We start from the raw sequence: 286,565 nt of genomic DNA, 5'->3' as shown, positions 1-286,565 counted from the left end.
GCCCAGTGGAGGGGTTATACGAGCCCGGGGGGGTCACAACCCACAGATTGACAACCACTGACCTGAACGTACAGTAAGGCACCACCTGCCTTCAAAGGAATAGTTCAGTAAAGAAATAATTTTTTAAACAAACAAAAATTGTAGCAACCTGACATGCAAGGCTCCATGACAGCGCCCTCTCAGAGCACAACCATCTCAAGGGAGGGTCTAGCAGCTTCACCAAGTCTTCCTGGAACACACCGTCTAAGCGCAGGCACAGGGAAGGTATCGCCCTCTGACAGGGTGCACCAGATATGCCATCCCCTTGGAATGAAGTCTTTCTCTCTTCCCACAAATCAATAAGCCTTGTATAAATGAAGGGGGGCTTTTCTAGCGATCTTCAGTGAGCCCCACGGGGTACTCTTATTTTTTCATGTGACCTCTTACTCTTGTGCAGTATCTAGTTTCTGGAAGTTAGCTATACAACAGTCCCCAGATGGATCTGGGTCTCAGTCATATCCTGGCATATTTTCTGTAAAATGAGCACATTTGAGTGTTGACTGCAAAGAATATGAGGATGATATAAGATGATAGACTCTTAAATCAGTAGCAGACACATGACAAAAAAAATCCTCAATAAATGCTAGTTTGCACATCACAAATTAAATTCACTCATGTTACCCCTAAGTCCATCTCTAATATTTCCTAAGCATAGGACTAAAATTACATAACGGGAAGTAGGGAGACAGCCAATGATGTCTCTAAGTTAACTTCCCTGGTACAAGGAGCTTATAAAGATTCCCTGCTAGCAGCCATGGATGCTAACTAACCGTATACTCACCTAGTAAAAGCTGTTAGAAAAGGTGATTACCCACATGAACCTTTAACGGGAGAAGCTGGCAGTGGAGTTCGATAGTAGAGCACAAGCTTAGCGCCCACAAGACCTTGTGTTCCATTTTAGTACCCACCAAAATAAACTGTTAAAGAGAACAAAGGGGCAGTACTCAAAAGCCAGGCAGAGGGGTGGGACAACTGCTTTAGTAAGCCCATCCCACTTTTAGATTTTGAGCAGTCTTCTCTATGTACTAAAGAAGGTCAAGCAAGAAGACACTAATGAGGCAGGCATGGTGCACAAGCTTGTAATCACAACACTTGGGAGGTGGAGGCAGGTGGAGCCAGCATTCAAAGTCGGCCTCAGCTACAATGAAGCCAGCCTGAACTGCAGGAGACTTTAGTCTCAAAAGAATGCCAAAGGAACAAACATAAGTGATTGAGAAGCAACCACTACCCACAGTCACGCACATTTTAAAATGCCAAGAGCATCATCTCCACCCAATTTTTAAACTGAAATCTTGGACACCATTAATCAAGAGCACAAATCATTTATTCATGGCTGCACTCAATAAAACCAAATTTTCTTGTGTGAAGGCATGTTCTTGTGGCTAATAAAGAAAGGTTAACAAGGAAGTTTCGGCCCTATGTGAAATTATCCTGGAGATGAAAATTGGGAAAACGTTAAGCCCTCCTTAAATCACAGAGCTAAACTCAGAATTCTGGAGATGGTTCGATCCAATAGTAAGGCATCTTCTATTCTTCCCTCTTTTTCGTATTTGCATTTGCCTTTCACTTGGCATTAGCACCATCAGCCGTGACAGAAACAACAATTTATACATAATTACTAGAATTATGCTGTGCAGTGCAGCAGCCAGTAACTACAGTAACTCTTGAGCATCCTATGACTGATCCCAAATGAGACGTGCTTTAAGGGTAAAACACACATTAGGTGTCAACTAATTATCAGAGAGAGAGAGAGAGAGAGAAAGAGAGAGAGAGAGAGAAGGGAGGAGGATATGCCATTCATATTTAACATTAATCACATGTTGTAATGATACCATCTGAGTTTATGGGGGTTAAGTCTATTAAAATTAATTTCACTTATCCTTCATTTAAGGCGGCTTCTACAACATTTACAAATCACACAAGTGGCTTGCAATTTTTGCTCACGTATTTTATTATTATTATTATTATTATTATTATTATTATTATTATTATTATTATTATTATTGGACGGCGCTGGTAGAAGATGCAAGAGGGGAGAAGGTGTCGTGCAAAGGGAGGTAGTGCATTTTCTACAAAGTTTCTGGAGGGGGAAGCAAGAAGGGAATCGGGGGAAGCTTGGGAGATGTGACCTAGCGTGACAATACTCAGTGGGAAGTGGAAGGCGGGCTGGGTTTGGTTTGTTTGCACTCCCCACCCCCGCAGCTAACGGTGCAGGCGGCAGGGCTGCAGCCCGGGCCCCCTTCGCCGCCAGGCCTCGGGGTTCGGCCGGAGCGCTATCTCGGAGCACACCTGCGCGCCCACCGAGGTGCGCGTCGGCGAACCCTGGCGCTGCGCCCACGCCCCCTCCCCCCGGATTATTTTCCTGCCACCAACCGTCAGTCGCGCACTTTTCCTCCAGAGAACTAGCGAGGAGGTCGGAGGCGCCGGGTAAGCGTCCTCCCACTTTTCCCTCAGCCCGATCCCGAGAGCCGAGACGCCGAACGCGGCCGTCTGCGGAGCCGCCGCCCGCTGGCCCGGAGCCCCGGCTCGTCCAAGCGGCCTGGGTGGAGCCGAGGCCGCCCGCCTTCCCCGCCATCCCCGCCATCCCCGCCATCGGCGAACGCGAGCGGCCGTCGCCAGCCGGCGGGAGAGCAGCAGCGCCGGGGGCCTCCGGGCCGCGGGGGGCCGCTGTGACCCGCCTCGGCCCCACTGCGGGAGGGCGGGCGGGAGGGCGGGGAAAGCGGGGGCTTAAACGAGAGCGTCCGCCAGCCCAGCCGTAGGGAGCCGGGGAGACGGGCGCTGGGCTGCGGCGCGTCGGCTGGGGCCCGGAGCGCGGAGGAGCGAGCAGGGCCCGCCGGTCCTCCTCATGAGGCCTGAGTGAGGCGCGGCGGTGACAGGGCGGCCCGCGGCGCCTCCCGCGCGTCCTGTTCGGAGCGGCGGCGGCGGCCCCCGTGGGAGAGCAGGAGCATGTCGGACAGTTTCGATCGGGCTCCAGGTGCTGGTCGGGAGCGGAGCCGGGGCCGGGGCCTGGGCCGCGGAGGGGGCGGGCCTGAGGGCGGCGGGTTCCCGAACGGAGCGGGGCCTGCGGAGCGGTCGCGGCATCAGCCGCCGCCGCAGCCCAGAGCCCCGGGCTTCCTGCAGCCGCCGCCGCTGCGCCAGCCCAGGACCGCCCCGCCGCCAGGGGCCCAGAGCGAGGCCCCCGCCGGCTCCGCGCGGCCTCCCCGGCCTGGGGCGCTCCCAGGTACGGAGCAGCTCGAGGGGGCCCCGGTGCTCCTGGGCCAGCCTCGCCCCCACCCCCCGCGCCAAGGGCCGCGCGCCGAATCCGCCCCCCCGTTCCCCGAAAGCATTCCCCGGGAGAGGGGGCCCCGCTCCGCACGGGGTAGGAACTGGGTTTGGAAGGAGGTGCTGGTTGCCATCCTTTGTGCGCTCCGGCTGGGGGAGGGGCCGGGGCCCGGGTCCGGTGAGAGGTCTGGCGTCCCGGGAGGAAGTGGAAATCACCTACCTGTCCCTGGTGAACCCGGGCCCGGGCGAGCAGCCACTTCTTAGTCCAACTCCTTAAGAGAGAGGGAAGGGGTGGGAAAGGCTCTCGAACGTTCGTTTCGGAGGCAGGTATATGCACTGGCGAGCCAAAGCAGGGCTATTGTTCCCTTTTGCAAGCTCTTTGTAGGACTCTTAACCATCTTACATTCTGTGTTTAACTCCCCAAATCCGGAAGTTCTCAGACGGTTTCTCAGTATGTAGTAAGTTGTTATATACAAAGGAATGAATACATCTAGCACTGCTTTTTTTTTCTTTCTCAGAACAAACGAGGCCCCAGAGAGCTCCACCTAGTTCACAGGATAAAATCCCACAGCAGAACTCGGAGTCAGCAATGGCTAAGCCCCAGGTGGTTGTGGCTCCTGTACTAATGTCTAAGCTGTCTGCGAACGCCCCCGAATTTTACCCATCAGGTTATTCTAATTATACAGTGAGTACATTCATTTCTCCTACTACTCCGTGTTGATACTATTAGAATAATGTGGTTAGTCTTTCACTAGAGTATGCTGGCTGCTTTTTGTACTACACACAGAAATACCTTATTCAGCGAAGCCGTGGTTCCGGAATATAATTTGTAGTTATATTCATGGTATTGAATGTAAGCTTGTGAGACTAGGGATTCTCGTCTGCTTGTTTCCCTGTTGTGTACCTAGTACTTAGAAAGTAAATGTAAAATCACAAGCCTGGTATAAAAAGCCTAATTTCAAGGATATCTTCAATTTGTAAAAGTAAAATCTCCTTCTGAACCTATGGACAACCTGTACAGTGAGTGGCCAGGAGAGCTTCCTTTAGTTTGATTTTAGCCAGATTGCAGAATATTCCTGGTGCCTTTGGAGTAAATAACTTTTTGCTGCAAGTAGGTAGTTCATAAATGTTGAGAAATGCATATCTGGGCTCTTTATTTCTAGAAGATGTACATTGATTGTGTTAAGATAATATTTCTGGTGCTGGCTGTATGCAGAAATATTGTGAAAGTTTTTGTTGTCTTTATTTTTTTGTTTTGAGTCAAGCAAGGCAGTCCTCCTGCCTCAGCCTCCCAAATCTGGAATTACAGGCATACTTTACCATGTTTCGTATGTAAGCAATTTTGGTAAAGTGTTTACATAAGTATATGTAGTCATAAAGAACTTTTCATGCTTTTATTTTTGTCAGTAATGTAGCAAATTTTATCTGGTCTTAGTTTTCTTAGTAGTAGGACTCCCAAAGCATGGTTGGACTATAGGAAGAAATTCACTTGTCCTTGTCAAACTCAGATGAGTCAGTGAATAGAGATTAACTTCAAAAAAGGGGAGTGAATAACAGTGATGAATTGAAAAGATGACTGGTATACCTTAGCATGAGGCCTCACTCTCAGTCTATTAAATGACAACACAGTAGGAACTCAGCTCAAAGTTGACACACTGACAGCTAGAGCTGGCATCACAGCCAAAGAGGAAAAGTGTCAGCATCCTCTAAGCCTCAGTTATCCCCTTAGAATTATCCTCATGTCCAGGGTTAGCCGTTAGGGGGTTGCTTGGTTTGGTTTGGTCTTAGATAATTTTGATACATATCCCTAATCATCCTTGAACTTGATACCCTCCTGCCTCACAGCCTTTCCTGTGCTGACATGTTACAAACCATTTTTCAAAGCTTATGTAAATGAAGATCTGTAGACTAGGTTGCTGTTCTAACTCTACATTTAAATTTCTGTTGGAACATAGTTTGAGGTAACTTATTCACATCATTGGACTCTATCAAGGTTCCATTTGTCCACTGATCAATGGATAGCTTCTACTTTGGGGCTATTGTGAATGAGATCATTGTCTCTGCCCATGTCCTGATTGATATATGCCTTTATTTCTGCTTGGTATGTAAAAGTAGAATTTCGGGAGCAACCTTAGTAGAAACAGCTGTCTTCTCTAACGAGGTCATTCCACTCTACGTTCTTCAGTGTTTGATTGCTACTTGCTGTCCTTCCTTGTCAGCACTCGGTGTTTTCTCTTTAGCCATCCTATTAGTTTTACTTTCTGTTTTTCATAGCTTCTGTAATCTATATTTGGTTCTCTTTCCTGTTTGACACGTAGAGAATCTGCACTTGGTGGAACTAGAAACTCTGTGCACCCTTTAGAAAAAATGCTTTGGGACTAGACAAGAGGAAGTATAAGTATGACAAGAAAAGCAGTTGATTTGGTGAAAAAAGACATTTGTCATGAAAAGTAAAAATTAAAGAGTCGCTCCCCCAAAAATTGTATTTGGCTCAGAGAGGAAAGGAACCATGGAAGCTCTGTGAGTGGTTGAATAATTCAACTCTTAAGAATGTTTTACTTGGGGCGCTAGGGAAATAGCTTGGAGCTTAACACTGGCTGCTCTTCTAGAGGACCCGAGTTCAATTCCCAGCACCCACGTGGTAGCTCACAACTGTCTGTAACTCCAATTCCAGGGGATATGGTGCCCTCACATAGACATGTATGTCTATACATGCAGGTAAAAATCATTAATTACATAAAAATAAATCTCAAAAGGAAAAATTAAGAAAAAAAGGTTTATTCTTTAGCACCCAAAAACAGTTACCTATTTGTCTGTTTTCTTTCCTGTTGACGTGAACTATTTTATGATAGGAGAAATAGTTATTGTTGTTGTTTTCTTTCAAAGTCCTGAATACAAGTCAAATGACCCTTTATGAGCAAATGTGTCTGTGGGTGTGTGCAGGTGAGTGCATTTGTCTGAGAGGCCAGAGAGGCTAGATCTCTCTTTGGAGCTGGATTCACAAGATGGTTGTGAGTGGCCCATGTGGATGCTAGGAAAGGAACAAGGTCTTCTCTATAGGGCTGGTACGTGCTTTTTTTTTTTCCTTCTTTCTTTTTTGAATGATTTGTTTTTATTATGTGCATTGGTGTTTGGCCTGCATGTGTGTCTGTGTGAAGTTGCTGGATCCTGAAACTGGAGTTACAGAAAACTGTGACCTGTCATGTAGATTCAAACCTGGGTCCTCTGGAAGAATAGGCAATACTCTTAAACACTGATCCATTCCTCTAACCCCATGATACACGCTCTTAACCACCGAGCCATGTTCTCTACCTCACCACCAGCACTTACTTTGAATCAGTCTTGGTGGGTTTTTTTTTTTTTTTTGGTAGGAATTCTTTGGTATCTATTAGTACATCAACTTCTCTGTTCATTGTACCAAAACAAATGAACTAGTATGTTTTAGTTAGTTGCCAGCGTTTAATTAAGTAGGATATTGGGAAGTTTATATTGACTGGTTTCTGTTCAAATCATGAGAAATAGCCATAATGGACTGAAATTGGTTGAAGCAAATTGGCAGCATAATTAAATTTCTTCTTCCCTGGCTGACTTCCTAAGTGGTAATTCTCCTGGATTTTGTGGATACTTGGGCTTGCTACCTTGTCCTAGTATTTTGTCACCCTTACTTAACACTAAAGTTTATTCAAAGTCCAAGTTAAATGCTTTTCGGTCCATTTAGTACAGAACAGGAGCATCCTCCTTTATCCCAACTCTTCAGATAAACTCGTATGAGGAAAACTTTTCCTGATAGGAGCCGTGATGCAGAATTAGCTAGAACCAGTCCCTCCACAAATAGGTTCTGTATGCAGTGGTGGGTGGGGTACTGGTCTTGTAGGGCACAGTGGAGAAAACTCTCTTTACAGGGCCTTTTCTAGTAGTCAGCCTTCTGTTTCTGGAAATCTTTGAGCCTGCTCTTGTATACATTACTGGGTCAGTAAGATGGCCCAGCAAGGTAAAGGCACTTACTACTAGGCAGATGACCTTAAGTTCAGTCCCTGGGGGACCCGTCCACATGATGGAGAGAACCAATTCCCAAAAGCTGTCCTCTGGCTTCCACACAGGTTCACTAATCCAGCTGCTAGAATTTCCGCTTTTCTTGCTGGGTCTCAGCAGGTTTCTGTATCCATCTGTTCCTGGTTGCTTCTCAGACTAATATGGCTAATATTAAGTTTACTTACTAATAAAAAAGGAACTCCTAAAGCATTCATTAAGAGGCAGAAATGTTTCTGTGTCACCACCCCATCACCACCCAAAAAGCTTTTTTCCTAAAAGCATCTTCGAGTTACTGCTGCCTTTTTTTATCTGTTTTCAGTATGGAATACAAATCTGCAGTGTGATTTCCCCCTAGATAAGTTGATACAATTTTTATGATTGTCAAAGATCTGATTTTTAAATATGTAGTGTTCTTAAAATTTCTTTCTCTTAGGCCCTGAACAATACATGAAAATCTTTTTAGTTTAAAAGTTCCAGTGTGGTAGATGTCAAAGTTACCTTTTGTAGTCTTTAAAGATCTCTTGTGTGATTTTATTAGAACTGCATATTTAATATTGCTAATCTTGTTAAGCTTTCCTTGTGTATAATCTCCTTTACTTCCGAGACTGCAGCCATCGTTCTCTTCTAGATTTTAGCTATGCACTTGACCTGGGCATCAGTTCTCCTCGCTTAGCTCTCCTTCCATTTCTGATGGGTGTTTCTCTAGCATCCTTCTTCCCCTCGGGTCATAGTACCTAGGGTTCTGTTTTTCCATTTTATTACCTTTTTTGTGAATCCTGCCTGCTCCCAGAATCTGATATCTGAATCACTTTCCTGTTACTTCTTGATGAGGATTCTCACATTTATCCTCAGGTATAAAACAATTATCTTTTCTAGATCTTTTTTCTAACAAGGTTGTGGCAGAAACTTAGTATGTTGACATTTCCATCCTTTTTATGTTTCAGTCCAGCAAGCCTAAGTCAGTTGTCTTCAAATTGAAGACAGATAAATTATTTGAAAAAAAGCTGATACAAGTGATACAGACTTTGATCAGGCATGGTGTGCTGCCTGTCTCTGAGAGCACTGTTAAGGTGATGGGCCTGAGGGCTCTCCCCTGCTCTCTACAGAGCACATCTGAATTTTTTTTAATGACTTAAATTTTTTTTTAATGGGCATTGGTGTTTTGCTTGTGTGTGTGTCTGTGTAAAGGTGTCAGTCCCCTGGAACTAGAGTTACAGGCAGTTGGGAGCTGCTTTGTGGGTGCTGGGAATTGAACCTGGCTCCTACAGAAGAGCAGCCAGTTCTCTTAACTGCTGAGTGTCTCTCCAGCTCCTCATTGCAGCTCTGCTTTTACTCACCAGACTTGAATCCTATTTTGAGGGGTCTATTGACAGTATATAAAGCTGACATTGGACATTCTGAACTGTTTTTGTCACAGTGAAAGAGAGTTGATAGAAAATTAGTGGCTTCAACTGATGCCTTCAGACTTCTCTTTGTCATTATATTAATGTTATGATTCTTTAAGTCTAGAAAACTATGTATACCAAAACCTTTTTAATTCTGAAATTCACACAGATTGGTGGTTAAATATATTAATAATGTATATGTTTTTAATGCTTAATTGCTTTCACAACTTTCTAATAAAGTAGCAGTGCTTGTAATAATATTTTTTCTCTCCAGATGTGTTGTCAGTTGTTTAGCTTTGCAGAAATGTTAGATCTATACAAATAAGTTCCTTTCTTTAAAGGGGGGACATTATGTATGCTCTTTTTATTTAACAAATTATCTTGGGGCTATTTCTTTTTTCTTTTTTTTATTTATTTTTTGGAGGGGCTATTTCTGAAGGATGGAATATATATACATATTATATTAGAGATGCAATTATATTAGAGATGCATAAATTCTGTCTTGTTTTCTTAAGTGGCTATATTAAGGCTGATTATATGAATGTACAGTAATAAATTTAACCAATTTCTTGGTTATAGATTGTTAGGTTTCTTGGCAATGAACATACTTATATTATGTCATATTTGTGTTCTGAGTCTTAGTTGTTTTGAGGGTAGTATAATATAAAGGTACAATTTTTCATCAGCTTTGTGACTGTACACAAATTATTCTAGTTCTAATGCAGTCCTTCTTTCTATAAACTCCTTTTCCCCACCACTGCTTTTAGACTTAGCCTCCTTAGTGTGCCCTCATCATACACGATCTACCTCTCTCATTGACTCCTCACAGCCTTCAGCCTTCCTCAGTTTTGTTTTATTGACGTTTTTCCTCAAAGGTATTAAGTCAAGTCCCTCCCTCTTTGGAGCCAACATACTGCATCTACCTACTGCATAGGGTATCTCCCATAGTTTTTGAGGGTTTGGGAGGAATTTTGTTTGTAATGCATTTTCCGTTAGGTCAGATGTTAACTCCTACTTTAATTTTTTTTTTTAGATTCATTTGTTCTGTTTTATGTGTATGGATGTTTTGCCTATTAGTAATGTGTGTGGATTGTGTATATGCCTGCTCCTGCACAGGTCAGAAGAAGGCATTGGATCCCCTAGAACAGGAGTTAACAGGTGGTTGTGAGCCACCATGTGAATGCTGGGAACTAAACCCACATCCTCTGCAAGAGCAACAGTGCTCTTATCCACCCCCCCCCCCCAGATATATGAACTCTCAAGACCCTAGTTATCTCAGCATCTGAATGTACCTTGCATCGTGAGATTTGAGGAGAGAACTTGGTCTGCTTTATTCGTGGCAGTTTCTGTGTCACGTCCTTTCAGCACCCATACAGTTGGCACGCAGGCTCTCGGCATGGACTGCTGGTCCCATCTACCTCAGTGTCCAGGGCTGGAGCTACTGGCATGTGCCTTGAAAGGATGTCAGACACAGTCTTACCAGAAAGAACATCTCCCTTGTATGGTATTTTTTTGTACTCATTGACTCTAGAACTTAAAGTCCTTCATAAGCTGCTTCTCTATTTTGCTCATTATTTTTTCATATGATTTGTAATTTGGGTTTATTTGGAGAACGATAAATCTTATCAAGCAGTGTATGTATTTGAACATAACAGATAAACTTTAGAATGTTTTGGGTAGTATTCCATGTGATGAGAGCAAGAAGAATCTTAAGATTATTATTACTATCCATATTGGTTAGAAACCTAATAAAGCAGCCAGAAAGTCTCCCACCATCTTGATTATGATGTAATCTTGTATTTAAGCAGTTAAGTATGCTTCCCTGTCCTTGGGTATTGGCAAATAGATGACAAAGCACACTAGTTTTTTTTTCTTTCTTTTCATTATAGATGTTGTCAAACATCTACAAAGATATACTGAGTAGTATAATATAGTTCCCAGGCTGGCAATTCTGGTTTTTATATTTGGTCCATTCTTTCCCTATAGTGTTACGTTTTTGTTTTTTAATTTATTTTTATTTTATGTTCACTGGTGTTTTGCCAACATGTGTATCTGTGTGAGGTGTCGAGCCCTGGAACTGGAATTACAGACAGGTGTGAGCTGCCATGTGGGTGCTGGGAATTGAATCTGGGTTCTCTGGAACAGCAACTTATTGCTCTTAAATGCTGAGCCATCTGTCCAGTCCCCTTTCCTTACAGTTTTAATGCAAAATTAGTAAGTAGGTCTTATTTCATCTGTAACTAGATTCTTCTTATATTGTTTATTATAGTGAAACTTTATTTCCTTGCCATAATATAAGTCTGCTAGGATTGAAAAGACAATTCTTTGTCTTAATGGAGCTCCTTCTGTTAAAACGTGTTAGGCAAGGAAAAGGAATAGCTAGCTGAGTGCTCTTCAATTTTGGTCTTTAAAGTTATGTGAGATCCCTTTAAAAAAATCATTGCTAGAAACACCTCAGCTTAAAGCACTGCACGCTTGCTTTGCTAGTTATACGAATTAAATTGTTTTATTCCATTTTCGTTTGTTTTGTTTTAATTTTGAACTGTAGGAATCCTATGAGGATGGTTGTGAGGATTATCCCACTCTGTCAGAATATGTTCAGGATTTTCTGAATCATCTTACAGAGCAGCCTGGCAGTTTTGAAACAGAAATTGAACAGTTTGCAGAAACCCTGAATGGATGGGTCACAACAGACGATGCTTTGCAAGAACTTGTGGAACTCATCTACCAGCAGGTAGGTAGGCTCGTAGCAGGAGATGACTGGTAGTTTCCCAGAGCCCATAGACGGTGACTGTTATTTGAAGAAGGCCAGGTCCCTGTCCGTACTTGTTAATGCTTTGTGGATAAGAGGAGCATTTGAAGTATGTTGGGGGTAAAATTCCTGTAGTTAGAGATCCAAGGCTAGAGCCAGGCCACACTGTCAGTTGACCTGCACAGCCCAGCTCTGTAGAAGCAGCATGTATGGCTTAGCCAGGGCTCTGTGCACAAGCAGCAGTACAGAAGAGGTCTAGGCTCAGACAAGGAAATCTACAAAAGAATCACACATACCCCTATTTTTTTGCACCTAAAGCTAATATACACAAAACAGTTGTAGGTTTTTTTTTTCTCCGTGTGTTTAATTCTCTAGGATTCTTGGAGAAGGTGAGAAAAAAATGTGAGAGAAATTTCTTGCCTCACAAATGAGGTGGTGTTGAGGACCAAGTTCAGTGGCAGAGTGTTGGCCAGGCAAGTGCAGGGCCCTAGCACTGAGATAGATAGACACAAATAAGCCAGGCTGCAAAATAGTCCAGTATTAAGTTTCAACATTTCTTGTCTTCATTTGTTTGTTCATGTGCTTTTGAGATGGTCTCACTCTGTATTTCAGGCTGGCCTGGGTCTCACTATCCTAGACTGGCCTTGAACTAAAGGTAATTCTGTCTCAGCCCTCCAACGCTGTAGGTTTTAAAGATGTGTATCTTAAGTTCTTAAAATACTTAACCAGTTTAAAAAAAAAAAAAGACTTAACCAGTTATTTCTGTGTCATTTAACATTCAGCTTTTGTTGTCACATATTGGGCAGTGGCATGTTAATACCATTATAAAGGGTATTAGAATGGTGTCTTTTTTTCCCCAAAAACTTTAGTTTTTAAAATGGTTTTCAGTACAGTTTTAAGTTTGAGAAGGTTCCTTTTTTACCATACCCAAAGAGTTACTAACACATAGAGAAGAGCATACATTACAAGGATAAAACCCACAGGCATTACTCCAGCTTCCAAGAGGTATGTCATCCTTAGCTATCAAGATTAGTAAGGCTGCTTTAATTAAGTGTATAAGTTAATTCTGCCACATAAGACCAAAGAGAAAAAGCAGATAGTCTAGAAAGGAATGAGTTTTCTTGACTAGTGTTGCTGATGGATCTACAAGTTTACACTTGAGACGGTAAGTTGTGCATTTCCAGTGGACTTTGAGCTCTTGCCCCACATGAATGCTATCCCTCTCTACTTTGGGTGTGGGGCATTGTCATGGAAAGTTCAGTGAAAGAAGAATATACCCTGTCTGAAAAAAGAAAAAAAAATCATATTGTAAAAAATATTGTAGGTGGAGAGAATGGGAGATAAGAGTAGGGTTGCTTAAAGCAAGTGGTAGCTAAAATCTCATTTTCCAGTGAGGGGAAACAAGTAGGCAATTGTGTTTAAACTAACTGACAAACAGTTACAGAGGCTAAAAACCCTTCAGCCAATAGCGGGAAAAGCAAAGTTTCACTTTCTTTTGATAAGCATTTATAGTATAAGGAGAAATCATGTTTGTTTGTTTTGTTTTGTTTTTGAAGTGAATCAAATATAAGCAAAAAAAAAAACCTAGAAATAGAAAGGTCTAATTATAAAGCGTTTGCTATGTTTCTGATAATGCTAAGATTCTACAATGGTTACTCTAGCTTAGTGGTTGAAAGTGTTACTCCTCTGTCCACACTATGCACATCTGAGCAGAGAGCTTAACTCATTCTCCTCTAGTGAAGTGATACAGAAGGGGCTAGAAGCTGTGATTTATTGGTTATCTCTGTGACCTTGGTCAGGCTTCTGAAGCCCTCTCACGTGTTTTTCTGTCTATCACAAGGTGGTAAACTGCATCCTCCTGTTCTCTAAAATCTGCAGTTGAAGTCTAAATTTTTTAAGTGCTGCTTCTGCTACGAATTCAAGATGTAGCATTTTCTCACTTAGTTTTGCTTTTTATTTTCTATTTTTAAGTAGTTGTTTTGATTTCCTTTTTATTCCATGTGTTTTGGGATGTTCAAGCCAAGTACTGTTAGTCGCCTTTTTGTGTGTCAAACTGAAGCTAGGAAGGTTTCAGTAGTGGCCAAGGTCACAAAGCAGAATATTTGGGTGTCTTGTGGACTGCTAGATCTCAAAGTGTGTGCTGTCTTTTCCTGAGAAACAACATTGATCCGTAGTTTTGTAGCTACCCTCATCATTCATAATTGTTACTAAGCAGTCGTGTACACGTCTGTGTTTTCTGCAAAACTGGGTTAACATCATGAGACATTTTCTGATTGTTTCTGGTAACCTCAGGTGAATGAGGGATAGAAGTCCCCTTACAGTTTTCTATGTACTGTGGTTCTTAGTATAAGGATAGGTGGGAGGATTCACTTTCTTGGGCCTAACAAAAACCTTTTAACATATACTATATAGTTCATTTTAGTAGCCAAATGGTGTTCCTCCATAAGATATTGCTAAGTATTTGCATTGATAATAATGTATTTGTGTCATACAAAACTTTTCTTTTTAAAAGGCCACGTCTATCCCAAATTTCTCTTACATGGGAGCTCGCCTGTGTAATTACCTGTCCCATCATCTGACAATTAGCCCACAGAGTGGCAACTTCCGCCAATTGCTACTTCAAAGGTCAGTGTGAATATAAAATTACAGATAATAGAATTTGACCATTGATGTTTTCTAAACACCTTACGATATAGGTTGTAGGGGAACATAGGCAGACCAGTCTGATTTCCAAACTATTTAAACCTTAGAGTCAAATGTCAGTTTGTCCTTTGCCTTTGGTTTGGGATTTAGAAATGCCTTTCCCAGAATCATCAAAATGACTAGTGATGTGTTTTTAAGTACTTTGGTAGTTTTAGTTTGAGAATTTAAATTTGATAAAAATGAGTAATTCATTTTTCTTGACTGATTTGAACTACCACCTGCATCACACTGCATTCTTAAACTTGAGCTTTAAATCTGATTCTTCATCATGTTCCATCTGTCACTTGTTCTTGTTATTATATAGTCTAGTTGCTATATAATAGCTATGTTAAGAGCTCTAAAATTTTAATTATCTAGATAGTTCTTGTAGAATCTTCTTGCTCTACACCTTTTTACAGTTAGAATTATTGTTTAGATTACACAAGCATTGTCGTTATATTACATATTTAATAGTTGGCATTGATTCATGAATTATTAGGGAAAACTTTAATTTTCTTAAAGTGAGTGTGGTAGCTCACCGAAGACAGGATTGCTTCACTTTCAAGGCTAGCCTGGGATACATACTAAATTCCACTCCAGCCCAGGCTACAGAGTGAGACTCTCCCTCAAAAAACCAAAACTTTTTTTAATCTAATCATTTGAGTGATCTTTAGCAATAAGATTATTTTCATGTTTAATAAGTTTATTATCATTTGTCCATTAATTCTTTAAACATACTTGTATAGTAGAGGGCCTGAGGTGTAGTTTGGGACTAGAGTGCAAACCTCTGAGTTCAGTTTCCACTGTACGTGCCTGCATGTGTGCGCAGACACACCAAAAAATTAGTGATTACAAAATATTTGAGTAAGAATTCTAAAGATAGAACCCAGCTAACATGGAAAAGGAAACCTCACAGGTTCCCAGCCATAGACAAAGAACTGCAGGCAACTAAGGAATGCTGAGTGTAGGGGAAAGTTTTCTCTGGTGTCCTAGGGTTACTGTTGCTGTGATGAAACACCGTGACCAAAGCTGCTTGGGGAGGAGAGGGTTGGTTTGGTTTATGCTTCCACATCATGGTTTATTACTTAAGGAATTCAGGATGGGAACTCAAGCAGGGCAGGAACCTCTCCAGCTCCATTAGCAGGAGCTGATGCAGAGGCCATGGAGGCATGCTACTTACTGGCTTGCTCAGCCTTCTTATAGAACCTGGGACCACTGACCTAGGGTTGGTACCACCCACAATAGGCTGGACCTTCCCACATCATTCAGTAGTTAAGAAAATGCCCTATAGCTGGTTCTTATGGAGCCATTTTCTCAATTGAGGTTCCCTCCTTTCAGATAATTCTAGCTTGTATCAAGTTGACATAAAACTGTCCAGCACACCAAGGGAAGAGGCCATTGGTTATACAATACCAAGTGGTCAGCCCTGAAATCATATGCATACAAGTAACATTATATGGACTGAGCAGGGTGTGCACACGCAGACACACATATACACACACAACAACAATTAAAAATTAAGAGACTAGAGACCATGTATTTGGGTGGAGAGAAGGGATATGAATTATGTAATTATGTTTAAATTTGAAAAAAAAAATTTAAAGTTAGGCCTTAAAGGTGGTTCTCCAAATACACATGTAAAAGATGGATTGTGCTAGCAGCTCAAGTGGATAGCCATTCAGAGAAAAGAAAAAGGAGAGAAGAGTTCCTGTCCTATAGTAAATTAAATGCCAAGCACATCAGACTAAAGGGAGACAAACAGGAAAGTATTTAACAAGTAAATATATCTTGGGTTGTCAAAGCTGTTTTGAGCAAGATATTGTACCCATAGGCCATAAGCTTAGATGAGAAAATTTAGTTAGATATAAATTACATTTGGGAGTAGTCAACTTTATATGAAGTAAAAATTGGAAATTGTATACATAGCAATGAGCTCTTTTATGCATTCGTGAAAGAGATCTCTAGGAATGAGTAAGAAAATGTCTAGTGGGGCTGGAGAGATGGCTCAGAGGTTGAGTACCTGGCTGCTCTTCAGAGGACCTAGGTTCAGTTCCCAGCACCGCAGGGCCACTCACAGCCATCTCTAACTCCAGTTCTGGCTCCCTCTTCTGTAATCTTTGGGTAGTGCATGCTCATGGTACAAAGACCATGCAGGCAAAACACCATACACATACAATAATAAATTCTTAGAAAATATTTCAAATGGTTCTGGATAAATGCAGTTTGGAAAAATAAAAATGGCAAATTTACATATATTTTAAGAACTATCCTTACTATAATTACATACAAATTGTAGTGTCTGGACAGAGAAAGTGGATTACAAACAGAGTATGATGCCAGAAAGGCAGCCTTATTAAATTTCTGTATGAACTTCTACAGTAATATAAGACTATCAGTAATATGACTGGGAAACAGAGCACAGTTCTACCCTTAGAGATATATATGCATGTTTGTGTGTATGTACTTTGAAAAAGACAGAATGAAGTTGTAGTGGTATGGGGTAGTAATCTGGTCTTTATTTTCGCCTTTGTGAAATAAACACAGGTTCTTTCTATAATTGAAAATAGTTAGCTCTGGAGGACTTAGAATCTTTCATCTGGATAATTATCCATAGAGGATAAGAATTTACTTGGGCACATACTTTGTGTCTTTTATCTTATGTCTTTAGAAATTTATAAAAGAAAAAGTCTATTTTATCAAAACTTAACTGAAGTTACAACAGAAGGTAGGAAAGGGTTTGGATAGCTGAGTTGCTATTAATTAGTTAGCCCTTTTATTATTTTAACTGGTGCCCTTTCCATATATATCTTTGAGAATTCCTTTAATATCTTTAAGAAGGTAAGGCACCTTGCTGTGTTTGACTCAAAACATGATGCTCATTAGGTAACGTATGATAATTGGAGTTGGCTACATGGGAACAATAAACATAAGTCTGTGGTCCTTTACACCACCCGCTAAATGTTTGGGCAAGAGAGGATTTCTTTGTGTAAAGAAACTATTATAAGCTGGCTATATGGAAACCATTCGGTCTCCAAAAGCTCTTAACTGCTGAGAGACCTTTCCAGTCCCTTCGTTTGTCTTTTATTTTCTTTTTAAGAGAACGGTCAACATCAGTTTTATAAAACAAATTACTTTCCCAGACATTTCAAAAAAAATTAGAAGAAAATTAAAAACATCCATTTTAGTAATAGTGGCTAACACCATAATTCCTCCCTAGGTTCCATGGTAGACAATTAGGATTAGTTTAGATGCCTTGGAACTGTGAGTATAAAACTCCCAGATTTCTGTTTATTACCTGTATGAGTTAGAGGTATAATCTCTGATAATATACGCTGGGAAGTATAAGAATAAAGAATTTATTGGGTGTGTTGGTGCAAAATCAGGTCCAGATCCTAGGAGGGCCATGAGTTGAAAGCTTGGCTAAGTGACGTAGTAGTTTAAGCCAGACTGGACAACTCAGCAAAAACCCACCTACAAAATGCAAAAAGGGGGCTGGGTATATAGCTCACTGTTGCCTCGTCTTGTGCACACAAGGCCCCAGAGTCAACCTCAAAAAAATTCCCCACCTCTTCAGCTTAACTGGATACACAAGTATAAAGAACACTTTAGAGATGGATAAAAGTAGCAAAAATACCGATAAGGCATGATATAATTTTTCCTGTTTTAGTTCTAGAATGTTCTGAACCTTGTGAAATGTATACTGTTAATATTACAATTTGATCTGCTAGTTTTATTCTTATTCCTGGCAGTATCTTAGAACTGCATCTGAGGTCAGGACAGTGATTGTGCTTGCCTTGGTTGCTATTGGTAACTAGACTGACAAATCTTGGTTTACTGTTGAAAAGTCAGAGCAGTATGAAATGGTTAAAAGATACATCTTTATTAGATGCCGGACGGAGTATGAAGTTAAAGACCAAGCTGCAAAAGGAGATGAAGTGACTCGGAAACGATTTCATGCGTTTGTTCTGTTTCTGGGAGAACTATACCTGAACCTGGAGGTGAGAACATTTCTTATTAGTACTTCAAGGTCTGAACATGTAAAAATGCTTCCAGGAAGGAATTTTTGTTCACGTTATATTTTTACAACATCAAAAATAAAATAGAAGAAAATTAGTTCAATGACCGCTACCAGGTGATAACTGCCTTCAATCACAGCAGTTGGAGGGAATCTTGAGTTTTAGGGTAGCCTGGGCTACATAGTGAGATCCTGTCAAAGTTAAAATGAAAGGGGACCAGGGTGAAAGCAAATCTTTTTATACCTAATTATATTTGAATGGAACATTGATAACTTTTGTTCTGCTCAACAAAATCATAAGTCATCACTAAGCTTTTAAAAGTCCTTATATGCTCAGGAAGCCAACCCTGTCAACCAGGCCAGCATCATGCTTGTAGCGTTACTCCTGCCTTAGCCTCTCATATGCTAGGGTCCTAAGCCTGAGTCCCACAGCCAGGTTCGTTGCTGGGCTATTAGCCATAGAGGATGGCCTTTTTGTAAGTCTTAGTGCATTCCTTTTTCACTCTTTTGCTTTGTTTTACTTTGATTTTGAGACAGGGTTTCTCTGTGTAGCCTTGGCTATCCTGGAACTTTCTCTGCAAACCAGACTGGCCTCCACTTCACATAGATCCGCCTGCCTTTGCTTCCCGAGTGCTGGGATTAAAGGTGAACGCTGCCGCCACCGCCCAGCCACTCCATACACATAATAAAATAAAGTACAACTTGAAATACCTGGGTTTTTTTCATGGAGGCTTAAATTACAGCGTGTTTACTGAAGCAGCACTATTGAAATAGACTTATATTTCTATGATGTTTTATGGGTGATGAATAAGAATTAAATTTATCTATAATCTACAGTTTTATTAGAGGTCTTATTTATATAGAGAACAATTGTAATTAGTTTGGTGAAGTTATTACAGTGTGTTCCTTTTGTTTTTATATTTTACTGAATTTTGCAACTGCTTCATAGGCTATTCATATGTCTGTATCACATTTGAGTATTGCTGCTTTTAGTGTCCTACTGTTTCTTCTCCTAAAGATCAAAGGAACAAATGGGCAGGTTACAAGAGCAGATATTCTTCAGGTTGGTCTCCGGGAACTGCTGAATGCTCTGTTCGCTAATCCTATGGATGACAACTTAATTTGTGCAGTAAAATTGCTAAAGGTTGGTTTTTCTTTAAAATTCCTGTTTAACATTATTTTGTGTGTGCTTGTGCATACCTGGAAGTTAAAAGACATTTTGAGGGGTTTTCTTTCTATCGTGGATTCTGGGAATTAAACTCTGGTTATTGGAAATCTTTCATCCCGGCCCATTTGTAAATTCCCCCTTTTTTTTCCGTTTGTGTGCCCTTACAAAAAAGTTCTTAGTCTATTTTAGCTTTTTATTTTTGACTCCCAGATGAAAGTTTCAAATCAATCTGGAGAGATTTAGCTCTGTATTGGGTACCTTCTTAGTATTCCATTATATTCAGACTTTTGCTAATATCTATTATTTTAATGAACACTGGGCTGTTGTGCATTTGGCAACTGTAGTACTTCTAGTAGTCTTCCATTATCTCTTTATAGATACTTTTGAATATTAAATTTTTGAACAGATTCAGAGGGTCAATGAACATAGGTATTTTATATTGACAGATAATATCCAAGTTTGCTGAGCTACAGCTCTGTACTCTTCTTAGTAATGAATGAGTATAACTTTCTCTACATCCTCAGGGAAAGTAGGATCAGCTTGGGTTTGCTTTTGTCATGGTGAAATAAAAATCCTCGCAATAATTTGAAGTTACGTGATTAGTAGTCAATTTAAGCATTCCTTCATGGTTACTGGCCACGTTTGTTTCTGTGAATGGCCTGTTCATATCTTGTTCATATCTTTAATTTCTTTCTTTTTAAACATCGTGTGTGTGTGTGTGTGTGCCTGTACCTATGGTTTAAGAAGGTGTCACAATGTAGATCTGGCCATCCTGAAACTAGCTCTGGACCAGGCTGACCTCAAACTCACAGATCTGCCTGCCTCTGCATCCCAGGTGCTGGGATTAAAGGCGTTGATTATTTTTTAAAAAAGGACATGCCTTAAAATTTAATAGCTAATCTTAGTCATAGAGGAACTATAACATAATTATGAATGTGAAACTGTATAGCTTTATTTTCTAATTAGTCAAAAACAGAGATGGTATAGACGTCTCCAAATAGAGACAGTCAACGGAGAATAATTGGAAATATCTAACCATTAAATTCATCTTGTTTAAATCATAAAGTTTCAACTTTTGCTAATACCTTTTAAAAATCTCTCCTCTATTGCATTCTTATTTTACTGACATGTGTGCTTTTAGTTGACAGGATCAGTTTTAGAAGATACTTGGAAGGAAAAGGGGAAAACTGATATGGAAGAAATAATTCAGAGAATTGAAAATGTTGTTCTAGATGCAAACTGCAGCAGGTAGGAAAGAAGAAGCTAGTAGATGTCAGACTTTTCTTCTTCTGGTTTTTGTTTTTTTTCTTCTTTTTAGGATTTTGAGTCATTATTACTTCATTAAAGTGATTAAGATTATGGATCAGTTTAGTATTTTGCCTATGATGTGTCACTACTAAGTTTTGTTCAGCTATACTTAAAAACTTAAAATTTTCTTTGTGGTAAGATATGATGAGTCTATTGAGAAAGAAAATGATGTAGACTTTAAACATGGACCTAGTGTTTGTGTAGTGAACCTTACCATAAGTAATATAAAAGACCAGTGTAATTCATGACCATAATATAGTCCGAGTTAAGTGGATCAGATTTCAAGTTTTTTGTTTTTTGTTTTATCAAGACAGGCTCTCACAATGTACCTCTGGCTGGCTGTCTTTTAACTCACTAATGACCAGGCTGGCCTCAAACCCATAGAGATCTGCCTGCCTCTGCCTCCCAAGTGCTGGAATTAAAGGTGTGTACCAGTAAGCCCAGTTTCAAGCTTGTTTTTTAAAAGTAAAAATAATACAGTGAATTATGTCATTGAAAATGTCTAGAAGTTTAAAGCACTGGGTGTCTGTTAAGTTGTAATGAAATATTTTAGAGCCTCACAGCACTTGGGCGGTGGGTACATATTAATTTGATTTCTAATTTTTGTCTATAGAGATGTAAAACAGATGCTCTTGAAACTTGTAGAACTTCGATCAAGTAACTGGGGCAGGGTCCATGCAACTTCAACATACAGAGAAGCCACCCCTGAAAATGACCCTAACTACTTCATGGTATGCCATGTTGGTGTTTTAAGTCTCACTTAATGCTTTGTCTTAGTTACTTTTCTATAGCTGTGATAAAACACCATGACCAAGGCAACTTAGAAAAGAAAGCATTTAATCAAACCTGGGATTGCAGACCGTTAAGAGTTTACAGTGGTGGGGCAAAGGCACAGGTAGGAACAGCTGGGAGCTCACATCTCCATCCACAAACAGAAGTCAGAGCACACTGGGAAACGACATCAGAGTTTTTTGAAACCTCACATCCTGCCTCCAGGACACACTTCCTCCAGCAAAACCACATCTAATCGTTCCCAAACAATTCACCAACTGCAGACCAGGTATTCTAACATATGAGCCTGTAAGGGCTCTTCTTGTTCACACCACATGGTGAATTCAGTATTGGAAATTGAGTTATATAAAACTATTCTCATAATCCAGTGCCAATTAAACATTTTTATCGCCACAGGAGCCAGTAAGGAGATCATATAAATAGATAAAGATCCTCTAGTGAAAAGGAGACTAAATCAAGATTATCCACTGTCAAGATGGATGTAGTAGTAATGTGAAAAAGACCAGGACAGTGATGCGCTGTAGCTTCTGAAATCACCAGATGTGTAGCAGCTACAAAGGACTGCACAACCCTTAAAAACTCCTTAACTTGTAAACTCCTTAAAAATGGCAGGATAATAAGAAAACAAAGCTAAGAGCTAATTCAGCCAGGGATGGATCAACACTAGACAGCAGGACCTAGAACCGCAGAAGGCGAGCAAAACCTAAAAGGTGGAAACCTAAAAGCCATGTGCATTCCCAGTAAATTGGAGGGACTGTTAGGATGTTGGGCTTGCTTGTTTGTGTACAGTATTAACTGCAGGTGATTGATCTCAGCCATACTACTTCAATGTATTTCAAACTGAGCACCTACTTTTTATCATTTTGATTTATCCTAGAATGAACCAACATTTTATACATCTGATGGTGTTCCTTTCACTGCTGCTGACCCAGGTATGTTGTCTCAGTCACTTTTCCCCCATTTTTTAAGTAGTAAATTACATAAAGACTCTGATTTTTTTCTTCGGTGTGGGGGGGTGTTGTTTTGTTTTTCTCTCTAATAACTCTAGCTGTCCTAGAACTGCCTTTGTAGACCAGGCTGGCCTCTAAACTCACAGAGATCCGCCTGCCTCTGCTGGAATGAAAGGTGTGCGCCACCGCTGCCTGGAAGGGTTCATATATTGTAAGATTGTAGGGCTACAATTTGTCATGTGTTGTATTTAAGTTGATTACTTGGGACTATTCTGGGTGATTTGTTTTAGTGTCTTGTCACTTTACCAGTCAGAGATCTCCTCCCTCAGTTAAGGACAGCCATTTTTATTTTGTACTTCTTCTTATTATTTGTTTTTATCTTAACTTTTCAGATGATTAGCATAGACGGTAAAGACAGCTTATATTAAAGTTATTGCAGTTACTAAGAATTACAGACTGCATTAGTGTCCATGATTCAGAGCAAATTAAAATTCAAGTCTCTGTGTACCTTGCAGTAAAGGGTTATTTATAGAAAAATGGCAGTAGTTGTGACAGGTGGAACTGTAGACTGAAAGAGAGAAAGTCTTCCAATTTATTGCAAACTACAACCCGCTACAATTGGGGTTTTTTTTCCAGTCTTTTCCTCTAAATAACAACATTGACTGTCATGTGCCTCTGACACAAGAGTCTGTAGGATGAGGAAGTAGAACTAAGTTATAAGGTGAGCATCTTCAGCTTCACTAAGCCAGTGTTGCCAGAATTGCTTTTCAGCAGTGGTCGTTCCATTTAGTTTTCCGACCCACAGCTTAGACGACTTTTGTTTTTTATTCTTGGCAACACTTAATAGGTATAATTTCTGTCAACCCAACTATATGAAATTCTATGTAGTTATTTTCATGACAATAATACTGAATTTCTTCTGTGTGTTAACCTTTGGTTTTTTTTTTTTTTCTTTGAAAATTGCCTCTTGGTTGTCTTTTCCCCATATTTCTGCTGGGGTTATTTGTCTTACTGATTTGTGACTCCTTACAAAGTCTAGAAAAAGATGATCTTGGTCATTTAACGGTTTTATCCCTTTGTGCTATGTGACTGTCTTTCCATTTTATTTATAATGTATTTTCATATTCATACTTTGAGCTTTAATTTATCAGTCTTTTTTGTGCTGATTTTTACTTACATTTTATTTTCTTCTAAAAATCATACTCTGCTGTTTTCCTATTTATCTACCTAATTTTTACATAGAGAATAGTTTTTAAATATTTTTCACTGTTCTGTTTTAGCAGCAGATATTAACTTAATCTTTCTCTCTTAGTTATAATTAAGCTACCTATGGCATGCTGAATAATATTCATCTTGGGATTCTTTGTCCGTATACTTGTCTTCATATACCAGTAGCCCATTCTTTACTAGTCTTATGTAAATCATGCTGTTTCTGGTAAGACAGATCTTAATCTTTAAAAAGAAAAGAAAATTACTTCAGTGTCAAATTTTTATTGCAAGCTCATTTTTGTCTTTTAGAAATTACTTCAAAATTACAGAGAAGTAAAAATTGCACAAAGAATATCCATTTGGCCATTTCCCAGGTGTTCTTTTGATAATGATTTACTCAGCTTATCTTTTTCTCTGTCTCCACACATTTTATTTTCTTAAACCATTTGCATTATCTGTTTTAGTATGAATGGGGTAGTGATTTTAACATTTATTTATTTATTTATGATTTAAAAAGTCTTATCCCTTGGGCTGTAGGAACCTCTACCCAAAATAGATTTAGATTTGCTTTTGCCTGAGCCACAGGTATATCGCTAACTTGCGAACACTTGGATGGTTGGGTTTTGGTTCTTTTTGTTTTTCCTCATGGGCTTTTTTTTTTTTTTTTTTAATGAGATTAGAAATTCGAGGTCAAATATGCTGTTAAAAACTCTGGGTAAACGGTTTATTCAGAGTGCCTGGCCTCATTCCATTCTCAAACGTATAATCAACCTTCGTTTGCCACTGAGGTGTTTTATTTGCTTTTCCAGGTCCATCCTTTTAAGATGTCAACCCTTAGATGTTTATGAAGGATGAGAGATAGGTATATAGAGCATGAGTTCTATCTTCCTGTTCTACACAGACCTAGGGCCTTGCTTTTGAATGTTTGTGTGTTTTAAATGCCAAGCCCCCTGATGACTGAACACTCCCCCCGTGAGCCTCCAAGCTGTACTGTATATGCATGATGTGGAGTTCCTGTTGGCCTGCGTTGATACATCTAAAAGAATATCATACATAAAGTACTTAAGCAAGAAATCTTTATGCTTAAATTTTCTCTAACCTATCAAAATTGGAATGTCACCAACGCCTGATATTTAGAGTTTTATAAAGACAGTCTTGGAAAAGCTTGGCCCTCACCCAGAAATATTCCCTCAAAATGGGAATGAAGATTAGCCTGTTGTGGTGGAGACCTATAATCCTGCCTACTCTGGAGGTAGAGTCAGGAGGCTTACAACACAGGCCTGAGCAACTTAATAAGATCCTGGTTCAAGATAAAAATTAAGCCAGGCATGATAGTATACACCTTTGATCCCAGTGTTTGGAGGCAGAGGCCGGAGAATCTCTGTAAGTTCAATGGTGGCCTGGTTGGCATAGGCAGTTTCCACAGCAGCCCCGGCCACATAAACAGACCCCTCCCCCTTCTCTCTCTTATACACACACACTCACTCACTCACTCACAAACCAAAACCTATAAAAAGTATAAAGAGCCTGGTGTGGTAGCACACACCTTTATCCCCAGCAATTGGCAGGTGAAGCCTGGAGTTTCTCCTGAGCTCAAGGCCCACCTGGTCTACCTAAAGAGTTCCAGGACAGTCAGCTACAGAAACACTCTCAAACAAACAAAAAGTTGCGAGATTTTGGGGTTATAGTTCAGTTGTAGAGTATTTGCCATAGTATATGGGAGACCTGGGGTTCAGTCTTGAGTTACTCAACTATGGAATGTATTTACATTTAAAATGATAGTGTGTATAAATATTTTAAGGTTTGTGAGCATGCAAGGAAACAAGCCGAATAGAATATAAATTTTATGAAAATATATTATGTAATTACTACTATTTAAACAATGGTCTTCTTAAAGTCATTAAGAGACTATAGAGACAAAACTGTTCATTTCATAGGATTATTCACTTGTTTTTTTCCCTGTATTGTCTTGTAGATTACCAAGAGAAGTATCAGGAGTTACTTGAAAGAGAGGACTTTTTTCCAGATTATGAAGAAAATGGAACAGATTTATCAGGGGCTGGTGACCCGTAAGTTCTCCTTTTCATTACTGATAGATACTCTTTGTATATCCGTGTTCCTGTGCATGTGTGTGCGTGCATGTGGAGGCCAAAGGTTGGTGTCAGGTGTCTCCTTTAGTCACTGTTCACATGATTTTAAGTCGGGTCTCTTGCTAAACCTGGAAGTAACTGATTTCACTTAGGTTGACTGACCTATAGGAATACACCTTTCCTGCCTCTCCAGATCTGAGATTACAATCACTAGTCAGCACACCCAGCTTTTTTGCATGCGTACTGAGCTAAACTCAGGACTGTGTGCTCCACAGCAACTGCTTTACTCTGAACCATTCCCCTCAACCCCTTATTACTCATTCTTTATGAAGCTTCTGTGACCGAGTTTTGAGATAACTAAACTAGAAGAACAATTATAAAAAGAATGGCATTCAAGGGCCAGCAAGATGGCTCAGCTGGTAGAAATACTTCTTCACAAGCCTCATGACTTGCATTCGATTCCTGGACCCCTCCTTGGAATGATGGATGCAGAAAGCCGACTTTAGAGTTGCCTGTCCCCTGCCTTCCAGTAGGCAGCTAAGTGCTGTACTGCAGGAGTGCACTGCCATGCTGCAATGCTTGTGTATTTACAGATACTGGAAGCGGAGGGACAGGGCTTTCTGGATTATGTAATCTCAAAAGTAGCTTCCTGTTACACAGTCTGATTTTAGATACATGGCTAAGTGACCTGTCTCTGTGAGAAGAACCTTGCAGAAATAAGGTTTTTTGTTATTGTTTTTTTGTTTTTGTATTTTTTTTATTTTTTAAAAAAGGAAACAAATTATCTTTTTTCATTTTATATAGTAATCCCAGTTCCCACTCCCTCCCCTCCTTCCATTCCCTCCACTCCACCTTCCCCGCAACCCCAGTCCCCATCCATTCCTCGGAGAGGGTAAGACACATTGCTTTGGGGAAGGTCCAAGGCCCTCCCTACTATATCTAGGCTGAGCAAGGTATCCATCCAGAAAGAATGGATTCCCAAAAAGCCAGTACAAGAAGTAGGGATAAATCCTGGTGCCACTGCCAGTGGCCCTGCAGTCTGCCCCAGCCGTACAGCTGTTACCTACATTCAGAGGGTCTAGTTTGGTCCTAACTTGTCCCTTCCCGGTCTGGCTGGAGTTGGTGAGCTCCCATTAGCTCAGGTAAACTGTTTTAGTTGGTGTCCCCATCATGGTCTTGACCCCTTTGTTCATATTCTCACTCCTCCCACTTTTCAACTGGACTTTGGGAGCTCAACCTAGTGCTTTGCTGTGTGTCTCTGCCTGTTTCCATCAGTTGCTGATGAATGTTCTATGGTAACATTTAAGATACTCATCACGGGGCTGGAGAGATGCCTCAGGGGTTAAGAGCACTGGCTATTCTTCCAAAGGTTCAATTCCCAGCAGCCACATGGCAGCTCACAACTGTCTGTAACTCCCAACTCCAGAGGACCCAAGGACACCTTCACACAGACACACATACAGGCAATATACCAATGTATAAAAAGAGCACTTGCTCCTCTTCTAGAGGACTGGGGTTTGATTTTCAGTATCCATATCTGGTGGCTCACAACCACCTTCAACTCTAGCTTAAGTGGAACCAATGCCCTCTTCTGACCTCTGTGAGTACAAGTACACATGTTACATGTATGGACACAGATACTTACATACAAATAAATAAATAAATAAACAGAAATAAATAAATCACAGAAATAAGTTTAATGTTAATTAAACATAACTACTGGAAGGGTAAAACTTTTTTAATGGAATACAAAATTATAGGCAGACTCATTTCTGAAATCATGTTCTAGTTAAAGTATTTATTAAGAAGGTGTGAACTTATACATGTGAAGCCTTCTATTAATTTTTAAATGCACATATCTAAAAACAGAATTCAGTCTAGGAAAGTACGCTTAACATCTCCAGACATTTCAACATTTTGAGGAATAGTAAAGTCACATGATCATTTTTGGCTTCTTTTGCAGATATTTGGACGATATTGATGATGAGATGGACCCAGAGATTGAAGAAGCTTATGAAAAGTTTTGTTTAGAATCAGAGCGTAAGCGAAAACAGTAAAGTTAAATCTGAGGCTATCAGGGTTTTTGTTTTGTTTTTTTTTTTTGTTTTTTTTTTTTTTTTTAGTTTAGGTCTGGTGATTTAGCAGAACACAGGAAAGCAAGAAACTTTGTGTCAGGCTTATACCAAATTAAGGATGTTGAGTTATGTTACTAATGTATGCAACTTTAATTTTGTTTTAACACTACCTGCCAAAATAAACTTTATTCCCTGTAACTTAAAAATGTGTATATATATATAATAGTTTTATTATGTACAGTTAATTCTACTGTTTTGGCTGCAATAAAGTCGATTTTGAAATAAATGAAATGTTGAAAGAAAATTTTGCTAGCTGATTAGATGCTTATCGTTCAACTTTTTCTTGAGGTGAAAAGTCTTAGCCTGGAATTACATATTACTGCCAAAATGTAGCATTCTCTTTTAGGTATGACTATTACAGATTTTATTTTAGTTTAACATTTATTTCTCTATAAATTTAGTTTCAAATACTAATCATGATCATGAAAATCTTTAGCACCAAAGTCTTGGGGAATATAAACAACTTATTACATATGTAGATGCTATTTGATATCAAGGGCTTTTAAACTGTCCTTAAATGAGAGGGGTGAGTGGGGCTTAGAACACCACCTAAGGAGCCAAGACTTCATTGAGGATTTATTCCAATTCAAGAATCATTTTCTCTGTTTGACTTGACTAACTTCATCGCCCTCCATCCTACAGCATTACTCTGCTTTCTTTATAAGGCGTTCTCATTTTTATTTCACAGCATGGATTGCATTGACTTTTTACCAGAGAACTGGAGTAGGTGTTTGTCATTCAGGTTTTCATCTGCTTTATAATTGATATGCCGTGAATATCACTTTTCTAATACTTTTACTATACTGTACCACCTTGGCCCTATTTAAGTAATGTTTTTACCTAATGTCAAATCTTTTTCCAACTAACTAAAAAATAAGAAAGGGTTGCTTGTAAATATGCATGTAAATAGTTGTGTTAATATTAACACTCACTGTTTTACATTTGGTACATCTGTCTGCTTATACAGTTAGTTTTCTCACTTTTCTGCTTGTTTGTTCATCTGTATTAAAATTAGAATTTGAAAATAAAACTTAGTTTTGTTCTAAGTTTTTGAAATGGTATTTTAAGGAATTTGTTAAGCTTGCTTACATGAAATAAAGGTTTAGAAGTTAGAGAAATTGTAAGATGGAGATATTCAATACTCACTTGAATAATTCAATAACAATAAATGAATCTGGGAAATTAACAAATACATTAATTTCTAGAGTCCATGTTATAAAGAGCAAGTACATTACATAGTTGGGTGTTTTGGAATTTGTCATATCAGCACAGACTGCAGTCTTGGGACATAATAGTTACAGCACATTAGAACAGATAACCCAGAGATAACTGGGCTGCGTATGTTTTAGACATCTAGTGGTCATTGTGTAAACATCCAGGATTTGACACCAGCCTACTGTCACCAGTACTGTACTCAGTGTAACTATTAACAGAATCTACCTGCATTGTAAGTTCTACATAAAAAAAAACTACCCAGAGTCTGGTGCTAGTTCATCTGCTTAGCATGAGGCGGCCTTAAGTTCACTCCCTAGAACGAGAAGTAAGAACCACCTTAGATATGAAAACGGTGGACTGGTGATAGGTAGCTTGAGCAGCTGTGGGCTATAATCATTGGAGCCATTTGTGGCGATGAGGACTTAAGCTAGGTCTAGACCTGAGGCGTTGACTAGAATGTTGACAATTTGCAGGTGGTTGCTTCGTTTCCCTTTGAACTCTTCACAGCATTTTAACTGGATTCTGAGACTGAGCATGTCAAAACAGGAAGAAGCTGCATTAAGAAGCCATGTAGCCGTATTTATTTTCTTGGTTCTAAGTTTGTAACCATATCATGAGTTGGTCCTGTGTTACGTTGTCTTGTAGATTGCATGTCTTCACCAGGAACAAGTATGGACGCCTCGTAGAAATAAGAATACAGTGCTTTCCAGTGAGCATGGGCACTGGTGTCAGTAATGTCGGTCATGAGTTGTGACAACAGAACAAATACTGGTCTTAACCAGTTATCAACTTTGGCACAGTTCTAGCTCGAAGGCAAGAATATATATATATATCAGTAGCCTGGATTTGTCACCGTGATGGAGAATATATACTCTGGGGAACCATAGGGCTTATCTACAAGAGGGTGCTAGAATTTAAAATCGGACTTAGTCTTTGGGAAATGCTGTAGGCATTCCACTGAATCTTAGCTGCAGCTAGGACACAAGTGTAGACCTTTTTTGTTATTAAAAAGAGGGGATGGTCCTATTTAAGTGAGAGGAGGGTGTTTGGTAGGATTATAAGAAAACCTGTTATGGCCAAGAGTCAGCTCAAACAAAAAGGAAAAACCCCTTTCCTACCAGGTTCTGAGGGTGGGCACACACAGCCAGCTGCCAAGTTAACAACACGTTTTCATCCAAAGTCTTAGAACAGCTGTGAAGTACCACTGTGACACTCACCTTGTGGCTGGAACCATTGCTTTGTTTCCAGCACTCTGCCCAGGAACTGCTTCTGCTAGTCTATTACTGGAGAGACCCAGTTCCTAAACTCTTGTTTCATGGCAGCACTCAAATTCTGTTTCTTATATTGCTGCAGAAACAGCCTCTCCCTACAAACTGGTCTCCCTTCCCTTAGGACCTCTTCAGAATCTTTCATCAGGAACTCAGAGTTTAGTAAATGATGCCCTTTGGAGGATACCCTTCCAGTTTTGCCAACAAACAGGCCTGAGCCTGGTGGTGTTTAGCCTTTGGCAGATGCCGCTGCCCTGTGATGTCGGCCTAGCAAAAATGAACCCTGTGAGTACAGCACAGCATTTAGAAATCATGCCGCCAGAAGTCGTGATTCTGGCGGATGTGTGCCATTGTAAATCAGTCACCACTGTCACTGCGTCTGGCTGTACTGCTAGTGATTATTGTGTTCCCTCTGTCCGTTTTTAATTGCTTCATTCCTCTAACCTTTCATTGCCTAATTAGTTGCTTTACAGGAAAAACATTAAAAGTCAAATGTACAAAAATATGTCCGTGTCCACTTTTATCTTCTCTTCCTCTACAGGAAGCATCCTAAGTGTTCCTGCCTCTTTCATTAATTCTATTGTTATGGTTGGTGGGGTTTCTTATTTTTTTCTTGCTTTCTTTTATTCTGGCTTTGTGAGCTGCTCCCCATGCCATTCTTACCAAATAAAAAATCTGGCTACCTAATTTTTATTGTACCAGAGTCCTATAGTCTTCTCAAGTGGCCCATATTTATCCATTTCCTTGTCACATACTTGTTCTTCAAATCCATTATGCTTCCTTTCCTGCTATATGCAATGATTCTCACTGAAATCAGCAATGACCCTGGTCCCTGCCTCACTAAGCCTAATAGATCTTTGTTTCAGCTTTCTCTCTGACAATACTAACAACAAAATTAAAAACATCCAGGAATAATTTGCTTTCTCTGCTCTTCTGCAGTGCTTTTGTGGACTCTTTACCTGTTTCTTTTAATTTAAAAAAATTATTTTATATGTATGGGTTCTTAGCCTGCATGGCCAGAATAGTGTCTGATTCCCTGAAGTGGAGTTATAGTATTGAGAATTGAACTCAGGTCCTCTAGAAGAGCAGCCAGTGCTCTTAACTACTGAGCCATCTCTCCAGTCCCCTTAACTTTTTGATATCACATTCTTTGTTTCATTCTTTTAAGTCTTCACCTAGCGTGTAAACAGCCGTTGCTCTCCAGACAAAAGTTAGAATTTTCACCAAGTGAACTCAAAAAATTTAAGTTTAGCTCAAACTTTTCCTAAATTCTTTATCATTTCTGCCACCTTCCCACTCTCCCAAGCCAGAAATTTGGTCAATCTTAGAGTCTAGTTCCAGGTCTAGTAATTCCCCAGAATATAATCTAAATAATTGCCGAGGCTGCTGTCTCCTTAGTCCTGAGAACCTACAGTCTATCTCTCATTATTTGTTCACAAGCCTTCTACTGAGCTCTTCATATCCTTGCTGCCCACAATTCCATTCTCCATCAGCAGTTCCAGAAATCTTTCAAAATTTCATGAAATCTCTTGTAGAAATTTCACTCAGGTCTCGAACATTGGAAGGACAATGAGCAGGGGTGGAAAACTGCAGTGTACAACGTGCTGTGGCAGGTCATTAGAAATAAAACTTATCTATCCAAGGATGCCTTTATATAAGATTGAAATCAATTTGCATATCAGTATTTTTTTCAAATGATGGTTGAGTTAGATTTTTGTCCCAGTCCCTTGATGCCATCTTTGCTTAAAGTTCTTACATTAAACAAGTATACCCATAAAAACTTTTTTTAAAAAAATAGTTGCCTAGATATATTATTAATAATTTAGAATCAGAAAATCCCCTCAAGTCTGGCTCTATTCATAGTGACCTGGCTCCGATGCTTCCTGCCTCCTTTCTCACTAACCATGCTTTAGCCTGTAAAGGAAATCATCTTTCCCTTGGATTGCTCAGAGTCTGCTTGTACTTAGCAAGCACCTATTTGAAACAACAGACTTTGAGGTGTGGTCATTTGGGTTATGCTCCTGTGGAGAGATTTGCCCCCCCCCCCTTTGCTCTGAGCTCATGGTCATATTGGAGGCCTTAAGGTAGCCCACGGAGGTCTGCTTTACAACCAAGAAGTGTCTGGATTGTTGTGGACACTGTCTACAATCTGGAGGCCAGACTATTATAATTGTTGAGGGGTGGGGAGTTGGAGGGCGGAGATCACGGCCAGCCTGGTCTACAGAGCACGTTCCAGGATAGCCAGGGCTGCACCAAGAAATCCTGTCTCAACAAACACAAACCCTTCAGGTTTCACTGGAAATATTTTTCTCAGTCTGCTATATGCGCTTATAGAGTGCTGTGGGGTTTTTTTTAATCTTAGGAACACCCATAATTAATCATAATTTTGTCTTCCCAGTCACTCTCCAATCCACATCCTGACTTCAGTGAATTGGGCTAATCTGTTTGTACACGTCTAAAGGCGATAAAATAGGAATTAGAAAATACTTTCTGGCACTACTTAAAACAAGTAGTCTCGATATTTTCCATTACTTTTTTAAGAATTTAATCACTCCCCTAAAACCTATCCTTGAGTTAGTGGTTGCCTGGTATGGGAGAAGAGTGGTCCACAAACCTAATTCCAATCGAACTTCAATTTTCTTAGGGGGACTGAATTCTCAGTAAGTGGATACCAACGTCCGACCCGGAAATACCCGTCCTCTTTCGGTCCGGCCCTTTGCAGAGAGAGGCGGGACTTCCGATCTCACTTTTTCCGGAGGCGGCGCTTTCTTCTCGGTGTGGGAGGTTCAAACTGTTAGCTCGACGTTTTGTTTTTCCTTTTCGTCTCCGGCTCGCCGCTGCTGCCTCAGCCGCCCGGACTTGAACGGAAGTCTCAATCGAAACACTTCTTGTGTCCATGTTTTCCGCAGATGAGATTATTTTCCTTCATCAAGAAGTATCACTCGGTAGTTACTAGATTACGGAAGTAACCCCGGAGAAGCAGTCGCGAACGACACGGTTTCTGCCATTTGAGCAAAACAGAGGTCGGTCAGAGGCCTTGGCTGCTCCCCCTCCCTCGACGTGGAAAACAACCTCCCAGCCAAGAACTGCCTGCCGCGTGAGTGTCAGAGGTTTGGTGACGGTCTTGATGAGGGCGTATATCCGCCCCTTTCTCTTTCCCCGGGTAACTAGACTCTTTTGAAAAGTGAGGTTTCAACATGCAGAACAGACAAGATTTTCCAGTTCGTTATACCAGACACAGTGTGTTGAATGATGGGAATGCAAACCAGAAGAAAATGATGCAGAGGAGGCCAAAAATCTGTAATCTGTGGTAGCGCCAATAACTTTTAAACACTACACTCTATTGTGTATACTCGATTATTTAAATAATAACTTCAGTAAAGTTGCAATATGGAAGGTACAAAGGAAGTGATTCCATTTCCCAGTCTGGTATCAGGAAAGAGACTCTTTCAACTATGCGTCAGCACCTGTTTTCTCCTAAAATACCAGACATGCGTGTATGCACATATATATCACCACCTGTTGCCATGGTATTTGTTCATTGACATTGAGTAAAAATGTAAACAAGTAATGTAAAAGAGTGCGGTCTGAGTTCTGGGACGTTAACTGTGACCCGAATAGAGAGAGAAAAACAGGAGAAAGGTCTTAGCTGTAGGAATTGAGAGATGAGCTTCTGACAAAAGGAGGTAAAGTGCCAAATTCAAGCAAGATTTTTTTTTAATCTAAAGTTTGACAATTTTTTTTATATTTATTTATTATGTATACAATATTCTGTCTGTGTGCACACCTGCAGGCCAGAAGAGGGCACCAGATCTCATTACAGATGGTTGTGAGCCACCATGTGGTTGCTGGGAATTGAACTCAGGACCTTAGGAAGAGCAGGCAATGCTCTTAACCTCTGAGCCATCTCTCCAGCCCCCTCAAGCAAGATTTTAAAAGAATCAATAGAAAACTAGTTACAGGAAGACAGCATCAAGAAGTCAGTGGCGTTAACTCATATTGCAAACTTAAGGGTAAGAAGAATTTAAACATTCATTCTTTCATTATTTGTTGAAAGTGGTTTTTGCCTGACGTCATTCTTTGCCTAATACTATCTCATTGATACATTTGTGAGTAAGGCCGGTGAGGGCCATTATGCAGGAGTGTCTGTCCTGGTGGGCGGAAACAGACAAATAATTTCGATACTGATAAGGTCTATGAGGACAAAAGATAAACCAGGATAAGAATGTGTAAAGCAGTTTAGCTCAGGTGATAACGTGGGCCTCTGTGCAGCGGTGTTTGTGTTGAGATGGCAATGCTCACAAGGACTCTGTGGTGTATTAAGCCAAGGAGAAGACGAGCTAGACAGAAAGAACATTGCAAAGATTTTGAGATGGACAATGCCTTGTTTCAAGAACATTTTTATAAAGCCGATATTATTAAAGTGACCTGAACCAGGGAGTTAGAGAGTGGCGTTTGGAGACATTGGTGGGCTACATTGTGTGGCCTGCAAGCTCTAGTGTAAGAATAGGTCTCATTCTGTGTACAAATGGATAGGATTGATAGGGTCCAGCTAAAGAATGAGTTTAGGGGATGTTACAGAAGTCTGTGTTTGGTGGGAGTGCCTTTGTTGTAATCCGGTCAGATTCCATTTTATCTGTCATACAAAGACATAGAAGTCTGTGCTGTTAACTAACCGAAATCTCTGAAAGGAGTCGGGTAGATTTAGAAGTTCTTTAGAGAAAGAAAATAATTAAAACCGCGTGAATCTTAGTAAGAGGTAGCACATAGTTAAACCATTTGCTTGCATACAAACATACTCCACATCAGACGTTAGCTTATATTGTGCATAGCTCATTGCATATCGTAAAAAGGAAACCAAAAGATGAGGCTAAAAAGTAGCAACTGTTATTAAGCTAAGGTGTTGAATCTCTGATTTAGGTAACGAATAAGAATGATGAAAGTAAAAACAGAAGTAGAAGCAGGGCAGAAGCCCTTAGGGTCCCAAAGTGGGGTCGCAGGTAGGAGAGAGGGAAGTTTGGCAGAGGGGACAATGTACGACTGTGTCACAGATTGACTGCCTCTAGTAAAGGGCTGAAGACATTGGGTGTGCAAAGACGTTGGCGGCCATTATGAAACTAGGTGGGGGAGGGGGGAGGAGTAGAGGAGAAAGTTGGGTTGTAATAGAATGAAGATTAGCAAGAGAATACTGGCAATGAGGGTTTATGTACTTGAGAGGTTTGTTGATTGGGAATGCCCATAAGCTTGGGAAGTATTAACTCTGCATAATCGTTTGTTGTTTCTGACACTTGAGACTTGAGCACTTGAGTAGAAGGAGAGGATAATATAGAAGAGGGTGGGGTTCGTGTTAGAAAAGAATTAACATTTCTTTTTTTTTTAAATATTTATTTATTTATTATGTATACAATATTCTGTCTGTATGCCTGAAGGCCAGATGAGGGCGCCAGACATCTTTACAGATTGTTGTGAGCCACCATGTGGTTGCTGGGAATTGAACTCAGGACCTTTGGAAGAGCAGGCAATGCTCTTAACCACTGAGCCATCTCTCCAGCCCCCAAGAATTAACATTTCATAAGATTTATTGAGCCCTTACGTGGTGGCTTGGATAGTGCTGGGTGCTGTCATTGGTATTTTGTCTCTTAAACCTACCGCAGTCCTGTAACCCTCTCTTTCACATATGAGCAGACATCCCTGGCATCTGCCTAGCACATAGGGGAGTATAAATGAAGCCCACCTCCCCTTTGCCCCACATGGGTATGGAGAACAGTGAAAACAGTCGTTTTGGAGGTAAGAAATAGAATTTCAGAAGTGAGAAATTCAAGCCACTCAACTAACTGCTTCCTTAACTCCAGACTGGGGAGCAATAAATTGTGGTATTTGTATTTCTTCAAAGGTCTTTTTCCTTAGACTTACTAGTTACTTTTGGCCTGTCTTTTGCATGTGCTAGACTGATTTTCTGCGTTACTTTCTTTTTATTTGTTGTGGTTGCTTGTATGTGTTATAATGTGTGAGTGCAGGCATGCTCGGGCTTGCTACAACTTCGTTCTCGCTTTCCATGGTGGATTCCAGGGATGCGACTCAGTTCCTCAGGCCTGCATGGCAAGCACCTTCACCTGCCGAGCTGTCACACCCGCCCAGATTGCTACAAGTGTAACTGGTTTATCTGCAATGAGATCCTGAGCATACAATAGCCAAAACTCAACTTGAGAAACAGTGAAGCCAGAAAACTTAGCAGGACATTTGTAACTCTGTGAACTGTCTTCTCCTTCCAGGCTATGTTCTTAACAGTGGAGTGAAGCCGTAGGGGTTACTCAAAGCTTTTAAGGAGATCATTAGATAACGGAGGTAAGACCACGGCTCTTCCACCAGGGGTGTGCACAGTTGGCATCCTTGTGTGTTGTCCCTGCGTTATTAGGAACAAGCATGTGTTTAGCTTGGCGCAACTCTTGAGCACTCAGAGAACTGCCTGTGCTCCCGTGTCCCCATTTCCTTAGGTCTGCGCCGAAGTGTGGCAGAGCCGCGCGTAGGAATGGCAGCGGAAGTACGAATGGTGCTTTACGAGGACGACTCGGTGCAGGTGCGGTATGCTGATGGCTCCACGCTGCAGCTCTCTCCCTGTGGCTCGGAGTTTCTGTTTGAAAAGGCGCCTGCTCTTTCTACACACCCTTTAGAACAGCCAGAGCGAATCCGTCAGCGGACACACTTTGTCATTAGCACCTACCGGGTAAGTAATAGCACAAAAACACTCTTCTTAATACAAAGGGAAGCTGCTAGAATAGGAAAGGTAACGACGATTCTGGACTTTGGTCATTCTGGACTGATTTTCGGATAATTTTATGTTTCTTTCTCTAGGAGCAGCTTCAGCGAGCCCTGGATTTTCGAAACTCTTCGGCTACATGCCCCTTTTTATCTGAAAGCCTCATACCTCCTGAGAGAAAAAAGGTGATGTTTTAAAAGCATATTTTTATGAGTACTATTTAGTACAGGTTAATTGTAAAGAGTTGGCTTAGCACTTGGAAATGGGCACACACAGTCCGATGTGCTGCACCAGACCACAGAAGTTACACATTTCAACTCCTTGACATTTTCTTATAGCATTTCTTTTATATATATATAATTTATTTATTTTTATTTTATATGCATTGGTATTTTGCCTGCATATATTTCCATGTTAGATCTTGGTATACAGACAATTGTGAGCTGCCTGTGGGTGCTGGGACTTGAACCCAGGTCCTCTAGGAGAGAAGTCCTTGCTCTTAACCTCTGAGCCATTTCTCCACCCCAGATTGTAGCATTTCAAATCATGACTTTTTTATTCTCATAGGCCTCAATATTAAGAAATTTCATAAATGAACTTTAGTAATTGTGTGTGGTTGTCGATGTGTAATATAGGATATTAGCCTAGTTTGTTTTTCCCATGCTTCGATAAAACACTGACAAAAAGCAGCTTGGAGGGCAAAGGATTTATTTCAGTTAGTAAGTAAGTCCACCATTTGGGGAAGCCCAGGGAGCAGCTAAACCAGAGACCATGAGGAACACTCCGACTGGCTTGCTGTCCCTGGCTCGCTTAGCTCCCTGTTTTATAGTCCAGGCCCCCCTGCCCAGGGATGGTAGCACCTCCAGTGGGACAAGCTTTCCTGCATGATTGAGTAACCGAGAAAATGCCCCACAGACCCGTATTATGGAGGTGTTTCCTCAGTTGAAGTTCTGTCTTTCCATGTGACTCAAGTTTGTGATTAAAAATAAAGACCTAGCCAGTATAATTTGTAATTATGTATAAGTATAAAAATTTTACTCTTGTATCTATTTTTTGATTTTGAGGAATAATGGTATATGGACTAGGAATTAAAAGCATTTTTTTTTTTTTCTGAAACAGGGTTTCTCTGTGTAGCTTTGGAGCCTTCCATGGAACTCATTCTGTAGACCAGGCTGGCCTCAAACTCAGAGTCCTGCCTCTGCCTCCTAAACGCTGGGAGTAAAGGTGTGCACCACCACTGCCCAAAACCAATCTTAAACATACTTAAAGGCTGAGGCAAGAGTGTTAGCGCATTCAGGCATCTGTGCTGGCTTGCCCTTGGAGCGCTGACAGAAAACCTCCTCAGCTGTAGCCACTAAGATGCCTCCTGTGCACATTTGCTGTGTTCCTTTTAAAAGGTTCCGTGTCTGCCTGTCTTCCTCCTTCCCTCCCTCCCTCCTCTTCCAATAACCCTCCCTTATGGCATGACTCCCTTTCTGCCATTTTTTAAAATTATAACAATGAGGATCACTTGACCTCCTAAATTTAAGACTAATGTGGGCACTGTAGTTAGATCCTGTCTCCAACAAACCAAAACGTCAGTGGTACCAGTGTGACATGGGTATCTGCTGAGATTTCTTTAATTACCAGCTCCTGTATAGACAGAAAACTATGTTTCAGAGAGTTTTTCTTTTTTAATTTGTGAGATTTTTCAAAGTGGGGAAGTTAGGACTTGAGCCTAGTCCCAATGCTCTTGGTAGTAGGGCATTAGCCCAGGACTTCACAGGTGGCAGGCAGGCAGGTATTTCACCCCCGAGCCACACCCAGCCCAGCTGTGCCTGCTCATTGCTTCCCGAGGCTCTCTCGCCTCATACTGTGCTGTGGCTGTGTTCGTCGTCTTATATCTGTGCATTTTGATGCCAAGATGCCTGCGATGGACAGCTTAAAGGGTGACTGTTTCAGAGGAACTAGCTCATGGGCACTCGGCCCTAGCGCGGCTGGCTTATGTTGAAGCAGAACATTATGGGAATGTAGGCAGAAGCAAAGCCTAGCAGCCAGGAAAAAGAGGAAGGAGAGACCCACTTCCTCCAGCCCTAGCATAGCCCGCTCATCTGTGAACTCATGAGTGGATTAATCCTTGCAGAAGTTAGTGCCTTCCTCACCTCTCAGCAGTGCCGCCAGCTGGAGACCACACACTCAGCACCGGGGCCTCATTTCCAAACCTTAGCAGGCAGGGGGCTATAAAGAGCTGCAAGCTGTAACTTATTCCATGGGGTCTTTGTCCAGTGTCTTTTGAATAACTGCACCATTAAAATGGTGTCATTTGCTGCTGATGCTGCAATGTGGTCACAGACTGTAGGCTTTCAAGATTTGATAAAGATGGAAGTTGAAATGTTGACTATATGCAATAATTGATCAAAATTCTGCTATTTACAGTACTGTTGATTTCTTGTGTATGAGAAAGCAGATAGAGACTGTTAACTGTTTGAGTCTGCTGTTTGCTAGGGTCAGTTTACATTTGAGTTTTTGAATTGTTTTAAATTATTTTAAAAGCCACCTGGAATTAATTTTAGCTAATGTTGTGCTGGGCACCTTCTAGGACAGGGAATTCATGTTACATTTTGGTTCATCTGGTGATACAGCATTTCCCAAATGCTGTCTGGTAATTCCGAGACAACTTTAAAAGTAATTCTCACCTTTCCCCTGTCTCATGTGACATTTTAAAGTATTGAATTTGTTTCTGTATTATCTGTGTTGTTTTCTCAATGACTTCTACAGTAGTTCCATACCATGTAAGCTCCAGTTGCTTTTGTATAGCATGCCACAGCCTAGGTCCCTTTCATGTCTGTCGTTTTTCAGATTAGAGTTTTGGGATGAGTGGTCTGTACATCCAGCTCTTCCTAAATCATTGAATTTTTTTTAATCAAACTAAGTTTAGCACTAATCAGATGGTTTCTACCTCTTTCTCCCCCCCCATCTCTTGTATGTGTGTGTGTGTTTGTGTGTGTTTCCCAGAGAAATATTATTAGCATCCAGTATTATATGTAAAGTCACATATTAACTCCAGTTTTTATTTTCTAGGTAGTAAAAACACAAGTATATTAAATTCTTTTTTTTTTGCCCGCTTAGGAGTTTATTAGAGGAGGTGTGTGCAGGCGTGGTGAAGTTGGTGTGCAGAGAGAGGGGGCTGAAGATGGCGAGTCCAGCTTTTAAAGTTACCTAGCACCAGTATATTAAATTCTTATAGAGTACTTTTAATATCAAAACTATGGGGAAAATGAACATTAACAGAAAATATGGGGTTTTTATTTTCTTCTCTCAATTCAGCATATCTTCATTGATTTCTCCGAAGTAAAATGGCCCGGTCTTGCTGGAGACGACAGCGTCACATATTCGGAGAGCGGTGCCGTGAAGATAACGTCCCTGGATGGGCACGCATACCTTTGCCTGCCCAGATCTCAGCATGAATTTACAGTCCATTTTCTGTGTAAAGTGAGCCAGAAGCCAGACTCCTCTGTAGTACTCCCTGAAACAAATGATCGTGTCCCAAAAGATAAACTAGTTGGAAAGACCACAAAATTCTGCACACATGGAAGTTCATCAGGACAAAGATTAAAGACTAAAGAAAATGAACCTCATCGCCAGGTCTTGAAATCGAAAGAAGCTTCAGCAAGCATGTGTTGTGTGAATGGAACTGTGGGGAAGGAGGGGCTGCTGTCCCCGAGCACAAGGCACAGATGTGTGTACGCGTGGATGAAGCAGCGTTGGTCTGTCGCCTCCTGTCCAGAGCAGTGGAAATATCCTCTGTCTCTAGCGCTTCGTTTTCATAACAAAGTTAGCGTTGCGTCTGGAACTGATGCAGATTTCCCTGCAAGTGGAAGCATAACCTCTGACGCTGCAGAAGAAAGTGGAGAAGAGGTTTCTGTTCTTCCCAGAGCCCTGTCACTCAGCTGCCCCGCCCCGCACCTGCACAGGTACCGCAAGGATGGCTTGTTGCTCAGAAAGGTTGGGGAGAGGCCTTCCTTACCTGATCTTAGCTTTTAGATCAGCTGATACTGCTCTGGTTGGTTCGTTTTGGTTTTGGTTTTGGTTTTGGTTTTTTTGAGATGAGGTCTCACTATGTAACCTGGGCTGGCCTTAGAACTCTATGTATACCAGAACTCTAACTCATAGAGAACCCCCCGCCCCGTCTCTGTCTCCCAAAAGTGCTGGGATTAAAGGTATGAGCCACCACACCCAGCCACATCTGTTGCTATCCTTACTCTCATTTGATTGGCTAAAATCTTTCATTTTAAAGGATAGTATTCATAGCAATGTAAGGTATTTAATGAAGGTCACTGTCCATAGAAGGATTATTAAAGTACAGAACAGCAGGGCTCTTTGGGAGAAAGCCTTGAAGGGAGTCCATGGCTGGTCACTGGAGCCCATGAACCCATGACCCCATAGGCTAGACCATAGACCCTGGACTTGCCCCTGACCCCACAGGCTAGACCATGAACCTGACAGAGTTTTGGTTACAGTTTCTTTCTTTGCTGTCAGCCCCAATGGCTACCCATTTTTTAGTTAACTTACTATAAATGTGTCCTTTTTAAAAAAGGTTCAGTATATGGAGACCTTTTTATGGCTAGGTCAAAAACATTTTCATTCAAAGATGAATAATAGTTAAAAATTTGCAATGTGAACTTTTTATGAGCATTCTAGTAATTTTTTTATAAACTAACATTTATAAATTACTTGTGTGAGACTGTTCTATTTTATGTATTTGGTATAGGAACCCTATTACAAGAATCACTATAATCCTCTCATAGAGGAACCTAAGATCCAGAAATGGTAAAGAACTGAAGCAGGTTACATCACTAGCACCTGTAGAATTGAAATTTGCTCCTAGGTCTTCTCTGAGTACACATTTTTACCTAAAACATAGGAATAGCTTTTGGACTTGCCATAATTATCTAGTTAAACTGGAAATTCCCGGATTCTAAATATGTGACAGAAGAGGTTTTATGCTTCTAAATTAAGTTTGCCTTTGACTGGATTTGGTTGAAATCCATTTCCTTATCCTGGCATAGCAGGCTTTCATGGTCTGGTGGCTTCCTTGGCTGTAGTCCTCACGCCTGCCAGCGCTGTGTCCTTGCTCATCATTGCTTGAGTGCTCACGCTGACTCCCTTTCGCTCCTGCCCCAGCTCCTGCTCTTTGCTCCAGCAGGAGCACTGTCCTCTCCCCATCATACTTTCCCGTACTCAAGCCCAAGCCTTACTTCCTTGGAGCGGTTTCTCAAAGTCTGTTGCTGAGTTAGGTCCTTGTTCGTTGCCTCCCGCATCACCACCCCGACTTGGTGATTTCTGTTTGACTACACTGCCGGATGGAACATCTCCACTGGGGACAGGAAACATGCCTCCTTTGGGGGACTTTAAGTTCTCAGTGTGTACAGCATTTGCCCAGTCTACCATAGATATTTCAGTAAAGATCCGTTTTTTGAATTCAGGTTAATTTTAAAGATTAGTAAAAATTTTAATTTACATCATACTGAGATCCATAATGAGGTTACTGAGAACTTGACAAAATATGACTTGTTTTAAAATTTCTCTAATGTACGTGTGTGTGTGTGTGTGTGTGTGTGTGTGTATAAGCGTATACATTATATAGTCAGGCAAGGAATAAGCATTATGGTGGCACTGTTTGTTGACTTTCAATGGCAATTATTTTGAGCAACCGGAATTAATGCTCCAGTTTTCTCTTTCACAGGTGGAACTTCTGTGACTCACTTTTGCAGAGACAGTCTGATGGAGAAGACTATTCCTATCCTGAGCTCGTGAAGGTGGTGTGGTGCAAGGGTGTGACGTACAGGTGAGGCTTACATGGCATCTCCAATGCCACTGAAAGTCAGTCTTGCTGGTGAATATATGTTTGTAGCAGGGACTTAGGGTATCCTTCTGGTCATAGAAGGTCTGGTTGTATTACCTTCTGAGCATGGAATCAGCCTAAGGGTGATTTCGTCAAAGGAAATCGTTCCTTTAGTGACTGTCCTGCTCCTACACTTCTCCACTGAATTTTCCCTCCCCTACCATAGAGTTACTATCTAATGACCGAAATATGGTGTTGGCCAGATCCATCTTTACATCCATGAGTAATAGTAGAAAATGATACCTGATGTTTTTTGGTTACCAAAATGCTTTCCCTTTCCTGTATGAAGATCCACCCACTTCTGACAGCATAAATTTTAAATTGCATTTCTTTTTTCCTGGGGTGGCAACACGTGTGTGTGCTTTAGCAGGCATGTAGAGGTCAGAGGACAGCCTTCCGGTGTCAGTTCCCCTCTTCCATCATGTGTCCAACACGTGTGTGTGCTTTAGCAGGTGTGTGAAGGTCAGAGGACAGCCTTCCGGTGTCAGTTCCCCTCTTCCATCATGTGTCCAACACGTGTGTGTGCTTTAGCAGGCGTGTGGAGGTCAGAGGACAGCCTTCCGGTGTCAGTTCCCCTCTTCCATCATGTGTCCCAGGGATTGAACTCATGGCATCAGGCTTGGCAGCAAGTGCCATTACCTCTAATTGCCCCCAACACCATATAAAAGATCTGTTCTGATAAAAGTAGTTTCCATGAAGTATATACCGGATGCTTTGGTCATACCTGACTACTACATGTGTAATACGCCTTGCATGGATAGTTCATCTTTCCATCAGGTACTGATTACACCAGTTATTTTTGTGGAAGAGTGATCTCATTTTCAGGACCTAGAAGTGTGGTATTCAGCTTCTCTGCGCTGACATTGTTTGGTGACTCATTATGTGTCAATCCCTAAGTTGGCACTGGGTATGTAAAGACAAGATTCTCTGAGTTCTAGAAGCTCTAAGCTTAGTTGTTGCAATAAGCACATAAGGCACTTGTGTGTCCTATTTCTCTTTGGTGCAACATTGCCGGGTCTGTTTTTGTTGTTATCTTAATGATCGCTTTCCTGGATGCATTAGTCTTCATTTAAAAACATAGGACTATTTCTCTATTTTAGGCTTATCCATAAAAATGTAAACTCGATAGAGATTTATCCTGGAGATGGATCAGTTTTCAAATCAGAAGGGCCTTATATTGGTAACTATTTTACATATTATTCGAGTCAAGAAGAATCAGAAAAGGTAAACTAACAATGAAGTTCAAGTTTTGATAGAAAGTTCTTTCCTAAGTCACTATAAATTTGATGTGTTATGTAATATCTCACTCCTCACCATAGAAAATTAATATAATCTTACTGTCAGCATTGACACCTGGCGAATTATTAATCACTTTGTTTTTACTGTAGTTACGCCCACTGTTATCCATTAACACCCTAAACAGTTGGTTTAAATCAGAAGCTAAATTTGTGTTGTAGAATTTGTCCATAAAAAACACTAAAGCCAGCCGGGCGGTGGTGGCGTACGCCTTTAATCCCAGCACTTGGGAGGCAGAGGCAGGTGGATCTCTGTGAGTTCGAGACCAGCCTGGTCTACAACTAGTTCCAGGACAGGCTCCAAAACCAGAGAGAAACCCTGTCTCGAAAAAGCAAAAAAAAAAAAAAAAAAAAAAAAAATCACCACTGCATCATAGCATGCTGAGGTAAAGTAAAAAAAAAAAAACACTAAAGCCCAGAGCATTACCTTTGAGTCATTATACTACTTTGAATTAATATTTACAAGGTACAAGACATGTATGGGGACTAGGTAGATGGTTCTGTGGGTGAAATGTATGGGGGACTAGGTAGATGGTTCTGTGGGTGAAATGTATGGGGGACTAGGTAGATGGTTCTGTGGGTGAAATGTATGGGGGACTAGGTAGATGGTTCTATGGGTGAAATGTATGGGGACTGGGTAGATGGTTCTGTGGGTGAAATGTTGGCCAGATGAGCATGAATGAGAACCTGAGTTGAGATCCCCGAGGCACACATAAAAGGTGGACAATAGCATGTATCCCCCCACTCTCCACCAGAAAGGCACATTAAGAATACCATTAAAATATGTAGGTTTTATGGGCTTTAGAGTATTAAAATAATTGCTTGCTTTATTGGTATATATATGTGTGTATGTATATATATATATATATATATATATATATATATATGTATATCTATATATACTTCAAGGAAAAAGTAGTTAAGTACTAAGGGCCAGATTTTTGTTTGTTTTACACTTTCAGAAAGAAGAAAAAACTTACTCCATAAATAACCTTCCTCCAGACAGACCAGGAAGTCTCTTCTCTGTACGTTCTCTGATTAAACAGGCAACCAGGTGAGTTGGTGATGTTCAGCTGAGAGAAAAGCATGTACCTGAGTACCTCGATGTTTCCTCTGTTAAGGTTAGGACGCAGTGGGTACGATTTGTCTTAGCCACAAATCTGTCGGGTTTTCTGGTCTCATAATTTAGAAAGTAATCACAAGAGCAGTAGTCTAGAGAAGCTTCCACACAGGAAGGGGGCGAGTCCAGAGAGGGACTCGAGTGCCGTTTCTCTGGACAAGTGTGGCAGCCCTATGACTGCTTTAATCAAGTTGGGGATTTGAGGAAACATTTGAAATTTTCCTAGTTTCTTATTTTTACAGCAATAGAGTTTTATGAGAGTGTACTAAAGTGTGGATTGGTTCATTATTTAACCTTCTTAGAAATTGTTTTGATTGCTGGGCAATGGTGGCACATGCCTTTAATCTCAGCACTCAGGGAGGCAGAGGCAGGCAGATCTCTGCAGGTTCGAAGCCAGCCTGGTCTACAGAGTGAGTTCCAGGACAGCCAAAGATATGCAGAGAAGCTGTGTCTTAAAAAAAACAAAAAATTAAAAATTGTTTTAATTAATCTAGAGCATCCAGAAAAAATGAAAACATAATGTTGAATTAAATAATTGTTTTTATGAAAGTACCTAAAAAATTTCCAGGCTAGATTAGCAGGCTCAGAAATTATTTGATTTTCTATACACCTGCTTTCCTTGCCATCTTTAGACTATGCTAAACCTCTTAGATATGTGACTGTCACGTCTTTAGAACATCTGAGCAGCAAGAAGGCTCAACTGAGGAAGGCGCTTGCTATGCAGGCCAGGTAGCCTGAGCTTGACCTGTTAAGCCACGTAAAGGTGGAAAGAGAGCCAAAGCTGCAAAGATGTCCTCTGACTTTTACACACATGCCATGGCACACATGAGTGCACAGACACCACAAATCACTAATTAATTTAAACAGTTGTAAAGGAGCCCCTAAAATATCCATGGAGTGCCTTTGTTGCTAGAAGGTCAAGGAGTAGCTTTAGCTAGCCAAGAGAAGGCAGAGGGAAAAGATCTTCTAGGAAGGTGAGTTGCCACAGTCATCTGAACTGTTATATGGCATTCAGGATGTTGCTGAGACATTGCACCACTGTTCCAGATGTTTGAAAACATAGAAAATGTCATCATTTACAAACACTTAGGGGCTGTTTTTCATGTTCACGTTCACAGAATTCTTCAACACTGTGCCAAGACAAGGCTTTCACTAAGCCACAACTATCATGTCTGCTGCTGGAAAATGGTATGGGGAAGCAAGACTGTTAGCTGTTTGGAAGCATGCTTGCACATTCAAACTGCTTTCAGCTAAATCATGGGAGAAATTCTTTTTGACATTCAAATTTGTTTATTCAAGAGAATACCTACCTGAGCTGGCTGTGGTGGCACACACCTTCAATCCTATCACTCAGGAGTCAGAGGCAAGCAGATCTCTGAGTTCAAGGCCAGCCTGGTTTACAGAGTGAGTTCTGGAACAACCAGGGCTACACAGAGAAACCCTGTCTTAGTTAGAGTTTCTGTTGTTGTGATGAAACATCATAACCCAAAGCAACTTGGGGAGGAAAGGGTTTATTTCACTCACAGTTCCCTATAACAGTTCATTATCAAAAGCTGTGAGGGCAGGAACTGATGCAGAGGCCATGGAGAGTGCTGCCTACTGACTTGTTCATCATGGATTGCTCAGCCTGCTTTCTTAGACAGTGCAGGACCACCTGCCCACAGTGGGCATCAGTCATTAATTAAGAGAATGCAGATCTTATGAAGGCATTTTCTCAACGGAGGCTCCTCCTCTCTGACATAAAACCAGTCAGCACAAGCCCTGTCTCAGAAAACTTAGAAATATCTGCCCCATAGACAGACTGCAAAATCAGCCTCTTTTTTTTTTTTTTTTTTTTTTTTTTTTTTTTTTAAAGCTCAAGACATTGCACATACTGGGCGGATACTTCCTGTCACTTAGGGATGCTCCTCACCCCTATGTTTTAGTGTATGTAATCTCTCACTCCTACCCCTCACCCCTACCATGTTGGGACTCAAACCTGGGCTTAGAGCATGCCGAGCACACACTCTTGTCACAAAGCTCTACTAGGCCGTTTTTGTTTTTCCTCGACATTTTGGTGCAGAATGTAGTCCTGGCTGGCCCTAGCTAGCCCAGGCTAGCTTCAGGCTTGACATCCTCCTGCCTCAGCCTGCCAGGTGCTGAGATTACAGATGTGTGTAAACCACCATGTCCAGCTGATTGATTGTTTGCTTTGCTGTAACAGAGGAGAGATGGGGTTTACCGCGTCTGAGTTATTTCACAGCACTATCATTACAGACCCTGAGAGTATCATATTTTAGTTTTATGAATGTAAAAGTCAGTCCATTAATCCTAGCTTAGAGGAAATGATTCTCAGACACTGATTTTTGGGATCCATACTCATTTGATTATAAACTTATATGTTGTTATAATTCACAGTTTTTGCCTAAATTAAGTTCAAAGCAGGATGGTAGCTTCCAGAGATACTAGAACTTAATCATGCTAGGCAAACAATTTTGCATGTGTAACTCTTGAAAAGTTAAAGTATAGATAATTCTGTAGCACTCAACTTCTGAATACGAATCTTGAGTTGCTTCAGGGTTCATTAATAATTACTTATCTTTTTCAAAGGAAACTCCTGCCTTGTGATGTTCTTTACTTGGTTTTAGGTTCCTGAAGTAAATGCTAACAATCCCCTGCCCGTGCTTCTGAAGGAGTCTCTCATACCCAGTGTGGGGAGATTTCTTGCCTACTCTGATGACAAAGTTCACGCTGTCTTTTTAGATGGCGTCACTCTAACACTGAATTGGAATTTCAGCTCCTCTGCTGAAAACAGAGAAGTGAGTATACCTAGGACCAGCGGTTCTCAACCTTCCTAATGCTATGACAGTTCCTCATGTTGTGGTGACCCCGGTCATAAAATACTTCTGTTGTACTGTTAGGAATTGTAATGTAAATATTTGATCTGAGGGGTATCTGATATGTGAGCCCTGAGAACTGCTGTTATTTGTTATGCTCAGTAAAATTTGCTGTAGCATTTGTAATTGTCACGCATGAGATGCCATTCTGATCTTAGATACTTGTATATATTATATTACTATTAGGATAAACATTATCTCCTTAAATAGTTATCATTTCTTTGTGATTCAAGATTCTATCTTCTAGGTTTTTTCAAATACATAATAAATCATCCTTAATAGTGTGATATCTACAGTGTGAAATATATCCTGATTAGTTACTTATCTACAGAAAACAGTATTACTTTATCTCAAATTATGTTACTGGGTTTTTTATGTGTATATATTTGTGCCTTTGTAAGTTTATGTACCCCATGTATATGTAAGAGCTCTTGGGATCAAAAGATGGCATCTGAGTCGCTAGAATTGGAGTTATGTGATATGGAGTGCCCCTCTGTATTCTGTGAATATGTCTTACTACCATTGGTTAATAAAGAAACTAACTTGGCCAATAGCCAGTCAAAATATAGCTAGGTGGGAAATCCAAACAGAGAAACAGAGAGAAAGGAGATGGGGTCAGAGTAGAAGCCAGCAGCTACTGGAGAAGCAAGATGTGAAGTAACAAGCCATGAGCCTCGTGGTAAAATAGTTAATAGAAATGGGTTAATTTAAGTTATAAAAAGCTAGTTTATAATAAGCCTGAGCTATTAGGTCAAACAGTTTGTAATTAATATTAAGCCTCAGAGTGGGTTATTCAGGAACTGGCAGAGGATGGTGGGGGGAGAAGCCTTCAGTTACAGTCATGGGTGTTTGTGATCACCATTTGGGTGCTAGAGATTTGTCGAGAGATTTATTGATCTCAATAAATTTCCTAGCAAAAAATCAGAAAAATATAACAAAGAGTCACTTTATGTATATAAAATAACACATTGCAGCAAGGATTGGCATTTATAATAACTGTGTGGGTAATGACTTTTACCAACAACCCATTCAAATCCAGTCTTTCAATTCTCAAAATAAATTTGTAATGATTTCATTCCTTTATTAAAAAAAAAAAAAAGGATGCTCAATCATTCCACAAGGACATGTGCTCAACTATGTTCATAGCAGCTTTGTTTGTCATAGCCAGAACCTGGAAACAAACTAAATGCCCCTTGATCAAAGAATGGGTAAGAAAAATGTGGTACATTTACACAATGGAGTACTACACAGCAGAAAAAATAATGACAACTTGAATTCTGCAGGAATTCAATGGATGGAACTAGCAAACATTATTTTGAGTGAGGTAACCCAGACACAGAAAGACAATTATCACATGTACTCACTCACTGGTAGTTTTTAAACATAAAGCAAAGAAAACCAGCCTACAAACCACAATCCCAGAGAACTTAGACAACAATGAGGACACTAAGAGAGACTTAGATAGATCTAATCTACATAGGAAGTAGAAAGTAGAAAAAGATAAGATCTCCTGAGTAAATTGGGAGCATGGAAACCTTGGGGGAGGGTTGAAAGAGGGAGGGGAGAGGCAGGGAGGGAAGCAGAGAAAAATGTAGAGCTCAATAAAAATCAATTTAAAAAAAAAAGGAGGTTGCTAACATTTTAGTTTTAGAATGATAAAACTTGCCTCTTCCTTTTGCTTCTTAAGGTAAATCAAGGTCTGACCTTGGGTTGGTGCAGATTAACTTTTCCTGATGGGCAGGATCAGCTAATTCAAGCTGAGCATCCTGGAGCGTATGAAAGGTATGGAAGAGCAATTTTATTTTCATGTCTCAACCGATGGAGCGTATGTGTAACTTAAATGTTACGTGTCATCTTAGTTTTTCCAGATTGCAGAGTTTTCAGTTACACTGAAATTTAACTCAATGAAATATATCAAGTCAGCTTTAAACGTGTGTTTGTCTCCAAGAGATTTTTTTAAATAATTATTTTCAGCATGTCTGATTTCCTGTTGCAAGTATGGTCAGCTGTGTTAGCCAACTTTCTAGTTCCTTAACGAGACTAGAAGAAAGGTAGTCTACAAATGACTGTAAATGGCTAAGATGGTAGGCATTTCTGTGAAGTGTAAGCATTGAAACTGGTTGGTGGATATTCTTAAATGGGAGGATGCTTGAACCTAGTTTATAGCAATACAACTTTTCTGCTAATATAGTTCACTGTTAGTTGTCGTGACTCCACAGGTAGTAGTCTTGAATTTAGAGCAGCTTTAACTGTTGGGGCCCACAGAACTGCTTACTTAGCATCTTGAATCTATTTTTCTGTTGTGTGGTCTTGTTTTGGTCTAAATATTCCAACATTCAATTGCTATTTTAAACAGTTTCTCTCAAAAAGATAGTCCCTTTGGCAAATGTTTTCATGATTTGTTCTATCCCATCACTTAAGATCATTCAATTTATTAAACTTGTTTTTGATACTCATTAAGTTACATTTTATTATTTGCATGTATATATATGTTTATACATGCATGTGCTCCAATGGGCATTTCCAGGTTTAAATTTTAGAAGGCAAATGCGTATATAGACTATGTAAAGACATATGTCGAGCTTAAGGAATTTCGCCTTACTTTGAAAAACTAAAGAGTTAGATATTTAAATTTGAGCTTTAAGTGAAGTGCAAGTATTCCTTTCTTGTTTTGATTTAGATGTTTTCTTTATAATATGAATACAAATAAAATTATTTTATTCTTTTTGAATATGTGAAAAGGTTACCTCATGTGTTAGGATTTAGAAAATCTTATTGCCTCACTTAAAATTTTTCTATATCTTTTTTTTCCTCCAAACTGTCTTACTGATTTTTTTCTTATGTATTTATAGAAAGTATACAAATTCAGATTGGGAGAGTAGCAAGGTAGTAGAGCATGTCCTCAGCATAGACAAGGACCTAAGTTCCATTCGCAGCATAGAAGGGGGGGAAATCGATTAAAAAAAAAAAACTTAAAACAAGATGGCACACCCTACAATTTCAACACTCATCATAAGGATCAGAGATTCAAGGTCATCCTTTGATGTGGGATTTCCCTCTGTGTGCTGTGAATACCATTGGTTAATAAAGAAGTTGTTTTGGGTCTGTGATAGGGCAGCGCAGAGCTAGGCAGGAAAGACTGAACTGAATGCTGGGATAAAGAAGGCAGAGTCAGGGAGAAGTCATGTAGTCCTGCCAGAGACAGACACAGGATGTAACTTTACCCAGTAAGCCACAGCCAAATGGCGATATACAGATTAATGGAGATGGGTTAGTTTAGGATATAAGAGCAAGCTAGAAATATGCTTAAGCTATTGGCCAAACAGTATTGCAAATAATATAGTTTCTGTATAGTTATTTCGGGGCCAAGCAGCCAGGAACAAACAAGTGGCCTCCTACAACAATCCTTAGCTACATAGTAAGTTAGAATCGAAGTTTGGTTTTTTTAACTTCAATTCATTTTTGTTATTGTACAAATTAATTATACAAATTAATGAGTTTCCCTATCAAATATTTCTAATGTGTTTTTTCCAGATATGTGACATCAGTAACATCATGGTGCAGAAGACTAACCCAGACCAGTGTAAGACAGGCGCCCAAACAGCTGTCACCTGTTCTCAAAGAAAACTGGTATTTAGATTTCTTGTAAACTTAATCTCTGAATAAGAGCCAATTAGTACCAAGATGTGATGGTTTGAATAAAAATGGCCCCCATAGGTTCATATATGTGAATGCTTAGTCACTAGGGAATGGCACTATTTGAAAGAATTATAAGGAGTAGGAGGCGTGTGGCCTTGTTGGAGGAAGTGTGTCACTAGGGAATGGACTTTGAAGTTTTAAAAACCCATACCTGGCCTAGCCTTTCTCTCTGGGATAAGATGTAGCTCTCAGCTACTACTGTTCAGTGCAGTACATGTTGCCATGCTCCCTCCATGATGACAGTAGACTAAGCCTCTGAAGCTTTAAGTAAGCCCAGATTAAATGCATTCTTTCACAAGAGTTGCCTTGTCTCTTCACAGCAATAGGGCAGTGACTAACACAGGGCTGGCAAGATGGCTCAGTAAGTTCATGTTTACTGCTTAGGCTAATGACCTAAATTCAGTCCTCGACTGCATGTAAATCCAGAATTGTCCTCTGACTGTGCACACACACACACATACACACATACAGAGTGAATAAATAAATGTTAAAAGCAATATTTTTTTTAAGTAGCAAATGGAAAACCTTGAAGCTTTTTTGCTCAAGAAAACCTTTTGTTGTAAACATATTTAACAAAATCTTTTTCATGCTGTAAGCTTGGAAAAAAAAACCCTTTTCTAAAAAAAAAATTACTTTTTCAAATCTGATGTACAGAAAACTCTGCATTGAAAAATTTATATCAAAATGAGTGGCTCTTTATATATGATAAATTAAATTTTTGTGGTGAATTCAGTATTATTAAAGGAAATATAATCCTGAGTAGCATAAGCTTCTTTTAAAAATTGACTTTTAAATAATTTCTGTTGCAGTTAATTCTTGTCCCAAATTATTAAGCGCGTTATAAAGTAAATCAAGTAGTATTTTTAGATCCTCAGGAGACTGAGCTAGGGCTCCACAGGAGTGTCTCAGGACATCAGACTTTGGAAGTCATCAGGAGCAGAGACAGAAAGGAGCATTCAGGAGAAAATTCAGCAACTGAGAGCAACTGGCTGCTCTTTCAAAGGACGCGGGTTCCATTTCCATCACATTCGTGGCAGCTCCCAGCCCTCTTTAGCTCCAGTTCCACGAGATCTGACATCCTCTCTGGCCTCCACTGCACCAGGCATGCATGTGGTGCACAGACTGACATACAAGAAAAGAGCATACACATTAAGTATAGAAGACTCAGTGAGAAGACAGTTTGTCAGGAGCAGGTAGTATTTGCTAGGATATACTATGTTTTGATGAATTGAGATGGATCCTATAATAGATAAAGAAGTTCACATGGGACGAAAACACAAGTTCATAAATCTAAAACTAGTTGGAAGGTCATTGATGCTCTTAATGTCACTGAGTAAAAAAAAAAAATCTCAGTGTACTGGAAAAAGATACCAAGGATGCAATTTAGGAATGCATTTTTTCAGATTTATTTTCGTGTGTGTGTGTGTGTGCGTGTGCGTGTGCGTGTGCGTGTGTGTGTGCGTGTGCGTGTGTGTGTGCGTGTGCGTGCAGCTCAGCCTGAGGAAGCCAGAGGCCTGGAATCTCCCAGAGCGCTAACAGCAGCTCTCAGAACCAAACTCAGGTCTTCTGCAAGAGCTGTCTGTGTTCTTAACCACTGATCCGTCTCTGCGACCCCAGGAACCTTCTCTGATAACCCTGTTCTGGGACCAGATCCAGGGCATCGTGTGTATTAGGGAAGGACTCTACAGCTGAGCCTAATGTACAACCTTTCTAAAAGGAAGTTTAAGGCGACTTAGCAGAATGTAGCAGGATAATGTGTGCGTGCACACAGCCTAATTTAAGGTCTGTGCCTGAGTGAATACTTGTTAGAATAAATCAAATGAAAACAGTAGGTGTGATTTTAGTATGCTGACCTTCTCAGGATCCAGCTTCGCAGAGGCCTCATCCTTCAACTCCAGCCTGTTTCAGAGCAAGAAAGTGGCTCAAAGCAGCTGGGAAGGAGGGAAGTTGCATATGATTATAAAACTGGTCACTAACCTTTGCTTAAGTTATAACTGGTTTTGTTTTTTTATTAAATGCTTTGTTTACATCAAAACTGAATGAGGGTTATGTTGGCATTCTAAGAAATGAAGTCTGAAGCCAGGCAGTGGTGGTTAATGCCTTTAATTCCAGCACTTAGAGGCAGAGCCCAGAACCCAGCAGATCTTGATGAGTTTGAGGCCAACTAGGTCTACATAATGAGTTCCAGGCCAGCCAAGGACAACATAGTGAGACCTTATCTCAAAAAATCAAAAGTGAAAGTGCAGTTGGTGATAGCAGCTGTGGTGAAAGCAGTGAGGAACAGCTGTGACCCCCAAGACACCCCTCACCCCCATCCTCTGCCGTGTCAAAAAAAGGGTGGCTGAAGGAAGAAAGATCACACATTAAACAGCTTTCTAAAGTGTAGTTCAGTATTTTTTCTACCTTGCCATCATTAGTTTATTGGTTCAACTTCTTAGCAGCTTGAATAAAGCACCATTTCTAGATAAACGTCCTTGTTAATTTTTCAGAGGTAGTCATCATAGTATCTGTATAGTGTTCTGACGTGGTGGGGAAGACAAGGTAGAACGTTCACATCAGGGGCTCTGCTAGAGTGTTAGAGTCAGCCCTCATACATGCTGCCTCCTGGCTTTTCTGTCACGTGTGTAAAAGCTCATGTTCCAGCGTCATCCTTTATCTTTCATAGGTCTGTTGCTTCTGAGCTTGAGAAAATACAGAAATTTAACTGTATCCTTTAAGAGAATGTAATATCCTACAGAAGTATTCCATTTCAGTCTGTTCTTGATGACTGCACTTTATGAGGGTTAGTTCATGCATGCATGTGGCTGAGTTTTGCTGAGTCAGACAATATCTAAAATATTTTCTTGTCATGAAATGTTATGTTAACATTTATACTTTTATGTTTGAATTGGATAAGGAATGATGAACTAGGATTAAGATCTCTTTTGGAGACATTTCCTCTTATATAATTATATATATATATACATATGTATGATAGCTGTTAAAAATCTATCTGTAACTTCTGTTATGAACCCTGTCATTCATCCAAATTTGTTTTCTCTTCATTTTTCTGCACAACTTACAAGCAGAGACAGCCTTGGCAAGGGATTTGGTGAATTGTATAACTTTGGGGAGCTTCCTGAACCTTGTGAGTGAGATTCATATACTTCCTGGGCAGTGTGTATTTTATCCTCTTGGTTCTGTGAGCTCCCTCCTCCAGAAGGGACTGTTTCTATTGGCAGAAAATAGTTATACAGTCTTACTCAAATAATAAACTAGTTCTGCAAGAGAAGGCAAATTTCCTTTTACTCTAGATTTTTGTTCATTAAGAATGCATTGTTTCTAACCCTGTCATCCTGTTCTTTTACCCTTTTTGTTTGCTTAGCAAATGTAGGTTAAGAAATGTTATTGGGATTTTCTTTTCTTTCTTACTAACCCTCCATCTAAACACGCAATCCCCCACTACGGCTGAGTTCCCCGTCTCTAAGGGATCGACTTCATAAACTCTGAAGTCCAATGCGATAATGAATTCAGTAGATAGTCCTTAAACTGAGAAATAGTTTCATACCGAAATCAGGTTTTCTTAAAATCAGATTGTATAATGAAAAATGTGGGGTAAAGCTCCTTAACTAAGAAATTCAGTGCTCCTGGAAAACAGTGGTATCCTCCACTTGACTTCTGGCAAGAAAAATGAACAGTGTTCGGATGCCCATACGTCAGAATCTTCAGAGACCCTGCTAGAAGCAACTAATAAAGAGAGTGTATCGGTAGCATTGAAAAGAACTTCTGAAATCCTTCAGGATATTGACTATCTCCTGTCAAACTCTAGAAAGTGAAAAATGGAATTATTGCAACAGCAAATCTTCAGGTTGTTTCACATTACTGGTATGAAATTGCTTGTAACCCAAGGAATTGCAAATACTACTTTTGCAATGTGCAGAACTGATTTAATTTTGATTGTAATTTACCTAACGTGTAAATTTTAGTGTGTATGTATTTATATATATGCATTTTTAAATAAAGAACTATTTTGAAATTTTGAACTCTTTCATTTTTCACATCCAGCTGTTTAAGAAAAGTTATGTTTTGCCATTTTTAATATTGTAATGTTAATTTCCAGTTTTCTTTTTGAATGTGCAGAACTGTCCATTCGGTCATTTGCTATGCAATCTCTCCTGGAGAGCTAATGTAGCACATCTTCTTTCTGGTCCCGGTTCTTGTCACCGCTCTAAAGAGTGCCGTGCACAGACAATGAAGTAAGTGGGAGGAAGATTTTCTTGCAAGGAGAGGACAGCTACGATTTGATAGAACTCTCCACAGCCACAGGCTGCCTGCCATCCAAGAGCAAGTGAGGGCTGAGGGCAAGCCTGCTGGGGAAGAGCAGGAGCAAGTCTGCAGGGTGGGCAATGGCCGACAAAAGGCAGGTGCTGGAGGGTTGATTTAGGCTCTGAACAGGCTCTGATTGGCTAGGTATATATCAAAATGGAAAGTAAGGCTCAATGAAGGGAGAGCCTGCTGAACCTGAAAGAGGAGTAGTTCGCAGTTTAGCTGGTGGTCCCATCCCCCTTATTGTCACAGCCATGGTAAGGAAGCGGAGATTCAGCTGTCTGGAGGGCAGCAACCCATTAACTGTTATTATATAAATGTGTGTGCATATATATATATATATATATATATATATATATATATCCCTAAATAAACACAGCCTAGGCAGTTTGTATAATGTTACTTGTGTGTGTGTTTCTGGGCTGACTGGTTTGAGGTAACCAATTGTTCTGCTCTTCCCCGGGAAGACTTATTTCTCTGACTCTCAGCACTCCTTAGTTGCCTGTGATTCTGTATGTAGTGTTGAGGCCTAGCCTTCCCTTGAGTGTGAAACAGAGCAAGCAGGTGTGTATGAGAGGACTTGGAGGGAGGGGAGGGAAGGGAGAAATGAGGCATTATCTCAAAAAAAAAAAAAATAAGAAATAACTTTAAAAACCTATCCAGGGTGTTAGGAACCCACTCCACACTGACTTGGCTAAAAACCGGGAATCACTCCCCCTCTGTCAGAACTATATTTTAAAAAAGCAAACTGTATTTCAAAATCTAAACAATCCTGTTGCAACCTATTGATACAGTCTATGGGGTCTGGATCAGGTTTGTTTTCTTTGTTAAAAGACAGGGAGCATTTGAAGGTCAACAGGGTGCAGCTGAGCCATTGCTGCCCCATTGGCAGTTGAAGGAAAGCATTTACTGGGGGTGAGGAAACAGGCAGTGAGCACTCTAAGAAAGCCCTCTGTGAAGCCGAGGGGGCAGGGAGAAAGCTGGAAGTCCAGCCTCTTGAGGGCTGGGGGTTTTGAAGCCTCTGAAGAGTTTCCCTCCCCTCCTTAGGTTTGGTCGGTTTGGAGACAGGATGGTAGATTGATCCTAACTGTTCTTGGCCTCATCTAGCCTTGAATTTGGGCCAGTCCATCAGCCGGGGACATGCTGGTGGGAAACAAAAACTCCCAGGTTTTTGTCTTACGTCAGGAGATTGAGGAAGAAGCTGGCCATTTTGGCAATTTGCCACCTTTCTTACCCAGGTATGGCCCCTTTCCCTATCTGCCTGCCTCCCAGGGAATCTACCTCCTTATCTCTCAGAACTCTTAACATTAGAAGGCAGGAAACAGCAGACAAGAACAAAAGGGAAGGAGACTAGTGGATCAGGAGTGATAATGTCCATTAGCTGAGTGGAAAAATGCCCTCCCTTTATAGCCACTCTCTGGGCTCCTTCCCTTTTCTGGTCTCAGCAAAAGTTTCTGTCTACAGTCCTCCCAACAACCCCACTAAAGTCAGCCCCTCCCAAATCAAATATATCATCCTGCTTATTTCCTTAACAGCATTTATCAGTACCTGTCCAGTGTGTTTCCTTGTGGTCAGTCCCCTCCAGTGAACAAGGTGCACAGTTAATCTGAAGCTATACTGTAACCTGGCGCAACAAAAGTATCCAGTGTGTGTTGTACGAAAGAATCGCTGCCTTCAGCCAGTAGGCTTCCAGGAAGCCTAGACTGTATGGCACACAGACCAACCATACTGCCGGAAGGGCCATGTCCCTAATTCTAAAGCAGTACAAAAGTTCAGGTTGACGATTTTTCAGGGTGTGTGAGGTGACCAGGAGTTTGCTTGATATTGAAGATCCCAACTGTCATGAATATTGCTAGTCTCGCTTTCCATCCTGATACTTGTTTTGAGGAAGTAAGAGGTAAAGGCTGTCTCTCCTGGCATCTTTGGGCTGGTTCACGCCAGATGTTTCCTTGTGCTAAAACAGCACCTGCCTCAGCAAGGCAATAAGGGTATATATAGTCACCATTTCAGAAGGGCGATTTGAGTCCAGTCAGTACTACTCTTTTGTTTCCAACAGGTTAGTGTCATGATTGTTCTTGCGCTGTCCTACGACCAGCCTCAGCCGCTGCCACCAGTGTCTAGCAAATCCCCAAGGGGGCGGTGGAGCACTGCGGTGAGTCAGATCTGAGACCTTCCATGCATCGCTAGCCCTGCGGCATCCACGGAAGGAAGTTAGAAACTTCTGTGCCTTTGAGACCCAGACCCATTGTCCATTGAGCGTCCTGCACCAGGTGAGGTGACTTTTCCGAACCGGCTGCCCGCCTCCACTTGGGTGGGTGATTCGACCGCCCGCTAAGCCAAGAAACCGACGGGACGTTTTCCACATCTCTCCCGGGTTTTGGAGGCGTGTAGAACTCACGGCAGCAACCAGATTAACCTGCGAGCGCCAGGAGCGGCTCCGAGAGGAGCCTGCATCCCGGCGTCCGCAGGGACCCAGAGGACTCGGCCGCTCCGGCCGGCGCCTGCGTCTCTATGGTGCGGCCGAGGGGCGGAGCGCTGTTGGCTCGCCCGCCGACTGCGAAGCGAGCTGGGTAGGCTGAGCTGCACCAGGCCGGGCGGGGAGGGAGGGGAGAGGGCGCAGCTTTCAAAGGGAGGCCAGAGCGGGACGGAGCCGAGGCCGCGGGGTCGGGGCTGCGGGCTGGGAGGGCGGGCTCCCTGTCTCTGCGAGCGGCACACCTACCTCCTCCTCCCCCTCTTGCCCTCCGGATCGCGTGGATGTTTGCTTTCCTGGGCTCCGCGCTTTTCCCAGTCCTAGCAGGGAGCCCGTGGGCGTCCGGGCAGAAGAGCCCACGGCCACCCTTACTTCTGTGGAAGAGCTCTGAGCGCCCTGAGTTAGCTAAGCCTCCAGTACTAAGACTTCCTGCCCCCGTTTGACATTCTAAAACTTACTAGATCACACGGACCCCGAAAAGGATGACTTCAGGAATTTGCTGAGATCAGAAACATGTTGGAACGCATACTTGTGTATTCTATTTGTAGTCGTTACAAGAGCTAAATATTTTATGTGCAGAGAGAGATCAGAGGGCCTGAGATAGATAAGTCTCGGTAAAGTGAACAAGATTTGTGTTCATTTCCTTTATTAATTACCAGCATTAGAGTTGTCATCTGCTTTTGGTATTTTAGCACTTAAGAGTTTAAATGTGTTAACTATTACAGCAACTATAGTTTAGTGACGAAAGCATTATTTGTAAAGCCTAATAAAGGCAGTTTGGGGCAGGGCATGTTTTTGTTTCTTTGTTTGTTGTGATGACTTTGTTTGGTGTTTGAGACGCGGTCTCACTATGTCCTCCGTGTTGCTCTTGGAATCCCTGAACTCAAGGGATCTTTCTGCTTCAGCCTCCTGAGTGCTGGGGCTACAGACCTAACAACCCCAGCTCTTGGTTTTGTACTTTTCCGCCAAGGTTAGGGAGAGGGAGGAAATGAAAAAGAAACTGACAGTTACGTTGGGAATGTCTTATTTATTTGTACAGAAATGTATGATTGGTAACAAAAAAAAAAATCCTCACATTCTATACTTTAAAAGACCAGCGAATATGTGGGAAACTAAGGGAAGGGAGATGACCATTTTGCTTGCTGGGAAGTCCCCACAGTTGGTGACATTTGCTGTAATGAGGGTGAAATGAGACAAACTTAGGCCATTGTAAAAATGGTTTCTAAAAGTCACAGAAAAATTAGATGGTTGGCTCTTATGGTAGAAAAGTCACCCCAAATACCACCTCTATGAATACTGAGTTTATCAGCTGAGAACCGGTGTGTACTTAGTGCTGCCGACCTTTCTGAGGTCCTGGGTCCAATCCTTTTTGATACGCATACCAATTAACATTAATAAAATATTGTGTGATATCAGAAATATAATTTGTAGTATAACAAAAGCATTTTTCCACTTTTTACATGGATACTAATGCTGGGTCTCCAAGCTTGTGCAACAAATACATTTTCTCACTGAGCCATAAGTCTGAAGTGTTCTCATATTAAGGATGATATAACAGATGTTTATTTTCTTCTTTTTTTCAAAGACAGACTATCCCTGGCTAGCCTCAAACTATGTAGACCAGGCTGGCTTCAAACTCATAGAGGTTCACCTGCTTTGACCTCCCAAGTGCTGGGATTAAAGGCATGTGCCACCAACACACAGCTGAAATGTTTTTTTCTTTTTAATCCCAGTATGTGTTTGTCTCTTTAAGACAGAGCTCTTAAAATTCAGGGTTGTTGCCAAGGTGCCATAACTTAGCTGTGTTTGGAATCTTATAGTTGTGATTGTTTCCTTGGAGCTCTGTGTTACTCCATAGTAACACTCTTAAAGTGAATGAGACCCATTTCTCGTTCTTTGGCAAATAACTTTATTATTGAGACAGGATCTCTCTCTGTAGCCATGGCTAGCCTGGACCTTTCTATGTCGATCAGGCTGGCCTTGAACTCACAAAGATCCACTTGCCTCTACCTCCCAAGCACTGGGATTACCGGCATGCGCTAACACACTCATCATTGCAAATAATGAGAGAGAGAGGGAGGGGGAGAGAGGGGGGAGAGAGATTAAGAAAAGAAAAAGGATTTTTCTCTTTGAGGGAATTATTTTATCTTTCAGTGCCCAATTTTTTGTTCTTTTCTTTCTCCCAGGGCCTTGGGAAAACTCGAAGTGTTCCTATTTACTAGTCTTGTCTTTGGAAGCACCCACCCATCTTCTATGTATTGCTTCTATTGATTTGAATTAGGTGATCTGTTTTTTCTTCTCTATAATCTCGGGGTTTTTTTCCCACCAAAAAGCTGCTAATTTTAAAACCAATGTACTAACTTTATCTTACATCTTTGTTGGAATATAATTGATACGTAATTAAATCTAAATACTTAAAGTACACAATCCAACATATTTTGACATATGTATGAAACTATCACAAGAAGCTGACTGTAAGAATCATCCGAGAGCTTTTCAGCCCTCCCTGCGTTCCCCCATCTCATCAGCCACTGATTGCTTTTTCTCAATATCAGTTAGGTTGAGTTTTTCTGAAATTTTCCTAGATTCTCTTTAAAAATATGTCTAAGTGAAAATGTCAACTATACAGAAAAGTAGAAGACAGTGTGAGGAGCTGTGGTCTCTTTGTCCATACAAGAGGCTGGTTAAGAGCCCCGGCCGCTGCTCTTGCAGGGGACCCAGGTTCAATTCCTGGCACCCATATGGCAGCTCACAGGTCTGTGAGGGATCCCATACCCTCTTCTGAGCTCTGCAAGTACCACATGCAGGTGGTGCACAGTCACAACGCAGGCAAGTACCCACACAAGCAAAACAGAAAATGGAAAAAACAGATGTGACGTGGCGTTGAAACATTTGACAGACAGATTATTTCAGTACCCTGCGCCAGGTTAGAATGCAGTGCAAATTTATGCTTGCCTTTTCACACAAGCTGAAATTCCAGGGTTTGTTGCTGTTATTCCAGGCCATAGGTAAAGGGGGTGTTTGCTGGGGAGATGTCAGAGAAGCTCCTAGAAGTAAAGGGTGTGCTGTAAAAACTAGGGCACCTTTGAAATTCTTCCGTGTGGAGCCAAGGACTTGATGTCTTCATTATCAGCTTTTTGTCTATGTGTCTCTTTGAGATTTTTTTTTTTTTAAGATAAGGTCTCTTGGGCTAGAGATTTGACTCAGCGGTTAAGAGCACTGACTGCTCTTCCAGAAATCCGGGTTCAATTTCCAACACCCATATGGCAGCTCACAACTATCTGTAATTCCAGCTCCAGGGGACCCGACACCCATGACAAAACACATAAAATAAAAATAAATAAATTTTAAAAAAGAGACAAGGTCTCTCCGTGTAGACCAGGCTGGTCCAGAACTCACAGGGACCCTTCTGTCCCTGCCAGCAGAATGCTGGGATAAAGGGCTTCTCTAGGACTTTCTTGTCCTCAGCTGTTTTGTGTCTTGGAGCCTGTAGCCTTCAAGAGTACCATTCCACATCAGTTTTGCATAGGAAAAGGAAGCTGGTGGGCTTCGCTTGGGCAACCCTTACCACTACCTTAGAGGCAGAGAAGGGAACTCTAATTCTACAGCTCTGGAGTTTAGGTACCGTGGGGACAGGCAGGTTTTTTGTTTGTTTGTTTGTTTGCTTGTTTAAAAAAAGATGTAGGTATTTATTTTATCTGTATATGTATGTGCCAAGTGTATGCATATGTGCTCTGTGCATGCAGGTATCCATAGAAGCCAGAAGACGGTATCAGGTCCCCTAGTGCAAGAATTACAAGCAGTTATGAGTAGCCCATTGTGGGTATACCAGGTCCTCTGAAAGAGCAGCGAGTGATGTTACACTGAGCCAGATCTCCAGTCCTGAAAGCAGACCTTTTTTTTCTTCAAAAATATAGAAGCAGTTGATGGGTTTACAGATAGGATGAATGCCCGCTGTCATACCGTACACATTCCAACAGAACTATTTAAATGCCTAGCAGGAATCAGTAACATACAATGGGCTTTCTGAAGTTCTCCTTGCTACCACATAAACTGTTTTTTTTTTTCCTGCAAAACAGACTTACAGTGTTTGACCATACAGCCCATCGTATACCACGTAAGGGATGCTAATTTTTCCAATTTGGTTTTATAATTATGGCTGATGTTGCTTGCTTGGATATTGTGTGGCAGATTATAATCTTTTTAATGTTTGTCTTTGGTTTCTGCTTCAGGATACCAGGGATGAAGACAAGAGTAGACTGTTGGTCCATGACGGCTGTTGCTGTATACTGACACAGTTTATGATGGCGTCCAAAGTTGAAAAGACTCAGGCTTTACAACAGTGTTTCAGTACCGAGTCTCTCATCTCCAGCCTCGGTCTGGGTGTCTTTTGCCTAGTAGCTGATAGACTTCTCCGGTTTTCCGTAATTCATCAAAACGATTGGCTTCGCGCCCTCTCAGATAACATAGTACACGGCATGATTGGCATGTGGTCATGGGCAGTCGTCATTGGAATCAAGAAGAAGGCTGACTTTGGAGAGGTTCTTTTAGCTGGGTTTTTAGCCTCTGTTATTGATATCGACCATTTTTTTCTTGCTAGATCCCTGTCTTTAAAGGTAAGACATCGACATAGTTTTCTTTAATGTCGTTAGTACGGCCACGCTGATCTTTCTGACCATCATAGGCTAGAGAAAATGTCTTACTTTAAAATAGGAAAGCTAACTCATTCAACTTTTTTGAGTATCTACTATTTCCCTAAGGATGCCCACAGACTTGTTCCTAATTTAATTTGCTGTCACAAAGTTCCATATAGACATAAAGTGAGAACTCTTAGCCTAGTAACTGTACTGAGAAGCTCGGTGCTGGCTCACAGAGAATACATTAGCAAGCTAAAAGGAACGGCTTTCGTTCTGAGTGTTCCTGGGTCAGTGTTCTTTTTTCCTTTCCCCTCTTACTCTTTTTTTTTTTTTTTTTTTTTTTTTTTTAATATTTATTTATTTACTTATTTAGTATACAATATTCTATCTCTGTGTGTCTGCAGACCAGAAGAGGGCAGCAGATCTCGTTACAGATGGTTGTGAACCACCATGTGGTTGCTGGGAATTGAACTCATGACCTTTGGAAGAACAGGCAATGCTCTTAACCACTGAGCCATCTCTCCAGCCCCTCCCCTCTTACTCTTTATGTCTTCCCGTTTGTGTGTATCTCCTATGTGTGACATTAACAGATATTATATTTTCTAACTATCAAAAGATTTGCCTGCCTTTGTGTATGCATGTGATTTACAAACATCTCAGAAAAGAAGTGTAGATCCAAAGCAAGGATTTTGCCTTGTGAGCCACTGGCCTGGGAGGTTACCTGGCCCACCCAGGAGGTGCTCAGTAAATACTTGCTGAGGGGTGAATGAAGCCTCACTTCCTCCTGCCTGTCACATACAAAGTGTGCGGCAGGGCCACCTGACTCTGAAGCTCAGTCAGCAAGGAGGGATGATTGCTGATTCAAGACAAATTTTAGCTTTTTGCCCTGTATGTGGAGGCCACAAAGGTAAAGGATCTATTCCCTCAGCTTTACCATAGGGAATAATAAAATAATAACTTGAAATAATCTTTCAGTGTTAGTAGTAAATTCTGAAAGAATCTGTGGCTTTTATGAAACAGTTGTAATAAAAAATATTCTCCTTTTCCCCTGCTTTAATGAAGGAATATTTTGTTGTTGCTGCTGCTGCTGCTGCTGCTGGTGGTGGTGGTGGTGGTGGTGGTGGTGGTGGTGTGTGTGTGTGTGTGTGTGTACTCTTAGATGTCCCAAGAAGTTCTTTAGAAACACGAATTATAGAACAGGACGGGATAAGGCGAGGATGAGCCACAGGTTCAGGAGTGAGGTTGGACAGAAGGAGAAACTACTAATGCCTACAGCACTGTAGTTGACAGCTCATCTCTGCTTCAGAACAGCTGGTGAAGAGGGATTGTATTCTCAACACAACAACCGATAACTGTTGAAGTCTTAGCTATTCCCCTTACTCTATAACAACCAGCACACATTATATGCTTGTAGGAAATGTCACGCTGTCCTTCTTAAACATTTGTCAATTAGAAGCTTTAAAATAGGGCTGGAGAGATGGCTCAGTGGTCAGGAGCACCCATTGCTCTTCCCAAGGACCTGGTTTAGTTTCCAGTCCCCGTGTGGCAGTCCACAACTGCCTATAACTCCAGCTCCAGGGAATTCAGTGACCTCTCTGGCCTCAAGGTCAACTGCATGCTTATACATATACCTACACACAGATACACATATGAAAAATTTAACAACCTCAGGGAGAAAACAACTTTAAAATAGGCCTGGTAAGACGTCTCAGCAAGTAAGCATATATATAAATAAATAGGAGTGTTTTTAGTTTTAAATATTACTTAAACCCCAATTACACAAATCCTATACTTAGGATATAAATTATGTTTGTAGCTTTTTAAACACTGGGAAGCTTGTAAAATTATTACAATATTCCTTTTATGAAAAAGATTATGTATATAGTGTTCTGTTTGCATGTTTGCCTGCACACGTGAAGAGAGCATCATCTCATTATAAATGGTTACAAGCTGCCATGTGGTTGCTGGGAATTGAACTCAGGACCTCTGGAAGATCAACCAGTGCTCTTAACTTCTGAGCCATCTCTCCAGTCCCAATTCCACATTCCTAAGACCTCCATTTTATTGTTGACGCAAAGGATATGATGGTCATGCTTTCATCATCTCATATTTTTTTAAGTTAAAAATTTAGCTTTAGTGTAGAATAGCATAGAGTGAGAAGAGAACACCAGCCTGGAAACCATGCGTCCAGTGCTTCTGCAGAGTTATAGTTTTCTGGCGTTTCCAGTTGACGCTGGTCGTGTTAAAATAGTAAGGAGCAACTGTGAGATTTTGCAAAGAAGGAAATGATGCTAGCTGCTACTTCTCGCTGCAGGCCGCTTTGACGCTTCCGAGAAGACCTTTCCTCCACTGTTCCACCGTGATACCTGTGGCAGTTGTGAGCCTGAAGCTGGCCATGCACCTTTTCAGGCTCCGGGACTCGTGGTGCTTCCTCCCGTGGATGCTGTTCATTTCCTGGGCTTCGCACCACATCCGAGATGGAATTCGTCACGGCCTGTGGATATGCCCATTTGGGAAAACTTCTCCTTTGCCCTTCTGGCTTTATGTGACAACCACATTGTCCTTACCACATCTGTGTTCATTCCTTATGTATTTAACAGGGACCAGACAAACGATATCTTCAAAACATGGGATGCTTGTTGATGTCTGAGATTGTTGATGTCTGAGATGACCATATGCCTCTAAGGAAAGGCAATAATTCAGATGACAATAATGAAAGACAGCCAGTGTTCAACTGAAATTTGGTTTTTGTTTTTGAGACAGGGTTTCTCTGTACAGCCCTGGATGTCTTGGAACTCCCTCTATAGACCAGGCTGGCCTCAAATTCAGAGATCCACCTGCTTCTGCTTTCTGAGTGTTGGGATTAAAGGCATGGGCCATCACTGCCAGACCTCAAGTGAAAATTTTAAAACACAGTTAGGTACTTTATTTAGTTTTTACAATTCTCGGGCCCTCTTGCTCGGGAGGCAGGCTCAGTACTTGCCCTTCCCTCTTACGCGACCATCTAGTGCAGTATTGGGTTTGTCCTTATTTCATGCTCTGTTATATTGCTGCTGCTTTGTCTGACATTACTGGTTTTGTCAAGTTGATACCTACTGAGCTGTCTTCAAAACCAGTCCATTTCCTAATTTAAAAAAAAAAACTCAAAATTTTGGATGGCTAACTTATAAAAAGCTCACATGATATTTGAATTTACATTTTCCTGGGACACCGAAACAGTGAAGTGGACAAAATAAATAAGGTCATGATAAGATGTCTATTGAGGACTAACAAGCATTTCACATATGTTGACCCTGACTGAAGTAATAATCTCAAATATTTGTGGACAGTAATTATTAGCAAATATCTAACTAAAATAATAAAATTAAATCTAAGTTACGATTTCAGAAATCAATTTAGGAAGTAATTGTTATCACATTGCCTATAATTACATTCACTGAAATTATTGGGGGGGGGTAGTATCTTTGCCCAGGAATCTCATGTTAGCATTTTCACTAATTTGAAAAACATAACTAAATATTTAGAAAATATTTACTAACAACGAGCTTTGACAAAGCAATACCTGGATCACCACTGAACTTATATAAAAACAGTACTGAGCAACAAGGACTTCTTGAATTTTGCATACAAATGGATGGAAATAGAAAACACTATCCTGAGTGAGGTAAGCCAGACCCAAAAAGAGGAACATGGGATGTACTCACTCATATTTGGTTTCTAGCCATAAATAAAGGACATTGAGCTTATAATTCATGTTCCTAGAGAAGCTAAATAAGAAGGTGAATCCAAAAGCAAAACACATAGGCATCCTCCTGAATATTAACCTTCATCAGGCGATGAAAGGAGACAGAGACAGAGACCCACATTGGAGCACCGGACAGAAATCTCAAGGTCCAAATCAGGAGCAGAAGGAGAGAGAGCACAAGCAAGGAACTCAGGACCGCAAGGGGTGCACCCACACACTGAGACAATGGGGATGTTCTATCGGGAACTCACCAAGGCCAGCTGGCCTAGGTCTGAAAAAGCATGGGATAAATCTGGACTAGCTGAACATAGCGGACAATGAGGAATACTGAGAACTCAAGAACAATCGCAGTGGGTTTTTGATCCTACTGCACGTACTGGCTTTGTGGGAGCCTAGGCAGTTTGGATGCTCACCTTAGGAGACCTGGATAGAGGTGGGCGGTCCTTGGACTTCCCACAGGTCAGGGAACCCTGATTGCTCTTCGAGCAGATGAGGGAGGGGGACTTGATCGGGGGAGGGGGAGGGAAATGGGAAGCGGTTGCGGGGAGGAGGCAGAAATCCTTAATAAATAAATAAATTAAAAAAAATTCACTGATCAAATAAAACCTTGGAAAAATCAAAAAAAAAAAAACAGTACTGAGCAATGGTGTCATCTGAGATGTAGATTCGTGACGGCCACTAAAATTGCAAGAGTTGTGTGATTGTGACAAACTAGTCTAAAATGTTGTTCAAATGATTTTTTTTTTAAATCTTCTCCTTACTGAGAACAAAAGGATTTTTCAAAATAAAATAGTTTTTGGAAATCTTGCTTTTTCTTTTGCTCTTCCGGGTTCAACTGTTAAGATGATGAACTTTACTAGAGAAGGAAGTGCATCACTGTAAATTTACATCTGTGGTTTGATATGACGGTGGTCTTAATATGCTGCCCCAGAGACTCCTCTCTTTCTTTGTGACATATGTGATTCCTATTTTCTTCAGATTTTTTTTTGTTTGTTTTTTTGTTTTTCAAGACAGGGTTTCTCTGTGGTTTTGGAGCCTGTCCTGGAACTAGCTCTTATAGACCAAGCTGGTCTCGAACTCACAAAGATTCGCTGGCCTCTGCCTCCCAAGTGCTGGGATTAAAGGCATGCGCCACCACTGCCCGGCTCTTCAGATTTTTTTTAATTTGTGATTTTCAATGCTAGCAATTGTGTGCCCTAGTCTCTGAGGAAACGTGGATGACTTAGACATGATGTCATATCCTAACCAGGCTTCTACCTTTATAGAGTTCTGTACATTGTAGAAGGGTTCATGATCTTTGGAGAGTATTTTTCTTATTGTTAAATTTTTTGCAATCTGTTACTTTATACAGCCTAGCTCTTAGGTACTATTACCTTTCAAAAGCAGCTGTCAATTTGGTTGATATGATAGTAAGTATTATATAAAGAATAAGTTTAATTAAATTTATTTTTAAACATCTGGCTTAAATTCATGAAAATTAAGTCTATATAACATGGAAATTTTTCTAAATTGTAAAACCCTTTGTATTTTTCGCTCTTTTCATATTAAGCATAAGAACATAGCAAGCTCCAGGACAGTCAGCACTACATAGAGAGAACTTGTTTCAAAAAAACAGCAACAAAAAAGAGACCTTGCTTAAAAATGTCACCTTGGGGGTCATCTCACCTTCTATTGTTAGAAAGAAAATTCACTTTCGCCATCATTCCTTCCTTAAATAATAAAGTTTTGGGATGATCTACCACAGTTTACCTCCGTCCTCAGAAATGTCCCTTCTTTAATGAGCGTTGTTTGTGGCTCTGACCTCTCGGGCACTAACAACCTGCAACCACCCCTCCGTACCACCACTCTATTCTTGGCCCTACTGACAGTGGATGTCAGCGCACCATTGTGTTTGAGGGCTGAGTTGCCTCTTGTTGGCCTGCATCTCCTCCATCCTCTTCACATCTTCTCTCCTCACTGGCCCCTCCTCCCAGGCTTCTCTTGAGCTCGTGAAGCTTCAGGGAAATGCAGCCACTGCAGCATCCACTCATCCCCTCGTCTTGGCAACTGGCTCCAGATCATTGTTCAGACAGGACCTGGTGAGAACCCACAGAATGACTAGAAGAGAGAAGGCAGCACAGAACACAGACATGCCCAACTCTTAACGGTTGGTGTTCTTCAGGGCCAGGGTGTTTTCATCAAGGCCCATGTACATCTGTGAGAGGATATACTAAACACACACACACACACACACAATCTCTCCATGTACCCCAACCCAGGCTGGACTGGAAAAGCAACTACTCCTACCTCAGCCTCTGGGTGCTGGAGTAATGAGCTTGCAAAGCCATGCCTGGCTTGGACATACTTTTTATACTGGGAATTTCAGTTGATAGACTTTGTCTCCTAAAGCTACAAAACAATGACTAAAGTCATTCAGTCCTGCGCCCTCCTTTCAAATCAGACAAGCCCAGTGATAGTTGATCCTACTTTTACACAAGTTTAAAGAATAATCTGAGTGCTCGATGCCTTTTATATCCTATTATAAATGAAGTGGCACTTTATTCCATATTATTCATATATATAAGATCTGAATATACAAAGTCTGATTATAACAGAGCTATAAGGTTCACTGGGACCTTGCAAAATTTTATGGCAACTGGGCAAACACTGGAATGATAAAGTGATACTCAAGCTTCTGGGTATGAAGTTCTGTAAAAGCCTTTAGGTATGACTGTGCGGTACTTTACAGTGATGACCTTTTAAGTGGGAATAATCATATAAGTCGTGGTGCATAGTAAATTCTCCCTCAAAGGGAAACAGCCTACCAATATTTAATATAATTGCATCTACAATCAGTTGATAAAATGGAAATACTATAAGCAGTCTGCCCACAAATTAAAAATCAGCAATGTCTTCCAACTTGGTGGTTGGTGCTAGGGTCTCTCGTTGGTGGCTGGGTGAAGGACCTGGCTGTGGGGTTCAGCTGCAGAGGGCAAACACCTGAGAACTGTGCCAGGGTCTTCCCTGAAGGCACAGCAGGGGCTCACAGGGAATGTACAGAACTGAACACCATTGTGTGTGCCGCACTGACGAGCAGCGTCCTTTGTTTCATATGTGTGCCCTCTCTGGATGTCAGTGTGCATGAATGGAGGGCAGAGAGAAGGGACCGCCTAGGACTGTCCTGGATGTGACAGGTTTCACAGTGAAACACATGCCGAACTTGATTCTGATGGAGTCTGCAGGCGTGGCAAGGGGTGGATATGAATGTAGATTTAACTAAATTTAGAAATGCTGTGTGGTTGGGATACTTTTTACTTATCAATTACACCGGGAAGGGCTTATCTCAAATACTGTATTACGTTACAGAAATAATCATCTAAAGGGAAATCCCAAGACATTCAATATAGTTAGTTAAAAATGCAAAATTAAAAGGTAGTTTCTGAATCTTTCCTGGTAGTTTTCTGAAAGATTAGTGATCTCGCTGTTGGTGGCAGCTGCAGAGACCTCCCCATCATTGCCAGAGGAAACGTGCTACTAGATTTAAAAGTACAAGCCTTCTGGGTAGAGACCCAGAAGTTCCAGTTCTAGGGAGTTAGTTCCAGGGCTACACACATAAGCACAAAGGAAAGGGGGCAGTTGATGACCTGAGAAGGCAAAAACCAAACAGGAACTTACATAACAGTCTACATAACCTACATAACTAGATCATCACTAACCTAAGTTAGTATGCAAGCCTTAAACTAAAATGCCTACACATTTGAATAGTGAGCCAGATCAATACAGCCTATGCAAAATGTCTGTCTTAAGTCTTTAAAAATTAAAATAATCAGTAAGACAGTATGCTATCATTTTTGTAAAGCTTGCCTGGTGTGTGTGTGTGTGTGCATGTATGTGTGTGTAGAAAATAATTACTAAATCAAAGAGTTGATGGTGATCATCTCTGGAGTTAGTAAGTCACCTGGGCCATGAGGAATGTCTATGTATATGATGCTTAACAATAAACAAGTATGCTTCTATATTCTATTTTCAGTAAAGGCGTTTCCATTTCCTACCATAAGCGCAATTTCAGGCTATGAATGTTTGACCTGACCCCACCACCTGACTGCCCAAACCCAGACACTGATGTCCCAGTGGGAAGACAGTTTTGATCAGCTCTTGTTCACCATTGGGTTCAATGCCTCTGCGTGCACATATTTCTATCTCTATTATTTAATATACCATTTCATCAGACACTAGCAATATCCCAAGGTGCCCCAAGGCAGGAAGTTCATGACAATTTTATTAATCTGATAAATTCCTTTATTATTATCATTTATTTTCATATACAGAAAGATAAAACTTGAAGACCAGGCAAGGAGGCATGTGCCTTTAATCCCAGCACTTGGTAGACAGACGCAGATGGATCTCTGTGAGTTCAAGGCCAGCCTCGTAGACATAGTTCCAGGCCAAATTTCAAGATAAAACTTGAAATAGTTAGAGATTTCCATTCTATTCTGTTGGAGGTGTGGCTGCTTCTTCACACAGAAGGAAAGACTACACGTGTATTTATTTGAGGCCCCAGCACAGAATTTAGGCAGCAGAACTCGAACTTAGCAGATCTAATTTCAAATGACACTTGTTTCTGAAACCAGGACAGAAAAGAGGAACAAAGACCCCTGCTAGTGAGTGAACTATGACAGCGTTGACAGCATTCTTTAAAAGGATATTTCTCCTAATAATCAACTTACACAGGTAAACTACACTTCAGATAATTCAAGGTCTTGTCATAATTATCCCCTGGCTGGCCTTCCTTTCCCCTCTCTCTCTCTTTCTCTCTCTCTCCCTCCCTCCCTCTCTTTCTTCCTTCTTTCCTTTTTTTTTTGTATTTTGTTTACCGAGACAGGTTTGTTTTTTTTTTTCTGTTTCTGGCTGTCCTGGAACTTGCTTTGTAGACCAGGCTGGCCTCAAACTCACAGAGATCTGCCTGTCTCTGCCTTCTGAATGCTAGGATTAAAGGTGTGTGTGCCACCACCACCCAGCTCCCCTGGTATTTCTTTACTCCTCGGGAATAATGATCAGTGAAAGAAAGGCCTATAAACCTTTGCTGCTTCACTTTGCAGGACACTGAAGCTCCTCCCGGCCCAGCACCCTTAGCAATGCTGGCAGCCCAGTCCATAGCCCCAGAGTTGCCTGAACAGGAGGAGAAGGTCTGATGGAGCCCAGCACCACCATGGCGGGGGGGGGGGGTGTCCTCCTTGGATCTCTGAAAAAGCTTTCAGAGAACACAGACCTTTCTTCAGGTTCATTTGACTTGATCTGAGCCCTTCTTGTGTTCCCATATCAGAAATGGCGAAGTCATGAACAAGGAAGTTCACTTGATTGGCGTTAAATGAAGCCTGAAGAGCAGGGCAGTTGCTATATAACAAACGTGTGTGTGTGTGTGTGTGTGTGTGTGTGTGTGTGTGTGTGAAGCACCTTGATGACAGTTGGAAAGTACTTGTGAGGTACTATAAAAAGCCCCGTGTGTGCAAAGGTTCCATTTGTGCAGTGGCCTGTGGTTCACTCTGCCTGGATTTCACAGCTAGTTGTCTGTTTGTTTTACAATAGTCTAGGTGTTGAGCCTGATTCCGTGGCAAACAAGGACTCTAACTTTTTACCTGACAGGCAGAGCAGCTCTTGTGCAATCCAGCTTCCACAAAAGATGCCACAGGCTGCAGGCCAGCTCTTTTGGAAAGAGCCCTGCCAGCCTAGGTTGTGACATTCAGAGCTTATCACTGGGCAAGCTCTCTGCTTCCTTCTTAACCTGCCAGTTCTAGTGAGCTCAAGGAGATTTAACCTTGGGATCTCAGAAAGGGAGAAATGACAGCAGGGGGAGAAGTTTGTTGACTTGATCCTCGAGGGGATGCAGGTTGGGAGTGTGTGTATGTGTTGCCTGTGTTACTGTCCTTTGACTTCTATAATAACCACACAGCTGAGTATGGTGACTGCCTGTAATTCCAGTACTCGAGAGACTGAGGCAGGAAGATTGTACAAGAGTGAGACCAGCATGAGCTACATAGCCTTTGCCTCTAATTAATTAGTGACTTGAATGGTGGTTGTTTTTGTTTTTGTTGAGACAGGGTTTTTTTTTTTTTTTTTTGTGTAGACCTAGCTGCCCTGGAACTAGCTCTTGTAGACCAGGCTGGCCTCGAACTCACAGAGATCTTCCTGCCTCTGCCTCCCAAGTGCTGGAATTAAAGGCGTGTGCCACCATCATCCGGCCAATGGTGGTTCTTAAAAAGAAAAGGTATTATATCATAGTTTTGTATACTAGAAATCCATCGCCATTCTCCCATTGGGCTAAAGTCAGAAGGAATAGTTTTCCTTCTGGAGGCCTTTGGAGAGGTGTGTGTGTGTGTGTGTGTGTGTGTGTGTGTGTGTGTGTGTTTAAGGATAATACTCTTTCTTTCTCTCTCTCTGCTTCTCTGCCTCTCTTTCTTCCACCACTCCTCTCCCCAGAGGTCTCCCCTTTCCTCCCACTTTTCCCATTCATATTCCTCCAATAAAAATGCCTTCCACGTGAGTGAGCTCTGTTGCATGGTGTCTTTCTCTCTTGCATTGCTTTTTTTTTAAAAAAATACATTTCATTAAGAGAAACAAGACAATTATTGGACAGTTTCAGAAGCAGAAGAGTGTCCACACTGAAGACCTCAGACCTGGAGTAAACCATTTGTTTCTATGCCTACCTTCCAAACAGCGTGGTAATGAAAAGCTGTGATTATACAAAGGGAGTGTGAGTCACAAAAGGAGTGTGTCTATGCTAACTATGCAGGGGAGAACCCTGCAAGGGCGAGGCTTTCAGACTCTTCTTGACTTCTGTGTGACTGCCGATGTGGGACAGGACCCTTCTGACGGAGCCGAGAGGGAAGGTGGGGAGCGGCAGGGATTTCATGTATGGTGGCTGGCTTTGGGGAAGGGTCTCGTCTCTGCAGCCTGCCTTAGAAAAGGGCAACTCTGGAGCCCATGGCTTGTTTCACTGGAGAATGAGGCAGGCATCAGGCAACAGAAATAGGGGCTGAGGTGACTTTGAGACCTTCCTTTACTTTAGGGTCAGGGAGCCCCAACAAAGGGATTTGGTATTTTTGAATAGCCAATTTTTTATTTAATATGTGTGAGTGTTGGCCAGCATTACATATGTACCTGGTGCCTGAGGAGGCTAGAAGGGGGAATAGAATCCCTTGCGCCTAGAGTTACAGATGGCTCAGCAATGCCATGTGGATTCTGGAAACCAAGCTCAGGTCCTCTGCAAGAGCGGCAAGTGCTCTTAACTGAGCCGTCTCTCCACCCTGCTAAATGGGTAAAATGTTTTATTTCCTTAATGGCTCCTGCATCTTGTTTTATGTGAAAAGAGTTTCTCTGTTCTACAACTTTAAAGAAAATCCACACTTCTTTAAATATGTAATACATTAGAACTTAATACTTCGACTTCTTCCTTTTACACATGAGTAACCACCTGTTTCAAAGTCAAGGAAGGAGCCCATTTCCTCTGATGTCAAAACTGACGTCTCTGCTGCGGGTCCCAGGCTGGCGTGTGAAGTTCACACAAGCACTTCACATCCCAGGTAGTGTGCCATCTTTTACTATCTTCAGTTATAGTCTACGAGATAGTTTAACAACCAACTTGGGGGAGGGTTGAGGAGAGCTTGAGGGAATGGGATAGTCGAGATGGAGGAAGGACAGAGATGAGAGCAAGGAAAGAGATATCTTGATTGAGGGAGCCATTATGGGGTTAGCAAGAAACCTGGCCCTAGAAATATTCCCAGGAATCCACAAGGATGACCCCAGCTAAGACCCTAAGCAATAGAGGAGAGGGTGCCCGAACCTGCCTTGCCTTGTAGGCAGACTGATGATTATCTTAAATATCACCATAGAACCTTCACCCAACAACAGATGGAAACAAAAGCAGAGAACCACATCGGAGCAATAGATTGAGCTCCCAAGGTCCAGTTGAAGAGTGGAAGGATTGAGAATATGAGCAAGGAAGTCGAGACCATGAGGGGTTCACCCACTGAGACAATGTGCCTGAGCTAATGGGAGCTCACCAACTCCAACTGGACTGGGAGTGAACGAGCATGGGATCAAACTAGTCACTCTGAATGTGGTTGACAGTTGGGGCAGACTGAGGGGCCAATGACAGTGACACTGGGATTTGTCTCTACTGCATATAATGGCTTTCAGGAATTCTATTCTCTTTGGATGTATACCTTGCTCAACCTAGATGTAGTAGGGAGGGCCTTGGACTTGCCACAGGGCAGGGTGCCTTGTCCTCTCTTAGAACTGGAGGGGGCAGGGAGTGGGAGGAGGGAAAAGAGTGGGAATTTGGATTGGAATTTTTTAAAGCAATAAAATAATAATAATAATAGCAATAATAAAAACAACTAACTTGGTTGTTCCTGCTTTGTTTTTCTTTCTGCTAGCTGTCAGTACCGCTGTGCCCTCTGCCTCCCTCCCGGCTTGTTGGCGAACCCCATGAGAGTCACCTGACTCCTGTGCCTCAACATCAGAATAAAACAGAGCACGATGACATAGGGATGAATTCAGAGTGTTCAGGGATCTGGAAACATAAGTATTCCTGCCAGTCAGGGAACTATAGTGTTAACCAGGAATTCAGCCCAAGGGAAACTCCCTTCTTACTGTTTCGGGCTCAAACTTTGTCCTCTGATTAGTCCTCTGTGCTTCCCTGTTTGCTTTGGCATTTTATATGCCCATTCCTATCACACATTTCATTAAAGCATAAACCACGAGACGCCTTAGCTGGAAAAGGACCAATATTGTTCCTAGAGAATACGGTGTCCCGAATTCTCACACAGCACACACCCATGCCCCCTGGCCCTGATTCAACCTCTAGATCCTTAGTCCTCCTCTAATTCATTTTTTTTTTTTTTTGGTTTTACTATAATAGAGAAGATAATCCCCGCAGAGTAACAAATTTTAAAGCATTCTTCCCAGTACAACAGCAAGTACTGAGAAGAGGTCAAAGGTACGGACTGAAAACCATTCAAACCCACTAGTGTGGTTTTCCCCGTGCACCGAATACCTGCTCATCTTAGTTATCCAGATTATTATCCGTTCAGCAAACAATGAGAACCCATTATTTGTTGCTCACCGAGCTAGCCATTTGGTATGGTGAGGAGCATGTTCACACGCCCTTCCCTTCCTGAGCAGGAAGAAAGGTTGAGCAGAGATGTTTGCAGGCCATGAGAGAAGTGGGGATTTATATTAAAAGTGATTCAGAGGGGCATACATTTTTAGAAATATTATGCCTTTTAAAAAAGTGTTTGCGTGTGTGTGTTCATGTTTCTGTTTACAGACATGAATGGAGCCAGAAGACAACCTTGGGTGTTAGTCCTACCCTCCACATGGCTGAGACAGGTATATTGTTCATTCCTGTGCACACTGGGCTAGCTGGCCCTCGAGTCTCTGAGGGTTTTCCTGGCTCCCCCTCCATCTCGCAGTGGAAGTGCTCTGAATACAGATGTGTACTGTCAAATTCTGCCTGGATCTGGGTTCTGAGATCCAAACTCAAGTCCTCACCCTTGTGTGGAAAGCATCTTAGCTTACTAGACACCTCCCATGCCCTAGAGAAATCATTCCTAAGAACTTACTTAAGAAAACATTGGGATGCGTGGACACAGATTACAAGAGTGACCACCACCGCACTGCTATGGTCATAATAAGCATTACTGGAGATGGGAGTATAGCTCAGTAACGGAGTGCTTGACTAGCATGGACAAGGCTGCCAGCTGGCTTCCCAGCAACAAGATTGTTTTAGTAATAATACACACCAGAAAAAGAACACATCCAAGTGATCTGAATATTCAGCAGTTAAAATAATCAAGAAAATCACACAATGAAAAGTTTTTGTGTCCCAATAAACCTCTCCAAATCAGACCAAATTAAACCAAATTGGAAAAAGCCCAGGTTTAATGGATACTAATGCTCCCAGGTGTCCTTCCAAGCCCTCAGAGAGGAGATGGGAAAGGAAGAACGGAAAACCACGTGTTTGTACTCTGGGGGGCAGTTTAAAAACTCTGTAGGAGTGTAGGTCTTGAACATCTCTGAGGAGGGGGTCACAGATTGGCGGGCTTTCTCTGAGGTGGAGTTTGGACTAAGGCAACTCCCAGGGGAGGGGACCTGGGATGGAACTTTTCACCCAAACATTCCAGACTCTTTGGATATGGGGATGCCAGGGGCTGGGGTGACACTTCCAAGTAAACACGCAGGAATACTCATTTCAGTCAGTTGTGCTCAGACCCAAATCCTCGCACAGAAACTATGTTATGGCTCAGAGGTTAGGAGCACTGACTCTTCCAGAGGTCCTGAGTTCAATTCCCAACAACTACATGGTGGCTCACAACCATCTGTAATGAGATCTGGTACCCTCTTCGGGCCTGCAAACATACAGACAGACAGAACATTGTATGCATATTAAATAAATACATCTTAAAAAAAATAAAGTATGTTAATTAGTTATGCTTCGTGCTACGAAACATCAAACATTACTTCTCCTCTTCAGCTGCACCCCCTGGCCTGGTACCCATCCTTCTCCATCTGACTCCAACCCTCCTCAGACTCTGGAGACCACCTGTTACTGTGGATTTCCACACCCAGCTTCCATATACAAGAACTCCCGGCCTTTGCCTTTCTGTTCCTGACTTCCTTCCTAAAGCATAATCCCCCTCCTGGCCCATCCGGGTCACCTCACTTCTCTTTGAACTATCTGATTTTTCCTAACTAAGAAATGAATCTGTAGAAGTTTACAGCTGGAGCTTCCTAGCCTAAGGGATGTTTCACAGTAGAAAGCACAAAGACACACATTATTTTATGTCCTCAATGTCCTCCCTCAAATACCTTCTCACTCTCTGCCCTCCAGCTTCGTCCTGTGCCCTAATACCACTCCATTCCTGATCTTCTCATCCATGGCTTCACTTAAATAATAAAAAAACTCTGAAACCACTTTCTGTGGTCTGAAGCTGAGCATTCTTCCAGGGACTGTGATTAAAACCCTAGTTCCCAGGGGGTTGCTGTTGGGAGGTGATGGAGTCTTTGAGTGGTACCCAAAGGTACACCTTCACAAAGAATTGTGGGATGCCAACCTCTTCCCATCTGGCGTCCTTGATGTTAGAAGCCTCTTAGACCCACCTGGACACAGGCATCTCCATTGTGTTTTGGCTCAACTGAGCTCCGAGCTGATGACACTCTGATTCTAGGACCTCCCAGGCTGTGAGCTAAATGAGTAAGCCTTTTATCTTTATAAGTCAGCCATGTTGGGAATCCACTGTCATAACGAGCCCTACTAATATCCACCACCATTTTAGGGTCTTTCCGAGCTAACACTGGCCCACGTGTAGGGATGTCCAACTTTTTGGCATTTTGCAACTTGATGCTGTCATCTACAAATCCATCGGGCCACATTCATAGCTATCCTGGGCCACATGTGGCCTCCTGGACACAGGCTGGATTTACTATGTAAGAACTCCCCTCAACACATCACATAGTCCATAACCAGAGCCTACACCATAGTTTCTCTTGACAAAGCCTCATGATTCACTTTTTCCTTCACCTTAACCAAAACCAGTTTACCCCAGTATTTCTCTCACCTGGGTCTTGGTTCAGAAGGATGTGGCACTGGACCCTGCAAGGACTACAGGTTCCTGTTAGTGGACATCAGGTTTACTGTGTAGCGCAATGATGAAGTGAACCCTGCCCCAAGGTTGTGATTCTCATCATAGTCATTCCGCGAGTGGGTTTTAATCTTCTCGGTTCTTCATGCTGTGAAACATGGCTCCTAGTGACTCTGCCCAACCATTGTTTCATTCTAGGGCCCCAAGGAAGTGATGTGAGGGAGAGAGAAGATGCTAATAATAACCTATCCCCAGAAACTCCCTATCTCAAACCCCAAAAAATAGAAAAGTAAGTAACTTTTGTTTTGTTTTGCTTGAAAAAGTGTTTCTCTGTAGCTTTGGAGTCTGTCCTGGAACTCACTCTGTAGACTAGGCTGGCCTCGAACTCACAAAGACCCGCTTATCGCTTATCTCTCTCTCCTGAGTGATCACCATCCGGCCAAAAATAACTTTCTTTTAAGCAATGATTCCCAAAGGAAGCGCCCATCAGATTCATCCATGAAGCTTCTACGAAATTCAAATGACGCTCTTCCCCTAGAACTCCAGTGTGTAGATGGAAGCTGGCAGATATGTTCTTGTAGACAACTATATGTTCAATGGCATCTGTGTGATTCTGTTAGGACATCAGCTGCCACACAGCCACAGGTGCTCTCTAGTCCCAGGCAATGTGAACAAACATCAGGCAGGGGATTAACAGCCTGCTGGAATCTGGCATTAAAGAAACTGAGAACCTCCCGGGGCGGGGCTACCTGGCCTACTTCAACTGGGCGCCCAAGGACACCTTTACATTCACTTCCTTATCCCACAGCCTCGCTCCAGTCACTGCCAGACTCAGTGGCTCAGGCGGGAATGCAGCAGGCAAGGCTTACCCTCATGGCTGCAGCAGTGTGTGTGGCTCTTCAGACCTCAGAAGGTGAGTTGGAGGCACCAGTGGCCTGGGGCTCCAGGGCGAGTCGGGGGGATGCCTTCTAAGTTGGTGCTGTAGGAGTCTCTGTCTTCGGATGAGACTTTTCTGTTGCTCTTTGATCATCTGGAGAACGGCACAGGTTTAAGATCAGGGATTTGGGGAGGAACTCGTTTCCCCGGGAATATGAATCCACTGTCGGAGATGAAGCCTTCCGTGCAGGTGCGACTTTCTGGTGGCAGAACACTCGCTTCTCCCAGCTAGAAGCTGGGCAGAGCCACTGTTCTCCATCCAATGCCTCAGACAGCTGGATTCTGCGTGTATGATTGTGTGTAGACATGTATCTGCGTGCCTATGTGTGTACATTTGTGTCTCTGTGTTTGTGTGTAGACCTGTATCTGCGTGCATATGTGTGTACATTTGTGTCTCTGTGTTTGTGTGTAGACATGTATCTGCGTGCCTATGTGTGTACATTTGTGTCTGTGTTTGTGTATGCATTTTTTTCCCTAGAGGAAAAAAAACAGTGTTGGCAGGTAAGCTCCGGGTTTCTTGAGCTTGTGGGTACCGAACTTCAATGTAGCCCTTAGAAAGGGGAGCATGATGGAGAAGACTGAGCTGTGCAAAGTGTTCTGAAGAGAACTTAACGTCTGCGTTGGTGGTGAACTATGCGGGTCGCAACTGCATTTGGACTGAAGGCACCCACTCCAGCAGCAGCCACTACCACATTTAAGAACATCTCCTCTACCGCTACTCTACAGCGTCTCACTTGGCAGCCCTGGCTGGCCTAGAACCCACGACACCTCGCAGACTAGCCTCAGAGGCACAGCAGCCCTTCTGCTTCAGCCTTCCAAATGCTGGGATTCCGGGCAGGAGCCACCACATTGTGCTATCACTTAACACCTGGAATATGTAAGCAAATGAACCACGACACTAATATTGGCCATAGACAGTTCAAGTGGAATATCTCCTGGGAGATAGATTATAAATAGAGCATTAATTCCCCCACCCCCAAAGAAAAAGAAGAAAAAAGCCCTTGATGCCTAGAAAGTTACAGACGATGGGGCCCTTCCAATTATCTTTTCTTAAGCTACATCCTAAACAGAGTTTGCAGAGCAGAGGTGGAGTATAAACTTTGTCTAGTCAGCTTTTTAAGTGCTCATGCCAACATTTCAAAGCAAATTTCACAATCACTCCTTTGTTTACACACACACACACACACACAGGATTTAGAGCTTCTCTTAGAAGTGAGAGTTGGAGGCTGGGGGTGTAGCTCAGAGAGTCCTCCAAGCAAGCACATGGCCTCGGGTTCAAGGCCCTGAACAGAAAAAAAAAAAAAAAAAAAAAAACCAACTCAGACTTGCCAACGGTGGTTCTTTGGCCTGGGCTGCAGCTGGTGGCAGCTGTCCCTCTCCTGGGGTGATCTGCGTCCTACTAACAGTGTCCTTCCTGTCAGCGTTTGCTTAAGGACGTCAGTGGAGTCCGGCAAGGTACTTGGCGCAAGTGAACCAGAAGAGGAAATACTTGGCCCCCTCTTCCATTTCTATTAACAAGATAGAGAAGGAAGCTTTTCATTTATTTCACAATACCTCTCCATTTACTGGCTCAGGTGTGACACCCACCATCTACAACTGTACCCAATAAGATTGCATGCGGAGCTCTGCAATGAAGCTCCCAGCTACCGGATCTGTTTCCAGCTGCACACACACCCCACCCCCAGCAGTCCTCCTTCAGAGAAAGGGAAGGGCAGAATGGCCGAGAATGAGGACGGCTCTGCCTTGCAGCACCAAACTTCACAGAGGCTGGGTCCTGGAAGAGAGGGGTAAGGAACAAACAGCTACGGTGAAGAGCATGTCTGGTGGTGATAATCAGAAAATTGAGATTCCCAGCGTGTGGTCCAGCCTCTGGCCCTTACTGGAGTCTGTTTGGAACAGGGAAACCATCACTCTGTCTGACAAACCCCAACTTCTGCCATTTAAAATAAGTGATGTTGTATGTGCGGTGGAGTGGAGAGATGGGTCAGTCGTTAAGAGCACTGGCTGCCCTTGCAGAGAACTGGGTTCCATTCCCAGCACCTACGTGGCTGCTCACAACTGTCTGTAACTCCAGATCCAGGAGATCTGGTGCCCTCTTCTGGCTTCTTCAGGCATTGCATGCACATGGGCACAAACACAACTTAGGCAAAACACATTTTAAAATAACAACAACAACAACAAAAAAAAACCTTCTAAAAATAGCCAGGCAGTGGTGGCCCCTGCCTTTCATCTCAGCTCTAAGGGACAGAAGCAGGTGGATCTCTGTGAGTTCTAAGCCAGCCTGGTCTACAGAGCTAGTTTCAGGACAGCCAGGGCTACACAAAGAAACCCTGTCTTGAAGAAAGATACTGAGTTAAAATTCATGGAAGTGGGGCCGAGAACAGTTGTGGAACTAAGAAGGCCCAATGCCAGGTCTTTTTCAGTAAGTTTCCATTTGAGGGAGGGTGACCTATGGTAATGATTCTGGATCCAAGATGGTGGTAGAGAGCCAAATAGGGAGGTGAGGAAGACACAGCAGGGTAGAAAAGATGGCAGGTGGCCTTGGCCATTGCAGCAGACGGGAGAGAGGTACAAGGAAGTGGCCCGTGCCAATCTGAGACCGGGAAACACATTTTGTTCCTTCAGGGACAATACTGGCCCATTATCTTAATGGCATCTTAAATCATTATCTCAACGTGATGCTTCAGTAATTGGCATTTCTAAAGTGTTCCAAATCATTCAGGAAGCAGGGGATGTTATCCGTGACAGAAACCTTGGACTCCGTCCAGAGGCAGAGCACACCCTACATCTGTCGATGTGGCTGCTGGCTTCAGAGACTCATTGTTGAGTCCATGAGCATTGTCTGCCATCCAGTGACCCTGAGCCAGATTGTTCAACTCCAGAGTCCATGGTTGGCTTCACTTATGTGTGTGTGTGTGTGTGTGTGTGTGTACATCACATTTTAATCTATGTTTGGCAGGGGCCTCTGTGGACCCATGTGGAGGTCAGAGGAAAGTTTATAGGTCTCAGTTTTCTCCTACCTTGTGAATCCTGGGGCTCACACTCAGATCAACCTTGGCAGCAAATGCCTTTACCCACTGAGCTCTATCTCTCGGGTCCCAGGCCGTCTTAATTATACTTTAACTCAGGTTTCATTTGTATTCAAAAGATGCAGGTTGTAAGATTTTGCTTAATCCGTGGGTCCTAAGTTATCTGTGAGCGGCCTACTTTCTCACAACCATCACGATGGCTCCTGAATCGCGCAGATACTTGTCATACACTTGATGCTAAGAAATGATCTTACCAAAGCATTTGTAGGAGGGATTCCCAGTATGTGTTTGTGTTTGGAAAGTCGCTCTTCCAGGTAGGGCTCTTTCACAGCAGAGGTTCATGATGTAATGGTAACCTGCTTCCTTCAGGTTGTCATCGGGTATACCCTGTAATCAAAACATGTTTATGTAGTTCCTCAATCCTAGATCATCGATGAACTGTTATATTTTGGGTCCTAAGAGTGGCTGTATCTGTAATGTGGTTACAGGTGTTTTTTTTAACATCGTTTTCTATGTTAAGGAAACAGTGTAATATAATGGCAGTCTTCTCCAACATGAGTTATGTGTGGGCTCCTTTGAAGGGAAGCACCCTCTTCATTCTCAGTGTTTAGATGGTCTTATTGTTCCTTCTTGTATAAACAAAATCAAGAATAATTGTGTAATTATAAACAGCTTCTACAATTACAATGCTAAAATTAAAAAGCATGACTACAAAGTCGAGATGGTTTCAATACGTTGATGTTAATCAAGTTTGACCGAAAGTGAAATCGCTATTGTGAGCAGAACTGCCCCCCTTGGCGGAGGCGGCTTGAGTATGGGTCTGACACACGCCCTGCGAGGTAGGCTGGTAAGTGTTTGCTCTTCACCTGTTTCTGCTTGAACCTCACTGACAGAAGGAACTTGGCCTTCCCTCAGTGTGACTGCATTGAGAAGTCCAATTGGTTATTTTCTGAGGTCCTGGGGCAATAAAGATAGTACCACACTTGCTAACCTCACTGGCATTACCATGACACATCCAATGTCCTCAAAGTCCTCTGCTAAGATGGCCTTCTGGAAGACCAGAGTACACTGGCTAGAAGATCACTCGACTAATACGTCGGCTCTTCGGAGAGTTCATGGTTGCGGGGAAAGCCTCTGTTGGACTTTTCCAGAGGTCTAGGAAACCCAGTCTGAGAAACGCTGACATACGGGGATGTGTGGATTTTGCATTACAAGATTAAGAGCTCTAAACATGAACTAGGGAAATTGCTTTGTCTCTCATAACTCATTTCTTTTTCTATAGAATAATATTTCTCTTAGTTATCCTCAATGTTAAATGAGATCACGTGCATGGTGTTTGGCAAAGAGTAGACACTCAGCAATTGCTGGCTCTCCTCCTTTCCTTCCCATAGGTTTTTCCATTTTTAGACTTTTTAAAGAAATGATTGGTGTGTTTATCTATAACGGAATGGGGCAGACCTTCCATTATATGTCCATGTGGAAGTCAGAGGACAACCCTGCGGAGTAGATTTTTTCCTTCCACTTTTATGTGGGTTCTGGGATTTAACTCAGGTTGTCAGATTTGTGTGACAAGCATTTCACTCACTGAGCTAGCTCACTGGCCCCTCCTGTTGATCTTTAAAATCAATTGAAAAAACATGGGATTAGGGTACAACTGAGTGAACAGCATTTAGCCCGCAGCAGGCCCTGGGTTCTAACACACACACAAAAGCAAAGCAGAAGTTCAAATAAGACAAAAAAAGGCCCAAAGCAAAATGAGACAAAAATGACTACAGAAATAGCATTGAGTTCATTTTGTGTTGGCCAGCCACTCCTAGAACAGGGCCTACCCTGAAGTGTGGTTAATAAACCAGTGAGACTTCATTGGAAAAACCAATTTTTCCTTTGTCAGTGGGCATCGTTGCAGATAGCTTCTTGGTTGGGGGTGGAAGTCAGTCCACTGCCCCTCTCGGCCCTGGGACCCTCTCTGGCTTGAACCTGTGCAGGCCCAGTTCCTGCTGCCACAGTCTCTGTGAGGTGAAAAGTACATCCGTGGGCTGGAAGACACTGTTTCCTTGGTGCCACCATCGTCTTTGGCTCCTACAATCTCTTTCTACCTCCTCTTCCAAATAGATCGCTGAGCCTTGAGGAGTTTGATGAAGATGTACCATTTAGGGCTGAGGGTTCTAAAGTCTCATTCTCTGCACCTTGTCCAATCAGGAGGCAGAAGTGGGCTGATCTTAATGAGTTAGAGGCCAGCCTGGACTACACAGTGAGTCCCTGTCTCTAAAAAACTAAAAATAAGATTGAAGACGAGGGCCGGGTGTAGTTCCCAAGTATGATGTGCTTAGCATGGATAGGTGAGTACTCAATATCCAGCATTCCTCACTTTCATCAAAAGCCACACACTGGGTACAGACCGGGAGAGGCAAGTGGAATGCTGGAAGAGCAAGGTTAATACACTTAAGTGTGTATTTTATTAGTCAGAGTTTCAAAAATTCCATTTTTAGTGCACTTAAATACGACTGTAATTACAGTGTTTCCCTCGCAATGTGAAAACACTATACTACTCCTGGTTGATTTCGGAAATTACGACATCCTCAAACAGATCCGCGATGTTCGGGAAGGCAGTCTTGGGGCTGACCTGGGCCATCTAGGAAACAGAAGGATGCGCATGCGCACCCCCTCTCACCTGCCAGACCAGGGGATAGCAGAGGCCGGTGGCATGGGTTCCCTCTCTAGGACGCACAAGCTGGTGTTAGGAGAGACCGCAAGAGAGCAGGGTGTCCCCACAGTAACACACTGACCGACACCCGGCTCGGAGTCAACAGCAGCACGGCCGCCAGCAGGGACATGAGCGGCACGACGGAAGCGAACCCAGCACGACAGCCGTAAAGCGACGCCACGGCGTGCTTTCCGGCTTCCAGAGACTTAAATTTTCCAGGTTCGTGAGACCTCCAATTTTTTTCTCTGTGTGTTTTAAATGAAAACACCACATCTAGACTTAACTCTGTCCTATCCGTGATAAATAGTATTATTTTGTACTTCTTTATTAGTGTTTTGTGATTTCCACTTTAATTCGTAAGTTTTAAATCTTTTAGTTTCTAAGCAAAATAAGTTTATAAATATTTGTTATTTTGCATAGGGATCGCTCTTTGAACACAGTATGCAATCATAAGACTTTTTAAAATTATTATACTGAAGGAAAACCCCCAAACAATGGGGGCTGCCTCTCGGTCCCAGAATTAGGCACACATCACACCCAAACACCTGTTTTCACAGATTCTTTATTACGCAGGGAAGAAAAGTTAAAGTGGCTTCTTTCTGACTCAGACAGAAAACAGCAGCAAATGACCTTGCGGGTGTTCAATTTTTAAGAAGAGTAAAAAAGTGAGGTCTGTGTCAGAATGAACGAGGATGTCGTGGTATATTTTGATGGGGGTGTGTTGATTGGGTGAACCAAAGGGGGCTTTTGATTGCTGGAGTTTAATACTTTGATAGTTGGATCTTGGTAATCAGAATCAGGAGAAGGAAGTGGCCAAATAAGAGAATAGACCTTCGTGGCTAGCTTTAGAAATGTAGGTTTTTAGCAACGCAGAGGGAAGGGGAGAGAAGGGCAGGGTTTGCCAGAGCCATGTGCTCGAGTGAGCTAGTATCCTTTCATATTTATTTATATTATTATATTTTATTATTGTAGTAAGTATAATTACTATAATATTATAGTAGGTAAGATAACTATGAAACTTTGTAATAATAAATTTCAAATTGTGGATAAGAAGAACAATTTCTTAGCAAACTTTCAAGAAGCTTTTTGTTTTGGAAACAGTACTGGAGAATGAACCTAGGCCTTACGCACATAGCCAGGCAAGTGGTCCACCCCTGAGCTACTTCAACCCCAGCCCTTCAGTGAATAATTTAAAAATGTAAGTATCCAATCACTATAAATAAATCAGAGTTAAACTTCTTTCCTTTGGACCCGAGCCCCCAGTGCCTGGAGATTTTACCAAAAACTGAAGGAACAAATAATCCTTATGTAAACTTTTTCTAAGAATTCAGAATTAAAAACCAGAGAAAGCTGCCCAGTGCATCATCAGCATGACTATAGCCTTAATACTCAAGTCTCCCAAAGATAATATCGGACAATAAAGGTATAAACCAATTTATTAACACAGATGTATTTTTTAAACAAACAAAAACAAAGAGGTGAATAAATTTAATAAATTATGACCAATAAATTAATAATTTACCCTGGTTGCACAAGGGAGATATATTTGTAAATTGCCCTCAGTTATTTTCTTTCTTTCTTTCTTTCTTTTTCTTTTTTTTTTTTTTGTTGTTGTTGTTTTTCGAGACAGGGTTTCTCTGTAGCTTTTGGTTCCTGTCCTGGAACTAGCTCTTGTAGACCAGGCTGGCCTCGAACTCCCAGGGATCCGCCTGCCTCTGCCTCCCGAGTGCCTGGGATTAAAGGAGTGTGCCACCACCGCCCGGCCCCTCAGTTATTTTCTTTTCGGTGCCAGGGACCGAATCCAGGATCTTGTTCCTTCTAAGAATGTGTTTACCTCTGACTTACACTCCAGTCCTAGCAAAGGTAACATTTCAAGGTAACATTATGAAATATTGAAAATGTTAAAAGCGTAGCTCTCCTCTAGTCCATACGTAAATGTAAGTAAACAGAATCACTGCAGAGTTTTTGGCATGGTCAAGTATAGGCGAAGGCGCTCGTATCCCGCAGCCCAGCAATTCCCCGCGTTTGTCTGTTCTGTGGTCCTCCGAGTGTATTCAGGGAACAGCAGTATCAGTTTCACCCGGGAAGCTGTTGGGGCTGCGCATGCTCGGGTGTCACCCCAATTTACTAGTCAGAAATGTGAGGTGGGGGGGTGATGGCAATTGCCTCTGTCTTAAAATAACTCCAAATTATTCTGATGCAGGCTACAATTTGAGAAATGATGACCTAGAGGAGTTCAGGTGCAGCTCCAGGGAGACACACGAGTGCGAGTCAGGTACAGCCCGCAGGGCTTTCGAAACGACTGGATGATCTGGATACAAACCAGAGCACCACTGTTTCCTGGTCCTTTGACTTAGGGAACATTATGTACATTTCCTGCACATTAGTTGCGCATTTGCTAAATGGGGCTGAATACAGACAGTTCCTTTTGCTTATAGTTGCCCTGAAGGTCAATTAAACCAATGCCTCGTGCGTGGTGACTAGTCAGTGCCCTCTTGGCGCGCTCAGGCGGGCGCGCTCAGGCGGGCGTTCATTGCAGTCTTGCTTGCTATAACGAAATAATGGAAGCAGACTGCTCCAAAACAAGACCGAGCGTGGACATGGAAATGGGCTATAATTGGTAAACTTTGATTGGCGGCTATATGAGTGTGAGTGTTTAGCCCTCTTCATTTTTTTACATGTGATAGCATCAAGGTAGGGAAGCCTAAAAGAGGACCCAAGGGTCATCCATCCACGTCATGAGCTGCCCTGCCTTCGGGGTAGACTGCTGCTATTCTATCCTAACATTCACCCCAGACTTCTCTGCCCACGCACGGAGTAGCCTGCCGTTCTTCCTCCGTGTAAGAAGCTTCTGGTGACTGACCTCTGTCTGCTTCTCTTGACAGCAGGAAACGGCACTCATCCATCTCACCAATCACTTTTGAAAGGACATTCTGATGTGGATCTGTTATGCCATGTCCTTTCCAATGCAACCTGGCACCTGTAGGATCGGTTGTGGGTGAAGCTGGAGCCGACTGGGTGTTCACTGCCCCTGGCTAGTTTACGCTTCAGTCGGATTTCGTTTATAGGTGCAGACTGCTTTACACCCTATGCGGCCAGACTTCTCTAGAATTTCCAGTTGTCATCTAGTTCTCTTTGGAGGGATGCTACCTCCATCAGACAGATCTGTCTTTGTGTAATCTATGATTGGAAAGAAAAGTTACGTCCCGTGGTATTCCTGGCCTCTTTCACTAATGGCATGCGGGCAATCTTTAGGGGAAGATTCATCCCTTTCATCTAGTGTCAGCTTCCTCCACAAAGTAACTGTGTCATCTAAGTAAAAAAAAAAAATGTAGTTGCAAAATAATTGACTTGTAATTCCACCTTTTATTAGCATTTCATTACACTTGCATACACGTATATAGTGTACTTTCACCGATTCAACCCCTCTATTACCATTTTCTCCTTTCTCCTCCTCGCTCCCCCTTCCACATTCCTAGAGACCCCTTCTACCCTTTTTTAAAAATGTTATCACATTTATCTCTTTGTACGGGGGGGGATGGAAGGGTGCACATGTGCCGTGGGACATGCATGTAGGGGTCAGAGAACAACCTTCAGGAGTTAGCTCTCTCCTCGCACCCTGTGGTTCCCATAGACCAGGCTCAGACCGTCAGGCTGGTCAGTTCCTTCACCCACTGAGCGATCTTGGCAAGCCCCTTTTCCATTCCTATCATTTTCCTCCTTTATCCGTTGACGTGCACTGTATTAGTTACCGTACTGATGCAGACCAACTTATAGAAGAAAGAGTTCGCTAACAGTCCCAGGGAAGGAGTCCGTAATGGCAAGGAAACCATGGCAGCGGGCAGTCAGAGCAGGACGCTGAGAGATCACATCTTCCACTGCCTACCGAAAACGGAGGCAACTCTTCAAACCGTCCCTTCAGGGATACCTCCTCCGCTAGCAAAGCTCCACTTCCTAAAGGCTCTACAACCTCTTCCAAACAGCGCCACCCACTGGGTACCAAGTGTCCAAATTCCTGAGCCTGTAGGAGACGCGCTCTTTCATCACTGGGAGTATCTTAGCAGATCCGTAACTTGGGTATTGTAAATAGTTCCATAATAAACACGGGTGTATGAGTATTTCTGTGGTATACCGACTTCAGTCTCTTTGGGCATCACACAGTGGTTCCATTTTTAATTTTTGAGAAACCTCCATGCTGATTTTTTTTTTTTTTTTACTGTTGCTGTGCTAATTTGCAATCTCAACCATGTATGTAGCAGGTCCCTTTCTTTGTATCTTTACCAGTATTCATTGCTTTTCATTTTGCTTTGGCTTGGTTGCGGTTTTTTTGTTTGTTTGTTTGTTTGTTTTTTGATGACTATCACTTTGACTGCCATGAAAATACTCAATTTGTATTTCCCCGGTAGCTAAAGACGCTGAAAATTGTTTCCATATGTGTATGAATTAGTTTTATTGTTTCATTTGGAAAGCGTCTAATATGGGTTCATTTGCCCATTTGTTGATAGGGTTATTTATTCTTTTGAAAGGCCTGGTTCTTTCAGTTCTGTATACATTCTGATTCTGAAGAGCTGGCAAAGACATGTTCCAACTCTGACACCTGTCTCTTCATTGTTTTCTTTTTTGTTTGTTTGGGGGGGTTGTTTGTTTGTTTGTTGTTTATTTGTTTGTTTTGGTTTTTCGAGACAGGGTTTCTCTGTAGCTTTGAGGCCTGTCCTGGAACTAACTCTTGTAGAGCAGGCTGGCCTCGAACTCACAGAGATCCGCCTCCCTCTGCCTCTCGAGTGCTGGGATTAAAGGCATGTGCTACCACCATCTGGCTTCTTCATTGTTTTCTTTGGCTGTGCAGAAGCTTATGAGTTTGGTGTGATCCAATCTGCCAATCCTTGCTGTTGTTCCTTGAGCTAGGAGCAATATTCAGAAACTCGTTGTCTATGCCTGGGTCTTCATGTCTTTCCTCCTTGTTTTCCACTAGCAGTTTCAAGTGTAACTCTTCTTCAACCTGCTTGGTACCTCTAAATCTCTCTTACGTGACTGAAATCAAAGTAGTGGAGTGTTTTATAAGAGACATGCTGACAGGTCTTTGCTTAAGAGAGCCTCTAGGGGGCAGTGTTATCCAGCAGAATCTTAACACTGCCCTTCATTCAATCTACCCCGTTCACATTCTTCACCAAAGTTCTTTCTGGTCTTTTGTATTTTGGATAATGTCAAGGCATCGTTGGTCCTAACTACTAACATATGCTAAATGCTTAGCAGATTATGGCCTTTTAATTAGTTGATCTCACAGATGAAGAAGTCTCCAGCTGAACTAGTCCTACATTTTATTTATTTATTTATTTATTTATTTATTTATTTATTATGTATACAATATTCTGTCTGTGTCTATGCTCGAAGGCCAGAAGAGGGCACCAGACCCCATTACAGATGGTTGTGAGCCACCATGTGGTTGCTGGGAATTGAACTCAGGACCTTTGGAAGAGCAGGCAATGCTCTTAACCTCTGAGCCATCTCTCCAGCCCTAGTCCTACATTTTTACATGAGAAGTGCAGCTCAGTTTTCTGGAACACCTATAGGTCCTGGGTGTCTTTCCAATTTAAAGCTACGCCTTGAGTCGATATCAGCGCTTGGGTAACTCATATTCCTCAACTCGCGGGTTTCCTTGTGACTTCTTATTCCCACCCTGCACACTAGTATTGCTATCTGTTTCTCTCTTCTGGCTGTCACTATTTGGTTTATATGTTTAAGTACTCTGATAGTATGTGCATATATGATATGTATACATATATATTCCCAATAAATTAACCTTTTGTGAGTATGCATCTTTTCTTAATTGAATTTTTTTTTTTACTTTAGATGAACTCAAAAGTTTTGTCATAGTGAATGACTATGCACCTTGCCCTTTTAACTTGTCTGATTCTTTGAAGGACAGAATTCCAGAAATAGGGCCAGCAAGATGGTTCAGTTGCTTGCCACCAAGACTGACAACCTGAGTTTGATCCCCAGAACCAACTCCGAGAAGCATCATTACCTGGGCCAGTGGGATTGTGTCCGAAGCATTTAGTTCCAAATAGCTATTACTACAGGTCTTGAGTAGAGGGACACATGATTTCACTTATTTTTGCATCTCCCGTTAGCTAAAATTATGTTGGAAACCATCTAAGTGCTAAAAAACAAAAGTTTTTTTTCTTTCTTTTTTTTCTAGCTTTTATTCAAGTGTACTGACTTGACAATGATTTTAGATTTTGTTAAAAGCAGCCACATCCATGGATTGTACATAGTCCTCAAAAGCAGTAATCTGCTCCTCCAGCCTATCGTCTTCAACCACACACTGTATTTGAAGCTTTTTAATTCCGTATCCCACTGGAACCAATTTGGAAGAGCCCCACACCAAGCCGTCTGCCTGAATGCTCTGACACACTCCTCTAACTTTGCCATGTCTGTCTCATCGTCCCAGGGCTTCACATCCAGTAAGATGGAAGACTTGGCAACAACCGCAGGCTCTGGAAAAGATTTAAAAATGCATTGCCCTTACTCAAATGAACACCTTTGCTCTAGGTCCATCTTCTTACAGAAAAACACACAAAACCCACCTCGTGTCTGTCACGCACATTCCTCTTTCTGTGTGGCTAAGAAAGAGGCATGAAACTGTGTAACAGTCTCTATCCCACAGAGGAATGCTACAGCTGCCACCATCAGATCAGCTGCAGACCAGTAGCTGTGGACCAAAAGTATTTTTTTTTTAAGACTTACTTATTTGTTATGTATACAACATTCCTTCCATGTATGCTTGCATGCCAGAAGAGGGCACCAGATCTCATTACAGATGGCTGTGAGCCACCATGTGGTTGCTGGAAATTGAACTCAGGACCTCTGGAAGTATAGTCAGCGCCCTTAACCTCTGAGCCATCTCTCCAGCCCAAACAAAAGTATTTTATTTGATGATAGAATGAGCAAGTGGGTAAAACCAATGACTGGTGACAAAGTTTTGATGCCTAGAAAGTAGTCACACATTTTAAATTTCGTAGTCAGTCGCTTTCCTTCCCCCAAAGCTGCGAATAGACCTGGCACTTCCGTGGGTTAGAGATGGACACACAGCTCTTCCCTTAGCCCAAAGGCAGCTACTTCCACTGTTCCATCCAGTCGCTGATTCCTTCAGAAGCTCCCTTCTCTTGTGACGCTGCCACCTGCATCGCTGCTCATTATGAGTCTTGTGTCCACTATTCAGCTGGTGGAACGGAAAGCGTGGGGAATACTGCGTGTGGTGTGGAGGAATTTGCAGCTATTGTAACGTATTTAGGCTGTCTTTGACGCCTCATCTCTTGACAGCATCAGCTCACTTCAATGTCACCTACCGCTCCAGTCATCCCCCGCCACTTCATCCTCCTTTATTATCACTACAAGATGGATTTTCTTCAATCTTTATCGAACAGTGATCCCCTCTCCACTAAAGCTAAGCCTCCTCAGACCGTCATTTGAGGATCTAGGGATGTCAGTTCATCATCTCCTGAGTTGTATCTGCCAACACTGGCCTTCCTAGCTTACTCAGATCAGAAAACACACCCTAACTGTGTCATGTGCTTTTGTCTCCATTTTTTTTATTTTTATTTATTATGTATACAATATTCTGTCTGTATGCCTGAAGGCCAGAAGAGGGCGCCAGACCTCTTTACAGATGGTTGTGAGCCACCATGTGGTTGCTGGGAATTGAACTCAGGACCTTTGGAAGAGCAGGCAATGCTCTTAACCACTGAGCCATCTCTCCAGCCCCCCTCCATTTTTTTTTAATTTTGTTTTTATGTTGTTCTGATTTTTAGACAGAATCTCACCATGTAGCCCAGGCTGACCCCAAACTAGGATAGCCTTCTCACCTCTTGTTCCTGAGTGCTAGGATTACACACACGTGTGTGCCACCATGCTTCTTGCTGGCGGTGGTGGTGCTGGGGACTAAATCGGTGACCTCACACTAGGTAGGCGAGCCAAGTCTTTCTAACAGCAAACTTCAAGCCTTCACCTGAGGCCCATGAGGCCTCTCTTTTTCAAAATGAACTAACTGCACGGGGCCATCACTAACTCCACCCTCTCCATCCTCCATCTGCCACGGGTCATCGTTGCCGGCTGCAGCTCTTCGTATCTTTCACCCGTTTTATCCCTTTGCCTAGATTTACATTTTCTTCCTCATAATACAGCTTAAGTTCTAGAAGGTCGAGACACATGCTGTCTTTGCACTCATGACGCCACCAAGAAGTGCTTGCTTGAGTGGGCTTCCAGTGTTTCTCTGGAACCTTTAGGGTGAGGGCAAGTCGGCATTCTGCAGACTAATGTTGCGTCCTCTGCTTTCTTGCAGCCATACTCCCCATCGCTTCCAGCTGCTGCACTGAGGTTTCCCACCACGTCTCCAGAAGGCTTCTGGAGAGAGTGAACGCCTGCAGCATCCAGAGAGCCGACGGGGACTGTGACTTGGCTGCCGTCATGTGAGTGTTGTTCAGCGAGGACGTGTCAAACCAAAGGCTGGTGATCCCCTTGGGGAACAGGCGCTAATGCTTTACCTGGCGCACAACCAACACAGCACTCAAACAAGGGTAGGGAGAGTAACTCTCCTGTCTTTTGGGCGCCAGGCTACCTGGGGTAAACACACAATCCCTCTGTATGCCCTGAGTCCTGTGCTCGACCTTCAGCTTTTTCTAAAAGAAAAGATTTATTATTAATTTTGTATATATTGTGTTCTGACTGCATCTATGCCTGCAGGCCAGAAGAGGGCATCAGATCTCACTACAGATGGTTGTGAGCCACCGTGTAGTTGCGGCAGTTGAACTCAGGACCTCTGAAAGGGCAGCCAGTGCTCTTAAGCTCTGAGCCATCTCTCCATCTTGTCACCACTTTAAACTGTAACTTTCCCCAGGCAGGAGAAGGTTGCTGACACTTTTACTCTCTGAATTCAACAGGAATTATAATCTGAAAAACAAACTGGCAATGTCTGCACTTGTTACAGCACTGCAAGCAATCCACTTGCAAATGCCCTTGTTGCTTTTGATTCTGGAGTGTTGGTTCACCTGCAACCCCCTGGCCCTCCCACCCCTTCCACTACACCTCAGGGTCAGCACTGTAGGTCAACAACAGCAGTCTAAGAGGAAGGCATAATTTATTTCCCTGCCATGCAGGAGTGGACAAGGTTACAGGGTTCATCTGCTGTAGTATTGCTGGCACATGGTAGATGTGGGATTCTCACACAGCTCTCTGGCTTAAGAACACTATTTCATCTAAGGTCATTCAAAAGGAAGGGTGGAATGTAGAGCCTGTAATCTTAGCATTCAGGAGGCTGAGGCAGAGGGGTCACCAGTTCAAGGTCAGTCTGGGTCACTTGGTGGTAGCCTATCTCAACAAAAACAACGTTTTCCCCTCATCTCCCTCGAGTGCTGAGCTTAACACCACTTACGCGTCTGGGTGACGCTAAGGAGCCATTTGGCATTCTTTCCTTTGGAACATAGAATAACATCATTGCCTATGCCCAAGCTCCTGAGACACCTTTGTTCTATTAAAGTATCAGTCAGTGATTATGTACTGAGAACTGTTCTGTAGACTGAGGATACAACAGAGATCCAGTGGTCTCTGACCTTCTGGAGTCTTTAAGGAACTTTTTATGCGTCTGGGTTTCACAGGTCATCCTATGAGTTTCCTTAGTCTGGTAGTTTGAATTATTTCTAGGATTATACACACACACACACACACACACACACACACACACACACACACATTTTAAGAAAAGGGGGAAATATATTGCTTAGCTTGTATCATATGCCCAATTATTGCTATTTTATTATTAGAATGAGAAAATGAAGATTGAGGATTTCTCTGCATCTTTTCAGAGAAATCTACTCACTATGTAAGTTGAGAAACCCTGATCCAAGACAAGAATTCTAAAAATGGCAGAGAAAGAGTTCATAAACCATTGACAGACAATCGTCAGATTAGGGGACTGTGAAGTCCTTGACATTTTTTTTTTTCCGAGACAGGGTTTTGCTGTAGTTTTAGAGCCTGTCCTGGAACTAGCTCTTGTAGACCAGGCTGGCCTTGAACTCACAGAGATCGCCTGCCTCTGCCCCCCAAGTGCTGAGATAAAAGGCGAGCACCACCAACGCCCGGCTGTCCTTGACATTTTTTACTCAGGAACCTGTAAGCAGCTCCCAGGCAAAAGGTCTGGTCCACGGGTTTTATAAGATTTTCCAAAGATTCAGAGACTAATGAAGTTTTAAAACTATACTTGGGGTCAGATTCTGAGGAGCAAACAATTATTTGTCCAGGATTAAATAATCTTGCATGACTACCTAGGAAAACAGAGGGTAGAGAACTCTCTCTGCTTCGCTTCACCTCTGTTTGCACTGCCCTGGCTCCAGCAGCTTGGATGATTTGATCATTGGGAACCAGTGTAATCTGTGCCATCCAAGGTGCATATCATAAGGTGCCTCCTTCTAAGGGGCATTTCAAGTCCCTAAGCTTTGGGAGATCTCTGAGCTAGGGTTTGAATATAATATGTCTCCTACAGGCTTATTGCTGGGTGATGGCTCTGCAGCTGGTAGCCCTATTCTGGGAGGTTCGGTAAACTCTAGAAGGTGGGGCCTGCTGCAGATAGGGCCTTGTCAGAAAAACTGGGTCACTAGGGGTCTGACTATGTCCCCAGCCCCTTCCTCCCCATCACAATATGAAGAACCCCTGCAGTACATATTCCCACTGTCATGGTGTTCTTCCCCAAATGCTTGGAGCCAATTGGTCATGGTTGAGCCCTCTGAAACCACAACTCTCCCCTAAATTCATCCTTAAATAGGTCCTCTAAGACTAATAAAGTATACTTGATAGAAATGGCAGTATTTTAATTAATCTTCATAAATATCATTGGTAATAATTGGAGAGTCAAAAATACATAGACAGTTGATAGCAGCTGGAAGCATCTGGATGCTTGTTTTTGTTTAGTTCAGCACCTAGTCTGCCGAACTAGATTGACCAAGCTTGTCTTTGCTGCTCTGAGAAACACCAAAGTCCTAACTGCTCTTCTCAAGTCCTTCCACGTCACTGACGTAGGCATATCTGTCATTTCAACCTAAAGGAGGCATAACAACATTTACAAGGAAGTCTCATGTAGAATTAGGAAAACAGACAAAGTTCCTGTGGGTATTTAAGAGACAGCATCTTGAGAACACTATGGGTGATAGGATTGTAGTTTAGGTGGGGATTGGCGGATGTCAGAGATCTTAAAGGCATAGACAATGTAAACCCTTTCTTATTTGCTGTTTTTGTCCTTCTCTGACCAAAATGCCTGACAGAAACAATGTGGTGGAGGAAAGATTTATTTGGCTGATGGTTTTTAAGTGTTCAAGCCCATGGTGGTAGTCAAGACATGGCGGAGTCCTTGGTGGGAGGTTGCGTGTGGCAGAGGCTCTGCATGTCATGGTGGATCAGAGAGCAGAGTGAGATCAGAACCAGCAGCCGGGCCATGGCTTTCAAAGGCCAGTTTCTAGTGAATGGTCCCACAGCTTCCCCAAACAGGAAAACAGTCAGGGAGCAGGCGTTTGAAACTTTAGCCAGTGGAGAACATTTCAGATTCAAACCATAACATCCTCACTTTGAGGAGGAAAAAATGTAATTGAAGAATTAACCTTTAGGTTTTAAAAATAGATTATTTTGTTTTGCTTTTCAAATTAATGTGTTTTTTAATGTGAGTGCTCTATCTGCATGTACACATGCCTGCCAAAAGAGGGCATCAGAACCCATTATAAATGGATGTGAGCCTCCTTGTGGTTGTGGGGAAATTGAACTCAGGACTTCTGGAAGAGCAGCCAGTGCTTTTAACCACTCATCGTACCAGCCCACAAAGTATTAATTTTTAATTAAAAGGAAATTATAAAGCCAATCTCTGTTTTTAAACATTTGATTTATAAAAGTACAAATTTATAAATTGAACCCTGTGCTGATAAGCATGTTATGATTTGGTTCCAAAATGAATACAAGTTTCCCATGGAGGATGCCAGCTACAAGCTGCCCTGCAACTGTGGTGCCAAGCGCTGCTGTCGCTTCCTTAACTGAGGCTGTCGCTGCCCCAGATTCCTCCCGTGCCCACTGCCATTTCACCCTGACCTGTGGATGTGCGCATGGAGCGGGCAAGAGCCACCCAGCCATCGGCTCTTTCCTGCCCCGGGGACCCAGGATGTAGATATTGTACAAAGGTTTCTAAATTCCTTCTTTTCTATGTACTTTTTTATTTAAGAGAGTGGGGTCCCAAGAGGGAATCTCCCCCACAATAAAGTCTGTCAATGTTTGGGAAAATAGATTTTTGTATCTTTCAGTGGTTACAGATCCTCTCTGTTGTGTTTTCTAATACTCAACCTTAGAAGTCTTATTTTCAAATGATTTTACTACAGAAGCATACCTGGGTTTGTCCAAATGTAGTCATTTAACTATGACTGCATAAAAAGGCTTTGATATTTGAGACCAGAAATGCAGAAAGCATCGCTTGTATTACAAATGCCTCACCCAAGCAGCGTATACTATAAACTACAATTCATTATTTAATTCATAGAAATTAAATTACTAATGATCTCACTAGACTCTTCTGCTCTATTTTCTGCCTGGAAATAAGTCCTTTGTTTCTGACCCTATAAATAAATGATCATTGTACTTTCTCCATGCCTTAGACAGCAGTTTGATTGTTCCCAGCCCTCTACCCAGACTTCATTAAGGAACTTCCGGAAACACAATGAAAAGCTGTTATCTTTAGCAGAGGTGCAGGTTTCTTGTACTTCACGGAGATTATCTCTTAAACAGAAATCTCTGTTTGTTATTGTTGTCCACCTCACAACCCCACCCCATGGAGCCATTCAGGAAGTTAGGATTTCTCAGAAGTAGTTTTGTAATGATGCTCCAAGGAAGAGGGGGGAGAAATAAACTTCAGGGAGTAATCCCAGATATAGTCTCCACAGAAGGACCACAGCCCACACTCACTGGAGAGGACCACAGCCCACACTCACTGGAGAGGACCACAGCCCACACTCACTGGAGAGGACCACAGCTCACACTCACTGGAGAGGACCACAGCTCACACTCACTGGGGAGGACCACAGCTCACACTCACTGGAGAGGACCACAGCCCACACTCACTGAAGAGGACCACAGCTCACACTCACTGCAGAGGACCACAGCCCACACTCACTGGAGAGGACCACAGCTCACACTCACTGCAGAGGACCACAGCCCACACTCACTGGGGAGGACCACAGCCCACACTCACTGTATTTTTTTTTCTTTTGAGGCAGGGTCTGTCTGTCTAAGTAGTCCTGGCATTCAGGAACTATGTGAATCAGGCTGACCTTGAACTCACAGAGTGCTGGGATTGAAGGCACATGCCACCACACTGTGGTCCATTGGACTATATGTACCGGTACCCTTCCTGGGTGAAGAATCAGGAGGCCTCCCTGGTTTCTGATCTAGAAATTCACAGTAGGGTGAGCTGGTGGTACTGTTAGGGATTATGAAACTGGGGTGTCTGAGGGAGGATGGAGGATGCTACCTACTTCCTTTCTCAGTGTTGCCTCAACCTGAGTGAAAGGGCAATTAGGAGCCAGCTGGGGTTCAGCATGTCCTACTCCTGAGGATTCCGAACACCGTCGAGAATTGTATTCAACTCTGAGCCCTGCCAGGGCTGGCCATGAAACAGGCTTCCATGGGGTGGTTGTTGCCTCTTCCTTTAGCTCCTACACGGTTCCGCCTCCTATGGCTTCTCGGGGAGAGCATCTCTCTCTCCTTTGGGTGGATAGGAAGGAGCTGTAGCTAAAGTTTTACTTTTTCTAGCCCAGCCATGCTAGAAGTTTTCTCCCACAAGAGCAAAGCAACTAACTGGCTGCAGATAATCAGCACTGATTGCTAAGTCCCCTCTATGTGAGGCAGTTGGAGAATATAAAGTCTTCTATTAGGATGTCCGCTCCTTTCAGATTGATTTTCCTCCACAATCTGACTTTCCTACACTAAAGCCCACCCACACGTTTCCACGGTCGTCTCCTCTGTTGATTCCACACATTATCTGATAATGGTTTCTCTTGAGAGAAATAGCAACCTGTTCCCCGCCCCTCCCTTCATCTCCCCGTGACTATCAGGCTTGAGGGTTTTAGTTTATCTGGACACAGCTATATTATACATGTAGAAACAGCAGGATTTGCCACATTTCACCAGATCTGCCTGGCACCTAATGGAGAACTTTAAAAAGAGAAACTCCTCTAGTTAGCCCAAATTGTGGGGGCCACCCCCTAAAAATAAAAACAAATTCTGAATTGTAATTAGAACTACATTATGTTAAATTTTATTGAACACCAAAATATTTTAGTAGATTTTTCTATTGGCCAAATTTGACTTTAGGTCTGTAATGAGTTACTGCATTCCTATTGTAATAGGGGCTTTTCAAAATTGTCTCAACTCTTCCTCCATCAAGATAGAGTGTTTCCTAGGTAGGAGAAGTGAAACAAGTGCTCAGACAAAAGACATAGGAAATTAAGTACCCGAAGAGGCATATGAAGAGAAGAAAGAGGATGGTCAACCAAGGGGGTCCAGACAAGGGGGTCCAGACAAGGGTGTGCCTGCGAAGGGCGGGAAGGATGAATTGGTTTTGTTGGATGAAGTTTGAAGTGGGAAGAGAATTGTTTTCCCTGAGTTTGTTACTATGTTTTCCTCCTTTCGTCCTCTCATTCCCCCTCCTTTCTCCTCCTCTTCATCCAATCTCCCCGTTCCCTCCTCCTCAGTTTAACACTCGACTGACACTGAGGACAACAGACATCCTCTTGGTGTTCCATTTGACGTCCCTAAGAATGCAGTGTCCAAAAGTGGGGGCTGTCTGCAAGTTACCAGTTCTTTATATAGGTGTAATTCTTTGGTTCTTGTTTGTTTTGGAGGCAGGGTTTCTCTGTGTAGCCCTGGCTGTCCTGGAACTCCCTCTGTAGACCAGGCTGGCTTCAAACTCAAGAGATCCACCTGCCTCTGCCTCCCAAGTGCTGGAGTTAAAGGCATGCGCCACCACACCTGGCTTGTACTTGTAATTTCCGTGAAGATATTTTTTTTTCTCCTTTTCTTGGCAGCCTCCATGTTAAACGCAGAAGGATTTGCATCAGCCCGCACAATCATATGTTGAGGCGCTGGATGAGAGCCTCACAGGTGAAGACTGGCAAAGGAAACCCCTGCCGTAAGAGCGACAGGAAGAGTCACACCCCGAGGAAGCACGGGTCACAGAGCCACAAAGCTCCGGGTTAGAATGGACACAAGACCCTACAGGGATAACGCCACAAGTGAAACCGGTCCATAGTTGGTCATAAATTTGCCCCCTGAATCTTCCTTACAGACACCCCATGGTGTTTTGTTTTGCTAAAGGATGGTTGCGGGTGAGGATGTTAAGTTCAATGGTTGTGCAGCTTTGAGGGTCAACCCTTGGCACCGAAAGCAAAGACCAAACAAAAATGTGCACAGGTAACCAATGATATACTTAACTGAAAACATAAAATTCATCTTTATACACAAAATTTAAAGGGATAATATTGATAGAATTCTCCTAACTTTTAAATTGAAGTTCTCTGGTCCTACCGAGGAGCTGAAGGATTGGTACAGGATTCTGTACACACCTGCCACCTGCATTAGTCACTGTGAACATTCTCTCTCTCTTCTGTGTGCTTGTGTGCACTGCATATACATGGAAGGGGTTCTTCACTAAACCATCTGCAAAGTTGCAAGCCTGACCTTTGTCTAGCCCATTTCCTGTTACTGAAGTATTTCTGATTAGGTAACTTCTAAAGAGTACAAGTTTATTTGGCTCAGGTTTCTGAGGTGGGAAAGCCCGAGAACTTGACACTAACTGGTCAGCATCTGGGAAGACCTTTACAATGAAACTTAATGTGACATGTGGCAAGACAGCCCAGTGTGCTAACTGGATCCTCTCCTTTTCTTATACAGCCACTAGCAACATCAGAAAGACTACACCCAGGCAGCCTCATTTAACCTCAACTAAGGTTAAATTTAAAGGCCCATCTCCAGATGCCAACAACATAGAGATTTAAGGATCAAGTTCCAATACATAAATATCTGGAGAACACACTCAAACCATAGCAATACTTCAGCTCCAAGTTCTTTCTCGAATTATCACCCAAGAATAAACACATTTTCCTAAATAATTACACTAGCTGTTTTATACCTGGAAAGTCAGCAATTTTGTATAGTCTATACTCAAATTTCTTCCCAGATCACCTTATATAATTTTTTCCCGTCCAGGTTCACATATTGCCATTCATTTTTATGTTGCCTTAATATTTTCAATATAAAAGTGTCCCTTGGGCTTTTTCTTTTCTGCCTTCCTCCTGTTCTTCCATAGCTTGGACTCTTTAAAAGAGTAAAGGTCAGAATTTGCTGCACATTCCACGTTCGTGTACTTGGTCGTCGTGATCATCTCAAACTCCCCCTCCGGGTCTGTGCCCTTCTTGTTTCCCTTGTGGTTCCGCACCACCGTTTTCTAAGTAGTAAAGGGTAAGCCAAGTGCACTTAGAGGCTTGAATGGCTACGATCATGTTGTAAACTTGAAAGCTGGAGAAGAAACTCTGCCTCACTGCCCAGAACTTCTCTCTTCTGTTGTGGTTCTCAGCGCAGCAGCAGCATTATAAATACAGAAATTGACTGACCCGGAACTAGTCAAGTAGACCATGCTGGTCTTGAATTTACAGCCATCCACCTGCTTCTGCTTCCAGAACAATAGGATTAAAGGCATGTCCAACCACATGGCTCTAGAAGCCAATTAAAAAAAAAAAAAGACATTTCCTAATCCACTTCCTCCATGTGTTGTGAGCTGATTCACACTGAGAAATTTAGACACATGGTAAAAGCCCATTTCCATGACAACCGTTAGAACAGGATCAGTTTGCCAGGTGTCCTCGGTGTCTCGGGCAGTCCCAGGCAGTAGCATTACTAGGATTACTTGGAGGTACAAACGAAGTAGTGCTAGACCTGATGTCAGTCAAAATATCACCAGGTCAACCTTTGTCTAACGCCCCTCATAGAAACCGATGCAGCGTGCAGTTTCTTTAGGCTCACCAACAGTCCTGCAACTTTGTTTGGGTAAGAAAAGTGGAGGCTCGGAGAGGTCAAATGACTTGCCCAGCATCTTATAGTAAGAGGCAGAGACAAGCTGCGTCCAGATGACCGGACTCTTTGCTAGTTTTCCCTGCAGCCCCAACAGTGGACTGAGACATATGGACATGGAGGTGGGAGAGGAAATCTATCCCTGCGGTTCCCAGAGGACGAGGGACACATCTGGTTGACAGCATTAAAACCTCTGCCACCAGCACTGCGGTGAAGACTATTGGCAAAAGCCACTTTCCTAGACCAGACTGGGCCTCGACCTGATCCGATGCACTTTTATGTATTCCCAAGGTGGAGGAAACTACAAAATATTAGTCTTTGGCTTGCAAAATATTTTTCTTCAGATCCGTCTTTTGAATCTATCGTCGAATTTTATCGGGAAGTATAGCATCCTTTGATAGCTCAGCTCTGGCATGCCTTTGGCAGGCAACCCTGAGGAAAAACGCCATTATCATTCGGCATCATCAAAGTGCAGGTCTAAACGCCAAAGAAAGCAGCACTAAATTTACAATTGTAATAATACAAAATCAGAATGAGGCACAGTAGACATGTTGAAAAGTTAAAATGAAAACCAAAACATTGATCTTTGAGTCTTTCAACTAATCATTTGAATCATAATTATTGTTATATTTATTGTTATAATTCTTTTATTTCTACTTGTAACTATCATCCATAACTTGATACAACTTGGGGTCATGACAAATGACAGTATGTGTGATATGTTTTAAAAGCTGATGGCTGTGGTTTGGGTAAGTGTCTCCTAAGGCTTGTGTATGGAAGGAAGACCTGTTCTTCCATACTTGGTGCTCCTGGGAAGCAGGGGAGAATTCGGCACATGGAGTCTAGTGGGCAAACTCGGGTCCCTGGGTGTGTGTCCTGTGTTAGTATCACAGCACCAGAAACTAAGCAGCTTCTTTGGCCACATATTTCCAGCATGACATTCTGTCTGCCCCAGGCCCAGGGGTCACGGAGACCCAACTGATCGTGGACTGAAACCTTTGAAACTGTGAGCCGAATGAAGCCTGTCTGCTGTCTCAGTTGATTTGTCATGAGTATTTGTGACAGAAAAAGACGGGTTTTTACTGTAATGTGAGCAGTTAAGATTTAGTATCTGAAAGACTAAGTCTCTTAGAGTCTGCTGTGTGCTTAGTAAAATATTATCACTCTTATACTGTGTACAATATTGTAAGTACTGTTACTATATCACAAGTTCTATAAGTCACCAGTCTAACCTATAAGCCTTCCTTTTAGAATATGTATTCTTCTTATACTTTATTAAAAATTATACATTTTATTATAAAATTTTCCATTGTTCTCTTTTAAACAAAGGAGTTCAATTTTGCATGCTGTTCTTATTCCAAGACCTGATTAATGTTTTTAAGGCTTTTTTGAGGTTTTAGTGCTTTCAGAGGGTTAGTGTCATAATTCCAAATGAAATACTTAAAGTGTCAGTTTGTGGGTTTTAAGCATTATCTACTGCCTCCTATTGTCCCTTCCTTTCTCCCTCCTCACCCCAGTTGATGAGTTTTATTGCCGTTATTTGTAACCTTTGACTGTCAATCTACCTCCCATTCTAGTGCACTGACCCTTCCTCTTCTCTTCCTACTCTCCTTCCAAATCCTGCCAGCTACCCTTGCACATTTATTTCTATGTATGAGATTGAATACTATAATTTCATAGCATAATAATTGTCTTTGTGCTTTAAGACAGGGCTTCCCAATCCTGACGATTTTGACAACTTGGCTGGATCATTCTTTATCCAGAAAGTTCTCTTATATAAATCCCTTCTATTCTTGTTTTGGTGAGTTCACTCACTTGAAGTCTCGGGGCTGCTCAAAAGGCTGCAGAGACTTCTCTGTTTGTACGTGAGAAGTTGTTCACAGTTCTAAGAGTATAGAAAACTGGGTTCATATCCACTGTAGGGAGGGTGTGTTTGCCCATTTGAGAAGCACCTCTGGTGCCTACGAACTAGGTGTCATCCAAATGTCTCCAGATGTTACCAGATGTCTCTTGGACAGAGGGAGAAAAATTAGCCTTTCTCCAATTATAAACTACTAGCTTTAAATCTAAAGTGATTTTTAAGTAGAAAAACAGCTGAACTGAAGAATGCTTAAGATGACCCCAAGATTTCTTACCCTGGTAGACACATGCTGTCATATTGAGGATTATCCGGGTGTTGCAATAAAGGTATTTTGTGGCAGTAACTATGTTCGCAGATCAGTTGACATTAAGATGGGAGATTATCTAGGCAGGAATGACTAAACCACTGGAGATCTTTAAATATCGGTCTGAAGGTCAGAGACAGGGAAAATAGAGAAATTCAAATCACAAGGCACTCAAAGATCTTGTGCTCATCACGCTGCTTTTGAACAGGGTAAGAACAAATTCCTAGACAGCTTTAGAGACTCAGAATTCCCAGAGGGCTTCTGTCTAACACTCTGTAAGAGCTCAGACAATAGTAATTGCTGTGTGTTTACTTTCTCCACCACCGTCAGCTGGGCCTGGTGGGTGTTCCAGGTGAAGATGGCTACAGTCTGATTCTGAGGGTCCAAAACAGTGGGGTCCTCTGGAATATGCCATGAGTGAGAGTGATCAGAGTTGGTTGGAAACAGTCAATCCATCCAGTGGGGCAAACTGGTTAGAAGTCTCCTCCAATGGGAGATTCTGGTCAGGGGTCCTCTCCTGGTGTGATACGTCGTCAGTCAATACATGTTTGTCACAGTGATTTGGATACTGCTGCAGAGTAAACTTGCTCCTGGGGACTTGTCTGGAAGTTGTTCTTGGGAAGGTTGGCCCAGGAAATGCTTCCCCACGATGCCGGCCTTGGTGCAGCATTTGAAATTCAAGGCACTGGACGGATGTGGCTCAGAGAGCTCACAGCTCACTCACCACCGTGCATCTAAGTCATTCCCACCGCGAGAAAGTAGACAGCCAGCCCAGTGTGTCTTTATGCCTTCTGCTCTTTCTATGTGCCCTTTCCCAGACAACAGTCATTCTGGAGCAGGGCACACCCCATCGATCTCATCTTACATCCGCAAGGACCCTATTTCCAAATAAAGTCACACCAGGAGGAACTGGGGGTTAGACTTTCCCCATGAGAATTTGGGTGACTGCAGAGACACAGGGACTCCTGTCATAGGGAGGTCGAGGGAAATGAGAATGGGGGAGGAACTTAACTGAAACATTCCCCATCAGGTGGTTGGCAACTACCCTTCCTGTGCCACCGGCTACTGAGAAACTGCGAAATTCCCCTTTGGAGATAAGGGCAGTGTACTTCTAAGCTTGTGGCTACTGCTCATTCATTGTTGAAAGAGCAAATGGATGCTCAGGAAACTCGTCATCTTTAGGCACATTGAAGTCTTTTTTAAATCTCATGAACAGAAAATTAACCACTTCTTCCAAATAGCAGGAATTGCTCTTTTGTTTTGAATACCATCTAAAAACTAGAAATGTGAGAAATACTCTATTTGCCCTCAGAATAACCCCAAAAGTCATTTTCCTTTAGATGCTACAAAAGGGAAAGACCAAGGCCAGAGGGATTAAACAATTTACTCAGTTGTAAAACAATTTACTATTAAGTGGTAGAGCCTGGGATCTAGCCGAGGATTTTGTCAGCACTAAAACCTGGCCCATTTCTCTGTATACCACGTGCACTGTCAAATGGTTTCCAGCAGGTTTACAAACATTCTGGTTAGAGACCTAAGAAAGTATCTCTGTAGAATATCCCCGTTCCTGCCAGGATGGCTACAGTATTAAAAAGTGGGGACTTTTAAGACAAAATTAGAATCATGAAGCTGGAGAGAGAATTCAGGAGTTAAGAGCACTGGCTGCTTTTCCAGAGAATGCAGATTTGATTCCCAGCATCTCTGTGGTGACTCACAGCCGTCTGTAACTCCAGTCCCAGGGGAGCTGACACCCTTCTTCTGGCCTCTGTGGTCACCAAGCCCACACAGGGTGCACAGACATCCACACAGGCAAAATAACCATTCATATAAAATAAAAAATAATAAAAAGTGACTAGATAAAAGCTATTACAGAGGGAGGAGGGCAGTTACCACAGGCCTCGTCTCCTGACAACAGCGACTCTGACCTCATTCCTCTCCCTCAAGTGTTCATCCTTTAATGCATGGCACCCTCTGCCATATTGTCACAGGCAAGGATGCCCTGGTCAGCTGTCGTGAACTTTTAAGTTTCTATGACAGCAAGAAGTAAATCACTCTTCTTCATAAACCATTGACATGGGAGGTCCTTCCGTATGTGTCACTTTTATTGGTTAATGAATAAAGCTGCTTTGGCCTATGGCAGGGCAGAATATAGCCAGGCTGGAAGAGATATCTAAAGAGAGTAGGAGGAGTCAAAGAGACACCATGTAGCTGCTGGAAGATCACCGCTAAGGGATCTATCTCTGTGAGTTCGAGGCCAACTTGGTCTACATGAGCTAGTTCCAGGACAGGCACCAAAGCGACAGAGAAACCCTGTCTCAAAAAAACAAACAAAACCAAAAAAGATTACCGCTAAGCCACAGCCTCATGGTGATACACAGAAAATAGAAATGGGTTAATTTAAGATGTAAGAGTTAGTTAATAAGAAGCCTGAGCTAATAGGCCTAATAGTGTTGTAATTAATATAGTTTCTGTGTGATTATTCGGGTCTGGGTGGTCAGGAAATGAATGAGCAGTCTCCATTTACAAAATTGACTGCTTGTTTGTTTCCCAGCCACCCAGACCTGAACAATCACACAGAACCTATATTAATTACAATGCTATTTGGCCTATGACTCAGCATATTCTTAGCTAATGCTTACATCTTAAATTAACCCATTTCCATCAGTCTATGTATTATCATGAGGCTGGGGCTAACCAGCAAGGTTTTGGTCGGTGTGTCTTTATCCTTCAGCAGCTACATGGCATCTCTCTGACTTCTCTCTCTCTCTCTCTCTCTCTCTCTCTCTCTCTGTCTCTCTCTCTATCTCTGTTCTGATTTCCCACCTGGCTTTACTCTGGTAAGCCATTGGCTGAAACTACTTTATTTTTTATTATCCAATAAAAGCAACACATATACAGAATGACATCCCACATCAAATCACCCAGTAAACTGTTAGTTTTGTCAACTTGACAAGAGTCTAATTTTAAATTTTATGATTTATTTATTTGTGTGGGACACAGGTTTGCTTTTTGTCTGTGCCATGGCAGGATGACTGTGAAGGGTCAGTTCTCTCCTGACACTTGTGGGATCCAGGGAGTAAACTCAGGCCATTAGGTCTACATTTCTGCACCTCAAACCACAGAACAATCTCACTGGTGCAGCTTTGACACAGTCTAAAAGTCCCTGGGAAAAAGAGTCTCAGTGAGGGCTGTCTAGATTAGATTATCTGGTGGGCATGTCTGTTGGGGGTTATTTTTTGTTTGTTTGTTTTGTTTTGTTTTGTTTTTTGACAGAGTCTTACTATGTTGCCTTGGCTAACTGGGAATTCTCTATGCAGATCCTCTTGCCTCTGATTCCCAAGGCCTGGTATTAAAGATGTGCACCACCATGCCGGTCTAAGGGGGATACCCTGATTAAGTTACCTGAGGTGCTAAGACATGCCAGTTGTGGGTGGTACCATTCCCTAGGCAGGGCATCCTGAACCATGTCAGAGTAGAGACAGTGAGTGGAGGACAAGTATGACTGCATTTATTCAGTCTCTGCTCTTAACTGTAGAGATGTAGCTGCTCCAAGTCCCTGCTGCCTTAACTTTCCCACGATAATGATATACAGGCTGAAATTGTGAGCCAAATAAAACCTATCTCTTTTAAGTTACTTTTGTTGGGGTATTTTATCAGAGCAAGAGGAAATAAAAGTAAAACATGCAGTCACCCCATCTCAGATATTATATTTAGAGCAACTAAAAAGAGACAGACACAACACACACACATACACAATACATAAAAACATATACACACATATACAATACACACAAACATATTATACAAACATACACAATACACACAAACATATCATACACACATACTCAATATATACAAACATAACCTACACAACATACACATATACAATACACACAAACATAACCTACACAACACACAAAATACACATGAACATATACACACATATCATACATACACTCAGACATACACAACACACATACACACAGAGACATATACAATACACACAGACACACATACACTTTTATAGAATTAATTTCCCTCTCTCCAAGAGTATTGCTTTCCTGTTACTCTAGGTACAAAAAATTGCAATGTTTATTAGAAAATAAAGTCTATAAATAAGATTTTTCTGAAATTATTTTTTATTTTTTTATTCTTTAACTGAGACAGCAGAAGAAGTATTTATTGTATACAAGTTATTTTTGGCCACAAGTGAGAGAGAACCCGTGACAAAGAACAAGTGAGAACTAGTCCAGAATGCCATGGGGACAAATCAGAGTGCCAACAGGGATTGTTTGGGTTGTAAGCTAGGCCATCTCGCAGAGGTGTTCTCAGGGATCTGATGGTAAAGTTCAGACCCACGGAGACTTATCACCAGCAGAAGCACACAGTCCAACAGTTTGTACCAGCATCCCAGCCCTCAGCATCCCGGCCCCCAGTACCCGGCCTCCAGTATACCTTATTTCTGCTTCTTCGGCCTCCATAGCTACACGAGATAATTTACATGGGCCACACCTTTCTTCTTATCCTTTCCGTCTGCACATTTGCCTCTTCCCCGACTTCACTCTTGGGTTACAGGAGTTTCAAGGAAGATGGAGCCAATGCTGAGAACTAACACCATTACTTAGTCTCTTCTCTTTTGAGAGACAATGACATAGTTATTCTCTCTGTGACCTGTCTCTCTCCTTTTCTTCCTCCCTTCCTCTCTCCTTCTTCCCTGTTATTTGGAAAAAGTGCCTTGCCAGGGAACACAGACATTGACATACTCTAGTTCTTGTGAATAAAGGAAAATTTATTACAAAATGTTGACTGGAAAAAATAAATATGACTGTATTTACACCCTACACAGTGAGAGCAAGTCTTACTAATTACATTAGATATTATTTCAGGTATCCAAATCCCATGGGTCATAGGTTCTGGTTCTCTGTTAGGACATGCTGGAGCAGGTCTTCGGTTAGTTACGTGAGCCACTTCATAATTGCATAACAATCTTAATGTCAGAAACAACTTCTCAGTCCAAAACGGGCTTAGGTAAGTTTTCAGATATATAAGAAAAAAATGCATTTCTCCTAATCAAGTCTGAAAATGAGGATAATGCTTCCATATTTCTGGCTGAGAAATCAGAGGTAGTAAAGATATAGTATATATACAGCCCATGTTAACCGATTTAAGTACTTACAATGACTTATGTAGAAATAAAATAAAATTTGGTGTGCAATTATTTAAAACGCATGCAACTTAAAATATGTGGGCTTGTTTTATATAAGTTAAAGGTATAAAAACTATGAAGTAAATAGTTTTCAAAATGCACTTAAATTAAAAAAAATAAGAAGAGTAATAAAGTGCGTGTGTGTGTGTGTGTGTGTGTGTGTGTGTGTGTGTGTGTAGGTCAGAGGATGACATCAGATTCTTTCTCAATCACTCTCCATTTCATTTACTGAGACAGCCTCTCTTACAGAATCCAGAGCTCACTGATTTTGCTAGTTCAGCTAGCCAGCTTGTCCCAGTAATCTCTATCTCTGCCGTCTCAAAAGTGGGATTATACTTGCCTGGCTTTTACATGGGTGCTGAGGATTTGAACCCTGGCCCTCTTGCTTGCACACAGGACTTTCCCCAGCACCATACATTAAACTTAAAGATAATGATATTTGAGTTTTTATGTGTGCAGCACAGTTAAGACAGAAAAAATACTGGGTTGTTGTGTTCAAACAGGCCTTGATTGGAATCCCTGTAGTGAGCTTTGGTTTGTTTATCTGCAAACAGATAGTGGGGGAAAAATGAACTAAAAAGTTGTGTGGATTTAATATATATTAAAAACAACAGCAGCTAGTGCTCTATATAAGAGTTCAGTGAAAAGTGACAAATTCCCAGCACGTGAGTGCCCGTTAAATGTTGCAGTGTGGCCCCAGGGTCAGTTTGGAAACACTGAGGACCGCATACTCTGCACTCCAATATAAACAGCTATGAGAAGAGTCCTGAAGACACAGGTGCCCCTAAGAGTGACGATTTCCTCTAGTCCTTGGGGAGTTGAGATAGCAAGACCCCTGGGCACAACCAGGAGAGCGTCCTTGGACCCCAGAGCTCACACTGAATATAACTGAAAGATAATTTCTGCTCACTAGGTTGGCGAGGTTCAGAAATAACTCAGTCATGTCAGGATAACACTTTCTTTCCTTGCCGGCACAGATATTCTGTTCTACAGTGTGACATCAACTTTGCTTTACTGAGTTGGATTCAAGTGTGATGGAGATTGAGGAAATGTTCAAACTTCCCTTCTCTTTAGTCCTTTCCACCCCAGTAATATTTGAGCTTTAGATGGGAGTGAGCAAGGAGGAGAACACGAGAACCAAAGAGAGAGCAACTAACGCTCTTTGAGTTAGGGGAGTTTGAGAATGGAATGATGCTGTTGCTTGGTTTCTCTTCCCTCTGTCCAAGTGCCACCCAGCCACCTCCCGAATGCTGGGACTGAAGATGAATGAGAGAGAGTAACCCTCCCTGCTTTCCTGGCTAGTGTCCACATCCAAAGGGATGTCAGGGAAACATCCTCTGTGCTGACACTAGAGGTCATTCTGATTATCTGTCGCTCTCAGAATTATTGACTCTGATTCTTTGTGCTTTCTGCAATCACATTCTTCCGTTCTGTGGCTTTCAGTTCTTCGGATCAAAGCCGTGTGCATCACCCCGTCCCCATGGCTTTTAGACTTGACCCATATGACTTGTTGCTGTGTTCACAGATGTATTACAAACAGGGGTTTTAGAGAGTGAGTTCAGCGTGGCTTGGCGTCTTGCACGCTGTCACTGCTGAGAGAATACTCTGCCCCAGAGGAACTGCTGCTTTCATTCTAGAAGCGGAGAGATGAGCTTCAACAGTGCCGCTCTGCCCCCATCACATTCATTTCAGAGGAAACCCGTTATCTGTTGAGGGAATACACCGTGTTGATTGCTAAGAAGCAAGAGAAACATGCAGAAAAACAGCTTCTGCTCCAGGGATATATGGAAGGCAGTACCAAGGTGGGATAATTACAATACATGCAGTGGTGATGCTTGTCCTGGTGAGGCCAGAGGTGAGACGTGAAAAGGGAATTCCTGGGCAGGGTGTCATTTAAAGAATGCGTTGGGGCTGGAGACCTGGCTCAGTAGTCATGAACACTCGCCGCTCTAATAGAGGGCCTAAGTTCAGTTCCCAGCACCCATGTGGTGGCTCACAACCACCGGGAACTCCAGTTCCAGGGGATCTGATGTCCTCTTCTGGACTCTGTGGGCCCTAGGCATGCCAGTGGTACATAGACATACATGCAGGCAGAACATTCATTTACATAAAATAAGTAAATATAAGCTGGCCAGTGGTGGCACACACCTTTATCCTAGCGCTTGTGAGGCAGAGGCAGGAAGATCTCTGTGAGTTCGAGGCCAGCCTGGTCTACAGAGTGAGTACCAGGATAGCCAGAGAAGTCACAGAGAAACCCTGTCTCGAAAAACCAAAAAAAGGAAAGAAAAGAAAAAGTAACTGTAAAAGGATTTAAAAAATTTTTAAAGAAAGGATGTGATTTGGGTATGTAGAAATGGAGTAGGGACAAGATACGTTTGACAGAAGAACACACGACAAATAGAAATGTACGAACGTAGATTGCATTTGAAGAAGAATGCATCATTTGTTTTGGCAAGAAATTTCTTCAAAAAAATAGGCTATCATAATAATATGGTGGATTTTGTGACTGTGGCTTTGGCATTTAGTTCTGTCCACCCTGAAGAATCCCTGCTTCATGCTACTCCGCTGGCAGTGAAGTGGAAGACTCTGCCTGGCTTGCTAGTTCCCGGTGCAGAGGAGTAAGCAGGGCAGAGACTACCCTGGAGTGGAAGCAGAGAATGAATAAGGTGGGCTGGGTGGAGACGCCGAAAGAGGTGAGAGCAGACCGGAGAATTCACAGCTGTCTATGGGAATGTGGGGATAAGGCAAAGCAAGCATCGCCCTGAGAACCAGGCGCTATGTGAGGTGACAGGAATGGGACGTACCTCAGGTGAGGCCACAGTCAGAATCTGTAGCCAGAGCAAGAACCAGAGAGGCCAAAAGATGTCATGAACACTCCATTACAGAGTAAGCAGCGGGTGAGTTAAGAGCTTCCGGAGAGTCTACAAGGGGTTCATTGATCTCTCATACCAAGAACCAAAGTGGTATACATGGAAATCAAATTAGTGCGGTAAATATAAGTTTTCAGTGTGAACCCTAGTGTTAAGATGCTTCTCATTTTCAAAGGGAAGGACTGGTTTCAACAATTCTAACAACACCCAAACTCTAAGAAGGGTGTAATAGTCTGTTTTATATGTCACCTAGACTACATTACAGCTCCCAGTTATTCAGGCAAACACTAATGTAATGTTGCTGAGGTTTTCTTTTTTTATTTTTTGGATTTTTTTTATGTAACCAAGTACAGTTGGGCAACATTAAAGAAGATTATAAGGTAACACATAAGCCAATTTCTTGAAGTAAATCTCTCTTAATATACACATCTTGTTGGTTCTATTTTTCTGGCTGAACACTGCACTACTTGAGACAATAATGCTTCAGGGATAATTGGTGAGGAGGATTTCTTTAGCAAGAGGCACACTGATCTCCTCCCCTCGGGAGAGGCAGGGCTTCAAGGCCCAATGATGGTTGACATGCATTCCATGAAGAGAGAGAGCTCTGAAGGCAAAGCTGACCAGCGAGCCACCTCCAACTGAGTGTAGATGCTGGCCAGTCAGGACAGGACACTGTTTGTGTCCTGTCACTTTATGAAAGACCCAGATGGGAACTTTGGGCAGCAACTGCTCTTAGAGCTATCTCCTTGTTCCTCTCTTTCAGGAAGCCACCACCCCCCAATCCACACTGCACCTCCCATCTGGATTGAGTCCCAATGAAAACTTTGCCTGACCAGTCTCGTTTCTACCATCTTTGGACCTGGGTACCTGGCCCCAGGAACGTAATGACATCTGTTCCTTTGTGAAAATCAAATACAATGCTACTACATGTATTCTCTAAAAATGCACAGTCTGCAGGACAGAAAGCCTAAGACAGGAAAGCGAGAATGAAGATGTTACAGTGGGAATGACCTAACAGATCATACTAACATCACTTGGTGCATGACAAGCTATCTGAAAACTTCTTAGTGTTTCTATGGGGAAAATCAGAGAATAAAAAAATTTACCGCCAGATTTTCAGGAAACATTGGGAAAAAGCAAACATTCACTACAATCTGATTTAGAATTTTGAAAATCAGTTGGCAGTACCAGAAAATACAATAAGAAGTTGATATACTCATCCAAGCCATTCAAAGCAACATCTGGATGTATTGCTTAAAGCTCCCTCGCTTTTGTGAGCAGCCCTTGAAAAATATACTCAAAACTCAGGATAAGATAGTTTGGCTAAGGAAGAGGTTTGAATGTGCTGTATCTGCATGGGCTCATGTGTTTGAACAACTGATTCCTAACTGGGGTGCTGTTTTAGAAGACTGTGGACCCTTTAAGATATGGGGCCTGTGGGAAGAAGTGGATCACTAAGAGAGGCTTGAGATTTCATAGCTCGAATTCACTTCCTGTCTGCTGTCTGCTTCCTGATGGACCTGCTGCCACACTCTTCCAGTCATGATGGGATGAAGCCTCTCGAACTGAAGCTGGATAACGTCCTCCTTTCCAAAGCTGACTCGTGCTAGGTATTTTGACCATGGCAACAAGAGAAGTGAGCCAATGGTAAAGAAAACATCTGCTTCTTGTGGTCGCTGAGCTGAGTTCTGAAAGCGTCAGCCGTCTGAAGTTCTGGGACTTGTAGAAGAATGGCAAATGCAAAACCCTGAGACAGACGTAAACCAGAACAAACATGAGAGAAACTGACACAGCCTAAGGAACTAGAGCTCACCAGGCTCTGGGTTTCGTTAAACTCCGGAGTCAACCAGACTGCAAGAAGGATGATAGAAACTTAAAAATCGCTGGGCTCTACATTTAATCATCAATACCAAAAAGCAACAGCAAATCACGAGAATGGGAAAAATGGAAAGCTGATATATAAAAATGGACCCAACCATATGTTAGATGTTTCCTCTGTTCCAGTCTGGTAATGGAAGTGGGTTCAGTGGGATGTCTGCCCCACTCGAGGGCTCTAACGCAGTCAATCATTTATCACTGTTGCAGTAACAGCTACCATCTATGGAGCACCCATTGTAATAGGTATCTTGGGTGCGTTATAGCACTCACCAAACTCCAAACAGATACCATTCTCAATTTACCACTGAAGAACTGAACCTCAAAAAAAAATTAAGTCATTTGCCTGCATGAAAGACAGAGCTGAGATTTAAACACAGCTCCCCTGCTCTCTTTCCATTATTCTGTGACACCCTAGAAAGAACAAAGCAGGGTTCACGGAGGGGTGGGGTGGTAGATTCTGAAAGAGACGGATAAGTACCTGGTTGCTGAGTAGACCTTGTTTTTCTAAGAAAGTGATCGTGGGTGAGGATTTGGGACTCTGCCTGTGGGCTTAGCAGCCAGATTTTATTAAATAGGCTCAGAAGTTAACGCTCATCAGTCAGGCTTACGATCCTCACTATGATGCAATGAGAATGCTGGCTTCTCGGCAGTCCAGAATGGCTTTTGGTGTCTCTTCCCACAAGCAGATCAGAACAGCAAATAATCTCTCAGATCACTCCACGGACTGGGCAAAAAAGCATGTGTCATGTGATGTGGCTTCAGTGGGTCAGATGGACCCACCTGAGCTTCCGCTGAAGCAAGGCAAGCTGGGAGTACCTTCTTGCAGTGCCTGAAAGATTTAGATTCTTCAGAACTGGTAATGCAAACCACCTGCCCCGTGTCCTGGAGCCGCGGGTCCCTCTGCTGACTGGGGGCTATTGTCAGGGTTAGAGTTAGAGTTAGAGACATCTTTCCTTTCTACCACGCTCCCATTCTTTCCAGCCTTTCCAAATTGTCTGGGACACTTGGTGACAACTCCCTGCGGCTATGTTCGGTATGGTTTCTGTACTTAGTTCCATGTTAAAACAAAAACAACCCCGGCAGTATTTCATTACACACATTGGGAGGCTACAAACACGGAATTTTAAATGACATGGGTTAGAATCCAGCTGTGAGTCATGCGTGGTGACACAATGTTTGTAATCTCAGCACTTGGGAGACTGTGGCCGAACTGTGAGTTTGAGGCGATTGCTCATAGGATCCTATGGATCCTATGTACATACACACACAGACATAGAGAATACATAGGATACCCTAGCTTAGGGCCGGGGAGATGATTTAGCTGGTAAGAATGCTTGCTACACAGGCATAGGGACCTAAGTTAAAATTCCCATCACCTGTGTAAAAAGCCAGACATCATGGCTACTCCCCCAACCCTGCATCCCCGGCACTGAGAGAGTGGGAGGGAGACAGGAGGATCACTAGAGCTTGCAGACCCTGTCTCAAGAGAATAAGGTAGAGAACAATAGCATGTTCATCTGTGCATACATCAAATAATACACATATTTATTATTTATTTATATAAAACACAAACTTTAAAAAGACAGCCCATCTTTAAAACAAAAACAAAACAAAATGGGCTCCGGGGGTAAAGATAATTGTCAACGAGCCTAACAATCTAAGCTTGGTCCCCAGGTTCCACATGGTAGGGAGAAGCTGTCTTCTTCGGACCTCCACAGATGTCCACATTCACACACACGGACACATGCTCACACTTAATAAACACAACTTTAAATATTAAAATAAAACAGTTATGCCTATGCTTCGTTTTATTTGGTCCCTTGAGGAATCCATAGAGGTAACAAGAGAATGACGTGAACTTTGTTGAAGGGGAGCCATAGAGAAGGCATTGTTGTGTGATACCCGGCCATCCTACCCCATCCCTGTTAAGTACCCAGAGGCTTCGTTCCCCTGAGGAGAAGGACTGACTCATCTAATTCAAGGCAAGGGAGAACAACTCAGGTAGGTAAGTGTGGCCCAGCCTGTCCTCCTTCCTACAAGCTCCCTGCCACTTAGCAGGCTGCCAGTTATCAGATCGCCCCCCCACCCCATACACATCGCGCCTTCTGAATGAGGCCTGACCTGGTCTACCTCATCTGAGGGGTGAGTCTGTCATTTTGATGCCTGGCTATTGCTGTCCCCTTACCCTGTGGTTTCTATCTTGACTCTTAGCAGCAATAAAGGCAATAACTTAGGCCACTTCAAGTTGTTTCAGGACTTGACAAGATGATCCTTTAAGCCTTAGACACTAATAGATTCATGAAAATCGTCTCATGTGTATTTTCAGAGAAATAGTCTACAAGCTTTAATATTTTGTTTATTTAGCATTATTTTCTTCTCTCTGCCTAGATCCAATCAAAACAGAAAAACCCACGGTAATTTAAACAGAAAAGTTCAATATAAAGAATGAACTAAATAAGAGAATGAAGTAATTGAGGGGCCAAGTCAAGAAGTAAAGAGAACTTTAAAGGACATAGGAATAGCAAGCATAAGGAGCAGTCACTGCCCCTGAGTGAGGCAGGCAGCAGAAGGAAGTCCTCTGCCACGGCCTAAGCCGGCTCCGACTGCAAGAGATCGCTCAGCTCAGACTCAGGGAAGCAGCAGTCACTGTGGCATCCTGTTGTCTGGCATCTTCTGGAGACAGAGTGGCTAGGTTACCGGGGAAAGTGATGGGACTCCATAGTTGAAAAGAAAATGAAACTGCTGGAGGCCAGAAGCCAACATTAGAAAAGGCAGCTTCTGGCCTCGGGCCACCACCCACCTGCCTACTGTCCCCCTCAATCACCAAGTCCTTGTGGAAGTCTCTTTCTCCAGCAGTGTCTTTCTAACCTGTCATTACTGACCTGGAATTTAACACTGTGATCCCTGTAGAAGAGCAAGGCTTTTGAAGCCTGCAGACTTCTTTTCTTAGAGCTAACAGGGCCTCAAAGTAATTCTGGAATCACGATGCAATAGATCCAAATACTTGATAGCACTGTTGCTGGGAATGTTACAAATTGTGAATAAAAGTATTCTTGTTATATTTCCTCTTCTGATTCCTTCCCAACCCCTGTGGGAACAGGGATTTTTGTCTTATTTTTAAGTGCTGAGTATATATGGATGGTGGATTTGAGGAAAGATGGAAAAAAATGTCACCACTGAGGCACACATTCTGAAATGGGAGAGAATACACTCTGTGACTACATCTTAAGTGTCCCCCAAGGACCTTGCATTAAGGTTTGGTCCCCGGTGAGGTGGTGTGACTTTCGGGGGGTGAGTGCCAGTGGGAGGTGTTCAGGTCAACAGGGAAGTATCCTTGAAGGACATAGTGGTACCCAAGACCCCTCTTTTCTCTCTCTCCTTCCTTTCCCAGCCAAAAGATGGTCAGTTTTGCTCCAGCACACTCTCCTGCCATGATGCATCAACAAAGGCCTAAAAGCACCAGGGCCCACTTATCATGTATGGGAACCTTGGGACTGTGGCCCAGCCTATCAACCCAAGCTGAACTCTGATCCCTGGAACACACACAGTGCAAGGAGAGAGCGGACTCCCGGAGGTTGTCCTCTCACTTCCACAGCTCCCGGAGGTTGTCCTCTCTCTTCCACAGCTCCTGGAGGTTGTCCTCTCTCTTCCACAGCTCCCGGAGGTTGTCCTCTCACTTCCACATGCATGACACAGTATGTGGGCCCACACGCCAGCAAATGAATGCTAAACAATATTAAACTAGTTCCCAGCCAAAAGAGTACTGACCAACATGCCAGTAAGTATGCAAATCAAGCTAAACAGCCACCAGCTGGGCTTCCAGAGGGGCCAAAGTAAAACCCCATTGCTAGCAGAGATTCCTGTATTGCTTAACCTCCATGGAGTCTCTTGGCACAGATTTCCACACACAGGAAGCAGGCTGCTGGAGGGAGTCCACAAGAGGGTTACATCACTGGAGAATCCTCCACATTACACAATGCTGGTCACCCCTCTGCCATTTATACCTTCTGCTCTGTGAACAAATTCACAAGTGTTTTTAAGAAAAGCTGAAGCTCATGCTGACCCTTGTGGTGTATGCAGGAAAGGGCACAGGATGCACGCTTGCCCAGTGTGACGTCTGCAAGAGTCAGTGAGGAGCTGCTTTGTTCCCCCACAGAGACTTAGAAAGGGAGAGTTGGCACTTCTAGCCTTTGGGTACGGTTGTTGGGGAAATGGCTCTTAGATATAATCAGGAGTGATGTGGAAACACAGCTACAAAAGCCACAAGGTGGTGAGGCCAAACCACAGCCCCTTCTCCTTCACCCTCATATGGAACCTGTGGGAACCACTAGGATTCTCATTCATACTTGCATAATATTGTAGTATTCTGCTAGAGAGACTCGTGTCTTCTTCCCAGGCATTAAAAGACTATTCCAGGATACTTTCCCTTTCCAACAAGTTTTTCTCTCAAAAGGAACAAGTTTGTTTAGATGTGCTTTTCTGCTGCCTATATATGTCACCAATACCTTCCTAAAACTGGCTTTTTTAAAAAAAACATAATTTTTTATTAGTTGAGAATTTATAGTGAGTTTTGACCATATTTACCTTCTCTCCCCTAACTCTTCCCAGGTCCACACACTTCCCTTCTCACCCAACTTTGTGTCCTTTCCCCCCTCCTATGTAGGCCAATTCTTGAATACAAGGCCTTCCACAGTGGCTAATTTATCAGGGGCTTAGAGAAAATCCTTCATTCTCTGTCGCTAACAATTGTCAATAGCTCCTCAGCTAGGGGTAAGATAGTGTTGTAGGAGCTGCTGGTTGCATTCCGCCACCCAGCTCCCGCCACCGGCTAGCTTTACCCGAAATAACAACACACAAATTGTATTCTTTTAAACACTGCTTGGCCCATTATATCTAGCCTCTTCTCGGCTAACTCTCGCACCTGGACTAGCCCATTTCTAATAATGTGTGTAGCACCCCAAGGTGCGCTTACCAGGAAAGATTCAGCATGTCTGACCTGGTGGCTTGCTTCATTGCATCTGCCCGGGAGAGGGGAGCATGGCCTCTGAGCTCACTTCCTCTTCCTCCCCACATTCTGTTCTGTTTACTCCTCCCACCTATGTTTTAACCTATGAGGGCCAAGCAGTTTCTTTATTATAATTAACCAATGACCTTCCTCCATCAAGACAGTGTGCCCCACTTCCCCCTACGTGCTGAGATTTGGTCTGACTTAGCTTGCATGGATTTTGTTGATGCTGTCACAGATGCTGTGAGTTCTTATGCACACATATATGGCTTTCAGTGCCATGCTACTCCAGAGGCAATAGTGGTGCTATCCTATAGACACTGCAGTCTAGTAGTTAGAGTGGGGAAGAAAAATGTCAGCCTCCCCTCAACACCCCAAACTTTTATGTGACCTGGTAAAGATAGAGTGCAATATCACAGCCTCCTTCCATAGAGCCGGAGGAAATTACCCTTCCTTGGGCACACAGCACTTCCTCCAGGGCTAGTGATGCTTGCCCTTCATTCCTCTTGTATAGTTAAGTAAACGGTTGTTTAATTATAAAAAGAATTCCTTGACTATTTCAAAGGTGTTCTGAAGGTGTTTTGGGAGAACACGGTGTACCAGAACTGATTGCCAAAAGGGGAAGGTGTAGAGAGACTGTAAGAAGAAGTAGACAAAGCCAATTTATTTGTGCTCTGAGGACAGCAGCGTGCAGAAGGAGACCAATAACCCCAGGCAGAAGGAAGATTATGGAAAGAGATACTATAACCAAGGCAACTTATTTAAATAAGGCACTTAATTGGAGACTTGTTTACAGTTTCAGAGGGCGAGTTCATACCCATCATGGCCCGGAGCAGGGCAGCAGGCAGTTAGGCACGATGCTGGAGCAGGAGCTGAGAGCTTGTATCTGGTCCATAGGCAACAGGAGAGAGAAAGAGCGTTGGGAGGAAAGAGGGGGAGAGAGGAAGGGAAGGAAAGGGATTTGGTCTGCCAAGGCCTTTAGAAACCTCAAAGCCAACTCCCATTTGTAAATCTCTTCCAACAGGGTCACACCTCCTAATCTGCTGTACAGCAGGAATCCTTCCTAAGCAGACTACCCACTGGGGACGGAGCATTCAAATAGGAGCCTATAGGAGCCATTCTCATTGAAGTCACCGTAGTTTATATGCTAAGATAGACCAAGGTGGTCATAGCTACCTGTAATGTGCCTTGGGATTTCTCAAAAACAATCAAAATATCCAGTCCCAATTAAGAAATAGTCAAGGGGGGTAGTAGCCAGTCAGCATTAATGATGGTTGAGTATATGAATAACTTTATCGTATAGAATTTGGAATGAGGCCAAAGGTCACCTAGTGGGTAAAATGGCTTTTATGAACAACATGGCTATAGTCATATCACCTGGGTCACTACAGAAAATATTTTGCTCCACATTTATTCCTTTTAGGTCTTTAATGTCTCATTTCTCGGATTTTGGTCTCAACCTTCAGGCTTGTTTGTGTTCTGTGACTAATGTAGGATCAACTTGTTTGCAACCGCACTGCATGAGTAAAGCGACTTGCTGCTGGCTACTGTCCCAGGAGGTTCCTTCCGCAGATCACAAGTGAGGGGAAACACTGTGGTTGGACACTTGCTTAGTCGGTGTGACGACTTTAGTAGGCAGAGCCCCACCGGAGGAAATGGGTTGCTTCAGATGGGCTTTGAGATGTTATAGGCTGGCCTCGTGGTCTGTCCACTCTCTGCTTCCTGACTGCAGACATCAGTGTGACGAGCCACCTCACCCTTCCCACCATCAGGAACTTGTCACTTATTTAGATGTGACCAAAACCAAACCCTTCCTCCTTTGAGTGGCTTTGCCCACGTATTTTTGTCACAGACACAGGAAGTGAGAGTAGAAAATGTTTTTGAACGTGACGTCTACAGTGAGGAGCCTCTGAAGGACTTGAAAGCTCCGTCATGTAAAGACGAAGGTGGCGCGTATTACAGCAGAGCCAGGCGGAGTCACACTGAAGAAGCCCAAAGTTACCTGGGCATTACAATTAGGCTTTAGCATGACTGATGATGATAAAAGATCTAGAGACTTAGGTTAGGTATACTGATGGCTGGTCACGAAGCGATATTTTTTAAAAGAAAGCCATAGCTATAAATGCTGACTGTGGAGAGTTAAGGTAGCACTGGTAACGCTGGTAGCTTTATGGTCATGATATAGTTCTGCTGGATTGGGAAGATGAGTGTATTAAAAAAAAATGAATGCATTTTGTTATCTCAACCCAGCAGCTTAAAGGAGCTCTACCTCCCTTTTCAATTTGATGGCCAACCATGACTTTGATAATTACTTGGCTTTGTAGGTGAATGGAGCTAGAAAATGAGTCTGCAGATTTTTGGGGGTTGTCTCTTTTTGTACTCTAAACAGTGAGCTGGCATTCTGACTTCATAAACCATTATCCTGGTTAATATAGTATATCCCTCAAAGATAGACATGTCTTTGAACGATGCTAAATGAAGTCTTCCAAGCCCAATCTATCTTTCCACGTGGTAAGATTCACCAGGATAAGAAATGCTGTCGTCTGGGACCTCTCACTAGAAATTACCCATTGTCCCTTGCTCAGCAAGGGACCTTATTTCTACCTAGACTACACTAACTTTGAGCACAATTGTGATTTTTGTTTAAAAAAAAATGGTGGAAGGGAAATGGATCTGCGTATCATTGGGGTTAATGGGAGAACCAATTTATGTGAGGCACTTGTTATACTCTCTGGGGAATAGCAGGCACTCAGCAAACACGCATGCTGACTAAGTAGGTGGCTGTCAGGACTGCGGTGTGAGGAGGACACAATACTGAACTCACTCCTCTTTTTCTCAAGGACATAAGGGGACAATTGCATCCTGTCCTATCGACAATGTTTTTGCACAACAAGCCCAAAGCAACACAGTGCTCTGTTGTCCCTGTAGCTTTCACTTTACCAGCTCCGTTTAAGTTTCAGTTCCCACATCGTGCAGCTTATGGATCCCTTTCTCTGAAATGATCACCCTCTCTTCCCCTCTGTCTTGTCCTCTATCCCATCAACTGTGTGCGAAACTTGCTGTTTCTCAGGATGCAGTTTACACATGGGCCTTACACTGCAGTCCTCCACACACAGCAGGCCTGTGCCTTTCTCAGGCCCTCAGCCCATGCAGATCTCTCTCCTACCATCACTCTGTCCCTAGAGTTTTGGAGAGCCTGGCAACTTCTCAGCCCTCAAGACTGGGTGAACGTCACGATTTCAGAGAAACCTTTCCTAACCACCTCCCCTACGCCCTCGCTTTAATGTCATCTTTTGTTCTTTGGCTGTATGCTGTTTTCTTCACAGCACCACTGGAAGACAACTCGGCTCATTTCTTCTGTTTTCTTACATAAAGTTCTGTCTTCGTCCACTAACCAGGGTAAAGTCAGAAACCCTATCTTTCTTGTTTACCACCTGAAACTCCTGAACTTGGCACACCACGGACCTCAGTAAAGATTTATGAATGTGATAAAGAATGAGTACCACCTGTTCTGGAAAGTCATAACGGCCCAGCTGACTTAAACAATCTTCCTTTGAATTACTATCCTCTGGGCATGCTTTGTGCAGCATTTGAGCTAGACGCTCATTGATAACTGCACAATATTGAAAATACCTTTCATGCATGCTCCCATGGTAGCAAGGCAACCTATGGAAAGAGGAAGGACAAGTTATAACACTCTAGAGAGAGGTAGTGTTGGAAACAAAACTGAGTTGTTGGCCACACTCAGGCCATAGAGTTGTCAGCTCATTTCCCATGAAGAATCCTCCAAAGGCCTGGGGGAAAAGAGTACCTCTTAGGAACCTCAAGCCTACTTTGGGGCTTAGCAATAGGCCAGAACTATGGGGCTACTAAAAAGGACTAGAGCTCTCTCAGGTAGGGTGATGCTGAAGGACTGACTCCTGAAGGTCTGTAGGAAGCCCTGAGCTGAAGTTCTACTTGGTGAGGTGAGGTTGAAGGGTTCTGAATCAAAAGAGACAGAGAGAATACGAGGAGCGCTGTGATGGGGCTGCTGGGTAGGATTCGGGGGGCGGGGGTCAGCAAAGGCTAGACCTGGTCAGTCTGCATGCCATCCATTAGGAGGAAGAGCCAATCCTTAAACCCAGTACACAAACTGAGCCCCTCCGCTGATGAAACATCAACCCGAAAGCTCCAGAGAACCTAGAAGCCATTTTACCAAGGAGAGGGCTCAAGGTGAAAAAGCCTTAATGTGGAAATTAAACATCTGACTGACTACTATCTTAAATAAAGCTGTGCAAACCAGAGGAGAAAGAAATAGTGAGCCTGAGGCTTCTTCCCACTCTCCCCTTGCTTACATTATGTGAAGCAGAAACTATAAAGCTTGGACTTCTGGCAGAACAGCCTTTACCCTTTAGTCTTTGTGTTGTGGTATGAAAGCCAATCCCTGGCTCTCTTTCCTCTTTCCCCAACTTCTAACCTAACTACATTCTCTTTGGGGATAGAATCTATGTTTCCCATTTCCTTTCTTTCCTGTGCTTTAGAACACATGGGAGCAACAAACGGAAGCTGCAGCTCTAATTTTACAATTTCTGGTAACCACTTTAAAAATTAAAAAGAAACAAATAGAATTAATCAATAATATATTTATTTAACCCAAGGTGACCAAAATGTTATCATTACAATATAAAACCATTTTTAAATGATTGAGATATTTAACTGCCATCCCTTCACCCGTGTGTGTGTGTGTGTGTGTGTGTGTGTATACGTACTAGGTGAACCAGGTTTTCAAGATTTGATTAGCATCCAGAATGGCTTTTATAGCACATCTCATGTAGCTAATGCTTGCCTGACTAACAGCATAGGTTCCATGCAGTTCCTGCCATAGAACAAGGAAAGAGTAAATGTTGGTTCAACGTGTGAATTTATGATCTTCCGACTCCTTAGCAAGCTTCATTTTCCTTCCAAAGTAGGGCATTACAACAGATTATCCTTCCTTTGATGAACGGCATCTAAAGTGCTTGACCAACAACGTTTACCACCGAGCTTTAAAACCTTTTAAAAGGACACATCTTTTAGCAAGTCTTAACCAGGATATTGACCTATGCTTTGTCAAAACTTGTGGCTCAGAAAACTTGAAATCTTTTACATAACGAATATATGTATATCTTGCCATCACTCATAGATAACAGCTGATAATTTTTAGTCTAGTATGTGCTACTATAATATTTCACAAAATTCTAGAGACTTTTCTAATTCAGTGTAGACACTACTACCTAATCCCTAACCTATTTCGTAGTTCATTGCTCAACTTTGTAATAATCACCATGATCACTTTGGTGTTTTGTTTGTTTGGTTTGGTTTTGGTGTTTTTCGAGACAGGGTTTTTTTGTGTAACAGTTCTTGCTATTCTGGAACTTTCTTTGTAGATCAGGCTGTCCATGAGCTCACAGAAATCCGCCTGTCTCTGCCTCCTGAGTGCTGGGATTACAGGTGTGTGCCACTGCCCAGTTGATCACTCGTTACACTGAAAATTAATTAGATCAAAAGGGCAGTGTGTGCCTGGTAGGAATTTCGGCTCGTGTGAGATGTTCATCCTCATGACTCTCCGGCCAGTCATTTTCTGTACACTCCGGAACTTGGAACCATTTGCAATCCTTTTTCAAGGACAAAGCTCCAATATATCAGGATATCTAGCTCCCCAACCCCACCCAAAATGCTGTTTATCACAACCAAACAATGACTTTCTCTTTCGGTTTATCGTCTAGTAACTTTAAGTAGGATTATCCTGGATAAAATGGAGATCAATATCAAACGGAGTCATAGCGCCTACTGAACGGACCTTGCTCTCCAAGTAACTTATACCACTGCTCCACAGTGGTTCCGTGTCTAACATATTTTGATACTTTACTGTTGAGAATGTGTTACCAGGTCACGTGAACTGGAGTTTCTTGAAAATTACAGTTGAAGATCTTGTAGACTGATTATCTTGTGTTTATGGGGTCTTGGAATGTTGAAGATCTAGTGCCCAAATGACCTTAAGCTAACTTTAGCTCTTTTTATAGCCACTCAGCACCCACCTCTGTATCTCTGACCTGATGAGTATCAGGTAAAACCTTCCACAGGAGGCTCAGGCAGTGGTGGTACATGCCTTTAATCCCAGCACTTGGGAGGCAGAGGTGAATGGATCTGAGTTCAAGATCAGCCTAGCCTACAAAGCGAGTTAAAGGACACCTATCTCTACAAGACCCTGTACTGAAAAAAAAAAAAGAAACAAAATAAAAAAAGTCAGCATGAGCCGGGCGATGGTGGCGCACGCCTTTAATCCCAGCACTCGGGAGGCAGAGGCAGGCGGATCTCTGTGAGTTCGAGCCCAGCCTGGTCTACAGAGCTAGTTCCAGCTAGTTCCAGGACAGGCTCCAAAGCCACAGAGAAACCCTGTCTCGAAAAACCAAAAAAAAAAAAAAAAAAAAGTCAGCATGTATTAACAAAGCAGGTAACTTCTTTCCACCAACCAAATGATGAAACCTAGAGCAGACTTTTTCCTGTGTTGCTATAACCCAACACCTGCCATTCCCATCAGGTATTTGCTAAATGCATTCACTGTCTCTGCTCTAAGGCTGCAATAGTTCATGTGGCTTCTTCTGTGATGGAACATGTCATTCAGGAAAACACAAACCCATGTTCCCAGGCATGGCTGCTCATATTTAGTCCAGAAACAAAACAAGCCAACAACCCACCTCTTTTTTTGTTTTGTTTTTCGAGGCAGGGTGTCTCTGTAGCTTTGGAGCCCGAACTAGCTCTTGTAGACCAGGCTGGCTTCGAACTCACAGAGATCCGCCTGCCTCTGCCTCCCAAGTGCTGGAATTAAAGGTGTCTGCCACCACTGTCTGGTTTTATTTGTTTAATTTTTTTTTGGAACAACTCACCTCTTATTCCCTTTGGAGTAAGCGCTGTTTTGCTTGGAGTCAGCATCTATAGTGTACAATAAACTTCACATAGCAGTAGTAGTTTGAGACATGGAATTATCAATGGCCCTTACCAGTAGTTCTGGGTGAGTAATGGAATTGAGATAGGAAGAATTAATGCAACTCTGAGCCTCCCTTAATCACTCTCCCCTAAGCTAAGAAGTATGATTTCTCTATTTGAGTAGGAGAGCAGAAACTACTCTTTGTTTTTTAACATATTTTATGGCGTATATTCATTGTACACAGTATTGGATCTCATGTCGACAAGTTATTTCAAGTATATGTCATGTCATGTCTATTTGAAGGTAGAAACTGGTCATCCTTCAGGGTCTCTCTGAGAGCATTTGTCGTGTTTGAACTTCTCCTGTTTTCTGAGAGAGTGAGATGGTCTTTATCCTGCAATTCACTATGATGAGAATTATGGTACCCTTTTCGTCACTGAAAAAATGTTTTATTTGGTAGCTACCACGGCTCAGACGATACGATGAGCACTGGGCCAGGTGCCTGCCTCCCCTAAGCCCCCCAAAAAGTCACTGAACTGGATCAGCTTCCCTTCTCGGCAAGACCTGCATCATTCTCACTGACGCCTAATCCCTAAAGTAGCATATTTTAGGTTGATTTAGGAAGAACTGTCTCAATAGCAATTTCTTTAAGAACAGAGGCAGTTTTAAATTGGGTATTTGGAATACTTACAAATTTAGAAATTCGGGGTGAAGTCAGTCGTGTGCTTTAACTTGTGATGCAGGCTCACTTTGCTGTTCTGGAAACTGAAAAACATCGAAATTGAATTCAAATCAAGTACTTCAAATATTTTACAGGCGAAGCATTGCTGTGGTTGCTAGGCAACCTGACAGCCTCCCAAGCCGGGACCAGCTCACCTCCCACACTTGACCATCTCGCCCCAGCAGTGGGACGCGGAGTCGCCATTGGTCCCTAGCTCCTCTCACTGACCTTCAATTGGTCAGAGAGCCTCTCACTCCGCTCCCGTTGGCTCTCGCCGTCTCTCGCCGCCCAGCCATTGGCAGGCACGTTCTCGGGCCACCCTACGTCACCGTCTCACCCCACTTCCCCGGTCCTCCGACTTTGTCCCCGCCCCTTACCCCGCCCTTCCCTCCGCTAGGGAAAACCCTAGCGAGTCACCGCCTCTCATTTCCTTCTCATTGGCAGAAAGCGGCCCGAGGGGCGGGCGCTGCTGAGCGACTCTGCGCGCCGGGATTGGCTGCGGGAGCCGCTGTCCCGCCCCTTGCCGCCTCCCGGCGGTGCCGGAGTCGGGTGGGTCGGTGGCTATAAAGCTGCTGAGGGCGGGAGGCGCCGTGCACTGTCCTCCGTGGGTTGCTCCTTTCTTCAGCCGGGGTCCGGTCGCGTTTGGGTGAGTGTCCCGCGCGGGACGGGACAGCCGGCGGCCGAGGCGCCGCGGGCGGCGTACACGGGGAGGAGGCGATGTCCTTGACTAGGCCGGAAGGCACAGCGCTCTGCTCCGGTCAGGGTGAAGGTGTCGACCCGGTCCCGGAGGACGGGGCGCCGGGAGTGGGCTTGTGTGGGAGCTCGCGAGCCGGGGAGCCGGGGCGGACAAGGGGACCCGGACTTCGCTGTGGGCTGGCGGGGCTCCGAGAGAAGGCGAAGAGCGTTGAGGGCCCGGTGTTCTGATGACATAGTCAGAAGTCGGAGTCGCCTCTGAGGTAGCTGTGACCACCGAAGTGGGGCATCAGCAGGGGTTGAGAAGGGAGCTGGGCTGTCAGCGTTCCTCCGGTTAATGGTGGACCCCAAAGGGATGGGGAAGCCCAGGCTCAGATGCAGACTAGTAGATTGGCAGGGGGTGTGTCCTCCCTCCACGTACACCATTGATGAGAGGAAGTGGGGAGCGTTACTTTTGCCCAATTCGGGTGCACAAAATCACACCTGTGATTTAGACCTAGCCAAAGACTGATGCTCTGGACATCTTTGGTATGTGGCTTGCTTAAAATAATGAGTGAGCTCGAGTCCCTTCTCCCTCCACCTCTTTCTCCCCCCCCCCCCGTTAATATCTCCACGATATTTAATAACAACCGGCCTTAAGTGTTGTGAGGATGTGATGGTCCTGGGCCCACAGAACCTGTCACACAGATAGACTTAGGGTTAAGTGAAGGAAATTTCAAAGCCAAGTGTATGGGAATCTTTGAAAACGTGACCTTCTTTGATCCCTGGTAGAGAAAGAATTGCTTTGCGACATTCTGAAGGAGGGAATTGGGGAGTAGGTGGCAGGAGGCACCTACTTGTCCTTCTTGCCAAGCTCGCCCCTGTGGCCTTGGCCTCAGGCCATCTCTGACTGCCTTCAACTACCCACCTCTGCTGCCACCGCTCCCTCTGCTGGTGATCTGGCCTACCTGGGAGTGAGATGGTTAGCCCCTTCTGATAGCTGCCAACATTTGCTGTATTTTAGGGATGAATCATGAGAAGCAAGGCATGCTAACAGCACACCTAACTACTCATAGTTACAGATTTTTTCCTCCCAAGCTGTGGTTTAAATTTGTATTGTACAGATTCCATCAGATTGGAGACAGACTGAAAGTCTCCAAAGGTATCCACAAGTGTTTCTTTGCAGGCTGAGACTTCTGAGCAGTTTGTGTTCTTTGATCAGAATTTTACGTTTCAGCCATTTTTTTTTTTTGCATGGAGATGAAGAGCAAGGATAACCTGTCCCATGAAAAGGAGAGACTGCCTTTTCTTTGTGCCTAACCTTTGCAGGTATTTCCTAAATTAGCAGATATTTCCTGTAGTGCAATTCTGGTGTCTTCTGCAATTGCAGTTCTCAGAAGGCTTGGAAAAGCTGGGGAAGAGGGAGTATAAAGATTTATGTTTGAAGTCACTGAAGTCCATGTCATCTGGGCCTTGCATTTAATTTTTGTCTTTCATAAATGCCTCTTCTGATTGTTTATACATGTCATCTGATGGAATTGCCTTTGATGATCTTTAAACTGAGGTTTTAGCTGCATTGCTTTCAGAAGAAACATAGAATCCAAGACATTGATGGAACATGGGTTTTTCTGGATCTTCTAGAATGGTTTAATACCTGGCTGTAGTGTTCAGTATCCAGCAGAACTGTAGGTGTGGTTGAAGGACATGCTGAACTCTGTATCAGAATATACACCTTTTTACATTTATGTACTCCAGAGAGGTCAAATGTGATGATAGTTTCATTTAGAAAGGGAACACAACATCACCACTTGATTTAGGGCTTAGAAAGCCATATAGTAGACAGCTGTGTCACTTTGAAATTAAAAAGGTTGAGAAACATGTTACCTAATTAATGGCTTCATGTTAGCACTAGAATCTTCATCTGTTCAGCCTATTGCTTGGCACTTGCCAATGTTCCCTTAGTGTCTGTCAACTGAACAATAAAGAGAAAGAAAGTAACCTTTCGAAGCTCACTCTTTGCAGGGTTTGTGGGTATGTGTTGGTTCATGTGTTAATGAGTAGAAGAGGGGCAAACTTCCTTTTTTGACTTTGTTCAGATTAGGATCTGGGAATGATGCAAACCCATCCTTTGCTTTAAACAGTAGTGAGTAAGAGTCAACTTCTGTAAACTCCTAAACAATGTTTGGCTCTATAACCTTGGTTTATCTCAGAAGTAATAACAAAAACTTCCTGGTGATGGGTACTCAGGTACTTAAATCTTTAAAAAAAAATGCTCTAGAATTGTTATAGCACCAAATTCAGCCAATCTTTTAAGTACTCTTTACTGTAAAGTCTCTACAAATGGTCAGATCAATCAGATAGCTGGGCATGGTTTGTACCTTTAATTTCAGTACTTGGTGAAGCAGAGCTAAGATAGCTTGGATCTCTGCAAGTTCGAGGCCAGCCTGGGCTACATACTGAGTTCTAGGACAACAAATCTACACAGAGACCCTGTCTCGAGAAATCAATCAACCAGTAAACCAAAAAGAATCAAACTAGACTGTCCAACTCCTAACTAATATTTCAGTGGCATAGGCTATACAGACTGAACTGTGAATGATGCGTCTGGATAGGAATACAGGTCCTTGATTGGAAAACTCCGTAATTTACCTAGAAAAAGTTTTCTAGAAAAGAGAGCTTAGAAGAGAGCCTTGAAGGATGAATAGAGGCTCCCAAGCCCCATCCCATGTCCTGTTTTCAACAAGTGGAGCACTTGACACCAAGTCTTTTTTATTTGTTTATTTTTTTTATTTTTATAATATTTATTTATTAAAGATTTCTGCCTCCTTCCCGCCACTGCCATGTCTTAATGACCTGAGTTCAGTCCCCAGGACATGGAGGTAGAAGGAAAGAAGCCATGATGAGGAGTTGTCCTTTGACTCATACACAAGCCGTGGCGCATGAACACACACACATACGTACAGTAGATACGGAAATGGGACTAGACTCTCTGATTGACAGACCAGTAGTTGTGGGAGAGTCAGGGCTGTGTGTGTTTTACTTGGAGATCTAGGTACAATTGTACAGATGAGGGTAAAGACTAACAATTTTTGGTTATAGCCTCCTAAAGAAAAATGAACATTCCAGTAGCCTGGTTTTCTCTCCAGTGATGCAAGAGATCAACAAATAACTGCTTACAGTTATTCAGGGACCAGTGTTTACTAGAGCACTTGTTTGAATCAAGGCTGGTGAATGAGCTAAAAGGAGAAATTCTGTTGAGTAAGTGCAGCAAGTTCTATTAGTCTTGGCCGAATTCAGACTGCCTGTACCATGATTTGTGAGTCTCCAAGCCTTTGTTATGGTGTGTGTGGCTGCTTGCAGCTCTTTTAACTGCTTCTTGATCATCCCTGTTGATTTCCTCTTATCTGCTCCGTAAAGATGTTACAGTCTGATAACTTTAGATTTTGTCACTATGGGCTGTGTATCCTTTATCAGAAATGCTTGAGTCTGGAAGTAAACTTCATGTTTTGAAACACTTGCACACTTGTGTGTGTTTGTGTAAGGAAGGGAGAGATTGATTTTGTAGATAAGACCCAAGTCCAAAGGTAAAATTAATGTTTCACATACACCTTACACACCGAGTCTGAAGATATGGCATTCGTAGTGTTGCAAGCATTTTGACTGACCTGTCGCACGAGTTTAGGTGAGGTTTTTACACGCAGCATCATATCAGCATTGGACAACTTGGACTTTGGTGCACCTAGCCTTCAAGTTTTTCCGATCAAAGATGCAGAACTGCGCCCTGCCAGCAACTTAGAATAGAATCTGAAGCTTATGCCTCTCTGGTGGGGTCGTCTCCCAGATGCCGTTCCTCTCTTGTGAGAATCATACAGACTTTATGTCATTCCGACTATTCCTTCTCTGCATTATTAACGTGCTCAGGTTCTCTATGTGTGTCTTTCTCCCCTCCTCCTATTTCCCTCCCCAGTTTAATTAAAGTAGGAAGAGGACTGAGAGTGTGGCCAGTACTTGACTGGCAGAAGGGAGGCCCTAGGTTGATCCCAGCACTCTGAAAATCAACAAGTGGAAAAGGTGCATGGTAGTGTTTCAGGGGAAATGCCTTTGCTGCAAATTAGCCACGGCTTCAAGAAGTTAGTAAGTTGTTACACCTCAACATGGGGAAGGAATGGTATTTTCTACGCTACTGAGAAATGTCTTGACTTGGCCTCCTAAGTTTACAGATAACACAGCATAATTTGAGACAATAAGGAATAAAAGATAAGCTATTTCCTGAAAGTGTATGTACAATGCTGTACTCAAAGGCTTTCCCCCTTTGGAATGTAATATTCGCTTTTCTTACAAATTCAAGGTTTGCTTATTCTGGGGCTGTAGTAGCTCAGTGTTGTAGAGCATTTGCCTCCCGTGGAGTGTTGGTGCCTGATCTTACCAAGCAGTTCCATGTTTCATCTTCTCAACAAGCCCTTCAGAGTGAGCTGGTGGGGGCGGGTACCTTGATTTTACGGGTGAGGAAATTGAGATTCAAAGAGGTACAAATTATTGCTGAAGCTCCTTTAGTGCCAATAAGCTGAAACTGTAGGCCTCTTTATTCTAGAAGCTTGCTAGCCCCGTAGAGTTTACTTCTTTTTTTTAATCCCAGTTCATGAAAAGACCGCTACTCTCGCAGCAGAGTCCGCAGTCTGAGTGATGCTGTGATGTTGGCTCCTCAGCAGAGCCGTAAGGCTGCCACCATAAGGGCTCAAAGTACCATCTTTTTCTAAGCATGCGTTGAACTGTTTTTTGCATAATATAATTAAATAAGAAAATTCTTGCTTTAACGCTCTTTGAATTGAAGTCGTTGATTTGTGTAGTGCTGTATGACTTTAAAAGAAGTTCTCCTTTGAAACTTGTAGTGCCCGAAGGAGGAACCAGTGAGCGACCTGGAGACTGCAGTTCTCTGTCCTTCGCACAGGTATGGTGCCAGTCATGTTTTAAGGAAGGTGTTTTCTCTAGTGGGAGGGGTGTAATTTTTAATCTTAGAACTAATGACAATTTTGTGTGCCAAATCTTTTCTTCTCCTTCCCTCTCCTTTCTTTCACTATGTCACCTGGCTGGAACTTGTTGATCTGCCTGCTTCTCCCTCCCAAGCAATGGGATTTAAGACACATACCACCATGCCTTGAGACGTGTATTCCTAAAACTATTCTTAGGATTGTATGTTACCTGGAAAATTTAGTTACTGTTATAAATTCCTCTGGAGACTTTCTAATTTTGTATTTAAAAGTTAGTGTCTGCTTATAACATGAAAAATATAGGTAATAAACTTAATCTGAAATAGTCACAGGTAGGCATGCCTGCCAACAGTGTATGCATGTATTTGTTTATTTATTTATTTGCCATTTGTTGGTTTGAGGCAGGATCTTATTTGGTATCTGACTCAGTTCTGCCTTGGCCTTCCAAATGCTGAGATTTCAGTAGTTTGACCTTGCAGTCTGCACCTATAGTACTCTGGTTGAGTCCTTAGGGTTCTATGAGAACAGACAGCGGCTGCAGTGTTTAGACCAGTAATCTAGTTATTTGCAGCTATTGCAGCGCCACACAGTCTCACAGGAAAAAGATGCTGACCCTAAGCAGTAAAGGAAGAGCTGGAGAATCTGTAGGAGCTAAAAACTGTCAGGTGTGGGCCAGCAGGGAATGGCTGCAGAGAGCTCAGCCAGGATACTCATGATAGCCCAAGGCGCCAGAGCTCCAGTCCTCTGCTTTCCTCCTCCCGACTTCTTTCTTCTTTGTTCTCTCTCCTTTACTATTCACAGTGGGAGGGGAGTGCACTTCTTACCCCTAGCGAAAGGTCCAGAAAGTATCACAAGTATACAAGATTTCTTGCCTGACTTTGTTAAGACATGTAGCATCTTTTGTCCCCCAGAGAGGCGTGGTCCCTGTAGAAGGCAGAGGACCGTTTTCAGAGGGTGGTGGCTGTTGGAAAACTTTTGGTTTCCCATTTTTTGTGATAGGCATGTATGTACTTTTTGCCTCCTTTTAAAATTGAGATTGAAAGGAGAAATCTTTGTATTTTATTAGAAATTTAGAATCTTCATTTGCTGCCAGTTTTTTTTAATTGCAGGTTTCACGCCGTGAAAGATAATTTATTATCAACAATTTAAGCTATGTGAGAGAATGTTTTAACTGTTAGGTTTTCAAAGTTCTGTTTAGAAAATCACTGTGTTTTAGGAATCACCATGAATTAACCAAAATATCTCATCCCCTGGCAGGATAAGGAGTCAAAACACTATAATTCAATTGTTTCTGACCTATTCTGTCTATTCTGGTCTATTACACAGAATTTGGGAGGAGACCCAACTATAACCTTTATGCTGGAAGTTATATCAACATTCTGTTCTTCTAAATGCCACTTTCTGCTTTTCTAAATGTCACCAACTTTTTCTCTGCTGTGTCATACTGTTAGCTGGGTGTTGTCTGGTTGCTTGGTTGGTTCCCCCACCCCCATTAGAGCTGTTGTATTTCAAATGGGATAACTATTTACCAACAACACATTGAAAACATCTCTGCTACTAGGAAATCTCTGAGAATGAATAATATTGACCAAATCAGACAGCGTTCATAGATGTGCAGTGTGTGTATAGTCTGAAGCATGAGCTTGACGCCTTGTGGGCTATTTGAGCTAACCTATACTTTTGTGACAGGTGATTTGATACTTAGCAGCAACATAATCTCAGATCTTCACTAAATTTGCTAGTGAGAAAGGTATATTGCAATGTTTAGAGGTTATGGATTTGTTCATTTGATTTCAAAAAGCTTTGTAAGTCTGTAGGCAGAGGCAAGGCAGAAAGTCCCACTGTCTTCATCATGTCGCAAGCAGTTTGAAGAGGGAAAGAAGGCTGGTGAGGGGGTCACTCCGACTGCCTCTGCGGTGGGCACTCAGAAGGGAGTCTGTGGATGGGTCACCTACATGCTGTCATAGTGTCTGGGCTGGCTTCCTTCTCTGTTTACGTTTTCCTTGAGGATCTGGAGATTGAATTCAGGGCCCTGTATGTTGATCTGTTTGTCTTAATGCTAAGTTTTGAACCTTTTGCTGTATGTTATGCAGAGGACTTAATTTAGAATCTGTGCCTAGTGATGCACAGCTCCTTTGTGTCTTCATCTCAACCTCAGTGTAGTCGGGTGGGTACCAACTTTAGACAGCCATAGAATTGGCAGAGAGATTCTGTAGTAGCACCAAGTGAAGACAGCTGCGGCAAGTGCCTCTCAGCTTGTTCCTTCTGATTTAAAACACAGAAAAGGAGCTGAATATTTAGGAGATAGGAAGGTAGGGACTTTTTTATCTTGCCGAATGGTGGTGGCACACACCCTTAATCCCAGCACTCCCGGAGGCAGAGGTCAGCCTGGTCTACAAAGTGAGTTCCAGGACAGCTGGGGCTATACAGAGAAATCCTGTCTCAAAACCTTTTTTAAAAAAGGAACACTTTACTTTTCTTTTTAGGCTACCACTGGAATGATCCCCTTGTAATGTAATGTATGCTTCTGTGTCTGTTGCTAATGACACTTTTTTTTTAATGTAATGAGCACTGAACCATTGTCAGTAATTTAGGGCTTAAAGTACATAATTGGCAAATTATCACATTTAGTTGTTGTTTTCCTGTTGAGTAGTACATACACTTTGCTTGGTAAAATGGATATATGAAAGTCTAAGAAATGAAGAGATTCAAAGGCATTGGACTTAATTGAGGTTACCCAGGTCTATTAGTCTGCTTAGATACCATCACAAATTAGCCCCATATCAAATAGTACTTTAATCTGGAGGGATTAAACAACAGAATTTTTGCTTTTAGAAAGATGTATTTATTATGTATACAGTGTTCTGCCTGCATGTGTGCCTGCAGGCCACAAGAGGGCACCAGATCATCTTATAGATGGTAGTCACCATGTGGTTGCTGGGAATGGAACTCAGGACCTCTGAAAGAGCAGCCAGTGCTCTTAACCTCTGAGCCATCTCTCCAGCCCCCCAATTTTTTTTGTGTGCAAAGTTTTGGAGTACAGCTCAAGACACATGATCACTTCTTTAAAGCTCTTTTGTGGATTGGAGATGTCATGGCCCTTCATGGAAGGTACAGAATGCATGAATACAGACCTGAACCAACTCTCTAGTATCTTCTTGTAAGGGTGCTATCCAAGCTGGTAAAGGCTAGGCTCACAATCAGAAATGCTAGGGTACTGATTCCATCGTGAGGTCCCCATTCTCATGACCTCTCCTCCCAAGGACCATCTCTCCAAATGCCATACCAAAAGGGGGGGGGGATTGCCAGTTTTTCATAGTTAGAGCTTAGCATTCTATTTATTTGATAACAGTCTCACTATGTTGCCCAAGCTGTTCTTGAACTTCTGGGCTCAAGTGATCCTCCTGCTCAGCCTTCTAAGTGCTAGGTTCATATTGCCATCACTGTGTCTGCCATTTCTGAGTTTATATCGAGTTGTAATTCCCATGGAACTCTGTCTGTGTTACAGAGAATATTTATAATACAGCATCCATTGAAGAACTGTGAAAGAGTAAGAAGGTTTTGGTTCTGTCCTTTTGGTGTCTATCATAACCTCTGATATCATCATATCACAGTGGGATTCAATTTCCCCAGACTACATGGCTGCCAGACGTAAAGAGTGTGTTATAGCAAATTGTTTCTGGGAATTAAAAAAAATGCCAGGCATTGTGCCACATGCCTTTGATCCCAGATCCCAGTACTACTTGGGAGGCAGAGGCAGGTGCAGATGTTTATCTATGGGTTTGAAGCCAGCTTGGTCTATATAGTGAGTTTCAGGCTAGCTAAAGCTACACTTAGTGAGACCTATCTCAACCCTACATCCTAAAAAAAAGAAAAGAGTCTTGTGTCTAGAAGATTAAGTTTAGAGTAAGATTCTATCAAAAAAGTAAAATCTTTAACCTAGATTTTAGGTGCTTATTTATTATGTTCTGGTTTGGTTTGGTTTTTCGAGATACGATTTCTCTGTGTAGCTCTAGCTGACCTGGAACTCACTTTGTAGACCAGACTAGCCTCGAATTCACAGAGATCCACCCGCCTCCTGAGTGCTAGGATTAAAGGCGTGTGCCACCATGCCCGGCTATTATGTTTTAATATATTCACAGCCTAATGACTTGTTCTCTGAAGATGTTTAATGTTCTGAGGACCAAACCTCTGCTTTAGATATCTCCCTAGGACCTCAATAATTAACCTATAATCTTATTCTATGTTAGTGTTGAAGCAGAGTGTTGGGAGTGGCAGAGGACAGGTGATGCGGGCTTGACTTTTCCTTTTTAGTGTCAGAGTAGCAGTAGGTTGTCAGATTCTGTAGAAGATAGCAAACTGATTTGGCAAACTACATGTTTAGATGGGTGGAGAACTAAAAGTCCCATCTCTTGATCAGCATTGCCCAGCTATTACATACCTAACATGGGAACTGTGGTCTCGTAGGGTTTGAAGAATGGCTCCTGCCTTGTGTCACCGCAGCTCAGCCAGTAGGCTTGTAACCAGTTCTTCTATTAACAAGGTCCTTCACACACACCCTGTTGGAAACATCCAGACTGCTTTTTCATTTCTTGATGACTAAACCTTCTAAAGGCCTTGAGGCGCCTAGGTTAAATGACTAGTCCCAGGGTAGACGACAGTGGTCTGAAGGACTAGCTTTTTGTTGTCATTGTTTTGGTAGGTAAATCTAGACGATGGTTGATTTGTTTATACTTTTTGATAGTGGTCAGAAATAAATATTCTCTTTGATTGATCCTTCATATACTTTAAAAAAGATTTTGTTTGGTTGTTGTTGTTTTGTTTGTTTGCTTGTTTGGTTGGTTTTGGTTTTTCAAGACAGGGTTTCTCTGTAGCTTTGGAACCTGTCCTAAAACTAGCTCTTGTAGCCCAGGCTGGCCTTGAACTCACAGAGATCCACCTGCTTCTGCCTCCCCAGTGGAGGCCAGAGGGTAGCAATCCCCTGAAACTGGGGCTGCTGAAGGTTGTGAGCCATGTATGTGGGTGCTAGGAATGAAAGCCAGGTCCTCTGGAAAAGGACTCAGCTCTCTTAACTACTAAGCCATCTCTCCAGAGCCTGTCAGTCATACTTTTAAGTTATCATTTTATTTCGTAGTTACTTATTACAGAAAAATTTTATGGAAGGGTCCTTCACTTCTGTGTGTGTGTGTGTGTGTGTGTGTGTGTGTGAGAGAGAGAGAGAGAGAGAGAGAGAGATGCTAGGGATTGAACCCAGAGTCTTGCACACTTTAGGCAAGTGTTCTGCCACTGAACTATATATATCCCAGCCCTTAAATGATGTTCTAAGTCTTAAGATACCCGGTGTTGAGTAAGGTGGAAGCCTTTCTAAAAGGCTATAATTTAAGATAATAAATCATACTCCTTTCATGAAGTTGCTGCTTTGCATATTTTTAACTGACTGCCCCCAATACAATGTGCTGAACTTAGAGAATCTGCAGTAATCCAGGTGACTTGAATTCTCACCATCTGTTTTGCAGCCTTGAACCTGAAAAGTCAGCAACCTAAGATCTAAAACTATGGACTTTTTTTCTTTGCACAGCTCTTTCACCATGCCTGGGTCACTTCCATTGAATGCAGAAGCTTGCTGGCCAAAAGACGTTGGAATTGTTGCCCTTGAGATCTACTTTCCTTCTCAATATGTTGATCAAGTTGAGTTGGAAAAATATGATGGTGTAGATGCTGGAAAGTATACCATCGGCCTAGGGCAGGCCAGGATGGGCTTCTGCACGGATCGAGAAGACATCAACTCTCTTTGCCTGACTGTGGTTCAGAATCTGATGGAGAGAAATAGCCTGTCCTATGATTGCATTGGGCGGCTAGAAGTCGGAACAGAGACAATCATCGACAAATCAAAATCAGTGAAGTCGAATTTGATGCAGCTGTTTGAGGAGTCTGGGAATACAGATATAGAAGGAATAGATACAACTAATGCCTGCTATGGAGGCACAGCTGCGGTCTTCAACGCTGTGAACTGGATCGAATCCAGCTCTTGGGATGGTATGTTCCATGTCTGCATTCTGAACCAGAGACAAAAGCAAACAAACACATAGACACGCACATAGCCCTCCTTGAGGATGTGTAGACCTGATACCTCTTCTGTTTAGGGTTAAGGATGGAACTCAGGGTCTCTAGCACTGCATAGTGTCTCCAGCCCTCCAGTGGCTATTTAGACAGTGCTGTGTGTTAACTAGTACTAGCTGTAACAATTCAAATAATCCAGTGGCTATTTAGACAGTGTTGTGTGTTAACTAGTACTAGCTGTAACAATTCAAATAATTCAGAAAGATGACTGTGACTTTCAGCTTATGTGAACTGTTTACTTTAGGAGCAGTAATAGGAAAAAATTATCCATTCAAAATTTAGACAGAAAGCTTTGTTTTTTTTTTTTTTTCTTTTACTAGTGTAAGGAAAGCATATTCTGGGGAAAATATAACCGACCTTTGAGTTCACATGTGTGGTCTTGATCACTCTGCATTAATTTTTTCAGGACGGTATGCTCTGGTAGTTGCAGGAGATATTGCTATCTATGCCACAGGAAATGCCAGACCTACAGGTGGCGTCGGAGCTGTGGCTCTGCTAATTGGGCCAAATGCTCCTTTAATTTTTGAACGAGGTGAGTATTTGAGAAGACATTTATTTTTTGTGGTGCGGAACTTGAACCTTGGGCCTTGTGCATGGTAGGCAAGCGTTCTTCACCTGAGCTTTATCCCAGGCCCCTTGTTTTTAAATGTCGAGACATTGGTTATCACTGCATGCTGCAGGCTGACCTGGAGCTCTCTGTGTAGCCCAGGGATGCCTGCAGCCTTGCTCCTTCTATTTTCGCTTCTAATTACCTGGGATTACGCAGGTATCTAGACCTCCATACACAGGTCTGTGATAGCAGGTCCAGCTAATTTATTTGTATTTACTTGTTTCAGTGACACAACATTCTGAGGAATTCGAGCGTAGTAGAAGCTACCACTGGCTGAATGTTTATTGACTGACAAGTGCTTTATGTGTTATCACTTTATCTTTGTTCCTTTTGTCCAAAAGGTAGTGTTGTCTTCCCCCTACCAAGAAATCAAATGGGCTGAGGTAGAGTTGAAAAAATAACTTAGAGTAGTGATTGACAGGTTCACTTATCCTCAAGACAACCACATCATTTCGTAATTTTGCTTAGAAAACTTGCAGCAGTCTTGGGACTACCCATGGTGCTCCAGGTTTTATTTAATTTTGACTTCACCTTGCACTTTCTATGCTGAAGTGCTATGGGTTGACTGACTGAGAAGAGCGCGTAAATAAGGCAGTGTGCTGCTACAGTGCCCGCATCGTGAAGCAGGAGTGGATCAGCATCTTCTGTTTGGTTCTGTAGGTCTCCGTGGGACACACATGCAGCATGCCTATGACTTCTACAAGCCTGACATGCTGTCCGAATACCCTGTCGTAGATGGGAAGCTCTCCATACAGTGCTACCTCAGTGCACTGGACCGCTGCTACTCTGTCTACCGCAAGAAGATCCGTGCCCAGTGGCAGAAAGGTGGGTTTTCCTCCGACCCCATTTCTTGTACTGCGTTCTGGTGTCTGCAGAGCAGTAGTAATGTGACTATAATGAGAGACTTCTTGGTGAACTAAATATCATTTTCCCATAGTCGCTGAGAGTGTGTGATTTAGGGAAAGACGGAAGTATTTTTCTAAAACTTCAGTTGATTTATCAATTACATTACAAAGTAAAATTGAACTTCGTTAATTTTGAGAAAAGTATTTAAACAAGTTTTAGTTTTCAACTATTTTTCAGAGGCAACTGTCTAAAAAGTTAGTTTTTTCTTATTACAGTTTGACTTTAGAGAAGAGAGGGTTAAAAATAATTCAAGATAAATATTGAGGCCGGCGGTGGTGGCGCACGCCTTTAATCCCAGCACTCGGAAGGCAGAGGCAAGCGGATCTCTATGAGTTCAAGGCCAGCCTGGTCTACAAGAGCTAGTTCCAGGACAGAAACCAAAAAGCTACGGAGAAACCCTGTCTCGAAAATCCAAAAAAAAAAAAAAAAAAAAAAGATAAATATTGAGGAACATAGTAGCCACAAAAAGGATCATTGTATAGTGGTATATAAAATACACTGTTTTACAGAAAATATGTAACAATCCTTGCTATTTGTACTATACTTAATAGTGTATGTTAAATGTCATTCTTTAAAGGTAGTGTTTCATGAGCTAGAGTCTGGTTTTATAACCTGGACTGGCTTCAAACTCATGGTCCTCCTTCATCAGGCTTAATTGTGTTTTTAATAGGCCAGTGATATTTCAGCTTTTTTATTAGAACCCCACAGTATATGTTTTTATGTGTACATATCTGAACAGAGGCAGAAGTGCCATGAAATGACCCATGCTGCAAATTAATGCAGCTTGCCATTTTTCTGTTCTTTAGAGAAAGAGAGGCTGATCAACTGATGTGCTAATAGGTTATGACTCTTAGAGCTGAAAATCAATGATGTGGTCATACGTAACTGAGTGTCTTGTTTAACTACACATTCTAAACCATTGAGCAGTTTCATAAGATAGGTTGGGGTTGCTGTTTAAGGACCTGGGTGAGTAGCTCTTCTGTCTCCATCCCCTCTGCTCTCTTTGCAGTGCAGTAAAAAAACTTGTTTCCACTCTTAAGATTAGTGAGTAAGTAAAGACAGAAACATCCTGAAGTCGAGCTGGCCTCTGTGCATTTCATGGTTTCCTTGTTCTTCTGTTCCAGAGGGAAACGATAAAGATTTCACCCTGAATGATTTTGGCTTCATGATCTTTCACTCGCCATATTGTAAACTGGTGCAGAAATCTCTAGCTCGGATGTTCCTGAATGACTTTCTTAATGATCAGAACAGAGATAAAAACAGTATTTACAGTGGCCTGGAAGCCTTTGGGTAAGAAAGCTGTTATGTGCTTATTTTAAATGTTTATTTGTATATCACCCTTCCCCTGCTGGGATCCTCCCCAACCCCTGTGGCAGGAAAAGAGCAGCTTGCTACACCCAGGAGCAGGTCTGGGGCTGCTAGAAGCTCCATGCAGGGGGCTGGAGGCGGCTCACAAAGGCTTGCCTTCCAGAGCACTGCCCCCTAGTTTTTCTGCCAGGGTGCCGCGGTGACCACCTAGTAGCAGTTTGCTTGTAATTCATGCTTGATTCCTGTCATCTCTTTTTTGATGGCATCCTTGGAGCTGGTATAGATCATTCACTCTTAAGGAGTACAGTCTCTGGCCCAGAAGATGAACACAGTTCCTCCTTGCTCTTCTTGGTCTCATAGGTTGCTAAATTGATAGACAGGGCTGGTTTTGAAAGACTTCCATTCTGTGTTTAGTGGCTGCAAAGCTTCAGTGAATCTGTTAGCCTATTAGTCTGTCAGTATCAAGGTGTCTTCACTTGATGATAGCCACGTCAGGCAAAGAACTTAGAAGTGGCTAGCATCATTTATACAATTACCTTGATGCTCCCTGACTTTTAATTAGTGGCAAAACAAAATCCTATGTGTTCATAGATTTGAATATTAATTGCGACAACTACTAATAAAATAAAAGCATGGTGTTTAGATGCCGTATAATTGTCTCCTTAAATATGCTCTTCCAGGGATGTTAAGTTGGAAGATACATACTTTGACAGAGATGTGGAGAAGGCATTTATGAAGGCTAGTTCTGATCTGTTTAACCAGAAAACAAAGGCGTCTCTGCTCGTATCAAATCAGAATGGGAATATGTACACGTCTTCTGTGTATGGGTCCCTCGCTTCTGTTCTGGCACAGTAAGTAGAAGCTGCGGTTCCCTGACTCCTCTTCTGACTGCTCTTTATCTTCAGGTCTGCTCAGCTGCCGTCTACTGTTGGAGGGTATACAGGTTCAGGCTGCCGTTCTTCCCTGAGTACCTGCAGTTGAACCACAAGTCCTTAATGATGAGGGTTTATGTGTGGTTCAGTAACCTTACTAAGCCCCATCATTTCCTAAAAGACGTAAGCTTTTGTTTGGAGTATGTACTCTAATACTAAATCCTCAGGTCAGACTCCTTATGCAGTATTACCACTCCTAGATCTACAGGAACATTAAAGAAGCAGGGAATGGTGGCACTCACCTGTAATCCCAACACATAGGAAGCGGAGGCAGGAAGATTGTTAGTACAAGCCCAGCCTGTGTGGGCGGACCATGAACCAGAAAAACAAACCAAAGGAGCTTTAAGTTAGAGCTTGTGTTTAGCTCTGGACTGCTTGAGTGGCTCCTAACAAGATGTCATTTGTATCTGTTAAGTTTGCCCTTTTGTCCCTTACACAGGTACTCGCCTCAGCAGTTGGCAGGGAAGAGGATCGGAGTGTTCTCTTATGGGTCTGGCTTGGCTGCCACTTTGTACTCCCTTAAAGTCACGCAAGATGCCACCCCAGGTAAGTGCTGGGTCTTTCAGCAAGGGCACATTGCCAGCAAACCCGCTGTGGTCAGTTGGGTTCAGTAGTCACTCTGATCAATCATTCCATTCTCAATTTCATATCTTCTTGCCACATAAATTTGTACTCTCTACCCTACAAATCTGCCTTAATATAGCTAATAGAGCACATTTTCCCCTGTGGTTTTGACTGTATTGAAGCAAGCATTTGTGCTTTCCTTGAGAAAGGAGGAGGAAAAACACTGAGGAAAAACTTAGGAAAACCTGGCATCATTGAAAATTATACTGAGGATTAACTATAGACAAGTTCATACTTATAGTTTCAAATGCCAGGTGTTACTTAACTTGTAGACTAGCTGATACCAAATAACATCTAGTCGGAGGTGGTAGGAAGTTGTGTCAAGATAGATCTATATTTTAGCTAGACAATAGCCAGAAGTTGTTAAGAGACAAGAAGTTATTTGCATTTGGCAACATTTTATTAACTTTGTTGGAGACATACTGCTCTGTTTTCTAATGTTGAACTTCCTTGCTCCTTTAGGATCCGCTCTTGACAAAATAACAGCAAGTTTATGTGATCTAAAATCAAGGCTCGACTCGAGAACTTGTGTGGCGCCGGATGTCTTTGCTGAAAACATGAAGCTGAGGGAGGACACGCACCACCTAGGTAAGCTTCTGAGTTTGTAGGCTGACTGTACAGTCACGGGGAACACGGCACACAAGGCTCGGGGAGTGCTGATGTGACGGCAGTGAAAGCTGCAGAGGAAGGTGAAAACTCTGAGTTTGTGGCCAGATGGGTCATATCGTGAGTAACTTGGTGTCCTGCTTTCTCTTCAGCCAACTATATTCCCCAGTGTTCAATAGATTCGCTCTTTGAAGGAACGTGGTACCTAGTTAGAGTGGATGAAAAGCACAGAAGAACTTACGCTCGGCGCCCCTCCACCAATGGCCACAATTTGGAGGAAGGAGTGGGACTTGTACATTCAAACACAGCAACAGAGGTCAGTCACTCCCGTGTGTCTGGGATTCGGAGCCCTAACAGATACCACGACTTAGAGAAATATCAGTAAAGCAGGGGGGAATCAGGGTTCCGAGGCTAGCTGTGCCGACTCCAGCTGTGGAGCAATATGGAGGAGGACGCTGAGCCTCTCGTACTTCTCTGAGGCTTTCAGAAGTGACGGCGATAGCTGTGGCCCAAATTCCTGTTGTGTGTGAGGCACTCTGCTTACATTCATTTTATAGCCCTCAGAAACCTTACAGTAACCTCTTTGATGTTTACAAATGATACTAACTCCAGAGTGAGGCCCCGAGAAGTCAGCATTAGAGCAGTAAGTGGTAAAGCCAGTGGAATCACTAGTTCTCCTATTCGTTACAGCTCCTCTGGTGAGCGTGTAATCTTGCTGTTAAACCAGGTGGGCGGCACCTCAAGCTAGTGTCTGAGTTGCGAGTAGATGTTACAGCAAGCGCAGTCTTGGGAGGCCCTCCTCTCGTAACATGAGTAATGGCAGTCATCTCACTCTAAGGTCTGTCTCGGGTGTTGAGCTTCTCCTTGGAAAGCTGTATAGAATGTGAGTGTCAGCGTCAGCCTCTGAATTTGTCCTTTAGTAGGTTCTCTGTAGGTAATTTAATGAGTCCTATGATTGATAGTGAAAAAGTTACAAAAGCCAACAACTGTTTTCTTTTCATTTTAGCATATTCCAAGCCCTGCTAAGAAAGTGCCAAGACTCCCTACCACAGCAGCAGAGGCGGAATCAGCTGTCATCAGCAACGGGGAGCACTAAGAGCTTTGTGGGGTGGAAGGCTTCACAGTGGCCTGGGGCTGGGATGGGGAATGGAAACAGTTGGAGGATTGGCTGTCTGGGGACAATTTTAAAGATTACATGTTGCTTAAAGTGTAATGTAACTGAATGTAACTGACACAGAGCCTAGAAAACTGTTGTGTTCTTGGAAAAGTCTTTGCTGAACTTGCTAACACGTTTCCTGTTGTGGTCTGGCCAATGGTGAATGTACTGCAATGATGTTAAAGGGCTCTGAAAAACTCTATACCTCTCTGGATGTTCATATGCATGCAGTTTAGTTTGCAAACATGGCATGAACTGACTGCTTCTGTCGACGATAGCGGAGGTACTAGTGTCCGATTTTAAAAAACGGTTTTTTTTTAATGTGTAAGAATTTTGTACTTTAACAAATAAAAAAAGTACCTGTACCTTTTTTGAAAAACTTTTCTAGGTTGCGGATTGTGGAATTTAAATGTTACACATAAACCATGCTTGAAAATGGCAAGGCAAATACTATCTTTTTTGAAGGTTTGTAAATCCTGAAGAGAGACAAAGGTAATGGTTCTAGGATCTGGAGGTTTGTAAATCCTGAAGAGAGACAAGGGTAATGGTTCTAGGATCTGGAGGAACCATCATTGAGAAAGGTTAGCTGTGATCACGTGAGCAAAAAGATGTTGGCTCTGAGCAGGCCTCTGCCACAGCAAATGGTTGGTTCTCCTGAGCACTGTGGACACAGCCTGGGAACTGGTTCCAGCCGGTTCCTGGTGACTGGAGCTGGTGTGAGGAAGCAGCCCTGAGCACCCTGCTGGCAAGGAGGAGGTGGAGAGTGGGAAGGACGAGGCAGGGTATTATTAGGTTACAGTGTTACAAGTCCAGTTGATAGGCCAACAGCTTAAATTCACGGGACACCTTTTTTCTTTGTAGTTTGTATATTTTTGTGTTTTGTTTGTTTTTGTATCTGTCCAATAAAAATAAGAATATAACCCACAATATCACATAGTGAAAGTTTCATATGTATAGTCTGACCAGCCAAAAGGAATATTCACTTCAAGATCTAAAAGTAGAATTCATAACATTTCCCCTTAACTTTCACTTTTAAAACAACAAAAACTACCACATGAGATGAAAAAGGAAATCCCTTGGAACGTTCTCTGGGTGATGTTGGTGCTGAACATGACATGAGCCTCATAAACTGTAAAACAGAGATAGTTGGAACTAATGGACAGAACTAAATTCTTTAAACTTTATTTGCTGTTCAATTCTGTGAAGTTTCAGTTATCTAAACTAAACACATAAATGTGTAATGTTTCAGATTGCAAGGTAATATGTAATGTAGCATTTGTAATATATTCTTGTGAATATTAACCAGTAGAATTTTGATTTGTACAGTTTTAATTGGTTAAAATGATTTCATTTTAACATCCACTGCTATAGATTAATGATGTACGTTCAGATTTAAAGAATGGTGGGGAAACAGTGCATGTAATTCTTTTTGCAAGTATTGAGATTTCTGTATGTTTGGAAGAGAGTAATTTAATGTTTGAGTGCCAAGAAGTGGGTTTTCTCAGAGTCCATTGCCGGCAATGGGCAAGCCTGGCGATACTGGCACGGAGCATTGACCATACATACACCTTACTAACAGCAAGGTGAATAACTTTGAAATAAAGTTTTAGGCAAATATTTCAGATATCTGAGTCTTCTTTCCTTTTCTGAGCCTGGAGTCAGCAGATAGCTCTTTTTAGATCTGAGCCTTCAGTTGACCACTCTCCTACTTGTTCCTCAGACACATCCAAGCCCGTTTAAGCGACACACTCTGCTTACGCCAGAGGTAAATGTGTCCCATGTGTGGTCTCCGCCTCCCCTTTTAGGAGTCTACGAATTAGAAAACACAGCAGGTTGTTTTTTTAGCACGGTACAGCTCATGTTATCATTTTGGATCTAGATTGAGTACACATTAATAATTTATTTTCGGGGCCAGTCCTAGCACTCTGCGTTGAGTCCAGTGTTCTCTTAGGTCACTTTTCTTGCAGGTTCTAGAATCCTAAGAACAACTCAACGTTTCCTGTGTCCTACGGGGAATCTCCTTTGTTGTTTTGGGGGGTTTTGTTTCTGGATTTTTTATTTTACAAATACTCATGTTTGGGCTCCACAATAGATATGAAAAGTTACTTGTGATCCTCCTGTGACCTGACTGAGAGTTTGTCTTTTGTCTGCTACTTGGAGTCTTCCGAAGACTGAGACAGAAATTGGTATAGCAAAGATTGTAGCAGGATCTTTCATTTTATATTACATTGCTTCTGTTTTCTTTGAGAGAGCGTCTCATGTAAGCTAGCTTTGAACTCTTGATTCCCCTGCCCCCACCTCCTAAGTGCTGGGATTGCAGGCATGTGCTACCGTGCCCAGCAGAAACCATTTGATCTTAATATCAGAGTGAGTTTCCTTCAGACTTTTGAAGAGCAGCTCTAACTTAAAGGTTCTTCTGGTTTTTGTTTTGTCCGTAATTGGTTGCAGGAAGAGGGAGCTGACCTGAGATTTTTTTGTTCAAAATGGTTTCTACCAAGGCAGTAATATGCCGCAGAGGATTGCAGATACATTCATCCGGTGGTTTCCTGAAGCAGGGCGCCAGGTCCTTTATCAGAACAAGCGCTTTTCACCGGCGTTGAAGCTTGTGGATTCCTGTAGCGTCTTGTCCCTACATATTTTTCCGTGAGAAGTAAGAGGCTGGCTAGAATCTCCAGGCAAAGGGATTGTTGCGACACTAAAAACATGAACGTGGTATTGGCAATCAGGGTTATGGAAACGTGACATGTAGGATCAACCTTCACTACTAAGGCTTGTCATCTGTAGGTGTTAGAGGAAGACAAAGCGGTGGATCCTGTGGTTACCTGAACAAGATGAGGCCCAAGATAAAGACTGAGTTTGGACAGCTTTTACTATCTATTTAGGAAGCCTGGGAAACAAATGGTAGCCCCAAGTCGGTCAACCACCAATTAAAGGCATACTAAAAGTCAGAGTGTCTTTAAAAGAATATGTAAGGGGAACCTCATCTCTTGCTACAGAAGGAAACTACAACATCTGAGGGTGGGAGAAGGCTGATTGCTACCTTTCCCCTTTATGAAAGTCAGGGTTTGACAGGAAGACGGGGACCTTCAAGTGAAGTCAGTGCAGTGGGGAAGGTTGCAAAACAGGTGTCTTCTGGTGGACAAGGACAGCTCCTTGTCCAGAGACGCTGCCAGGACTTCTAAGACATGCCTGTGTAGTGACTTTCTGCTTCCAGAGCCTGTCCTCATGTTTCCATTGTTGAACCAAGAGCCAAAGTGAAGTCTCAACACAGCCAAAGTAGAAAATAACAGCAGAAGCTGGTTAATACGTACTGTCAATTTGGGCAGACACACAAGTGTTAGAAAAGGTGGGGTGGGGACTATAAGATGGGCTGTGGGAGTGTTCATCATGACAACATTTACCTAGGACTTGGGAGGGGCATCTAAGCTGGTCTTGGTATTCCTCCACACGGCCATAAAGTTTGGACTGTGACTGTGGCAAACAGCAAATGGGGTGGCTATGGTGGAACCGCCCTAGCGCACTATTGAAATTCTGAGAAACTCCAGGAGATATAAATGTTTGGATTCGTTATGCAAGACTGAACAAACATCCCAAGGATGGTGCCTTCACTAAGGCCATCCAAAATGCACTGGGTGGCAAGCAAGCAAAGCCACCAGGTTGTAATCTGGGCATTACCAGATCCTCAGAGCCAACTGCGTGAGTATAGCAGCAATTCATCTTCACCGAAATTGATGCCCACTGGGTCTATGGCTTTGCATCTCTCGCCTGCAGTGTGTCATCCAAATAATCATGCTAGGTCCTAGAGCAGAGGTGCTCAACCTTCCGAGTGCTGGGACCCTTTAATACAGTTCCCCATGCTGTGGTGATCCCCAATCATAAAATTATTCTCCTTGCTCTTTCATAATTACTTTTGCTACTGTTAACAATCTTAATGTAAATATCTGTGTTTTCTGATGGTGCTAGGCAACCCTTGTGAAAGGATCATTGCCCCCCACCTTCAAGGAGTCACGACCCACAGGATGAGAACCACTGTCCTAGAGCACACTTGATTCCTATCTGATTCAACACTGTATCAAGGACGACAGAACCCCCTTGCCTTACCATAGCCCTGAATGCTGCAAACAGAACCCAAGTGGCCTAAGGCCCAGCTATATGAGTAACCTGCATTATTGGCCTGCTGTTTTCCAGCAATCAGTGTGCATGCTTTAATAATGGCTTCCATGTCCCTTACTGTTTAAAATCACGGGTGTGGGAATCAGGCTGGAAGGAAGGTAGACTATTTTCACAATCAGTGACTTGAAGGTTTTGTATTCCTTCCAACAACCTAGGCTGAAGTAGATGAACAGTTTAGGTTCCCAGGGGGTAAGGAGGATGTTTTCACTAGCAACCCCAATGAAACGGCTCTTGTGAATTGGATCTATGACTAACGTGATCGTTTTGGCTGCCCATGCCAGTGGGCACGCAGGGTAAGAATGGAAGTGCTATCCTAATGAAGATACTTGACCCTAAGTGTAATAAGGAACTAAAGAAGGTGTTGGGAACCCAGAAGAATGCTGGTGTGTTGCTATTGGAGCCGACGATGGTAGTGAGCAGACAATGGCGGCAATTATGGTCTACCAAGGGTAGGGCAAGCGAGGACTTGAACCCTTTCATGCTGACAGTTTGGGTCATGCTACTCAGCAGAAATGTTGGTCAAAGGTGAGGAAAAATCAGGGTAGCTGATGGGAGAAGCAGGTGAGAGTCCAGTTAGAGCCTCCAGATTGGCCACAGCAATGATGGTAGCTCAGAGAGCCTCAAAGCCTGGCCCCTGACTAATAGCATCAGCCTCACCTGGGATGCTGTTTAAGCAGTCATATCTCCTAATAGTGTGCCAAGGAATAGCCACAGTCAATGTAGTCATAGATTCCAGTTCACACGAGCCCTTACTGGAGTCTCAGTGAAACCATCCTCTTTGCCCCTTGGGACCCCAAACAGCTCATCAACTTCAGCCTAGGTTGTTGGAAAGAATACCAAACTTTCAAGTCACTGGTTGTTAAGGCTCTTGTCCACCCAAGAGTCACTGAAACTAAAGGCCTGGAGGGGGAACCTGCTGGTCTGGTTAAACAAAGTAATCCTGGTGGCTGGCATTTGAGAGCCATTGTTACGGCTCTGATAACTCGCTGGGTTGAGTCCTTCCAGGTACCACCCGCTCCAAGGAATCTATTTAACAGAGGGGCTGATGTGGAGAGGGGTGTCCAGAAAGGCCATGTTAGCTTCTGTGTACCACGTCAGGTCCTCCCTGCCCTAGTGCTTCCTCCAGCCACCGAGGCTAGCAACCCTTTCCACGCAGGTTGGAAGGCTTCATAGAGACCCTGTTTGACAGTACACTGCCTCAAGCCACTGCTGTGGCCATTTCCTGCCTTCTCTAAGGTTTTTCTGATGCAGAGGCCTGAGAAGGACAAAGAAATCCCTTGGTGCTCACCCAGCACTTTCTGGAAATGTGAGGGTAGGTGATGTCATTGACTACCCTTGCCCAACGGTGATCGAGGGCTGATAAGTCTTTCCCCTTTCATACCTTGGGCAGCCCCTTGAGATGTGATACACACGATGCCTCTCAAGACCCCTGGGACTGAATGGCAGTCACCTATGCCCCTGGCCAGCTTTGATAATGTCTTTGAGTTGTCTGTTGCTGTTTCTTCTGTCCCTTGCTACTCTGCTGTGGGATCTCTCTCCAAATAAACTACGTGAAAGCCTTTGCCACTGGTCCTGTTTGGAGGAATCTAATTTATATCCCTGGCTATTGGGCACAATCTCCGCCTTTTCCAAGTCACTGTGGCTACTCCTTTGGTTCTCACACTGTCTTCCAACTCAGGTGGCCCTCCTTAAAGGTCTAATCCAAAGCAGTATGCTTCTAGAACTAGGCAATCCTGCGGGAGTCTGCATGGCATCTCCCTCTAGCTGTCATTTTCCTTTAAAAACAAAAATAGCGGCTAGCAAGTATATCTGTCTTCCTACACGCAGGAGAAGGGGACTGTCTCTGCTATCTCCTTGGCACCTTAAACAGTGCCTGGCACCCAGCCCTAAATACGTAATGTCTCTCCATTAAATGAGAGAATACTCAAGTACGACAAGACAAAGATGTCGAGGCAAGTCAGAATCTAGGCTAAGAGATTCTGGTTGAGGCGGGGGCGGTTATGCATATCTCAAATTTAAATTTTATTTAAAAATTACAAAAATGTTTCCGTCCAAGTTGTCTATGAGAAAAGTTAAAAGCAGAAACTTTGTGGTTAGTTGCCAGCTGTCTGATATCATTTATAAAATTGAACAGAATTTAGATGTGTGTCTTATGCCTCTGTAGATCCGGGAGCCTTTCTTTAGGTCCCTTTCTTTAGGTTCTGGTAGTATCATGATTGGCACACTTTCCAAAGCCTTTTTTCTTTGCACGCGATGTAAAATGATCCTGTAGACCCCTGTGATGGAGCTCCGAGCATCTCTACCTTGGTTATTCCGGATATGCTCATCTGTAATCCCCAAGTGTTCTAAAGTGCTTTTCACCTCACTTTCTTCTTCTTTGAGGGTGCTGGTTTCCGACAAATGTTTAGGGTCCAGTTGGAAAGGTTCCAAAGGGGTGGGGTATGGCACCCCTCGCATCCACTCGTTGTTCATGATGTAGCTGATCCCATACCTCTCTGTGGGTACGGGCTGAAGGACTCCTCGGATGAGCCGGTGGCAGGGCTCTGACACGTGCTGGGGGATGCTGTAGGTACCCTCGAGGATGCTCTTCTTTAGTTTGGCCACCGTTTCTGCTCGAAATGGCATCGTACCTGTCACCATGAAGTACAGAAGGACGCCCAAGGCCCAGATATCCACATAAACACCAACGTAGTGTTCATCTCGGAAAAGTTCGGGTGCGGCGTAGGGTGGAGACCCACAGAAGGTGTTCAGCATTTCGCCTTTTTTACTTACGGTGCTGAATCCAAAATCTCCCACCTTCACACATGTGCTGCTGGTATAGAACACATTCTCCGCTTTCAGATCTCTGTGAATAATTTGGTTTTCATGCTGTGAAGGAAACATGGGAGACGGTCAATTTTAAGGAAAATGGCAAAATAGAAAACAGATCAGTTTCTCTGCAACAGAGAAGTGGGTGACGGTGCTGGCATAGACACAGAAATTCAATAGGAACAACTTAAATCATATTAGGAAACTCTAACTCAACCTTTAACCCAGTGTAATGCCTTTACCCCCAAAAGTGGACCAAAGGTTTGAGTCTTCTGTGCGGTGGCGACTGGAATTTGTGCCATGCAGACTCTGGAGTTCGTGCCAGAACAAAAGACCTAGCTCTTATGCAACTGCACAATTCTGAGACACAATCAAATAATGAGCCTTCCTTTTGGAGGTCTTACCTGGCTTTTCTCAGTTTTCCCTTGACTGAGATCAAGAGTCAGGAAGTCTTGGGGCCTGCTCCAACCTCCTGGTCATACTCCTTTGGGTGGGCTCATATAATTTAGCCAAAAGGAGAGGGTTGAATTTGGCAGGTTTCTTGCAACAGGTTTCTTGCTATGTGTTGTCAGTACGTGTCCCTTCCTGCCCTTACCCTCTAAGTTCAGGCAATAGTCTTGGGAACTTTGACCTATTTCGTTTTAAAGGCTTGGGTAAAGGTTTAATGCCATTTGTCCCAATGAGTCCTTGGGGGTAACAAAACAGGCTTTGCAAGCTGGAACTGGTCAAATTTACATTCAATTCCATCAGCGTGTCAAACGAACGGCACTTCTTCACGAAGTGCGATACTGGCGCGCACCTCAGAAGGCTGCTTGCTGTGAGGACCATTACAATGCTGGATGCTCAGCGTGGTCTTTGCACACAAATCCAGTGACATCTATGACTGCCCTTCAGCCTTTCTCTTTTCAGAGGCCAGACTGCAGGGAGCAACGGCAGGACACAGGGCTTCTGTGGACCCGTGTCTGCACCATCTCCTGGAGTGCCTGGTGCTCTCCTACCTGGCAGTGGGTAGTTACGTACCCAAGTTCCCGCTATGTGCCCAGCAGTACGGTGGGGCCCGAGCGAGCACACAGAAGAAACAGTTCTAGGAGAAGTCAGGTAGTGTGTGTCACAAAATCCAGCTTTATAAAAAAAAAAAATCATTAGAGAACTAAAGAATGACTTAATTGAGCGTCAATACGTGGAGCAGAGAGTCAGTAAGCACTAGGTGGGGACGGGGCGGGGGGGGGCGCGGGGGAAAAGAGTGAGATGGCGGTCACTGAAGATGAGAAAGTCTGGTGTTAGTTGACCTGGGACTGAAGTTAATTTCAGAAAGGGAGAGGGGAACTGGGCTGGTCGGGAAGTATGGCCAGGACTGAAAAGTGAGCTCTGAGATGAGATAAAGGCATCCAGTACAGGAAAGGAGGGCCAAGGAAAGGTGACTAGCTAAGTGGGTGGGCAGTAAATGAAGGACGCTCATCTGGTTTCTCTGATAGGCTCCTGCCAACTTCAGAAGGAGCCACAAGCCTGCTGGGTACCAAGATTCTGGATGTTGCTTCGGAGGAAAGAACCCTGGTCCCAGCTAAAGTTCTGACTTATAGCTCCGCGGCAGGCGGAGTGGAAGCCCCGCGGCAGGCGGAGTGGGGGCCCCCGGCAGGCAGAATGGGGGCCCCCCCGGCAGGCAGAGTGGGGGCCCCCGCTTACCATGTGCTTCACGGCCGACACGATCTGGGAGAAGATGAGTTTGCTTTCTGGTTCGGAAAGCTTCCCCTCGGTGCTAATTTTCCCAAAGAGCTCCCCACCTCCTGCATACTCCATCACGAGGTGGAGCTTGGACAGGGTTTCCACGACTTCGTAAAGGCGAATGATATTGGGATGGTGTAGCTTCTCCATGCTGGAAATCTCTCTGGAGAGCAGCCTTTGGGTTTTCTGGTCTAACTTGGTCTTGTCCAGAATCTTAATGGCCACTTTTTCTGGAAAGAAAAAAAAAAAGAGCTAAAGGTTTGTGTTGTTTTTTTTTTGTTTGTTTTTGTTTTGTTTTTTAACAAGGAAATTGGTATTTAAAGCTGGAAGGGTTCTGGGCAGTCTATTTATCCTATCAGACATAGAGGTTCAGTGGTTCCCAAATCAATGGAAATGAAAAAAAAATCTCAAGTCTAGTATCAATATCTATCAATAGGTTTGGTTGCCAACTCTTATCTCACAAATGAGTTCTCACTTGTCATCTTCACCTAGTTTTCCAAGTAAAGTTAAAAGTCCTTGACTTAGCCCAGAGAGCAGTTCAGGATCAGAACAGGCTTCTGTCTTCAGTGTTAGCCTGTGGCTCTGGCCCAGCTTCCCCTCCAACTTCCTCCTCTAGTTTGTTCTTGAAACAGCAAACATTCATGCACGGGACCATTTCTTTACCCAGATCTCTCTACCACTATGTCCCTGTCCTAGCCTCAGGTCATCCCTGGTGATCCTGCAAAGCTAGCCTCACAATTAACCTATCCCCACAAGTCTCCCATGGCACCGGCATAAGGTGACCATGACACCCAGGCTCTGTGTGTTTAGAATATCCATGTTCTGCAGTCTTAGCTCCCCAGCCTATAAATGTTGTCTTCCCTATTATCTTCCCTCTCCCTGTAAGGATTATGTTTTATTTTACTTTGTCTGTGCCCGACATGCAAAGTCCAAGGCATGCAGACAAGTCTGTCTATGCTGTGTTGGTGACAGGATGAAGGGATTGGCCCATCCCTGTGCAACTGGAGGGAGGACTTTGTGGTGCAATAGTTCTGGATAGTGTTTTAGTTTAGTATAATGTGTTGAAATCCTGAAGATGTTACACCCTTTAATCCAGCCATTCACTTTTTTTTTTTTTTTTTTTTTTTTTTTTTTTTTTTTTTTTGGTTTTTCGAGACAGGGTTTCTCTGTGGTTTTGGAGCCTGTCCTGGAACTAGCTCTTGTAGACCAGGCTGGTCTCGAACTCACAGAGATCCGCCTGCCTCTGCCTCCCGAGTGCTGGGATTAAAGGCGTGCGCCACCACCGCCCGGCCAGCCATTCACTTTTAGCAATGAATCTTAAAGAAATAACCTGATGTATGTACAAGGGTGCGGGGGGGGGGGTTACAGGGAATAGCAAGTAGCCAGCGAGAGGTGGTTAAAGTGTAGTTCATCTTTGTTTATAACAATATGCCCCAGAGTGATGTCAGTCTGTACTTATTGATGTGAAAAGACATTAAATATGTAAGAGACATAAGAAAAATACAAATATTCACTCATAGATAAAAAATATGGTGAGACATCTTATTGAAATGTTTAGATACTTTCGGGGGCAGGGTTGAGAGACAAGGTCTCTCTATGTGACAGCTCTGGCTGTATTGGAACTTGCTTCATAGACCAGGCTGCCCTTGAACTCACAAAAATCCTGCCTCTGCCTTCTGAGTGCTGGAATTAAACACATGCACCACCACCACCCCTGACTACTTTTTTTTTAATGAAAGGGTCTTGTGTAGCCCAATATGGCCTTGAATTCACTATATAATTAAAGATAACCTTAAATTTCTTACCTCTAAACTCTATCAAGTACTAAGATTACAGGTGTGTGCTACTAACGCCTACTTTTTTGTAGGGCTAGGGACTAAAGCGGGGTGGTGGGGGGCTTTGTGTACTCCATGTGAGCTCTTTGCCAACTGAACTACACCCCAACTCTGGAAGGCTTATCTAAAGGATCACAGAGAGTTCTATAAATTCTGTGTATTGATTACTAATACTTGAAATTTTTTCTACAATAAGCATAGAGCATATGACGAAAATGGTTACCATTAGAAATAAATGAATCTTGAGTTCATAACACAGCTTCATTTTGTTGTTCAGATTTGGCCAGACTATCCAGAAAGCAGTTAGCAGACAAGCAAGAACGGACGGCGACAGACTGGCTGTTTGACCTACTTGCAACACACCTGCTTCGAAGAACTTTGGTACAGTGTTATTGGCATGAAAATAGACGCTGCCTGCTCAAAGCAGGAGTCTTACTAGCGTGTTAAAGGTCAGTTCAGCTTTCTGAAATGGACTGAGGTAGTGATGGTGTCTAATGTGGGGAGCTGCTTCTGTTGGAAGCAATATTGAGCAGCCAGGAAGCAAGCCATGAGTAATTAAGTCCCACTTTGGCTACTGTGAAAGCAAATGGGCTTCCTTACGGACATCCTCTGGGCATTCTTCTTCCTTGGTCACATCTGTTCTACCTTTCAGTGGTTCGCACTGATTGCCTCTCGCTGTTTCCCTGAACCAACAATCCAGACAGTCTGTACATCCCGTCCAGAAGAGTTGCTATTGCGGAGTTAAAATTCCTCCTTCCAGACACAGTTTCTGCAGAAGGGGTTTCTCCTGCTATCTCCCTTCTCCTTGTCACAGGCTCCTGTAACCTCAGCTCTGTGACCCCTTAGCTCCGTGCACTGTGAATGTTCGACAATAGGTGGCAGTGGGGATCTTAATCTCCCTCTCCTAGAACCCTCCCTTTACTAGAACCACTTTAGCAAAGGTCCCCCTCGCCGAGCCAGGACTAGAATAGGGTGGGACAAGTGCTGTTGGAGTGAGTACCTCTTGAGATTCTTTTTTTTTTTTTTTTTTTTTTTTTTTTTTGGTTTTTCGAGACAGGGTTTCTCTTCTGTGGCTTTGGAGCCTGTCCTGGAACTAGCTCTGTAGACCAGGCTGGTCTCGAACTCACAGAGATCCGCCTGCCTCTGCCTCCCGAGTGCTGGGATTAAAGGCGTGCGCCACCATCGCCCGGCTCCTCTTGAGATTCTGCTCATCTAGTGTTAAGTCACGTGACAGCTGTGCTTTGCATTAGAATGCAAATGTAGAACCACATAAAACATTATTAAAGCGGTGCATAGTTTTGCACACCTTTAATCTCAGCATTTGGGAGGCAGAGTCAGGCAGATATCTGTGATTTCAGGACTAGTCTGATCTACATAGTGAGTTCCAGGACTACTCAGAGAGACCCTGTCTCAAAAAAAAAAAAAAAAAAAAGGAAAGAAAAGAAAAAGAAAGATGTCAGTTCCCTAAAGAACTCAGTCTTCATAGCTACTCATGTGTGCACAGATATGCAGGTGCACAGATGTCCAGAAGCACGTACACAGGACAACCTTGGGTGTCATTTCTTTTTAAGCACCCTTCACCTTTTATTTAAGATCAGGCCTCTCCTTGTCCTGTATCTTTGCCAGTAGGCTAAGCTAGCTGGCCAGAGTGTTCCAGGGGTCTTCCTCCTGGGTGTCTCCCTATCTCTGCGTAAGCTAGCTGGCCAGAATGTTCTAGCGATCTTCCTTCTGAGTCTCTCCCTATCTCTGCCTTCTACCTCCCCACCCCTGGTATTTACAAACACGTGCTGATGGCCATTGTTCTCTGTGGCTTCAGGGAATCCAAACTCAGGTGCTCACACTGGTGACGCTAGCATTTCACCAACTGAGCCAGTTCCGCGGCCCCTATCTACTCTCTAAACACGTGTTCAGTAGTATACAGTGTGCACTAGGCAGCGAAAAGACAAACACTGTTCTTACAATCCAGCGAAAGAGAAGGGCTTTGAAAATAGCCCTTATGATACATGTGGTTAATATTAGGAAGGAAAAAATATATATTATATTATATGTTCTTACTCAGCCCCTCTGAGTAAGAACACTAAGTTGTGACTGGGGGTAAGGGAGAAGCCCAGGGGATGATGCATATGTTGGCCTACATGAGATGTAACATTATTTGTGCTAGAGAGGCTGAGGGGAGCCCTCTATGACAGAGGTGTGAACTGATGGATGGTGATCCCCAAATTAGCCAGGAGTGCTAGCAGGGTGAGGTAACCCATAGGCTCAGAGGAGCCTGCTTTAGGGAAGGCAGCCTTGGGAAATCCAGGGATTTATGGAGAGTGTCATCATCTTGACTCCGGTCGTGGGAACAGTGGTCCGACTGCAGTGTGGGAAGTAGAGGGGAGTAGCTGAAGTGTGGGGAGGGCAGGGGAGTAGCTGAAGTGTGGGGAGGGCAGGGGAGTAGCTGAAGTGTGGGAAGTAGAGGGGAGTAGCTGAAGTGTGGGGAGGGCAGGGGAGTAGCTGAAGTGTGGGGAGAGCAGGGGAGTAGCTGAAGTGTGGGGAGGGCAGGGGAGTAGCTGAAGTGTGGGGAGAGCAGGGGAGTAGCTGAAGTGTGGGGAGGGCAGGGGAGTAGCTGAAGTGTGGGGAGAGCAGGGGAGTAGCTGAAGTGTGGGGAGGGCAGGGAAGTAGCTGAACTGTGGGGAGAGCAGGGGAGTAGCTGAAGTGTGGGGAGGGCAGGGGAGTAGCTGAAGTGTGGGGAGGGCAGGGGAGTAGCTGAAGTGTGGGGAGGGCAGGGGAGTAGCTGAAGTGTGGGGAGAGCAGGGGAGTAGCTGAAGTGTGGGGAGGGCAGGGGAGTAGCTGAAGTGTGGGGAGGGCAGGGGCGTAGCTGAAGTGTGGGGAGAGCAGGGGAGTAGCTGAAGTGTGGGGAGAGCAGGGGAGTAGCTGAAGTGTGGGGAGAGCAGGGGAGTAGCTGAAGTATGGGGAGGGCAGGGGAGTAGCTGAAGTGTGGGAAGTAGAGGGGAGTAGCTGAAGTGTGGGGAGAGCAGGGGAGTAGCTGAAGTGTGGGGAGGGCAGGGGAGTAGCTGAAGTGTGGGGAGGGCAGGGGAGTAGCTGAAGTGTGGGAAGTAGAGGGGAGTAGCTGAAGTGTGGGGAGGGCAGGGGAGTAGCTGAAGTGTGGGGAGGGCAGGGGAGTAGCTGAAGTGTGGGAAGTAGAGGGGAGTAGCTGAAGTGTGGGGAGGGCAGGGGAGTAGCTGAAGTGTGGGGAGGGCAGGGGAGTAGCTGAAGTGTGGGGAGGGCAGGGGAGTAGCTGAAGTGTGGGGAGGGCAGGGGAGTAGCTGAAGTGTGGGGAGGGCAGGGGAGTAGCTGAAGTGTGGGGAGGGCAGGGGAGTAGCTGAAGTGTGGGAAGTAGAGGGGAGTAGCTGAAGTGTGGGGAGAGCAGGGGAGTAGCTGAAGTGTGGGGAGGGCAGGGGAGTAGCTGAAGTGTGGGGAGGGCAGGGGAGTAGCTGAAGTGTGGGAGGGCAGGGGAGTAGCTGAAGTGTGGGGAGGGCAGGGGAGTAGCTGAAGTGTGGGGAGGGCAGGGGAGTAGCTGAAGTGTGGGAAGTAGAGGGGAGTAGCTGAAGTGTGGGGAGAGCAGGGGAGTAGCTGAAGTGTGGGGAGGGCAGGGGAGTAGCTGAAGTGTGGGGAGAGCAGGGGAGTAGCTGAAGTGTGGGGAGGGCAGGGGAGTAGCTGAAGTGTGGGGAGGGCAGGGGAGTAGCTGAAGTGTGGGGAGGGCAGGGGAGTAGCTGAAGTGTGGGAAGTAGAGGGGAGTAGCTGAAGTGTGGGGAGGGCAGGGGAGTAGCTGAAGTGTGGGAAGTAGAGGGGAGTAGCTGAAGTGTGGGGAGAGCAGGGGAGTAGCTGAAGTGTGGGGAGGGCAGGGGAGTAGCTGAAGTGTGGGGAGAGCAGGGGAGTAGCTGAAGTGTGGGGAGAGCAGGGGAGTAGCTGAAGTGTGGGGAGAGCAGGGGAGTAGCTGAAGTGTGGGGAGAGCAGGGGAGTAGCTGAAGTGTAGGGAGGGCAGGGGAGTAGCTGAAGTGTGGGGAGGGCAGGGGAGTAGCTGAAGTGTGGGGAAAGCAGGGGAGTAGCTGAAGTGTGGGGAGGGCAGGGGAGTAGCTGAAGTGTGGGGAGGGCAGGGGAGTAGCTGAAGTGTGGGGAGGGCAGGGGAGTAGCTGAAGTGTGGGAAGTAGAGGGGAGTAGCTGAAGTGTGGGGAGGGCAGGGGAGTAGCTGAAGTGTGGGGAGGGCAGGGGAGTAGCTGAAGTGTGGGGAGGGCAGGGGAGTAGCTGAAGTGTGGGAAGTAGAGGGGAGTAGCTGAAGTGTGGGGAGGGCAGGGGAGTAGCTGAAGTGTGGGGAGGGCAGGGGAGTAGCTGAAGTGTGGGGAGGGCAGGGGAGTAGCTGAAGTGTGGGGAGGGCAGGGGAGTAGCTGAAGTGTGGGGAGGGCAGGGGAGTAGCTGAAGTGTGGGGAGGGCAGGGGAGTAGCTGAAGTGTGGGAAGGGCAGACTGGGTAACAAGGGAGGTCAATGTGGCTGCAGGAGCTGCAGTATGCCTGAGACTGAAGGGCAGCTGCTGCTGCTGCTCAATTCCGAATGGCCATTGCTAGTTTGACCTCAGATCTCAATTTGTTGGGCTTTTAGTTTTCAAGAGAATCCAGATATCTGCAAACTTGTGTGAAGGCTTCAAATTATTAAGTATCCATAATGAATACCTCCAAATTTTCTTCCTTCTGTATCTTCTCTTCCCCTTTAAGAGAGGGGATTACTTTCTAAAAACCAATGGGCTTTCTTTAAGCAGGTTTACCTTGAGTAAGCCTCTAGCCCACCCTCCTTCTGTCTGCTAGCTCTTCTTACCATTGTGATGCTTCCATGAGAAGCTAGTATCCTGACTCAATTCACCAAACAGTTGTCAAATGTTGAGTATTTATAATAAACATGAGGGGACTCAAGTTATAATGTGATACAGCATCCGATGCCAAGTGTCTTCATCAATCTCTCTCTACTTTGTCTGAGGCAGGGTCTCTTGCTGACCCCAGAACCCCAGAACTCACAAACTCAGCTAATCTCACTAACCACCTTGCTCTGCAGATCCCTGTCTTGGCCTCTTGAGCACTGGGGTTGCACATGGCCCGCCTGATTTGCTTGTGAGTCCTGAGAATCTGAACTCTGATCCTCACCCTTGCAAGGCAAGCACTGAGCCATCACACAGCCCAGTTTTCAGGATTCTAAACCTTTCTCAAAGGCACCGCTTCTCTCCGCCCTCTCTGCCACTCCCTTAGTTACAATGGGCATCGTTACTCATTCATCCGGATCTTTAGACTGCCTTCGTTTACTCTCATGACTCCCTGCCTTCAGTTCATCTTGCTCACTGAAATCAGATCCCATCAACTGCTTGTTTACAGTCTCCAGTGGCTTTCTGATAGCTAAATGACAAAATTCAACCGAGTAAGAAGAGCATTTGCGGGCAAGCCGATGATTGCATCAACACCGCCCATGTCCGCTCCTGCCTCTCTGCAGGCTCGTCTGCCCCAGCTCTTCTAAATTCCCAAGTGCCCCCTCACTGGTTCTCACCTGTGGGTACTTTACATACTATCTCTCCCCCGGAAGCTTTTCCTACTGTGCCCTGTGAAATAAATCTGAGGACCCATTGTAAACCTTTCTAGTTAACAGGTTGTTTCTGGATTCTGCTGGTGTCCGGTGAGCACACACTCATAGCCTTACTCTGTGGCAACATGTAGTATCTGTTTTCAGTCTTCTCTAAGCAGCTATTAGTACCTACGAGACAAGAGGCCACACCTACACACCTTACTCGCCTCTGTAAAGTCCAGAACAAGGCATGCACTCAGGAGGCGTTTGGTATACACACACACACACACACACACACACACACACACACACACACACACATATATTTGCCTGTTTCTTAATGGTAATTGAGGAGATGAGTCAGTGGATAAGGCCCTGTCTATGAAAGTATGAGGACCTGACTTTGTATCCCCAGCACAAACTGTAAAATCTAGAACTCTAGTGCTATGGGGAGCAGAGAGAGAGGGGTCCCCCTGGGACCTCTGGTTAGCCAATCTAGCCAAAACAGGGCAAAGAAGTCCATTGGCGAAATGAATAATGTTTAAAAAAAAATGATGGACACATATGATCAGCAATAATTGGACTCGGTGACTTATTAAAGAAAGAGAAGGAGATGAAGTTAGAACAGGGCTGGGGAGGGTCAGGTCTGGGGAAAACTGGAGGAAGAATCACTGTGGGGGAATATTATCTAAATACATTGTATTCATGTGTGAAATTACCAAAGAATGAGTTTTTAATTTTTTTTAAAGGTGAGATAGAGATAAAGGAGGAGATTCCAATGTCAGCCACTAGCCACCTCACGTGAAAGAGTGGGTGAGTCTACCCACCCACACACATGGACACACACACATACATGACACACACAAATAAATAGTCAAAGGAAGCAAAAATAAGTGAGTAGACCAATGAATGAGCAAACTGAAAGAGAAGAAGCAAGGATTCTTGAAACTTAAGCTGAGGGAAAGAGCAAGGTAGCCGTCACCAGGGGCAGCGACCAAGAAAAGCTCTGATACCTGTGGCTTCTTTGTTATTTGCTGGTGACAGCAGATGGGACATAAAACATTCAGAAGCCCGGTGCATCATCGCTTTCGAGAAACGTCTAATTAGCCTAAAAAGGGATTCACGCTGGCTGTTAGCCTGCCCTATGTCCCTGCAGATCCCAAGAGGAATTTACACTGTCAGCTATGAAAAGAAACTCCTGCCTGAGGAGAGGCCATATCGTTATCGTATTCCTGGACACCCAGAGCAGCCGGTGTCTTTATTGTTATTGTCTTTTTTTCTTCTTCTTAAATCCTTAGCTACTGTCTTGGGAACTTCCTGGGCACTGAAATGATGTTTTCTGATACCCAGAATGTTCGTGTTTCCTAGAAAACCTCGTGACAATTCTGGCCAAGATGGCTTTGTATGGGGCCCACATTTGCACAAACTGTTATCCACTTCCCTGCCCTCTTTCTCACCTGCCACCCCATACCCAAGGGTGACACTGGGCTTTTGCTAACAGGGTTAGGCTCTGGTGGTTAGGCCCAAGAAGAGCATGCAAGCTTTATGAAGCGCCATCCACGCAGTAGGGAATTGTTCTCTGAAACTCAGGCAGGTGGGTACGACGTTAACTTTAATATATCAGGCAGGAAGTCATGCAATTCACATAAAACGCTGGTCATCATTTGTCTTCTCACCTAACAACCTGTCTATGAAATGAGCCTTGCCTTGCTCCGGCCTCGTGGTGTTCTCTCAGCTTAGCTGGTTATTCTGCCCATCGTGGATACACTTAGACTTACCAGCATGCTGTTTTCTTTATTCGCCTTAGACCTGGAGCTCCGCTGAGAGAGTAGTGGGTATGTGGCCCTGCAGACTGCAGTGGCCTTCACTCTAAAGTAGCCTTCACAGCTGTCCAGTGAGCCAATATATATGTGTATACACAGATATAATATATATAACACATATAATATATTCTAATATATATATATTAGACTTTGAACCGAAATAGAATAAAACTAGTAGAATGGAGATGGGCAATAAAGGGGAACTTATAGAGAGCGTGAGCTAGCAACCGCGATTCCTGGCTGAGATGCAATTGAATAATAAACGTGGAATGTCATTCTGTATACAGAAGCAGAGAGATATTGATCATGATGATAAATACCATGACAACAAAGATAAAATGTTGTCATGGGAAGCCATAAAATCCTATGAAGAGCAAAAGACGGAATGAGTGGCGTGATTGAGACCCTGCTGCGGGTCCTCAGACTTCCCTGCTCTATCTCTCCCCGCGTGAGCTAATTTGAGCACACCTATGCTCCTGGAACTGAGTGACAAATGGCTCAGGCCTGAAAAATCTAAACTGCTTTGCAAGAAGACCAATGCCATTCTTTAATGAGTATTTCCCATGTGTTCTGTTTAGCGTGCGTTATGTAGCATCTTTGCTCTGATCAATGTCTTGTTAACTCTACACAGGCTTGGTGTGGGAGGTGATGTATGCTGGGAACATGTTTTATTGACATTGGTTAATAAAGAAGCTGCTTAGGGCCATTGCTTAACAAAGTAAAGTCAGGCTGAAAGAGATAGAGAGAGAGAGAGTGGGCGGAGTCAGGAGAAGCCATGCAGCCACATCAGGAGACAGACGCCTCCGCCGGAGCCTGCCGAAACTTTACCAATAGGCCATGACCTTTGCAGTGATGCATAGATTAATGGAGATGGCTTAGCTTAGGATATAAGAGCTAGCTAGAAAATATGCTTAAGCTGTGGGCCAAACAGCACTGCAAATAATATAGTTTCTGTGTGATTATTTCAGGTCTGAGTGGCTGGGAACAAATGAACAGCCTCCAACAACACAGGCTAGGGTCATGTGGAAAGACAGAACTTCAACTGAGCTCAACTGAGAAAATGCACTCTCAAGTTGACCTATGGGCAAGCATTTTCTTATCTAAAGACTGATGTACAAGAGCCCAGCCCACTGTGGTCATATTGTGAGAGGTGCTACCCCTGGGCAGGTGGTGCTGGGATCTATAAGAAAGCAGACTGAGCAAGCCGTGGAGAGCAAGCCAGTAGGCAGCACCCCTCCATGGCCTCTGCTTCAGTTCCCGCCTTCAGAGTTCTGCCTTGGCTTCGCTGAGTGAGGGACTGTGATAGGGATGTGTAAGCAAACAAATCCTTCTTCCCCAAGTTGCTTTTGGTCAGAATATTTTATCACAACAGAAAGCAAACTAAAATGATGTTAATGTAGTTTTAAATCTGCTCTGTCCAATGATCTGCTGCTAATGCAAGCTAACCCTTGCCTTACTTTATCATGGGGAAACTCACAGAAAGGAGACAAGGCTTTTTTATAGTCACACAGATAGAAAAGCAAATCCCACGCAAATCTCACAAACTCACAAGTCCGTGTGTTCCCTCGGGATTGCCCTGCCCTTTCCCACATAAGTCATGGTGGCTTTTTTGTCCTGGACCTTGTCTGAATGGGGAGACGGTCAGGCAGGAAGTCAGCTGGAAGAAGGCGCCACGCTTCTTTTGTAAGATCTGGTCACTGCTGTCATTTGGCTGAAGTACCCCATCCCAAGGTCCATGTGTTAGAGACTTGGTCCTTGGTCCACGATGCTACTGGGAGGTGGCAGAAGCTTAAGAGGCGAGGCCTACTGGAATGATGTTAGACGTTGAGGGTGTCCACTTGAAGGGGATATTGGGACCCCAGTCCCTTCTCACATCTCCCTTTTTACTTCCAAGCTGCTATGTCTCCCACTGTACTGCCTCTCCACAGGGCTAAAGACAATGGGGGTCAAACTTCTTAACTAGTGAACGAAATAAGCCTTCCCTCCTTCAAAGGTTGTTATCTCGGGTACTTTGTCTTAGTGCTGCAACGCTGACTCCTAGTGTGTCTCCTTTGACAAAACCCACTGCTCCAGAATGGTGTCAAAATGGGGAGAGTGTCCACAGGTGTGAAGAAGTCGTCGGCAGCAGCTAACCTGGCTAGCTTGCCGAAGGCAGGGGAGGAGACAGGCCTCTTTAACATTTTCCCACAATTCCCACAATTGCGGAGAAGTTTTATGAAGGAAGAAGGAAGCCAAGTTTGCTGTAACATGGGAGCAGCCATATGTGGGCCTCTGCCTCCTCATCTGTAAGACAGAAGAGACTGGATGACATTACAGGGGAGCCTTTAAGATTCACAGGGCACAAAGCAGTTATAGTAGTAGCCCTCAACCACATAAAATGTTATTCCAGAATAATAGTGTTAGCTCAGCCCAATTCTCATTGAATTCTCCTAATCAATGTAAAAGAAAGTTTTTTTTTTTAAAAAAAATTTATTTATTATGTGTACAGTGACCTGTATGCATGTACGCCTGCAGGTCAGAAGAGGGCAACAGATCTCATTACGGACGGTTGTGAGACCACCATCTGGCTGCTGGGAATTGAACTCAGGACTTCTGAAAGAACAGCCAGTGCTCTTAGCCACTGAGCCATCTCTCCAGCCCCTCAAAAAGAAAGTTTCCCATTGGTTGCTTTAATCGATGGCTTTTTGTTAGCTGGTAACTTTAAAATCTGTTTGCATTGTATTTATTTTGCCATTGCCTTTCAAGCAGCTGATGCTATTGACCCCAATATTGTAACACTGGTTTCCTTTTTAAATAGTTGATTTGAGTAAAAAGTGAAGTTGTGTTTTTTTTGAGAGCCAGTGTTCATTGAGAAAAGAAAAAGGAAAGGTCCAGAGAGTTGACTCAGAGCACTGGCTGCTCTTCTAGAGGACCCAGATTTGTTTCCCAGCACCCACACGCTGCTCACAACAGTCTGTAGCTCCAGGTCCAAGGGATCCAGCTCCCTCTTCTGGTTTCTGTGGGGATCAGGCATTCACATGGTGCATGGACAAACATGCAAGAAAAACACTGATACACATAAATAATATAATAATTATTATATTAAGGAGTATTATTAAGAATAATTAATAATTATTATTATTAGTTTTGAGACAGGTTTCTCTGTGTATCTCTGCTATCCTGGAACGCACTCTGTAAACCAGGCTCTTCAGACTTAAAGATCCGCCTGCCTCTGCCTCTCGAGTGCTGGGACTAAAGGCATGTGCTACCACGCCTGCCTAAAACTAAATATTTTTAAAAGTTGAAATAAGGAAAGTCATGGAGCTCACAGAGAAAGAGTGGATATGTATTTAAAACCACTCCAGGGGCTGAGGTATAGCTCAGTGGGAGAGTGTACAATTACAATGTGCGAGACCGTGGGTTTGATTCCCAGCACCCGATAACACATGCATACAAACACCCTGTCTATATGGGCTTATGTCTACACGAAATGTTAGCCATGTTGGATCTGCTGGCACAGGCCTGTAATCCCATACCCAAGAGGCTAGGGCCAGAGAATAATGAGTTCATGGCATGTCTGGGTTCCAGAATGAGTTCAATGCCAGCCTTGGCAACTTAGGGAGACTGTGGCTCAAAATAAAAGTTAGGAGAGGACTGAGTGTGATTCAGCATAGAGCATTAGCTAGGATATGTGAGGACCCAGGCTCAGTCTCCACCAAAGAAGAAGTAGGTGCAACCCAGCCGTCACTTGGGGTGTAAAATGTTATTACTGCTCCTCCTTGCTGTCCCTCTCAGTGACTGCCACTGCCTTCTCTAACCACTGCAATGTGAACCCTGCTCGGATCTCACGCCATGTCCCCACCCAGGGGACGGTTTCTTCTGGACATAAGCAGTTTTCTTGTTTTCCATCCCGCATGCACTTCTTCTTTAATATTGCCCTATGCATACTAAAAGCACCAATCTTTGGTTCACACAGCCAAGGAGGCCAAGTTCACTTCCCTCTGCCATCCTCCGTCCACAACTCCACATCCACACAGCTGCCAACTGTGAACGCTAATTCTGTCAACTTCACTGGCCCTGGGGTGGCCAGGTGTTTGGTCTAACGTTTATTCTGCGCATGGAGGAGTGGAAAATATACATTTTCACATTAGTAGAATAAAGCAAGAGATACACCAAAAGGTGGGTGGGCTTTGCCCAGTCTGGATTTCAAAATGTCCTCTGTTCAATTGTCTTACCCTGGGACACTGAGTTTTATTTTTCTAGCTTCCAGATTCAACCATTCAACCAGTAAAACATTGGCTCTTGGCCCCTGGGCCTGCTGGCTTTCAAACAGCTCCCCTACTGTCTCTGCTGGGGCTGTAGCTCACCTGCTGCAAATCTTGGTGCTTCTCAGTTTTCACAACCATGGGATCTCAACTTTATAATAAATCCCACCCCCACGCCCTTAGTACAATCTGTTCTGGAGCACCCTGGCCAGCCTCAGTCCCACAGATGCCTTTCTTCATCAAGAGGAGAGCTGACTCCATCCAGCTGTCCTCTGGCCCCTTGTGCAACCTTCCTAAGCTGGAAGACTTAAACTCACAAGTTTGCTCATGTATCTCTCAAATCCTGGCTTGCATTGTCCTTGTCTGAATGTTGTTTCTCCTTCTGCTTGAGGGTGGTGACTAGTACCTCTCTTTCTATCCCCAGAGCCCAGTGCAGTACCTCTGTTGTTGAGGAGGTGAATATCACCTCAAGAGAAACAAGGTTTAACATTTAAAGACAGCGAAATCTTGACACAATACTACATAATTGAATTTGAAGACAAATAATACCTATTTCAAAAGTTACTCCTTTAGAGGCCGTCGACAGCACATGCAAGATGCTTAGGCAGTGTTTCTATTACCTGCAGAGTTTTAAAAGAATTCTCGTGACAAATCTCACCCTGGAACAACTACCTAAAAGGCTCTGGGGTGATTTATAGGCAGTATTGTTTTTAACCTTCCCAAATAACTCTTACAGGCAGTTGGAATTGGAAGTCACAGCCCGGAGGGAATGCAGGTGAGCTGCTTTGGGTTTGTTTATATGAGGAATTGACTTCTGCTGAATAAGAGACTCCATACTTTCTTCGTCCATTCTTCCATTGAAGGGCATCTAGGTTGTTTCCAGGTTCTGGCTATTACAAACAATGCTGCTATGAACATAGTTGAGTATATACTTTTGTTGTATGATAGGGCATCTCTTGGGTATATTCCCAAGAGTGGTATTGCTGAACATAGCGGACAATGAGGACTACTGAGAACTCAAGAACAATGGCAATGGGTTTTTGATCCTACTGCACGTACTGGCTTTGTGGGAGCCTACGCAGTTTGGATGATCACCTTACTAGACCTGGATGGAGGTGGGTGGTCCTTGGACTTCCCACAGGGCAGGGAACCCTGATTGCTCTTCCGGCTGATGAGGGAGGGGGACTTGATTGGGAGGGGGGAGGAAAATGGGAGGCAGTGGCGGGGAGGAGGCAGAAATCTCTAATAAATAAATAAATTAATTTAAAAAAAAGAGACTCCAGTTCTGGAGAGATGGCTCAGCTGTCAAGAGAACTGGCTACTCTTGCCAGAGGACCCAGGCTGGGTTCCCAGCACCACAACTATCTATAGCTCCAGGTCCAGGGCACACATGTATGTTCACGTAAACACACATACACAGAAAATATAAATAATAAATAAATAAATAAGGTCTTCAATGTATCTTTGGTTGCACAAAGGGAGGTCAGATGTAAGTGAAAAATTACATCAGTAACTAGTATTTATTGATCACTTACTCATTCCTTCTGATACCCAGAGAAATAAGTGCTGTTACTGGGTATCATTGTACATTTTGTAAATGGAGACTAGGAAGTGGGAGAAGCCCTTGAATTTACAGAGATCCCTAAGGAAGACAGCTGAGGTGAGGTGATGTGAACCCAGATACCCAGGAGGCTTCAGAGCACCTGGAAGATTTGGCGCTCCAGTGACTCTTGAGTGTATGTGCCAATGTGCATGCGTGTTGTGGTGTGCACACAGACATGCGCATGTATGAGGCTCTCTTCTCGGCTGTGCTGGTGATTGAACTCAGGGCCTCACGTGCATATTAGGCCAGTTCCATACCACTGTGCTGTGTCCCTGGCCCTGGAGCTTGGGGTTGGGGCCTGGCTGAACAGAGAGCAGAAGACCTCTGATAGGAGAAAAAGCAGAACCTTGGGGCATGGTGACAGGGTAGGCTGAGGCGACAACATTAGGAAGGGCGTCTCAGGAGAGGGTAGAACCCATGGGCTTCAGATGGTGGTTTCAGCATGCTGACTTGCCAAGGTTCTCCCTTATGCCAATTGCCAGCTTTAGCTAACTAAGTTGTGGTAACTCTGGGAAAGGGCCCAATTAGGGTGGGATAGCAAAGGGGTGCTCTCTACACGGTCCTCCCTGAGGCCAAAGTGGTGAGCACTGTTCATTCAGAATCCCAGAAGTATAAAGTATAAAGTGAAGAGCCAAGTATCACTGGGAACGCACAGGAAGCAGACTAAGGCAGAAAAGGCCCTGAGACCACAAGAACAGGAATAGTTCGCCTGGTTAGGGGGGACCCTGGTGGTCTGGGAGGTCTTCTACAACATTCCAGGCCATTGTTAGTGACCCATCAATACAAACAGAAGCAATAAACATGAACTTAAGTAACCTTCTAGCCCCCACCCTCAATTAGGGCCCAATAGCTCACAGGTGATCTTTGGGAAGTCCGACCCTACCTTTGGTTAGAGAGTGAATCCCCAGCTTGACCTGGGAAAAGTTTCCGCTCCCGATCTCCCCTCGAATTCGATAGAAGCCTATGCGTTTGCCCAACGTGATCTCCCTCACCACCTTCTCATCTTGGCACATGTCCTGAGTTAGTTTCTCGAAGGGCGTCAGGTGGCGGGGCTGGTCCTCCTCGCTCTCCTGGGTGCACTCGGTCTGACAGCTGCTCTCCGTGCTGTCCCGCCGGTCCCACCTGTCACAGTGTGTGTGCACCAGACCGCCTCCATTCACAAACACCGCAGTCATCGTCCACGCAGGCTCACGTCTCCATCTCAGCCCAGAGCCACTGTCAGGGCAACTTGTAAGGCAGGCAGAGGCCACAAGGGAGGCAGATGTGAGCTGAGGTCTCCCGGAGCAGCAGCGTCCATGAGAGCTCTGAGAGTGAGCAAAATTCCAGCGGGGCCTCACTCCGGGCCCTTCACGCGTCCCTCACCTCGGCTTTCCAAGCACTCGCTGGAGAAGCTAGACGCAGTTATCGCGACTCCTCCAGAGGTGGAATCTGATGCTCTGTCGTGTAAGTGGCTGCGACGGGGGACAAAGGCTCCGTTTTATTTCCCTGTGAGACCAGGCAGTCTCGCACTACAGAGTGCAAAAGCCCTTTGGAGGCCCCCGAGTCCCCGCAGCGGGTGCTCATCGCTGACCTTCATTTTGTGTTTTCTCTTGCTGTCAAGTCACAGGACCCTGGGGACTTAATAATCTGAACTCCAAGAAAGGAAGAGTCTTGTAAATCAGCCTTTGGTCACACAGGCAGCGAGAGGATTAAATCCGCACAATGTCACTTTAGCCGGCCTTTATTTAGATGAGCCCTCTTCTAAGCCCTGAGCTGTCCTGAAAATTTGGCAGATGACGGCTCATCCTGAGGACAGAGAGTAAAATAATTAGCGCATTTGAATGTGCCACACAGGAGAATGTGAGACCACCCCGTGAACGTTTTTCTAAACGTACTCTACGAGTTTTTGAGTCTTATTAATAGTGGATGCTAAATTACATATGGTCTAACAAAAAGAGAAGTCAGCATGCACACATGCTCTCCGGGCCAACTTAGGAAACCTAGATTGTCCATGTGTCTCAAGCAAGGCAGGCAACTCTATTTCTTGAAGTTTAGGAAAATACACATGTTGTATTAGTTCAGTTTAAAAAAATTGATTTTTAAAAAAATACAAGATAGCAATAATGACAAAACTTATTGATTCTCAAACTGCCTTACATTTTTGCGAATCTTTCTTATCTCCTTTAGCGCCGTCATATTCCAGTATGGCTTCTCCTTCTCTAGTTGTTTTTGTTCTCTCTGTTTTGCCATTGACAAAGACGACTTTTCTCCTCTGCTCATTTTTTCCTTATATTTCTGATGGGCTGTTCGTCTCATGGGCCCGGCCCTCCATGTGAGGGACAGAAACCCAGGGCAGCACCGCTAGAGGTGCCAACGCTGCCCTGTGGACCGCATTCCAGACTTAGCCTGCACCCCCTCTTCCGTTCATCATCTGAGGCTCACAGAGCCCTCTGAGATGTTCACAGAATAGCACTAAAGCATCATCTCCCTGAATCCCCTTGGTGTTTTGATTATTTTCTGAAATGTGACTTCTCCGTGAAGGTGGTAAGCACAGCCTGTCCCCACGTCCCCTCCCACAGCACGGAATGCTGGGCTCTCTGTGTTGAGAGCATTCACTAAATGTGTCATTTTTGAACTTGAGAGTTTTTTTAACTAAAAATTTGGAAAAAAGGAAAAACACAACAACAAACAAACAAAGACCCAACCTAACAGATTGCCTTGGAAATGCAATTTCTAGTCGGCTTGAAGAAGTTGTGTTATTATTATGGATAGGGCTGCCTTATTGTTATTACGGGCTAAGTATGGGACTGCTATCAGAAAGGGAACTTTGTGCCCAATACTCCTCCTATTTCTGGATATGGGGACATGAAGGTAGATGAAGGTTACAGGGTTCTAAGGGGCCACTTAGCAATAACTAATACAGCTCTAAAGTAGAATGATTCAGATGCTAAAAACACTAAGGCAAAAGTCCCTTTCCTGGATTAAGGGGATTTCAGGCACTAATTAGTAATTGTCCTAGGTTCACAGACTCCTTTGAGACACTAACAAAATCTATAACCAGGAAAAAACACACCCACACAATTTGCATCTAATGTTAGAGACTTCACAGGCATTCTGAAACCTGTCTCTGGATATCTGGCTAAGCCAAGGTCAAGTGACACTAGACACGGTCAGATTTGCAACGCGGAGCTCACAAGAGATAGGGGTAGCGGCAACCATGGTTCTGAAAGAAACTTTAGTTTAACCCATGCAAAAGAGAAGGGCTAGTCTGGGCACAGTAAGTCACCTAACCCATGCAAAAGAGAAGTCTGGGCACAGTAAGTCACTTACAAGGCAGCAGGAGCTGTGAAGAACTCTCGGCTCTGCATGCTCTTGGAGTGCCTCCTCTCTGGGCTGCGGTTGTCAATGGCCTATTTTACCACAGCTAAATAAATAAAGAAGGTGTGCTTTGTTCTTTCTGAGTGCGCCAGGGCTCTGCACAGTGCCTGGCGATCATCTGATAAGTTTATTAAAGAAGAAATGAATTAAGTTACCCAATGTTAGCTTTTAGTCTGGTTCAGTAGAGGCAAATACCTTTTTATTTATAAGCTAATAACACTAGCCCAACATTTAATTATCTCAGAAAACTTACTTCAGCACATTCTTTCCAAAGCCTGCGCTACGCTGTAGCAGCTGTTGGGATTCCTGATCCCACCTTCCTGTGTGACGAAAAGCTTAGCTGTAGTTCTATCATCTGACTGGGACCCCTTACTAGTGCATCTCCTTGTCCTTGCTCCCTCCAAGAGGTCTACTCTTCCCAAGTCCTCAGGACTCCAGGCACCTGCTTTCCTCGTCTCCCACACAATTGCCGACCCAGAACTCATCCTCTCCTTCCCTGGTTCCCCAACACTCTCATTGTGGGCCCCACTTGTGCCCTGGGATTGCAGTGTTTTAACCTCACTAACCAAATTGACTTGGGTGCCTCCTAGGAACAATAAGTCCCCCTTCTCCTTGCTCCACATCGGGGAGAGATCAGATATGGCTGCTGACAGTGGCCAACTATATTGTGACTTATGAGTTGTATACCAGTTGTATGCCCTCAAGTTAGATTTCTTGCAACATGGCCTTAAACCGATTCTCTTTTTCTTAAAAGCCAGGAAAATAATTAATCTTCTATTTAAATTAGATAAAGAAGCTTTTACAAATTTACAAGAATTAGGTTTGTATTGAAGATGAATTGAAACTCGTTGATAATACCAATGATCCAATTAGGGGGAAAGGAACCCTTTTCTACTCCAAAATAAATCACATAAATAGATATAAACAAAAGCAGGAAACACTGGGGGCAAGGGCGGGGATGGGAGTCGGGTTGAGGGGAGTGTCTCAGTGGTTACAAGGTTGAAGATTGCAGAGCCAAAATCGTGGTGACGGCTTGAGTGTGGGAGAGAGCAAGCTCCCAGCCCATACTTCTCCAAAGAAGGCTAAACCGCGCTCTGCCCTCCTCTCCCTGCCCAGTTCAAGAAGAACCCTGGGCACAGGAGGGAGTATTAGGTAAAACTTGTTTACAGAATCCCATTTCCTTCATCTTCCTGCACCTGCAGTTTCTGGAAAAGAGAGGACTAACCATCTAAACCTCCAGGCAGGGGATTCTCATTGTCTGGACTAGCTCCAGAGGAAAAGTCCCTACCCCCCCTCCAACACACACACACACACACACACACACACACACAGACAGAGAAAGAGAGAGAGAGAGAGAGAGAGAGAGAGAGAGAGAGAGAGAGACCACATTTGGAGACTGTGCAATGCAGAAGCTCTCTTGAGTGCCCATTTCTCAACCCTTGGGTGCCAGAGCCAACCACCCACCCACCCGGCCACACATACACATGAGAGAGAGACAAAAAGGGAGAAAGAGGGGAAAGAGGAGAAAGAGATAGAGACACAGGGACAGAGAAACAGGGCAGAAAGACACAGAGAGAGGAAGAGAGAGAAAGAGATTGTGAGTTTGTTTTTAATCCAGTCTTAGTTTCTTCCTAGTTGAGTGAACGGCCACACAAGGGGCACCAATAGAAGGGCTCCAAAATGAAAGAGACCGCACCCACCCAAACCACCATGACAACCAAGAGGAACTTAAAGGAAACAGAACAAGAAGGAAGCAGAAAGCATCCATAAAATCAAACTAAAACACTAAAACTTAAAAGATCACTCAGACATAAAAGAGATCCTTTGAGAATTAAATTATTTACTTGAAGAATCTTATTTTTTTAGTCTAGAAGAGATGAGCAATAGAGAATAAAAAATCTGTCAATCAAATTAGAAGTCCCAACATCTGATTATCAGAATTCCCAGTCATACTGAAAATTTCTCAATAATAACAATCATTAGGGAAAAAAAAAAATCCAGGTGGTGGTGGCGCACGCCTTTGATCCCAGCATCAGGAGGCAGAAACTGGTGGATCTCTGTGAGTTCAAGGCCAGCCTGGTCTACAGAGCGAGTTCCAGGACAGCCAGGGTTACACAGAGAAACCCTGCCCTGACAAACATGTGTCATTATGCACTTGAATTGCTAATAAACTTGCTAATAATTGCTAATAATGACTTTTCTAAGACAGTCTTAAGAGAGAAGAAGCTCCACACACTCTCACATTCTACTAGAATGAAAATCAGAATAAAAGAATGCACAGGAATGTTACATCTGCACAGCTGTGTGGGTCCATGAGGGAAAGCACCTCCATTTTGCAAAATTTTATTTCCACCCCCTCCCCAGGGACTTACATTAGGTCTCTGTCAATAGAAATTCTACTTAGAGTCTAAAGGGCGGCTACCCTCAGTGCATATCCTGACTGCTTTTTAATACTAGATCATGTTGAAAATTAAACAAGTAATGGAAGTTAAGATAACGCTTAATTTCAGAGAGAAATCTCCCATTTTTCAGATGCAGGTAGTTCCCATCGTTGTTTTTACCAGGTTTTTTTTTTTATGGACCCTAATAAGAACTTAGAAACTCAATCAGACAAAAATATGGAGTCATGTCATCATAGATCAAAGTATCCGGAGGAGCCAGAATGGCCCTTAATTACAAGCTTACCGCTGCCACACAGCAATGCATTAAATAAGATGAAAGAAAACAGGGCTTACTTGGTAATTTATTTTCTAGACTTGCAACCCACTGTGAAAATAATATCAAAGAAAGCCATCTTGCCTTTGTTCTCTTTGTCTCTGTTTCAAAACTTCTGGGCCAGGCTTTCAGACAGTCCCTTTGTTGGTTGGCAGGGTCAGGCTCACTTAGAAGAAAATCTGGGTGTTTTTTTTTTTTTTCCCTATATGTGGCAACAAGATTTGGTGATAATCAGGCTGTGGTTGTAATCCTTCCCAGACACATTGCACCCTCACACAGAGATCGTTAACAAACACAGTTCATTTGAAAGTTTAGCATTTAGAAATAATTTGCGCCATCTTTACTTTTGGCCTTAGTTCTTATCAACATACACAGTGAGATCCCCAAGGGGAGCAGCAAAGACATTTTGAAGCAAATGCAAACTCATTATGAACTGCTTCTACGCAAGTGCCCGCGCTGCTACTCTGTAACACAGCTGCTTCTGACTTGTTATCACAGGTTGCTTTCCCAGCTGCTCAGCCTGGGTCTTCCAGAGGCCACCGGCACTCACAATCCAAGGTCCAGATGTAGCCTACAGTCAGATGAGCCTATGTCAGCTCTCTTCCTATACTGAGTTCTACCACATCAGAGAGCCCCACGACCATTGAGATCCCAGGCTGAAACATCTGTGAGGTGATAGGGTACCCTACCTGGATGACCCCTCACAATGCCCTTTGCATGCTAAGCCAGCCCTTGCTCCACTCCAGCTGGGTGACTATTCAGGAAGTCAGGTTTACATTTGCCAAATCTTGTAATCCCCCAAAGAAACTGGCAATTGAGAGTTTTGTTGTTGTTGTTGTTGATACATTCTCTAAATCTGTAAATGGTAGGTTAAATATGTTTAAAACGTAAGTAAATGGAACTGAAGGGTTGGACCAGGGTTGTGTGGTGTGGCATTTTGTGCAGATGCACAGACCATGTGTGTGCATGCACTGACCATGTGTGTGCATGCACTGACCATGTGTGTGCATGCACGGGCCATTCAACAGGGCATCGTCTCATGTAGAACGCCTAGCACTTCAAACCACAAATATTCTTTGACAGAAGCAAAATTTAGCGACAATTTAAAAATTGTGTTGTATAGGAACAGGACGGGGAGGTGACTCAGTGGGTGAAATGCCTCTCTTTCAAGCATGAGGACATGAGTTTGGACCACCAGCCCCTGCACAAAAGCTGGATGCAGTAGTGAGTATCTATCTCCTAGCACCCAGGACTCAGAAAATAGACAGACCCCAGGGGCCTATGGCCAGCCAGTCTAACCAGCACAGAGGGCTCCAAGATAGTGAGAGGCCCTGTCTTGAGAGTGATGGAGACCCCTCGCATCAACTTCTGACACATCCGCCATGAATGAACACCCTGGCAACCCTGTGAAGTGCGCTGTCTTTGGTCCTCTTTCACAAGGGCAACCGAGGTTAACAACGTTGCCTTTGGTTTTAACACTATTGGCTTCTTGACTGCCAGAACTGAGTGTTTAGGTCACCTGACAGTCTATCAACCACGTGTTTCAAAAAATACTAGGAAGAGAAAACACCATAATCGAATAGAAAGATTCCAGGTTCCTGGATGCAGAATAGAAATTTAAATCTCATTTATGATTCATTTTGCAAGCACAGATCTCCCCGTCATCTTGAAAGGGCAATGCTTGCCTTCAAACAAGGAGGGAATGACGTGGAGATAGTGCGCCACACACCCAACCACAAGCAGGTAGCCCTGAGCAGAAAAACAAACACGTTCCCCATGTCCCCAGAAATAGCTGATTTAGGAAGCAGTGTGGGAACACTCATACTTATTTGCAACTCACAGCTTATTTTTAGGGGATTAAAATGTTTGCACATCAAAGACCAGACTGCTCCTTCGCTGCTTGGTGATGTCACTTCGTTCCAGAGGGATATATTCTGGAAGATGTGGAGAAGATGTGAAGCACATGGGCCATGGGATCAGAGAATTCAAGAAAACCTTTTCTATTTGAGCCAAGCTAAGGAAAGTCTGGCGTTGACGAGCACTTACTGCTGTGAGTGAGGGGAGAATACCGCACACACTTTTATTATTAAAAAGTTCGAGTGCATTTGAAACCCTTATTGAGGCTCCCCTGTCTGACTGATCCCTGCACACAGAACAGGCAACACACTTGAGATCAGGGCTGAAGATCAAGCCCAGGGCCTCATGCATCCTATGTTAAGTCTTCTCCTCCAGCCTTTGTTTGCTTTTAGGGTTCCCAAGATTCAGCATGCAGCCATTTTTGAAAGTCCCTGTTTTACAGCACAGAAACTTGAGCCAGGCATGCTGCTATCGGAAGGCTGTATTTCCCCATTTCTGCTGTGGCTGGGCTTGGCTGTATGCCTGCATTTCAGTCATGGACTACGAGAGACAACTGGAGAGAGGCATAACTGGTCCTCTTGCTCCCTTCCATCTGACTGGAATGTGGACACAATAGTGTAATAGAAATCACCATTTAGACCAAGATGGAAGCCAAGTACTGAGACTGGCAAAGCCACAGAGAGAAGTGTGGATGCCATCATTATGGACTATGAGGTGCCATAGGCCCAAAACAACATGGAGAAATGAACATGAATTGAAACTCCTAAAACCATGAACCAAAATAATGTTTACTCCTATTAATTTATTTTACCACATCATTGTTTGTTTTTTAAGACAGAGTTTCTTTTTGTAGCCTTGGCTGTCCTAGAACTAGCTCTGTAGACCAGGCTGGCCTCGAACTCACAGAGATCCACCTGTCTCTGCCTCCCGAGTTCTGGGATTAAAGGTGAGCCTCCATTGCCTGCATTTGCCACAGATATTTTACGACAGTGAGAGAAAGCCAACTGGTGGGGCTTGGTGGTGCACACCTACAATTCAAGCACCCAAGAGGCTGAGGCAGGGGCATGTGAAACAGTCCGGTCTACATACCAAGCCTCTATCTCATAATAACATGTATATAGATAAAAACCAAACAAACAAAAATAAAACCAGGAGAAGCTGACTAATCCAGATTCTGCCTTCTTAAGCAATCTGATGGTTGTGCAAGGAGGTGCCTTGATTTCTTACATCCAATTCCATTCTGTCTGGACATTTTACAACATGAATAACTACTTCTATAATTAAAATTTATACCTGTCTACACCTATCTGTCTATATAGAGATAGATATAGAGGAAGGATAGAGATAGACAATAGATAGATGATGGATGGTGAGCCCAGGTCAGAAAATCAACTGCAGAAACTTCAGATTTTAGTTTTCTGGTACTGTAGAATATTTCAAATATTACACAAATACCTTTGTGTAATCTAATTCACAAACCTTAGTTATATATGTTATCCTGTGGAAGAAAGAACAGAGATCCACAAAGATATGCTGCCGTAACTTCTGAGTAAAAAGTTAGTTTCAACAAACAGTATTATCAGTTTATTTATTTAAATGTGGTTATTAAATTTTCGTTCATCACAGGATGTGTGTGTGTGGTCATGTGTGGAGGACAGAGGCTAGCTCTGTGGAGTCAGGTCCCTCCTCCCTTTACAGGGGTTTGGGGGATCGAGCTCAGGCCAACAGACTTGCACAGCAAGCCTCTTTACCTGCCAAGCCATCTTGCTGGCCCAAGCCATCCTTACTTTTCCAGTAATACTGTCAATTAAGTAATGATGTAAATTTCAAGCTCGAGACTTTTGTCTGTACTTGGCAAATGCGTTCTGCTTTATAGCACACAAGCTTTAGGGGAAAGGAATTTAAAGGAATTTGTACTTTCATATTTTTTCAGTGTCTTTAATGAAAGGTGTTTCTATTAACTTCTAAAATACTGTGGGTCTTAAGCAGAAGACAGCAAGAGTGTTCTTCCATTAAACACTGTCAGGAGATGCTGTGAGCTGAAACCACCAAAGGGGACTTTGCGATCGCTGGCTTAGGGTCAGAATTAGGGCAGGCCTTGGCTTCTCACTGGATGTCCGTGTGTGTTTTTACTTGCAAGTGAGAGGACCGGACCCAGGATGTCTTTGGCTCACTCGGCTCCAGACCTTCAGGGACTCTGGATTTAGCAAGGCTAGCAAAAGTTTCACTAATGTCACATTGCCCCCTTCTGGACCTTTGAAGTATCCACATGGATCAAACCATCAAAAACCCGTGAACCACACCGGGCCTGCTGGAATACTATAGCACAGTCCTCTTTTTCTGCCACACACAACTTAGAAGGCAAGCCTGGAAGAACTCTGATTCTTGGGAGACAATCCAGGAAAGGCTCTCAAAATGTGAGAAGCAGTGATTCTCACTTCATAATAAGAGTGCCGAAGACTCAGGGCACGGAAAACAGAGTGACTTTGCAAGGTTGGGTGTCAACCTAGAGAAAAGGCAAGCAAACAAGCAAGCACATACGCACGTGTGCACATACACACGTGTGCACACACACGCGCGCACACACACACAGCTGGCACGCTGGTTTGGCACACAGCGTTAGTTTTATGCTCCCAGTTGCATTTCTCCCTTCCGAATTCTTCATTGCCTCCCTCTCCAAATCCCCCATCCTATTGATTCAGGAATGAAGTCTTACCTAATGTATACCCTGGGATTCAAGACTCCCTCCTTTCTGGTTCATTGCAGATTGCCTGTGACTTTTTTAACCCTAGATGAACTGAGAGAGTCTAGATACACTGACAGCTAGAGAGGACAGGAGTCCAGCTCCTCCTGCTTGCCTGGGACTGTCTAATGGCCCCTAAAGGCAGCTCATTCTAGAAATTATTTGTTACGAATGTACAACCCCCACCTGGTACCGTTTCTCCTCTCTTACTCCCCACTGTGTATTTTCTTCTGAAGTCATCTCAACAAGTCTTCAGCCACACGCGGTACCCATGTCCTCAGTGACTCATTCTGCCCTCCTTAGGTCTCCCTGCTCCTGTGAGATGGCTCCTGCCTCGCTTCCTCCACTCCAGCCCAAGCTCGTGTTTCCCTCTGCTACATACTAGCTGACGGTACCTGAGATCTGCGTACCGGTGTCTGGTCTTTGCCTGGACACATCTCCCTGTCAGTTGGGTGGGTCAAGCGCCCTCTCAAGTTGTCCTTGAGAGCAACCCATTCACCGAGTCCATTCCCACAGTGCGTTGGGCTTCGTTCTAAAATTACCATATTGACAACTCAGATGATGCCCCCACCATACATACATTAGGTCTTCTCCAGGAGAACTTGCCTGGATGTCAAGGAGTGGGATCAATATTTAGATTAAAATCGGAGAATGAAACTTCTGAATTTTTTCCCCTCCAGAGTTGTTCCTCTCCCAGCTTTCCCTGTTTGGTAAACGGCAAAACATTTTTCTACTGAAGTCACAGACATTGACCCCTCTGTTCCCTCACGTTTCATATTGAGTCTGTTAGCCAATCTTGTTGGCCTTCCGTCAGACTACCCGGAACACAGCCCCTTGCCACCATGACCTAACCACCACCAGCTTTTGGTTGATTATCTTTTGCCCACTGGAGAGATGGCTCAGTGGCTAAAGGCACTTGTCACCAAACCTGATAACTCAAACACACATACCCACAAAATAAGTCATTTTAAATGTAAAAATTGAACAGAAACACAGCTCTTTTTGTCCCTGCATGCCCATGACCCACCACAAATGGGGCCTGTTTCAAACGAAGTACCCAGAAAGAGCCTCTCAGAAGACATCAGATCAGGTCATTTCTTAAAACCCTTTGAAGGAGGGCGATAGTGGCTCACACCTGTATCCCAGCAAAGGGAGGCAGAGGCAGGTGAATCTCTAAGTTCAAGGCCAGCCTGGTCTACAGAACAAGTTTGCGGACAGACAGGTCTACACAGAGAAACCCTGTCTTGAGATTTAAAAAAAAAAAATTCAAAACAAAACAAAACCCCTTTGATAACTTTCCATTTTATTCACAGTAAAAGCTTACAATGTCCTCCAAAACTCTTCCACATGGGGCCCCTTTCCCCTCTGAGGTCACCTCCCAAAATAGCAGCTCTACTCACCTACACTCTGCCTCTCCTCTCCTCTCCTCATTCTTAAATGCACTAAGCCTGCTGTCACCTCTGCCAGTGCCCGCAGACTCTGTGAGTCTGATTTCACTCACCACAAAGCAAAAGGAGCTCTCTCCTGTACTTCCGACACCTGAAGCCGTGTGGTTTCCCTTCACTGCTTTATAGTCGTGACTCAGATGGTCTCTCCCACCAGATCGCGCGTTTCTTAAGGGCAGTGACCCTGTCTGACTTATTTAGACTACAGTAATCTAGACAGGGTGTCTTAGTTGGGTTTCTATTGATGTGATACCACGACCACAGGGCTGGCGCACACCTTTAATTCAGCACTCGGGAGGCAGAGGCAGGCGGATCTCTGTGAGGTGGAGGCCAGCCTGGTCTTCAGAGCAAGTTCCAGGACAGGATCGATACTGAGAAACCCTGCCTTAAAAAACAAACCAAACAAACAAACAAAAAAAGACCACAACCAACAGTAACTTCAGGAAGAAAGGGTTGGTTTGATTGTATAGCTCATAGTCCATTATTCATGGAAGTCAGAGCAACAACTGAGGGAGGGACCTGGAGGCAGGAACTGAAGTGGATGCCATGGCAGAATGCTGCTTCCTGGCTCGCTTCTCCTGGTGGCGAGTCAACTGGGTAGTTTTATAAATAAAAACGGAAGTCAACATTTCTCTCAGCCCATACACAGTAAGTAAATTGAGATTGATTAGACTTGAGCTTTAAGCTTAGGTGAAAGAAGTATATGCAGGTAACATCTTCAGAATTCTGCTAAGCATTTTGGACTAGACACAAAATCCACAGAAAGAAAGCAAAGTAGATGAATAGACTATCAGAATTAAAATTATCTGGGGCACTGGAGAGATGGCTCAGAGGTCCTGAGTTCAATTCCCAGCAACTGCATAATGACACGCAACCATCTGTAATGAGATCTGGTGCCCTCTTTTGGCCTGAAGGCATATGTGCAGGCAGAACATTGCATATATAATAAATAAACAAATCTTAAAAAAGAGAATTAAAATTACGTGGATATTAAAGAGAAGCCACTAAGAGCCAGATGTGGCAGGGTATTCTACACTTAAAATCCCAATATTTGGGATGGTGGCTAGAGCAAAAGAGGATTGCAAGTTCAAGGCTAGTGTGGGCAATACATCAAGAGACTGTCTCAAACTAACCACAACAATAAGACACCATTAAGAAAACCAACGGGCTGGGAGGCAGAGGGAGGCAGATCTCTGAGTTCAAGGTCAGCCTGGTCTACAGAGTGAGTTTCAGGGCAGCCAGGGCTACACAGAGAAACCCTGTCCAGAAGAACAAACCAAAAAACAAACAAACCAAAAACAATAACAACAACAACAACGAACCATTAATGACCAAAGAGTGAGGAAACGCACAGCCAATGCTAACCAGCAAACAGACCTGGCTAACGGAGTTCAACCTAGACTTTAGAGGAGTTGAAGGGAGGTTTACTCTTTCGTTAGCACCAGGTTTCAGACTTAATACCCTGCAAATGGGTGTAACACAGGGAGTCTTCAGTACCATATTTAATTGCTGCTCTTATTTTATAATCTGGAGGAACTTCCATAAGTTAATTTATGTCCCCTCCAAAGTCAGAAACTGAGGTTTAGAGTAGCACAGTTAAATAACCTGTCTGGGCTCATTCCGGTGCGAGAATCTAGGAATTCTTCCTGATGATCAGCTTCTCAGCCAGTTTATTTTCAAGCACTAGCATTTGTTCAGCTAACAAACATTTATCAAATGTCCACCATGGGCCATTGATTCCTTCTTCCCAATGTCCTGAACATCCACTGTGTAGCTGAACAGAGACAATCATTCCACTATTGAGGTGAGAATATTAAGTACCAATGTGCACCCCGTGTCTCTGGTGTGGAAACCGGCAAGGACAGAGCTCAGGTTCTACACTAAGACAGTTAAATTATACGAATGTGTTTCAAGGAGATCAGGTAAGGTAAACAGGTCACAACACACGTGTATTTTCTTGCATCAATATCTATTTGGATCCTACAAGTGTTTTCAGAATTGGTTATTTGGAGGCTGAAGAGATGGCTCAGCAGTTAAACACTTGCTGTTCTTTCAGCAGACCCGAGTTCAGAAGATAGAACACCTCTTCTGGTCTGAGGGCACTTTTACTTATGTGTACACACACACCCACACACATGTACACACAGGCCGGGCGATGGTGGCGCACGCCTTTAATCCCAGCACTCCGGAGGCAGAGACAGGCGGATCTCTGTGAGTTCGAGACCAGCCTGGTCTACAAGAGCTAGTTCCAGGACAGGCTCCAAAGCCACAGAGAAACCCTGTCTCGAAAAACAAAAAAAAAAAAACAAAAAAACCCAAAAAAAACCACATGTACACACAGACGTACACACACAACAAACACACACGCATATACACAAAAAATTGAAACTAAAACAAATGATTTTTAAATTTAAAGGTAGATCATTCATTTTTATTGTTACACTTGTTATTTCCAGATTCGAGATATAAAGTCCTTTTTGACCTCTTATGGTGGCATACACCAACCGGTAAGATTTGCTGAAGGTGGAGGCAAGAAGATGACAAATTCCTTATTGGATACATGATTTACAAAAACGCTTTTTTTCCCCCTTTTCTGTGGGTTTCCTTCCTTGATATTGACCTTTGAAAAGCACAAATTCTTATTTTTTTCTTGAAAAGAAAAAGTATACATTTTGATGATGCCCCCATTTCTCTGTTTTTATCTTTTATTATTTTTACTTTTGATATCCCATTTAAGACACTGTCACCTAATCTAAACTCAGGAAAATTTACTCTTGTTTTCTTCTAGAGTTTTAATGTTTTAACTCTAATATTTGTTGCATCTTGAATTAAGTTTGTTTATAGTGTAAGGTAAGGGCTTAGTGTCATTCTTTTGTATGATGGCTAGCTCTTTATATTTTAGCTATAATTCTTTAGGTTTCTCTGCTGTTCTTTAGTGTTTTTTGTTTAGTGTTGCTCAATTGTTTACAATGGACGCTGTAACTTAGTAGAAATTGCTGTAAATTTCTGTTAACTGTAACTATACCTCGAAATTTTCCCACCTTTGTAGCTCCATTCTTTCTGTCTATTTATATTATTATATTGCTATGTCTGTGTGTTCAAATATGATAAATCATTGTTTTATTTTTTTCTATAATTGTGTGTATTCTGTTGTTGTTAGGCAGGGTCTCACGTATCCCTGCCGGCCTGGAACTTGTCACGAAGCCTTGACTGACCTTGGAATTCCGACCCTTTCACCTGTACCTCCTTAGAGTGCAGGCATAATAGGTGTGTTGGGCACTGAGCCAGGGCCTCAGGGATGTTAGGAAAACACTCTACCAATTGAGCTACGTCCCTAGAACTTTTATGTCTTTTAAAGAAGTTGAAACTAGGTTTATTGGTACGGTCCCATAATCCCAGATACTCAGGAGGCTAAGGCAAGAGGGGCACAAGTTCAAGGCCTGACCAAAGAACTTAATAAGGCCTTGTCAAAAGAAAGGATGGGAGAGGGGAGGGGAAGGGAAAAGAGGGAGGAAGGAGAGGGGGGAGGGAAAGGGAAGGAAGGAGAGAAAAAGAAAAGAAAGGCCAGATGAGAACAGTTAGCAAGTATAGTCTCGGGTACTATTACAAGCCCTGAGCGTGAAGAAACTCTCTCTGCTTTGGTCTGTAGGCAGCGTCGTTGCTCAGCTGCGATATATACACATGAATGAATAGACATACAGACATTAGCACATGACTGCAGAAAGTGCCGTCAGAGAGTTGTGATTTAGGGGGGCGGTGACATGCAGAGCGAGAAGTGAGGAAAGATTGCTTCCAAGCAGAGAGATCTATGGGAAAGGCTCTTCAGCTCTGTATACTGTGTGCTCAATAAATGTCCAGGAATGAAAGACACATCCTGTGGTTGGTACAGGTCTGGGAGAATGAAGCAGGAGATTTTTAGTCTTAGAAACCCCTGTGCTGCCAGGTGTGGTGGCACACGTCTTTAATCCCAGCACTCGGGAGGCAGAGGCAGGGGGATCTTTGTGAGTTCAAGGCCAACCTGGTCTACAAGAGCTAGTTCCAGGACAGGCACCAAAGCTACAGAGAAATCTTGTCTTGAAACAAACAAACAAACAAGACAAAAGGGGAAAAAAAGAAAAGAAAGAAAGAAAGACAGAAAAAGAAAAAAAAATCCTCTGCCTCATCTTGATGTGCGTAGCTCAATTCCCCCTTATAAAAAGCCATGAGCAGCCCCTGTCCCCCATTTCCATACAAGACATTCTCTCAGCTTACCTCAAAAATATTCCTGATATCTGCAGGGAGGAAAATGCTGTTTTGCTCATATAGACCAAAGAATCTTTATACTTTTTAATCACTGCTCAATTAAGAAAATGAAAAAAGACATTTATTTCTTCATAGGTTTATCCCTTGCGTATACCAGAATCAAAAGTATATGCTGCTTTTTAATAAGCTTTTATCAGAAATAGAATAACCTCTGAGGATGCAGGACACCCAGAACTCACACAGGGCCAGGCAGTCATCTGGACTTCACACAAAGAGAAAGTATGTCAAAACCAAGCCGGCCTTCCAACTTCAAGGAGGCTGCAAATGATGCAAGCCCGCTGAAGAACATGAATCACGGCGTCAAAGAGCATAAGGCTCCTGTGATCCTCCTACCTACGCTTCCCAAGTGCCACCGGGCCTAACTGATGGGGTCAGTGCTGGAGAGCAAACCCTGGATTTCATGCAAGTGATGCAGGTGCTTTGCCTACCAAGCTACTGCCCTAGCCCAGACATACCTGACTTGCAAAAAGCAAAATAAACTTGTCTTTGAAAGGATTCTGAAGGGGCTGGAGAGAGGGTTTATTGGTTAAGTGTGTTTGTTACTCTTAGAGAGTTCTGGAGTTCAGATCCTAGGACCCATGTCAGGTGGCTCATGGTAGCCTATAACTCCAGCTCCAGAGGATCTGACACCACCTTCTAGGGCACACTAGGGCGCTTCTAGGCTTCCTACGGCACTGCATGCATGCGCGTGCAAAAACACACACACACACAGAGGGATTTAAAAAAAAAAAATAGTTAAAAGGCCTGGCTCTTAGAAGGCTGATACAGGAAAACTAAATTCCAGGGCAGCTTGTGCAATAGTCAGACCCCATCTCAAAAAACAAACCAAAAAAGCAACAGAAAATTAACAAAAAAGGGGGAAGAAGGCTGGCTCTGCCTTTATTTCTCCAACTCCTGGGCCCAGGTGACTGCACCAAGACCTTGGTGAAAGAGAAAGACAAATGGAATTAGAGGCCCTTTGCTCCCTAGAGTGGTCCCTGACCGGGGGCTGATGGAAGTCGTGATTACATGACGTTGGAGAGGCAGCTGAAGGGCAGCCTATCAGGGAGCCAGCGGGCCTCCCAGCCAGTTCTTAGAATCGCACTGTTCCACGGAGCTCGCTAATTGACCTGTATTTTCTGACTGAAAAAATTTCCCCAAGGAGGCAAATGAAGGTAGATAATGAGCACCTGTCATCACACAGGGCAGTGCGGGAGCAGAGCTCCGAGCTCTGGGGACCGATCATTATTTAAATGCAAAAACATTTCAAAAAGATTATGGCAGGTCTCAGGAGCAGGCGCTGGGTTACTGGCAGGAGTCTCGGCGCGCTGTCTCCCACCTGCGCCCTATGTAGATTCAGCTTGACTTTTCGATTTATAATTGGGAAGTTAAGGAGTGCGCGGTGAAAACCAAGCCGTCTCTAAGTGCTTTATTTATTTACATGCAGATCTGCGCACACACAAGGAAAGCCAGAATGCCTTCGGTGTGCTGGAAAACTTCAGCCTTAGCGATACTTGGCTGTGGTCAGGGAGGAAGGAAAGGAGACCAGGGTGGAGGTGAGATCCAGCTGTTTTCACAGTTTTACCATGTGGACCACTTCTGTTATTGTTTTTGTTTTAATCATAATTAGCCCATAACCTAAGGGCTAAAAAAATACACATTTATATCTATTGCTATCTGAGAATGTCTCTTATCTCTGAAAACCATGTATTTAAAGTAACTTAGATCTAATGCAATCAGCTGTCCCACCTGCGTGGGATGATGGAATCCAACACTCGAAAAACTAAAGTTTTGAATCTAGAAATAGATGACCAAGAAAGGGTCAGCAGTCACAATGTAAGTCAAGTAGCATAATTACCGATTAGAGTATACCCCCCCAGGTAGAGGTGTGCTCTAAATACTCAAATATTGGGTAAAAGAAAGAAAAAAAAAATGAAGCCAAGAGTAGTGAGTGGCACACGCCTCTGATCCCAGCACTCAGGAGGCAGAGGAAGGTGGATCTCTGTGAGTTTGAGGCCAAGCTGGTCTGCAGAGCAAGTTCCAGGACAGCCTGAGCTACATAGTAAGACAAACTCCATCTTGATAAATAAATAAATAATAAATAAATAAATGGCATTTGTGGGTTCCTGTGCTCTCCACTGAGCCTTGCTGGAGCAATGAGAAAAAGCCAAAACTATAGTTAGGAATACATCTGGTAGGCTTTCTAAATTTATTTTCTCTTGAAGTTAGGGCTTGGAGAACCTGGCACAAATACAATGGACTCTAGACCCATGATCATGATTGTATACACACACAAGTTCTTGGTGTTCCAGGATATTCAGGAGCAAACTCAGAGCTGTGTTTAACCTCTGCCTGGAGACTGCTCCCAGATGTTAGACGATGGGTAGGGAGTAGCTCAATTACAGGTGTCAGTAGAGCTGTGTCTCAAGCTGTGGCCTCTCCTTTTTGTCTCTGACTCATTATCCCAGGATAAGGGGACCGTGAGACTTTTGTGTATATAGGTGATCACTAAACGGAAGAAGAACAGAGATGGGAAAATAAAAAGGGACCCTGGTGACCCTTCTGTTCTGATCAAGTTGGATTGAAGAGCCTTCGGGTAGAGCTGTGAGGGCCTTAAAGGCTGTGGGGGATCTATTCTGGGCTCTGAGGTAGGGCATTTTGAAGCACGAAGACGGGAGTTTCTGCAGTGGCGTTGGAGGTCAGCGTGGCTTGCCTGGGAGGGAGGAGCCCCTGCCACGGGTCAGGAATGATGAGCGGAAGAAACCGGAGACACCAGATGCTGCCCTGACCTGGTCTTTCCCCCTCACTCGGTCCTGCAGACCCCGAAACTTCACCACCACCACCACCCCAATCCTGTTTTGCGTCCTTTCCCCAGCTGCCCTTCATGGGGCAGGATGGATCCCACACAAATGGACAGTCACTCACATGAACTAACCAGTAGACCCAGGAGACATTAAACTGAGACAGGAAAGTCTTAAGATCCCCTGACACTTGAGGGCTACTTTCAATACTTCTAAATAATCATAATAGAATATTATAACTAGGGGTTTATTAGGCTTGGTGTATGGCTAGTACTATGGTTTGTGGTATACCTCTTGAACGTTGGTCCTTTCTCTTCCTCTTTTGTTCCCTGGTCAAGACTAAGTGGTTTTGTTCCACAATGCTCTCCTTGCCATAAGGCACTACTCACCATGGTCCCAAAATCACCGGGGCCAATAGATCGTGAGCATCAGAACCGCCACAACTGGGAGCCACAGCTACCTTTCATCTCGTGACCTGATTGCCCTGCTCTTTGTCACCATCACAGAAAGCAGCATAGCACAGGTAGCTGTGCTTGAATTTGCAAGTGCATGTGAGGTTTGGCAAGGACTGATGGCATCTGCATGCTTTCCCTTTTCGTGACGCGCCAGGGATTGAGAGGTTCTGCAGCTTCATGCACAGTAACCATGCATTCTCCCACCAAGCTATTTAACCACCAGAGAAGAACGTGAAAGCCCATCAGGGTTACACCTACCCTGTCTCTAGTTGGTTAAAGCAGCCTGCTTATAGACTTCCCTCCTTCCCACCTTGCTCAAAGTAACTTTATCCCCCAGAAAACTACCTACATGATCAGTCTAAAATGCAGGTTTACAAAAATTCCTTTTACATGTGCTTATTCACTGCGTATGTGTAGGGGTGCACACATGCCGCTGTGTGCATGTGGAGGCCAGAGGGTAACATGTGGGCCTCAGGGACTGAACCCAGGCTCCAGGAAGGGTCCCTAGATGCTGATTGAATTGATCTGAGTGGATGGAAGTTTTTAAAGCTGGCATGACCCCCCAGAAGGTAGGGAAACAGATATTTCTCTCATAAGAGTATTTTTATTTTCTGAAAAAATTAAACACTATAAACAACTATTTTATGAGAAAATTTTTTTAAAGGTAAAATGAATTTTTAAAACAACCCAGTATTTTTAAATGCTTTTATGCCTTTCTCTAAACAAGGGCAGGTCAGCTAGAAGTGACCCTGGGCAACTCAGGTCTGGTGGAAACTTTCTGGAACACCATGGGTTTGACGAGGTGTCCCTCTACTCTCCTACGGTAGGCTCTGGTTCCCTGGGAAGCTCACAGCATGCGGGTGGAGACTCCTAAGGGGCCGTTTGAATTGGGAGCATCAGAATGTTTGCAAACCAGCGTTTGTGCCAGCCCTAAACAATGAAAACAAGCCGAGTGTGGAAGGCTGCCGAGGCTAACAGGATCGCACTGAATGTAGAAAAGTCTCAGTTCTTCCTGGGTTTTATTTTTAGGATGTGCTACGTTAGTTTCTTCCAGCAGATTTAACTTTATTTTTAAAGAGCAAAAAATAATCTCCACTCTGTTTTTAAGACCTTCTCTGCCTGTCTTGGCTTCTCCCAACAGTTCGGCAAATATACACACCCCATGAACTTGCCTGGGCCCTTCTTGCTGCTCTTGGCTTTTCCAAGTTTCTATTTCCCCCATGGAGCCAAAGGCAACACAGAGCAGCAGGAAGTTAAATCCTACCTCTAAGGCACTAGCTGCTCAGTCTCTGTCCAGGATCCCAAAGAATCCCCAGTCTCTTTCCCCTCAAAGACTGAAGACTCACAGTTAAATATCTAGTCTGAAAGAACAGTCTGGGATCTGCTTCAATTATGCAAAGTATTCCTAAAGGTTTCGTGCTAGGTGCCTTTACAAAACCAGTCTCCCTAACTGGAACACACTTGGCTTTTATACTTTGCCTTTAAGTCTCTCAGTCTCTCTCTCTCTCTCTCTCTCTCTCTCTCTCTCTCTCTCTCTTTCTCTGTCCAATTTGTGTTAACTAAATGCTCTTGGGTGTGGGGTCTGCCCTGGATGTGACTGACCTAGTGGGTTCTGCTTCCTCTCTCAGCAGCTATCAAGTGTCAATCACTGTCACCCACCTCCCCTCCCCTCCCCACCCCACTTCCTTGCTGGCATTTTGTTTGACTTGAGCTTGTGCAAATATTGTGGGAGCTGTCACAACCACTGTGAGTTCCACAGCCACCCTGCTGACCAGGAACTACTGTCCCATCACCTCTGGCTCTTGCCATCTTTTTACAACCTCTTCTATGAAGTTCCCTGAACCTTACGGGGAAGGAGCGATGTGACATCATTTTTAGAAGTGAGCATTCCGCCGTCTCAATGCTAATCATCATCCACTGCAAGAAGAAGCTTCTGTGACAAGGGGGAGGGACGCACTAATCAATGGGTATAGCAATAAATAGTTATTGCTAATTGGTTAGTGCTGTGTTCATTTAGCAGAATAATAACATTGGGTTCTCCCCTGGGACCTATGAGCTACTCAACCACAGATTCTTGGCACTGATAACAGAGCCAGGTATGGGTTCCATCTCACGGTGTGGACCTTACATCCAATCAGAGAGTCATCATCTACTCCCAGAATATTCATGCCACTATTGCACCAACGGGCATGACTAGCCAGGACAGTTACTGTAGCTTACAACATTTGCAGGTGGGTAAGATTATGACTATTCTTCTCCCCTATAGTGTTGTTCATAGCACATTCCAGCACCGTGAAAGCTCGCCAGTAAGGAGAAGCTGCCAAGTCAGTACCCACTTGTTTCTCCTTGATGTTTCTCATCATGTGGTATACTTGGCGGGTCTTACCTCCAAGTTCTGGGTAGTAACCAAAAGAGCATTGATAATCACTTGTCATGTTTGGGGGGGTCCTGGGACCCCACAGATTAACAACCCCAAAAGAGATAACCCGTTCCTAGCACTGGAGTTTTTATTCCCTGGCTACTGGGATGAGCAAGTAGCTCTGTAGCAGGATGCAGAGGCTGAGAATGGTGCCGGGGAATCTGTGGCAGTCTGTTTGTAGTTCTTTGCAGATCCTCCACACTGATTGCCATAGCGACTGCAGCAGTTTGCAGCCCCCCAGCAGTGAATAAACACTCCCATTGCCCTTCATCCACCCCAGCATTTTCTCTCATTTGTTTCACTGTTCTCAGGCCTTCTGGTTGGGAGAAAGGTGGAAGCTCAAAGTGTGCTTTTAATTTGCATTTCCCTGATGACTAAGGATGCTAGCAGTGTTTTTTTTTTTTTAATGTTAGCATTAAAAAAAAATGTTTCTCAGTCTTTCTTTAATTCATCTTTTGAGAACTCTCTGTTTATTTTCGGATGTTGAATTGTTTACTTCATGTTTAGATTTTTAAAGTTATGTATGTATGTATATATATTCTAGATACTAGCCCTCTATCAGATGTTTGGCTGACAAAGATTTTTCCCATTCTGTAGGCTACCTCTTCACTTGAATGAGGTATCTTTTGCTATACAGAAGCTTTTTAGTATCATGTGGTCCTGTTTGTCAATCGTTGGTCTTAATGCCTGGGCTATTGGGCTCAAAATGTAAATTCAAGTGTATTCTCTACTTCTTCCTCTGTTACATTCAGGGTATCAGATTTTATATTGAGCTTCTTGATCCATTTGGAGTTGAGTTTTGTGCAGAAAGACAAGGACCTAGTTTCTATCTTCTATGCAGCACTGTCCAGTTGGACCAGCATCATTTGTTGAAGATGCTGTCTTTTCTCCAGAGTGTATTTTTGACCTCTGCCAAAAATCAGATATCAATAGGTTCATGAACTTGTATCTAGGTCTTCATTTCTATTCCATCAATCAATGTGCCTATATTTTTTATTACTAGAACTTTTTAGTATAACTTATACTCAGGGACAGTGATTTCTCTAGAAGTTCTTTTCTTCTTCAGAATTGTTTGAACATCCTGGGTATTCTGTCTTTCCAAAGGAACTGTAAGACTATGTTTTCAATTTCTGTGAAGAATTGCATTGGAATTTTGGCCATTGTAGTAAATTTATACTATTTTTGGTAGGGTAGCTGTTTTCACAATAGTCATCCTAACAATCCATGAGCATAGAGAGTCTTTCCATCTTCTGATATTGTCTTCTATTCCTTTCTTCAATACCTATGAAAGTTTTTATCATATAAGTCTTTTATTTCTTTGGCTAGATTTAGTCCAGAAACTTTGAGGCTGTTGTGAACAGGACTGTTTCCCTGATTTCTTTCTCAGTGTGTTTGTAGCTCAATATAGGAAGGCTACTGATTTTGTGTATTAATTTTGTGTGCTGCTACCTTGTTGAATGGGTTTATCAAATAAAGGAATTTTTCTGGTAGATTCTTTATGATTTTTTTTTTTTTATTTTCGAGACAGGGTTTCTCTGTAGCTTTTGGTTCCTGTCCTGGAACTAGCTCTTGTAGACCAGGCTGGCCTTGAACTCAGAGATCCGCCTGCCTCTGCCTCCCGAGTGCTGGGATTAAAGGCGTGCGCCACCACCGCCCGGCTTCTTTATGATCTTTTAATAAAGGTTAGTAGCCGGGAGGTGGTGGCGCACGCCTTTAATCCCAGCACTAAAAAGGCAGAGGCAGGTAGATCTCTGTGAGTTCGAGGACAGCCTGGTCTACAAGAGCTAGTTCCAGGACAGGCTCCAAAACTACAGCAAAACCCTGTCTTGAAAAAAAAAAAATAACAAATCTGATGAGTTTTTGGCCAAATTAACCAAAAGAAAGAGAGATAGAGAACCCAAATTAATAAAGTCAGAAATGGACACAGAAAGACAATTATCACATGTACTCATAAGTGTTTTTTAAACATAAAACAAAGAAAACCAGCCTAAAACCACAATCCCAGAGAACTTAGACAACATTGAGGACACTAAAAGAGACATACATGGATCTAATCTACATGGGAAGTAGAAAAACACAAGATCTCCTGAGTAAATTGGGAGCATGGGGACCTTGGGGGAGGATTGAAGGGGTGAGGGAAGAGGCAGGGAGGGGAGCAGAGAAAAATGTACAGCTTAATAAAAATCAATTAAAAAGAAGAAGAAGAAATAAAGTCAGAAATAAAGAAGGAAGCCATACATAAATCCTGAGAAAATTTAGAAAATCATATTCCATTGAGGAACTGGAGAGATGGCTCAGCTGGCAAGAGCCCTGGCTGCTCTTGCAGAGGGCCTGGGTTCAGATCCTAGCCCGCATCGCAGCTCACAACTGTTTGTACCTCCAGTCTTGGGGATCTGATGTCCATAGCCACTGCATACATGTGGCGTACAGACATACATACAGGCAGAACAAAAATACTCATAAAAATAATAAATATATAAAAATTTTAAAACCTACATTTCACTAAACTGGAAAACTTATAGAGAAGAAAAAATTTCTAGGTACATATGGCCTATCAAAATTAAATCAAGATGAAGAAAATAATTTAAATAGATTCACAACAACCAATGAGTTAGAAGCAGTAATTTAAAATCCCTAACTAAAAAAAGCCCAGGGCCAGATGGATATAGCACAGAATTCTAGCAGGCCTTCAAATAACATATTTAGCACCAGTATCCCTCAAATATGCCTTAAAATAGAAAAGGAGGGAACATTTACAAAGTATTTTTATGAAGCCAGTATTACCCTGCTACAAAAACCAGACAAAGCTCCAATAACAAAAAAAGAAAAGAAAATTATAGTCCAATCTCTCCAATGATGTATACGCCAAAATTCTTAATAAAATAACAAACCTCTTGACACAATTCACCATCCACCCCTTAGTGATAAAAATCCCATAGAAACCAGAGCTATAGAGGCAAAGCTCAGTATAATAAAGGCAATTTACGAGAAGCCAACATCATGCTAGATGTAGAAAAGCCGAAAGCATTTCCACTAAAATTAGGAACAAGACAAGGATCCCTCTCTCCATTTCTGTTCGATATAGTGCTTGAAGTCTTAGCTAGAGCAGAAAGTCAGGCAGAGGATCTCAAAGGGATACAAGAGAGAGGTCAAACTCTCCCTGTTTTCAGTTAGCTATGACTCAATGTGTTAAAAGCTCTTCAGAACTCTCGGGAGAAGTACTTCTTTGTTATTTTCTTCTCTACTTACTTGATGCTAATTGCTAAGTTATCCGTACTCCACTGAGTAAATTCATAGATAAATTATGTTCGGCCTGGACAAAACTAGCCTTCTGCTTGGTATCTTCATCCTAGCATCGAATGAATTCAAGGACATAGTAGGTGCCAAGTGAATACCAGTAAAAACTAACAAAAAATAATTAAAGCGTAATATACGAGGGCCTAGAGAGGAATACACGTAACTAGCACCTTTGGACTGATATTTGGAAGTAGTTATTCTTTTAGCTGGGGTTAAGTCAGTAGTGATAGCATTTTATTCATTATAACATGAAGAATATTGAAATCTACTTTCATTGATCACTTACTATATGCCAAACACTGTGCTAAATATTCTTATATCACTGATCCAGCCATTGTAATAAACTCTGTAAGACAGAGACTAAGTTACTGTCGTATTGCTGTGAAGAGACACCATGACCAAGGTGACCTATAAAAGAAAGCATCTAGTTGGGTCATGCTTACAGTTTCAGAGGGTGAGCTTATGACCTCCACGGCAGGGAGTATGGTGATGGTGCAGGAACTGAGAGCTCACCCACAAGTTAGAGGTGGGTGGGGTAGAAAGATGGGAGAGAGGGAGGGAAGGAGGGAGAGACAGAGAAACAGGGAGAGAGAGACTGAGTCTGAAGTGGGCTTTTGAAACCTCAAAGCCCATCCCCAGTGACACACTTTTTCCAACAAGGTTACTCCTCCTAATCCTTCCTAAAACACTTCCACCAACTAGGGACCAAGCACTCAAATACATGAGCCTACAGGGACTTTTCTCATTCAAACCACCAGAGAGACTGCACTGCTCACTCTTCTACTGAAATAAACAGTCTAAAGAGGTTGAGAACTCAGTCAATCCCAGAGGACTAGTGAGGGCCAGTCTCCTTGAATGCCTTGGCTAGGCCCATCTACTGTGCAGAAAACCAGACAGCACCGGGAGGTGGTAGCACACGCCTTTAATCCCAGCACTCGGGAGGCAGAGGCAGGCGGATCTCTGTGAGTTCGAGACCAGCCTGGTCTACAAGAGCTAGTTCCAGGACAGGCTCCAAAACCACAGAGAAACCCTGTCTCGAAAAACCAAAAAATAAAAAAAAAAATAAAAAAATAAAAAGAAAAGAAAAGAAAACCAGACAGAAGAAGGGGGAAGGAAATGAATTAAAGCAAAATATCATGACATAGGTGTGTGTACACAATTTTTTAAATCCCTAGCATCTTTTTTGTTGTTGTTTTTTCAAGACAGGGGTTTCCCTGGCCTTCCTTCCTCACCTCCTCACCATTGAGGAAATGTCTTCCCTCTGCAGAAAGCACTTGGCAATTTGCTGAGTTGAACTAAAGGCACTTATGACCCCCTCATGTTTTTCTCTGAAGTCTTCTTAATTCTCTATATAAAATTAACCTGAGGGTCTGGTCTGGGCAGACTAGCTAAATAAATGGTTTCTTATAATCCATAAATGTGCCTGAAGCTTTAGAATTTGAAACCAGAATAATTTAATCTGTTTACTTTGTATTTGAATAGATTGTAAAAAAAAAAATCTTGAAGAAGAGGAGGAGAAGGAAGAAGAAGAAAGAAGGAGGAGGAGGAGGAAGAGGAAGAAGAAGGAGGAAGAGGGAGAAGGAGGAGAAGAGGAAGAGGAAGCTGCCAGCAACAGAGCAACTGGAGAGATGACTCAGACTTAAGAACACTGGCTGCCCTTGCAGAGGACCTGGGTTTGATTCCCAGCACCCACAGAGTGGCTCTGAACATCGGAACCCCATTTCCAGAGTATCTGATGCTCTCTTCTGACCCCACATGCCCCAGGCAGGACATGGTACAGGTTATACATTCGGGAAAACACTCACACGCATAAACATTTGTGTTTTTCTGTGTAACTGTCCTAGAACTCACTCTGTAGACCAGACTAGTCTTTACCTCTACCTGGGATTAGGAACTGAGATTAAAGGCATGTGTCACCACTGCCCATCTTAAAAAAAAAATTAAAATAAGTTCTTCATAGAAGTAGGCAGTAAACTAATAATAGAAGAAACGAGAGAACAAGGACTCTCTCAGGACACCAGCACGCACGGAAACTGGTAGGTGACTTGGGACTAGAGAACTGATAGACCTGTATTGCATGACTAGGAGGAGGCCAGGAAAGAACCAGTGCTTTCCAGATGCATTGAATGTGAGGAATATACTAAGAATAGGTGTTTTCACCGTCATTAGAATTATTTGGCAAGAAATAGCAATAGGTTCCTAAAAATTAAAGCAATGAAAAAAAAATCAGTGTTTTCTCCAAAAATCATCTAAAACAGAGAGCGGGAAAAACTAAAAGAAATAGAATCATAGTTTACAACTTGGATGGGCAGTGGGCATTTATTGCTCAGTCGTCACAACGTATGTTCAATAGGATTTAACTTACTTGTGATACAACGTATGGGAGACGTTAAAGGACAGACTTCTCCACTACAGTTCAGGCAAGACCTTTGCTCCTTGCAGCTATTTCTAATCACTGCCATAGAACTTGACATTAGCCCCTAATTCTTTCTCCCCTTCCCCTACATAAAACCCAGGTTATCCAAACAATGGCTGGTAACCTGTGAGAACAGGTCCTCTGTTTTCTACAAGCCGTCCTTGAACTCTATCTGAAGGCTACAGAACTGCTTCGGGCACTTAGGCTGATGTCCTAGAAAATATTTAGCTATCTTTCACCAGATGCTGATAGAAGCTTTCATGAAGAGAGAGAGAGAGAGAGAGAGAGAGAGAGAGAGAGAGAGAGAGGGAGAGAGAGAGAGAGAGAGAGAACCACAGAGCATGCGTGGAAGTCAGGGGCCTGCTAAAGAAACTGGTTCTCAGGCTGGAGAGATGGCTCAGAGGTTAAGAGCACTGGCTGCTCTTCCAAAGGTTCAATTCCCAGCAACCACATGGTGGCTCACAACCATCTGTAATGAGATCTGGCACTCTCTTCTGGCCTGCAGGCAGACACACAGACAGAATATTGTATACATAATAAATAAATATTTAAAAAATAAAAAGAAACTGGTTCTCTTGTTTGAGGCAGGGTCTCTTTGTTTTGTCATTGTGCTGTGTATTGTTGATTAACTGAGATTAACTAGAGCTTTCTGGGAATTCTCCAATCTCTGCCTTCCACATCCCTAGGACTGCTGGGGTTACGCACACATGCACCACCAGTTCTGGCTTTTACGTAGCTTCTGGGGATTGGAACACAAGTCTTCAGGCTTACATGTCAAGCCTGAAACCGTGTCCCTGGCCCCAGTGCCTGCCATTATCAGATAAAGGGGTTTACTAGTGAGGCTGTACTTGAACTTCATCTAGAAACTATATTGAAAAACCTGGAGGAAGTGAATTGGAAGGAGTGGAGCAAGAGAATGAACTCCTCACCCATAATAACTCAGGGCCGGCGGTGGTGACGCACGCCTTTAACCCCAGCACTCGGGAGGCAGAGGCAGGCGGATCTCTGGGAGTTCGAGACCAGCCTGGTCTACAGAGCTAGTTCCAGGACAGGCTCCAAAACCACAGAGAAACCCTGTCTCGAAAAAAAAAACAAAAAAAAAAAAAAAAAAAAAAGTAACTCAGTAGGCTACGTCTAAAACTGCTAAATCAAACCCCAGCAACAAAGACAAAGAGGATTACTTGGATATAGGAAGGCAAGTGATCAAACTGCTAAATACTGAAAAAAACTACTAAAAATTATATTTGGGGAGTATGAATATTATTATTACAATCTTTAAATGTGATTTAAGTTATTAAAATTAAATGGACATATTATTTTGATGACCATTTAAACAATATTTTGAAAATTAAAAAGATAAAGTTGTAATCACATAATGAAAGTGTGTCTATGAATTCTTTTAATGAAATGATTCTAACAAATAACAAGTAGAAAGCTTCCTGGGGGCCTAAAGATTGGGCAGAAATGTCTAGCAGGCATCTAGCTCAGCAGACCCAGAGGAGAGAGAGCTGCAACCTCCTACAACACATAACTGGGAGCAGAATGCACTGCCTTTCCTTGGGCACTCCAGACCCCCAGGGATTCTCTAAATCACAGTTCTTCTTTTTGCTAACTATGGTACCTAGTCTTTGCTTAGAAAGTGTCACTAGGGCTGGAGAGATGGCTCAGTGGTTAAGAGATGGCTGCTCTTCCAAGGGTCCTGAGTTCAATTCCCAGCAACCACATGGTGGCTCACAACCATCTGTAATGAGATCTGGTGTCCTCTTCTGGCTTGCGGGCATACGTGGAGGCAGAATATTGTTTACATAATAAATAAATAAGTAAATAAATAAATCTTTTTAAAAAATTAAAAAGATAAAAGAAAGAAAGTGTCAGTAGCAGGGGCTGGAGACAAGGCTCAGCGGTTAAAAGCATATATATACTACTTTTCCAGAGGACGAGTTCAGTTCCTAGCACCCACATCAGCCGGCTCACAACAACTCCAGGGCAACAGACTCCTTTGGGCATCCACACTCACATGCACACACCCCTGCTACACATAAACACATAATTAGAAAAAAAAATCTTGTTTTTTTAGTGCCAGGGCTCTAGCCAAGAATGAAAGGAGAATTCTTTTTAGATCCTGCTTAGGCTGCTTGGCGGTCCTTCCATGTTACCCCTTTATCCTCAGTGTTATTCTCCGTCCACTTTGTCCTGGTCTGTTTTCTCCTCGCTTGAGATTCTTCCCTTGCAGTTCCTCTCCTTCCTGTCCCAAGCTCGTCCAGCACCCTACTTCCACCCCTTCTCACCCTCATTTCCTCTAAGGCTTGACTGATACCCACCTTCATAAGCCCGCCAAATGACATATTTTTGTTTTGATTTTCCAGGTGGCTAACTGAAATCGTTTGTCCTTCGACTGCTACTTGCCTCCCTGTACAACTGGTCAGTATTCTGTAGTGCAGGGGCTGAGTTAACTTTGGAGCTAATCGAAGTCACTTAAGAACTGCAGTAGACTTCATCCCAGCTATAGACTATCAAGACCAAGTTTGCTTCTGAGATTTATAACAGCTCCCAGAATACCAGGCAATGAATGAAGATTCTTTAACCCTAGAGAAATACGGTTGAATTGAAGTCGATTTTAATTTTTAAGATCCCCCAAAAGGAGCTCTGTATGTGGCTGAAAACACAACTTTACTCAGACAAAAATCTTGGTGTTTCCCCCTTTGACGCCGTGGCTAGAAGCTTTCAAAATGTTCATATACTTCCAGTGTGTGAGATCGATGTCTAGAAATCAGAGCAATGTTGGCTGCTGATTTTTTTCCCTAAAGGCACCAATATTTGCTGATGGCAGAGTCTGAAGTATGGCACCACTGTTTGTCCCAAATCAAGTCTCCTAAACTAAAACCTTAGCGGAAGCTAAGCGAGATCGTAGAGAATTCTATAACCTATTTGTAATCATGACTGGGAAATTTAGATTCATACAAACCTGTCTTTATTTTAAATACAGCTTAAATAAGGAAAAGCATACAGTTCAGCCCCAAATCCCAGCCACATTTCTCCCTAACAGAAAAAGGCCTTTCTTGAAAGTTTTTCCAGGCTTACCACTTAATAGTGGTCAGTCCAAAAATAAATGCCTGAGAGCTTCACAAGCACATCCAACAGCCCACCGAACACCAGTCAGCGGAGAACGAGGCTCGGCTTTTTCCCCAGTAGCCTCTTCCAGGCCCCCCACCTACATTCTCCAGCTCGTAATTAGAAAGCTAATTAGAATTCCAAATTTAGCCGCTAAGTAGAGAGGACAGCCCGGTCCCAGGCCAGGATTCCTTGACCCTCAAAACAGCTCCTCTGTCCTCCGTTAGTGTGGGAAGAGAGCGGGCCCTCCGGAATGGTGGCCCTTTGACTTCCTGGGGCAGTGTTTACTTGTTTGTCTGAGAGGCTGAGAGGGAGCGTCTGCCGCACAAACTGTAAATTTAAAAAATAAAATAAAATAAAAACGCCACAAAAACATGGCGTAGAGCTTAACTACTAAGGAAAAGAAACTTAATCTTTTCATGAATTCAGTTACTGCCTTGGCGACGGGAGGGGATATGTTCCCTTCAGGAACAGTTCCTGGTTCCAGCCAGGCAGCCTCTCTAAGTGCAGGGCGCCTTCTTCAGTTACCATGGCAACCAAAAAAATTAGAAGGGCTTTTGCAACACTAACAGAAACCATCTCCCGAAGTGCTTCTGTGAATCACACTGAATGCTGATGAGGCAAACTGTGTATACGAATTTTCAAACATTTTTTTTTAAATCCCCATTACGATAAACAAATACCCATTTTACATTCCCGTTTGAAATCGGAACTTGGAACAAACTTTTGTTCGTCTGGTTTTGTTTGTTTTCCTTTGGATGCCCCAGGCCCCACAGTGCAAACGCGATTTGTTTAAACTCCCAAACTTGTCTGACTTACACGGTGAGCATTTACAATGTGATTCATTTGCCCTTGCTTTGAAATGGGGTGGGGGGGGGGAGGGTGGGCTTAACAGAGGGCCAGCCCTCGTGTCTGCTGCACTCCGGAGGGGGAAAAACTGGAAAAGGGAGAGAGTAACGGTGAAAAAGAGAAGGAGGAAGAGAGGGGAAGGGGAAAAAATCGATCTGTTGGTTTCTCCATCGGAACCAATGGGTTCTGCTTGCAGAAGGCGTTTTGACTCTGTTGAGGTCCCTTCCTGGTTTTATCTCCGGTTCCTCTACCTCTATCATAATAATCCTGGAGAGATACCCGGGAAGAAGTTCCTCCTTACTTTGTTGGGTCTTCCCAAAGAAGCACCTTTTTCTAGGGAGGATTCTGGTGCCTGGTGTCCTTGAGGATTAGTGCCACCCACTTCCCTGGGCCACACCTGTGAGAAGTTGCGTCCACTGCTAATCCAGGACACACAGGTGCTCGCTCAACCCTAGTCACAAATTTACAGATTTGGGCTGGTATCACGCGCCTGTGGTCCAGAGAAGCGGTGTGTGCACGGGAGGCGCTCGGCTACCCTCTGGCTCACGTGTGGGCACGCACACAGACACGGGTGACCGCACCGTACACACAGCGGTGCACACGAGACCAGGGCCCCGCACACAGGGCTGAGAGCCAGTGCCCCGGTGGCAATGTCCCCTTCTTCAGTTTGCTGATTGACCCGGTGCAAGTCCCCAGGAGCGCTTAACCTTCTCCTAACCTCACTTCACCGCCACCGCTGATCAGAAATGTGTCTCCCTTTCTCCCTTGCGGTCCTGAAGAAGTGCCTCTTTCTAACCACGCACATCTGTAGCCTAAGGGTGGCGAGGCTGGCGCGACCCGTGCGCTGGCTACGAGCCCCGCTTACCTCTGTCGTGAGGCCGCCTGGGGAGCTCGCTGAGCTGCCGGATGCGGCGCACAAGTAGGCGCTGGAGTCGGCTCGTAGGTGTCCCAGGGCGCAGACGTCTGGATCGCTCCTAAGGCTCAGCGAACTGTGCTGAGCAGCAGATCTGACCCACAGGGCCGTGGCAAAGCCCACTGCCTGTGTGTTCCAGGCTCCGCCACCAGAGCCCAGTGCCCCTCAGCGTCCTGAACAGGACCAATCCCGAGCAGGGGGCTGGCTTTGGGGAGCCTGGAAAGGAGACTGGATGGCCACCAGGACGCGCGACGCGGGCCTGGTCCTGGCAGGCTGGTTTCTATGGCAGCCAGGAGGGAGGAGCGGAAGGGAGGGAGTGTGTAGTTGTGTTGAGGGGAGGGGGGGGGGGGAACACCCACGGCAGACTTTCCGTGACGGGTTTCGGGCCTGCTGCACAGTGGATCCCTCCTGGAGCGAGGATGGGAAGTGGAGACGCAGCAGAAAAACCACACAACGGAACCCCTTGTTGTTGAATGAACAGTTCCTATGCATTCTCGACCGAGCCTTCTCATTCCTTGCCTCTAAATGACCGCGACACAACCCTGTGATCCTTCCAAAAGAGCAGGGACTTCCAGCAAAGCACCGCGCGACCGCGACCGACAGCTCCTCCAGGTGAGTCTGGCAGGGCTTAATCTTTGCAGAAAGAAGTGGTCCTACTACCCCCTGCCTGGGTCCCTGACACTTGCCAGGCCTAGTTCTCACGGTGCAGCTTAGTCCTGACCCCCTTGTAGCCTGCCTACTCCTTGCTATGATACACTAGCTGGTCGTAGGTATCAAATACTATTTCTCTAGTTTATAGACAAGGACGCCAAGTGATTGGATTGAGAGCAGATGTGGGAATTTGATTCAGAGGCTACAGAACGTAGATAACTCCTGGCGTTAAAGTGCTTTATTTAATAGAGGAGGAAACCGAGTTCAGAAAAACCAGTCAACTTAGCAAGAGTCTCACACATGGTTTAATGGCCGAGCCAGATCGAGGGGTGCAATTTCAGTTCTGTAAGCACGTTCTCTTACTGCCTACCCCAAGTATTCCCGAAGGCCAGAGCAGAATTACAAGAATCAAAACAATCTATGTCTAAAATCCTTATGAGGCAGAAATGGGGGGGACCAGAAGATTTTTTTTTCTATTTGCCAGACACTATATTAAATAATTTTACAGACTAACTCCTCACACCAATCTGAGTGAGGTCTGGTGTTACTCAGGAAACTGAGGCAAAGAAAGACTTATAACCCAATCAAAGCCCTGCCGAACGCTGGGGCTGGGACTGAAACCCAGGCCTCGGGACTCCAGACACAGGCAAGGCCCTTTCCTTCCAGCCTCCACCTCCTGTGTGCTCCTTAAAAAGGTCAGAAACAGTATGGCCAAGACAGGAAAACCTTGGACAGCTCCATGCACTGGCCATGCACAGGGAAGCCAAGATCCTGGAAGGACTGTTTCCTCGGACTTGTCATCTATTGGTGGAGGATAAGGGTTCTTTGTCTTAAAACAAAACAAACAAAACAAAACAAAACAAAAAACAGGAATCTTAAAGTACTGCATGCCACCACCAGCCTGTTTACTTCCTAAAACAATAAAATGAAATATAAAGTGTCACATAAAAAAAAAAAAAGATGCCGGTGGTGGTGGCCCACGCCTTTAACCTCAGCACTTGAGAGGCAGAGGCAGGCAAATCTCTATGAGTTCGAGGCCAACCTGCTCTACAGAGTGAGTTCCAGGACAGGCCTAAAGCTACAGAGAAACCCTGTCTCGAAAAATAAAAGGAAAGGGAGGAAGGAAGGAAGGAAGGAAGGAGAGAAGGAAGGAAGGAAGGAAGGAGAGAAGGAAGGAAGGAAGGAAGGAAAGAAGGAAGGAAGGAAAGAAGGAAAGAAGGAAGGAAAGAAGGAAGGAAGGAAAGAAGGAAAGAAGGAAGGAAGGAAGGAAGGAAGGTAGATATTTGAAGGGCCTCCTTTAAGTCTTAAAACATGCCAGCACATGGACTACCTTTTATTTTTTTGTTTTGTTTGAGACAGGGTTTCTCTGTAAAACAGTCCTGTCTGTCCTGGAACTTGCTTCTTAGATGAGGCTGGCCTCGAACTCACATAGATTCACCTGCCTCTGCCTCCCAAGTGCTGGGATTAAAGACTTGTGCCACCAACACCGGGCTTGTAGGAAAATTGTATAGAAACCTAGACCCTCAAATCCCAGACCAGACATACAGGCACAGCGGGCAAAACCCTCACACCGTGCTCCCGCAGAGCAAGGAAAATGTGTAATCAGTCCGAGATTGCTCCTCAAGTGTGCTGACCAGAGCCCGCACCATCAGCTAGAGTCTCCTCTCTCCAAGTCAGACCTGTCTCTGTCCTTGGCATTCTGGGATCCCTTGGCCATAGAAGAAGGGAATACATTTGATTCTCTTAATTTGAAAAAAAATGTTGTTTTTCTCCTACAAAAGTCCGCTCAATAGTCAGGAAGGGTGATCTGGTCAGGAAGCTTGGAATCTTGAGGGACGGGATCAATAGCTAACTGGGTACTTTCATCAGTGTCTCAGGAGTTGGGACCCAGGTGTGTTCAGAATTCTACTTGTCTGTGCATTTGCTACTCAAGGACAAAGAGGGCCATTCTACCCTCATTTCCCAGTTACCCAGTAAGTTACCCAGGACACCACACCCACACTGATTAGGAACCCGGCCATGCTTGGGGCATTCCTACTTCTAGTTGTCCTTCCTCCTTCCCTCTTTGGTGACACTTGACACATCCTAGAAGAGAATGTGGACATTTCCCCTGACTGTAAATTATCATTACATAGTGGAATCTGCAACTTAAAGTGGTGCAGCCTAACCTGGGAAATTTTATTTCAGATCTGTGTACAACCCAAATCTGAGAACGCATGTCTTTGCAAAGTTCGACAATGTGTTTGAATGGAAAAGATATTGTCTGAGTTTGGGCTGTATAATCAACTGCCCTTGGACATTTTCTTACCAATAGCTCTGCAGGTAAAAATCTGAGCTAAGGGAATCAATGTGGTCAAGTTCTGGAAACAGCAATTTTTTTTCTTTTACTTTTTTTTCTTTTTTTAATATTTATTTATTTATTATGTATACAATATTCTGTGTGTATGCCTGGAGACCAGAAGAGGGCGCCAGATCTCATTACAGATGGTTGTGAGCCACCATGTGGTTGCTGGGAATTGAACTCAGGACCTTTGGTAGAGCAGGCAATGCTCTTAACCTCTGAGCCATCTCTCCAGCCCCACTTTTTTTTTCTTTTCTTTTCTTTTTTTTAATGAGACAGGGTTTCTCTGTAGGTTTGTAGCCTATTCTGGAACTTGCTCTATAGACCAGGCTTGCCTTGAACACACAGAGATCTGCCTGTCTCTGCCTCCCAAGTCCTGGGATTAAAGGCGTGCACCACCACCACTGCCTGGCTGGAGACAGGATTTTAATGGGCTACAGACTACCAGCTTCTCATTGACTCCTAAGAGGGAGGACCAGATCCAGTTAACTGCTAGACCACTGCCATGTTACTGAAGTCTGTGTGCTGATTCAAATGCTGATGGGAAGGAAGTTAGGCTTAGTCCTGAACAGCATCCTGAGAGGACAGGAGGAGCTCGCTCCCACACTCAACTAAAGACCGTCATAAGGAAGTGCAAGGGGACCATGGGTAGTCAGGCTGCACGCTGGGTGGCCTGTGTCATCCAAGGCTGCCTCTTTGCTTGCCGGTAACAAGCAAGCAACTTTGACTTCTTGGAGGCAGTCCCCGTAATTCTTTTTTTTTTTTAAATATTTATTTATTTATTATGTATACAATATTCTGTGTGTATGCCTGCAGACCAGAAGATGGCACCAGACCCCATTATAGATGGTTGTGAGCCACCATGTGGTTGCTGGGAATTGAACTCAGGACCTTTGGAAGAGCAGACAATGCTCTTAACCTCTGAGCCATCTCTCCAGCCCCCGTCCCCATAATTCTTTAGACAGATGAATTACTTTTCCCCAAGGTAAGTATCATCTTACACATTTGAAATAATCTAACAACCACCAGATATTCTGGGTTATGTGAATTTAAGGAACGATGCAATAATCTTTGGGAGTAACATGGAGTTACTTGGGCTGCAGTTTTCTTAGAATTTGTAATGCCAGTATAAGGGAAGAACCACCACTACACAGACGGTACAGCCTCAGAACAAGGAAATGAGGCAATTTGACAGCTTTATTGATCTCTTATCTCCTCTATTCCCAGTCCCATCAAAAGCTGGTGTGGGTTCCAGAAAGCAAGTATTTACCCTATGCTGTGTGCAAGCTAAAGCAAGAGTCTCTTTAGAGGTAACCACTTGAACATAGATTCTCACCACATCTAATAGCAAAGCCACGAGGTCACGGAGAAGTGTGTGGATGTGTATACATACGTAGGTGATTCATGACTGACAGCTACTGTTATAAACAAACTCTTCTTTCCCAGGCTACAATAATACCGAGCAGGAATTTCAGCTAAATCACAAGAACGTCAAGGGGAAAAGATGCTGCCCACCAAGGGGCCGCTGAAGGGTAGCAAACACTGAGTAGAAGGCTAAGATGTCCTTTAAGTTCTGGCTATACAATAGATTTTGCCTAGGTCTTTTTCTCCCAGTGTAATTAATATATTAGCCTTAATGACTTCCAAGGCTAACCTCATTTCACACCCACATCAGTTCTAAGATTACTTTCAAGTGAACCCCTTAATGACTTCGCATTGTCACTAAGACAACTCATGCTAAACCTCAGAAATAAATAAATTTAAACCCACCTTATAAATGTCTTCTGTAACTTAGGCTAACCCTTTGGCCTCACCAGCCTGTACTAAAAACTGACTACAGGCGGGGACCATGCTGAGGTCACCAGTGGGGCAGCCAAGCTATCAGCCTCACCTGAGAAAGCAGAGGACCTGTAGATAGATGGACAACTGTCAGTCCAGGTTCCGAAAGCTTCAGATAAGGAGGCCTTGCAGGCTGGTGAAGACATCGCGAACGGAACACAGAACTCCACAGCGTCACCCTCGTTCCGCGTCTCTTCTGATCGTCGTGTTTTAGGGGATTACTGAACTTTGGGGTGGCTGAGCATGAACTCTCACAGCCGGTTAGTTTTGTCTCTGAAGTGAGGCACAGTGTGACTACTTCTAATGAACACCTTAATGACCACACTGTCACTTCAGGCAACTCATGCTAACCTGAAGATGCAAATTAAATGTAAAGCACTTAATCTGGGGGATTCTGCTCTAAGCCTGGGTCATCAGGACCGACACCCACCCGGCTGGTGTCTGAGAACGACTGTTCAATGAGTAGGGGAGACATAAGCTCTAATGCAAACGCTGTACCCACAGATCTGCCGCCACACTCTAGTCCGAAGCGTAAAGCCCCCGCGGGAAGTAAGTGGGAAAACCCTCTAGGAATAAGCACCCAATTTACTACTTAGAGCAAATATTTATCTGTTTTTAAGAGTTTGCTATATGCAAAATATCTTGCAAGAGGCAAAGCACTATTCATCTAACAGTTCAGTCACAGTGAGCAGTCTTCCTCCGTGTTTCCAGTCAAACCCAGCTGCGTTCTGAACATGCTAGCCTTTTGGAAAGGAATGTGAGTTCTAGCTAGCCCTCTAACGTGCCAAATATGGAGACTTTAATCCTTTCAGCTGCCTTTGCCTCTGACCTCTATGTTGTGATCACAACCCTTACTATACTCAAGCTTTCCTACCTTGGCTCACTGCTCACGACACTGGGTGGTGACCCACGCGTCTGCGGTCACATTGGGGTTAAAACACACCCACAGCTCAGTCTGAAACACAGGTGTCACAACTCCTCAGGGTTTTCTAACTTCAAAGAAGATATAAATGAGCTTTGTTTGCAGTAGGCACTCAAGTACAAAACAGAGCAAACATACTTATGTCCCCAAGGTTTGAGCTTAATACAAATAACTCTCATATTCCTATCAAAATCTGTTGAGTGACTTCAAACACCTCTTCAGTATACTTTGTGATTTGGTACTATTTAATATCAAATATCAGGATTATCTAAAGTGTTATTTAGACTGATCCTTTAAACTTAAAAAAGTGGAGAAAGTTGTTTAAAATAGGCACTACTAAAAAAAAAAATACCACTTCTTGTTGTGCCGTTAAAAACTACAAATAGGGGCTGGAGAGAAGGCTCAGCAGTTAATGCTGGCTGTTCTTCCAGGGGACCCAGTTTGATTCCCAGCACGCCATGTGGAAGCCCACGACTATCTCTAACACCAGTTCAAGAATCTTCTGGCTTCTGAAGCATCAGGCATGTACATGGTGTACATACATACAAGCAAAGCACCCACACATACAAGAGAATGAAATCATTAAAAAGAAAAAAAGAGTCATGAACACATAATTTTAAAGTTTACTTTAAAATGTAAATATTTCCCAGTATATAACAGGTAAAGAAAATAGCATATTGATTTTGTGGTTGTTATGTTTTTATTTTCCAAGTAATACTGATTTAAAAATATTTACACACCTACTTTTAAGTCCACAGTTTAGCACTCTTATTTGTATGGCTTTAAAAGTTATAGCACAAAATCTTTACATTAAGGATTGGGGGAAAGAGTCCATTCAAAACAAAGCCTGATATATTATATACATACTTTCCTCTGTACTTTATTTTAAATACATTAATTTTAAAATGATGCTCATCTAGTTTTTTTCATCTAGTGGTAAAATACTAGTGCAACTTCTCATCAAAATAAAGTTTACCACAGATGCAAATGAATTTTTCCAATTGAAAATGGCCCTTCAGCTGCCGTTAAATGAAAAATTTTCAATGTAACTTAAAGGAAAAAGAACTGGTAGTTGTCATTATAAGCAAAAATTTCAAGTCCCAGAGCAGTTTACAATGTTCCTTAAAACACAAACTTTGAAAGAACCAGAGATGTTTTACTGAAGTTTTGTTGGTTTTGAAAAGGCACAAGGGTGTTTTTTTTTCTTCCTTTTTTAACATCCTAGAAATTCTGCCACCACTGTTTCTGTTTCGGAGACAGCATTTGTAACCACTGGATAGACATGAATGTTGTTCAAAATAAAGCCAGCCAGACCCCCAAATGTGAACTGCACAGTAACAATGCACTTCCCGCATGCAGCCTTGTGGTACCTACATACTCAGTTTCCTAACATGCATTAGAATACAAATACGTATTCTAATGGTTTATATGATTTTATAATATGCAAAGAATTTAAGGAAGGAGATGACCTGGGGAAGAGAATACGGAGACCCTGACCACAATGAAAATAGATGCATTCGTACCCAACTATATAATAAGAATATAATTCATTTAAGTTACCAGAAATATACTTCTCAAAGCTCTCACTCATTATGAGAAATATTCCCACTCTGTGGCATTAACTGGAAGGAAGGACATCAGTCTGTTTCCATAGAAACAGTTCAGCACAACAGGAAGTAGTTTTAACTTTGGTCCACTTATCTGATAGCTTAAGGTCACACTGCCCATCAGTTTACCCCAAATGTAAATTTAAAGATATAATTGTTATTTCATTCTAAAACCGGCATAGATGTTCTGTCATTCTCTGCTTCTCCAGCTTGGGAATACTCTCTTGGTTTGGTCTCTAACCCCTCGTCATCTTCGTGATCTTCCATGGCAGCCTCAGCAGCATCTGCATGGCTAGGCTCGCTCTCCTCTTGGCTCATGATTTCGGGGGTCATGTGATCCAAGTCAGCTTCCAGAAGCTCAGTTTGTACTTCAACTGGCATCTGATTCACCCGTTCAACGTGCAGCTCTTCCACGTGCACTTCAGTCCCCTCTTCAGTCTGAATCCGACCCACTTCCAGGTAGCTCACCTGGACCTGCTCTGGAAGCTCACTGATGTGTGACTCGTGCACCTGGCTGTCCTGGAGCAGATCTGGATGGACCTGTTCCACAGTGACTTGTGCTGAGTCCACCTGGACCTGAAGCAGTGGCAATACATGCACCTTCCCAACTTGCTCTATAATCGTCATTGACGTCACTGGTTCAGTCTGGACATGTGTTTCTACTGAAAGGACCTCTTCAGTCACAATACGTTCTGAAATATTGTGAGCGTCACTAAGATGCCTCCTTAATTCATTTCCTTGCATAAACCACAAGTCACACAGAGTACAATGGTTGGGTTTATCTCCAGTGTGTATTACCAAGTGATCTTTGAACTGGTCCCAGCTGTTAAACACACTGTTACAGACCTGAAATCACCAAACATAATATGTTAATAATACTTATAATCAAACTGAAGTAAACATGAATACATTTATTCTCCATAAAATATACTAAGGGGTTGAGATTATCTAAATGAGAACCTGCCAAGCATAAGCAAGGCACTGTACTGGGTCTAATGCTAAGCATCGACAAACAATGACAAAACAAACAAAACCCACAAAGAATAGAATAGAAGGGCTTGCCTAATATATATGTGGGATGTCCCGGGTTTAATCCCTAGGACTGGAAAAAAGAAAAGAAAACAAACAAAAACTACACAAAACACTACCACCCACATTGGTAAACTGACTGTCACAAAAATATTCTGAATATGGTTTCCAGTGTACCACGTGCAAAGCTATTTCCCACACTTGGTTTCATTTGATCTTTCAGCCCATACACCTAACAATTTACTAGATTCTGAAAACATTTTAGCATTGTTCCCTGTTAAGTATCAAATATAAAGTAACAATACTATAGTTTTCCCCACAGCTTCAAAATTTAGACCCACTACATTATTTGGGACAAAAAATATACTAATCAGGGGAGACACAGCTGTTATCTTGCCTGCTTTCCCTGCCGCTTGCCCAGATGCTATTGAGTGTCCCTATGGTTAGGAATAACTAATTGTGGGAAGGCTTAATGGTAAAAGCATGAGCCACAAGTCTGGCACCCACATGGTGAAAAAGAGAATAAACTCTTGCAAATTGTCCTCTGACCTCTACGCACTGCAGCATGTGTGCCCAACTGCCAATAAGTAAATAAATTAAAGCACCCAAACCTGTTATTCCCCAAAACCAGGCAGGTGTAGTGGAACAAGCCTCAGCAGCCGCCTAGGCTACGACTGTCTTTAAACCTGCATGTCCAAAGCACTTCTGTGGCTTCAGACTACTACTCAGGGCAACTCTTATTAACACTGATCATCTAGGGCTGAATGAAAACAAAAACATTCCATAATCATCAGGTGATGGTGGCACACACCTATAATTCCAGCACTCAGGAGGCAGAGGCAAGAGGATCCCTTTGAGTTTGAGGCTAGCTTGATCTAAAAAGTGAGTTCCAGGGCAGCTAGTGCTATTACAGAGAAACCCTGTCTGGAAACCTACCCCCCCCCCCCCCAAAAAAAAAACCCAAAACCATGGGGCTGGAGAGATGGCTCAGCAGTTAAGAACACTGACTGTTCTTCTAGAGGTCCTGAGTTCCATTCCCAGCAACCACATGGTGGCTCACAACCATCTGTAATGAGATCTGGTGCCCTCTTCTGGGGTGCAGGTATGCACACAGGCAGAACACTGTATACATAATAAATAAATAAATCTTAAAAAAACAAAAACAAAAACAAACACCTAATAATCCATACAAAGTAAACAGCCTTTTCTTTACTCCCACGTCTTTCTCTGGCTGTTTGCCTGAGATGGTGATACTCTGACTCGGAGTTGCATGCTGATTCACCACAACTTGTATCAAAAGTACATGTGCTGCCTGGTGGCGGCGCACGCCTTTAATCCCAGTCCTCAGGAGGCGGAGGCAGGCGGATCTGTGTGAATTTGAGGTCAGCCTGGTCTACAAGAGCTTTCCAGGACAGGCTCCAAAAGCTGTCTCAAAAAAACAAAAGGCCATGAGCTCCACCTGCCCTAGAAGACACTACAGTGACACAAGCGGGCAGCGCAACAGGAGACTGTCACCTACAAAGGTCCATGCAAGAGCTGCACAAGCTAGAAAACAAAACAAAACCTCAGTGTTTAAGAATTTTACAATTTTGGTTTTGCCCAGATTACAGCTGCTCTGAGGCCACACACTGGACCCAGTCAGGAGAGGATCAGTTTTGATGACTATTGTGACCACATGGTTAACTGGGAGCTGAGAACATTCTACTGGGTATCACTAATTCAGGAAAAGATCAGATTTTGAAATTCCAAGAAAGTTTTTGCTGAACACATACTGCTTTTTGCACTACTGTCAAGTCAAGAACTTCTAAGTCAACCCTGTGAGTCAAAGACTATTTATTTACTCTGCACTTCTGAGAACAAAATACACCCACACATACCTGGCATTCGTAAAGCTTCTTCCTTCCCTTTTTTGCCCCTACTCCAGTTTGGCATGCAGTGAGGTGACATTTGAGAGTGCTATTTCTAGCAAACCGCTCATGACAGTTTGAACATTCAAAAGGTTTTTCACCTATTGCAAGAAAAAAAAGTACATTGGTAAATTGAGAACATCAGCAAAGGCAAGGATGAGAGTTCATCATTTTGGCTATTAATTTTTTTCTTTTGCAGTGCTGGGGACTGAACCACACGCAGGCTTCATGCATGCCAGGAAAATGACCTACCACTGAGGCATACCTTTGAAACAGGGTCTATTATGTATCTCTGGCTGTCCTGAAACTTGCTTTGTAGACCAGGCTGGCCTCCAATTCCTCTGCTCCCAAGTGCTGTGATTAAAGGTGTGTACCCCTAAACCCAGATCATATCCATCTTCCCCCTCCCTCCCCGTGTGTGTGAGTGTGTGTGTGTGTGTAGGCAGGATTTGTTATGTATTCGAGGCTGTCATCAAACTTTTATGGTTACTCTTCTGAGTGTGCCTCTGCCTCTCCAGGGCTGAGAATGGAGGCATGTGCCACCACATATGGCTTTCCTTTCTCTTTTTTTTAAATACAGTCTCCCTATGTTCCCTATGCTGGAATTGAACTTAAAATCTGCTTCAGCCTCCCAAGTGCTACAACTACAGGAATGAACCAAATGTCTGACTTAATTAACACATTCTTAAGGAGGGAAACACAATTTATAACTCATGTACTTTAGCATACCTAAAACTATTTTTCCTTAGATAAAAATCATGATCAATCTCTGCTTGGTGGAAATACAGAACTATCCTTTCGCTAAGCACCTGTTCTTTTTTATTTCGCACTTACCATGTACCAGATCATACTTTAGGTGACGACAATAAAATAATAAAGACAGGGAGGCACAGATCCACAATCTCAGTTTAGGAGAGACCAAGGCAGAAGATTCTGAGTTTGACACAAATTCAGGTAACACAGCAAGATGCTGTCTCAAAAAGCAATAAAGCATGGTGGTGAACGCCTTCAATCCTAGCGCCAGAGATGGTTAAGTTCCAGGCCAATAATGGCTACACAGTGAGACTCTGTCTCTAACAAAACTAAAAACAAACAAAACAATAAGCTGATGCCTTGAACACTGTCATGAAAATAAATCCGAATGCTGCATCAGGGCAATTCTGCCTGGAACAAAACGACCAAAGGGAGCTGATTTTAGCCAGAGCCCAGGTACAGCACTGCAGAGTGGGTGAGCAAGGAGGGAGTAACTGACTATAACTATGATAGTTGTATGTGTGATATATGTATATGTGATATGTGTATATCTGATATATGTATATGTGATATGTGTATATCTGATATATGTATATGTGATATATGTATGTGTGATATATGTATATGTGATAGTAGTATGCCACCTACTATCAAGAACCAAGAGTGCAGGAGTTTAAATGAAGTGTCTGTCAAGTGGGAATGCAGGGAAAGACCATGAAGTCAGTGTGTTTGCAAAATAGCACGAAGACCCAGGTTTAGTCCCTAGCACCACATAAATTGGGTGTGGGGGTTCGCATCTATAATCTCAGTACTTGGGAGGGGGAGGCAGTTACATCTTAAGTACAAGATCATCCTGGACAATATATTTACTGAATTCAAGGGCTACATGAAACTGTGTCTCAAAAAATGAATAAATGAGAGGCTAGAGAGAGGTCTCAACAGCTGCTCTTCCAGAGGACACAAGTTTGATTCCCAGCACACACGGCAGCTCACAGCCATCTAATAATTCCAGTTTCAGGAGATGCCTTCTAGCCTCTGTGTGCACAGACTGACTTATATGCAGGCAAAACACCCATACATATTTTTAAGGAGAGAGAAATTTTAAAAAAGAATTTTAAAAGGCACTCAAAGCAGAGTAGAGATTCCCAAGAGCTAGTTGTATAGACAGTTCTGGAGAATGTCTATATACAGAATGGACTGATACATAGATAAACGGGTCATTTCCAGTGGCAATGAATACTTCCAAGATGGATCAAAATGCTCAGTGTGCTATATAACCACAGAATCAAGAACAGATTCTAGAGAAACCCCAAGTAAGACAGCAGATAGAGGAGCTAACAGTGGAAAAAGAACTGCCGAAGGATACCAAGGAAAATTAGAGTAGTCGGCAGCACAGCGGGATGAGAGGCAGGGCTTAGCCATAATGGAGCAGTTAATGAGAAGTCAGCAGTACAAACAGAGTGTTCTGAATAATAGGGCTGAGGGTGTGGCTCAGCGGTAGAGTGCTTGTTTAGCCTGCACAAAGCCCTGGGTTCAACTTCCAAGCTTGTACACACACTCACTCTTTAAGAAGAAAAAGGACTGGAAGAGATTTCTAATCAGTGAGAAATCACCATCTATTGACTTTCTGTGGGGAAGAAGGCAGGAAAAGAAGAAAGAAGGGTTGCAATAAAGATGGACATGGTTCAAGTTACAAGATTCAGCACTGGCCTTTGAAGAAAAATCAAGCTGTTGGAGACGTGGGTAAAAAGAGCTATGCTAACTCAGGAGTGGAGGGAAGGGTCTTGAACACACACAGCAGGAATCTGGAGAAGCCATTAGAAAAAGGTATCAGACCAGAAATTGCCTCAATTAAGGTCTGAGACAGCACTTTCTCCAGCACTGTTCTCTAACAAGGAAGGATAAATACAAGTAGGAGCCTTCTATGCAAGAAAAGATAAGACAAGGTTCAGGCTAAGAGAGAAATCAGAAATATTGTAATAAACTGATGGGGAAGGATAAGCTGAAAGGCTTGGACGTGGAGGAACAATTGCCAAGCAAGAGTATGGGGATTCAAAGACAGCATAGTGTCTGCAGAGTACAGAACCTAGACGTCAGAGGCTTCACTACCCCAGTAACAAGGACATGTTGGATCTATACGACCAAAATATTCATGTAGATTGACATAAGTTACCAAGTCGCAAGTTCTTCTCCCAATAAAGTCAATATAGCTTTTGTACAGTTTGCACATGATAAAAAAATTAGGCAATACCTGATTACCCAGAATTAGTGTTGATATGAGAGAACTTTTTTTGAGAAATACGCTCAACAAAATGATTATGTTTTATCAGTGCGTAATTTTTCACTACCAGTGAAATCTATAAGCCTTTTGAAAAGGCAATATGAGTGGCTCAGGAAGATGCCCAGAAAGTGCCAGCAGTGCAGGCTTGAAGACCTGAGTCGGCACCCAGCTGTGGGAGAGCACAGCTGGGACTTCAGCCCTGGAGCTGATGTGGTAGCAGGGTCTTCACAGGTAGCTCTGGGGAGCCAGCCAGCCAGGCAGCCAGCGGGTGAGCTTCAGGGTCAGTGAGACTCGAAAATAAGGTGGAGAAAGTCACCTGAAGTTGACTTCTGGCTTCCACGGCGCATATACACAGAAGTGCACTCACTCACATGTGCCACATTCACACACCTACGCAGAAACACACACACGCTACACACAGACACACACAAGTGCTCGTACGTACGTAGTAAAGGAGGAATAAAAAGCAATCTGATGTTTGCCAAGATTTTCTTTAACCTGGAAATTCTGTTCTTAAAAAATAATTACATAGGCCAGCAAGAGGGCTCAGCACTTGTTATGACTGATGAACTGAGTTCCGCCCCCGGAACCCACTGCAGGAGGAAGAAACCAACTCCTGCTAGCTGTTCTTTGATCGCCACACTCATGTGGTGGCAGGCGCACACATACCTGCAATAAAAAGCCTTTCAAACTACATTATATGAGCATGTGTAGAGAGATAAATGTACAAGGATGCTTACTATGCCACTCTAGTGGCAAACTCTAGTGAAAACCTTGTGTTTACTGAGAGCAACAACGATGTGCACTAAAATAATATGTAGTCACAGTTTAAAAAAAAAAAGCCTCGTGTTTCATTTGCAATCCCAGCACTTGGGAGACTGAGGCAAAAGGATCAGCTGAGCTACATAATGAGAACTTGCCAAAAACAACAACAAAACCCCACAAAAACAAAGAAAGGTGAGTCTAAAATGAAATGGTATAAATCTGCTGCTTGCACTTCTATTCCCAGAAGTGTGTGCTTATGGTCACTTGATAATGCCGGCAATATCCCGAAGGTTAGAGGCAAACATTCTCTCTACCACTGACCTACTGACCCTGCCCTGCCCCCAATGTGCCAGGTGCTTTGTATGCCCAAGCAACACTCTCCAGTAAGTTCTTCTCTGGAGCCAGGAGCTACTTTTAAGAGATGTAGACTAGGACTGGAGACATGGCTCAGTGGTTAAGAGCACTGGTTGCTCATAACCATCTGTAATGAGATTTGGTGTCCTCTTCTGGCCTGCAGGCAGACATGCAAGCAACACAGTATATGTGTTGTAATAAATAAATCTTTAAAAAAGATCTAGCTAAGTTGGAAAGAATCACTTTTCCTTGCATGCTACTCGAGCTGTTTCTAAACAATTAGTTGAAATCTAGAAACAGTCATATGACTTTTGGGATGGGGGGGTTGAGAAAAGGTTTCTCTGTGTGGCCTTGGCTGTCCTTGAACTTGTTCCGTAGACCAGGCTGGGCTTGAACTCAAGAGATCCACCAGTACTGGGATTAAAGGTGTGCACCACCACTGCACAGCTGACTTTTTCTGAAAGACATGTGGACTGTTAAACTTCAGTCTTTCTGTGGGATGTGTACCATTATCCCTAATGCAAAGAAAGGGGCCTCAGTATAAAATGACCCACATGTTCACCAAACTGGTAACTGTCAGGACTGAAGCCAGAACTCAACTGTGATTTTTATTTTCTGATTCTCCTTGGAAAGCAGGGAACAACTACTTAAAAACATGTTGAAGTCACCTCAAGGTTCTTATTCAAATGGGTCTGGTATTCTTCTTCACCCTTCGCTGGCTTCTGCCAGTCACAAAGTCACTCCAACATAAAGTTCAGAGATCACCAAATCCCATGGCCCTGCCTCTTTTCACTACTGCTGCAGCTATCTCATCTCCCGTTCTTAAGATGATTCCAAAAGATTTTTTCATCAGAGTCAGCAGGTTTTATTTCACATCAACCTACTGTGCCAGTCACTGCTCTAAATAGAAACCTGACCCTTCTGCTTTCATATTTAAGCCTACAAGGCGATGTTCATTCAGCTTGCTTCTGTACTAAATGGACCCTACAGTGAGCATATGGTTCTAGAATTTACAACTAATAAAATCAAATAAGTTAACTTGATATCTCATATGAAGTTCTTCAGCCCTATAGTCACGCTGCTAAATCAAAAGCACAGGGTGGAAGTCCCTTCTCTCACTGCTCACACTTATTTTGCCCATAAACCATTTGTAGATCCCCCATATGTCACCCAGGATGCCTGCTCTAGCAATCTCTTGGTATTCCTTTACTTTGACCCAACTCTGCAGTCATCCACCCTTCTACTAGTAAAGCAAACAACTTGCTTTCATGCTCTCCTCTATGCCTGTGTCTTCTTTTGCTTGAAAACCTGTTCCCACACTACTTTTCCTGTGGGCCATCATCACTGGGGCTGCATCTGATTCCTCAATTTCTATTAGTGAGCTACAAGGGACTTTGGGCAGTGGGATAATTAGGAAGGAGGGAGGGAGGGAGGGAGGGAGGGAGTCTACTTGTAACAAGACTTGGGCACAACTGTCTAGAAATCCAACCCTTAGCAGCTGGCAGTAACTTGCTTTCTCTTACTATATGGGGTTTAGAGCCTAGTAAAAATTTAAGTCACTGGCAGTAGGTCCTGTGCTTGACTTAGGAAATCTAGCAAGGAACGCTCAGGAGTTAAAGCAAGGACAAGGAATCAAATGTGTGTGGGGGTGGGAGGGTAGGGAAATGACACAGAACTACAGTGACCAAAGAAAGACTTCCAGGGATCTCTTCAAGATTGGGACAGTTCTTAGAAGAAATAGTATGCCTCACCTCCCTTCGCCGTCTACTAGTCCTGAGATATTTGCCACTAAGAGAAGTAGAGGATGACAGACACAGATGACTATCTTTTTCTGGCTCAGAAATATATATGACTTCTTGAAGTAACGTGTCTGCTGCACAGACAATAATAGGGCTTGAGCTGCACCCCAGACACCATGGAAAAACCAGGAATGGCAGTGTGGGTATGGAGCCCCAGCACTTGGCCAGGGGGAGGAGTGCAGGCAGATCCCTGAAGCTCCATGACTAGTCAGCTTCACTGAACAGATTAACTTCAGATTCAGTGAGGCTCTGCTTCCAAAAATAAAGTCGAAAAGCAATTACCGAGGAAAGACTCAACCATCTCTGGCTTCCACACATGCAGGAGCACACCAGGTATGCACAGACCCACACGTCCACTCAACACCCACAGAATACAGCACACTCTCAAGACGATTAAATGTATGCCCCCCAAAAGGAGAAAAGAATAAAAATGTTAAGATTGCTTATAAATGTCTATGTAACATTAACATGGGAAACAAAAATAGAATAAAGTCATACTATAATTAGGATTTAATAATTCATGGTACTTAGCAAATAAATGTTTTACATACTTCTTTGAAGAATATAAACAAGGGTAAGACATAAGATGACAATCATCTTCAAGGTTGACAAATGATTTGTAATTTAAAGCATCAAATATTTCAGCTGGGCGGTGGTAGCTCACGCCTTTAATCCCAGCAGAAGCAGGTGGATCTCTGTGAGTTCAAGGCCAGCCTGGTTAACAGAGAAAGTTCCAAGACAGGCTCCAAAGCTACACAGAGAAACCCTGTCTTGAAAAACCAAACACAGGATTTAGACTTCAAGCCAATGTAGAAAAAATATACCTCAAAGTTTTGCTAATTACCTGTATGTTTTCGAAGGTGTTCTTTAAAGTGTCCAAAGTGGTCAAACTGTTTGTCACAGTACTGGCAAATGTGAATTTTCTTCCCAGCTCTTTGCTTCTTACTCAGCCCACCTTCCTCGAGGTGGTAGCAGTTTAGGTGCTGCTTCCAAGCACTCTCGCGGAGATACCTTTTATTGCATATGTCACACTTGAAACTCTCAGTGGAGTGTGATTTCATGTGTTCCTTAAAATGGTAAAACAATTTAAAGGAACGGTTACATTTCTCACAATGGAACAAGTCCTTCACATGTGACAGCTGAAGCTCCACAATTTCAATGCCTTCTACCTGTTTGCTTATGGGGTCGGGCGCACAGTCCTCTTCACTAAGCTGTCCTTTGCCTTCACCTTGGCGGTACTTGCTGGTAATGTCTGCCAGCAGTGCGAGCGCAGAGTCATCCGAGGAGCCTGTCTGAATGTACTTTATAGACTGCTTGGCGGAAGCAACCTCCTCCAAGGTCTCCATGCTTTCATCTTCTACTTCAATCGTGCCTTCAGCAATCTCCACCTCAATTTCCACAGGCTCTGATCCTGCAGACGGCAAGGATTCAGTGATAACATTCGAAGTTTCTGCAATCTTTCTTTTTTTTGCCTCATTTTTCCCTGTGGGATTTTCCTCTACGGGAGCCGAATTTTCTTTGTTCCTGAAAAGTATAAATTAAGAGCTTAATAAAAAAACAATGAAAATAAAAATTAAACTAAAATCTATAAAATCATAGAATTCTTTGAAAAAATAAACTAAATTTAAGTGGAAGGCAGAAAACAAAATTGGACAGCCTATACTGGATCAATTTTAAGATTTCCTAAAAGCTGTAACGATTAAGGCAATGATGATATTGTACAGATAAGCAAAGTCCAAAAACAATACTTATGAAATTAACTTCTGAAAAGAAAATTGTTCACAATGACTCAATGGAGACTCTTTTTAAAAGTGCTGATGCTTAGCTGGGCGGTGGTGCTGCACGCCTGTAATCCCAGCACTCAGAAGGCAGAGGTGGGCGGATCTCTATGAGTTTGAGGCCAGACTGGTCTACAGAGCGAGTGCCAGGACAGCTAGGGCTGTTACACAGAGAAACCCTGTCTCAAAAAACAAACGAACAACAAAACCCAACAACAACAACAAAGTGGTGATGATGGAATATCTGGTATATGTATCAGAAAATTTCAACCTTTAAACTCAGATCATTTATAAATAAGAACTCTAATTGGATCACAGATTAAAATGTGAGAACTAAAATTATTAAATTTCTAGAAAACAAGGGAAAAAGTCTTAGCCAGAGGCCCACCCACCTTTGCCTCCCCACTGCCAATCTTCATGCTGAAATTACACGAAAGCCTCTAAGATAAAATACTGTGACAACAGGGCATCAAGTGTCCAGGGCGGGCTCTTTAAAAAGAAATCACTGCAAATCAAGCCTGAAACAAGGAAGGCAGGTATGTATCTGTCATCCTCATCTAGAAAACAGAGAGGAATGCTCAACCAGACGCTCCAAAACCTGAAAGCGAAGATTTCTCACTGCTGTCACAGGTGGGCTGAAAACATGCAGCTTCTAGGGTGCTTGAAACCAGAAGCAGATGTGCCTTGTGTACTGGCAGTCTGTCACCGCCCACATCTGTCTCTACCTTCTCCCTTCCCCTCTATTCTGATTTCAGCTGCTTTACGGGAAAACAAAATTCATGGTGGAACAAAAATCTTTTAGAGACATGGGAACTAAGGAACTCGGGCCAAAGGAGGCAGTTTCTAGTCAAAGACTGAGGATTTAGACTTGAGATCCTCATCACAACTGCACGCTATAATTCTTCTAAAAAGAAGCAATAAGCATGCTGTTGGCCACATACTGGAACTGACACCCAACCTTTGGAAAGCTGAAGTCTGCCAGTCTAAAAGTCTCATTTCCTATCGAGTCAACCAGACTTTGTGACTAATATGGTAACAAGTGTCCCACAAGTATCTTTGGTCAGTCAGGAAGAAATGTTTAATTTGACAAAGTAGCAGGTGCTCAGCCTCAACCAGATTTATAAAAATCAAAACACACACAGCGGCTAAGGTTGGTAGGCTGTCCTTACAGCTCTTGCCAACATTCCTCATGATTTATCTTGCTATATTTTTACTGACACACAAGCTGTTGCCAGTGGCTTAACTATTTGGTGAGCTAACTTGAAAGGCAGGGCACACTCAAGACACCTACTTCCAAAGCCGCAATCACAGGGAAAAGAGTCGTTTCGCAAACTTCCTGAGTTACTCATTTAGAGGTCCATGTATGTTATAAATGGCTGTTCTCAATAAGACTAACTGTAAGCAGTCTATTAAACAAGTCTGTTTTGCCCAGACCGCCACCGTTACACCAAGAGCCAACATTCTGAATGTGTTAATAATACATTTGTTATCACAGACTGGTCTTAGAGGAAAAGACGCTCTTTCTGATGCAGACTTCACATCTGACTTCTGCTACCTCCTAAGAGATCGCATGTCTTACTGTAAAGATGTGACATGGCTGCACGCAGGATGCTGCTACTTACTGACTGACACTGATCTGGGAGCTATGTGTGGTGGCTTCACCCTGATAAGCTTCTCAAGTTATTCTGCTGCTGCTCCAGTCTGCCCAGCTGCTTCAAGGCTCAGAGCTGCTCCTTGAATATCACGTCACGCCTGGCTTCCTGGACTAGCTAGTCTGAAAATGGTGCCTCTTTTAAATCACAAAAGCACTGTAATAACTGGTTAATAGAAAGAGGTTAGTCTCTTACGCTTCCTACCTCCCACAGATACTGATATGCAAATTATTACAATAACCTCCTCAAACACTGACTCAAATAGTTTCCCACTCAACTTCCCTCACCTCCTCCTTGTCCAAAAATCTGAGTAAGGCAGGGTGATGGCCAAGTTCAGCTGTCCCCATACAGGGGTCACCTCTTCTCAGCTGCTTCCTGAGTAATGAAGAAAGGATGGGAAGCTCCTATAAACCTAATTAGACGCAGGGCGTTGGTGGCGCATGCCTTTAATCCCAGCACTCGGGAGGCAGAGGCAAGCGGATTTCTGTGAGTTCGAGGCCAACCTGGTCTACAAGAGCTAGTTCCAGGACAGGAACCAAAAGCTACGGAGAAACCCTGTCTCGAAAATCCAAAATAAATAAATAAATGAATAAAAATAAATAAATAAAAACAACCTAATTAGACAATTTAGGATTCTGCCCTGGATAGTCTTTGACATTATTTTTCTCCAATAGCAATTCCGGGACAAAGTAATTATCGCTTCCAGGAAATAATCAAATATGGGCTTAAAGGATTTGAACTCAATTCTAGTTTAGTTATCTGGATTCTGTTATTAGAACGACACCATCTTATCATAAGAACAAATCAGCTCATTTATAAGGGCACACATGAGGCCAAATGGGTCTCTAAATTTTGTAAAAATGCTTTTGAAACAACATTTCCTATGCAAGTTCTGGGTAGGAGTGGATCACTAACACCTAGAACAGAGTAAGCTATGGTTGCTATACTAGGACACTGGGTGGGGTGCAAGCAGCAATCCCAGGACCTGGAGAGATGGTATTTTACATCCAGAAGGCATGTGGGAGAACCATTAAATCTTTCAGAACCCAGGATCACAACATGGACAACCACCACTCAGGTGCTATTCAGGTGTCTGTGATAAATAAGAAAGACTAAATGACTGACCGCCTTTCAGACAACCCCCTCCAAACACTACAGCTAGATTCAAGCATTCTCTCTGAACTGCAGGCAATGACAACCTGTGTCCCTAGTGAAGGCCTTAAATCTTTAAGTACAAGGTAGGCGAATGATGTTTACTCAAATTCTGTTAATAGTAGTCTTAAATAAGCCCAATACGTGAAAAACTGAATGAATGGATTAAGTCACAGTTCCTACTGGTAGATCAGAGTGACTAGTGATTGAGAGGTTAATTACGAGAAAAAATTACCAGAAGCCAAGATAATATAGAAACAAGAGCATTTCTAGGAAACAACTTTTCATGGATCTCTCAGGCTGGTACATGACTTACAAAGACATAAATGGCCCTTTATTTTGGATCTGCTTACAAAGTTGTTTATACACATAACATCTTGAAAACAAAGTCTTTCCTATTTCAAAGTGTAAGGTAGATAAAGATAATGTCTACAGTGATATCAATGAATTTCAAAACTGATGGAATTAGCTATGTACCTACCATATATGTATATAAAATTTTAGAAAATGTTAATGATGGGACTTGTGGTAAGAGTAGACTGGTATGATCATTAAGACTGGGAAAGGAGGACTGGATTATAAAATGAAGAAGCAGAAGAGTACCATATTCATGAACTTGATAGTGATAATGGTTTTATGGGTATGTTAAAACTGCATATTTTTAAAGTCTTTACTTACAATTTTTTATTCCATGTAATCATTTCATTTTATGCATTTTGGCTACATGTATGTATGTATACCACATGCATGCATAGTGTTTGTAGAGGTCAGAAGGGGGAAACAGATTTCCTGAAATGTTCCCAGAATGTTCCTGGAATGAAAGGGATGGCTATGAACTACCACATGGGCACTGGGAACTGAACCCAGGTGCTCTGCAAGAGCGGCAAACGCTCTTAATCACTGAGTCATTTCTCCAGTCCCTAAATCGTTGCTTTTTATAATTTATGTTGTTTACATTTATGCCCATGCACTACATGCTTGCCTTGTGCCCACAGAAGCCAGAAGAGGGCATCAGATACCCTGGAACGAGAGTTACAAATGAGTGAGTCACCATGCAGGTCTAGGGCTCAAACCTGGGTCCTCTGGGTCACCGCTCCAGCCCCTTCCAACTACATACTTTAAATAAGGTTTGATATCTGCAGAAGTAACACATATTTATCAGAGTAAGCCTTATTAAAACTTCAAAAAGAGGGCTGATGAGAAGGCTCCACTGGTTAAGGTGCTTGCTGCCATACCTGATGATGTGAGTTCTGTGGAGGTCCAAAAACGTGAGCCTATTTCCACCTTGTCTGATGGTCAGAGTTGGAGGTTGCTTAAAACTGTTGACACGTACTGATGAGGGTGTGGTTACTTGGTTCTTTTGACATTAAGATGGTTCACACAAGTACATTCCATCCTGACAGATGGTCAAGATATGAAAGAGTACTTCTGCTCCTTCTTTTGTAATATGAGGTTACCTGGGGAATGGTACTTGGTCTAGGGTAGCTTCACGGCCTAAACAACAAAATACTAACAATGCCTTGATGTTTCAAAGTGTTCAACTGACCTGACCTTTGTATCGTATTAAAGAAATCTTTTGTTGCCTTCTTCCCCCTTTTGTATTGGGGTATAAAAGCATATGAAAATTAAACACAGGTGATTTCAGTTTTCACTGGAATGCCCGAGGTACTATTCTATGGTTTATGCTTTATTATTTTTCACGCGTCTTCATATTCTTTACTTATATTTCTAAATCCCCACACCTACCCTGACAAATGGTATTTTTCTAGAGGCTGGTCCCCGACAGAGTTCGACCACTAGGACTCACACAATACAAAGAAATAATCAACTACTCCAATCTGTTCTCTGACCTCTGGCATTTGTGCTGGGGCCCATGCACCCCCACATACATACATACACAATAAATAAATGTGGTTAAAGTTTTACAAAATTAAATAAGACTTATACACACATACATACTCTTATCAGAATAACAAATGTTCATTAGAGGAGTTAGCAAACTGACCTAAGGGCAACTTATGCCAACAAAGCTTTATTAAAGTCACCTCATTCATTTACACACTGCATGGATAACACAAGTATAATATATTAGCTATTTCTCTTTAGAAAAATGTTTGCTGGGCTGGCAAGATGGCTCAGTGGATAAAGGCACTTGCTGAGCAAGGTGGAGGAAGAGATCAGCTCCACAAAGCTGTCCTCTCAGCTGTTAGAGGATGGGGGACGACTGTAACTTGTCATCATCAAGTGCTGTGGGATAATGCTTTTGTGCACTGTAAAGATTTGTCACTCATATTGATTTAATAAAATGCTGAATGGATGGTAGTGGCACATGCCTTTAATCCCAGCACTTGGGAGGCAGAGGCAAGCTCTTTAGAGTCTGAAGCTAGCCTAAGCTAAGCTCTAAGACAGTCAGAGCCACAAAGGAAGACCTTGTTTTTGAAAACAACCCCACCAAAAAAAAAAGAAAAAGAAAAAGCCAGAAAGAACAAAATAAACAAACAATAGCAAACCCAACTATGTCATCAAGATGGGCAAATGGGTATCATATGTAAATTACACATCAAGAGGAAAAAATGAAAAAAATCCGTATGGCAACTGCATTTCTCAATTGAGTTTTAATGTTATTTCAACAATGTAAAATAAGGCCTTAGTGTCTAGTCTAGTTCTCAGTACCACTTTACACTATATTCCTAGTTCCTTTCTGTTAAATGTTAAAAGGAGTACTGTATATACCTTTGTCTGCAAAAAAATAAATATAACACCCATCAATTGTTCTTTTAAAAAGTAAATTTAACCAAAACTAAACCTTCATTCTTAAACTGTCTAGCCCATTAAACTTACATAATTAATGTTTGTTTTTGCAGCACTGGGGACTTGCCTGCCAAACCTGTAACCCATAATAAAGCATATATTTAGTTACTAATTTATATTCCTTTTCCAGGTGACAAACACTTGTTCCAGTAATACAAATTTTGAAAGATCATTTCAGCAGGCTTTAACTATCTAAGAATGATTTTAACATCAACTCACTGTAATCATTTCAGGTATTTTTAGCAACTGAAGTCTGTATCAATTTTACTTAAACTACGTTATTACACTGTCTAATCATTCATTTAAGAGAACATCTCTATTTTGAAAGATGTCAAAACCATTTTATTGAAAAGGAAGAAACTGGCTGGGCTGTGGTGACATGTGCTTTTAACCCCAGCACTGAGGAGAGATGGGAGGCAGAAACAGGACCCCTATGTGCTTACGGGCCAGGTGGGCTCAAATACAAAGAGCAACAGAGAAAGCAGAGATGTTTGGAAGTGGGCAACTATTTGAGTACTTCCTTAAAGTAGGTGGTGATTTTTTATTTGTGAGTTAATTAGAATGAAGTGATTTTTCTTTTAAAAATTTAAGTAAAAGTTTAAAGATAGAGACCCTGCCACAAGGAGAAAGCCACAACAACCACAAGACCTGTGCTCTGACCTCCACACCTGCACCACGGAACACACACTCGGACATGTGCTCCACTTCTCTGCTGTCTAGTGTCCACATACTAATCATGACTGTAAACAGGAAAAAGCTCCCACACAACACAAATCTGAAACTGTGCCATCTATGTACGAGCCTCACGCACACCTTTATCTTACTAATCAATTTCGGATCATCTATCTCTGCTGATGTGGATTGGCACCCACTCACAAACGCCTCCGCACTATGTACCAGGTGTTAGCTTTCAGAACGGAGATACACCAAGTTCTTATCAGAAAAGTTCAATTGTGAACTGTCATATTAACTAAAAGAAATGTTACTGGAGTCTGGAGAGGTGGCTCCAAAGTTAAGAGCACTATTTGTTCTTCCACAGAACCTGGGTTCGATCCCAACACCCACGTGGCAGCAGCTCACAAACATTTCTAACTGTGGTCCTCTTAGGCTTCTGGAAGCACCTCATGCACATGGTGTAGACATACATGCACATAAAACATCCATACACATAAAACAAAAATTTAAAAAATGATGCTTATGAACAATTATAGTTCAAGTTTTTCCTAGATTTATTCCCAATTTTATCTTCTGACTAAACCATACCAATGAGTTGGAATGAATAGTTTTGTTCCTGCAGGAAAACAACCTGCAAAACTATTTGTTGACATGCTAATGGACTACACTAAAATAAATAAGAAATAATCTTTTTACACTAATCACTTAAAAAGCAAACAACAGGCCGGGCGATGGTGGCGCACGCCTTTAATCCCAGCACTCAGGAGGCAGAGGCAGGCGGATCTCTGTGAGTTCGAGACCAGCCTGGTCTACAGAGCTAGTTCCAGGACAGGCTCCAAAGCCACAGAGAAACCCTGTCTCGAAAAAACAACAACAAAAAAGCAAACAACAGGAGGAAAGAGAAAGCCATATAGTACCAGGAGGTACCAGTGAAGTAACAGTTTGCACGTTTAGAATACTACACTACATAAACCGCTGTGCATTTTACAGGCATTAAGCGTCACAAACAATTCTTTGAAGGAAGTTGCATCATTATATCATCTGATGGGCTGAGTACTTCATTAAGGTCAGTGATAGAGCTAGGGTAACCTAGAGCAATACCAGAGCCCTCAGCTTACCCTTTACACTGCTCCAAATGAAGGTGCTGAGATTTGCTCATTGTAACCCTTAGTGGTTTTTGAAAACACAGAAGAAACTCTGTGTTTTAATACCAAGTGGTAACCCCTTAGCAATGGACCTGTTTTCATGCTACAATACCACTGAACACTATCTTTTCCCTTTGTGGTGGACATATCAGAAGTCAGATGGAGGTTTTAGTCATCTGGAGTTTATAACAAGTTTACATAAATACATTAGATTACAATAGCTCTACTTTGGCCACTGAGGTGGCTGTAATAGAACTGGCCTCCAGAGGCTCCTAGATTTCCCACCATGATGATAATGGACTAAACCTCTGAATGTAAGGCAATTCAATGCTTTCCTTTTTGTTGCCATGGTCATGGTGTCTTCTCACAGTACTAGAACTTTAACTAAGAAGTCATTACCAATAGGTAAGCCATGACTTACCCTCATCTAGCCTACTGATTTTTATTAGTATTCCCAGTACTAATAATTATCAATCAAATCCAGCTGAAGAGGGTCCAGAGACCACCCTGCCTAGACATGCTATTTTACTTTTTATTTTAATTTTTTTGTTTTTCGAGACAGCGTTTCTCTATATATCTTTGGCTATATTAGAACTCAATTCTGTAGACCAGGCTGGCCTCAAACTCAAACAGAGACCTGCCTGCTTTTGTTTCCTGAGTGCTGGGATTAAAGGTGTGCGTGACCACGCCTGACTCAGGCATGCTATTTTAATCTTATTTTAATGAGTTTTTACTTGAGAAATCAATGCAAATGGAAAGCATAATCAATATCCAAAATTTTCCTACTTTCAGAACATCACTACTTAATGCTATGACACAGTACAGTCTTGACTATCAGTTAGCATTTCTGAAGAAGTAACCATTACCGGACTTCAAGGGCTTTAATAGCTTCCAGCATCTGTAGAAACTCTGCTGCTTTCCACACATCATTAGCTTCCTCTTCTCCTTGTATCATTAGTTTTGCTGTGTACGTGAACTCAATCAAGTGACGAAAAGCCATTTTACTGACCCCTGTAAAAAGATGCACAGTACACTTAGCTCACGGCAACTCAAACTGCAGAATGCACAGCAAAGAGGAAAGCACATGGGATTTGATTACTTGTCATTTCCTCATCATCACAATTAATATCCTAGTCACAGTCCACAATCCTCATCATCACAATTAATAGCCTACTCACCAAGTAAGATCTCAAGCTCCCCTTCCAGCCCTGAGGAGCCCACTCCAGCCACCGCCACATACTTTTTAATGTTTACTTTATTTAAATTATGTGTCTGTGTAAACCAGAAACAAAGGCTCCCTGAAGCTAGAGTAACAAGTGGTTGTGAGTCACGTGATGGAGGAGCTGGGAACTGAACTTGGGTCTTTGGAAAAGCAGTACTCTTTTAGCTGCTGAGCCACCTCTCCAACCCCCACCCCTCAATTATGAGTGTGACCATTTCAGAAAGTTATTTAAGTAGATATTTTATCACTTATCTTTCTTTAACTGTCTTAATTTAACATGTTTACAAGGTTTATTCATGTTGCATACAGCAGAATTTTTAAAGGCTGACCAGTATCCTATTTTGTGTACATAAAAATTCCCTTTATTCAGGTCCTGAGTTCAATTCCCAGCAACCACGTGGTGGCTCACAACCATCTGAAATGAGATCTGGTGCCCTCTTCTGGCCTTCAGGCATACAGGCAGAAAGAATACTGTATACATAATAAGTAAATAAATATTTTTTTAAAAAAAATTCCCTTTATTCATTAGAACATTCATTCCATGTTCTGCTGATGAACATTTAGGTCATCTCCACATGTTAGCTACTATGAATGGTCCTAAAAAGAATGTAGACAAACGATTAAAGAAATTGTAAGGGCTGGAGAGAGTGCTCAGAGGTTAAGAACACTGCCTGCTCTTCCAGAGGTTCTGAGTTCACTTCCCAGCAACCACATGGTGGCTCACAACCATCTGTAATGAGACCTGATGGCCTCTTCTGTCTGTCGTGCAGGCACACACACAGGCAGAACACTATATACATAATAAAAAAAATAAAAAATAATTTCTAAATTTTATTACAACTATTGTATGTGACGTGTCACAGTGTGCCTGGGGAGGTCAAAGGTGGGTTTCAAGAATTGAACTCGGGTTGTCAGGCCTGCACTCTATCTGCTGTTCACTGAACCATCTTGCTGGCCGAGGAGCACAACTTCCTGAAGATCCTGATGCCAAATTCTTTTGCATGGACGCTCAGATGTGGAACTACTGGTTTATATGTGATGTGGCTTAAAGATGAAAGCTCATGTGTTAGCAGCCTGGCCCCCAGCTGGTGGCATGTTACTCAGACTGGATCCTGAGAATGCTTATTCAAAGCTGAATGGACTACTAAAGAGACAGGCCTTAGTTATTCTACCCACCCTGCAGACTTTGTGCAGCTTCAACTGTTTGAATTCTTTTTTGTTGTTGTTTTTCGAGACAAGGTTTCTCTGTGGCTTTGGAGCCTGTCCTGGAATTCTGCCTGCCTCTGCCTCCCAAGTGCTGGGACTAAAGGCATGCACCACCAGTGCCCAGCTTGAAATTTTTTTAAACTCAAACATGGACAAGAACATTTATGTGCCAACAAAGTTTTAGTTACATTGCATAGCAAGGGCTCAATAAATGCACACTTCTTTAAACTGGACTTTAAAGAAGGGCTGGTTGGAGGAAGGTCTTTCCTCGCTTACAAACTGCCAAGAGAGTGGCTGTAGACCTCTGCTTCAGCACTGCACTGGGTCAAGGTGTTCTGCCTTACTACAACCTCTGGACCTGAGCCAAGGCAACTCTCCTCCCCGGAAAGCTCTTCAATACATATGGCGCTTCTACTTTAAGCTTTGGAACGCTTCCCATCTTTCACAGTGGCCACACTCACTTCTCTCATCACCCCGTCTTCTACTTCCCTGACACCTTCTTCAAAAATGCAGTGATCCTTGCTAAATATATACTTGTCTGGCCAGTAATGACACAGATGGAACTTTTTTCATTTACTTAAGAGTCATTTGTTTTCTTTCTTGGAGAAGTTTCTACTTAAGTTCTTACTCTGTTTTTAAATAACGAAGTTTTAAATGTTAAATTCTGAGTTCTCTCCGTTTCTTTCAGATAAATACTTGGTTTGCAAATATTTTCTCCCATTCCACCAGTTGTGTTCTGTTTCCTTTATTATGTCTACTTCTTCTGTTGCCCATGATGTTAATGTCACATTCGTGAAATGCTTTGCCTAAGTCTTATTCTATTGGGAGGATATAACCAGTCAGTATGGTGTGCCATGCTCATTTTTGCACAGAACTATCCTTGTATCACAGGAACAAATCTCATTTAATCTTGATAAATCATCTTTAATTACTATGATGCTGGATTTAGGATCCTAGTTTATGTGTGTGCAGAGTGAGAGTACACAAGCTCAGCGCTCAGAGGACAGGTTTTGAGGCTGTTCTTCCACCGTGTTTAAGTGGCTATTCCTTTGTTTCTGCTGCTGTGCTGGTAACCTCAGGCTAGCTGGCCCATTATTCTCAGTTACCTCACTCAGTGCTGAGGTCAGATGCTTGCTACCACATCTGGTGGGTTCCAGGGATCAAATTCAGATCTTCAGCTTTCCCTACAAGCTGTTTTTTACTTGCTGAGCCATTTCCCTAAACTTTTTTGAAAAATAGGGTCCCAATCTATAGTTAAGTCTTGTACATGTGACAACCCTCCTGCTTCAACCTTCAAGTAAGAGAATTGACAGGTGCCAGCCACAATGCTTGGCTACTTTCCTAATATTTTACTGACAATTTTTATATCATAATAGATATTGACCTACAGTTTTCTTTTTAAATTATTTTTCTTGATATGGTCATCAGAGTCATACTGGTCTCAAGTAAATCTGGAAGTGTTTGCCAAACAGTGGTGGTGCACACCTTTAATCCCAGCACTTGGGAGGCAGAGGCAGGTGTATCTCTGAGAAACTCTGTCTCAAAAAATAAAACAAAGTTGGAAGTGTTTGAAATTTTTAAACATTTATTTTTATCTACACTTGTCTATGTTTATATACACATAGTTGTCTGCAGAGAACTAAGAAGGGTATCAGATCCCCCTGGAACTGGAGGTATAGACAGTTGTAAGCCATCAGACATGGGTGTTGGGAATGAAACTCAGAGTCTCTAAGGTGCAGTTATGTGCGTTTGTGCGCTTAACTGATGAACTCTTTCTCCAGCTCCTTATTCGATGCTTTTGAGTCTAAACATGGCAAGAGTTCTTCAAATGCTTGACTGAGGTCACTAGTTAAAGCCAACTGAACCTAGAATTTCCTCTGTTCAAAGGTATTTTGGTAACTAATTCAATCTCCACAGGAGGTCCTTTATGCTGTTTCTTTATGCATTAGGAACAAAACCTTCAGTATTTCCCAGAGGCTCAAGGCTGCAACTGCCCTAGTAATTTAGTTTATAAAACTCTCTTCATTGTAACCTATCTGAGAGAAAACTTTTGATCTGTACCTCAAGAGCATCTAACAGAGATTTCCAAAACACAGGTACATACAACAAAAATAAATGCTAAAGTTAAATTTGAAACTAAGTGTCTAGTTCAAGTATGCTGGCACACACCTTGATTCCAAAGGCAGGAGGATCTCTCTGAAGTTAGAGGCTAGCCTAGTCTAATAAAGTTAGACCAGGCCAGCAAAGACTACATAGTGACATGAGATCCTGTCTCATACAAAACAAAACAAAACAAAATTCCTGTTTCTACAAATCCTATTTTTTCTTTTCAAGTTTTGTGTTTAAATTTAACAACAAGATGACACTATTTTTGTATTTCCTTACTGTTAAGTGTTATTGTTTCAGTCTATTTAAGTCAAGAAACAATTTTAAAAGACTATTTCAGCTGGGTGTCATGGCTTACACCTTTAATCCCAGCACTCAGGAGACAGAGGCAGTCAGCTCTTGATGCCAGCCAGGTCTACAGAGTGAGATCCAAGATTCCAAGATGACTAGGGCTGTTATACAGAGAAACCCTGTCTTGAAAAACAAACAAAAAAGTTGAGTGTAAGAAGACTATTTAAGCCAGGTAGAAGTGGCGCACGCCTTTAATCCCAGAAGTCGGCAGAGGCAGGCGGATCTCTGTGAGTTCGAGGCCAGCCTGGTCTACAAGAGCTAGTTCCAGGACAGGAACCAAAAGCTATGGAGAAACCCTGTCTTGAAAAATCCAAAAAAAAAAAAAAAAAAAAAAAAAGAAGAAGAAGGCTATTTAAAGGAGCAAAGAAGGGGCTGGAGAGATGGCTCAGTGGTTAAGAGCACCAGCTGCTCTTCCAGAGGTTCTGAGTTCAATTCCCAGCAACCACATGGTGGCTCACAACCATCTGTAATGAGATCTGGCACCCTCTGGCGTGTGGACATACATGGAGGTAGAATGTTGTATGCATAATAAATAAATAATTTTAAAAAATTAAAATAAAAAAAATAAAGGACCAAAGAAAAACTTTTAATAGAATTCCAGACCAAGAAATGTCCAAGTCTACACTGCAAAAAGTATACAACTGTTACTCACAAAAACATTGTTATGTTTGTTCCATTTACCTTATATATCTAAAGGCAACTGTAAGTATTTAGAACAGGAATCTTTATGTATATAAAGGAAGGTTATTGGGTCTGGAAAACTGGTTCAGCAGTTAAGTGTTTACTGCTCTTGCAGAGGACTGAGTTTGGTTCCAAGCACCCATATCAAGTGGCTCGCAATTGTCTGTGGCTCCAGCTCGAGGGATTTGCTGCCTCTGGAAACACACACACACACACACACACACACACACCATGTAATTTTAAAACGAAAATAAATCTTTTTAGAAATTGGGGGATAGCCGGGCGGTGGTGGCGCACGCCTTTAATCCCAGCACTCGGGAGGCAGAGGCAGGTGGATCTCTGGGAGTTTGAGGCCAGCCCGGTCTACAAGAGCTAGTTCCAGGACAGGCACCAAAAGCTACAGGGAAACCCTATCTCGAAAAACCAAAAAAAAAAGAAAAAGAAAAAGAAAAAAAGAAATTGGGGGATATCATTCAGGAGAGTCAAAATTTTACATCTTAGGCCCAGCTCTTCCAGAAACTGATCTGGGGCAAGACAGAACTTTAGAACTCATTTTGACTTGTCTTCAAAGTGTCTGAAAGCAACTTGAATATTGAAAAATACTTTAAGACGAAATATACACTGAGTTATGTGATACTAAGTAAGGAAACTAAAAATATATGGATTCATCAAAGGCTTTGGTTCCCTAATTTAGTTTTCAGCAAAGGCTAAGGGAAAGGCTATGCTATCTTTTAAGAAATTTGACTAGAAGTTTGAAAGTACAAAAGTTCTTTCTAATACAATGTTTAAACAGTCCTACAGTAAAATTAGATACTGCTTTTTAAAATCAAGCATCGATACTGCTCATCATACACCAGGCATGGTATCATTTACTGAATCTTCATGCCTAAGAAATATTAGCTGGGCGGAGGTGGCTCACGCCTTTAATCCCAGCACTGGGAGGCAGAGGCAGGTGGATCTCTGAGAGTTTGAGGTCAGCTTGGTCTACAAGAGCTAGTTCCAGGACAGCCAGAGCGACAGAGAAACCCTGTCTTAAAAAAAACAAACAAAAAGAAGAAGAAGAAGAAGAAGAAGAAGAAGAAGAAGAAGAAGAGAAAGAAAGAAAGAGAGAAAGAAAGATTAATTAAATGTTTAAAAAGTAGGAGCAAACCTAAGTAGTATGATTCCTGGGTCCATGGAAAAAGACAATTTTTTCTTGTTGCGTAGAAGTCTGAACACCCTGGTCTTATTAATTCTAGGTTTACATTATCACTTTCATAAATCAACATCCTCCATGTGAATCACTCTTTCTCCCAATTTAAATATCTTGGACTTTTTTTCTGCCACAGATTTGGGGGTGGAAGTTGATGCAGATTAAATCCAGGGCCTTGTATGAACATGCTAGGAAAGTGTTCTACCACTGAGCTACATTCTTAGCTCTTTAACTTGAACTTCATTATTGGCTTTTATCAGAGAGGTTTCATGAACCCTTGTGGGTACTTATGTATTAGGTATTTGCACTATTTTAAGTACAAAAATTTAATACCAATAAGAATCTTAAATAAACTGGACCTGGTGGTGAACACACGTAATCCTAGCACTCCGATGTTAGGCCAGCCTAGTAAGACTCCATGAAAGAAAGCGAGCGAGAGAGAGAAACTGCACCAAACTATATTAAGATCTGCTTTACTAAAGAGAACCGAAGGGGCTGGCCATCTGTCTGTAGAAAACTCCACATGGTATACGTAGGTTAAAGCTGGCAAGAGGGCTGGAGGGATGACTCAGCTGTTAGAGTACCACCTGCTCTAAAGAGCATCTGCCTTGATTCCCAGCACCGCCGTGGCAGCTCACAACTGTCTGTAATTCCAGTTTCAGGAGCTCTGATACCTCTTCGGGATTCTGTGGGCACTGCACACATATACCCAACAAAAACACACAAAGCAAAATACTCATATACACAAAATAGAAATATAATAAAATAAATCCTTTTAGAAAAAGAAGCCAGGGGTTGGAGAGATGGCTTGATGCTTAAGAGCACTAATTGCTTCTCCAGAGGACCTGAGTTCAGTTCCCACATAACAGCTCACAATTGTCTGTGAATCCAGTTCCAGGGAATCTGACACCTTCATACCAATGCACATAAAATAAAGTTAAAAAAAAAATAGAAAAAGAAGTCACCAAACCGGGCAGCAGTGGCACACGCCTTTAATCCCAGCACTTAGGAAACAGAGGGAGTTTGAGGCCAGTTTGGTCTACAAAGGGAGTTGCAGGACTGTTACTTAGACACTCCAGTCTCGAAAGAGAAAAAAAGGGAGGGAGGAAGGAGGGAAGAAGAAAGAAAAAACGAAATTTGATCAAAGTTAGAAAAAACTGTTGAAGGGGACCTTAAAAGAGAAACTGGAATGTTTACTGTTTCTGGAGTTTTGTCTGTCCTGTATTACCCTTGCTGAGCTCTTTCTCCAGCCCCATTCCTAATCTGCATTAATCAGAATCATCAGTCGTGAGAGCTTCAAGTACGGTTCTCTGATCTTTAGCCTCAAACCTAGGAATGTTATTTATTTATTTAATCTATCTCTCTTAATATAAGCACTTCAGGGTTTGTTTGCTTGATGTAACCAGTCCAGGACTCTCCCAGGAGCAAACCAACGACTTTAATAATTTGCTAATATAAATCAAGCTGGCAACACCTGCCACATAAGTGAAGAGGCGGCAGACAGGTTTGTGAAAAATACAATCTGGTATTTTAGGACTAGAACATTTCTTACCAATCCCTTACTCCTTTCATAGTGGAAATATTTTTTAAAAAATATTTCTTTTAAGATAATTTATCTAAGGATCTTCTTATCGGGGCAATATTCTGACATTTCTCTAGTCTATATTTAAAAAAATTTTTTTTTCAAAGAAAAAAAAACAGCTGGATGGTGGTGGTGTACACCTTTAATCTCAGCACTCGTGGGAGACAGAGGTAAGCGGATCTCTGTGAGGCTAGCCTGGTCTACAAGAGCTAGTCCCAGGACAGTTAGGGCTGTTAAACAGAAAAATGCTATCTCGAAAAACCAAATATCTATCTATCTATCGAAAACCAAAATAAATTCACATTCAGAACAATTTCTGGCTGGGTATGGTGGCAATGCCTTTAATCTGAGCAGCCAGTCTTGTCTATATAGTGTGTTTATGACAGCAGGAGCTGGTCTTTAAAAACAATCAAACAAAAACCTATGACTTTTAATGTTTAATAGGTCCTTGTCTGTCTTGTCTTTCATTGGGAATAAATTTTCTGGACATGACAGAATTGCCAGAAGAGAAAACAAATACTTTAGATCTGTAGTTTCAGAAGCAGATAAAAAATAAGACTGAGAAAATCAGTCTCCTTTCTGAATTAGGGACTACCTGTCTTCTGAAGATTACAGATAGCTGAAGGACAAGTCACAAAGCTGAAATGGTGTGTAACTGGCTTCAGGAGCAACAATTTTTATTCCAAGTCATCAAGGGTGGTGGTGGGGGAATGACACAGCTGCATTTCTTGTCAAAGGTAATTTTATCAGGAAAGCCCAAACCACTGCTCAGGCTTCAGGATGGGAAGTCTAGACCCAGCAAGACGAGGCAGCACAAGCACACCCACCATCTGTCTACAACTAAACTCCCAGAGAAGACATAGGACTCGGCAAAGAGCTGACCAGACCGTGAAACCAAACAGCACTCAATCTTAAAGGTGTATTTTTCTTCCCAAATATTCCAGTTTAGACATAAGCACAGCCCAAATCCCATAGCTGAGCAATGAGGTATAAGCAGAAAAATACACTCCGAGAAATTTCTAGAGAACCAAGCAAGGTAATGTAAAAGGGGTGTGCATATGTGTGTGTGTGTGGGGGGGGGTGTACTTGGTTTTGTTTTTTTCTCAGCAACATGCAAAATAAGCTGTAATTCCAAGTCAGGTACTCTGACAGCCACACAAAGATGTTCATGTGTTTGAGATCCTGATATTTCTCATGCTGACCTCCAGTTCCCAATCTTCTTGCCTGTCTCCCTAGGGATGGGATTTCAACTGGGATTAGCACCTTGCTAGGACTATGGAGATTTTGAAACTAAATTTAGATAGGATGCATAGCCTCAACTGTGTCTGAACCCAGCAGGTTGATTGCATCCTCAAAGCAAATTCCAACAAAAGCATTCTCTAGAGGATGACAGCACACACTCTTACACCAAATGTCCAGGACATGATCCAAACTACTTTGTGTTCTATAGCCTTAAAAAAAAAAAAAAAAAAAGAAGCGCTGGGCGGTGGTGGCTCACGCCTTTAATTCCAGCACTCGGGAGGCAGAGACAGGTGGATCTCTGTAAATTGGAGGCCAGCCTGGTCTACAGAGAGAGTTAAGGGACAGGCTCCAAAGCTACAAAGACACTTTGTCTCGAGGGAAAGAAAAATAAAAATCATTCAAGATCATGATGTAATAAACAGTAAAACCAAGACCAAAACTCATGTTCTAATTATGTGCCCAGGGCTTTCTTTACAGCCAGGTGACCTTGGGAGAAAATAGAGCAATCTCAGAGTTAAGGGTTAAAATGATAATCGATAAAATTTATTTTATTTATTTCTTTTTTTTTTGGTTTTTCGAGACAGGGTTTCTCTGTAGCTTTGGTGCCCATCCCGGAACTAGCTCTTTTAGACCAGGCTGGCCTCGAACTCCCAGAGATCCGCCTGCCTCTGCCTCCCGAGTGCTGGGATTAAAGAAAATTTAATTTTTAAAACAAGTATTTTCCTTTTTTTTTTCCTATTTGCAATTTAAGTATTTAAGGCTTATGTCTACCACACTATAATAGATACAGGATAGGTCAGAGGTACTGAGAGAAAAGAAAACTGCCAAGATCCTTTCTCCAGTGCTGCTTTCTCGATTAGCAACAATTCTAATCTCAGCCAGGGTTTAAAATGTTAGGTGTCCGGGCAGTGGTGGGCACACCTTTAATCCCAGCATTCAGGAGGCAGAGACAGGAGGATCTCTGTGAGTTGGAGGCCAGCCTGGTCTACAGAGTGAGTTCCAGGACAGACTCCAAAGCTACAGAGAAACTGTCTTGAAAAATTAAAAAAAAAAAAAAAAAAAGTTAGTTGTTGAGGGAGGTGGCTCGCTGACTAAAGTGCTTGCTGTGCACACAAGAGGACTGGAGTTCAGCCCCCGAGAAACCATTTAACCTGTACACCAACTGACAGGATGTTGCAGCGATCTGCTTTTAAGTAGAGCACTGGGAAGGTGGAGACAGGGTTAGACTAGACCTCTGGGTCTCAGACCCTGCCTCAAGGAGTAAAGTGGACAGCCACTAGATGTTGGCCTTGGACCTAGACTGTGTATAGGCACAGGAGTACCCAATACATACATACACACACATACTCACACACACACACGTTACCTATACACATACACACAATTTTCTTGATAACCTTTGCCTAGTATAATCAACTCCTCTCTGAAATCATAATCATTCCTAACACTGACTAAAGCCCATATTAACAGTCTCTAGTATTTCTTCACTCTTTCCTTTAAACTGTTGCTACTATAGTCTCAAGCTCTTCAGGGAATGCTGTATTCAAATTCCTTAGCTCTAGGGTCCAGCACACTAAGTAACACAACAATATACCAAATAATGGTGACAGGTTTTCTTCACGATTCTTTCAACTAATCACTACAAGCCTATTAACCTGGCTTAATAGAGGAGGAGACAGATACGCCACTGAGATGAAGTAACTTGTTAGCTACATTACAAGCCTCCAGCTGATAGACTTGGCTTGTGGCAGCTAGATTCTCACTAGCAGCCCCCCGTATGTCCACTATGCCCACGCTTGGTCTATCATATATAACTAACTGAAATATACCAAAAGTAAAGAATAGGTTTAACTCTTTTCTTTACTCCCCTAGGTATCATTATTTTCCAAGAAAAGTTTCTAAGCAACCCACTCATAATAAAGAATATGTCCAAAACAAAAAAGACACAAAGCCAAAACATAGAAACTCTATGTAGACTCTGTATTCCCAACGGCTTTAGAGTTTGACAGGACATGGGGTGAGCACTGTAGTAGCAAATATGAAAGCGTGAAAATTAACAGAACAAACTAAATCTCTTGCTAAACAGGCAACCTTGAGCAAGGAAACTTAAGGAGCTGGTTCCCACATGCAAAATGGAAACTCCACTTTCCAAAAGATTATACACTACACAACTTCCACAGTACAATGCTTGGGACTTGCCCACTAAAATTGGGGGAAAATGTCAATCATTTTGTTTCAAAGTAAATACCTATCTGAAGATCCCTTCTCTCCTCAACATTATAAACCAACAGATTCAGCTGCATGTTACAGTATTAGTTCATCATCCCTGTCTTCCCCATACCATACAATCTCAGTCCATTCATTTGTACCCATTAGCAGACCGCTATTCCTGCTAGTACAGCGGGCTCTCCTCTAACTTAAACATAACCTACCATCCCTGAAGCATGAGGTCACTAACAAAAAGATGGCAGTTTCCATTTATGCATACTCTGAAAACAACAGTGCACCCTGGTTTTAGCAACAAGCCAGACTCTACCAATACCTACCACTTATTCAAATGCTTTACTGACAGAATTCCCAATGGATGGTGTATGTAGCTGTCTACCAACAACCACTGCTATTTGGTTCCCAGGATATCCTGCTAAGTCAACCAATTATTTCTATTAAGCACTGTGTGGGAAATGCCACTTACCTTCTATTTCAACCAAAGGTTCTTGAGTAAACTCCTGAAAGAATTTGTAGAAGAACTTACTGCAGGCAGCCAAAACAGCCTTGTGGGCCTTAAAATGGTGTCCTAAGGTAGAGGGGTTAGGGTGGGGGGAGAAAAAGAAATCATACACTGACATCAAAATCAAAGTTAAAACTACAAAATGTGGCTGGGCGGTGGTGGCGCATGTCTTTAATCCCAACACTCGGTAGGCAGAGGCAGGTGGATCTCTGTGAGTTCGTGGCCAGGCTGGTCTACAAGAGCTAGTTTCAGGACAGGCACCAAAAGCTACACAGAGAAATCCTGTCTCAAATAACACCCCCCCACCAAAAAAACAAAAAAACAAAACCCACAAAATGTATAAAGGAGACCTCTCCGCATAATATAACTGTTATTTATCTTGGGAATTTTTAATTTTAATTAGACATGAAACTAAATTTGTAACTTCAAATACTTAAGCCAATTTACGAGGAATGTCTTCTAGCACTTTGTTACATTCAATTAAGTAATAAGGTATATTTAAGCTGAAAACTGTGAAATACTGGCTAAAGAAATGACTCAGTAGTTAAGAGAACCAGCTTCTCTTCCAGAGGACCCTGGCTCAATTCCCAGCACCCACATGGCAGCTCAAAACTGTTGGCAAGTCCAGTTCCAAGGGAAGTGACCACCAATCAGGCATGTGCTGCGTATATACATGTGCGAGGCCCAAACACTCATACGCATAAAATAAATTTAAAAACCTGCTAAATATAACAACCCAGCAGTCTATATATCATTTAGGAAGATATCTATATCTAAACACTACAGGCCCCGCAGTGGTGGCACTCTGGAGGTAGGCAGAGGCAGAAGGATCTCTTGTGAGTTGGAGTTTAGCCAGGTCTACAGAGCAAGTTTCAGGACAGCCAGGGCTGTTGCAGAGAGAAACTGTGTCCCCAAAAGAGAAAAAAGGTACAAAGCTACATGTGTCTGGTATGGGAAATGTTTTGATATGCCTACCGTATCTGTAGGCACAACACACCTACAAACTCCTATAATAAGAACAGCTTGTCTTGGAAGCCCATTTTCACTAAATACAAAAGAATTCCAACCTGGATTTGCCCGTACATGGAAGACTGGTAAAGACCCCAACTAATGTTGGAGTACCCCAAAGTGAGGTGAGGGCGAGTGTAGCCAGTGTCTCTCTTCATTCCCCTTCCCACACCATTTTTGGAAAACTACAATGAAAATTTCCCAAATGATTCCTGGGTTGGACTCTCCAAGTGGCTTGCTAAGAGGAAGCTTATTAACAAAACGTTGAGACAGCCTCCCTGTTTTGTTACCAAACATTCTGAGGTATTTTCTCACTCTTCGAGGCCCTTATCTTACGCTCGAGAGGGCAATGAGAAAACTTGAACAGGTTGCAAGAAGTTAAAAATGCGATGCACCTCAGACTAGATTAAAATTAACAGTGGCCAACCAGATTCCTGCAGCATGGTCTACGTGAGCAACACTGACAAGCGCCCTCCTGGTTCCGATGCAAACCCTCCACGACTTTGGAAGAGAGCCCGGAGGGTGGGTTAAAAAAGGCGGGCAGGGAGAGGGAACTAAAGCTCCAATTTTCTCCTCTGCCCACTCCCCTACCCACCGTCGACAATCAGGGTTATGTCTGTAAACCGGTCCTGCTCCCGTTGTTCATTCAACCGGTCCAAGATCATTTTATGATGTTCAGGAAACTCCTGAAGGCATTCCATCGTCTCTTCAGCCTCCATGGCCGTCGGGGTGCTCTACAAAAGAGGAGCATGATAATGTACACCCATGAGCTCGGGCTGACACAAAAACCCCTACAGCCGAAAACAAAACCCAGGAACGGGGGAAGAAGGGGGAGGGGGAGGCCGACAGCAAGGCTGGGGAAGAAGAAAGGCGAGCCGAGCGGCCGCCGCGCGTCGCGGGCCGGAGCCGCGGCCGCGGGACTCCGAGCCTGACCTAATTGGAGTCTGGAGACGCGAGGTGGAGCGGGGTGAGCACGGTGCCGGAGGCTCCGGGCGCCCGGGAGCGCCAAGTCCGGCCAGGGAGGACACCGAACAGCCACGGCGACCTCCCAACGGCCCGCCAAGACTTCCGCCCGACCCGGGCTCCCGCAGCCCCAACCCCGGTCCGGCCCGCGGCCCACAACGACTCCCGGGTCGCCTCTCCCTCCGGCGCCCTCCCTCCTCCCCTCCCCCCCGCCCCCCCGCCCCGACCCGGCCGGCACTCACTCAGGGAAGGAGGAGCGGCCCGGGCCTGCGCGTCACTTACGTCGACGTGCTGCGTCACCGCGCCGGACGCGGACGTACAGGGAGGGCCGAGCCCCCCCCCCCCCCCGCAACGCCTGGCCACGCCCCTACCGCCCTGTAGGGAGGGGAGGGAGGCACCGGGCTGGGGGGTGGGATTCGGTGCTGCCGCGGGCGCGCGCGCGGGGGCTCTGTGGGCTGGTGCGGCTTCTCCTGGGAGAACCGAGCACTATCAGGACTGGAAAGGGTGGGGCCCTCGGGCGCCAAGCTCCCGCCCGCCGTCCGCCCCCACCGGGCTCAGGCACCGCACCGCACTTCCGACCGCGAACTCCGAGAAAACTGGCTCAGTGGCCCGGGACACTTAAGTGCCGCGGCCCGGCCCCGCCCCGCCCCGCCCTCTTCCTTCCCGGGGCCGAGGTACGCCCTTACCTAGCTGGCGCCGTGTCCGTGGGCCTCCCTCTCCACGCGCTCCCCTCCCGTGGCGCAGCTGGTCCGGTGCCCGGACCATCCCTCGCCCTCCATTTTCACCTCCGCAGCCGGAGCACAAGCTCCGCCAAGGGTCCCGCGGACGGCGGCCGCGGGCGCGAGCACGCTCGGACGCCCCGGGATGCCTCTCCCCAAGGTCCGCCCTGCGGTGGCAGCACGCGTCTTCAGACTCAGATATCAGAGACCGGGCCCGCTCCAAGAGATCCAGTTGTGATTCCTTCATCACAGCGCCCCGCACCCGCCTCCTCGACCCTAAGGAGGCTGGAGACGGCCCCTCAGCTGCACGTGGCAGGCTCATTCATTCATTCAAAGAAAGGCGCGGTGGAGGATAATGCTATAATAGCTGGGGTGTCGTGATCGTTAATCTCTCAAAGAGTTGGAGAATAAGGATTAATGGAAAATCAAACGGCTGCCTGGGGCAATGCCGTGATGGTCACTATTTAAGAAACTGAGAGCGCAGGGGTGGACGAGGCACACGTGGTTCCTAACTTCTGACTCGGAACAGCAGTGGACTGAACGCTCAGTTTTAACACACAAGGTTATCTGGAGAATCCAGAAAAGTCAACAAAGAGGTGTGTGTTTATAGCCAAACACACACAGCACGTGCACACTTGGAGGTCAGAGTGTCCCTGTTGCTGGGATAGGCACATGATAGCCTTTTAAGTATTAAAAGATGTCAGGTTTCCTTACCATTTTAGGAAAGGAATCCTTGAAGATTCAGCAGGAAGAGATGAGAGAAATAATTATGAGGGGACAACTAAGTGGACATGATAATTTATCGAAGAAGAATTTTGCTGTATGAGCCCCTTTGGGAGAAAGAACTAGCCTTAGCGATTCGGAAACAGCACACAATGAGCATTACGGACAGAAGTGAATGGAATATTATAAAGGATTAGCGCCTTGTAGATTTTAACTGGTCCACTGCTGTTTTCAATATCAGGAAATTATTTTATTCCTGATATTAGGAAATTATTATTCTTTAATTTAAAAAAAATGATGCGTATGATTGTTTTGCCTTCATGTACCTATATGCACCATGTATGTGTCTCTTGTCTAGATGTCGGAAGAAGGCGTGAGATCTAGAACTGGAGTTACAGATGGTTGTGAATTACCACGTGGGTGCTAGGAGTGGAAATGGAAGAGCAGCAAGTGCTCTCAACTGCTGAGCCATCCCTCCAGCCCCCTGTTCACACTATTAGAAGGAAATTATGCATAAAAATAGGCTTTGGGGAAACTCCAGTATATAGATCTGCTTCCCTGTGTGTTTACCTGGGAAACACTTCTGTGTTTTTAGGATTTGAGCTCTCCAATTCAACACAACACTTTCTAATATCTTAGGTTTAGTGCATAACATTGATTTCGGTCATTTGTTTGAGAAAGGATCTCACTATGTAACCTGACTGGCTTGGAATTCGCTATGTAGACCATGATGGCCTCAGACTCACAGATAGACTTGCCTCTGCCTCCCTAGTGCTGGAATCAAAGGCATACACCATCACGTTCAGCCAGCCATAGCATTCATTTTTGGATACTTGCCTAGTCCAGAGTTTGAAGCTCCTGTGCTTTAAGCATCCAAATGGAAGCAACAGTGTTTAACCCCGGAGAAGTATCTACTCAAGTTTGTACACTTGAGTAGAAAGGAGTCTGGAAAGATCTGAGAAGCGCAGCTAGAGGAAGGTGGGAAACAGGTAAGTTGGCATCCAGAAGGCCTTGCAGGAGGAGGGTTCCTAAAGGGCAGGACTGCGCTGCTGGAGATGGCTCAGTCCCAGAAGTCCACCTAAAATGCCAAATGGATGTGATGGCCCTCCTATAATTTCAGACTTAAAAGGCAGAGATGGGATTCTCAGAGTGCTGGCTTGCAAGACTAGCCTTCAATGAATAAGGGAGAAGAGACATGGAGTATGATTTCTGACATGAACAGGTGCACCCCCACACATAGAAGGAAAAAATTCACAATGGGGCAGGGGACACAGTGCTGTTCAGCGGTGTTGAATGGCCACACTGGACAAGGGGGATAGTTTAGGAGATGCACTTTGTGTCTTGGGCATGTTTGCTAAATACCTTAGTAATAGCAGATTTGGTGAAGAAAGGGCCAAAGATATCTACATTCAAGTAGATTAAATAATAATTAGTAATATTTTGCTAACTGTACGGAGCCAGGTGTGGTAGCACACGCCTTTAATCCTAGTACTCAGGAGGCAGAGGCAGGCAGATCTCTGAGTTCGATCGAGGTCAGACTGGTCCACAAAATGAGTTCCAGGACACCCAGGGCTACACAGAGAAAACCTGTCTTGAAAAAAAAAATCTTAAAAATACTACTTTATGGTTTCTGTGAAACAGCATCCTGACTGTAACTTAGCTGGGTTTTCCTTGTCTCTCACTGGCTTCAGTCAAGGTGGCAGCTAGGGCTGTTGTTCCCTTGCTAACGTTCATTGTCACTATGTTTCTATGTGATAAAAACATAAAATAGAAGGGAGATGAGGTTTATTTTGACTCACAGGTTTGGGGGCTCCTTCAGCTAGGGCTGGCTTATTTCCAAAGCTGCAGTAACATGAAGCCGCTGGTCACAACATAGCAGCAGACAGGGAGCAGAGTGCTTGTTCTGGAAGTTGGTCAGGCTATAACCCTCAAAGGCTGGCTTCCCATGACCTGCCTACAAAGGCATACCCCTCTTCAAAGTTTCCAACTTCCCCAAACAGTATCACCCAAGGACCAAGCATTCAAGAGGAAAAGCCTTGGAGGGCTGTTGACCACCAAACCGTCATCTCAAGGCTCAACTCGGACAGGTCCAAGGTCACAAAATAGGTTCTTTACAGAATTCACCTCCCCCCACACTCCTAGACCAAGTGCTCAGTTCTTTACAAGACTTCCCTCCATCTCAGACTCCTCAAGGCATGACAGCTTGATCCCAGCAGAGAAAGTGTGAAGGTACGAAAGAACAAGACATGGCAAAATCTTTTCTTAAAAGCTGTTTTAGTAAGCTGTCTGCTACTGTCAAGAAATGCCCAAGACTTCACTGGTCACTGAGGCAGTGCGTGCATGTCGGGCTGCCTTTATCTTTTCTATGAGTCGCACGGAAACATCCGCTTAAGTTCTTTCATTTGTACCATTTCTTTAAATAAAGAATTTTGGTACCAAAAAAAAAAAATGCCCAAGATAACAGGCTTAAGAGGGAAGGCTGATGCTGACTGACAGCTGTAGAGGCTTCAGTTTATGGTTAGCTCAGCTGCTTTCCATCCTGAAGGGAGGAAATGTTTCACTGTGGGGAGGGGGTACTTGCTTTGCAGCTCGTGGGTGTTGGTCTTTAATGCTGGAAATCTTGTTAGTGGGGTATCCGATAATTCTTGAGAGCTATGGAAGAAGACAGGACAGGGGTCGAAGGGAGTGACTGTGTGTTTGACATGAGCTGGCGTGTCCAGGACCAAGGCCTGGGGCTCATGGGAAATTGACAAAGCCTTCCCCGTATAGGTCACATTTAGAACATTTAGAAATGTTGACAGTATGTACAAATAGGAGTGTTTCTGAATGATTGACCAGTGTGAACAGACTAGCAACTGCAGCTTCCTCCTTCCTGATGCTTACAACCTGAGAAGGCACAGAACACATCTACTCACCCCAGACAGGGATCCCATGATAGACCAAGAGTGCAGATACCAACGAAGTCCAACTTGGTGAAACAATGAGTTTTGAAATCTTGCCCTGCTGAGTTTTTTTTTTATTTAAATTAATTAATTAGTGTTCTGCCTGCACCAGATCCCATTACAGATGGTTGTGAGCCACCATGTGGTTGCTGAGAATTGAACTCAAGACTTGGAAGAGCAGGCAGTGCTCTTAATGGCTGAGCTATCTCTCCAGCCCCCTGCTGGGGTTTTGTTTTGTTTTGATTTTTTTTTTTGTTTTTTTTGTTTTTCGAGACAGGGTTTCTCTGTGGTTTTGGAGCCTGTCCTGGAACTAGCTCTTGTAGGCCAGGCTGGTCTCGAACTCACAGAGATCCGCCTGCCTCTGCCTCCTGAGTGCTGGGATTAATTGGGATTAAAGGCGTGCGCCACCACCGCCCGGCTGATTTTTTTTTTGTTTGTTTGTTTGTTTTTTGTTTTTTGAGACAGAGTCTCACTATATAGCCTTGGCTGTCCTGGAGTTCACTACATAGACCAGGCTGGCCTCGAAATCACAGAACTCCACCTGCTTCTGCCTCCTCAGTGCTGGGATTAAAAGCATGTGCTACTATGACCAGTGAACCAATGCGTTTTATTGGGTTATAGGAGCAGAAATGACTCAAAGACAACTACATCACCAAGGCTCACCCCATGGCTCATAGCTTACAAAAGCAGGGAACTTGGAGCATGCCGCACAGCCTGTAGGCAGCTCAGCAGGTTGTATCCTTTCCTGGCGGCTCAGTTGATCAACACCTCTGCCGGGTGGCTGGGCTGGTTTCTGCTTCTTTCAGGCAGCTGGTCTGGCCTGCCCTGAGAATCTTTGCAGTTTGCCTCTCCGCCTTCATTATTTACTCTTGTCAGGGAGGAGCCTGGTGAATCTGGTCAGTTTCAGGGATGTTGTCTTGACATTTACCTTCCTGCTGAAGGAGCTTCCCTGCAGGATAAAATGTTTCAATCCTGGAGGAAACTGTTAACCTTACAGGGACCTTCCACCACAAGACTAACCTCCCCATCCCCTTATTGTACATAATAATTGGGTTGCTTGGTAGTTGGTGCCACTCCCTCAGAGTGTACACAGCTCCCCTTACCCCATCTTTTTGGTGTGGGTGTGTGTCTGTCTTTGTACATTCCCTTTTGGACCTAAGGATGACCTTGAACTTCTTATCCTCCTGCCTCCACCTTCCAAGTGGCTTTGACAGTCGTGCGCTGTTGTAACTGGTTTTATGAGGCACTGGCCATTGAACTCTGTCTCATGCATGGTAGGCAAAGGCTCGAGTCTGTGATTTAAAACATGTAAATGATTTGATGCTTTTTGCCGTCTTTCCTTACAACAGAAGGTCCTGGGAACATTCTAAGTCCTTTTACGTTCCTTCTGTCCAGGTCTTTCACTTTTGAATCTCAATAGTGTAAATATTATTTTATTGTTTCATATAGATAGTATCCATTCAAATTTAATTTCAGATTCAGTTTGCTCATAATTTGCCAATTTTGTGACATTTCACTCAGTCTCAATATATATTTCAAATTTGTATCACTTTCCTTTTGTTTGCAAATTCTTCTTAGTACTTCCTTTAAGACAGGGTTAAAAGCCAGACTTGGTAGCACACATTTTTAATTTCAGCACTTGAGAGGCCAAGGCAGACAGATTTCTGTGAGTTTGAGACCAGCCTGCTCTATTATAGTGGGTTCCAGGCCAGCCAGGGATCCACAACAAGACATGGTCTTTAAAATAATAATAATAAGCCGGGCAGTGGTGGCGCATGCCTTTAATCCCAGCACTTGGGAGGCAGAGGCAGGCGGATCTCTGTGAGTTCGAGACCAGCCTGGTCTACAAGAGCTAGTTCCAGGACAGGCTCCAAAACCACAGAGAAACCTGTCTCGAAAAACCAATAAATAAATAAATAAAATAAAATAATAATAACAACAAACTTCTACTTGTTTTTTTTCCTGAAAACTTTTTGCTAGAAAATGTCTACGATAAGTTGCCTCAAACAAGGCTTCCAAACAGTGCCTTTACATGAGGTGGGTGAAGCCTTGCCTCAAACATGGCTTCCGAACGGTGCCTTTAGATGAGGTGGATGATGGGTTGGAGAGATGGCTGCCTGAGAGGTTCAGAGCACTGACTGCTCTTCCAGAGGTCCTGAGTTCAATTCCCAGCAACCACATGGTGGCTCACAACTATCTGTAATGAGACCTGGTGCCTTCTTCTGGCCTGCAGGTGGAATATAGACAGAACACTGCATACATAGTAAATAATAAATCTTAAAAAAATTAAATGGATGAGGCCTTTACCTGGTTAGCTAAAAGTCTAGAACTCAAAATAAGTAATATTATGGTACACTCCTTTTCTTTTTAATTTTTATTGCTTTATAAATAATACCATTCTATAACCCCAGCAGCACAGACATTAAGGGCCTCATTGAATAAATGGGACCTCCTGAGACTGAGAAGCTTCTGTAAAGCAAAGGACACTGTCACTAAGACACAAAGGCAACCCACTGACTGGGAGAAGATCTTCACCAACCCCGCAACTGACAAAGGTCTGATCTCCAAAATATATAAAGAACTCAAGAAACTAGACGGTAAAAATCTAATCAACCCAATTATAAAATGGGGCACTGAGCTGAACAGAGAATTCTCAACAGAAGTTCAAATGGCCAAAAGACACTTAAGGCCATGCTCAACTTCCTTAGCGATCAGGGAAATGCAAATCAAGACAACTTTAAGATACCATCTTACACCTGTCAGAATGGCTAAAATAAAAAACACCAATGATAGCCTTTGCTGGAGAGGTTGTGGAGAAAGGGGTACACTCATCCATTGCTGGTGGGAATGCAAACTTGTGCAACCACTTTGGAAAGCAGTGTGGCGGTTTCTCAGGAAATTCGGGATCAACCTACCCCTGGACCCAGCAATACCACTCTTGGGAATATACCCAAGAGAGGCCTTATCATACAACAAAACTATATGCTCTACTATGTTCATAGCAGCATTGTTTGTAATAGCCAGAACCTGGAAACAACCTAGATGCCCTTCAATGGAAGAATAGATGAAGAAAGTATGGAATGTATACATATTAGAGTACTACTCAGCAGTAAAAAACAAGGACTTCTTGAGTTTTGCATACAAATGGATGGAAATAGAAAACACTATCCTGAGTGAGGTAAGCCAGACCCAAAAAGAGGAACATAGGATGTACTCACTCATATTTGGTTTCTAGCCATAAACAAAGGACATTGAGCCTACAATTAGTGATCCTAGTGAAGCTAAATAAGGAGAACCCAAAGACAAACATATAGTCATCCTCCTGAATATTAACCTTAATCAGGCGATGAAAGGAGACAGAGACAGAGACCCACATTGGAGCACCGGACAGAAATCTCAAGGTCCAAATCAGGAGCAGAAGGAGAGAGAGTACGAGCATGGAACTCAGGACAGTGAGGGGTGCACCCACACACTGAGACAATGGGGATGTTCTATCGGGAACTCAACAAGACCAGCTGGCCTGGGTCTGAAAAAACCTGGGATAAAACCAGACTCACTGAACATACCGGACAATGAGGACTACTGAGAACTCAAGAACAATGGCAATGGGTTTTTGATCCTACTGCACGTACTGGCTTTGTGGGAGCCTAGGCAGTTTGGATGCTCATCTTATTAGACCTGGATGGAGGTGGGTGGTCCTTGGACTTCCCACAGGGCAGGGACCCTGATAGCTCTATGGGCTGACAAGGGAGGGGAACTTGATTGGGGGAGGGGGAGGGAAATGGGAGGCGGTGGAGGGGAAGAGACAGAAATCTTTAATAAATAAATAAAAGGAAAAAAATAAATAATACCATTCAAAATTTCCACTTCCTCCCCTCCTCCCATTTCTCTCCCACTCTCCCTCTCCCTCCCCTCTCCCCCTCCAGTCCTTAGAGAGGGCAGGGTACCCTGCCCTGTGGGAAGTTCAAGGCCCTACCCCCTCCATCCAGCCCTAGGAGGGTGTGCATCCAAACAGACTAGGATTCCAAAAAGCCAGTACATGCAGTAGAAACAAATCCCAGTGCCATTATCATTGGCTTCTCAGCCCCTATTATCAGCCACATTCAGAGAGTCCAGTTTGATCACATGCTCATTCAGTCCCAATCCAGCTGGCTTTGGTGAGCTCCCAGTAGATCAGGCACACTGTCTCCGTGAGTGGACCAACCCCTCGTGGTCCTGACTTCCTTGCTCAATTTCTCCCTCTTTCTGCTCTTCAGCTGGACCTTGGGAGCTCAGTCCAGTGCTCCGATGTGGGTCCTACTTTTTCTTTTTTTTGTTTTTTTTTTTTTTGGTTTTTTTTTTTGTTTTTTGGTTTTTCGAGACAGGGTTTCTCTGTGGCTTTGGAGCCTGTCCTGGAACTAGCTCAGTAGACCAGGCTGGTCTCGAACTCAGGCTGGTCTCGAGATCCGCCTGCCTCTGCCTCCTGAGTGCTGGGATTAAAGGTGTGCGCCACCATCGCCCGGCTCTACTTTTTCTTTTTAAAGATTTTTTTTTTGATGTGTATGTATCTGTGTAGTGTGTATGTGTGTGTGTATATCTCTGTGTGTGTCTGTCCATCCACAGAAGCCAGAAGAGGGCAGCTGGGGTTAGATATAAGTAGTTATGAGCCTCCTGACATGGGTGCTGGGATCTGAAGCTGAATCCTCTGGACGAACAGCAAACATTCTTAAACACTGAGCCGTCTCTTTGGGCCCTCTTGCTTTAAGCAAAATTAGCAGGGTGGAGGTGGTGCACTCCTTTAATCCAGCACTTGGGAGGCAGAGACAGGCGGCGGATCTCTGTGATTCGAGACCAGCCTGGTCTACAAGAGCTAGTTCCAGGACAGGCCCAAAGCTACAGAGAAACCCTGTCTCAAAAACAAACAAACAAACAAAAACAACAACAAAAAAAAGCTACAAAAAAACCCTTTCTCAAAAAACAAAACAGAACAGTAAAATTAATGCAAAACTCCCACTTCTAGAAAGCTATAGATGACTCCGCAGTGCGAAGAATGTGGAGACAAAAAGGTCCAAGCAGGTGGGGAGGAAAGAAAATCCTAGGAACCCAGAGCCTGGAAGTGGGTTTCCTGCCTGTTTGTTTGCTTCGCATATCCAGACTTTGAACCACTGAAGCCAGAAAGGCCAGTGGGCTCAGCCAAAAACAGCAAAGCAAAGAAAACTAATAAAAGTCTGCCGTCTCCAACCAAAAGAGCAGGAAAGGAGGATTGGAAACTTTTAGAAAAACACTGTACTGCTTAGGCCAAGTATCACAGAAAAATGGGATAAACAAAGCCTTGACTCCATCCATGCCTGAGTGCAGAGCACCTTCTCTGGGCTGCGGTGAGGCCAAAACTCGCAGCTGTCTTCTGGAGTTGTGTCAGAAACAGCCAAGTAGAACCCTCTCTTTCCTTTTGAAGTGGCAGAAGCCCAGTGGAGAGTCGGGACAATCTTAACTTTGTTTATTTACTTTGGTTTTTTTGAGACAGGGTTTCTCTGTAGCTTTGGAGCCTGTCCTGGAACTAGCTCTTGTAGACCAGGCTGGCCTCGAACTCACAGAGATCCGCCTGCCTCTGCCTCCCAAGTGTTGGGATTAAAGGCATGCGCCACCACCAGCTGGCCTGGGTCAGGACATTCTTTTTTTTTTTTTTAATATTTATTTATTATGTATACAATATTCCATCTGTGTGTATGCCTGCAGGCCAGAAGAGGGGCACCAGACCTCATTACAAATGGTTGTGAGCCACCATGTGGTTGCTGGGAATCGAACTCAGGACCTTTGGAAGAGCAGACAATGCTCTTAACCACTGAGCCATCTCTCCAGCCCGGTCAAAACATTCTTTACCCAACAAGAATGAGAACATCTTCCCCGTGGGTTCAGGGTAGACCACCTGAGCACACGGAGCATCTGCTATTGCCCAGTATTCATGAAAGTCCCCTCCCTGGGTATCCATGGAGACTAAGGGGGCAACCTGGGCTTCTACGTCCATCTAACGGTAATAAGGTGGGGTTCTGCCCCTTCTGCAAAAGCCGTGTCCTAAAAAGCATGTTAAATGTGAGGTTTAAATAAAACTGAGTTTTATAACAAGTTTGAATTGGAAAATGGCTCAACAGTTAAGTGTACTTGTTCTTGCCAAGGGCCTGGGTTTGATCCCCAGCTCTCACATGGTAACTCACAACAACCCTCTATAACTAATTCCAGGAAATCCAGTGCCATCGTGTAACCTTTGTGGACATGCACGTGATGCACATACAACATACAAGTGGTTAAAATACACATAAAAAGTAAAGTAAATCTTTTTAAAAATAAAAGAAACAAGCTGGGCAATGGTATCACATACCCTAATCCAAGCTCTGGTGAGGCAGAGGCAGGCAGAGGTCTGTGAGTTCAAGGCCAACCTGGTTGACAGAGTGAGTTCTAGGAAAGCCAGGGCTACAAAGGAAAACCCTGTTTCGGGGAAGATAAAAAAGAGAAAAAAAAAAAAAGAGAGAGAATGGAATCTGAATGACAGAAATTTTAAAAATAGGGCCAGCAAGAGAATTCTACACTACACAAACTTAACAAATTGAATCCCAGTATATGTGTACGTATGTGTGTATATATACACACATACATACATATAAATATACACACAGAGAGACAGGTTTTCTCTGTGTAGCTCTGGCTGTCCTGGAACTCACTTTGTAGACCAGGCTGGTTGTGAACTCAGAGATCTGCCTGCCTCTGCCTCCCAAAGGCACGCATCACCACCGCCTGGCTCACACAACACATTTTTAAATTAAAAAATAGTGAATGAGACAAGATCTTCTGAGTAAATTGGGAGCATGGGGACCTTGAGGGAGGGTTGAAGGGGGGAGGAGAGAGGCAGGGAAGGGAGCAGAGAAAACTGTAGAGCTCAATAAATATAAAAAAAATTAGCAAAAAGTTGCTGTGGTTATAGCATCCCTTCATAGCAACAGGAACCCTAAGCAGATGATATAGACCTGTTATCCCAGCTACTGGTGAGACTGAGGGAAGGGAATTGAAAAGTTCAGGGCCTGTTTATAGAGTGAGTGCAAGGGCAGCCTAGGCAACCTGAAAAGACTTGTGTCAAAAACAAATAAACAAAACAAATTTTAAAAAAAAGTGAAGCCGGGTGATGGTGGCGTACGCCTTTAATCCCAGCACTCGGGAGGCAGAGGCAGGTGGATCTCTGTGAGTTAGAGACCAGCCTGGTCTACAGAGCTAGTTCCAGGACAGGCTCCAAAGCTACAGAGAAACCCTGTCTCGAAAAAGCAAAAAAAAAAAAAAAGTGAATGAAGCTGGGCGATGGTGGTGCACGCCTTTAATCCCAGCACTTGAGAGGCAGAGGCAGGCAGATCTCTGTGAGTTTGAGGCCAGCCTGGTCTACAGAGCGAGTTCCAGGACAGGCTCCAAACTACAGAGAAACCCTGTCTTGAAAGACAAAACAAAACAAAAAGTGAATGGATTCTGGATTTAATACATATTTACACTTAATTCCTGCTTTTCCACAAATCAAAATACAAGGTTAGGGCTTTCATAGCTAAAACTTGGCATTTCTAAAACAAGTGTTTGAGATATACAAATGTAGGTTATTAAGGTGTGTGCCTGCAAGTCATAAAGGTGTGAGGACAAATACAAGTTATCAAATTTCTCACACTGCCTTTATAGTCTTTGTTGTTGTTTGTTTGCTTTGGAGTCTGTCCTGGAACTAGCTCTTGTAGATCAGGCTGGCCTCGAACTCACAGAGATCCGCCTGCCTCTGCCTCCCGAGTGCTGGGATTAAAGGCGTGCACCACCACCGCCCGGTTTAAAACAAGTGTTTGAAGTAATAGTCCCCTATGAAGACAAGTTATGAAGGTGCAAATGCCACTCTCCACTGCTGTGAGTACAGCTCTGGGATTGAGGTCTGGTGTAGAAGGTTCTTCTGTTCATGTGTTGCTTTCGTCGGTTAATGAATAAAGAAACTGCTTTGGGCTTGATAGGGCAGAACTTAGGTAGGCGGAGAAGACAGAACGGAATGCTGGGAAGAAGGGCAGTGTGAGAGAAGCCATGGATCTTCTGCCTGAGACAGACACTGGTTACAATCTTGCCAGTAAGCCACAGTCATGTGGAGATACACAGATTAATAGAAATGGGTTAAATTAAGATGTAAGAATTAGCCAGTAAGAAACTAGAGCTAATGGGTCAAGCAGTGTTTTAATGAATACAGTTTCTGTGTGGTTATTTCAGGTGTAAGCTAGCCGTGTGGCTGGGACCAAACAGCGGGCCTCTCCTTACAACAGAGGTCTTCTACTGGGTATTATGTCTTGAGTCAGATGTATCTCCTACTATCTCCTAGGTTCTTGGGTTGATCTTACTCATCTTTGTCTTATGGCCTCTGGATAGCAACTAGGTCATACCAGACGTTCAGCAAACGTTTCTTCACATTTGTTTGTACTAAACTCTTTTTAGAGTGATTCGTTTGACTTCGGAGAGTCAAAAATACCCCCCCAAATTGGTTTGCTTTTCCGTTGCTAGGACTCCTGGAGCTCAGAATATTCTGCACATGATTTTGGGACTTTGTAGTTCTGTCATTAAACTTCCAGGACGTGTTTTTCCTTCAGAATTATGTAAGATGATTCAGAGCTCTTTTATGGAAAAAAATTCTAAACACAAGGGATGTGTACATGTAGGGGCATCGGAGCAAGTAAACACAGGCAAGCTACCTCAACTCCTGATGCAATGAGCCAGATGAAACGGAGCTAGTTCTTACATACGATTCTCCAGGTATATGTTAAATTAGGTGAAGGCTCTAGGGAGATCTAGAAACGTTTTAGCCATCCCAAGCTTCCCTGGAGCAGAAGGTTAAAGGCCAAGTTGTTGGGATGGAGAGAGTTCTAGAACTCTCAGCCTTGGTTCTCTCCTTCTCTTAGTAGACTCCTTTGTTTTTAAGATTTTATTTACCTTAGATGCATATGAGTGGCTTACATGTATGGAGGTGCACTGTGAGTGTGCCTGGTCCCCAAGGAGTCCAGAAGAGGATGTTGGCTCCCCTGGAACTACAATAATCTGTGAGCCACCTGAACTGAAGCCGAGTCCTCTGCAAGAACAGCAGTGCCCTTTACTGCTGAGCCATCTCTCCAGCTCCAGGTCATGGACTCTTAAACTCTCTGAGAAACGTGAGATGAAGATGGAAGGGGTTGTTTTTTTTTTTTTTTTTTTTTTTTTTTTTTTTTTTTTTTTTATCTCTTCACAGCTAGGGACCAAGCCCAAGGTCTTGTACTCAGGGAATTCCCAACCCCTTTAGTATCTTCCAACCAGGAAGATAGTTGTGTGTGTGTGTGTGTGTGTGTGTGTGTGTGTGTGTGTGTCCTTCTCTTTACCCCACCAATATAATCCCCCCCTTGTTCTCTGATGTCCGGAATAGACCTGCATTCTCCAGCTTTCCACAGTAGCGAGTACCTACAGTAACTTACTGAGTGAAAAAGGTTATTTTGACTCACAGTTTTGGAGGTTTCAGCTCGGGAATTGGTGGACTCCATTGCTTTGGGGTGTGGTATGTGATGAGGCAATGCATCCTAAGGGCAGATCAGAGCAAAATCACTCTTGTGGGAAGAGAAAGAAGCCAGACCTCCCAGTCTCCCTCAAAGGCACATTCTCCAAGACCTGGAGCCACCTCCTGGGCCCCATCTCTTAAAGCTTGCCCCACCAGTAGGCTTCATAGGCCTTTGCCAAAGGGGCTCTGGGGGATATTTAAAATGGAAACTTAACAAGCTCTGTCTAGTTCAAACATTGAAGTCTGGACCTGTTGCTCACCTGGGTACCTCAGCCACCTCCATACTACATCTTATGAATAGATCAAATTCACTCCTTTTACCCAAATCAGACATTTGGATATTGATGTCCACACTTGCCAATTTGTAGAGTTCTTTTTTATTTCTCTCCTGTTTTCTCTCATGCATCCAGCCAGCATGTAGTCATTCATCACGCAATGGCATTTTAGTCCACGATAGCTCGTCCACAAGCAGTGTTCTGATAAGACTGTAATGCGGCTGGAAAGTCCCCATGGCCTAGTTCTGTCAGAGCTTTCTTAACATTTTAGTACTATAGAACTCTTCTGTTTGTGGTGCTGCGGTGTGAGCAAATCTGCACTTCTAGTTGCATCAAGATACAATTCAGGGGGCTGGAGAGACGGCTCAGTGGTTGAGAGCACTGGCTGCTCTTCCAGAGGTCCTGAGTTCCATTCCCAGCAACCACATGGTGGCTCGCATGTAATGAGATCTGGCGCCCTCTTCGGGCGTGCAGGCATACATGAAGACAGAACACTGTATGTATAGTAAAGAAATAAATTAAAAAAAAAGATACAATTCATATTAGTCTGTGATACTAATAAAAAAGTGTTATTGGGGGGCTGGAGAGATGGCTCAGCGGCTAAGAGTACTGGCTGCTCTTCCAGAGGTCCTGAGTTCAATTCCCAGCAACCACATGGTGGCTCACAACCATCTGTAATGAGATCTGGCGCCCTCTTCTGGCGTGCGGACATACATGGAGGCAGAATGTTTACATAATAAATTTAAAAAATAATAAAATTTAAAAAAATTTAAAAAGTGTTATTGGTTATGTACTTGCTGTTTTTCTTTTGCTCCTACTTAACATAAACAAATATGTTAAAATTTTATTGTAAAACAGTATGTGATAGCCTCATATATCCCATGCTTATCTTGTTCCCAGATTACACAATTTTCTCTTGTGCTTGAATTAACTTTGTGTTCTGCTGGGCGGTGGTGACACATACCTTTAATCCTAGCACTTTGGAGGCAGATCTCTGTGAGTTCAAGGCCAGCCTGGTCTACAAGAGCTAGTTCTAGGATAGGTTCCAAAGCTATAGAGAAACCCTGTTCTAAAAACCAAAACCAAAACCAAAAATAAAAAACCTTGTGCTCTATTAAATCCCTAACAGCAATGGGTTTCATGCCATAGATAATAGATTTATGTCACACACACAAACACATCATATAACTTGGTATATGAGTGGTATGTCACCTAGATTTCTCTTGGTATATTCCATGACATTTGTATAATTGCAGAATCACCTTTTGCCAATTGTTAAGCAACACATGCCTATATTGCCAAGTCTTGTTGTTTTGTAATTTTTAATAACTCTAAAACTATCAACTAACCATCTTTTTATAAGTTTGCTTAGCAATTTTTATGAAGAGGATTTGACATTTCCAAAAATTGCCCAACATAAATTGTATAAACCTGTATGAAACAAGGGTACCATAAGATCTCAGGTCGGTATACTATATACAGCAGGTGTTGATACAGGCATGGCAAAGAAATAACAGGAAAACACAAGAAAGTTCTGGTGGTTTGTAATCCCAATTTCAAGAGAGACAGACATAGGAGCTAAACTTCAAAGCCTGCCTGAACTACAGATCAAGGCCTGTCTGAGCAACCTATCACACTCCTGCCTCAGAATAACAAACTGAGGAAGTTATAGGTTAGTGGTAGAGTGTTTCCCTAGCATGCAGGAGACTTGGGTTCAGTCCTCCATACCACAAGAAAGAATACCAAAGATGGTCAGTAGTGGCACATGCCTTTAATCTGTGCACTTGGGAGGCAGAGGCAGGCGGATCTCTGTGAGTTCGAGGCCAGCCTGGTCTACAGGAACTAGTTCCAGAACAGGCTCCAAAAACTACAGAGAAACCCTGTCTCGGAAAAAAAAAAATCAGAGTTTGAACAGTTTCTTTTTTCTTTGTTTCTGTCCTCTTTCTTTGAGACGAGAGCTGCGCTCTGTAGTCAGACTGGCCTTGAACTCCTGCCAGTCCTTGTGCGTTCATCTTCACCTCCCCGGTACTGGATGACCACACCTGGCTAATACTGGACATCTTAGGGGGGTTAGATGACAGTGTTTCATTTTCCTTCATTAAAAGCCTTTGCATTTTCCAAATGTTGTACAGGATAACACATGGGTGTGTTATCACTAAAATGCAAGCTCAATAAAAGCAGGATTTTTGTTTGTTTTGCTCACTTAGGAATCATGATTGGCTAGAACATAATTGTACCTTAGTATTTGCTGATGGAATGAATCTATATAATGTAAAAGTAATCTGAAGGTTAAAAATACATATTAAAGTTACATTTCTTTCTGGATATTTCACTTGAACATACTCTTTATTTAAAAGTTTTTAGTGTTTTATTTATTATTTTATTTACTGTTACTAAAATAAAAGTAAAATTGATTTGCTTTTATTTTGTGTGCATTGGTATTTTGCCTACACTGTATTCTGTGTGAGGGTGTCAAGTACCCTGGAACTGACTGACAGTTGTGAGTTCCCTATCGTGAATGCTGGGAATAGAATCCAGGTCCTCTGGAAGAGGAGTCGGTGGAGCTATTAACCGCTGAACCATCTCTTCAAACCTTTTACATACTCTGTTCTTTCCTTTGGGCTTCTTGTGAGTTACAGACACCTATTGAAGTTAGCCAACTGTTGGCTGTTTTCCTACCAGATCTTGAAAAGTTCTGCGCTCTGGATGTTCATTTCGCTTTTCCCAAAAGGCATTACTGGGTCTGTCTATACAACAGGAATTTTCTCCTCTTAACTTCGGTCGTGAGCTTCAACTACTGATTGAGAACCTGGCTGATCAGTTTTCAGACCTTCCGAACCATACAATTTGCTCTGGCTCAATGCTGCCCTCTAGTGTTCTATTGGCTGGTGCTGCGCACCTCTTCTTGTCTCCCACCAGCAGGTGGCGGCAAACCTTCCAGCCTAGAGGCTCTCAAAAGCTAAAATTGACCGGGCTCACTGTCCTGCCCTCAGTGCTCAGAGATCACATCAGGAGAAGGGGGTGAGAATGGAGCACTAAACTTCTGTACTGCCTCTCTGTCAGTATGCAAAAAAAAAAAAAGAGTGAACAAACTTGCAGAATGGATTTTCCAGCAGGGACCCAAAGCCTCGGTCATCTTATTTATTATTTATTTATTACAAATAAAGGTAACTATGATGGTGGTAATGTCTTCAGGGGACACAGAACAAACGGACAAACAAAAAAAATAAGCTAGTTTCAGTTTAGTTTGCCTTTCTTTTATTTTCAGACAGTCTCACTGTGTAGCCGTGGTATTAATGGAGTTTGATGTGTGGATATGTAGACCAGGCTGGCCTCGAACTCAGAAATTGCCTGCCTCTCCCCCTCCCTACCCTGCCCTATAGGGAATGTGCCAGCACTCCTAGCTTGCCCTTCAAATCTTCAGTTTTGGGACTGGAGGAATGGCTCAGTGGTTAAGAACACTGGCTGTTCTTCCAGAGGATCTGAGTTCAATTCCCAGCACACAGAAGGCAGCTCACAACTGTTTGTACCTCCAGTTCGAGGAGATCTGCCACCATCACACAGACATACATGCAGGCAAAACACCAATACATATAGAATAAAGATAAATAATTTTTTTAAAAACTTCAGTTTTATAATTTGTTTCTGGTGCCCGAGATTCAGCCTCAGGGCCTCTTGCATGTTAACGGCTCTACTACTCAAGACAGCCTTCAGGGGGTGTGGCAAGACATTTTTTAAAAAAGATTTAAAAAAATATTTGTACAAGAAAAGATTTATTTATTATGTATACAGTGTTCTGTCTGCATGTATGCCTGCAGGCCAGAAGAGGGCACCAGATCTCACTACAGAAGGCTGTGAGCCACCATTATTATGGTTGCTGAGAATTGAGCTCAGGACCTCTGGAAGAGCAGCCAGTGCTCTTAAAACCACTGAGCCATCTCTCCAGTCCATGACAAGCAGGGTTTTTGTTTGTTTGTTTTTCTTTTTTTGAGAAAGGGTTTCTTTGTAGCTTTGGAGCCTGCTCTGGAACTCACTCTGTAGACCAGGCTGGCCTCAAACTCACAGAGATCTGCCTGCCTGTGCCTCCTGAGTGCTGGGATTAAATGTGTGCACCACCATTGCCTGGCTCAGAATTCTGTTTCTTGAAGCAAGTGCCCCCACAATACCTGGAAGGAAGGAGTGAACAAGCGAAGTGTGAGCAAGCTGCTCCATTTGTGACCACTGGTCCATTTGTTCTGTATATCAACATGTATATCATCACCTGCCTTCCTTTTTCCTATGGGTCTGCACTTCTCAAGACACCTTATACCACACCAACTTAGAGTAAGTCCCTTTGTATGTGTTAGAAATATTTCTAACGCGAGCTCTCTGCCGACGCAAAAATCCCAATCAAACCAAATCACAACAAGCCAAATTAAAGAGTATCCAGTTTTAATGGGATTCCTGTGCTCTCGGGTGAAGCAGTTTAAATAGACTGGGTTTAAATAGTCAAGGTTTGGTGGGCTGCCTTGTCCCTCCTCCTCCGGAGGGGCCAAGGCTTGGCGGGCCATTTTGACCTGAGGGGTCAAGGTTTTGGTGGGCACAGGGGCACCGGGACTTACAGTATGCTTTTTTTTTTTCATCAATATCTTGTTTAGTGGTTTCAGCCACGAACCTGTCAATGAATGAAGAAAACTTTTCTTACCTTCGGATGCCTTTAAGATGGTCCCTAAGAGCTGAATGGTGATGGCACACGCCTTTAATTTTAGCACTTGAGGGACAGAGGGAGGTGGATATCTGTGAGTTCAAGGTCAGCCTGGTCTACAGAGAATTCCAAAACACATCCAGGGCTTCAAGAATGAAACAAAACAAAAAAAAAAAAAAAAAGGAGAAGATGGTCCCAAAGGACTCCTACCTCCTGGGGTTTGATTGTGTCTTATAACTTCCTTAGCTTCCAAATACAAAAAAGAAGAACAATGTGTTCACTCTCAGCCCTCCAGCTCTGGGGTAGGTTAATGCTCTTCATGAGCTGCCTGAAATCCCCCTGGAAGAAGCCCTGTTTGTTATATGTGTATGGCGTTTGCAGTGGTCACGTGGAGGTTGGAAAAGGAAATGAATTTGGACTTTGGAGAAACTTTCATGCCCTGAAGTGTTTGTTTTCTGAGGGTTTGATTGCTAATTTTAATGTCAAATTCTTGATTAAGAAATGCCAGCTGGGGGCTGTCGAGATGGCTCAGCGGTTAAGAGCATTGCCTGCTCTTCCAAAGGTCCTGAGTTCAATTCCCAGCAACCACATGGTGGCTGTCAACCATCTGTAATGAGGTCTGGTGTCCTCTTCTGGCCTGCAGGCACACACACTGACAGAATAGTGTATACATATATATATGTGCCAGCAGGGCATGGTGGTGGACACCTTTAATCCCAGACAGGTGGATCTTTTGAGTTCAAGGCCACCCTCCTGTACAGAACTAGTTCCAGTACAGCCAGGACTACACAGGGAAGCCATGTCTGAGGGAAAAGAAGAGAGAGACAGAAAGAGAGAGAGAGAAATTTTTAGTTAGAATGTAAGGAAATCTCTTTACTTTCACAAAATTCTTCTACTTTTTAAAAAAAGATTTATTATGTGTACAGTGTTCTGCCTCCATGTATGCCCACATGCCAGAAGAGGGCACCAGATCTCATTGCAGATGGTTGTGAGCCATGTGTGGGTGCTGGGAATTGACCTCAGGACCTCTGGAAGAGCAGCCAATGTTCCTAATCTCTGAGCCATCTCTCTAGCCCTTCATCTACATTTTTTTTTGTTTGTTTCTTTGTTTTTTGAGACAGGGTTTCTCTGTGTAGCTTTGGAGCCTGTCCTGGAACTTGCTCTGTAGACCAGGCTGGCCTCAAACTCATGGAGGTGATATAGGCCTCTTGATACCATCAGGAGAGGAAGAAAGCTTATGTAATAAGGCTGCTCCTGATGGTGTACCATTTTACAGTAATTTTACAGTAGATGCTTTCATCAAAGGACTATTTCATACACTTGAGACTGTGTTACATAGATATGAAATAAAAAGAAAAATACAAGCCGGGTGGTAGTGGCACACGCCTTTAATCCCAGCATTTGGGAGGCAGAGGCAGGTAGATCTCTATGAGTTCGAGGCCAGCCTGGTCTACAAGAGCTAGTTCCAATCCGGGCGATGATGGCGCACGCCTTTAATCCCAGCACTCGGGAGGCAAAGGCAGGTGGATCTCTGTGAGTTCGAGACCAGCTGGGTCTACAGAGCTAGTTCCAGGACAGGCTCCAAAGCCACAGAGAAACCCTGCCTCGAAAAACAAAAAAAAAGAAAAAGAAAAAAAAGAGCTAGTTCCAGGACAGGCACCAAAGCTACAGAGAAACCTTTTCTCGAAAAAACAAAAACAACAACAACAACAAAAAATGCAACCCACTTGCAGAAAACATAAAATAATCCTTGTTTTATATTTCTCTCATTTAGATCATGTATCTGCTATGGTCAGATTAACAATAAAGATAACAAGTAAATAGTTAGTAAATTACATAGAAAAATTTGAAGTTAGCCTGAGCTGCGGGAGACCCTGACTGACAAAAACCCAGAAAACAAAACACACAATCAGATGGGCATAGTGGTTCACAACTTTAATCACAGAACTCAGCAGGAAGAGGCAAATAGATACCTATGGATTTGAGGAAAGACTGATCTACACATCAAATTCCAGGCCAGTCAAGGATACATAGGGAAATCTCATCTCAAACTTCCGCCACCAAAAAACCCCAACCCAACCAACCAAACAGAATCAGAATAACAAGACAACAGCAATACCGTAGTAAATTATTATGGCTAATTTGGCAACCAAGGAAATCAAATAAACATCTGGAATCTCCTAAAACTCAGGCTGCTTCATGCTTCATTGAGAGATTTTTCAAACCAAATTATTTGAAACAGGAAGACCCGCCCACAGTCTGGGTTATACTTCCTGATGAGAGATCAGATAAAAGGACGTGGGAGCAGGGTGTGGTAACACACACCTTTAATCCTAGTAACACACACCTTTAATCCTAGGGCTCCCAAGGCACAGGCGGGGGGGGGGGGGGGGGGGGGGCGGGGATTTCGGCAGCATTAGAACCTACTTCTTCTTCAGGATTCCTATATAAGCTGAAGACCATCAGTTCTCCAGGAATCCTCCTGGCTTTCAGCACCAGATTCGAGTTGCCAAGAGACATCCAGCCTCCCGGACTGAACAACTACCAGATTCTCAGCTTTTCCAGTGTGAGAGCGTCATTGCCGAGCTACCAGAGCACAGCAGGTAAGCCAACCTAAAATATATTCTGTTGCCAACCTAAAAGTTATTGTTATTTTCCTTTAGGGACCCTGACTAATAGTCTATGAGAACTACCTAAATATTAACCACCTATTAGATAATGTTTACATGAGAGCTGTCTTGTAAAATTAAATCTGATACTGGGTTCCCTTGCAAAAATAATTTAAAAAAGCAACAGCTAGAGAAATGAGATAACGTGTTGGGGGGCATTCCACTGGAAAGTCATAAAAACTGTCTTTGCCTCCGACAATTAATGACTGGTACCTGTGACTTTGCTTTTTGTTTGGGAGTTTTCATTTTTTAACTTTTTAAGTTAAAATATTACATGCCAGGCCATGGTGGCACATGTCTTTAATTCCAGCACTTGGAAGGCAGAGGTGGATCTCTGAGCTCGAGGCCAGCCTGGTCTACAAGAGCTAGTTCCAGGACAGGCTCCAAAGATACAGAGAAACCATGTCTCAAAAAATGACATCCTTCCACTCCCTGTCCTTTCTGCAACTCCTAGTTCCCTCTCTAACTCCTGGCCTCCTCTTCTTTGTTACTGTTTTTATTGTTTATATATATAAATATGTGTGAATGTATATATATATATATGTGTGTGTGTGTGTGTTCATAAGTATTTTTTTTGTTTTGTTTTGTTTTTGAGGTATGATTTCTCTTAGCAGTTTTGCAGCCTGTCCTTGAACTTGCTCTGTCCAGGCTGGCCTTGAACTCACAGAAATCTGCCTATCCCTGCGGAGTGCTGGGATTAAAGGCCTGTGCCCCCACCGCCTTGCCTATACATTAAGTATTTAGATACCTATAAGTACATAAAAACAATGGCATAGTCCATTCAGTATGGCATATACATGATTTCAGGGGAGACCACCTGGTTTTGGATCACCAATTAGGGAGCTCCTCCAGAGAGGAAGAATACATTTCCCTCTCAGTATCCCTTAGTTGCTTAGTCTTTTGTCTAGGACTGGGGTCCCCTGAGTTTTCCCTGTCCATGCTATCATGTCTGTTGTGCTGTCCTCGTAACATAAGGCAGCCCTTTTGTTAAGGTATGATGGGTAAAGCGTCCCTGGAAATTTTTTTCTTTGCCAAGAAAGGCTTTCTCTGTGTAACAGTTCTGGAACTTGGTAGCCCAGGCTGTCCTTGAACTCACAGAGCTCCGCCTGCCAGCTGCCTCCCAAGCGCTGGGATTAAAGGCGTGCGCCACCTCCACCCAGCTGCTTTGCTGTAATTTCTAGGAGAACCGATGTCAGAGCAGGTCTTCTGACCCTCTGGCTCTTACGATCTTTCCAGACTCTTCCTTCCTCAAAACGGCCTGAGCTCTAGACACAGGAGTTCTGCTGTAGACATCTTGCTGGAGCGGGTACCCAATGGTCAGTTGCTCTGTGCATTTTCACCAGTGGTGGTTTTCTGTACTGGTCGGTCCCTGGTGTTGCAAAGAGAAGCCTCTTTGAGTGTTAGGAGCTATACTTACCTATGGGTATAAGGAGAAGTATTTGGAATGCAGTTAGGAATCATGTTGGTTTAGTAGCGTGAAGGTGCAGTACGTTTCCTCTAAGATCCATGGCCTTACTAGTCCTGAGTGGGGTTGGTTATGACTTAACTCCTGGTGAACAAGCCTTAAATCCAAACAGCCATCTGTTGGTTACTGCCAAGATATGATTGTCCTATTTCCCCTTTGGGGAACTCTTGTGCTACTTGCTTGTGCATATGTTTCACAGCTGGGTAGAACTACTGGGGGCTGGAGAGTTGGCTCAGGGGTTAAAAGCACTGGCTGCTCTTCCAGAGGTCCTGAGTTCAGCTCCTATCAACCACCTGGTGGCTCACAACCATCTATGATGAGATCTGGTGCCCTCTTGTGACTTGCAAGTATACATGTAGGCAGAACAACAAATTGCTTCCTTCTGTGAACACGAGCCCTTGGGAAGGGGGCTTTCAGTCAGGTCCAGCTTTCTTCAACCTCTGGGAGACAATCAGGGACAATAACAATAGCCTATAATGTTTCTGAGTCCCATGGACAACCCTGGCCACCTTGAAACTATAGTTTTGAGGGGACATTGTCAGCCCAAGTGACTTACAATTGTTTTATATATACACACTTACATGTATTGTATGAGATTATGGCTTTTTCCAACATGTTTAGCGTTATTTTCCCCTCCTCCGCCTCTCCTGCTATCATGACCTCCCTCCTCAACAAGACCCCTCCCCTTTGCCAGGGGGTATAGCCGCCAGTCCCTCTGTGGCACTCCCCACCCACCTTGGGACTATCTCACTTGTCTTATTTCCAAGACAACCTCAGTTTATATACTCATCTGAAGATCTGTTTTTTCAAACACATTTTTCTCTGTGTAATAGCTCTGGCTGTCCTGGAATTCACTCTGTGTACCAGGCTGGCCTCGAACTCATAGAGATCCGCTTGCCTCTGCCTCCCAAGTGCTGGGATTAAAGGCGTGAGCCACGATCTGGCTTCTTGATCTTAGGCCTAGATGCACATAAAATGGAGACCTTTGAATTGAGAAATCTGGCAGCTGAAAATAAAGACGTAAAGAGAGTGAAATTCTGTGAAAGTAGAGTCAGTTCCTGATTTCGAGGGGGCTGGTAGGAGCCTGTAAATCCCAGCTGTTTGGAAGACTGAGATGGCAGGAGGGTCACATGTTAAAGGCTTGCCTGAATTACAGAATTCAAGACTATACCAGGCCACTTAATGGGTGTGTGTGTGTGTGTGGGGGGGGGTGTTTCAGACTAACCTAGCGGCCACACTGTCCTGGATTCGGTTCCCAGTCTCGGGAAGGAAAGAGAGCTTGAATATCTAACCTTCAACACTTGCAAATCCTCATTCAGGCTCAGTTCCTTTCAGGTACTCATCCTCACCTCCAGGCATTGCTGTGCTTGGAGCCTGGGTTTCCGTGTCAGCAGTAGGTACTATCGGTGTCACTAGTCAGCTTCTGAAAAAAACGGAGAACGGTGCCCCCCCCCCCCCCCCCCCCCCCCCGCACTCTCCACACACCCAGACTTTCTTCTTTCAGGGTCACTTCTACTGTGGAAACCCAACACAGCGGCTAATCCAATTTCTCGTCGATTCCTTTTGGCTTTGGATCACTTCATCCTAAAATGAGTCACAGGAAGATGAGATCTTCTGGGGCAACTGTCCCCTCGCAGTTTTCCCGTCACAGCCCGGTAGACACAGGACCGCCTACTCAGGAAGAGTTTAAAAGCGTCAGTATTCAAATGTCTTTTGAATTTCACATTCCCCCTGTCGGCTGCTGTGAGAGTGACACCAAGGAGCAGCACCGCCAGCTCTGTGTGAGAGAGGCCTGGGATTCGGGAGAGCAGGAACCAGAGCCCAGAATCCTGAGACACCTCAATTCGGGGCATTTTGGTCCCGAGCCGCTCCCTTTTTTTCCAAAGCTGGGACACCCCTATAGCAATCCCTGGAACTTCGCCAAGCCTCCTGCTGAGCCCTGTGGTCTTCTGAGTTGGGCCTGCCCGAGACACAAACCCAGAGAGCAGAGGGAGGGAGAACACGCTGACTGGGCTCCCACAGCGGCAACAGGGAAGGAGCCCCAGGAATCTGCAGAAAGGCTGAACCCGTCTAGCAAGGCTGCCCAGAGGCCATCCTTGGAACTTTGTTCTCGCAGATCTCCATGCTCTCATTGAAGCCTGAGAAACCCAATGCTGGTGATTGAGAGTGATGCCCTTTGCCTGCTCCCGGTCAGCCACTGCCTGGTATAGCGAGTCTTACTGCTGGTCAGCCCCGCTCCCAGTAGCAGTGATTCCCAGTTTCCCCGTCCACATTCCTTTGCTGACCAGAACCTAGGAGATTTCTTCAACGTAGGCGCTGCATTGGGTGGCCCTGTGGGAACAGTTTTTAACCATCTTAATAAAACATTAGAAACAGATTCTCCTGTGTCCTTCTGCTCTGCTTTTGGAGAAAGACAGCTTTAGGGGCTGAGGTGGCAGTTGGCTGGTTCCAGCAGCTCTGAGAACTCTGGGGTTCTAGTCTCTTTGGAAGGGCTCCAAACTCTCACGTGGGTTGCTCCCTTGAGTAAGTTGAGTGAGGAGAAATGGAATCTATTCCTGCTCCTGTAGGATGTCATCTCATAGCAAAGACTCCATAGGTAGCCAGGCGGTGGTGGCGCACGCCTTTAATCCCAGCACTTGGGAGGCAGAGGCAGGTGGATCTCTGTGAGTTCGAGACCAGCCTGGTCTACAAGAGTTAGTTCCAGGACAGGCTCCAAAACCACAGAGAAACCCTGCCTCGAAAAACCAAAAAATAAAAAATAAAAATAAAAAGAGAGAGAGAGACTCCATAGGTGAACTGAGTACATCTATGTACCGTTGACTCTTGAACAGGGTGGCCTGGAACTCAGAGATCCACCCGCCTCTCCCTCCCAAGGGCTGGGACTAAAGGGATATGCCGCCACTATCAGCTCAAGGATTAGGATTTGTTTAGCTTTTAATTGAGGAATTTTATTAGGAATATTAGAATATGGCTTCATGGTAGAGGGCTTGGCTGGTGTGGAGAAAGCATAGGGTCCCATCTGAACAGTGGGCCTGTGCACACCCACCCACAAAACACAATACTCATACACATACAATCTTTATTAACATGTTAGAATTTGTTGACTCTATTGAATAAATCAATTTGTAAATTTCCATTCTAAGTTTTAAATGTTTTTTTTTTTTTTGATTTTCGAGACAGGGTTTCTCTGTGGCTTTGGAGCCTGTCCTGGCACTAGCTCTGCAGACCAGACTGACCTCAGACTCACAGAGATCCACCTGCCTCTGCCTCTCGAGTGCTGGGATTAAAGGCGTGCGCCACCATCGCCCAGCCTCCATTATAAGTTTTAAATGAAGGACTGGAGAGCGGTTGTATTTTCTTTTTTTCTTTTCTTTTTTTTTTTTTTTTTTTTTTTTTAGTTTTTCTGAGACAGGGTTTCTCTGTAGCTTTGGAGCCTGTCCTGGAACTAGCTCTTGTAGACCAGGCTTGCCTCGAACTCAGAGAGATCCACCTGCCTCTGCCTCCCGAGTGCTGGGATTAAAGGCGTGCGCCACCACCGCCCGGCCACGGTTGTATTTTTCTTTTTTTTTTTTTTTTTTCTGAGACAGGGTGTCTCTGTAGCTTTGGAGCCTGTCCTAGAACTCTCTCTGTAGACCAGTCTGGCCTCAGTCTCACAGAGATCAGCCTGCCTCTGCCTCCCAAGTGGTCCCACCGCCCTGCGGTCCACATTCTGTTCATGGAAGGGAGATCCCTAGGCAAACTGTAGGTGTCCCCGCAGTGGGATAGAAACAAATACGGTCATCTCACACACAGTTCCATCTCCTCTATTCCTACCATTTCTCCTGAGAGGGACGGTCAATTGGGGACACAGGTTAAACAGTGACGGGTATAAATGGGGCTTTGCACATGACAAGGCATTTCATATTACCATGCAAGATGGCTCTGCGGCGATTTTATTTCCAGATGGAGCTTTGGAGGACGGCCTCGTGTGCAGCGTGAACACACGCCGCAGATAAAGACCTCCATGTGAAAATCAATCTCCAGCTACCGGAGAACAGAGACTGCTGCCTCTTCTGATTTCTCTTGCAGAATTAAGGACTGTTGTAGCAGGCAAAGGCTCTGCCACTGGGCTACATCCACAGTCGCCCAAATGACATAATGTCATTGAATTCAGGTAGAATATGGGAAGCAGCTATCATAAAATTATTATCAGTTAAATTATTTATTTATTTATTTATTTATTTATTTATTTTTGTTTTTGTTTTTTCGAGACAGGGTTTCTCTGTGGTTTTTGGAGCCTGTCCTGGAACTAGCTCTGTAGACCAGGCTGGCCTTGAACTCACAGAGATCCGCCTGCCTCTGCCTCCAGAGTCCTGGGATTAAAGGCGTGCGCCACCACCGCCCGACTCAGTTAAATTATTGATAAATTTATCTATGTGGATCTATCAACTGTACCTGCTGATACAAGGTAGGAAATAAGTGAAATCTGGCATCATTCTTCAAGGAAATAGAATGGATCTATATGGCAAAGGAGAAATATATAGGACAGAAAAGGAAACTGAATTTAGCTTATAAATCTGTAGTCAAAGCTTCTTCCTCTTACGTCACAACTGCCTCCCCTGCATACCCCACGCCTGTTCTGAGATCCAGGACTCCTACTACAAGCCCCTTTGAGGGTCTGCAAGTCACTCCTTAAGCAGTGTGATAGTGTGGATATAATTGGCACTATTAGGAGGTGTGACTTTGTTGGAGTAGGTATGGCCTTGTTGGAGGAAGCATGTCCCTGTAGGGGTGGGCGTTGAGGTTTCCTATGCTCAGGATACCACACAGTGTCACACAGACCACTTCCTGTGGCCTCCAAGATGTAGGACTCTCAGCTACTTCTCCAGCACCATGTCTGCCTGCAGGCCATCATGTCCTACCACGATGATAATGGACTAAGCCTGTAGTGAGCCGGACAAGATCGCCATTACAAGATGGCGCCGACATCCTGTCTTGTTGGTTATAAACAACTCCATATTTGGCTATGGCTTTGAGAGCTGCGCGTCCCCGCTTCCCGCATGCGCAGAGGATGAGGATCCTTGAGCCTATCCCGATGCGGTCTGGTGTCAGCTGTTGGTGGCAGCCAATCACAGGGCTACCCGTGTGCCAATTCCCTATTTAAGCGGCTGCCTTAGTGCACCCCGTCCCTTCGCTTCCTGCTGCCTCTCCCCTTAGCTCTCTGCCCCTTAGCTCCCTGCCCCTCCGGTTCCTGTTCCTTGTTCTCCTGCCCCCCTCATTCCATGCTCCCCATCAATCAAGGGCACTCCAGTAAAAGCGTGATCTGAGTGGAATCCTGGTGTGGTGGTCATTCTTCGTCGCCGGTCGAGAGGTCCGCCACAGCTGGTGCCGAAAACCCGGGAACTTCGGTCGCCAGGCGAAGGGCCGAAGAGGATTCTGAACTCAACACGCGGAGTGGCGACTTCGGTAAGTTTCTCCCAGTATGCTAATTTCAGTCTCCCCAAGTATGCTGTTTGTGGGAGTGGGTTCTTGGGTGTTTGGTCTCGTGTTCGTGGCGTTTGTGATGTTTATACTGGCCTGCTGTCTCTGGTTGCACTGCTGTAAGTCCAGCTGCAACCTCAGAACAGGGAACAGCGTTGACGTTCCGAGAGAGGGGCGAAAAGCCCGCATTAAACACAAGAACAGTTTTTCAGATTCAGATTCAAAGGGAGGAAACTTGGAAAGGCCTAAAAGAAAAAAAGTAAGAGAAAAGGATCCTGGTACAAACCTCTCTAAAAGAGAGGCTAATGAGAAGGGGAGAAGTCCCCTCTATCCAGCGCTCGAGGAATTTGCGGGCCTGGATCGGTCTGAGGAGGAAAAACTGGAGAAAGCCGCCTCTGGCAATCTTAATGTGTCATCCTATGATAGGCTTGGTAGAGATCTGGCCGCTAAACAAGATATGCTAAGGAAGGGAATTAGTATATTCTTCTGGTTTGAGTTACCGGGGCCTCCAGATTTTGTAGAATGTGAACAGCTGCGGCTCCAAGATGCAAAGCTACAAACACAGGACCTGCCTTGAGGACCGACAGGCTAGAATGCTAGGCCACTCCCAGTGTGGGCCTCAGGGCATAGCGCAGCAAGACCCTGGTGAGGCTCACCAGCTTGAACCTCTGTCCTAGCCCGGAGCAACCGGCCTGGATCAGGTCAGCACAACTGCTCCACTCAGCCACACCTCCAAGCAAGGCTGAGCACATGTTCTTGTGGTTAAACAACTATGTATTTAGGCCCAAAAGGGGTATTGCTAAGTTTTGAGGTAAATATTTGCCTAATTTTAAAAGATAGACCTAATGGGAGACTCCCAGTGCTGGGGAGACTCTCACTAAGGTCTAGGGATGGCTCGGGCCCCCACATGGCTCGCCGGAGACCGTCCTTGCTGAGGTCACATGGCTTTGATTGGCGGGGGAGGAGTTTGACCCCTAGTGACTTGGAAAAAAAAATTTTAAGAAAAGAGGCCACAGCCCTATACTCAGGGAGGGTCATAAATTCCAAAAATCCAATGGTGGTCGCAGGGGGACTCCCTGCCTCGGGACCACTCCCAAGGTCATAATCAGCTAGTTCCTAAAACAGCAAGCTAATAATCACAAGGAGAGAACTCAACTGTTTATCGGGATTGTTATCAGGATTGCAGTCTGGTTTTGTCTTCAGCTAGTTCCTGATGCAGGGTCGCTGAAGCGGCTAGTCCTGGATTTTTGGTTCTTCTCTTCCTGCTGGAGGAGTCTAGATTTGTTCAGGTTTTTCAATACGATGTGTGATCCAAAGATGGCTGTGTCAGTTTACACTTCCAGCAATAAGGTTTTTTCTTTACCCACATTTTCTTAAGCATAAATTGTTAGCAGTAATTTTTAATCTTGGTCATTTCTACAAGGATAAGATAAAATCTCAAAGTTTTGGTTTGCATTTCTCTGAGGGCTAAAGGTTGTTATGTTTGAGCATTTTTTAAATGTCTCAGTCATTTTTAAGTTCGTCGATTGAAAATTTTCAGTTTAGGTCTGTAATAAGTAAAGATCTTTTCCCACTCTAGCCTTGTTATACAAAAGCTTCTCAATTCAAGAGATATAATTTATGGTTTCTCACAATGTTTGTGCCACTAAGGCTATGTTTGAGACGTGACAAAATGTGCTTCAAAAATTTTTCTCTGTGAGGTTCAACATAATTTTTATATGCTAAGGCCTTTGGCTCATTTAAACTTAAATTTTGTACGTGGAGATGGATGTAGATCTATTTTCATTTTTCTACATGTTGGGGCCTGGTCTTGGCACCCGATGAGATCCAAGAGACTACTGCTATAAAATTTCTGGGGGCAATTATATCCCCTTTGACGGTGACTCCTCAAAAGATTTCCATTCGCACTCATCATTTGAGGACACTTAATGATTTTCAACAATTATTGGGGGATATTAGTTGGATTAGGGGGTATTTAAACATCCCCCGGGCAAAGTTGTTGCCCTTGTTTTCTATTTTGGAAGGTGATCCAAATGTTAACTCGAACAGAACTTTGACCCCCTTGGCTGAAAAGGCTTTAAAACAGGTGGAGAAAGCAATGACTAAGGCACAATTGTGCCGAGTCGATCCTGCTTTGCCCATATTCTTATGCATCTTAAAAACTGCACATTACCCTACTGGGGTACTATGGCAAGATGGCCCTTTATGGTGGATCCATGGTAATTCTTCAGGTACCAAAGCTATTCAATATTATCCTGAGTTGGTTGCTTCTCAAGCGGTATTGGGGATAAAACATTGCTTAACATCTTTTGCAACCATGCCAGATAAATTAATTATTCCCTATACCAAGGGACAGGTGGAGACATTGGCAGCTACAGTAAATGAATGGGCTGTTTTGGTTTGCGCTTTTCCTAACCTTATTGATAATCATTATCCAAGACATCCCATATTAAATTTTGTGAAAAGGAACTTAGTGTATTTTCCTAAGGTTACCTTTAAAAAGCCCATTAATATGGCCTTGACTGTTTTTACTGATGGCTCCAAAACTGGCAAAGGTGCCATAGTAATTGAAGGTAGGGAACCCATTTTGCTTGATTTTCGACCTGATTCCCCACAAGTCACGGAATGTATGACCGTGCTGGAAGTTTTTAAAAGATTTTCAAAACCCTTCAATTTATTTTCAGATTCTAAATATATGGTAAATACTGTTGCCTCATTGGAGGTGGCTGCCTTTGTTAGAAATTCAAGTACAGTTTCCAATATTTTATGTCAAATTCAAGCATGCATTTTACAAAGGGATAATCCCTTTTTCATTGGACATATTCGGGCACATACTTTGCTTCCAGGACCCATGTCTGAGGCCAATGATTTGGCTGACTGCCTTACCCGGTCCATGGCTTTGGTCGTCTCGGACCCTATAGAATTAGCACGAGATTTTCATAAGCTTTGACATGTGTCTGCCAATACCCTTAGAAAAAAATTTCATATTTCCAGACAGATAGCCAGAGATATAGTTAAAGCCTGTTCTTCATGTGTGACCTTTTTATACCCTCCTAATGTTGGGGTCAACCCTAGAGGGCTGCAACCTAACGCGTTGTGGCAAATGGATGTTACCCATCTGCCTGATTTTGGCAAATTAAAATATTTACATGTATCAGTGGATACCTTTTCTGGCATTATTCATGCCACGCCCCTAGCGGGAGAAAAGGTGACTCATGTAAAAACACATTGCCTTGAGGCCTGGGCTGCCTGGGGAAAACCCCTACGCCTAAAGACAGACAATGGCCCGGCATATACCTCCCATGGATTTCGTGCCTTTTGCGCACAGCTCCAAGTGACCCACATTACGGGTCTTCCATACAATCCACAAGGACAAGGTATTGTGGAGAGAGCCAACAGAAATATTAAAGAAATTCTACAAAAACAAAAAGGGGGAATAGCTGAATCCGCCTCCCCCAGGGAAAGAATCTCCCTTGCTCTCTTCACACTTAATTTTTTAAACCTGAATGAGTCGGGTACTGCAGCAGCTGAAAAGCATGCAGCAGGCCCTATGGAACAAAAGGAATATGTGATGTGGAAAGATATATTGGATAACAAATGGTATGGACCGGATCTTGCGGTGGCAAGATCCAGGGGAGCTGTATGTGTTTTTCCACAGGGCCAAGAGGCTCCACTTTGGGTTCCGAGCCGGCTGACACGCATGATCAAGGAAGTTCCTAAGGAAGAGGCTGAGTCGCTGGAGAAAGTTCCTGCTAACATCCCTGATGACGTGGATCCAGGGGAAGGTGGAGCACAGAAGGAGAAGCCTGTCAGCCTTCCCAAAGGCGATGCCCGTTCGCCATGATTTCCCCAGATTTTTACCACCGATAGAAACCTTGAGTTATAAGTCTAAAGTGGCCCTTTTAGGAGAAGCACGTAACATTACAGAGAAAGGGTCCCTGTGCTTTCAGTTCCATGGGCATGTTTTTTGGCAAGCTGCCTGGGTGGCTATGTGTTGTGCCTGTGGTTGGTTTGCTGCCTTCGAGCCCAGACCAATAGGGATAAGGCTATATTGGGATAAGGTTTTAATCTCTCAGGCTTTAGCTACCCTGGAGTGTGGCTCCTTCCCCCAGATATGGTTGTCAGCACTAAGAGACGCTTAGGGCTTCCATCCTGCACAGCCTTTGCACCCCATGGGATCTGTTGATTGATCCATTGCACTTGGGTAGGTGTGCGGATGTAGGTTCCTCCTGCACAGCCTTTGCACCCCATGGGATCTGTCGATCCATTGCACTTGGGAAGGTGTGTGGTTGTAGGTTCCTGCGACACAGCCTTTGCACCCCCGGGGTTCCTCGAGTACCCATTGCACAGGGGAAGGTGTGTCCATGGAAAATATCTTCCATCCTCGATCGACCAACACATCATGAGGTGGGGGTCAGATTGGATGACGTTAGTCCTGCGCTCATTGCTTACAAACAATAAGGGGGAATTGTAGTGAGCCGGACAAGATCGCCATTACAAGATGGCGCCGACATCCTGTCTTGTTGGTTATAAACAACTCCATATTTGGCTATGGCTTTGAGAGCTGCGCGTCCCCGCTTCCCGCATGCGCAGAGGATGAGGATCCTTGAGCCTATCCCGATGCGGTCTGGTGTCAGCTGTTGGTGGCAGCCAATCACAGGGCTACCGTGTGCCAATTCCCTATTTAAGCGGCTGCCTTAGTGCACCCCGTCCCTTCGCTTCCTGCTGCCTCTCCCCTTAGCTCTCTGCCCCTTAGCTCCCTGCCCCTCCGGTTCCTGTTCCTTGTTCTCCTGCCCCCCTCATTCCATGCTCCCCATCAATCAAGGGCACTCCAGTAAAAGCGTGATCTGAGTGGAATCCTGGTGTGGTGGTCATTCTTCGTCGCCGGTCGAGAGGTCCGCCACATAAGCCTGTAAGCGAGCCACACCCATGAAATGTTTTCATTAATGAGAGTTGGTTGTGGTGTCTCTTCACAGCAATAGACACCCTAAGACAGACAGTTGAATGCCCCCACTGGGCTCCCTCATGCCAATCCCAGTCCCTGCCATTCTTACTGACTACTCATGGGGTCTGCAGAAGACTGCCATCCATGAGAAAGCTGAAGTGAGAATCACACCAGAACCTGAGCATAGTCGCTGCATCTGCAGAAGCCTCCACTTGCTGTCCCAGAAGGCAGCCATGAACTGGCTGACCTATACTAGTTTTGGGTGCATAAGCAATAAAGCCCAGTGTGCACCCAAAGTGAGGATCAGATTATGCCTATGTGTATTAGACACGTCTGTGATCAAAAGTCAGAGGAGTATGGAAAGGGTCCTGTGCAATGAGCAAGGGCTTACGCAATCCGAGCCTGTCAGTGAAAACAGAACCAAACTGAAGGGTAAAAACTTCCCACTTTTACAACTGAACTTAGGTTTCAGCGCTCTGACAGGGGCAAACAGATGTCTCTCCCAACAAAGCTCCCTTTATCAACAACACCCTTGCATTCAGGGACAAAGAAGAGGGCACAAACAAGGCCCGAGTCAGCCCCACAATGTCTCAAGAACAGTTCCTGCATCCCCCTTGCAACTTACCCAAGAACGTCCAAAGATAAAACCTCAGCCAATTAAAAGTCTACTAATGTAACTGCTGCTTGCTTAACCAATTTTGCTTGAGATGACCTCACCACTCCTGAAATTCCTCTAGCTGTGCTTAAAAGAGGCCTGCAGGCTCCTCGGGGTCTTCACCCTGAGAAGGCCCCGCAGATGATGGTAAATAAACACTCTTTTTCTTGCAAACCATTTGAGTCTGGGGTCTTCCATCTTGGACACTTACATATACACACTAAGCCCCCAGCCTCTTTCTCTTCCTCTCTTGGTTTTTTCAAGTCAGGGTTTCTCTGTGTAGCCCTGGCTGTCCTGGAACTCCCTCTGTAGCCCAGGGTGGCTTCAAACACACAGAGATCTGCCTGACTCTGTTTTCTGAGTGCTGGGATTACGGGTGTGTACCACCACCTCCCCTGGCTGGCTCCTTCTCTTGAACCACACAGAAGGAAGCTGCAGACACACACTGGAGCCTGTGAGCACCTGGCCTCATGTGTTCCTGTCTGTTTTATCAACTTATCTCTGATCTGCAAGTTTTTGCTTTGAATAAAGTTTCCTGGTCACTCTGCAACCTGTTCAGGCTTTTAAATTTACTCTTAAATTTGGGGGCCAGGACCCCAAAATACCAAACCTAGATTCCAACCACTGAAAACAAAGCCACACTGCAGCCAGTATGTGCTGGGCCTCTAATTCCATCATTTAGGAAGTGGAGGCAGGAGAATCAGGAGCTTCGGGTGATCCTCAGGCATACCAAGACTAGCCTCAGCTAAGTGAGGTATTGTTTAAACAAAAACAAAACAAATAAAACAAATAAACAGCAGAAAAAACTCTACCCTCCAACCTGGCTCTTGAGGAGAGACAGAAATCACATAGCCTCTATGAGAGGCAGGTGTGGTGTTGCAGGCCTTTAATCCCTGTACCCAGGATGTAGGCTGATCTGTGAGTTTGAGTCCAGCCTGATCTAAGAGTGAATTCCAGTCCTGCCGGAGCAACATACTGAGATGCTGTTTCCAAAAAGAAGGGAAGGAAAAGGGAAAATAAGAAAGTGTGTGCCATGGCCGCTTCCACCAGGACTGCTCTGCTCACAGAGGCCTGGCAGAGTTCGGCTCCTGCAGCCTTCGGTGTGAGCGTGAGATCCCTGTGAAGCTGCAGAGCCCAGGAGGACAGGGATTTGTCAGCGACTTACTTCATCCCTTACTCCTGTGATCCTAGGAGTAAGCACCTGACAGAAACAAGGGGAAAGATGTCGTCTGCTCTGTGGTCTCACTCGGGCAGAGGCAGGCGGATCTCTGTGAGGTTGAGGTCAGACTGTTCTACAGAATGAGTTCCAGCCAAGGCTACACACATGCAGACCCCTTCTCAAAATACCACAGGACAGGGGAGAGGAAGAAGAAGAGGAAGAGGCTACAGGAAAGCCAGGGAAGGACAGGGCATGAGAATAGACATTCACAATGACCTACTTCCTCTGGCTCGGTCCCTGCGGATATTATCATCGCATTATGAATCTATCCAGGGATTAACTAATTCATTACATCTGAAATCTAATTATCTAAGGGAATGCCACCATTGGCTGCTCAAGTTTGGCTTCACTAATCATCTAATTGTTTCTTAATTGAGCCACGCTGAGGACTTAAATTAACTTTTACAATGGCAATTCTGCTCAAGGGACAGTCCTAGAGAACTTCTCTCACAAAGTCCTAAGGGACTATGACGTGTAGACAGCTGTGGGTGATCAGGGGAGAAAGGGGGTGTCCGGGAGGCCCCCTAAGGCCATTGTACACAGATGAAGGCAGCAGACGGAATTCACATGTGAAGACTTAGAAATGTGGCAAGTGGAGAGAAAAGTCTGAATTGAACCAGCTGTATGTCCTGATCCTTTGTGACACCTTTTCTGTGAACCAGGAATATTGGCAGGAGTGGTGGCGCGCGCCTTTAATCCCAGCATTTAGGTGGCAGAGGCAGGAGGATGTCTGTGAGTTCAAGGCCAGCTCAGTGTGAGTAGTGAGTAGAGCTACATAATAAAATCCTGTTTCTTGAACACATATACACATACATGTATACATGTGTGCATACATACATATATACACGCATACATACATACATACATACATACATACATACACGTACTAGGGAGATTGCTCAGCAGTTAGGAGCACTGACTGCCGTGGTGTCAACATCCAGCACCCATATCACATCATCTATACTTCCTCACAATCCTCTATAATTCCTGTTCCAGGTATCTAAAGTCCATTTCTGACTGCCTCAGGCACCAGACGCGCAGGTGATACAGACTTATGATGGGTACAAATGCGTAGACATGTATAAAAATATAAAATAATAAGAACAACATGCAAAAATGAATCACATAAGATTGGTTGGATATGAAGGACATCTGAGAGCTGTTGCAGTCCATCTTTTAAAGTGAAAAGCCACAGACACAAGGGGGGAACCTGTAGGTTGTTTTCCAACTGATTGGATTGGCTTATTCAAAAGGTTACTAACAGTGATTGGTCCATTCCAGGGCAGGAGAACAGCTGCGTGATCGGGTAGATGAGGGAGAGCATCTGTGGGCCATCCTGACCTTGTTCTAGTGACTAAATCAATTTGAAGATTATTCACGAGGACACAGGAGGATGAGCAGTCCAGCATGTGTGTGTGGGGGGCGTGGGGGGGGGCGACTGTCCTGTTACCAAGAGAGAGTGAGTGTAAGGTTTTAGAAAAATGTCTTAGGGTTGAGGGGGCTTACAAATGCATTTAGAGTCTTTCAAACGGTCAGATTTGCATTCCACTTCTTAGTTCACCTACCCCAAAAGACAGACCTTAGGGCAGACTCCACGTCCAACAGAAATGAACTCCATAGTATTTTCGAAGACGTTTTGTCTCACAAAATGAGCTTCCCAGATGACTGCAGCTGATGTCGGGCTGGCATCACAAGGAGCCAGCACAAATGCCTTTGTCTTTTCACTACTTCAAAGGAGAAGGCTGCCTTCAGCCCTTACTGAGATTCAGCCCTTACTTGGTTCACGTTGCAACTTTGAGCAAGCGTCTCCCTGGTCACGTTTTTATCTTAAATCAGATCAAAATGCTTTTTAGCATTCGTGAAGATTATTATCATTCTTTAACCTTTCAATGTGGATATTTTCTGTTAGTAGATTTCTTAACACTAAATTACATTTGCAATAAAAAAAGAAAAACATTTTCAGGCTAGAAAGATGGCTCAGCGGCTGAGAGCACAGGCTGCTCTTCCAGCAGATCCGGGTTCAATTCCCAGCACCCACATGGCAGCTCACAACTGTGTGCAACTCCTATTCCAAGAGACCTGACACTTTCACACCAACGCACATAAAATAAACTTAAATAAATTATTTTAAAAAGCATGATTTTCAATTTATTTTATTTTATTTATTTTTTTGTTTTGTTTTTTGTTTTTTGAGACAGGGTTTCTCTGTGGTTTTGGAGCCTGTCCTGGAACTAGCTCTTGTAGACCAGGCTGGTCTCGAACTCACAGAGATCTGCCTGCCTCTATGATTTTCAATTTTTAAAAAAGGCAGACTTCCCAGGCAGGCCTGGATGGCCCATTGTGGGTTCCCCTACTCTAGTCTTTGATCTCTCACACACAAAGACTGTTGGTTCCTGGGAATGTAGGCAAAACAGATAATGGTTTACCCTAGAACATTGCCTTTTAAGCAAATTCTGGCTTAGAGGGAAACATGCTTTAGATAAGAAGGAGTAATCTTACCTGAAGTCCTGAAGTGTTTCATTGTTGCCAGTAGTTTCTCCTCTTCCTGGGTTATTTGTTTATTTGTCTGTTTGTTTTGAAATGATCTCTCTATGAAACCCTGGCTGTCCTGGAACTGCTAAGTAGAACAGGCTGGCCTCTAACTCAGAGATCCCACAGTGTTTGTCTCCTGAGCACTGGGAGTAAAAGCACAGGATACCACGCTGGCTGCATTTTAAAAATATTTGGATATAAATGCTCAGATGTGATGTTGTAATTTTTAAAAATTCTATTGGATTTTGAATTTTTTATTATTCACTTTTATTTAGGTGTTTTATTTATTTAGGTTTTTGGGATATTTTTTGGTTTTTGTTTGTTTGTTTGTTTTTGTTTTCCCAAGACAGGGTTTCTCTGTTTCGTTTTGTCTGTCCTGGAAGGCACTCTGTGCAGATATCCATCTGCATCGCTAGAATTAAAGGTGTGTGCCACCACTGCCGGGCAACTTTTTTTTTTTTTTTTAAGATTTATTTATTATGTATACAACATTCCTTCCATGCATGTTTGTATGCCAGAAGAGGGCACCAGATCTCATTATAGATGGTTGTGAGCCACCATGTGGTTGCTGGGAATTGAACTCAGGACCTCTGGAAGAGCAATCAGTGCTCTTAACCTCTGAGCCATCTCTCCAGCCCCCCGGGCAACTTTTTATTTATTTTATTTTTGGTTTTTCGAGACAGGGTTTCTCTGCAGCTTTGGAGCCTGTACTGGAACTAGCTCTTGTAGACCAGGCTGCTCTCGAACTCACAGAGATCCGCCTGCCTCTGCCTCCTGAGTGCTGGGATTAAAGGTGTGTGCCGCTGCTGCCCCGAGTAACTTTTTGTTTCTTATGTGTGTGTGTTACTCACGATATGTGAGTGCGTGCAGGCATGCTAGACCTGCAGCTCACTGTGGAGGTCCGGGGACAGCACCAAGTCAGTACCCACTCCACCATGGGGGTCAGAGGGTAAAGGTCAGGTCATATTTATTTATTTATCCATCCATTCCATGCATCCATCCATCCGTCCGTTTATTGCTCTCTGTGGATTTTCTTTCTTTTTTTTTTTTTTTTTTTTGGTTTTTCGAGACAGGGTTTCTCTGTGGCTTTGGAGCCTGTCCTGGAACTAGCTCTGTGGATTTTCTTGAGAATCTGCATTCTAGCTCTTTACTAAGTGTTCTTACTGGAGCAGATGCCAAGATGCAAAGCTAGTGTCATCTCCCAGGGCGACCGATCCGGCAGAGGTTGCGAGCTGTTTCCACTAGGTGGCAGTCAAGGCTCAAGCTGGAGGGCCCAGGTACCAAAAAGCTTCTCAAAGCAGGTCTCCCTAGCAACCTTTGGGACTTTCTCCTGGGAAGTCTAAGGCATTTAGACTTGGGTTTGTCCCTCTTAGTACAAACCCCAAACGCACAGAACTTTTTCGTATTTGCAATAAGAAAGGCGAGAATCGCAAACAGGTTATTTTTTGACTGGAAAATGAAATGGAAGTTTTATTCTTGAGACTTTGTCACAGTCTTATGGGAAGACTTACCAGAAACAGAAGTTTCTGGGTATGAGGAATTGAAGTAGAGACACAAATACTACTTGGAGAAATACTTTATTCTTTTTTTGTTTGTTTGTTTTGTGTTTGTGGTTTTTCGAGAAAGGGTTTCTCCCCGCAACAGACCTTGCTGTCCTGGTATTTCCTTTGTAGACGGGGCTGCCTCAAGGTCACAAAATCTGCCAGCCTTTGGCTCCTGCTGGGATTAAAGGCGTGTGCCACCACCGCCTGGTCAAGAATTTGTCTTTGTGGTGAGATGATAACGATTAAGCAAAGTCCTCAAAAGCAAGAGGGAGGTTTTGGAACTGGTTCAAACCTGTTCCTGGCTGTTTCCTCTACAACACTTTGCCAGAAACGAAATCAACCAGCAGGGACCATAACCGTGGTTTGAAGGGACTTCAGCTTACTTCCCTGCAAGTACAGCCACTTGACAGTGAAAGTTTCTGCCTAGTAGGTAATAGGCCCCTCCCATTTGACTGTGTGTTCTTAAGACATTCCTAACAGACGTCTTAATTTGGAAAACCTGGTGCTGAGTGGGAAGCCCTTTGTATGCTCTCGAGCTAGGAGAGGGAAGTGAAGCTGTGCTTGGGGGATGTGGGAGCAGTCTATGATCATCAGGGTCTCCTGATCTCTACCTTAGGTTTGTTTAATTAATAAAGTCTTTATTAAATAAGATATCATCAGGCTATTTTCATGCAAGGGTATAATGTACTTCAATGTCTTGAAGAACACATAATCTTGACTTTAATTGCAAACAAAGTTTGTAGAATGGATATTCCCAGTTAAATATCACTCCCCAAATCCAGACTCCATGCCCTGGGAGATCTAGGAAATCACTCCTATGAACTAGACATTTGTTCCTGTGTGTTCCACAGATACCTATTTAAGCTGGGACACCTGTGTACAGTTCCTCTCAAGATGCGTTTAATGTTCACTTATGGGTCAATGCGGTGAAGACAGGGATTCCAGTTCTATTCCTCTTGGGACCTCTCTGTCCTCACACCCCTGCTGGGATCTCACAAGGACAGTGCAGCAGGTCCAGTCTTAGCATGACCACGGCTCAGTGACCAGGCTGGAAGAGTACAGATCATAACTGCCCTGGATCCATCCAATCTGTCCTGGTCACGAGGGTGGCTGTCCTTCTGACCTGCAGAAAGTCAAGCAATATCTAGGCCAAACACCTTCTTCAACTCCAACGCTAACACAAAATTCATGCAGGTCAGACATTCACGGCGACAACACAAAGAAAAACAGCTCACTCTGTATGACAGGCTGGCCTCGAACTCACAGAGATTCAGCTGTCTTTGCTTCCACCCCACAAGAAGAGAGACTTCCCTGACCAGGAATCATACCCAGGCCTTGGTGGTGAGAGTGCAGAATCCAAGCCACTAGGCCACCAGTGAACATCTTAAATTTCTACTGAATTAATATTGCAACATTTAGAAACCAGCCAAGGCTGTCATAGAGACCCCTGAACTGTGATTTTCAAACCAATCCCCATTAGACTTTGCTATCAGATTATTATTTTTGTCCTCTTTCTCCTAGAAACAGAAGTTCTGCAAGGATGTCCTGTATTTTTAATTGTTGAAGAGTTGGAGAACTCTACTCCTGGGTGAGTTCTATACAAAAAAAAATATTATGGAAGGCTGTCATTTCTCAAGTGAATTCAAGACATAGTAGATGAGTCTTCACACCTCTGTCGAAAGGCCCAGGTGATGTGAATTCAAGAATGTGTTGAAAATTCAAATTTAAAAATCTTCCTCAAAAATGAAACTCGAGGAGCACACTTGAAGATCTCAGCAATGCTACGTCAATATCCTCTCCACCCCCACATCCATGTGATCACTCTCAGTAGCCTGGCAGCCTGGCACATGGCGTAATTCACAGGTTAGGTGCTGCTGGAAAAATCACTTAAAAGTTCTGGTAGCCAGTCTGGTGGTGGCGCACGCCTTTAATCGCAGCACTCGCGAGGCAGAGGTAGGTGGATCTCTGTGAGTTCAAGGACAGCCTGATTCACAGAACCAGTTCCAGGAGAGGTAGGGCTACACAGAGATACCAAAACCAAACCAAAACAATAACAACAAAAATGAAAAGATCCTGAGAATACTGAAAGAGCAAAATTGCCATCCATTGTCCAATACAGTCTAAAATATCTTAGAGTCACAGCAGATGCTGATCACGCTTGAGCACGAGCGTCCACTCCGGAGCACGGGGTAGAGAATTCAAGCTGATCCCGGATGGCCATGGTGCCCTGCAGAGGAAGAGCTACCAACCTCACAGGCATTTTCTTGCACAGGTGAAATCCAGGAGAAATATCCTAACTGACCATCCCAATTTATGAGCACTGTTTTACATAACTGTTTCCTTTATATCCGCAACTGCAGGGTGGTCTTTCCTTCCTTCCTTTTTTCCTTTCCTCCCTTCATCTCATTAAATAGATCCATCTGTCCTAGAACTCACTGTGTAAATAAAATCAGGGTGGCCTGGACCTCCCAGGGATCCACCTGTTAGACGTAAGGCCCTGTATGACCATGCCTAGCTTAGATTCATTGACTACTGAGAGGCTAGACTTCCTGGAAGACCAACAGCTGATGTAAGGATTATAAAATATCAACCTTTTCCAACACGGAAAGTGCATGCGTAAAGACCACCCTCTCAAGGCCAGGTTGCAGGGTTTTCTGTGTCTGGGCCAGAACCGCCATGACCTTCCTCTCCAGTCCGCCCTGCTTCTGTAAATGAGTTCAGTCCTGCAGCAGAAATTTGGGGTCTGGAAATTGCTAAAATAGAAAGTCTCTCCTGGTCAGAAGTGGTGCTACATGCCTCTGATCCCCACACTAGGGAGACAAGGCCAAGTAAACCTGAGTCCAGGGCCAGCCTAGCCTCTATGTAGAGGGTTCTAGAGCATCAAGCAACACAGAACCCCCGTCTCAAAGCAAAACAGAACCAAAAAAGCATCCTTGGGATAGTACATGCACATGAAGGAGGCAGAAGATCTGGCTTCTCCTGGGACAAAGGCTGTGGTTGTGTTTGGAGGGCTGGGCACTTAGAGTGGCGTTAGTGATCTTGCCTGGCATGCACATAATCCTACAAGGACAATAATCATAACATGTATTTAGATAGGGAATCCGGGCTGGAGCAAGAAGGGCAATGTGGAAGTTGCAGGCGGTTCCTAGATTAGTTTGAAGGGAAGAGGGGTTTGGGGTAGCTCAGTAGTTGTCCTTGCCGTTTCAGCAGAAAAGATTCCCAGTGTTCTCAAGGATACTCTGTGTGCTGTTGTCTTGTGTCCCAGCACATGTGAACATTAAGATGCCTATTGAAGACCCTGGAGGACGTCCCTTAAAAAGAACTGAAGTGTGCCCTGTGCCCATCATGGGAAAACAGTAGTGTGTTCTCATCTGTGTCCACTCCACCCTTCATCTTTTTCCTAGGGCCATCCCTAAAACAACACAAATTTCCAGGAGTTTAATAGGTTTATTAAGAAAATGCACGCACCGGGCGGTGGTGTTGCACGCCTTTAATTCCAGCACCCGGGAGGCAGAGACAGGTGGATCAAGGCCAGCCAGCCTGGTGTACAAGAGCTAGTTCCAGGACAGGCTCTAAAGCTACAGAGAAACCCGGTCTTAAAAAACCAAACCAAAAAGAAAAAAGAAAACTGAAAAAAAAAATACAGACGTGTGCTAAGACAACTTTGCCTTCGCCTGTGAGCAGCTTCAGGGGTGTTGCTTTAATAGCTGGAGTTCAGAGAGGATCAGCTAATTGCAAGTCTTAGCAGGCATCAGGTCTCCTGAGATTGCGACAGTTTTTGCGCTTTCTGCCAAAAGCCCTTTGAAGCCATAGCCAGCAGCTTAGGCACCTGGGGCTGTCAGAAGCAGGATCACCCTCAGGGTAAGCAGGATCACCCTCAGGGTAGTCTCCACCATCACAGGTCACAAGTTCCAGTCCTTGCTCCGAGACGCTGTGCAAGCCTGGGGAGGCTTGGTCTGGCTCCTCCGCGTGGCTGTCTTTGTCGTCCACCTCTCCTGGGGGCATCTGGGGTTCCTTCCGACTCACACTCTGAAGGATCTCCGCACTCCACTTCCTGGCACAGTGCAGTCTGGGGTGGTATCTCAAGCAGTCCCAGCTGTCAAGCCTAGAGGGAAGGGAGAGCAGTTCCCCCCCAACAGAGCAGCCCTCTTCAAAGCAGTGGCTTGGCTCTGGACAGAAACACAGTGGCCAGGACTTGGAATACTGTGAACTCGGGTCTGGCAATGCGTGTGGACTTTGCCGTCTGTGCTGTGAAGAATCTGACATAGCTTCCACGAAACCAGGGCAGACCTGCTTCAGCTGCAGGTAACCTGTAACACCGCAGGCGGCTCCTTGAGCATCTGATTCAGAAATCAATTAGTTACTTTTTTTTATAGTTTAACTTCTAGGCCCCTCCCAACCATAACACTGGAGGGTACTGGGGTCTAAATTTAGAATCCCACAGTTATTCGCATTCAACAAGGTGTGAAGTCCATATCTGAAGGTCCTGGTGTTGCATGCCTTTAATCCCAGCTCTGGAGAAGCAGAGCCAGGAGCAGCTGGTTCTCCGAGTTCAAGACCAGCCTGGTCTACAGAGCTAGTTTTAGGACAGCCAGGGCTACACAGTGAAACCTTGCTTTGAAAAGTTGGGCAGTGGTGGTACACACCTTTAATCCCAGCACTCAGGAGGCAGAGACATGTGGATCTCTGTGAGTTCCAGGCCAACCTATTCTATAGAGTGAGTTCCAAGAAAGGCTCTAAAATCACCAAGAAAACTGTACACCCCCCCCAAAAAAAAGAAAGAGCACACAAAAAGAAGGAAAAAAGAAAACAACAAACAAACACAAAATAAAAACTAAACAAAAAGTGAAGATTCTCAAAGTAAACTCCTATCATCCCCGATATGATTAGCTATATATAAATATATATGGAATTTATTAAAGTGACTTACAGGCTTGTGGTCCAGGTAATCCAGCAATGGCTGGCTATTAGCTGTAAATCCAAGAATCCAGAAGTTTCTCAGTCCACTAGGCTGGCTGTCTCAGCAGGTCTTCAGTAATCCCTGGACTCCTGAAGAAGCAAGCTCTGACGCCAGCGAGGTAACGCAAAAGACTTGCTAGCAAGGTGAGAGGAAGTATACAAAGCAAAAAGGCTTCCTTTTTCCAAGGTTTTTTTATAGGCTTCCAGCAAAGGTGTAGCCCAGACTAAAGGTGTGTCTTCCTGCCTGGACGTCCACATTACAGCTACGCCTTTTAGACTTCAGATCTGGATTGTGTGTTAAAAATGTGTGTGTTACCCCAGCTCAAAAAAGTTGCTGCATTAAAGACGCATCTTTATAGCTCAACGATCTGAATTAGAAATGAAATGCATCTTCCTACTTGAAGCAAAACGAGCGCATAGGCTTGCTCTCCAGTTCTGGATTTTAGTTAATTCCAGGTATGTGCATCAAGTTGACAACAAAGGCTAGCCATCACAGAGACAGGCTTTCTCTGTGTAGCCCTGGCTGTCCCAGACCTCACTTTGTAGACCAGGCTGGTAATCAAAGATCGGTTTGCCTCTGCCTCTGCCTCCTCATTACTGGGATTAAAAGTGCCTGCCTCCAGGCTCCTCTTGGAAATCATGTTAATAGTCTTTTCATCTGCTTGAGTCTTAAGCGATCCGAATTCTGTTCTCTGAGCAGAGAAAAGATTTTCAGCCTAAGGACCAAGTGAAGAGATTAAATTTTAGTACAAGGCAAAGAGGGAAGTTTTAGAGGAAGGCAAGGGGATG

The 286,565-nt window shown here is 43.5% G+C and overlaps 7 protein-coding genes, 1 long non-coding RNA gene and 1 other non-coding gene across 16 annotated transcripts; 5 read left to right on the top strand and 4 right to left on the bottom strand.

The window, feature by feature from the left end:
- The first annotated feature begins 2,268 nt into the window (after positions 1-2,268).
- On the top strand, positions 2,269-27,825 carry Paip1 (poly(A) binding protein interacting protein 1). Of its 3 annotated transcripts, none has more exons than XM_041646400.1 (11): positions 2,269-2,466; positions 3,819-3,985; positions 11,266-11,451; positions 13,982-14,094; positions 18,038-18,149; positions 19,185-19,310; positions 20,476-20,582; positions 21,256-21,373; positions 22,312-22,366; positions 25,569-25,662; positions 27,647-27,825. In XM_041646400.1, exons 2-11 carry the CDS (start codon positions 3,890-3,892, stop codon positions 27,738-27,740), a joined length of 1,101 nt encoding a protein of 366 aa, XP_041502334.1. In that variant the 5' UTR covers positions 2,269-2,466; positions 3,819-3,889; the 3' UTR covers positions 27,741-27,825. The 3 variants fall into 3 exon arrangements, with proteins under 3 accessions (XP_041502334.1, XP_041502332.1, XP_041502333.1); XM_041646398.1 differs by lacking the exon at positions 2,269-2,466 and adding an exon at positions 2,791-3,259; XM_041646399.1 differs by lacking the exon at positions 2,269-2,466 and adding an exon at positions 2,794-3,013.
- Positions 27,826-33,091: 5,266 nt separating this feature from the next.
- CUNH5orf34 (chromosome unknown C5orf34 homolog) lies at positions 33,092-55,896 on the top strand. 2 transcript variants are annotated; one of them, XM_041646375.1, is made up of 14 exons: positions 33,092-33,398; positions 36,574-36,646; positions 36,796-37,025; positions 37,154-37,243; positions 40,365-41,011; positions 42,784-42,885; positions 44,043-44,166; positions 45,200-45,291; positions 46,476-46,545; positions 47,985-48,155; positions 49,921-50,015; positions 51,768-51,863; positions 54,598-54,638; positions 55,554-55,896. In XM_041646375.1, the coding sequence occupies exons 3-14, from the start codon at positions 36,831-36,833 to the stop codon at positions 55,745-55,747; spliced, it is 1,917 nt and encodes a 638-aa protein (XP_041502309.1). In that variant the 5' UTR covers positions 33,092-33,398; positions 36,574-36,646; positions 36,796-36,830; the 3' UTR covers positions 55,748-55,896. The 2 variants fall into 2 exon arrangements, with proteins under 2 accessions (XP_041502309.1, XP_041502310.1); XM_041646376.1 differs by lacking the exon at positions 33,092-33,398 and adding an exon at positions 34,244-34,314.
- Positions 55,897-58,780: 2,884 nt separating this feature from the next.
- Tmem267 (transmembrane protein 267) lies at positions 58,781-67,069 on the top strand. Its single transcript, XM_041646377.1, has 3 exons — positions 58,781-58,807; positions 62,940-63,323; positions 65,659-67,069. The coding sequence occupies exons 2-3, from the start codon at positions 63,009-63,011 to the stop codon at positions 65,992-65,994; spliced, it is 651 nt and encodes a 216-aa protein (XP_041502311.1). The 5' UTR covers positions 58,781-58,807; positions 62,940-63,008; the 3' UTR covers positions 65,995-67,069.
- Positions 67,070-68,725: 1,656 nt separating this feature from the next.
- LOC121444560 lies at positions 68,726-85,592 on the bottom strand. Of its 2 annotated transcripts, none has more exons than XR_005973799.1 (4): positions 85,347-85,592; positions 82,930-83,062; positions 79,580-79,740; positions 68,726-69,164 (listed from the first exon to the last, which is right to left on the bottom strand). It is a non-coding gene; the product is annotated as an uncharacterized LOC121444560 (long non-coding RNA). The 2 variants fall into 2 exon arrangements; XR_005973798.1 differs by lacking the exon at positions 68,726-69,164 and adding an exon at positions 78,692-78,904.
- On the top strand, positions 79,519-103,829 carry Ccl28 (C-C motif chemokine ligand 28). The gene is made up of 3 exons (XM_041646392.1): positions 79,519-79,623; positions 93,721-93,847; positions 100,487-103,829. The coding sequence occupies exons 1-3, from the start codon at positions 79,560-79,562 to the stop codon at positions 100,656-100,658; spliced, it is 363 nt and encodes a 120-aa protein (XP_041502326.1). The 5' UTR covers positions 79,519-79,559; the 3' UTR covers positions 100,659-103,829.
- Positions 91,968-92,099, bottom strand: LOC121444570. The gene has a single exon (XR_005973802.1). It is a non-coding gene; the product is annotated as a small nucleolar RNA SNORA41 (small nucleolar RNA).
- A 24,008-nt stretch (positions 103,830-127,837) lies between the features above and the next one.
- Positions 127,838-146,862, top strand: Hmgcs1 (3-hydroxy-3-methylglutaryl-CoA synthase 1). Of its 2 annotated transcripts, XR_005973797.1 has the most exons (12): positions 127,838-127,964; positions 132,880-132,938; positions 138,557-139,014; positions 139,505-139,630; positions 140,369-140,533; positions 141,739-141,904; positions 142,603-142,773; positions 143,294-143,400; positions 143,941-144,066; positions 144,237-144,400; positions 145,091-145,705; positions 145,755-146,862. XR_005973797.1 is itself a non-coding variant. In XM_041646373.1 (11 exons), exons 3-11 carry the CDS (start codon positions 138,567-138,569, stop codon positions 145,178-145,180), a joined length of 1,563 nt encoding a protein of 520 aa, XP_041502307.1. In that variant the 5' UTR covers positions 127,838-127,964; positions 132,880-132,938; positions 138,557-138,566; the 3' UTR covers positions 145,181-146,862. The 2 variants fall into 2 exon arrangements, 1 of the variants encoding a protein (XP_041502307.1); XM_041646373.1 differs by having other exon boundaries at positions 145,091-146,862.
- Positions 146,863-151,243: 4,381 nt separating this feature from the next.
- Nim1k (NIM1 serine/threonine protein kinase) lies at positions 151,244-201,890 on the bottom strand. Its single transcript, XM_041646380.1, has 4 exons — positions 201,643-201,890; positions 169,915-170,816; positions 153,905-154,173; positions 151,244-152,281 (listed from the first exon to the last, which is right to left on the bottom strand). Exons 2-4 carry the CDS (start codon positions 170,204-170,206, stop codon positions 151,532-151,534), a joined length of 1,311 nt encoding a protein of 436 aa, XP_041502314.1. The 5' UTR covers positions 170,207-170,816; positions 201,643-201,890; the 3' UTR covers positions 151,244-151,531.
- A 6,413-nt stretch (positions 201,891-208,303) lies between these two features.
- Znf131 (zinc finger protein 131) lies at positions 208,304-242,272 on the bottom strand. 3 transcript variants are annotated; one of them, XM_041646388.1, is made up of 8 exons: positions 241,403-241,621; positions 241,065-241,203; positions 239,426-239,527; positions 228,018-228,162; positions 219,108-219,462; positions 218,783-219,005; positions 211,957-212,087; positions 208,304-209,896 (listed from the first exon to the last, which is right to left on the bottom strand). In XM_041646388.1, the coding sequence occupies exons 2-8, from the start codon at positions 241,186-241,188 to the stop codon at positions 209,213-209,215; spliced, it is 1,764 nt and encodes a 587-aa protein (XP_041502322.1). In that variant the 5' UTR covers positions 241,189-241,203; positions 241,403-241,621; the 3' UTR covers positions 208,304-209,212. The 3 variants fall into 3 exon arrangements, with proteins under 3 accessions (XP_041502322.1, XP_041502320.1, XP_041502319.1); XM_041646386.1 differs by lacking the exon at positions 241,403-241,621 and adding an exon at positions 242,119-242,272 and having other exon boundaries at positions 218,783-219,462; XM_041646385.1 differs by having other exon boundaries at positions 218,783-219,462.
- Positions 242,273-286,565: the final 44,293 nt, after the last annotated feature.

This window comes from Microtus oregoni, unplaced genomic scaffold (assembly GCF_018167655.1).
Source record: "Microtus oregoni isolate MIOR12 unplaced genomic scaffold, Mior012 000132F_ref0000261, whole genome shotgun sequence".
Classification (NCBI taxonomy): Eukaryota; Metazoa; Chordata; class Mammalia; order Rodentia; family Cricetidae; genus Microtus; species Microtus oregoni.
The sequence above is the reverse complement of the archived record's forward strand: the minus strand, read 5'-3'. Positions and strand labels throughout refer to the sequence as shown.

What these genes read in the sequence shown, in the direction of transcription:
- Paip1 (XM_041646398.1), top strand. Translation starts at nt 2,986, where the DNA reads ATGTCGGACAGTTTCGATCGGGCTCCAGGTGCTGGTCGGGAGCGGAGC. An exon ending in CAGGTTATTCTAATTATACA is followed by an intron (nt 3,986 to 11,265) that starts GTGAGTACATTC and finishes TTTGAACTGTAG; the next exon opens with GAATCCTATGAGGATGGTTG. An exon ending in TTTCACTGCTGCTGACCCAG is followed by an intron (nt 22,367 to 25,568) that starts GTATGTTGTCTC and finishes ATTGTCTTGTAG; the next exon opens with ATTACCAAGAGAAGTATCAG.
- CUNH5orf34 (XM_041646375.1), top strand. Translation starts at nt 36,831, where the DNA reads ATGGCAGCGGAAGTACGAATGGTGCTTTACGAGGACGACTCGGTGCAG. An exon ending in CCTCTGCTGAAAACAGAGAA is followed by an intron (nt 48,156 to 49,920) that starts GTGAGTATACCT and finishes TTGCTTCTTAAG; the next exon opens with GTAAATCAAGGTCTGACCTT. An exon ending in CCTGTTCTCAAAGAAAACTG is followed by an intron (nt 51,864 to 54,597) that starts GTATTTAGATTT and finishes TATCTTTCATAG; the next exon opens with GTCTGTTGCTTCTGAGCTTG.
- Tmem267 (XM_041646377.1), top strand. Translation starts at nt 63,009, where the DNA reads ATGATGGCGTCCAAAGTTGAAAAGACTCAGGCTTTACAACAGTGTTTC. An exon ending in CTAGATCCCTGTCTTTAAAG is followed by an intron (nt 63,324 to 65,658) that starts GTAAGACATCGA and finishes TTCTCGCTGCAG; the next exon opens with GCCGCTTTGACGCTTCCGAG.
- Ccl28 (XM_041646392.1), top strand. Translation starts at nt 79,560, where the DNA reads ATGCAGCAGGCAAGGCTTACCCTCATGGCTGCAGCAGTGTGTGTGGCT. An exon ending in GGCTCTTCAGACCTCAGAAG is followed by an intron (nt 79,624 to 93,720) that starts GTGAGTTGGAGG and finishes GCTTTCTTGCAG; the next exon opens with CCATACTCCCCATCGCTTCC. An exon ending in TGTGACTTGGCTGCCGTCAT is followed by an intron (nt 93,848 to 100,486) that starts GTGAGTGTTGTT and finishes TTTTCTTGGCAG; the next exon opens with CCTCCATGTTAAACGCAGAA.
- Hmgcs1 (XM_041646373.1), top strand. Translation starts at nt 138,567, where the DNA reads ATGCCTGGGTCACTTCCATTGAATGCAGAAGCTTGCTGGCCAAAAGAC. An exon ending in CCGTGCCCAGTGGCAGAAAG is followed by an intron (nt 140,534 to 141,738) that starts GTGGGTTTTCCT and finishes CTTCTGTTCCAG; the next exon opens with AGGGAAACGATAAAGATTTC. An exon ending in AGTGGCCTGGAAGCCTTTGG is followed by an intron (nt 141,905 to 142,602) that starts GTAAGAAAGCTG and finishes ATGCTCTTCCAG; the next exon opens with GGATGTTAAGTTGGAAGATA.
- Nim1k (XM_041646380.1), bottom strand. Translation starts at nt 170,206, where the DNA reads ATGACTGCGGTGTTTGTGAATGGAGGCGGTCTGGTGCACACACACTGT. An exon ending in GATTCACTCTCTAACCAAAG is followed by an intron (nt 154,174 to 169,914) that starts GTAGGGTCGGAC and finishes TTTTCTTTCCAG; the next exon opens with AAAAAGTGGCCATTAAGATT. An exon ending in TGTCGGCCGTGAAGCACATG is followed by an intron (nt 152,282 to 153,904) that starts GTAAGCGGGGGC and finishes TTTCCTTCACAG; the next exon opens with CATGAAAACCAAATTATTCA.
- Znf131 (XM_041646386.1), bottom strand. Translation starts at nt 241,188, where the DNA reads ATGGAGGCTGAAGAGACGATGGAATGCCTTCAGGAGTTTCCTGAACAT. An exon ending in ACACCTTCGAAAACATACAG is followed by an intron (nt 212,088 to 218,782) that starts GTAATTAGCAAA and finishes TTCTTGCAATAG; the next exon opens with GTGAAAAACCTTTTGAATGT. An exon ending in AGAAGCTTTACGAATGCCAG is followed by an intron (nt 209,897 to 211,956) that starts GTATGTGTGGGT and finishes TGGTGATTTCAG; the next exon opens with GTCTGTAACAGTGTGTTTAA.